Below are 239,392 nucleotides of genomic sequence, written 5' to 3'. Positions count from 1 at the left end.
ATCTCCACTACAACTTAGGAATCCATTGCAGTGCATGTGTGGTTGAAGATACCGGTATTAGCACAGCAGGAAAAATCCTGCTGATCGAAAGATCAGCAGTTTGATGCTGGGTAGGGGTGATCATCCTCCATTAGTCCAAACTCACATGACCACCTAGCAAATCGAAAGTAGAAATGCGAGTAGATAAAATAGGTACCACTTTTAGCAAGGAGGTAATAAAGGCACTTTTAAGGACATTGATCAAAGGAAAGTTACTTGGCATGAAAGATGGAGTGACACCCTCTGTGGCCGGAGTTGAGCACAGCCTCTAAGATGCCAGAAATAAGATAACTTAAAACTTCAGTTGAGCACTTGGAACTACAGTTTAGGCATCCAGAAAAAAGGGTCAGGCAAGTTTAACAAGGGAATGAGAGAAATAGTAAACATGAGTTCTTGGAGTGAGCAGTTTTCAATGTCTCACTCATTGTAATGGTAGAAATTAGGGTCTTGAAGGGAAATTTCATGGGAGGGAGACAAGTTTTATTAGGTGAAACCCTCAGTTTATCCCCTTTGTTGCTACACCTGCAGTTGGTCTTCCAATTCTGAACAATTCCAGTCCTAAACAAACACAATAGCACTGTTAAATAGATTAACAACTAGTTCCAGGGCCACACAGTGAACTTTATGGCTAAACTGTTGTCAGCATTCATTAGATGCCTCTTTCAAAACTCAAAAGCACACAAAAGACTTAACACAGGTTTCTAGAAAGAATTCCGGCTTTATTCGTTCTAGGAACAATGTATTCATCTTTTTGGCAGCCCAGGGTAGCCACAGAACTCTCATCCAGCACCATCTTCCAAATGTGTTGGTTCTCTTTCCTAACCACACATAGCAAATTGGCCCACATTGCTCATACAGTTGTCCATTCCTGCCCTAGTCTGATAATGCATGCAAGAAGTAAAGTTCTTTGTTTGTTTTTGTTTTGTTTCATTTTGCAATAGGCAAACAGGCAAACAGGATTTTTAAGGTGTGTGTACATCTGTTGAAATTGAGTGCATTGCACTATGGATTTGGACCTCAATGCTTAATGGAGCAATCTCCGTTATGTCTTCTGCACTACCAAGAGCTTCCACATCATCCATAAAGGCAGTCCATGTTAAGCATATGGATGTGCCACTTCAGATTTAATAGCATTGGTTTACAGCTCATGATTTCCAAATCTTACTCATGCCAGACATGAAAGAAGTGATTGCAGTATCTCCTTTCTTCCTTCACTAATTTAGTGACTATTTTTTAACTTTATACATTGTCCTGAATATGTCCAAGGTAAACAGAGCTCCTTCTCATGTTAAGATAAAATGAAATTAGTTTTCATTCATTAAATTATGCTTGTGTGACAACAATTGAAGACACAGCAGCCACCCCACCCACCAACATGCAAATAAATAACAATTAAAATTGTAGCTTTTGCACCCAATGCCTGTCAGTTTCAAATTGGAAAAGGATACCTGCTGCTTTCCAAAGCTGCATAGATGAAAAATATCCATTCTTTGTGGCTTGTCCCATCCATCCAGCACACCTGCAGTTATTTTCCCATGGCTTTTTAAAGAAGAAATAGCACCTGTACTTCATAGCATATTTGCAAAGGGCAGGAGAGAGATGACCCAAGGCCTTGGACAAAATGGTCTTGGGGCTAATTTCTTCTACACACCTATAACCTCCAATTGTCCTATTTTGGCAGGAACGGTCACTATTAATCACCTGTTTTCTCACTTTTTCAGCTCCCTTAAAAACACCTCAGTTTCTGTCTCCTCTCCCTCTTTTCTCCCTTTAGCCTCCTTTAACTTCTATTGGTCACAAATGAATTCAAAATGCAAGAATAGTTTTCATTGAGAGAGGAGAGGGCATAGATTTTTGTTCTTCCCAGACACAGTCAGAAGAATATTGCTACATCACCCCATTGCTTGTATATTCTATTTCATTAATAACCTTTACCATCTTAACAACACTGTGATGTTACTTGGCCATATATGCCCCAGTTTTCATATGTGGAATGTTGGAAGATATGCACCCTAATATCCTGTAATAGATAACATAATATATTCAGAGAGATTGATTATGAAGGTAATAAATGTATTATGAATATATGGTATATTGCTGTGGGTATTAAGAGTCTGAGAGCTAGGATGGAGTAGTAGTTTGGGTGTTGAATTAGGACTCTGAGGGCGCTTCCAGACAGCACCAAAATGCAGTTTTTAAAACTGGGGCAAAAGATCCCAGGACCTGACAGCAGGTTTATATACAGGCCTGTCGGTCCTGGGAAATGTTCCCCCGCTGTCCTCACATCTTCCTTTGAAGCAGATCCATATGGAGGGTGGATGGGGAACATCTGGCAGAAGGTTTTTTTTTTTTTTAAATTATCTCCTTAATGCGCTAGATCTCATATGCGCACAGGTAAATATCTTAAAGTACACACAAGCAGATTAGTACACAATTTAAAATATACAAATATACAAACATTTAAACAAAATTAAAAACAATCAGCACTAAAACATTCACAGTTAAAATCCATCAAAACATATTCATGGGAAAGAAAGAAAAACACATCTCATGACTGCAGAGATATGTAGTCATGCAAAGGTGCACATTTTTGGGGTGGAATTGGATTTTAAGTGCACCTTTTTTTACACAGTGTTTTCAGTTGTTAACTTGATTCCGCCTGCACTTTGGCTAGATGTTGTTTAGCTGGCACCCCCTTTCTCCCAATTACTTCTGGGTTTTTAGCCATGTGTAGATGGGCCCTGAGAGACCAAGATTCAAACCCCCACTTAGCCATAGAAACCCATAAAATTGCATTCGGCAAGTCATACTTTCTCAGCTGGAAAAAAAAAGGGTAATGGCAAACTTTCCCTAAACAAAGCATGCCAAGAAAACTGCATGGTTCAATGTAATGCAAGAGTCTGAGCTTCATAGATGTGGAGGAATTTTCTGAGTCCTGGGCAGATTAAAAAGTTTGCAAACTCAAGCTAGTAACTTCCATACAGTTGAAGGAACAATTGAGAAAGTCTCGTGAGTCCATTTTTTTCCATGTTAGGCACTGCACTATGGAAGTGGCACATCAGGAATTGGCAGCTGTTGCAGAGATAGGGCATGTAAACAATGCTCAAGTACCAGTGGCTTGGCAGAACTGGGACTACTAAACGCTTTACAGGATAAAAGAAAAATGCCCCAGGAAGTACATGGCCAATTAAGAACTGTAATTACCTAGAAGAGAATGTAACATTCTTAATCTCAAAGGCCCTGATCCATCTTCCCTTTGAAATCTATGCCAACTGCTGTCACCACCCTTTGTAGCCCAGCTGTAATGGGGGTTCAATAGTGGCTTCATTCAACACAGTAAAGTACTTTGCCAGGAACTATTTCCATGGGGAAAAGTCAATGTAGCCAAGCAACCCAATGGAATCTCACAGCTCATTAGGATTGGCAAATATAGTGAAAATGCCACTGAGAGCTTTGTTTGTATTCTCTTTAATTAAATGGGAGTTAAACTAATGTTTGCTCTGGGAAAGAACACTAGGCAAAACATGATGGATTTATTTTAAAACCATATTGATTTGCTCTGTTATGACAGCTCAAAACTAGATAAATAAAAGCATAAAATTCAAAGGATACAGTTTTAAAGGAAGCAATTGGAGCTTAGACCATTAGGTGATGCTGATGTTCTGTTGCCCGAATGAAACAACGTTAATTGCTTATGTTGTTGTTTTCTTATATCTCTTGATTTTATTTATCTGTCTATTCATTCAGCTTTCTTTGCTTTACCCGTTTTCTTAGTTTATTGTTACATTTATCCAGCCTGATCATGATAGAGTTATTATCTCTTTAATATAATCCACTGCAGCCGATTTGAAATCACTATATTTCTGTAACCATGAACCACTCATGAATGAAACTTTTACCATGGAAAGAGTGGGCCATAGGATTGTCCAGCCTGCTTCTACAAGTTTTGCCAAACATGTTGCTGAGTGATGAGGATGTGGATTGTGGAAAATGTGGATGCAGAATAAATGGATCTAGAGGGTTGACTGTAATATATTATTAAACATTTCAGCTTCTCATTACTTGTAGACAGTTTTTATTTTTCTAAACCATCAAATTACTAATCACAGTCTTGGGAATAGTAAGATGTGTATCTCAGGCACAGGACTGTCCAGCCGGCTTCTCCAAAGTTTGCCAAACATGTGGTTATGTGGATGCTCATCCCTCAATTTACAGAGGTGTACATCTTCTGTTAGGGGAATGAATTGCAATCAGCAGCCCTTTGGATGACTTGGTATACATGGAAAAGGTTTTTTAAAATGGGACTAAAGAATCCAGGTCCGATTAATATTTCTAATAGATCCCAGATGCATTCTAACAAGAATGATTATGGCCTAGGAAAGGATATCAGATGAGATTTTTTAAAAATGTTATTGAATGTTTAAACTGTGTTATCTTTTTATGATGTCATCACCAGTTTTTATAATTTTTATTAGATATGTTTGTGATGTGATGATTATGCTTATTGTTATGCTCTGTAATGTTTTTTGTTACATGTTTGTTTGCTGCTTTGAGTCCCGATTGGGAGAAATGCAGGATAGAAATAAATAAATAAATAAATAAGAATATTAACAAGGTGAGCATCACGAAACTCTACAATGCTCTCATTTTTTATTTAGTACTATTGCTTGCTGAACACTGCAACATTGAATATTTGTAAAAAGAAATCCCAGATTTTAAAAAATATATCACATGGTTAATTTGTAAAATTTGATGGGTATGGACCTGGGTAGCTTTTCAATGGAATTAGAAAAAAATTGATTGAAGATAAGGTGCACAGCAAAATTGAGGGTTGTTTTATGAATCCCCCCCCCCCCGCACCATCCCCCAAATATTTTTAGGCCATGGTTAGTAGAATTGTGGGTGAATAACCTATGGATATGGAGGGCCAGCTGTGCATCTACTCCCATTGATTAAGTCCCAACAAGTTGAATGGCAGTTGTTACAAAATAGAAGCTAAAGGTTAATGTCTTGGACTGCAGTGGTCTCTGTTTGTTTTATCATAAAAGCCATTCACTATAGAAAATAGGGTGCCTCCTGATCTTATAGTCCACCTAGTGGTAGGTAAAGATAAGATTTCCCCCTGACATTAAGTCCTCATGTCTGACTCTGTGGGTTGGTGTTCATCTCCATTTCTAAGCTGGTGTTGTTCGTAGACACCTCCAAGGTCATCTGGCTGGCCTGACTGCATGGGGCACCGTTACCTTCCCACTGGAGAAGTACCTATTGATCTACTCACATTTGCATGTTTTCAAACTAATAGGTTGGCAGAAGCTGGGGCTAAGAGTGGGAGTTCACACCACTTCCCATTTCGGTAAGCAAGTTCAGCAGCTCAGTGGTTTAACCCACTGCACCAACGGGTGCTCCACCTAGTGGGCTGTTCTGAATTCTGTAGCAAAGGGAAGAAGCAAAGGAGAAAAAACAAGTAGAGTTTCCTTCTTTTGATAGTTTGCCTATCTTAACTACAATAAGCAAAATGGGCTTGCAGAAGAGGCAAATCCTTCACACTTGTTTATGATGGAATGAATTGTGACTTAGAATGGAAAGAAAAAGGAATGAAGCCATTGGCCGGAATTCAATAAGAAATTTAAGTCTTCACAGGTGAACTTACATTTGTGGGAAGAATTCAGCAGTATCACATCTGTATTCTGCCAGGGGTTACCATGACATCCCTATGTAGGGGAGCCTGTAAAATGACTGGTGCTCAACATGACTGATACACAACCCGTGTCAGTAACTGCTCTTATGAAACTTGTGTAAAATTTCTTCTACACTAATACTCTTCTAGCTATTCAATGTGTAAAACTGATAATTGTATTTTTGCGGGGACCAGGACCATCTTCATTATAGGTGATCACTTGCAGCCAAGTATGAGATTGTCTTCCAAAGGTAGTGTCTTAGTGGTGGGTCTGTAAGTGATGTGAATCATATATGTGCTGATCAACTGCAATTGTTTTCTTTTTTAGTTCCTGGAAACTCACCAGAGCCTAATAGCCAATGGCACCTGGTCAGATGCTATTACTTTGAGTACACAACTCTTTTACAATCCTCCAATTAACCCGTGATATTATTTATTTATTATTTTATTTATTTACAGTATTCATATATCGCTTTTCTCACCCCTAAGGGGGCTCAAAGCAGTTTACACATAGATAATGGCAAAATTCAATGCCCTATTAGTGGTTCTCTGTAATGTCAAAATTCTTGCATTCTGCTGACAGCTGTTCTTTTGTTCCATTTCATAGTTCAGAAACTTCTCTCCCAAAAATACTGCTAGAAAAAGGAAAAAGAATGGAAAGGCAGACCAAGTAGAGATGAAAGGGAGACAAAAGCTGTCCATAAGAGCAGAAAAATACATTTACACTATGTGTTTGTCTAAAAATCTTGCTTCTTGTATAGTTCTTATCAGGACAAAAAGCACACAAGAAACTTCTTGGCTCAGATCCTCTTTTCATGAAATCTCTATCTGATCCTGGAGGTCTGGGGAAAACTGTCATTACTCAGTGGTTAAGAGTGGGGCACTGAATACCTTGTCAAAAGCATCAATCCTTGTCTAGATTCTAGCAAATCTAGCTATAAAAAGTAGGCACGTGTAAGAATTTTGTGGACACTTCTGATCTTGTAAGTTTATCACGGGAAGAGACCTTTCAGTTTCTGTACAAGGACTGGGGAAATCTGTGGTTCTCCAGATGTTGTTGAGTTGTAAATTCCAAGGAGCCCTGATGCTTATGGCTGGTGGTGAGGTGTAAGGAATATACTCATTAATCCACACCTCAAGGGGCTACAGATTTCCCAACTCAGCTCTATGTTGCTTCATGGTGGCTCTCATGTCTCACAACCCCAGGTGTGTTGGATTTGTTAGGACCTGATCGCTTTCTGGACAATTCAAATGCCTCCTCAGAGACATTCTAAAGCAGCTGCTTTGTTGAAAAGATTTGGTTCAGCACAGCCCTGGCAGCTGCTATCCCCAAGTGAGGTATCGGCTTATTTGGAATGAGCACACTTGCCAGTGCCAAGAAGTGATGATCGGGGTTATTCTCTCCCTTCCCTACCCCACTTTTAGCTTAGCAAGTGCTTATTTGTTGCACAAGAATGTGTGTAATTCCTGGCATACTTCCCAAATTATAATGATTGTACAAATAGCATTCACTTGCAGAATTAGGAAGATTTTATGGAAATCTGCAATGAGGAAGGGAAAATATATAGTCTGGCCATGATGTAATTGAAATAGCTTGCTTTTGCAATCATACTATTAAGTCTACTGTCAGACTGTGGTTCAACAGCAGATGCATTGGACACTTAAGATAGATGGTATGTCCATGTTTAATGATTACCATATGTTTCTTCCTTGTTTAAAGAGATGCTTTTAAGACTAATAGGCAGTCTTTTTTTTTTTTTTTACAGAACTGGATAGCAACCATGTCATATCTGTTTTGCTTTTGAGACCGTGAATGGGTTGGTTGAGTACATGGGAATGGAGGCTCCTGTCTGCTCTAGATCAGAGCTTGGTAAAATGTGTTTGGTGGACCACATGATCCAGAACGCCACAGCCAACATAACCAATGGCAATATGGCTATAGTTCTGAGAACTACAGTCTAAAAAGTAACTTCTCCAAGTTTTGCTACAGGTAAGACTCCTGATTATAGCCAGGGTAGTTTATTGCTGTCACATCATGACCTGGGGAGTCCAAGGCTTCATCTACCCTGAAACTGCCTTATATGGTCAGTGTAAACTCATATAATGCAGTTAAACTGGATTATATGAATCTACATAGATCATATAAGGCAGTTCCAAATTGCATTATTTGGCAGTGTAGATGGGGCCCAAGTTTAAACTTCATTCATACAGGTTACATTCCTCTGGAATGATTCACACTACCTTTGTGCTTTATGCTACAAGACTGGGGGTAGGGAGGAAATGGAGAGAGCTTTATAAAGAAAGGATGCCAGCCACAGATGCAGACAAAAACTTCAGGAGAAAATGCTACAAGAACACAGCCATACAGCCCGGAAACCAAACAACACCCTAACTACAGGTTTGCTTCTTTGAACTATGGTACAATGACCAAGTCCAAATTAACATATTAAAATCACATATAGAGGTGGAAGCATAGCTAATAAAAGTGCATTCCAAGTTTATTATGGGATGCATGTAAGCAACAAGTTATAGACATGAGCAAGTTATAGGATGCCTTAACAATGATATCATGCTCCACTTTTGTGATATGTTTCTGTAAGTATAAAACCAAGGCAGCTCTGAAGTTTGTTGTACTCCTTTTTGAGGAATGATCCTCTCTGAACCTCTTGATGCACAGTAAAATAAAACATTATTAGATCTCCATCCTAATTTGTTTTTTAAATTGGGCTTAGCCTTTCAGATCTTTTAACTTTTAACACAGCATTTCCCAGCATGATCTATGTATGGTTAAAGCTCCAGGGAACGGCATTTCAGCAACATTTGGAAGACCTCACAATTCTGCTCTTTTCTTTTAAGTCAAATTTCATTAATAACACTGTATTTGGTCTGATGCAGACTGAGTATCCATTATCTGAAATGTTTAGGATGAGAAATATTTGGGATTTTTTTTCCAGAATTTGGAGTATTTACACATACATAATGAGGCATTTTGGAAATGAACCCAAGTGTAAATATAACATTTGTGAAACATTCATATTCTTTGAAACAATAATACAAGTACAGAAGGAATTTTCTTTTGGCTTTCAGCAGCAGAGAGAAGTGAAACATGTCCAGAGACTATCAGAATAGTGTACTTTAAAAATAAAAACCTCGTATGCTATTTTGCATAAATATCCTGCCTTTGATGATAGTGCCATCATGTGGTGAACTGATGTTCTCCTTCTTGCAATAATCTATAAAAGTAGTAATTCTGATGAGTATTTTTGTGTGTGTCTCTATATTTACTATTTATTTATTTATCTAGTGGTTGAAACTGATTGGCAACAAATGTACACTTTTTATTCTTTTTATGGTAGTGTTAAGGTAGTGCTAGTCAACCACAAGTCACACTGATGGAGTTTTCAAGTTGGGTGCTTTTCCAAATGTGTTGGATGTCGCCACTTCGCCTTAGTTTAAAGTTACCAGCGTAAAAAATTGAAAGGGTTCTTGGACTAAGGAGGGAATTTCAGGTGTCATAACATAAACACCAACAAGCAGCACCTACTGAAAGGCCTGCTTCTACGTATCACTAAGAGTTCAGGATTGGCAAGCCGACCTCAGACCTTGAGACCTGGGAATCTTTGGCTTAGGGATGATGTCAAACTGATCTGGCAACAAGTCTTCTGAACGGGAACAAAAACACATCCAAACACAACAAGTGGTTTTAACATTTATTCCCACTGCTTTGTAAATCCTAGTTGCCTGTTGCTCCCAAATGTAAGTATTTCTCTGCACAGAGCGTGATTTAGTTAACAGATATACACAGTTGTTGGGAAATAGGGTGGGTGGTGAATTGGTGGAGGCAACAGCAAAAGAGGGGAAGAGAGAGAGAGAAGCTGCCTTGTAAATAAGAAGTGGGTGGTAATCAGTGGCAGAAGTAGATGAGTATTTCTTGTTAGATGGAGAAGTTTGATTATAAACATGCTACTGGAATTTTAATGTACTTTCCCTTTAACAGTGTTTTTCTCTATATAACGTATAATGCTTAAAAGTACATAGAAACATTTAAATATATACACAAACACACACACGCACTTAACATGCACCACAGAGTTATAAATCTTAGTGTATAAAATCAATTTTCACCATTAACTCATACACTTCTACCACTGATGACTCAGGACTGCTTCTTTCTTTTCCAGGTGAAAGATCATGTACTGAATCCCCCAAGGCACACACTCATATTATAAATTTCCCATCTTATTTTATTTCCTTATTTTCCTTTCCTCTTTCTACTACGGTGCATCTACACCAGTGGTTCTCAACCTGTGAGTCCTCAGTTGTTTTGGCCTACAACTCCCAGAATTCCCAGCCAGTCTACCAGCTGTTAGGATTTCTGGGAGTTGAAAGCCAAAACATCTAGGGACCCACAGTTTGACTCCACTTTCGCTGCCAGGGCTCAATGTGATGGAATCATGGGATTTGTAGTTTGGTGAGGCGGCAGCCCTCTTTGACAGAGAGGACAAAGGGCCTGCAAAACTATAATTCCCAGGAATCTGTAGCAGTGAGCCACAGCAGTTAAAGGGGGAGAGGGGGTGGTCAAGCAGCATCAATTCTACAACATAGGTGCATGTACATATATATCAGGTATGAGCAAATGTCGGTCTTCCAGGTGTTTTGGACTCCAACTCCCACAATTCCTGCTAGGAATGTTAGGTATTGAAGTCCAAACACCTGGAGGGCCGAAGTTTGCCCATGTCTGATATATATATTATATGTGTGTATGAATATATACATATATATATATATTCGTACACACATATAAAATTAGACACAGGAACTATACACACACACATATATATTCATACACACACATAAAATTAGACGCAGGAACAATATATATATATATATATATATATATATATATATCAAACATGGGCAAACTTCAGCCCTCCAGGTGTTTATATACACATATATAAAATTAGATGCAGGAACTATATATATATATAGAGAGAGAGAGAGAGAGAGCTGTCCCCTGCCATGCGTTGCTGTGGCCCAATCTGTGTATATGTGCTTTGTGTGGGTATATGTGTGTGAATTTATATTTGTGTAATATGTGTATATATATATGTGTGTGGTTTTGCGCATGCGTTGTATTTTTATTTTTTTGCTTTTAAAGTCCCTTCTGCTGTGCTTTTCAGTGTTTGATGAATGATGGTCACTCGTTGGCCTAATACGTGTATTGTGTCCAAATTTGGTGTCAATTCGTCCAGTGGTTTTTGAGTTATGCTAATCCCACTTTGGAACATTACATTTTTATTTATATAGAATCATAAAATTGGAAGAGACCTCATGGGCCATCCAGTCCAACCCTCTGACAAGAAGCAGGAATATTCCCTTCAAATCACCCCTGACAGATGGCCATCCAGCCTCTGTTTAAAAGCTTCCAAAGAAGGGGCAGAGAATTCCACTGCTGATATATAGATATATTCATTTTCATATCTAAACAAGTATGTATGTATAAAGAATACATGTGTACTCAAGAGAACAGGAAGCGGAATAAGAGGACATCCCTTCTGAGCGTAGCTCTTCCCTCGCCTTTGTTGTCTTTCCTTTCCACGCTCTGCGCCTGCGCGGCGTTCTGCGTCTGACGTGTAGACCAGCGGCCGCGGGGCGCGCTCCTATGACGTCGCCGTCAAGGCGAAGGGGCTCCTGTTGTCGTAGAGTGGTCTGTGTCTTCCTGAGGGGAGAGAAGGCGAGAGGAGGCCGGGGCGGGATCCTAACGGCTGCCGGGGGCCTGGCCCGGTCATGGCGCTGAGGCCTGGCCCGGGGGGAAGATGAATAAGGGCTGGCTGGAGCTGGAGAGCGACCCCGGTGAGTGAGTGAGCGAGGAAGGAAGGAAGGAAGAGGGGCAGGCGGAGGGGGCTTCCCTTGGGTTTAGGCCAGAAGGAGTAGAGGCCCCGAGAGGAGTCAAGGGACCCTTTCAAGGAGATGTTTATATACATCTTAATTAGATCTTATTGTATTACACCAGGCACAGGCCAAGTTGGGCCCTCCAGGGGTTTTGGACTCCTACTTCCACCATTCCTAACAGCCTCAGGCCCCTTCCTTTCCCCCCTCGGCCGTTGATGGAACTCATGTTAGTGTAGACTGTACTACATTAGCTTAAAATTATGTTTTCAGTTATCACGTTATTCTTCATTATCCTTGTCTAGTTCTTCTCTGTTGAAGATAATGCCTATTTCCCAGGGCTGTAGAGATTTAAGTACTATTTTAATATACATACTTTAAAGAGAAGCAACTTTTCCCAGATCTGGATTTGACTGTCCCAGAAAATATGCCAATCTGCTTCAAAGAGCAGTAAAAAAAGAATCTTAAAACATTATCTGAGCTAATCTGAAATTGTCCACAAAGCAATACAACCCTCCCTCCTTTCCTGGACTGCAGATTTGGTTTGAATTCTTTCTCAAACAGTGATGCTCACTGTCTTTCTTTAGCTAGTTGACCTTTCTTGCTGGATATACCTCAGTGTCATTCTAGCCATATATATTATTATGAGATCTCTGGAAAAAAGACAGACTTCAAATGGGGGAAATGTACTTTAGGATAATTATTAGACTGAAACAAATGTCAGGATTTTCTTTTTACTAAATATATGTGGTCAGCAAGTAATATTCTGTTATATTCTTTTGCAGGGCTCTTCACACTCTTAGTCGAGGATTTTGGTGAGTATGTTGATACACTAAGGGATGAACTTGTCCTTTCCTCTGATTGTCATATACTAACTGCTGCTGCATCTTCCTGCAGGTGTCAAAGGGGTGCAAGTTGAGGAAATCTATGACCTACAGAGCAAATGCCAAGGGTAGGTTACTATCACTTTTATGTGATATAGAGAACAAATATATTTTTCTGAAGTTGTGACTTGTTACTACATTTGTGAGTGATTGTGCTGTTACTTGATTACTGCCCACATGGGATGCTAGGAACCCTCAGGATGGGATGGTCAATAATGATGAGTGACAAAGCAGAAGTTATAACAGGGAAAGAGATTCTTCAGAAAGATAGATATTAAAATGTGTGGTAAACATTGAAGATATCACAGTGCTGTTGCATTCAGATTGTGGGTTTTGTTGGATAATACAGCTTTTGTAGAAAGGTCTAGGGTTGCAATAGATTCTGCACTGCCATGCACAAACTGCTGTGACCAACTGTGTTCCAGGCCCATTGCCACAGCATAGCATTGTACAGATTCAGTGGGTGATTAGAAGATAACTCAGAGGGGCAAATATGGATTGGAGACAGATAAATCCACATGTTGTTAGTAGTGTGCTCAGTTGTTGTCTGAATACCCAATTGCCTATACTTGAAAACATTTCAAGAATATTGGTGAGGAAGACTGGAATGGGAATACACTATGTACTGTATTGGGTTTGTCCACCTGCGATTGCCACATGCTGTTTTAATTGAATATCATTCTCAAGCTGATATGCATGAATGACTATAGAGAACTGTTGACAGTGCTTCAGAAATGATGCAGCTCTACTCTTGCCCTGGTGTTTCGGTTCTTTTTACCAGGCCAGTCTATGGGTTCATCTTCCTTTTCAAATGGATTGAAGAGCGCCGTTCTCGGCGGAAGGTCTCAACTCTGGTAGATGAGACATCAGTGATTGATGAAGACATTGTCAATAATATGTTCTTTGCTCATCAGGTAAGCTGATAAAAATGAAGAGAAAACAGTTTCCCTAGTTAGGAAGAGTAAGAGCTTATTATGAAAATATCTGATCCTTAGCTTTGAAAAGACATTTCTAGGATTCCTTTGATCAATCCATACTGTTTATTTGCACATGTGTGCTTATGCATTTTCTCCGCCTCTCTCCTTATACACCCTTTTCACCTATCAATAACATATTTGAAATGGACCTCGGAATGAGGAACATTGGTGCATTGGATACAATGTTTGCTCCTTGTTTACTCGCTGGTAGGCAAATGAACCTTGTAGCATAAAGTGAACCTCCATGACCTTATTATTTATTGTATTTCCATATATTGTATTTTAATACTGTATTTGTTTTACACTTCACTCTGCAGGTGTGTCAGAAAATTTATTTGATGGGTGGGCAGTTTAGCAAATAACAAAATAATACAACACAAGTTTACTTGCACTTCTTGCACATTCTTGTTTGTTGTTGGGTTGTCTTAATTTTCATATTGCATGTAAATGTTCTCTTTTTTAAAAATAGCTGATTCCCAATTCTTGTGCCACACATGCGTTGTTGAGTGTCCTCTTGAACTGCAATAGTGTTGATCTGGGGCCTACTTTGAGCCGAATGAAGGAATTCACCAAAGGATTTAGTCCAGAGGTACGGTGCAAGAGTGTGCATGGAAACTGAATCAAGCTGAGATCCTTGTAAACTACCAATATCTCATTGTACTTGCGTAACCTCTTTCTAGCCCTTTTGTTACCAACTTGATCTATTCTCCAGTTCATGTTCATACTTACCATTTAGGGGAGCTTAGGTATTTAGTGTGATGTTATTAATATGGCTGTGGAGATGGAGGGGTTACATGCATGGGACTAGATAGCATTTACGTCTAAGGTGAGCACCCTTTCCCCCAGAAAACAGAAATAACGTGGAATACATGGGTGTTACAGATTATTGCCCTTATAATTCTCAGTAAGTATTCTAATGATTGCTATAGATAATCTATACGCAAACTTAATGCACATAAGAATTTTGCTTACTTTTAACTTGTAAGCTGTTTGTACTAGGAGATATGTGGGATATTAAATTGATAAATTCATGTATGTATGTATATATGAGATGGAATATATATATGAGAAGTTCTGCAACAGGAGAACTTGTTGCAGGAGGCTTCTTGATCAAAAAAGTTTGGTCAAATCCTGACTGTGGTTTCCCCACAAAATTATTATGCATATCATTTTAAAAGGAGCCCTTAATTATTAGAGAAAACAGGCATCCAGACAACAAAGTAGAACTCTTATCTATGCCTTTTTAAGTTCAAACATGCATATGCTTTCTCTTCTATATGAGATGGAAAATATATTATAAGTAGGTGGAGCAGAGGGGCTTCCTGGGGTAATGGGATGCCCTTGCGAAAATAACACTATATCTGATGGAATTTGTTTTCTCTTCTTCCTTTGTTCCGCCACCATCACCACCTGTTCTCGCAGAGTAAAGGTTATGCCATTGGAAATGCCCCAGAACTGGCCAAGGCCCATAACAGCCATGCACGGTAAGTGGGATCGTAGCAGAACATGAAGTCTTGCCAAGCAAACTACATGTTTTTTGACAGCGCATATCCCCTGTCTGATCTCATTTTATTGGCAGGTAAAGTTTTCAATTTGAACAACAATTTGGTGACAAAGTGGTTATGTTAAAAGGTCTTTAAAGGGGTTTGTGTACTGCATTTTTCTTTACATGGCTTTAAATGGTTTTGTCTTGTTTTAAATGGTTTCGTCTTTTTTTTCTTTTTAATGTAATTTTGATGATGTTGTTTGTTGTTTATGTTTTGGTTTTATTTCGATGTAATATGTTGTCCGGGCTTGGCCCCATGTAAGCCGCTACGAGTCCCCATTGGGGAGATGGTGGCTGGGTATAAATACATATTATTATTATTATTATTATTATTATTATTATTATTATTAAAGGTATTGATGTTTTAATAATGATGCTTTTAACTTTTTTTGCTACTAATTTGTAATTTATGTATTTGCTATGACGTGTGAGCTGCCTTGTATTCCATTCAGAAGAAAGATGAGATATAAATAATATAAAACAATCAAATCGGTCTTGGATATTTGTTTTCTTGACAGGCCAGAGCCCCGACATTTACCAGAGAAACAGAATGGAATCAGTGCTGTGCGGACTATGGAGGCTTTTCACTTTGTCAGTTACGTTCCTATTAAGGGACGGCTTTTTGAACTGGATGGGCTGAAGGTTTATCCCATTGACCATGGTAAGGGACCCCACCAGTTGGGCTTGGACTCAGGGGTTTGAAAATGTTTTCCTGTGTTAGAAATTATTTTGAGTAATCAGTGGTTCAACATTTCTTGTCTAGCAATGTTTTTAAATACTTTAATGTTTTTTGCTTTATATGAGAATATCTTACTCTTTTGATGGTACTAAATAAAATGGAAAAGGACTAGGATATAATGACAATGAGTTTCTGGGTATACGATTTTTCTTTGCTTCATTTTGGGATCCTTTTCTGTAATTTAATTTTTAATTTTAATTTTTAAAAACCTCAAGCCATTCATACGGGTCAGTCTAACCTCTATCTGTGTTGGCTTATCTGGTTAACTCATTCTGTACACTGTGGCCAAGATTCAGTAGAACAATTGGCAGAGTGGAAATCTCCATTGGTGTCTTAACAGTCATGCTTAAAGTGGGCAGTTGGAGACAATGGCAACTTTTCCTGGGATGCAGTAGCAGTCAGAGGCACCCACTGCTATGCAGCTCCATCCCCAGGTACTGATTGGTGACAAGCATATATCTGGACCCTTTCTGGATGTCCTTGCACACCTAGGGAAAATGAAAGCATTTTACATCCTAGACAAGGCGGAGGTGGCTTCCTCTATCCCAGGAAAAAAAGAATGGTGCCCGGGTGCACCTTGCAAGCACTGCAAGTAGATGGGAAGAGGCATTGCTGTAATTGGGAGTCTCCAGCTGTCCTACCCTCACATGGCAAAGGTGGTATATAGGGAGGTACTGGATACATCCTTGCATTACATCTCTAAAAGTACTTTCAGTAACGTAGCAAAGGCAACCAACAGATCTCTGGATTGAGGGTCCTGTGATAAATGTTTGGCTTTGCTGGACTGTCTTTATGCTTACTATTGTTTTGCATAAGAAAAATAACTTGCCGTTAAAAATTGACTGATAAATTAGTATATCAGCAGAGACCTTCACTTGCTGTTTCTTGCTGTTTCAGGGCCCTGGGCAGAAGATGAGGAATGGACAGATAAAGCCAGGAGAGTTATCATGGAGAGAATTGGACTGGCTACAGCAGGGTAAATGTTTAGATCAGTTAATTTTTGTTAGGACTGTTTGATGGTTTGGAGGCTCCACTTTAAAAATCCCTTTTTCTCAGATCTTGCGTTCTGATCCTGTATCCTGGACAGGGCTTGTTCTTGTTCCAAAACTTGCTGCACCTTAATGTCATACCTCAAACTGTTCTTTTCATCTGGCATCATAGTGTCATTAAGATGAATTCTGCTGCAGATACACATTTAATGTCTGATGTCTTTTGCAGGGAACCATATCACGACATTCGGTTTAACTTAATGGCAGTCGTTCCTGACAGGAGGGTGAAATATGAATCCAAGCTGCAGATCTTGAAGATGAACCGGCAAACCGTATTGGAGGCCTTGCAGCAGGTGAGAGGGGAGGCAGGAGTCAAGCCAATAGTATGCCTCTTGTTCTAGTTGTTTTTGGTTTTTGCTTACTATACACACATACACATACAATATATTATATTATTAGCATAGCACAATATCAGTGTATATTACTATATTGTTCCTTACGATTATATTTTAATATTATTAGTAAAATTACATGTAATATAAAATATATAATTATAATAATATATTATTATTATTATTATTATTAGTAGTAGTAGTAGTAGTAGTAGTAGTAGTAGTAGTATTATATTATATTACATTATAATACAATGTGTAATTGGTCAAAAGAGCCATATATAAACATCCAGACTCTCATGGAGGTCTGATATCGCCCCTTGATTTCTGGAGTACATCCTTATTTTGTATATAGAGCTTGATTACTCTGAGCAGTTAACATCTGCAGTAGTTACCACAGAAGCCTAGATTTGGAAGAGACCACAAGGGCAACTCTGTCTAACCCCCTGCCATGCAGGAACACCATAAAATATTTCAGATAGGATTAAAAGATAACTGAACAGATCACTAAGTTAAAACAGCAGAAAAGGCTAAAACCTAGACCAGGGCTTCTTAAACATTTCCACTTGGGCCCCCTTTTGGCCCAATAATTTTTTATGTGACCCCAGGTATATCGATATATAAAACAGATTTTTTAATATTTGCTGATAACAAATCAGTCTTTGCAAGGCTTTCTAAACAGGCTGATTTTTTATTAAGTATAGCTGATGCAGCTTCTGCAGAATCTACTGTAAACTACACAGCAGAATTTTGTAAATATATAAATGAGCTGCTAGGTGAAGTCCAGAATTTTTTTTCAGGATCCCGACATTGAACTAAGTGGACCCCATTTGGGGTCAGGACCCTCTGTTTAAGAAGCGCTGCCATAGGCTACATTCTGAAGGTCAGACTTTGACTAATCCATGTAAAGAAAGTAGGAAGTTTCCATAGCAATTAACTTAAGAACGATGATGTTTCTGAAATAATAGCTTGAGCGAATGCCTTTAATGTCATAATTTCAGAAAGCTGTAGTATGGGCATGCTACACGAGATCAGATCATCATATTTTCCCTACCCCCAAGAAATATGCCTGCGCTTTTTCTTTTGTAAAAAGTCACGCAGATGGAAATAAGTTTCATTTTGTAGAGTGTGTAATTGCTTTCCAAATGTGTGTTGTATTTCCATTTTGTGAGTTGCTAATCTCCATTTTGATTTTTTCCTCTGTAAGTTAATCAGAGTAACTCAACCAGAGCTGGTCCATACCCAGAAGGCTCAAGAGTCTCAGGCTTCTGAGGAGCCCAAACCAGTCAACAGCAAGACTTCTTCCACTGCACTGGAAATGGGGAGAGTGCAACTGATTGCAGAGAGCTCACAGGCAGGTATGGCACTGCTAGAAGGAGCAAGTGTCATGTTTCCTACGAGTGCAAAGAGAGTCTGTAGAGCAAAGTGATCAAAGAGCTATGCTCAGAATATAAAGTGCACGTGAATAGCCAGCCAGTGCCCATAAGTCCAAAGTTCTACTACATCCCCATGACCCACCAATTCAAGATTGGTGCAAAATAGATATACCTAAAATTTTGAGCCCCCTCCCTATATATATAGAAAGAGGGGGGGGGGGGGCGGGGAAGAGATAATCTAGAAATCTATTGAAAGAAATAATCTAGTCCAAGCTTCTTCCATTTCTTGAATATAACTTGAGATGTGGAAGTCATTTTGTTTCTGGTCACATTAAACAGTCAGAATTGGGGAGCCTTGTTGATCTATTGCAGATTACTGAGAGATGTTCCAGTGAAATCTTAAACCAGTTTTTGCCATGCCCTCCTGAACCCCCTCCATCACATAACCCCGTTTCTGCAGTTTTTACTGAACACGGTTGCTCTAGCTTTATTGCTTCTTTTCTGGCTTATTGCGGAGTTCAGCAGATTAAAGCAGTAGCCTCTACGGGAGAGTAGAAAGGCCTTCCTTCTATCTGAAGAGAAGATCTGGGGATTGGCATGGTTTTGGTCTTGACCCCAATATGATATTAAATTTATGAAAAAGACTTAAGAAGATGCAGATATATTTTTTCATCAGTTCATGATAAGGAAAGGTGTTTAAGGGAATGAGTGGGGAAGGGTGTGTGTGCTGAGGGGAATGGGTAGGGAAGGTTGTGTATTTGTGTGTGCGTGTGAACATGTGTGTGATGGTGATGGGGAGGGTGGGCAGGTTCAGCCAACACATTTGTCCCCTATATCATTGCAATATGCAAATCAACACAATAAGAATTGTTTACCCCACGTTTAAAGCTTTTACTTACTAAGAACCAGTTTTGACAGTGGAGGCTGCTGAAAGACAGTACTTATTTACAATGAAAAAGAATATGCAATCAGACCCTCAGTTTGAAGCACATCAAATTGTATTTTGTAGATTTTTGTAGATATCTTTCCTCTTTCTACTTACAGTATCTTAGTTAGATTTTAGAGAAGGGATGATGTTATGTTCACTGAATATGAATGTACCACATCACTTTCAGAAGTGTGAGCATTTAGTAAGTACCTGTAAAGCTTATGTACTTGCCTCTGAAGATAAAATAGATGTATGTATGCTTTATAGGGACTACAGAGGAGCCTGGGGGCCAGAATCCACCTTCCTCAACCCTGAGTCCTCCCAGCAAGGCAAAGACGGGCAGTAAGACGCCTGTGAGCAGTATCAACGGGGCGCTTTCAAACGTAAATCCTATTGTACAGAGACTTCCAGCTTTTTTGGATAATCATAACTATGCCAAGTCGCCCATGCAGGTAAGTGGAGTTTGGGCTGCAGTTGCTGTTCTCCTGTCATGTTTGTGTTTGAAGCTTCTAATAAACCTCAGGGATTCTTTGTCAGGAGACCTTATCATTTTGGTGATGATGATGCAGCCACATCTTATGAGATGGGCTTGGGGTGAAAGCACACTTGGTTCTCCACAATACAATTCCTAGGATGTGTTTGGATGACCATTCTATGAAATGTATTTCAGGAGGAAGAAGATCTTGCAGCAGGAGTGGGCCGGAACCGAGTCCCAGTACGACAACACCAGCAGTACTCTGATGATGAGGATGACTACGATGATGAAGAGGAGGAGGAAGTGTGCAATGCCAGTCCTGCCATGAGGTAATGGCTGTCTCTGATGTTGGCCCGTTCTCTCCTTGATCCTCTGAAACAAGAGTATAGCTCAAGGAAGTACAGACTTTTCAATGCAGGTTGAAGGTTCTCTTTTGAAAGCCAGAATGCGTGGTTTTATAGGGCTGTGCAACACAACAATTTCCCTTTGATACTTGGCTTTGAGCTGATGCGTAACACTGTTGTGGAAAGAAAGGTCCTTAACATAACAAAATAGGGAATCTGTGACTTCTCAGGATGGAGATCTATAAATGTGAATAAATAACATTATTCTTCCTTGCCTGCTGTCAGGGTAATCTGCCAAATATCAGTCAAGGGAACAACTACACAGTCCTTCATATAGCATTTAGTAGGACATATGGGGAGATATTCAGCTAAAAATAACAAATGAATTGATTTATTGGCCAAGGTTTATGGGTTGCTTTTAGTGGGGATGTTTTATTCCTTCAGGGAATGTTAGAACTAAGATGGGGGTGGCACGGAGACAACATACAGTAAAATATGCAGGGTGTTTCAGAGGAACCTTCGGTGGCACAGTGGGTTAAACCCCTGTGCCAGCAGGACTGAAGACCGACAGGTCGCAGGTTCGAATCTGGGGAGAGGCGGATGAGCTCCCTCTTATCAGCTCCAGCTCCTCATGCAGAGACATGAGAGAAGCCTCCCACAAGGGTGATAAAAACATAAAAATCATCCGGGTGTCCCCTGTGCAACGTCCTTGCAGACGGCGAGTTCTCTCACACCAGAAGCAACTTGCAGTTTCTCAAGTCACTCCTGACACGACAAAACAACAAAAACAAAAAATGGTGTTTCAAAATGGTAAAGCCAAGTATATTGTATGATTTAACAAAATTGCTGGTAAGATGGATCCATGAGAGTGCCAACGTCTTGTTTTAGAAATGTGTGTGTTTGTCACACTAAATTGAGAAAGTTATAAAACATTCAATCCTGCATTTCAGATACATAAACTATGTGTGTTGGAGTTTTAACATTTTGTAAAAAGTTTGCAGTCACCAAGAAAGCTTGATTGTTGAAATCTTACGCCCAAAATATATAAACCAATATTATTAAAACAACAGTTTAAAGGGAACTGCAATAAATACGCACAATGATGCATCAGTAAACCAGCATTGATTCCATCCTCTGACTTGTAAATATGTCTTGGGGATTTAACATTTTGCTAAGCAGGGTCAGCTCTGCTTAGTACTTGTATGGGAGAACACCAAGGAATGTCAGGTGCTGCAGAATATACTTCAGAGGAATGAACTGTCAAATCCACCTCTGAGTGTTGCTTACCAAAGAAAAATATGGGAATTCATGGAGTCACCATAAGTTGTGGGTGACCTGAAGGCACATACACGCCTAGACCACAGCTAGTTCATTCACTTCTGTTCATAAGCCTACCAATGGATGAGTTGTTTCATATCTACCAAGCCCTTGTCAAGGACAATCCCCTAGAAAATATATGATTTGATTACACGGAATTTTGGTTAAAGTTACATTTAAAAACACAGAGCCTACCAGATAGCTGAGAAGACTTTCCATGTGGCTCAGGATTAGAAACGTATATGGTTCCATGTAATGCAGAAGCCCTTCTCTTCCCAGCTACTGAAGGTTCATAGACTCATAGAATAATAGAGTTGGGAGAGACTACATGGGCCATCTTGTTCAAATCCCCTTCTTATTTGCATTGACATTTCCCATTGTTTATTACTCGAAGTGATTGTTGAAGACTTTGATGCACTGACTCTAGTAGTTACAGCTTTTTAAAAAGTCTTCTTGCCCTTCTGACTCTCAGCTTGGTCTTTTTGTCTTCTTTCCTGGTTTTGGCCAATGACCAAAGGAAAGGCCAGGGGAAGCATGAGCACCTGGTGGGGAGTGGAGATGGCAAGCTCTCCATCCTCCAGCCCAACACCATTAGCGTCCTCACCGAGAAGCTGAAGGAGACCCAGAAGGACCTCTCCATCCCTCTTTCTATCAAGACCAGCAGTGGAGGCAGCGCAGTTGCCATGGTGGCCCATTCCCAGCCGTCTCCCACCCCCAGCAATGAGAGCACGGACACTGCTTCTGAGATCGGGAGTGCCTTCAATTCCCCGCTTCGCTCCCCCATCCGGTCAGCCAATCCCACTCGCCCCTCCAGCCCTGTTACCTCCCACATCTCCAAGGTGCTATTTGGGGACGAAGACAGCCTGCTGCGGGTGGACTGTATACGCTACAACAGGGCAGTGAAAGATTTGGGGCCTATCATCAGCACAGGCTTGCTGCACCTCACAGAGGATGGGGTTTTTGGATCACTTACAGTAACAGGTAAGTTTCAAAGGCAGGGCTGTGGTCAATGTGACTTGGAAACTCCAGCTGTCTTTTGAGTGTTCTCACTTTGAGGCAAGGGGAGGCCTATAGGAGGAGGGTAAGTCCAGCCCTGTTATAAGTAGGAAGAGAACAGTAGCTGGATGATTAAGAGAAATGAACTAATGAGATGTTTAGCTTGGTTTCAGGCCTCTTAACAGTAATATCATTACATGCTCTGATATGTAATGTTAGCAATATTCATACATTTTACAAGTCTTGACTAGACTAATGATGGTATTGCTCCTCCTTTGGCTAGTTACTTGCAAGTCTGCCATTGTGAGTCACACAGTTGAAGAAGTAGGTTACTGCCTTCTAACTGTAGTTCTTTGAGTGGTTATCTCTGAACTCACACAGCCCCACTCATCCTTCCTTTGTTGGGTCTTGCTCTCCTTAGATCCTTGGCTGCTGCAAAGTTGTCCAGGGAACTGAAGGTTTAGGTGGGAAGTGTGCTGCTATGGTGAATGGGGCCTGGCCAGGGCTACTGAAAAAACATTTGTGTAAGTGCTCCAGAACAGTGGTTCCCAACCTTTGGTGTTTTGGACTTCAGCTCCCCCAATTCCTAACAGCTGTCTGGTAAGCCGTCTGGGATTTCTGGAAGTTGAAGTCCAAAACACCTGGATGATCAAAGGTTGAGAACCGCTGCTTCAAAGGTGCACTTCACTGGTGCAGGTAACCCATTTGTGTGAGTTCGCCATCCAAAGTACTACAGTTACAGGTCAGCAGGCTATTCATATTTATGTAAATGTGGCATGGAATGCTCTCATGGAACTTCTTTAAGAGGCCCCTACTCTGCAAAGTTGCATGAAAAATTTAGCCCCATGGCATGAAGGGTAGGACTTATTTTCTTTGGAATCTATGTGTGTAATCCTCCTGGGAAACATCCTGAAGTACAGTAAAGTTCAGTAACACTTCATACTGTTTGCATGCATTGCATATGCATTCCTTGTCCTTAATATTCTTTTTTTGTCATCTCCATGAATATCAGATGGTGGGAAAAGCTCTCTTCCCTCTAGCAAAGTGATTGAAGAGGTCAAGTCCATTGTTAAGTTAGAAGAGAGAGACTTAAATGAGCGAAAGGACAGCAAGGAGAAGGCTGGAATTGCTCGGTCTACTGATGCTCCTATTGGGGAAAAGTATTCTCCCAAAGTAAGTATTGGTGCCTTGCAGCAGTCGTGCCAGGGCAGAATGTTTTGCCTGACCTTTGTTGTGTTGTGTGCCACTTTCTCAGACTTTTGTGCCTACTATGCTGTAGGCAATTACTCCTGTCCGAGTATGATTGTCTTCCAAGGGTAGAGTCTTGACAGTGGGTTCGTAAATGACTGTAGAGACCTGTTCTGGATCCGCATGGTCTTTCACACTGTGGACATAGATTTCCGGGTGGAAGGTGGTCACAATAAAAGTCTGCTTGACACGCCTTCTTGGCACTTTTCTTCCTTTTGCCCTCTATTTGTATGTGCCAGGTACATCCTGACAAGAATGCCAGAAATGTTTAGTTGAAGATACCAACTGAACAGAATGCAGAAACGACAGAATTGATAGTGACTTATGACAAAAATATTCAGCTGTCTTTCTTTCCCCACAGTTTTGCTTGCGATATACTAATATCTGTGGATTTCCCTGTTTAATTTTCTACCTTGCTGTTATTTATTTTATTTATCATGTCAGAAGTGAATTGACTTGTATGATGTTTTAAAAAAACTACAAAGTTTTAAAAAAACCCACAAACAAAGTTAAACACTTGGCATTGTACTAAATTTCCTTTGACCTGAAGCTGGACACTTCAAGTTATGCTGTGCTGCCCTTGGAGTGCCTTGTCATCTTTTGGGAGAAAGAAAGATGATAATGATTATGATTATTAAGTGTCTCTGGTGTCACTGTAAGGAGGCCCTCCATTGTGCATGTGGCAGGGCTCAGACTGCATTGTAGTAAGTGGTCTGTGGTTTGCTCTTCTCCACAAACCTCAAATGCCTTGCTGATTATCTTACTTTATCTGATTAACTTTTGTGTTTCACTTCTGCTTGTTAGAACTATTTCCCCTCCCTCTCCAGAGCTATGTCAGCTTTCTGCACTCACTTGCAATTAACAGCTCATTCTGGTGCTGAGATTTAACCTTGAGATGTTTCTGATGCTTCAGTCTGATAGTAAGGCTCTCTCCTCCAGTGTCATTGGTATTTGGTTATCCTGATCCTGCTATTAAACAGTTACACTGTTGTGAAATTGCAGGGCTCACCTTGTCCTGTTTGGTTTTGGCAGGAGCTGCTGGCATTGCTTAAGTGTGTGGAGGCTGAGATTGCCAATTATGAAGCCTGTCTAAAGGAGGAAGTTGAGAAACGAAAGAAGTTCAAGGTAGGTTGGTGGGGCGATTTGGTGTTTGGTGGCAGCAATGGGGAAGGGTGGGATGGTTTTTCCTTCATTGTGGTTCTGCTTTCTATCAAAGTAGCAAAATTGGCAGCCTTCACATGTAAAAAAAAAAAACGTAAGGAGATAATGACATTCTAACTATTGATGTGTAAATAGCACAAGAAAGCCAGGATTGGATACCAACAGGAGCCAATATCCTAATAACAATCAAATCATTCCCCAATCTGTAATTGCTAGAAATACAAGAAAACATTTACTAACATGCTTTCAGGTAAAGTCAGACCCGGTAAATAGATCATAAACTGATAATACAAGAAAATATTCAGTAACTAATATCCTTTTGTGAAATAAATTTAATGAATTAGTCCTCATATTGGTCGTGTAGTGAGGGCTGTGACTTCCAGTACTTGCCACAGAGATGATCCAAATGAGGTTGGTGCACAGTGTGAAGATAAAATACATTTAGCATGGAAAACAGGACCCACTTTTCCAAGCCAAAGGTTCCAGTAGGCCTAAAGATGAAATCCACTTTTGTAGGCTCACAGTCCCAGTTGGCTGTTCTGGCATTCTTCCTCAGTAATACTTAACCATGAATCCATGTAAACCACAGAACAATTTTTAGGTGTCATTATAATTATCACAGTTAAATGGATCCTGTTTTTAAAGGCACATTATGTCAACATCACATGTACTAACAAGTCCACTTAACATGCTCAATTGCTGCCTTATTCTAAGCTTTATGTAAACCTAGATTTTGAAAAATTGAACAGTTCTTATTTGAAGCTAGAAATTTCTGTCATTCTATCCTTAAGTGTTTGCCTCTCAAAAAATGAACACTTGGGGGCTTTGCCTTCTCACCCACTGATTTGGCACTGATATGTGCTATTGGTTACAATTACCCAAGCTGGTTTTGCCTGTGTTTTGGCACAGTGCTGACTTCACTGGCTTTTATGTTTCTAGCCAACTGAAGGATAGTAAACACAGATGAACCTTTTTTCTCACTTGTTGGAACACAACACTTGCTGACCAGATGCTTTTCTTTCAGATTGATGACCAGAGAAGAACTCACAATTACGATGAGTTCATATGTACCTTTATCTCCATGCTGGCACAAGAAGGTTAGTTGCTTCCTGAGCAGTCATGAAACAGGAAAAATTAGGCAGAGAAGGGATAAAGTGATCCTGGGTGTGGGTGGGTCTGTCTCACATAATACACCTTCCCAAAACTCAACATCTCTTTTAGATGAATTTTGATTCTAAAGAACTTGTTCAGATGGGAATTGCACTGTTTTGAATAAGATTTATATCCAAGTCTTTTTGTTTAGGATTGCAACATACCTTAAATATTAATTTAGGATTCAATTCTATCCTAATATCCAGTCATGGACACATGACTGCTGAGTTTAGTGTTCTTTACTTCAGCCACTCAGTTTCCTTTGCAGGCACACAATTCCCAAGAGTTAGCCAAGTTACATATAGGAAATCTAGCACTTTTAAGGCTAATCTTTATTACAGCATAATCACTAGAGGATTTGCACTCCAAAAAGCTTTATTTTGCAATATACATATTCTGTATAAATCTCTTTGTCTCTTATCATGCTTTTTATTACTTCTTAAGCGCCCCACAGCCTAATCTGTGATTTGGCTGAAAAGAAAGGAAGAGCATCATTATGTAACATTAATTTATACAATGTTGGCCATCTTTCCAAATTATCTTTCTGCAGGAATGCTTGCTAGCCTGGTAGAGCAGAACATCTCTGTGCGCAGACGGCAAGGGGTCAGCATTGGGCGCCTCCACAAGCAGCGGAAGCCCGACCGGCGGAAACGTTCCCGGCCTTACAAAGCCAAGCGCCAGTAGTCCCAACCTTTGGACAGTTCTTTTCTTGCCACCCTGATCATCTGGTACACATTTCATGCACTTCTCTACCAGTTGGGCAGTGCTCAGGAGGGGAGGGGGCTTTGCACTGGAGTTCTCTATTCAAATTATCAGTGTTAGTGTAATATTACACCTGAACCCGCCCGTATTTAGCTGGGCTTTAGCTGTTGCCCATTCCAATGTCAATTCTTTCCCCAAAGGGGATGCCTGTAGTGTAAATATCAGGACTACTTGAAAGGACTACTGGCAAAGCTTTTGAATCTGCAGCTCTGAGTCCTTGATCTGTATGCATCTTGCAGTGGCCACTCATGTTCTTCTGTGGCTGTGTAAGAAGGTTGTTCAGAAAGGGATGAACCAAATGACTGCTATTCTCTAGAAGGACGTTGCAGCTGGAGATGGTACATCCCAAAGAGTAGAAAGTAATTGTGACATTCCTGGTCACTGCTTTTGGCTCTGCCTTCATCAGGGTAATAGAGCCATAATACTTGTTTTCTATATTCTTCTCATCCCCCGGCCATTATATTTTCTCTATAAAGAGACTATAGTTTCTGAGAGTCTTCTTTGCATTTGTTTTTCAGATTCAGTGTCAGTTTGATTAACCTTTCCTAGTGATTTCTTTCAGTTATTCGGGGAACTATGATTTCTCTTCTGGGCCACGTCTGTACAGAATAAGGCCATGTTCCTGGTATGCGTGCTACTCACAATTTGTAATGCATCTTGTGTTGTACAGTACCTTGCAATATAGGCGCCACCTGCTGGCAATTTGTATGTGTAGAAGCCCTGTGCACAAAATTATCAGAATGAGGAAACTATTGGAAATTATTTTTAAGATCAGATCTTGGAGTAAGTTGCATGGCTTTGGTCAGCTTCTGATGAACAAAGCCTCTTTTTAGGAATGTGAGCAAATCTGAGACAAACAGAAACGTCTGGGTTAATGTCACCTTGTGCCTGGTGGAAGTACCAGGACTAAACATAGTGGGATCGTATTTAACCACAATTGTATTGATCTGTTAGACCAAACAAATATATGTCAGGATAGAGAGTTATGTTAGTGGAAAAGAATCATGGCATTGTCCTGTCTGTGTGGGTCCTTCTTTGTGTGTTCTAGGACAAATGTGGGAGGATGCCAGGAGAAGCCCTCCCATGTGCTGCAAGTAAATGTGAATTGGCCCTTCGACTTCGGGTTTTTTTTTTTTTTTAAAAAAACACACAACAACAACAAAATTGAAGCATACCTTTGACGTTGTATGATGCTGGCACTAGCAACTCCATGAATTGGTTTTACTTTAAAATCTTTTCCCAGGAGTAGAGGATTTGGCCTGTAGGACAGGTCAGGAAAACAGTATTTTGCCACCTCTGTGCACCATGTCTTTACCATCAGGGGATGCCTTGAGGTTGGATAGCTGGCCATCACTGTTGAGGTGGGCAATCTATGTGCCACAGACCTGGGACATGCTCTTCAGTCAACACTGACCCCCAGGGCATGGGGACCCTAAATTCTACCTCTCCAGCCCGGTGGCAGCCTTTTGCTCCCCGAACTCTGGCTTGCCAGTGGGGCATTTCTCCAGCTAGTACTGCTCTCTGGTTAAAGTGTCTACCTCTCCTTGTTTAGATTAGTGTATTTTTATATCCTGTGAAAGAGGACCCTGTGCTGTTCTACATGGCAGCAGCACTTGTTAGCATGTTACAATGGGGGTGGGGAGGATACAGTTTGCTTTAGATCAAGGGCAGGGACAGTGTGGACACTTGGCATTCTCTGGTCTGCAACTCCCTGAAGCCTTCCCACCACCCTCTGTGCTTTCTTAGCATTGAGGTGAATCCAGTAGCAAGAGAGGGCAGATACTCATCACCCTTGCCTTGCTATCCAGAGGCCCATGGCAATCATTGTTCCAGAACTTTTTCTATCCTTCCCCTTTTCTTTTGGTACTCAACAGAAAATATTTAGCAGAATTCAAAGGATGATCACAAACTACAGTGTGTAAAGGCAATGCCTTCTGAGAAGAAGGCACAGCTGAAAGCAGGTCTGCTTTGCCTCGCTCTGCAAATATGTACAGATGTTGACTGTAGAATTAATCTTTTTTATATGTTGACAGAATGTTCTGTCTTTTGCTTTGTCAATTTCAAGTGCTGTAAATACCAGTTCTGTTTAAAAAAAATAAAATGTATATCTCTTGCCTCTGAAGATGGTTCTGACTGGACTGAGTGCTGAATGTGGTACTCATTATTGTTGGATTATACACTGTTTTCCTGGGTAAGGGGTCTGTTTCTTCCTGTGTTTTTGGCTGCAATAAGAAAACCTACCAGCAAAAAACTAGGCAGAGCTTGGTTTGGTGCTGCTCACATTCCGTATCGAAAAAGGTGTGATATATGTGATATTTGACGTGACCATTATCTCTGGAGAAATAACTACCTTACACCATTTTACACTACCTCTCAGTCTACATTACTGCAATATCTGCCATTATGCTAAAATTCTCAAAAGGTTGTGATTTGGGTCAGTTACTTATTTGTGCATCCCTGGGCTGAAGATGACAGCCCTAATCCAATTTCTATACATCTTAAATATAGTTCCTGATGTGCATGTTAATACAGTCTTTAGAGTCAATGAATGACACCACAAACACATCTGTTAAACTAAAAAACACTTTAATATATATTTTATTAAAATAATTACTACATAACTGTTACATTACTTAAACTTATGGGTATGATGTCTTAGTTCATGTATGAGTCCCATTCATCTATGTGTTTCTTCAGATAACGAAACGGTCTGGTTGAGTTGCTGAATAACTCAATTTTCATGGAATGAGCCATAAAGACAACTGCTTCTGTACTTAGAAGTCCAAGGCACAGATCAAAGCAACACCACGTTTAATCCAGTGCCTCTGGGGCTTTTTTGTGGGAATTTCTACAGCAATCACATAGTTAGTAGAATGACCAGTTGTTGACAGTGTCCCTAAAAAAAGACAAAATGAAAATGCGCCTTGACTGTTATATATTAGACAAAATAGTATCGCTTGAAGACCAATGCTCCTGCAGATAAATTGTGGGTTGCTGCAGGAGCATACTTCCTGCATGACAAACAGGCAGTATTGATTTCTACATTGCCATTCCTAGAAATAGTTGAAGAGTTGCTGGAAATGCACAACTAGATAGCATATAGCTCACTAAGCAACTGTCTGGGAATGTTAAAAGGGGAGAGACGTTACATGGCAAGTTACTACAAGTATTTTGCCAAAAATAGGTTGCTGTTAGTGGCATAACAATGTGGACTGCTGTGCTGGTAGAGGTGCCTCTATTTGGAAACAAAATATTTGCCATCATCCATAAAAGCAGCTTGAATTTATTTTATGTATGTGTAAGAGACTTTAAATTTTGAGACGGGACTTTTTCCCCATGTGGAAAATTCTTGCTTAAATCAGTGGAGGAAATAATTACTCAGTGAATCCCATCTTCCTCCTGCAGTCTGTACACAACTGGGCAGCAGCCACTGCAGTCAATGGGGGCCTGTTCCCCTCACTGTCACTTGGAAAGCAGCTCACTAACATTCCCAACTCCTCTCATGAGCGATACTAACTGCCACAGGCAGATGTTCAGGCTGGAGAGGGCATGTGGTCAGCAGGGAAGGGGGTTTGGACTTTTTCAAATGACAGCAGAACAGACCCTGTCTCATAAGAGGGAATTACTGAACTTCTATGATCCCTACATCTCCCTTGAATAAGGGGCTGCATAGGGACTGTGAATACAAAGTAGACCTAAGTATGCAACTAGGTTACACATTCATAACTGCCAGCTAGGATTATCATTGTATTCATTTATCTCTTCCTTTCAATAATGAGACTCAAGGTAGCTAACCTATTTAAAAATAACATTAAAAACTATAAAAAATAAAAAGTTATTTTTAAAAAGATTAAGTAATTTATAAAATTGAAAACATTTAAATCCATTAAGCTACACAAATAACACCATACAGCATTAAAAGCCCATCCTAGTTAGTCTCTAAAAGCCTGACAACATAGAAAGGTTTCAACTTGTCTCTGGAACAAAAGCAAGGGGGGAAGTGCCAAAATCTGCAAGCAGCCACCAAAAGGGCCCTTTCCCTTGTTCCCACTAAACAAGCCTGTGGAGAATGTGGTATGGAAAAGAAGGGCCTCCCTAGAAGACCTTAGAGCGCTAATAGACTCATAAAGGGAGATAAAAGAATCAACCAAATTGCCTGGACCCTAACCATATAAGAACTGTTGAACTGTGCTCAAAAACATACTGACAGCCAGTGGAACCAGACAGTTAGATGGTCCCTATAGCCAGCCAGTTGGTAGTCTAGCTGCAGCTCTTTGGGTCAACTGAAGTTCCTGGGCCCTTTTTCAAAGGGAGTCCCAACATAAAAGAGTGCAGTGCGCCTTCAAGTTGCCTCTTATAGCAACCCCATGCATTTCATAGAGCTTTCTTAGGCAAGGTACAGTCAGAGGTAGCTTGTTGTTTCCCTCCTTTGACCTATGGTCTACCTGGTATTTCTTGGTGTCTCCCATCAAAATACTGCTCAGATCTCACCCTGTTTGGGTTCCAAGATAGATGGGATCTGGTCCTTTTAGAGTGCATTATATTAATCGAAACAGGTGGTGATCAAGGCATGTGGCCAAATCCAAATTCTCCAGAAACAAGGCACAGTTGGCAAACTAACTTTCCACATGTTCTCGGGGTCACTGCTGAAATCTTGGGTCTTCAGGCTCAAGGCTGAATCCAGCAATAGCCCCAAACTTTAAACTTATACTTTCAAGGGGAGTATGGCCCAATCTAACATAGGCTGAATTCCCAGATCTATCTTTTTACAGACCAGAAACATCTCTATCTTGTCTGGATTAAGTTCAATTGGTTCATTCTAATCCAGTCCATTACAGCTGCAGACTGATTCTCATTTGAAGACAGAAAAAGGCCAGAAAAAAATTCTAGTTTTGAGCAATCTTTTCACCAACCTTCCCCCCTCCCCCCCCCCTTAAAAATCGACAAAAGGCAATGATTACCTGCCCGGGTGAGTGTCTTGTAGATAGGACATAAGTAGATGCCTGTGGCTGGAGGCCTGCGGTTGGGCACAGGCACTAACCACAGGACGGCCATCTCTGTGTAGAGCTCCTTTGGCCGTGACTCTGTGAGCTGATACATAAGGGTATCCCAACGAGCCCCTTCCAGAAATAAGCCATGGATGTAGCATCCCTGAGCAGGCCGCTGGGTGAGCTCATGCACTGTCTGACTCATCACCTGCAATAAGATGATGAAAAAGCAAGGCCTCAGAAAAATGTAGAACAGAAATCTGCCAGTACAGAAAAACAGAGAAGCCAGTGTGCCTATAACATGCTGACATTATCACTTTGTAAAAGATTCACTGGGTGGCAGATGCTTGCAGGTGTTTAACTGTAACAGGGGATCATGACTGAGTAGCAGGCCTGCTTTTGACATCTGGGGTTTTAGTGAAGTGGATAAAGGATGTGCATTATTCAGCATTTGATACAATCTGCTGACCTTAAAATCAAAAGAGATGGTGTCAATGGATATGATAGACTGCCTGGCAAAGTTCTGGAGTGTTCCTGTTAAAAAGGCCTGAGGGAAGAAGAACCCGCTTATCCAGAACACTGGTGGGATCCCATGAGCAATCCACTTCTGCAGGAACTCAATGCGCAGCAATAGGTCATTTACCCAAGAGGCCAAGGGCTTCAGGGAGGGGTATGCCTGTGGGAAAAGAAAGATAGTGACACCTTTGCTTTCTGATGGTTCACTATACTTCATTTCATGCACGAAATAAAAATATTGTGTATAAGGTCTCTATGAAACATTCATAGATTTTGTGTTTATACTACAGTCCCATTTTGAATCAATCTCATTGTGAACATAGATGCAAATACAGTCCAATTTTTCAAGATCCCCAAAAAATCTGAAATCCAAATCATTTATTCTAAGCATTTTGGATAAGTGGCACTCAACTTGTAATACATTCAGAATCTATGATCCAGATTTCTACAAGCAATAGATGCTGTGACAAGGTCAGCTCAGGTCCATTTCTACATCGGTGATGTTTCAGCTTGGTTAGGTATTGCTTGTGAAGCAATCAATCAGAACAGAGAAATGAAGCAAAAGCATTTTCATATCATACAAGGTGACTGGGGGAACATCTAAGCTTCTGTAACTATAAAAATATTGATCTTGCCACCATATGTACCTTACTGTTCCACTTCTCTGGGACAATATTGTTGTACAAACTATTGGACATCAGTTCCAGCTGGGATGACATTACCACAAGGCCTATGAGAGCTTTCAGAAGATCCTTTAAAGTCTGTGCAATTGTTACCAGCAGACGATTATATCTGAGAAAGCAAAGGAAGCATTTGGTCAATAAAACAAACTAATCTCCTAGTATGGTTCTGTACCTATATCTCTTGGTAAATTTAAGAAAGCTTCAATTCTTTTCTACATTTCAGCCAAAAGATGTACAGGCAATACTACCCAGCTTTGTTGGGGTGCCTTGACAGAATTGTAGGAAAGCTTCAAGGATGACGAGTAAAGCAGTCTTTTCAGAAAGTAAATGGCTACTTCAGCCAAGTGTTTACAGGATAATGCAGATAACAGTTCCACTACTGTGTATGATGTTGGCATGTCTAGTAACTCCTTTTTGGTTAATCTGAATATTAATTCTGAATTACAAAAACATTTTGTAGTTTTAGACATGTGTTGTTGTTGTTCATTCGTTCAGTCGTCTCCGACTCTTCGTGACCTCATGGACCAGCCCACGCCAGAGCTCCCTGTCGGCCGTTACCACCCCCAGCTCCCTCAAGGTCAGTCCAGTAGACATGTACCTTAAAACTATTATACTGTGACTTGGAACATAACTTATGTTCAGTGTGACCCCAACAGACATGCCCTCACTGCAACCAAAAGATTCTACATCTGGAAGGACAAAGACCACCCTTCATTCAGTGGTCACTGTTTTACACATCCAAGTATATTCTATGGATGATTTCCTCAAATAGGAGGCAGGTCATATGAGAAATCAGATGTGAGGGCAATAGCCAATTATACATTGTTGTCATAGCTGAATAATAATAATGATAATAGCAACAACAAAACTTTATTTGTATCTAGCCTATCTCCCCGAAGGGACTCAGGGCAGATTCCAATCCCAAAAAGGCAAACATCGAATGCCTGAATATAGCAACTAATATACATACACATAATAACAAAAGTATTAATCCAACATATAAAACACATTGTAACTTAACATCTAAATTAAAAAAAAAAACCATAATCTCTCACATAAATTATATCAACATAAAAACAGAATGTCAAACAAAAACAGTGATTTTCCCACACTGACAGAATTTAATTGGATATATAGATTGATGATTTCCAAAGATGTTAATTGGGCAAGCAGGGTAAAAACAGAGCACAGATATGAGTAACAGATTTTAGTCAGAGGTGTAGTAGCTGAATCATTATCTAATCCTTCTCTTCTTCTTCTTCATAGGCCAATAAACAGAAGTACGTTTTAAGTTGTTTTTTGAAAGCGAGGGGGGAAGGGGTCATCTTTATTTTCTCAGGGAGGGAATTCCAGAGGTGGGGGGTGGTCATGGAGAAGGCCCTTTCTCTAGTTCCCACCAGCCGTACTTGAGATGGGGGTGGGACTGAGAGCAGAGACTCATCCGATGACTGCAGGGTCCAATTTGGTCTATTAAGGGAGATGTGGTTACTCAAATAGACTAGAGCCGAGCCATTTAGGGCTTTATAAGTAATTACCTACACTTTGTATTTAGCCCAAAAGTGGACCAGCAGTAAGTGCATCTGCCGTAACATGGGAGTTGTCCACTCCCTGTATGGCACTCTAGTTAGTAACCTGGCTGCTGATCTTTGGACCAGTTGAAACTTCTGAATTATCTTCAAAGGCAGCCCCCATAGAGACTGTTGCAGTAGTCCAAGCAGGATGTGACTAAGGCGTGGACTAACATGGCCAGATCTGGCATACTGAGGTACAGGTGCAGCTGGCCCACAAGTTTTAACTGTGCAAAGGTGCTCCTGGCCATAGCCAACACCTGAGGTTCCAGGGTCAGTGATGACTCCAGTATCACCCCCAGACTGCGAACCTGGGTTTTCAGGAGGAGTGCAACCCTGTCCAACACAAGCTGTAATCCTATACCCTGATCTGCCTTCTGACTCATCAGAAGTATTTCTGTCTTGTCTGGATTTAGTTTCCGCTTGTTAGTCCTCATCCAGTCCATTACTGATGGCAAGCACAATAAGGTTACTTTGTACATTGAAGACTGATTGATATTTGCTTTTATACACATTTCATTTTTTAAAAAATTACCATTAAACACTAGCTTTGTTTCGCACATGTAACTACAGATAATATCATATTACAGTTCTAAAGCACAGGTCTACATTTCAGCATTGCCTGGTTTGCTACTGCAGAATTCTGGGAAGTGTCGTTTAGGCCAAAGCCTTTGGAATTCTCCGCTGGAGAGGTCTCGGTTTCCATAAACTGCATTTCCCAGAATTCTGCAGGAGCAAACCAGGCAATAGAGAAACACGGACTCGCACTTTAGAACCCTAATGTGATATCGTCCATTGTAATATTTCCTGGCCCAACCTTTCAAGCTCACCTTACAGTCAGCGGCCAAACTGGGCAAAGAAAGTCTGTCCAGCTGGCAGTCTCTACACAAGGAAAACTGCCATTTCTCACCTCCTCCTGCTAGCAAGTGAGGATGCAGTGACACATTGTGATGAGCTCCTGCAACCTCACTCCTTGGAGGCAGCACTAGAAATGTCACCTTCCTTGTGCCTAATCAACAACTGAACAGACCTCCTTCAACTAATCTGGCTGCTGGCTATTTTTGTGGGCTGGGGGTGCATTTCTTCAGTCTTATTGAACATGGAGCAATTATAGAATTATTTATTCTAGGTTATGAATAAGTTGTACAGAATGTTGCTATTAATGTGTTGTGATAATTTCCTTTTTTCCGGATAATGTTTCAGTTTGGGTTTCCATCAAGAAAATGGATCTGGAGCTTTTCAGAATTTGATGATAATACTAATTGCAGCTTTGCTTTGTGGCTTTCACTGTCTGCTTTACCTAGGTTTCATTTCTCACTATACAATAGCATTAATTCAGGCAGATCACAAAATAATTAAACTCTGTCTCATTCACTGAGTCACTTCATTAAAATTGGTTTTAATCACTTTGATGTAACCTCAAATTACAGGAAAACCCCCTGTTCTGGGACCTTTCTTCCAAAGTATTCTTTCTTCCCTATTTCTACTACCTCAAACTGAAGCTAAGGTGATATTTCATATAGAGAAAGCAAATGAAGTGTGACTCTGAATGTCAATGGACAAAGTGGAAAGGCAGCTTGTGCCTCATTAAATGCACCTGTCTCTAGTTCAACTTTATTCCCATTTTCCTAGTATTTGCTCCTTTACTAGTTTTCATAAACATAGCGCACAGAGAGAAAGGCAGAGACATCATGAGTCACAGCAGAAGCTGTACCTGATCACCTCTTGAACCAAAACAGTGTTCATGGACTCCTCATAGAGAACAGGGTATCTCAGCATTACAGCACGCAGGTCAATAGGCTGAGGCACCTTCTCTAGTATGTCTTTTGAGGTCTCCTCCACAATCTAGAAAATGGTTTGAAAAAACACAAAAGCACAAAATTAGAGTGAACTTATTTATATTGGTTGAGAAAAAAGTGGCTGTTGCTTAAGAAGTACATGCAAAGCTCCCAGCTTCCACACAGCATTTCATTGCCATTGGCTTGAGAGTCTATGCCACGTAGAAGACTGGGACCCCATCTTCATCCTCCATTGGTACTAACCCCAGAGGTCTGCGATCTGGACTTCTGGAGATCCTCACACAGCAGAGGAGGGCTGTGTGTGACTTTTTAAAAAGGTAATAATACAATTATAAAATCTGAAATGGTCACAAAGAAGACAAAGATGAACTGAATTCAACAAACTAAACAGTTACGGTAAATTACTGTTTATTTTACATAAGAACCTGTCCTATGTTATATTAAGTGTGACCAAGAGCTATGGCAGACAATGAATATCTGCCATCATATCCGTGAAATGCTATTCTTCTTGCAGTGATCCCAGAAAGAACTACCTTTGCATTTTGATCTATATCCTTTTAACCTTAAGGACTAGAAAACTGTGGACCTGCAAAAACTATTCCTAGGAAACCATATTTCATGCCCAGGATGGCATTCTGCACCCTTTCTGCTTTCCTGTGGAATTATGGGAAAGACAGTGCTCTATTTATAAAAAATAATTGTCAGTTGGTTTTGCAATACAAGGTAATAAGCTCACCAACCTCCTCTCGGCTTCGGCCTCCTGCCGTTGATGTCTTTGGCTGCAGTTGAATAATGGCTCCAAGCAGTGCATACGTCTCGTTCTGAGCAAAAGTGATGTTAGCGTTGTCATGCAGTCCAAATATCTCAGGCATGTCATTAAGTGGGAGGCTCTTGATGTACTGGAGGTATCCCTACAGGGGGAAAACCAGCATGCAGAACGAGGAGGAATAGCTTTCAGAAATACTAATGCCATAGTAAAGGCAGAAAGAAGACAGAAAAAAGGTGCCAGCAATAGCAGTAATACTGATTCCCTATGGCTTCTTGATCCCACAGTCACAAATAATGGAAAACAACACACATGTGACTATGTACATCTCTAGTAGATTGGTCATTCTACAGCTCAAATCTTTGTGGTGATTTATGCTTCAGAATGTGGGGATTACAAGGGTGCATTCTGAACGTTGCACAAGAAGAGACTCAGTATTTCATTACTTAACATTATTAAATCAATATACTCCAAGCCTCCTATTGCAAGTTGGAGTTAGCTTCTTTTATGGCCCTCAAGGCTTTCCGTGGCTATTTTTAGCCCCCCCCCCCCAAGCTTTCTAAAGGTTGCAGAGGGCTTTTCCAAATTGTTTGGATATCTCTGGCCCCCCCTGGGATTTGAAATGTTTTTTTTCAATTTTTTCCTCACGTTTTTGAAACAGAAATATGGAGAAAGTAACTTCTGCTCACATCCTATTATTTAAAAAAATGGCCAGCAAGCTCCAAAGACCTAGTGATATCTTCCTGGCATCCCAAAAGGTATATGAGGCAGAGAAGCCATTTTTTAAATGGGAGGGGATGTGCTCCTCTGAAGGTCTCTTTGTAAACAAATATGGTTCACTCCTCTTCCACAGTTGCCCACCCCTGGTTGACAGCATCACCCAACTTCCTGAGCAGTAAGGTAGATACTCATTTCCCCCAATAACATTCAGAGCAAATAAATATCAAGATGCTTCAGTCCAAGATCAACTTCTTGACCTTTACCCCAAGATCCAGGAAACCGTCCTTTGGCCTTCCATGTAATATACGACTAAAGCATTCCTTTGTAATTTTACCCAGAATTTGTATTTTTGAAGAGACTGTCATGACATGTGTCAAGACCATAGATTTTATTTCACCAACTGCTTCCCTGAGAAGAGAGCTTAACATGCGAGTCAAATTCTCAAAAAGACTTTTGATTTTGTAATGTGATAAACTAGATAGAGAGCTGCATGCTCAGACCTAAGGACAGCTTTGAGTTTTTGTATAAGCAGTGTATATGCCTACTGTTTTCTTCTACTTACAGCAAGATCATAAGTAGTACTAATCTGCTTGTAGATACCAGATTCCGAGTAACAGTGTTCTGGAACCAGAACATCGGAGTTATAGAAATCTTCCAAAATATTCATGATGCATCGTCTGTCCCAGTCATCTGTCACTCTGCCTCCATAGTTGATCTCACCAGCAGTGTACTTCAAAACCTACAACGAGCCAGGGCACAGAGATAATATTTCACCTACCTTTCGGCAACTAACAATACAAAGAAGTACACATCAAATAAGCAACATCACAATAAAATGAAATGAAAATCAGGTGAGAGAAGGTTAACAGGCAACACCTGGGAGCCAGTTAAAAAGGAAGTTCTTGTCTTGTATCTCAGTCTCCTTTAAAGCACACTTTAATCTTTCTAGTCTCCTTTGCTTGTTCTAAAAATCACCTGGAAAATTTAGATGGCAATCTGGAATGATGTACAACATGGTAGTAAAGCTTGCATGATAATGCCTTCTGCCATGGATACCTTGACCCCAAAGAACATTGAATTTCAAAATAACTTGTTATTAGGGGACAAGTAGGGATTGAATTGCTTTGGGCCAGTGGGAGTTTGTTCTCAAAATCAAAAGTGATTATCCAGTTTATGGAATGACTCCAAGCACATTCTTGTGGTCCTTTTGGGGAAACCAGGAAAATGATGGCGAATATTTTTAATCAAACACAATTATTGAACTTCATGCTTTTTAACAACATTTCTAATAAGGCTGGAGACAAATCCTCATTCCCTGAGCATTTTGACACCCAAAACCTCGCTTTTGTAGATTAAAGCCCAATTGACAAGATCTGTGACTACCTCCCAGGCTTTCTTCAAAGGGGTACCCCTGGAATACATCTGCCGTGTGGCCACTTGGGCACAATACTTACTTTTGTCTCACACTATAAGGTAGATGCCTAATCCAGGAAGGATTCTGCCTTCAGCAGAGCCCTACTATTCTCCTGTATGGCATGACGCCCACCTTCCAAGGTCAGTGGCTTGCTAATAGCTCTGGCCGGTTGCCCCGCGGCAGGGCTATTTATATGAGTGGAGAGAAAGGGGCGGGACTACTCTAATGGTCAGTTAAGTTTAGCTTGTGAGTGTTCGTTGCTGCCTGCGCGAGCGCAGGAATATACCAAATGTGTGATTCACAGGCTGACCACGCGGGGAAAACTGACAGTGCAGGCACAGGAGACCCATATGTGCGATTTCACAGAGACCACGAAGAAGAAACCATTTTTTTCTGGGATCCTTTATTCTAATATACTTCAATTAGACTTGGGGAGGAATTGAATTCTTCCCTTGGGGGTTCAAGAGAGTCAGGCTATCCCCTCCCTTCATTAAACCACCTCAATATTTAAACAAACACAACCCCCACCCCACCCCACCTGCAAATGCCCTTTCACAGTCCATACATGAAATTGTCAAAAGGAAAAGATTGGAGTTGAGTCTCAAAGCAAGATCCTAAGAGCAGCGAAGGAACTGAGATAGAACACAAAGCACGTGAGCAGCTTTCTTCTTCTTCTTCCCTCTCTGCACTCCACCTGCACTCCACATGTAGCTGAAAGAAACCGAAGGCGGCCATTTTCAGCAGCCACATAGTCTGTTGTGGCTAAGGAAAAATGGTGGCAGCACCCATGCTGTTATGCCTGGCTGAAACAGTCAGAATCCATTTTGAAAAATTGATCCATGCACAGCCCTACTCGGTACTCCACACTACCCACTTGGCTTGTACCAGAATCCCACCTTGTAAGGGATTTCTTCATATTCATCCAGAAACATCTTTAGTTGGCTGATGCAGATGCGCAGATCTCCATCTGTGAACTCATAGGGAATGTTGAATCCCAGTGGCCCAAACTTCCTTCTTTCCAGAGCATTCCCATGGAAGAGGCAAAGTGAGAGGAGCAAAGACTTGAACTCTGAATTCTGCAAGGCATTGATATAATGTTACAAGTTGGCAAAGGTTTGTACATTTCTAAATATCAGGCTAAAATGTTAGGATAGGTGTGTGTGGTATAGAAGCACAAAAGTATATTAATTGTAGTGTAGAAGCACAAGAGTAGATGTTAGGAAGAGTGGGGAAGTTTATTTCGGATTGGCTCAAAAGCTGACAGTCAACAGTTTTTTTAAATTAAGACAGAGAAAGCTAGTAATGGCAGAATGTTGTCTGAAGGTGGGAGGGTGAAGGGGGAAGAATTTCTCACCTTGCTGCAGGAGTTCAAGAAGTCATTGCTCAGACTACTGTATGACTTCAGCAAATTGGCCTTTACTCCTCGAGGGGGCTCAATGGTCATCTTGGATCCATTTTGGAGGATTGACACTGGGAACTTGTTACTGGGCAAACTGGTGAGCCAAAGCCGGAAGTCACGATGCACCTGGAACAGGGAAATGGGAGCCAATGGGAAGAATGAGATTTGTACTGTTAAGAAGCAATGTTTCTACTCATCATCATCATCATCATCATCATCTTTAATTACTTATTAATTGCCCTCCATCCGAGATGCTCCAGGCGATTTATATTGCAGAAATTATACAGTATAAAACAGATACATACAAATATTAAAATTAACATGGGTCAAATGTTCTAGTAAAAAGCCAGGTCTTAAGTGCTAGGATAAAATGCCCTAAGTCACGCATGGCTCTCAAATAGGGAGGCAAGGAATTCCATAAGGCAGGGGCAGAAATAGAAAAGGCCCTGCGCCTGGTGCTTTCCAAGTGCACTTCCCTAGGACCCGGTAAATAGAGCAAATCGCATTGGGATGGTCGTGGCACCCTCCGATGATGGTGGAAGGAGAGACGGTCTCTAAGATACAATGGACCCTAAAGAGTCTGTTCTCCCTCCTGTCAGATAAAGAGTCTAAAGAGTCTGTTCTCCCTCCCGTCAGATAAACATTTTCAGATGAACAAACTAAACAAAAATGTTTTGGGATAAGGTTGAGAAGGAGGGAAGAGGAATAATTTCTGCTAAGAAGACCTTGCAGCCACTCTGAACTTTCAAATATATCCTACCTCACTCTTAGGAGATTATCCAATTGTATTCTGCAATCTTGTGCATCTGAACACAGGATAATAATTCCACATATGTTTGACTAGGTTCTCATAGCCAAACATGAAGCAATGATCTGGTCCACTGAAGTCCACGAAGGAACAGCAGAACCCATCTACTAAGAAGTCCCCAGCACAACAGTTTACATAAGATGGAAAGAATCGAAACTGCCATCCAAATAGATGTTTGTCACCTTGTCAGGGTTGATGCTTTCAATAAGTCTCTCCAAAGAAGGCATCCAGCTAGGAGCTAAGTGGCAATTCTGAAAGAAGACCCACTTTCCTCGCTCCATAGCATTGCGCATCATGGCTTCTGCACGGGGGCCCTAAGAAATAAAACAGAATTATACAACCAGCCACAGATCTTCAAAGTTATGCATGCATAGCCAGTCCATATCTTTTGGGAAGTGGGTAGATTGCAGAACTCTCTAGTTATATCTCCATAACCAGACACAGAATGGTAACATCAAGATCTGCCTCACCACTGCTATAATCATTTCATACCTGGCTGTGAAGATACATCACCACTTCATGCTTCATGAGGAGTGGACAGGATCACATAACAAGATGTTTCTATGATCCTACCCATTCATCACAAAACATGGAAGCATGGCATATGCCTCATCTTAACATAGAGCCACATGAGGACTGACTATTCTATGCTGAGCCATTAAGTCCTTGAAGAGCTATTTCCTTGGTGTTTAAAATAGGCCTGCAGTGCAAAGCCAAAGGGCTTATGTAACTGGTGGACAGTGCTCTTGGGGGTTGGGGAATTGCTATATTCCACCTTGGTCAGGCTCCCCCTTTCTACTTAAAAATTTATTGGTGGAATTGAGCACATTCCTAGCTCTTTCACTTAGGTGCCAGTTAGTAAGAAAGCATCCAGCAAGCTAGATGTACTAGAGAGCAATTTAGAGTAAGCTTTGCTGTGGGCTCTTACTTGTCCCTGGCCAAGAGAAATGGCAGACAGCTTCTTGGAAAACTTCATTTCTTCAGCAAATTTGTAGAGATCAGCAGCTGGGTCAGTGCCTGGAGAGAGGACGAATATCAGTGGAGTAGTCGCAGCAGACTCCTTAAACACTACAGAGAGGTTTGCAGTCTGAAAGAAGAAAAGGAGAGTGATTGCTCTTAGGCAAGAAAGTCTGCTCACAGCTAAGGACCCACACATCTCCTTTCAATGTTTTCATTTGATTGTGGGAAATTTGGCAGTTACTTCAGTTGAACAGAGCAGGAAATGGAATATACACAAAGGCACAGGATGATTGCCTAAGCAAAAGGATACCCCTTCTGGTCTCCTGTTCCACAATGGCTTCCTACCTGTGGCTCAATAAAACTTTGTCCCAAATTTTCAGCCACAAAGTCCTGCATTGCATTGGTGACTTTGTCCCCTCGCAGGCAGCGCAGGACCAGCAACTTCTGGAAGGGATCCAGTTTGGTATTCCAAATGCCAGGCAGATGCTCCCTGTAAGACAGAAAAAAGGTTATATCAAAGGGACATTATGCACAGAAAATGTTCCAAGTTCAGGACTAGAAAACAGATGTCAAGGTCCCACAGTTTCTCTGGGAAATTCCTGAACAGAATCATCCTTTTCACTTAATGTTCTTTGTTGGCATCCAGTGGAATGGGATGGGAGATTAGGCTGGGCCAAGGAAACAACAATATCTACAACCTTTCTGAGATCTGAAGGAGAAATCACCTGTGAGGTTCAGCACTGTCAAAGATTTTTCGGAAAGCATACAGATTGGACACAAAATCATCGGCAAAGGAAGAAAAATTGGGCAGGTTGGTTAAGGCCAGGATATCATTCCACGCTCTTTCATATAGCCAGGCAGGAGCTGGATTATCTCGCATGACCTTCACAGCACCACCAGAAATGAGGTATCGCCATTCCTCCTAAGACAAAAACACAAATATGGAGGAAGATTGATATTCTTTTCCTAATTAGATCTCTGTGAATATTGGCTGGAAGTGGCAATATACTCATTGATCTTGTTATCACCACTTGCTAAAACATGTACAAATGTAGTTGGGGCCATTCAATGCTATTATTTATCAGTGGCACTTAGGGACTATTCGGGGAGGTCATTGATAGTGGTCACCGTTGCATTAAGGGCATATTTTGCAACAAAGCTGGGCAAATAATATTAGACTTTCCCACCTCCATCCCAATCGTTATTAAAGGTGTCAGAAGACAGCTCTTTGTGCGCCCATGTCTGATTTTATCTTCCTCTTTCTTTTGTTTTTTTTTCTTTTCTTTTTGCTTATCTGAATTTAAATGAAATGTCGAAGGGTTTTCCTCTCCCACTTTCCCAATTAAGGCAGTCTTTCTTTGAAAACAAAAACAACTAGGAATGACTTCTATGCCATTGTTCCCATGAGCATCTTGGATCAGGCAATGTGGCAAGGAAAGGTGTTTGGGTGGGGGAAAGACTGCCACCACAATTAAACTTAAGATGCCTTGCTCATTAATGTTTTTGAGAAACTCACTTTTCCCCTGTAAGAAGCTAAACAATCCTTGGCCATCTTTTATAACATAATAATGACTCACAAAAACTATGTGGGTGTTTCTGTGGGTGTCTGGTGGAATAGTCCAACTTTATTTAGTCCTTCTCTCCAGAGATTACAACAAACAGCGATATGAAACAGTGTGATCTGCAAGTTCTTCTTGGGCATTTATTCGTCATTTGCTCACCATATCTATTTTGCCTTCATTCATCATGATTCGGATGCACACTAGGAATGCAAACATGAGCTTGTGCTTCTCAAAGAGGCTCCGGCATACATTGCTGTAGAGACTGAAGGTAAGGTACTTATTGATATTTGCTATCCGCTTCTTCAGAGTGTCTGAAAATAACCACGCAGAGAGCAAGAAGAAGATAAAAACCACCACAGTATTTAGCACTGAATCACGGGAAAGTTTTTTTTTCATGAAAGGGGGCCTAACTGAACAGCCCTGTGAATAGGAAACCTGCCTCATGTTTCCTCTTAGTCTGATGACTACATCCTGAGCATTGCCTGAATTCAGAAAGATCACAAGGATCACTGATGGTACTTAAAACTTACTTAAAAGGTACTTAAAAACACATTCACGACTGAATCAGTACATCAATTCGGAAGTTAACATCTTTAAATAGCACATGTATCCAGAGTAATATTAAATTCACATTATTAATACACTTCCCTGAGGTCTAGGGAACCAGTCTAATGTAGACTTGAGTGCTGAACTAGGATCATAGGAGACCAAGATTCAAATGCCCGTGAAGCCATGGAAACCCACTGGGTGACAGTCACTTTCCCTCAGCCTTAGAAGAAACTGATGGCAAACTTCCACTGAATAAATCTTGCCAAGAGAAACCTGTGATAGAATCCCCTTAGGTCTACCATAAATCAGAAGTTATCTGAAGACACAAATGAGAACCACCATCAAAGGTCTTGTGGCATAGGGCAAGGTATAGATATTTTAATAAATAAAAATGATTTAAAAATTAATAAGGTAGTATGAAGGACATCCATATATTTGCTGGCTAAGGAATTTTGCTGCTACCATCATCAATGATACCTAAAATGAGGAATAAAGAGCAAATAATATCTGAACTCAATACAGTAACCATCTGAGACTAAGCTGGAGATGATGGAGATTCTACAATACTGGCAATGAACTTGTAGGACTTGATTTACATCCTCGATTGAGAGGATGTAAGTATCCTCTTAAACGATATTTCTGTGAATTACATTTAAGTGTACTCTACTAGATCACCAATACTTCAAGAATCAAAGCCAAGACCTCCAATAGACAGATCACAATAGACAGGAAGTCTAGACTGCAACAGAAGATAGAATTGGGTGGTGCTTTGGATGTCAATCCTATTTTAAACTGTGTGGAGGTTTTTATTCTGATCACGGATATATTCTGCTTTAACTGTTGGCCAAGACATAGATCTTACTGCTAGATATTGACCAGATCTATATTGTTGTAGCTATATTTCCTGATTTAATCTCTCCAAAGCTATCTCGCAAGTCAGACAGCAGCACCCCATGCATTCTCATAAGAGGTGCTTTTGCACACCTTGCGTGCAGGAAGATACGGGTCATGTGATTATTCAGTACTCTTCAGTGCCTCAGTGTGGGTGCCTGGCTTCTAAAGAAGGTTTAGGGCAGGCCAGTATAACCTGCAGCCAGCTTGCCCAATGGCCAGGAATTCTGGGAGCTGAAGTCCAAAATACCTGGAGGGTTGGAAGTTGTGCAGACCTGGTTTAGGGGGTCATTTACAGTTGGGCTATGACTGTAAATGTGAATTTCAATATTTATAATATACATCTGGCTTACAACATTGTAAATACTGAACTGGATGCCAGTCAGAATTATTTACAAAATCTGAACAGTGCTATTTATACCCCTTAAGTCCTGATCACAATATAAAAGGCACTGGAGTTTTCTGGCTCAGCAAGGCTTCCCATTCTATTACTAAAGCTACCTGCTCTTTCAGAGTTTGAAATTCCTGTCAAGAATATGTTGAGGAACCATTCCAATGAATACTGGTACATGGGGTCAACGTTGGACAGATCTGAGACACAGAAGAATAGGATCTGGGTGCGGACTGCCACTGGTATATACTCCAGCCGAGTGATATCAATATCCTTCTCTGTCTGCTCAGCTATCTTTACTTTGGCCTGGGAAAAACACAAGAGCAAAACAAAATGCAATTTTAGGATATATCAGAAAGAACAGTGAACTACTGGAATTGCAAATCAGTTACCAACCTGAATTTCCCCTGCTTTTAGCTTAGATGCTTCTAATACTTTGATGAGCTCCAAATCATCAACAGGGTTCCCCTCAGAGGAGCTAAGACGATAGAGGATCTGATCTTCTATCTCCTTCAACTCTTGACGCATCTTGGCATTACTGACAATCAGCTGGTTCTTAGCCTCTTCCAAGTCAGGACGCTCTTCAGCTACTACTTGGCCTAGCAACTGGTCCTCTAAGCCACTGTAAAGGAAATAAATAAATCAAATCATTCATAATTGTAGCTTGGTTTTGACTGATTCTATTTGTAAACCATCAGCCTACTAAGCTTGACAAGGTCATAGTTTGCGTTGTCAAGACTATAGATTGGTGGGTGGGAGAGGGGGATGCTGACACGATTTAAGGAAAGCAAGAAAAGATAGAATGTACCATTGGCAAACAGGAAAGATAAAAAACGAAAAGCATAGTTTTGTTATCCATCAAAACTCTCAAATTAGTATCTTTATTCCTGTACACACAGCTTCCACTATTCAGAAATAGAAGAACAAGGGTCAAGCTCTGACTTGGGAAACAGGAAAAAGGACAGGAAAGCAATATTTATTACCTGGGGGATAGGGTGAAGTTAATCAGGGTCAGCTTGGTGGATAGCTCCGGTGTGTAGTGCGGGTTAGGCAGGTTGGTGGTGATGTACATCTTGAAATCTTCATGATACGGAATCACAGTGTCACCCAGTTTCAGCACAGTGCTTCCCTGTTGTTTGTAAGTCTGTAAATCAAAGGAAAAGTTGAAATGTATACATTTCTATGCAGAACAGATAGACAAAATTCTATCTTAGACAAGTGTTATGATCTTGAGGGATGCCTGGCTCAATAGCAGTACGTGTGAAAAAGATCTTGGAGTTCTCATGGACAACAAATTGAACATAAGCCAACAATGTAATGTGGCAGCTAAAAAAGCCAATAGGATTTTGGCCTGCATAAATAGGAGTATTGTGTCTAGATCCAGGGAAGTTATGCTACCCCTCTATTCTGCTTTGGTCACACCACACCTGGAATACTGTGTCCAATTCTGGGCACCACAATTGAAGGGAGATGTTGACAAGCTGGAATGAGTCCAGAGGAGGGTGGCTAAAATGATCAAGGATTTGGAGAACAAGCCCTATGAGGAGCAGCTTAAAGAGCTGGGCATGTTTAGCCTTAAGAAGAGAAGGCTGAGAGGAGACATGATGGCCATGTATAAATATGTGATGGGGAAGTCATAGCGAGGAGGGAGCAAGCTTGTTTTCTGCTGCCCTGGAGACCAGGACACAGAGCAATGGCTTCAAACTACAGGAAAGGAGATTCCACCTGATCATGAGGAAGAACTTCCTAACTGTGAGAGCTGTTCAACAGTGGACTGAGAATGCATCAGAGATACTTAAGAGTCAGAATCTCTCATAGAAGAGACAGATGAAAATGCCTTTTATCTCTCTTTAAAACCCTGTGAGTTTCTCCACACTTTTTGCTCCTTAGAAACAAAAGGAAGAATCAGAAAAGAGCCATTTTATGTGCTTTCAGCCTCCACAGGGCCTCAGTTGTGCAGCCAACTCAATGCTTTTGGAATCTAAACTTTTATTTTGGCATTTAAACTTTGCTTTCAGCACCTAAACCTTTCATGCGCCCCAAGCCGTATCACCCAGAATGAACACTTGATCCTTCACATTGTGCATCCCATCACAATGTGCCTGTGCCTCTGTGGTATTCAGTCGGTCCTGATCTGAGTCCTCAGGGAGGGTAAATTGGTCTTGCCCATAGAACTGATCAAGCTGTATATCGGCTACTGGGCAGCCATCCCTTAACTCCTCATTACAGGTGTTGCTACTAAAGGTTTGCAACATACTTTCCCTAAGTTTTGTAAAGGATCAGAGCTGTTTCTGTTGCAGCTGACACAGTTAATTGATGGGATAATTGAATGTATTGTTTCCTCATGTATTTAGTAAGCTACTGTGTGTTTGTACTTAGAGTTTTGCATTATCTGTGTTGGAGTTTTGCATTCTCTGTGTTGGAGCTTTGTATTCTCCGTGTTTGAGCATTGCAGTCTATGCATTGCTTGTGGCTCGTTCTGAGATGAAAAACCTTTGTTTGTTTGATGCCGGGTTGTTTGTTTGATGCCAGGAGAAGTTACTGCAACCATCCAGAGCTGAAGATAAGGCAGCAAGTCAAGGTCACTGAGTAAGAGAGACTGTATATTGTTTTTTGTTACAAGTCTGCTTATCAAGGTGGAATGAAGACGACTCACCGAAGAGACTGTTTTATGTTATGTTTTTGGTGAGAGCAATTCTTCTGTTTTCTTTTGTATGCAGTGAATACAACTTTATTTCTTTTCTACTTAAAGCTGAAGACTCGTGTGTTTTTCTTTTATGAGTTACTTTATCACACATAGAGTTACAAGGGCTAGAGTCAGTCTGCGGGCTACTCATGCTAAACGCTGACAACAGGAGAGATCAGGGCTGTGCCTGTAATCAATTCCAAAACAAACCATTCCCATTAGGATGGTAAGTAGAAAAACAGAATAGATTCCTCTTACAAAAAGAAAAAGTTGAAAAATCTCTTCACAAACGTCCTCTCAAAAAGGGCCATCTCCCTGACCTCAACTGTCCCTAATGCAATGCAAATGAAACATATCAACCTTGATAGGGTAGTAAAAGCTAAATGCATTGAATCAAGCCAATATCTAGTCAGGCAGACAGTAGTCACTGAATACAGTCAATAAAACCCTCTAATTCAGTAATAAAGGCATGTTTTAACTGGAGCACAACAGTCTCATCTGAGCTAAGAGAGGACAGATTTGGGAAGGTGGGTATGGCCTTTCCTGTCAAGGTGGCAAGTATGATCCCTGTATGTGAAACACAAGCAAGGAACAAGACTCCGCATGAAGAAGGCCACCTCCATACTGCGAAAAAAAAGAAAAGAAAAGAAAAGTTGTGACTTGGATCAAGCAAAACTAGATTGTTCTACTGAAGAGTTGCAGGTCCACAAACAGAAAGCTGAAATAACCCATTACTGATTATAATTACCCTGCTTCCAAGTAACCAGTTATAGACAATCTGACCAACCAAGTCAACCAATATAGAGGGTGGGCTGAGACTGGTTAGTACAGAGGAGTTATGAAAGAAAAAAACTGATGGCAGAAGGATGATACACGGTGTCCTGGTGCAAACTCCTTGATAGTAATCTATCTCCTTCATTAAGTTATGATTCACACATGTAGTGCCAAAGTCATGACTTAAAATGCAAGACTGAAGAGGAATGAGTCATTTTACTCTAATTCCAGTATACCCATGCCACCAACCAGTGATGACAGAAGAAAGATCACAAAAGCCACTTAATCTCATAAAGGATTTATGATAATTTGGACTCATAATTCAAAAAAGCACCATGTTACTCAGCACTAGTTGTTCTTCAAAAGTAATTTTCTACCCACTATTCATGAGCAATGAGTTTCATAATGTATTATTGGCATTTTACTTTCAACTTTATTTTTATTGATGTATTTCCCCCAGGACTAAAATTACCAAAATGTCTCAATGGGTTGAAATGTCTCACATTTCTGAAATAATGAAATAAAATGTTACACATTGTGACAATGGTCTACTGTTAATAGTGGTATTGTTCATGTTTAACACTAAAGCTATGTTCCCTTTATCTCAGCAATATTGTTTTTATGAAGTTGCTTATTACTGTGCTTGTTTTATTATTTTATTTGATTGATTTTAATTGTGCCTCTGTTTTTATCTGTAATTTTTGGGTTTGTCTCTTTGTAAGCTGCTCCAAGTCCCCTAGGGGAGATGGTTTGGCAGGGTATAAAAATAAAGTTATTATTATAACACTTATGATGTTCAGTCTCTAAAGAGGCTGTGTCTGGCTACAAGAACAAAATCAGAAGCTTCTCTGATTGCCTCCCTCCATACAGCCACAGAATGAATGGCAGCGGCTGCCATGACTAAATGGCAAGTTGTGGGGAAGCAATGGTTTTTATGGTGAGCAGAAGAGAATACCAACATTTCCAAAGAAAAAAGCCCTATATACACAGGCATAAGGTGGGGTTATGTCCGTGAATGGAACTAACAGGATGCCAGCCAACATGGTTAACGCAAAGCATAATTTCCAAGCTCTGAGATACCTCTTCCCACATGGATGAGATAGGGTACCTGTTTCAGCAAGACAGGTTCAAGAGCTGGATCCAGTTCTTCCCCTACATTCTCCAGGAGAAATGGCTTTCCAAAACGAATAGCATTTTCCAAGCTGCGCAAGAAGTCCCGGTCACTCAACTTAGATGTATCTAAGCCAGAATCTTTCTCCTTAAAAAAAGACAATACAAAGCAACTCAGCACTTGTAACAATTGGGGCCATATCCTTCTTGAATGTGAAAGACAAAGATAATTAAAACTGGAGTCTGAAAAGGCTACTTTTTGGGACATGTTAGATTCTGGGATCGGAAGTCTAAAGAGAAACTTTCTAAGCTTGGATGTTCATATAGATCAGGGGTTTTCAAACTTTTCAAAACAGAAGGGCAGTTCATGGTTCCTCAGACTGTTAGGGGTCCAGTCTATAGTTTGAAGAAAAAAATGAATTCCTATGCACACTGCACATATCTTATTTTTAGTGCAAAAATATATATGAAAGAACAATACAATATTTAAAATGAAGAACAATTGTAACTATCACAAACTTACTAGTATTTCAATAGGAAGTATAGGTCTGCCTTTGGCTGATGAGATAGCCAAGTTAATTAGTGTTGTTGCTGTGTGCCTTCAAGTCGTTTCAGATGTAGGGCAACCTTAAGTCTGAAGTTTAGGGGGCAGGTAAATTACCTTGAAGAGCCGCATCTGGCCTGCGGGCCTTAGTTTGGGAATTTCTGACATTCTAGATATAAGCATTCAGTTTTCTAATGAACTGAACATGGCAGGTGTACTACTTTAAAGTTCATTTAAAACTAGGCCAACATGACATTGTTTGAGGTGATTCAGCAAAGCATGAAAGCAATAAAGAGAAATGCTTGTATTGGGAACAAACTGTCTAACACTACACTCCTGATATTGTTTTTCACAATTCACAGTTCAGCACTCTGTTATGATTTTGCTTCACACTGACTGGTTTTCAAATTATAGAATCAAAACTTTAAATTGAGAGACAAACATCTAAGCTTTTTATCCAACGAAGGTGAATGTTGGTTTTTTCCATCATGGCAGTCTTTGCATGAAGAAAAGACTAGAAGAAACCACAATGTCAGTGGGGAGATGAATATGAATCTTAAAACATTCAGTCATCCATATGTTCAGATAAATAAGGGTATCATCTTTCACAACTACAGCTACCATTTATAAATTGGAAATTGTAGGTATAAGATGTAAATACAAGCGTTTATATTAATGGGCCTTTAACATCTGAGGGAAAAAGGTAACGTGGTTAGAAGTGAATGTTGTTTCACAATTTGTCAGAAGGAGAAATACCTACCAAATTTTTTATCCATTTGTTGGCTTGTCCCTGAGGATCTATGAATAGAGTCCAGCGCTGAGAGAACTGTGTTATCATTCCATTCTCCACAGATAAGGTATCGTTGGGCAGACCTGCTATCTGTTTAATAAGAAAAAGCACACTGTGTTGTCGAAGGCTTTCATGGCCAGAATCACTGGGTTGCTGTGAGTTTTCTGGGCTGTATGGCCATGTTCCATACATGGCCAGGCTGTATGGCGATAAAGCCCAGAAAACTCACAGCAACCCAAAAAGCACACTGTTTTACAGTAAATGCAGATGTCTGTGTATCTCCCTCCTAAACAAACAAACAAAAAAACTGCTCCAGCGGAACACATTTTCTAACTAAAAAGGGCAAATTCTGTCAATCAAACCAATTTGTATCTCCTCATTTTACTCAATTCATATTACTCCCGTTATTGATTGGAAGGCAAAGAGCTAAGTATGACATTTTGCATTCTATTGAATGGTTTCTACAATGGAAGTAGGATCAAGGCAGCAAGGACATGTTTGGAAAGTTTTCAAACATTGGGCTGAACTATGACAATAGATTTAATTCTGACAAAATCCCTGGATATTGCATTTCAACTACAGCAACTTACGGCCAATTCTGATAAATAACAGAAACCACACTGGAATGCACGTATCTTTTTTCCTTTGTGAAAAGAAGTATTGCTATTTGATGCATACAGAAGCACAGAAAAACATTAACATTACCTGCCATGATCGTATTTTCACTGGGTCTCCAAGTGTAGCTATCAAGTTTGGTTCTTTGGTATGTGGAACATTATGTGAGTCCAGATGACTTATCCATTCCTCGTAAAGTGCTATGCGGTAGTGACCCTATGGAAGATAATATTTCATTTCTTATTAAATCAATGCAATTTTTACTTACATGAAATTCTAACTATTTATGCCTGATTATTTGCTCTTTGCATTGAAGGGGAGTTTTGAGGTCTATGTGCCCGAATCTTTTATATCCAGGTCTCCTTGAACAGCAACTTTCTGATGATGTTTCACTCTTCAGTTCAATTCAGACATTATAGCTGAAGACTTGCATGTTATCATTTCATGCACCGATTGCTTGTATTATTTTTATCTTGGGCTTACTGGCAACAGAGATGCAGATCTTGCATCCGAAGAGGTAGCTACAGAAATGTAACTATGACATCTCTTGATGCTACCCTTCAAAATCTACCTTTGAATGCCTTATGGCCACCTCCCAATATGGTAATTTTCAATGTGCTGGCTAGTGAGGCAAGGAATAAAGATGTGGACAATTCTATCCCTGTGGCAGGATGTGCTGAGACAGATGGTTGCATTTTCTTGCTGAGTTCTATCAGGATTCTGTTATGTGAGTCTATCTTAGTGCGCCCCATGATTGGGAGAAGGCTGAACAGGTCATTACTCACTACTTCATTCTGTGGTGCCTTAAAATGGTTGTGTGTGTGTGTGTGGGGGGGGGGGGGGGGTTAGATTACTTCCACAAATGTAAGATTTGTGGAAAACCTTTGCTTGTTGTGATTGTACAGCAATGATAAATGTGAATTATATTAATTATGATGCTTTAAGTCAGAATTACAATATTACAATTCTGAATGGAATACAAGTCACAACTGTTAAGCCCAAATCAGAGATGACTATGATCAGTTTGCAGTTCCAAATCATGATTAGATTGGGTTTGCAATGTTGGTAAGTGCTAAACAGAATTGGCCCCAATTTTGATGTAACAGCAAATCACGTTCAAGCAAAAAGAACTGAGGGAATCAATTTGCAAAGCATTTTTAGCTACCAAAAACACCTCTTAATATGTTATTGCTGTTCTACCTGATGATAACATGAATTCTTGAGGAATCAGGGTGAAACAAGGAAAAAGACAACCTCTAAAGTATTCATGCTCAAACCATTTTAACATCTCATCAGTGGGTAAATGATCAAATCTTGATACTAGTATTCAACTGTAAGTTCAAATAACTGATCTAATGTAATAGCAGACAGAAAAAAGTTGGTTCTGATACAGACCTTTTCCTTTGAAAGGCCTTATGCTTGATCAAACATAAATCAGGACAAACCTCAGATATTCTGGAGGGAAATGTTTCTCTTGCTCACCGTGAAAGGGCCCAAATATGCAATGAAGCCAGATGAAACGAGCACGTCCCCCGAAATGTTGTTGATCATATAATCTAGGTTCTGGACAGTCTCTTGCCAGCGTACCCTTTCATCAGCAAGGCCATTAATTAACTTAGAGGGGGAAAAACATGCAGATGTTACAATTCGGCTTCTTTGTGTAGGAAGCATCCACTATCTCCCAGCAGAAAATCCGAGAAGAGAACAATGACTGGGAATTTCACTGGACCATGGTAAATGAAAGAAGAGGCCATAATTTGGATTGTGATCAAATTAGGGTCAGTAGATGTTTTGTGACATGGCTAAAATCTTATATTGGAAGGGATACTGTGTTTTATTTGTTTGTTTACATCACAGTACTCCTCCTCTCTCTTGAGATGGAATCCAAGGTAGCTTATATTAAAAAATCCGTATTATGCTAAAAAGCATACAAGAGTTTTAAAAAGTAAATGCCAATGTTATTAAAGTAATGTTTATTAATAAAAATTAAAACATACAATAAAATACCGATATAGCACACCACTTTGCACATACCACAATTAAAACAATTAACACTTCAAAGGCCTGCCTGAACAGAAAGGGCTTACTATGTTGGCAGAAAGAGAACAGGGAGCGGGCTCGGAGCTGCTATGGAGAAGGCTACTATAATATTGCATCAATGAAGTTCCACTCTGGCTACTGGTTCCATAATGAACAAGCCTGCTTGAACCAATATGTGTGTGCTCCCAGGGAGCCTCTGGCTGGACTTCTGCAGTGGGGTGCCAACAGCAGCTCACCTCCTTGCACATCTCCAGCAAATCTACTGGGATCTGAAGGGTGGGAGCAATGGTCGCTCTGTTCTATGTGCCTTGCACTCTGCATTGGCCACTGAAAGGCTGAGAGAGAGCAAGCACACCTGCCCTTTGCATCAGACTTGTGAAGTTTGGGGAGGCACTGCAGAAGAAGCTATTGGATAGTTCCTTGCACAACAGATAGACTCAGCTTACATTGCAGATTTAATTATTTGCAATGATTTAAAATGTTCTCTCTAAGAATCCTAGATCTTCCAATGCGACTCTGTGGACAACCTTTGTTGGACACTAACCACAAAGTCATGTTTAAGGACAAGATTACTAAAGAGGTATTCTCTTTAAACCTTACCAAATATTTTATTTTTGATTTTTCACTTTTTTGGGGGCACCTAACCCTAGTGAATGAGGAAGGCTGACTATTCATGGATGCAAATGTGGATGTATCCAACAAGATTCCACCCCCACCCATCCCAATACAATTTTCAAGCCACATATTTGCCACTAGCTCACTGGATTTGCAACTGGATTTGCAAAGCCAAAATAGAACAGTTGTACAACCAGCTCTGTCCCTGACCTTGTCTGCTCGATTTAGTCTCTGCTCACACTGTTCGCACTTCATTTCCAGCTCCTCTTTGGTTGCTAGGGTGCCTCTGTATTTGGCCTGAAGACTGGCAATACCATCCTCCACTTCTCGTAGACGTTCCTTGGCTTCATCAAGTACCTTCTGTGTGGCTTGTAGGTCTTCTTCTGCTTCCCTCAGGGCTTGCTACAGAAATACAAATCCTTATGAATGCCAAATTTTCAAGCAAAGAGCCACTTTTTTATGAAACCACCTTTTTAAAAGGCCCACAATTTCCCCTCCCCCGCCTTTTTAAGGTATATAACAGATGCCTTTCAAGGAATAACACTGCTGTAGTCCTTACTCGCTTTGGCTCCACAGCTTTTGCCACAAAGTGGTACTTGTGCATAGCCCTGACCCACTGGCAGATAGATGTGCAGGCTTTGGACACTTTCGCTATGGCTGATGGCTGAAATTCTTCACTGTCAATATATGGCTGGATTAATTTAATGATAGCATCTGCAATGTTATCCTGAAATTAAATAAAGAGATAAAAGTGTGAGAGATCTGGAGGGCCAGCTCTGACAGCAAAACCAGGATATGGAATAAGGGCAAGGTATTCAGATCACATGCAGAGGCTGTGGAATGCTCATCTTCTTGACAGAACATCTAGTAAGCTACATCTGCTTCAATGGAAGAGTGGACCCAGCAACTCGAGGCCGGAATTGTTACACATAGGGATATTAAGGAACTTGAGTTTTTCTTGGACATAGCCCAGTGGATCATTCTTTTTGGAAAATGGCATTCATAGACTTATGGAAAAACACCTTTTGGAGGTCATACTTTTATTTTATTTTAGAAAAGCATAATCTTTCAGAGAAGAGCCAAAAACCCTTTAGAGTAGAATACTCTCTTGTGATCCAACCAGATATAATTATGCGTCAGTTGTTAGACTGAATACCCTGTTATGTCTAATCTGTTAGGAAAACAGAGATTTTGCCAGTGCGTAAAAACAACAAAGCTTTAGAAGTGTTTTTTAATGCCCCCCCCAAAAAAACTCTCCCATAAAACAACTTGTTTTATTTCATGCACTCAAGAGACAAAAATGAAGTAGACTTGATGGAGAGCATGTGGTCTGCAGTCTCTTTTACAACTTCTCAGGAACCATAGAGTAAACGAAGCTGCATACCAGAGCATACATATAGGAAACAGTAAGCAAAAAAACAAAAACAAAAACAAAAACAAACAAAATGTATTTCAACGAGGACAAATATAAGATACTACACTTAGACAGAAAAAATGAAAGGCAAAAATACAGAATACGGAAAAAAATTCCCTGGAGATCTTGGAGTCTTTGCGGACAACACTGAACATGAACAAAAAATGTGATGTTGCAGTTTAAAAAGCCAATGGGATTTTGGGCTGCTTCAGAAGGAGTATAGTGTCTTGACCAAGTAAAGCCATGGTACCCCTCTATTCTCCTTTGGTCATACCTCAACTGGAATATGGTGACTAATTCTGGGTACCACAATTTAAAAGAGATATTGACAAGCTGAAATATGTCCAGAGGAGGGCGATTAAAACGATCAAAGGTCTGGAGACCATGCCCTATGATGAGTGGCTTACAGAGCTTGGTATGTTTAGTCTGCAGAAGAGAAGGTTGAGAGGAGACATGTTTGCCATGTATAAATATGTGAAAGAATGTCACAAGGAGGGGGGAACAAGCTTGTTTTCTGCTTCTCTGGAGACTAAGACTCAGAGGAATGGGTTTAAATTACAGGTAACTTGGAAGAACATTCTGATAGTAAGAGCTGTTTAGCAGTGGAGCTCTCTGCCTCAGAGAGCTCCTTTTTTGGAGGATGTTAAACAAAGGCTGGATGGCCATCTGTCAGGGGTACTTTGAATGTGCTTTTTCCTGTAGAGCAGTGAGATAGACTAGATGGCACATGAGGTTTCTTCTAATTCTAATTCTATGATTCTGAGAAAAGGAAAATAAGCGTTCCCATGACACTTACCTTATCATATTTAAACAGGCTTTCAAGAAATTTCCCTGGATCCTGAAGGAGGCCTTTGCCAGGCTCCCAATAATCATCTAATTTGGAGCCTGGCTTCTCTCCTGCCACTTTCTTAGGCTTAACTCCTTTCATAATGCAGACAGCTTCAATAACCATTTTAACACCAAGTGGAGGACGCTGCATGGCTCGTACCTAATTGAAAATATGGTGAAAATAAGAAGACCTATAGATCAGATTACTGCCCTATCTGGCAGAGAGAATTCTGTTTTGGTGGCAATATTAAGGCATGAAATTAAACACAATTAAAACATTAGCTGTGCATATAATTTGGAATATGTTCTTTAATCCAATGTCAAATCAGCCACATCTGCCAGAATGAAAACCGATAGCAGTATCAGCGATGATGTTGTGGATGATTATGATGCATTCATATCCCATAGAAACATGATAGTTTACAAATAATGAGAGGAAAAGTTCCTGCCCCAAGGGGCCTATATTCTAGAAAAAAATACAAGGAGTGGAAACAAAAGCAGTGGTATCACAGAAAGAATATACAGTTATTTCAGACATGCGTGCAGCTTGCTTACTTTAAGCTTGCTGACAAAAAGTGCAAGCATTGAGACTGAAAAGAAGTGGCACCAGGAAACTTTTTCAGCAGTTCCAGATATAAACAAAAAAGGGAAAATGTGGATAAATTTCAAATAACCCCTCTTTGAAGCTCTCAGGGTGGAGCAGAACAGGCCAGGGAGTACAAGAGTATAAAAGAGGCATGGGCAAACTTTGCCCTGGAGGGCCGAAGTTTGCCCATGCCTGGTATAAAAGCAGAGAGATGTGGGGGGGGGGGGGGGGGAGGAAGAGAGGAAGAGAAAAAGAGAGAAAGAGAGAGAGAGAGAGAGAGAGAGAGAGAACATAATGGATTATAAAGGTGAGAAATCTCTGTTGCAAACAGATCAGTGCTGGAATTTCAGGAACAGTATCACTGTGATCCATAATGCAACTGCTTGATTATCTTTTCTCAGTTTCATGGGATGAGAATCTGTAGCTATCCCAAATGTGTCTGTCTCTGAAAGCATACCCTCTTAGATTTGATTCAGATACGCATAAAGTAGCCAGGGACAAAAGAAGACAATTCTTCCTGTATCTTTTAGCTAATTAGGACACAGAACGTAATACTTCTCCCATGAAAACCTTTGTTTGAAAAAGAACTCACTTCTATTCAGCCATTAAATCTATAAAAGCCCATCTCATGCCAAAAGGTGGTAGATACATATGGCTTAGAAAATTATCCCAAGTCTGTTGGTTTGGAATATCATGGGACTTCTCTGCTAATAAAGCAAGATAGGATTCCAATGCGGGAAAACATTAGACTACAATACTATATACTACAATATATACAGAGAGCTGACGGATCTTCTTGCACCCATCACTCGCGGTAAATGGATTACCAATTTTTCAATTGGGTGTTGTTGCTCTAGCTTTAACTTGGTTACCAGGACAATTAGCAGGTGATATCATTTAACCCCAGGCTGTGAACAATTTCTCCAATTGATTTCCAAAGGTTCTGTCACAACAGCACTGCATGCCAGATGTCCCACCCCTTATCAGCTTACTACTCTTGTCCAGTGGTTCTCAAACTGTGCTCCACAAAGCCCTTAAGGCTTCGTGCACCACAGTTAGGGGCTCAGCCCCCGACTCCCACCTACGAAACACAGGGCTTGTAGAGACCCGCTGCCCTGACCTACAAGGCCTCCATACCTCAGGCTCCTTGCCTCATCTGGCTCACTCCGACCTCAGCTGCCCATTTCCTCCTCCTAATTTTTCCGGCCCAGGACCCCCGACCTTGCCCTGAAAGCCAGCTTGGCACTCTTTGTCTGGAAAACTATGCCCTTGGAGGCAGAGAAGGCTCGGAGTTGGAGAAAGTCTCTTGCAGCACTCTGAGGTGTGCACCAGAGCTTGAGAGGGAGAGATCCAGGGATTGAGCCAGCCAGCCAGCCAGGATTGGGGCCCAATGCACACCAGTTCTGCCCGCACCTTCCCACCCCATGAAGCCCCTCAGCTCAGCTGCCCACCCTTACCTCACTCACTCTGGTCTTGGCTCCCAGCTTCCTCCTCATCCTTTTTCTGGCCCGGGACCATCCTCACCTTGCCCTCCAGGCTGGCCTGACCCTCACTGTCCCCTGTGAGGAAGCAGTGGTGGTGGAGGCCTCAAATTCTGGGCCATGCCCGAATGGTTGAGTGGGATGTGGGGATGAATGGAATGGAAAGGGGGAGGGGGCTTCCACATCAATCAATTGGATGTATTTGTGAAGTAATGTAAGTTAATCCTGAGTCGTGTGTGTGTGTGTGTGTGTGTGTGTGTGGAGGAGCGAGCCCTTCCTGCATCGGGGTGGGGGGGGGAGGGCACTCCATATGCTCTGGTGTCTTTGACCAAAGCATTGGATCGCTTTCCTTTGCACTGCTTCTCCAGTGACCTGTGTCTTTATTTTGGGAGGAGGGTGTTCACGGATCCTTCTGGCAGAAGACTGCTGGGAGGGAGGGGGGTGCATTGGTTTTCAGGCAAGAGGGTGATATGGTGATGAAGCACCAAGGGTTTCAGTTGGGGCCCTTTTCCATCCCCGTTTCCACCACCTTCTGATGTACCAATGACTCAGTTTGCACATCAGAAACGTGGAGTCCACACACACACTGATTTTATCTGTGAAATGTATGCATTTGTGATTAACAACACATTTTATTTCTTATCTGTGTCTCCCAATCACTCCCAAGGAAAGGTACAGCAAAGTCTAAACATATGATCATAAAATACATACAATAAAAGATATGCTTCCTTCCAAAGCAGGCCAGCCCCAGAATCACATGTACACAGCTGAGGGCTCTAGGTACTGGAGGGTCCTCCTGAGGGAAACCCTGTAGTAGGCCTGTCTCAGGGTTGCCATCTTCAGAAACAGTGCAAAAGGCACACAATCTCATGTGAAAAATACATAGCAGGGAATGACAAAAGTTTGGCCCAGAGTCTCCATGTAATTTCCAAAAACCTGCAAGGCCTCCCTTCCACCACATTTTATGTGCTTTTACTGCAAGGCAGAAGCAGGTTGGGCTTGGTCCTATTATTATTATTATTATTATTATTTTTATTTTACTGACACAAAAGCACAGTATGTCACAGCAAACGAGATCTATATGCTGGATTTCGTATCACAAAATCACAAGTCGAACACTTCCAAAGCGCCTAGGACTGTGTGATGTATTTTCGAATGATGCGCGCAGATCCAAGTAAGGTGGCCTTTTGCAGTTGACAGATCGTGATTTTGTCAATGTTAATTGTTTCCAATAAACTGAGATCTTTTGGCACGGCACCCAGTGAGCCAATGACCACTGGGACCACCTGTACTGGATTATTATTATTATTATTATTATTATTTCAAATAATAATAGTAATAATAATGGGGGGGGGGATTTGATTAGTGTTTTTCCTGCATGGCATGGCAGAAACAAGTTGGACTGGGTGATCCCTGGGGTTGCTCTTTATTATTATTATTATTATTATTATTAGAAACACAACAAGATTAGTACACAGCAAACAAGATCACTATGCTGGCTGTTGTATTGGCTCACACGTCGGACACTTCCTAAGTGTCTAGGACTGTGTGATGTATCAGCGAATAATGCGTGTAGTTCCGAGTAGGGTGGCCTTTTGCAGCTGACAGATAGTAATTTTGTCAGCATCAATTGTATTTAAGTGCAGGCCAAGATCTTTAGGCACTGCACCCAGTGTACCGATCACTACTGGGACAACCTTTCCTAGTTTGTGCCAGAGTCTTTTCAGTTCGATCTTTAAATCCTCATATCGTGTCAGCTTTTCCAGTTGTTTTTCTTCAATCCTGCTGTTGCCTGGGATTGCAACATCAATGATCCATACTTCGTTTTTTAATACGATCATGAGGTCAGGAGTATTCTGCTCCAAAACTCTGTCTGAATTCAGCACTCCCAGAGTAGTTTGATGTGTTCATTTTCTATAACTTTTGGAGTTATAGAAAATGACCAGTTCTTGGTCACAGGCAGATGGTATTTGTGGCACAAATTCCAATGAATCATCTGAGCAACGGTATTGGGCTTCTGCTTGTAGTCTGTCTGTGTGATCTTCTTGCAGCATCCGAGGATGTGATCTATTGTTTCGTCTGCTTCCTTGCAGAGTCTACACTTGGGATCTGTTGTCGACTTTTCAATTCTGGCTTTGATGGCATTTGTTCTAATTGCCTATTCTTGGGTTGTAAGAACCAGGCCCTCGGACTCCTTTTTCAAAGGTCTATTTGTGAGCTACATTCATGGTTTTTCTTTGTTGTGGTGGTTGTTATTATTATATTTATTGCTGAGGCCGGATGGCCATCAGTTGGGGGTACTTTGATTGCTTTTCCTGCATGACAGAAGGGGGGTGGACTGGATGGCCCCTGGGATTTGCCACTGAAATACTTTTAAGTTTATATTGGTTAAAACTATTCTTCATTTTAAATAGTGTAACTTACTTACTTGCTTACTTTCTTGCACTACAAACAAGGTATGTGCAGTGTGCATAGGAATTTCTTCGTGTTTTTCAGTTTGTTCACACAAACATTCTTCATCCATCTGCCACTGGCCTAGCCCATCCTGTCAAATTTTAAAATGCAATGTGGCCTGTATCCAAAAGTTCTTTAGGGCCCCATGAGAAACTTTTCCTTCAAAAAGGGCTCTGCAGCTTTAAAAGTTTGAGAACCTCTCCTCTTGTCTATAAGCAAGCTGATAGACAAGAAACAAGTGGTTTCCTGAACTTCTGATGAAAGGCAGTTGGTAGTGCTTTAGAAGTTTATGCAGAGTTCCTGAAAAATTACAACTTCTATGTTTGAAAGGAGAGAAATATTCTAAACTCTGTTGTTAAAGTAAGTTGCAAAGGTAAGAAGTAAAGGTTATGAGTAAAAAAATAAAAATGGCAACAGACCTGCATGTGTTCTTGCTAGTTATCATTATGGCATGTAAGTGTAAACTCATAAGCAAACTAAGTTTTCTTATTCCTAGGAATGTTCCAATGTAGTCATAGAGTTTTGGTGAAAAACTGATAAGATATCATGTTTCCTCAATAATACTACAGATAAATAAATGTATACACTTTTTTCGCTTACTGCTTGTTTGATGTCTGGTTTATATTTTATGATGTTTTACATTTAATTGGTTTTACCGTTTTAATATATTTTACTGTTATATGTTTTAAATTGTGTTATTTGTCATCTTTGTTTATATTGGGCTTGGTCCCCATATAAGCCGCCCCGAGTCCTTTCAAGATGGAGGTAGGATATGAGAACAAAATTGTTATTATTATGACTATTACACTTTTCTATTCTACTAAACATTTTTTTTCTACTTCTATCAGGGTAAGCAAAGCAAGCATGCTTTCCAGGAGACACTCCAGAGCTTTTCTTCTTGATACATGTAACAGAGGAACTCAGTTTGTGGAGATCCTGAAAATTATCTATCCCAAGGCAGACTGCCTTCACGAGGATGACTTTGACTGGCTCATTGAGTGTCCCAAAACAGAGCAGTTTCTTGAGTGGTTTTGCAACACAGTGGGAGAGGAGAACCTATTGGACTCCACTGAACTGGAAAGCTATGAGAAACTGGTTGCTTCTGGAAAGCCTATTCTGGAGGGGGAAGCATTGGAAGAGGCACTGAAAACCTGTTCCCAATCTTTTGAGGTAAATGGTGTCTTGCAGGATAATGAAGCCCTCTCCCTTGATGCTCTTGAACAAGAAATGCAGTCACTGAAGAATCAATGTGCCTGTCACATAAAGAGGCACAATCAGATTCAGGTTCGTGCAGCCAGCTTGAAGCAGAGGGTCTTTTGTTCAACAGAGAAGATAGAGAAAGGCAAGAGGGAGCTGAAAAATACACACCTGAAACTAGAGATTGTGAATTTTCAGAGCAATGATGTTCTCAGCCAGCTCTGTAAGAAGGCAAGTGAGCTAGCTCAGTGCCAAACAGGCCCTGGGAATGAGCAAACAAGAACATCTATGGCTACAGAAGATCTGAGTCATTACCTGAAATCAGAAGAAACAACCACAAAGGTAGTATCGGAATATTTTTCAAAGGTTATGCGAAGTATTCATGATATAGAGGCTGATAAAACTGTTCTAGCAAAGAAGTGGCATGGAAGCACTTGGGAAGAGCTAATTTCAGATATTACAGCAAGGCTAGGTCAGGAAAGGCTCCTAGGAAACAAGAGCATTGCCAGTGACAAAGACTCTGAAGATCACACAATAGTCACAGCCATGGTAAAAAGCTGCGATGAATTTTACCAAGGACAGCTTGCTGAAAAAGAGGAATCAACATTTATTCAGAATGCCCTGTCAGAAGAAATGGACATGCCCAAAACAGAAGATTCCAGAACTTGGGGCCAAGCTGCTCTGAATGATTGTGAAGGAGGGCCAAAACATGCAGAAGGTGACGAAACAGAGTGTCCTAAAAAAAACAAGCTAGACATCTGTGAAGAAGAACTGGGGCGCATGAAGTCAAGTTACATGTGGAACAAGATGGAAGTAGTCATGCTTTCTGCAAAAATTAAAGGAATTTCATCCTCTCTGCAATGGGCAGTGAAAACCCTGAAGATTTTTAAAGACAAAAAGGTAAGTCATTAGCCTTTAGTAAACAACACTTTCAGAAGAGTCTCCCAAAGATAAAATGTGTTTTGTGACTGTTGCTATAGAGATAATAAAGAGTCCCAATGATACTTAAGTATACAGAAAATAGGCTGTCACTCATCTGCCTTCTGGCAGGTCTGCAATTCTTTTTTGTTATTTTTCATCTGGACTGAATGTGACAAAATTGAGAAATAGGCTGTTGTTTTGGCTCAGCAAACCTTTCTTGTCTCTGCAAGTCAAGGCTGGAGTCTGTCCTCCCTTGCATTTGAGAACAGACAAGCCGTTCAGTCCATACTATCCTTGTACATCAAGGGTATGGAACTTACCACAATTTGGGAACCAACATCCCTAGGATTTTCTGTACACCTTGAAATCCCCCCTTAGAGCAGGTTCTGGCATCACCTTCTGGCCCTTTATGGCTGGGAGGTCTTCTGCATTGTTTTTGGCACATAAACAACACTCATAATGGGCCCCAGATAAGGAAAATCAGCTAGGAGATTTTTTTTTGTAAGAGATGCACCAATGATATGCTGAAGTCTCTGGGAAAGAGATCAGAGTTACAGAATCACAGAATTAGAAGAGACCACTAGTCCAACCCCCTTCCAGTTTCCTGAAACTGATTCAAAAGCCAGACTTTCTGATGGCTTTAGCAAACCACATTCTTACAGGCTTCTATAAAATATGTAAGAGAGAGAATAGTTTTATAATTGCTAACAACACTGATATAAAACATTGCCTTTTTCTGTAAAAAACAAATTTAATGTCCTTGTCTTTTATAGCTGAAGGAAGAGAAGGGAGAACTGTGTCTTCGCATAGCCAGATGCCAGGAACAGCTGTGCACCCTCCAAACAGAAGTAGATGAAGCAAAGACACAACAGCTTCTGCCTTTGCTTCAGGGCAGTGCACTTCTTTGCTTGCCTATATTAAGTGGGGAACTTGACTTGGAAGCCACCAGACTGAGGCATCTTGAGTTGATGCAAGAGGAAACTGCTGACCAAATGTTGGGCCAGCTGAGTCATTTGGAGCTGCTGAGACTCCTGCTAATGCTGGAGAAAAAGAATCTACAACAGATGGGGTCTTTGTTGGAGGAAGTGTCGACTACCCTGAATGAACGACTGTCAAAATTACAGGAATGGCAGTCCTGTTTTGAGGATTCGGGGTTCTCCATTAAGCAATGTCCAAGAACTCTGATAGACCTCAGTGATTTCACCACCTTACGGTAAAGTCTGGCTGAAGTGTTGCAGGTTTTCAAGTCTTTAGAAAACAAAGAATACTTCCTGGGCTTAAGAAAATAATAGTGTTTGAAAAGGGGAAATAAGATGGTAGAGTACTAAAACCTAAATTAAGAATATCCCAGAGAAGGGAGAATCTGTTAGTATCTTCCTTTCTAACATTAGTATGCAGTACAATTGAATCATACAGGAGGAAATACTTGTGCTGAGAATGTAAATATTTGGCATTTGTAATCAGGAATTCCAACTAATCATAACTAATGTCAACATCTAATCTGCAAAAAAATTCTTATAATAAAATCAAGACAGAGTTTAAAATCTCTCACAAGGAGAAGATTGGGGAAAATATTACTATACCTTTAATCATTCCACCCATCACTTATAGAAGTCTGATTTTGCCCAAATCACAAAAAAGGTTAAATATCTTCATCTACATATCTGTCAGAGATGTAAGTTATGACAAAGATATGTCTTTCACTGATTAGTAGAGTCTCATTACAAAACGCTAACTTGCTAAACATGTTAAGTAGAATATGAAATTGCATTCTGGGATGGAACAATCCACACAACTGGGTTTATCCCTGTATGCCAACCCAACCAAGCAGGAATTAATGTCCCTTTTCTGTTTTGTCCATTAAAACTCCTATGAATGATTATGCCTAAAAATGTTCATTGTTTAAAGATTGCTCCTCCTGTCATCCCACAAATATTTGTTGTAAGTATACCATCTCATTCTTAAGCTGACAGAGAGAAGCAATCCACCATGATTGGGATTTACTCAAACTCTCAATCCTGGGTGGGAATTTTAACCTATGAAAAAACTGCTTGAAGTATTGTTGTGCCAAATGTAATCCATGCTGATTTATACCCATCCAATGTATAATGATTGATGAAAACAGTTGGTTCCTTCCACTCTGATGAATCACATGTATGCTATAGTGATTTTGACGCAAAATAGGGGTCATCTTTCTATATAAACTGATATATATCTATATAAACTGATTTTATTGAGTGCAGCTAAATATTTCTTAGACTTGGCTTATTTTCATAATGATGACAGTGGAATATACATGCCTTAATCAACCTTGCTATGGCATCCTTGAAGCTCTTTGACCTGATGTCCTTGGATTAAATAAAACAAATAAAGCACCAGTATGTTGAAACTGAAGAGCATTCTTCAAAAACACCTTAATCGCTTAAAAGAATTATCCGGCATTCCATCTCCACTCATTCAGATGGCTTGGTCTAGGACAGATATTTGGCAAATAAATTGCCTCAGTAATTCCTTTTTATATACATTTTGGCAAAAAACTAAGCTTTAATATTAATGTCAATCTGCCTTCCTCAATTTACATGAGTTTGGATTTACTGATAAAGCTGCCAATTCTGAAACTTGCCTCATTGAAGTAATAGGACCAAATCTTTGTGCTAACTTCCTCATGCCATTGTAGTATCACTTACTTTTACAGTGCATCCCTTCAACTCTAATGCTCTTCTTTTAAACTACATGCAGCTGGATTCACCCAGTTCAGATTTGGGTGATACACTGGACATCAGGTCAATAAGTTTGATATTTTGGGTAGCTTTATTGGATGTCTCACCAACATCTGTAGCAATAGTGGAAACTAAGGATACCTGGGCCAAGGAAGTGCAATTAATACTACATATGTTCTCTCCTGCTAAATTTTAAGAAGCACTTTTTGTAATATTGAATGAGTGGTAATGCATAATTGCAATCTTTTGGCCAATTCACTGATAAGGCATCATATTCGTCTGCATCTTTGTTTCCATCTATTAAGTAAAAACCTTATTTGCCTGGAGTTCTGGCAGTTAGAAATAAATCTATTTCTATTTCAAATGGTCCTAAACCCAGTAGTTCTCAACCTGTGGGTCCCCAGGTGTTTTGGCCTACAACTTCCAGAAATCCCAGCCAGTTTACCAGCTGTTAGGATTTCTGGGAGTTGAAGGCCAAAACATCTGGGGATCCACAGGTTGAGACCCACTCTCCTAACTGAATGTTCAAATGCTGGTACACTTCTGTATGTGGTGGCCATTCTTCTGGGTGCAATTTGTTGCTGCTTAGTGCACTTGAATGTCCAATTTTCCTTTTTTTAATGCCTGAAATTGATTTGAGATGGTTTTTTGTCTATTGGAATCATTCGTTTGACTCTTATCCATGGGATCAAGTGAAGGTCCCATTAGTTTGACATGTATGCACTGAACAATATGTTGACTGTCTGTACTTCGCCATGATTGATGTCTTTGCACCAGTGGAAGAAAACTAAGCTGTGCTAAGCACACTGCCTTCAGTTCCAGAAAATTTACATTCTGGCTTTTGTCTGGTGTATTTCAAAACTCACTAAGTTGTCCTTTGGTTGCAGTTGGCACCTCAACTGGTCAAGCTCACATCAGTTGTAATTTGGATTTGATTTCAAATCATTAAAGGAACCTCTTTGCCCAAGTTCTTATTCATTAATTACCATCTCAATTCTTTTCTCAGAGGTGGAGGTATGATCACAGAATAATTGTCCCCATTTCTCATTGTTGTTTGAATCCAAAAACCAGGAGTCTCTTAAGACCTTTTGAATGATATCTCCCCACAGGGTAGTAATTCTATTGCTGAACTCATTATTTATTTATTTATTTATAATTCAAACTTATATGCCGCCACTCCCCTGGGGCTCGGAGCGGCTTACAAGATCAGGTTAAAATCTAACACAATTTAAAAACAATTTAAAACAATTTAAAAATAGCAATTAGTCTTATTATCCTGGCTAGTATCATATATGTTGAACCTATGGATATTGCCTGTACTATTTCCTGTTTGAATTTGGCTTTCTTTCAAACAGAGAACTTCAGTATCTATCTCTGGTCCCAGGTGAGTTAGTAAAATAGTTGACTGCATGTGACTTTTTAAAAAAATCCAAAATTTTCTAAGATTTTAAATGCCATCTCCAAATCTGTTAGTAGCTACTCTCTGAAATTTGCTTTCATTAAAATGTTGCCTAAGTATGGATAGAGTTGTGCCCGTTTCTACATTAGAAATGCTACCAATAGTTAGCATCTTTATAAATATTTTTGGTGCAGATGCTAAGTGGAATGGCAATGCCTTCAATTGGTAGTATTTTCCTGATAATGGAATCTTACACGCTTCCTGTATGCCAGAACAGCGAGTACATGGAGGCACACATCTTTCAAAGCTATCAACACTTTCAGGTCAATATGGTCAAATTATTTTTATTGATTGTAATATCCTCACGGTGGATCTCAGGTACTTCAGAAAAACATTAAGATACTTGAGATTCAAAACAGATGGTAAGTCTCATTAGAATGAGCTGTAGTGAGCCACTGTTCTGATGGAGTTTCCTCTGTCACTCCCTACCTCGAATAACTGTGTATTTGTAAGCACCGTTTGTCATTTGAACAAATCCTTTGCCACTGGTGAAGGAAGATACCTAATATTTTATTTCTTGTTGAGCAAAATCTTGTACCGTAATGTTACTACTTCATTCATACGCTGATCTTATGTTATTCCTGATCAAAGTATTGAAAAGCAGAAGTCCTTGTCCAATTAGAACTTTCTGTTTCTTAATACTGTGGTCTTTCCTTCTAGAGACAGATCTTCTACCTATTTCCTAAATCTGCCTTCTAGGGTATGATCCTGACCATCCGAATTGGGATTGTTGTCTTTGAAATCTATATTCAGTTTGCCTACTATTTCCTCTTCCTCCATCAAAGGAAGGAATTCCTTCTCTAAAAGGTCTCCTATCCAATCTTTTCCATTTCAAGGTTGGTATCGCTTGAATATTCTACTTGCTTTCCACTAAGGCCTTCTATGACCTATTCTCCAAATAATAATTCCCCTATAAAGGAACATTTTGGTCCACCTTCCAGTGGCAAAACAGAAAGAACCTTGTACTCATTAAAACTGCATTCCAGCTTTGTGAGAAAGCACTGTGGAGTCATGGCCTGCATTTGCTATGAACTCTAATACTTTTCTTACTCCACCAAAAGTTTTATGCAATATTTTTTTTCAGATCTTGACCTTTCCTGAATTCATAAAACTGCAGCTACTGAAAACATTGAGCCCACCACTGATGATCCTATGGCCAATGCTACTGCCTCGAGTCTTTTTAATGTTGTATCAGCTCTCCTTTCATCTAGCTCATTTAATGATGTATCTCCTTCAAGTGAAACAATTACTTTAAAAATAAGAGGTACAATGAGCCCATTCATGAGTGGGCCCTTTAAACATTCACACACACACCCCTCTCTGATGCATACAATCTTTCTCTATATCCTACACACCACCTGTTATTCAAGGGAATTTTCCATTCCATTTCAATTAATCATTTAAACATCTCAAGCACTGGAAATTCCACTCCTTTTTTAAGAACTGATGTTAGTTTTGTCACCCTTTGCAGTTGCACCGGGGGATTGGACTGGGAATTTTCAGAGAAATTATTTAATCCTAATCTTAGCAAGGCTCTTTTGAAATGAATTAATGATTCACTTTAAAATATTCTGTTCATATGTATTTCATTATCATCTTCCACATCTGAGGTCTCATATCCATCTATAGATATCTCATCCTCTATCACTATTTCCTGGCATCCCTCATTTCCTACAACTAAATCTGCTATCTCTGAATGCTTAATTTTCTTTGCAAATTTCTAAGTCTTCCTTCTTCCAACCTCTAATTTAATTCTGTCTATATGCATATTTTTCTCCTTCTATATCCAGGAATCTACTTGCTCTATTCTCATTTCAACTAAATTAAATCTGTATTTTTCCTACAGAAATGTTCCCTTGCTCTTGGGGTTCATTATCTATACATTATATATAAAAGTGAATGTATGCATGTCTGTACCTCAAAGGCTCCTACATGGCTTGGTGGATCTCGACCAAAATTGGCACTCATACATACCCTTCATTATCTAACTTAAAATGCTCATGGGATTTAAACTAAAAAAAATTAACCCCTTTTATGATGTAACCTTCATTTTAAAAACAAGCTACTTTGGTGGCCCATGAGCCTCATGCTGTAGTGCTCAGATGCAACAAGAGGGTAGTAAATAAATAAAAAGGCTACTTCAGAAGGAGAGATGATAAATGGAAGAGGGCTAGAGTATCAGTAAGGAGACACTCCCAAGTCCCTCTCAGAAAGAGAGCCTACCTACCAATAAGGTGTCTATCAGAGGACTAGAGTGCAGCCATTGCGATGTTTTAGGGGTAGCCTTCTCAAAAGGCCAAGAAAAGAAGCGGGAGAAGAGAGAAAGAGGTGACCGGCATCCCCAGCTTCAGTGTTTGTTTTTCCATCTCTACATTTCTCTATTTCCCTGACTAAATCAGATAAGGTGAAGGCCATATCACATTGGTAAAGTAAGACACAACAAAACTGAGAATGGGAGGAGTCTAAATAGACCAAATGGGGAAATAATGTTAACTCCTACTTAGTTGAGTTAGCATATGGGGATAAACTCAAATGTGGTGGATTGTTCTTATATGCCATCCTGAAAATGGCCCTAAGTTATTGGCAGTAAGCTATTTGAAATTAAATATGCTATCTTATTCCTGTAGACTTCTGAAATGAAAATTCGCTGCCCAGTGGAAAGCAGCTCCTTATTCTTGCCTTAGTCCCTCACTGTCATCTTTGCAAGTATAAATATTCTCATGGATACATCTTGTGCATAGAATAAACCTTGTGAATAGAATAAACCTCCTTCCAGTGTTCAAAGATATACTGTGTTGCATATCTCATGGACATAGCTAGCAAATCTTATAATGCAAATGTATTTTAATCTCTTCTTTAGGCTATGGAAGATGTTGGACAAGCACAGCCAAAAGTACCAACTCTTTCGTGCGTATGAGACCTTAGCAAGCCGAAGCTCACGGCTGTGGCAGGAACTAAGGATGCTCCAAGTGCAGCTAGTAACTCCACATACATTGCTTCCTAAACTGGAATCTGAAAACAAAATCCTGTACTGCCTAATGTATGATGACTCCAAGCAGCTAATGCTTCGTGCACAGGTATGCAGGGTTCTTTACAATCGTGGGGGTAATTTTCTTACCATATTGCTTCTCTATAGATGCATGCACACTTATTCTGTACAAAAACAAGTGAACACTACAATCATGCGTCATTATTTCATTATATTTTCTATCCTCTGGACTCTTGATCAAGGAAAGTTATTGTACTTCCCTGTGCATTTTCCAAAAGATAAATCTAGAGAAACGTATTTGTTTCTGATCCTTTTTGTAGTACTATTAAGTTTACCTCTTTTCCTTACAGGAACTCTCAGAACCTTTGGAACAGCTCAGCACCACACATGCCAAACTGTACCAAATGCTGCTGGACACCCAGAGTGACTTGAAGAGTAAACGCAAATCCCTGCAAAGCCACTTTCAGAAGACAAAGCACAGCCTCTACATGCACTTCTTCAACAACTCAGACTACCTGAAGGATCTGGTAGAAGATGTTGAGAAGAAGGCAGTAGTATCTTCATACATGTAGGTACCATTTGTACCAGAAAAAGTAATAGTTGGGTAGAAAACAAGTATGATGGTTTGCTCCAAGGACACCCATGCTATCTTAACTTGAACTGTATGGAAAACCTCTTTCACATTGTCTTAGCAGTATAAGCTTTCACCTTCTAGTTTCTGCAGATGATAATTTTTCTTTTACATCATTTGAGCCTATGGAACATCTACTGTTAAAAAGATTAAAGAGGTGGTTTGACAGGTAACACCCATTGCCATAAAGCATATGCATAAAAATGTAGTTTCAGAAATATTTAACATATGTTGCTCTTTTTCTAAAGATACTAGGGAAAAAAACTTTAAATCAGTGTCTATCCAAGTTTGATTGTAGGGTGGAGGCAATGTTGGATGCATAGCCTGAGAAACAGTGGGAAGAATAAAAACTATAGTTAGCATTTCCAAGAAAAGATATGAAACATTTGTTTAATATCTATCATGTACTTATTTTTTCTGTTTCAACTCTACATACAACTTGAAAAGCTATACAATAAAAGGAAAGCACAGATAGAAAGCATAGTATGTTGTTACTTGTCAAGGCAATCAAATTACATTTTTCATACCAAACAGGTTAAAGGTACACAGGAATTGCAAAAAAAGATTGGATAAACAGTCAGCTCTATATGCATGCTTTCAGATAAGGGGCAAAGGCACCAGCTAAACTGAACTGATTCATTTCTAATGATGGATTCCCTTCTCACATCCTAGCTGTATATCTACTATGTATATGACAACAGATCAAAAATAGATACATACTTCTGAATGTAGCCATGCGTATTTTAGGGCAGCATGTTGCTGAAACTTGACAAATTACTTCTCAGTGTAATATACATTGATGAACATGAGGAGAGGCTGGGGCAGCATTGGCAGAAGCAGCCATAGTGCCTGCTCTGCAGAAGGCTTCTCCAGGCTCCCACACTTCCCACTCTTCTGTTTTTTCTTTCCCGGCTTCTGTGAAGGTGAGGGGGCATGGGTAGCACCCAGACACTTGCACCAGCGGTCGGGGTTGGTACTGGGTCCTGGCACCAGAGCCACTGGTGGCTCAGAAGTTGCCCGGCGCCCCAGTGGAGCAGGTGGAGCTAAGGGCCTTCTCACAAAGAAGGGACTTTAACTGAACCTCCTGGCTCTTCCATGCCTGTGGCGTGAGTGCCCAATAAACTCGGTAAGAGTGCACAGAGTGTGCCTCAGCCAAACACAGCAAGCACATAGTTTGCATGTAGTGCAGGGAGCTTGTCGCCACAGGATGCACAAGACTTAGAAGAATGAGTAGTGATTATACAGACCAGGTCAGGATACCAGAGAATGTGAGTAGTCATGGATTCCAAGTCAAGGTCTGGAGAGAGGAAGCCAAAGTAAAACAGTCCGTGTCAAGGTAGGAGAAGGGTCAATCCAGTAACAAACCAAGTCCAAAGTTTTTTGTAAAGTAAGAGAGGTTCCTGCTACGCTGCTGCAAAGGCGGCAGAAAAAAGGGACTAAGGGCTACTTCCCTTCCCATGGCTTCTATTGCCTCCTGGGGAATGTGGGCAGGTCCGTAGCTACAAGCCTGAAAGCTTCCCAGAAGTTCTGTTGATTGCTGCACAGATGCATCAACTATCATATGTGCTCATTTCACCAGAGACCACAAAGTAGAAAATAGAAATACTTTCACTTGCTCATCCTCTACTGTGATATATATCATCCTCAGAAGGGGTATGATATAGGTGTGTGTGCAGCGGGGGGGGGGGGGGGGGGGGGTAGAAATGGAAGAAAAGGAAGAAAACCATGAACTGCAGTCAGGTTGGATGAGGCTGGATAACTCAAACATAGCAGATTCTGAGAATGCTGTTACCTACTAACACTGCTATAAATCCAACAGTAATTTAAGGCAGTAAAAGATGAATATTAATAAAACTTACAGTCTGGTTCCACTCTGGTTACAACTCATATATGGAATGAGAAGTTGAGAATGTTTGAGTCAACTAGTTGCGTATTTCCTGTTCACGTTGCATTGAAAAGTGTAGAGTATATAGGTAAAATACTGGTTATCACCCACTTGAGCCCAAAGCTATTTTCTTTCCATTCTCTCACCTCAGTGACATCATTTTTGTTGAGGTTCCTTAAGCTTGCAAGGGCAGCATCTAGTGCAGGAAGGGCTTCTGCGAGGTCCTTCTGTGCATCATCAGCGATAGCCTGGGCTGTCTGAGCTTTCACCTTAGCTTTCATTTCCTCTGCCTGCACAGCATTTCTTGTTTCTTCTGCTACTGCTGTGTCTACCTACAGCACCACACAGATGTTTAGAATTGCAAGAGTGCTTTCAACCACTGCATCAACCATAGTTTCATTTTCCCCTATGTAACTCTCAACCAGAGATATAACGCTTACTGCTGGATACCAAATAAGCTTTTTTTCATTATAAGCTCTTGCCTTTTTACAATTGTATCATAACCAAAATTCATCATGAATAAATAATCACCAAGTAAAACTCTATAATGTTCACTGGTACATTACGTTTGTCCTAATTCATTCACTTTTCTTCTCCTACTCCAAGTCCCCTCTGTGTGTTGGGGAGACCACAACAGCTAAAGTGAATAGAGGTAACATTTAAGGGATCACATGTTGGTTTATGCATAACTAATTGAAGAAAGTATGTATCTCAATCTGTCAGACTCCAAGTCCTATCATCCCCGACCACTGGCCATGTGGGTTGAGGCTAATGGGTTGGAGGACAACAACAGCTAGAAGATTACAGATTCCTCATGCATGCCACAAAACATTACCAACCAAACATCTTATTTTAAATGCCTGACATGGGTAAACAAGTTTATTAGTTTATTTCTGTCTCTGCCTTCAGTGGTTTAAGCAGAGTAACACCAGTTTTGAAGAAGCACGGAAAATACATACTAGAAAAACAGATGGTGTTAACAGCACTATCCTATGACTGCCTATTCAAATGGGCTTACAACAATCTTAATACATTTGCAGTGTTAATTAAGATGGTCTCAACCTGAACAAAAAGCTGCATACCTTGTAATTACTGCTTCCCTAATAACAAATGAGCATGTATACATTGAAATATCTCTATTCCTCCCTATATCATAACATCTCTGGAAAGCTTAAATTAAAATAAGTTTGAGCAATTTAAAATATTTAAATATTTAAACAATATTTTAACTATTCTTTAAAAAATAGTTTTAAACATTTTAAAAAATGAATGCATACAACTTGAATGAAATAATTAGACCCTAATTGGCGCTGGGATGAAGTCAATGTTTGAGCTAATTAAGCCTCTAGCGGAAGGGCTTTTCACAAGCAGGGCGCCATGTCAGAGAAGGGCCTCTCTCACATCCTCACACAGTGTATTGCTCCCACTAGTGGAGCATAAAGGAGGGCGGAAGATCATAATCCCTGGAGAGGAGAAGTGCCCTTTCAAATCTAAAAGGTTTCAAATTGTTTAGGGCTTTAATTCAGACTAGAAATGTATTGGCAGCTGGTATAATTGCTTCAGTGCCAGTGTTACAAAGTTTTGTAAGCTTTTTTTTTATCAGCAACTGCTTCCAAGTCCTCCTCAATCTAAATTAGAATCTAAACTGGGCTATTGACAAATTGGCAGGAGGCATCAATATTCTTCATTTTGAGTATCTTTAATGCAGAAATACATTTCAGGGAGAGAAACAAAAGTAAAACACCCAAACCTCTCCAATGCAGCAGAATGGTGGGGAAAGAGCAAGGGTGGTGGTGGTGGAGGAATAAAATGCCTTTCTTAAAACCACTGAATTCTGAACAGGAGAAATCAATAGTTTAAAATACTTTGGAACAGGTTTGAAAAATAGCAAATATAGTTCGCGATTCTTCATGCATACTAAACTAAATTATGAAACTTATGATCATATTGTAAAGAGGAAGCAACGCATGTATTGAAATGTTTGACTGAAGAAGCAAGGGCAGCTTGAGCTATTTTGTCACCAGGGGAACCAAAGGGTATTTCTAGAAGTAATTTTCTTTTTTACAAATAGCTGTTTTTTACAATGAAAAATGTACTGCTCCACTTCTGCAACATGAATACAGCATTCTGCTGCAAAAGACTAAAAAACAGAAGTAACTGTATACAGAACACTGATCAGGTTCTCTCACTTCATTTCTTATCTTGGCAATATTATCCCTTCTGTGCCAATTTCTGAAGGCATACTGTGTACCTGTATTTGTTCCATGGTGACTAGTGTGTCTTTGGCAGCTTCTGCCAGCAGGGGACGTGCTAATTCTAGCTCTTCCTGCATTTTTGCTACATCTTCTGCTGTTCGCAAAAGCTGTGGAAGCAGATAATATTTGATTGCTGCAAAGTGGAAAAAAATGTTGCTACCACATATAGAACAGTTTGGAGAAAGAATCATAAAGTGGTTCCACATTACTTTGGAACACCTATAGTTTGGCAGAGGTCCAAAATATCAACATGAACAAAATCCCATCAAAGTCAAGCATTCAAAGCGCTCACTAAATGTTCATAACCCTTCCAAAAAAACTATGTGGCTCCTATCCTGTTCTTAAAAATGTTCTACTGTTTATATCTTTCAGAGTATGTGCATGATAAAAGCACTTCCCTCCCAAATAATAATTCTGTCTTCCATAACAAAGTTTTCCTTCACTCCTCAATTTTCTAGCATTGTGGTAACTTCAGCTGAGCATTTAGAAATGTGGTGTAGACAAAGAAAAAAAGGCATCCAACGAAAACACAGACCTCTTACTTAGACAGTACAATGCTGAACATTTGGGAACTGAAGCAAAAAAGCACGAGAGAGGAAAGAATTCTTATTTGAGAGAGCATTAATTTAGTCCCTGCCATGTAAATATACCTCTGGTTTGCCATCAGTGGATTCTATAGTCAAATGTTTGCATATTTTTCCCTTGGTATCATGACACAATGTACAGCATTTCTTTGTGGAGACTGTGCAAGGCACCATTTACATACATAATTTTCCTACACTGTTGTTGTTGTTCATTCGTTCAGTCGTCTCCGACTCTTCGTGACTTCATGGACCAGTCCACGCCAGAGCTCCCTGTCGCCCATAGAATCATAGAATCAAAGAGTTGAAAGAGACCTCATGGGCCATCCAATCCAACCCCCTGCCAAGAAGCAGGAATATTGCATTCAAATCACCCCTGACAAATGGCCATCCAGCCTCTGCTTAAAAGCTTCCAAAGAAGGAGCCTCCACCACACTCCGGGGCAGAGAGTTCCACTGCTGAACGGCTCTCACAGTCAGGAAGTTCTTCCTAATGTTCAGATGGAATCTCCTCTCTTGTAGTTTGAAGCCATTGTTCCGCGTCCTAGTCTCCAAGGAAGCAGAAAACAAGCTTGCTCCCTCCTCCCTGTGGCTTCCTCTCACATATTTATACATGGCTATCATATCTCCTCTCAGCCTTCTCTTCTTCAGGCTAAACATGCCCAGTTCCCTAAGCCGCTCCTCATAGGGCTTGTTCTCCAGACCCTTGATCATTTTAGTCGCCCTCCTCTGGACACATTCCAGCTTGTCAATATCTCTCTTGAATTGTGGTGCCCAGAATTGGACACAGTATTCCAGATGTGGTCTAACCAAAGCAGAATAGAGGGGTAGCATTACTTCCTTAGATCTAGACGATCTTATTGATGCAGGCCAAAATCCCATTGGCTTTTTTTGCCGCCACATCACATTGTTGGCTCATATTTAACTTGTTGTCCATGAGGACTCCAAGATCTTTTTCACACGTACTGCTCTCGAGCCAGGCGTCACCCATTCTGTATCTTTGCATTTCATTTTTTCTGCCAAAGTGGAGTATCTTGCATTTGTCACTGTTGAACATCATTTTGTTAGTTTTGGCCCATCTCTCTAATCTGTCAAGATCGTTTTGAATTCTGCTCCTGTCCTCTGGACTATTGGCTATCCCTCCCAATTTGGTGTCGTCTGCAAACTTGATGATCATGCCTTCTAGCCCTTCATCTAAGTCATTAATAAAGATGTTGAACAGGACCGGGCCCAGGACGGAACCCTGCGGCACTCCACTTGTCACTTCTTTCCAAGATGAAGAGGAAGCATTAGTGAGCACTCTCTGTGTTCGTCCACTTAACCAATTACAGATCCACCTCACCGTAGTTTTGCCTAGCCCACATTGGACTAGTTTCCTTGCCAGAAGGTCATGGGGGACCTTGTCGAAGGCCTTACTGAAATCCAGGTACGCTACCTCCACGGCATTCCCCGCATCTACCCAGCTTGTAGCTCTATCGAAGAAAGAGATCAGATTAGTCTGGCATGACTTGTTTTTGATAAATCCATGTTGACTATTAGCGATGACTGCATTTGTTTCTAAGTGTTTGCAGACCGCTTCCTTAACAATCTTTTCCAGAATCTTGCCCGGTATCGACGTGAGGCTGACCGGACGGTAGTTGTTTGGGTCGTCCTTTTTTCCCTTCTTGAAGATTGGGACCACATTGGCCCTCCTCCAATCTGCTGGAACTTCTCCCGTTCTCCAAGAACTCTAAAAGATGGTTGCCAATGGTTCCGAAATGACTTCCGCTAGTTCCTTCAATACTCTGGGGTGTAGTTGATCTGGCCCTGGGGACTTGAACTCATTTAGAGCGGCCAGGTATTCCTGGACGACTTCTTTCCCAATTTGGGGTTGGATGTCCTCCAATCCCTCATCCACTTCATCTCGCTGAGGTTGAAGACTCTCTTTTTGTGAGAAGACCGAGGCAAAGAAGGCATTAAGTAGTTCTGCCTTTTCCCTATCCCCTGTCAGCATTGCCCCATCTTCTCCTCGAAGAGGTCCTATCGCCTCCTTGTTTTTCCTTTTTCTACTGACATAAGAAAAGAAGCCCTTTTTATTGTTTTTAATGTCCCTGGCAAGTCTGAGCTCGTTTTGTGCTTTAGCCTTGCGGACCTTTTCCCTACAGGTGTTGGCTATTTGTTTGAATTCTTCTTTGGTGATTTCTCCCTTTTTCCACTTCTTGTGCATGTCTCTTTTGTGTCTTAGCACAGTTAGAAGTTCTTTGGACATCCATTCTGGCTTCTTTGCACTTGTCCTATTTTTTCTCTTTGTTGGCATGGTTTGCAATTGCGCCTTGAGTATTTCACTCTTGAGAAATTCCCATCCATCTGTAACTCCCTTGTCTTTTAGTATCTGTGTCCACGGAATGCTGCTCAGTGTTTCCTTCATTTTTTGGAAATCAGCTCTCCTAAAGTCCAAAATGCGGGTTTGACTTGACTTAGTTTCGGCCTTCCTTTGTACCTCAAATTGCAGGAGCACATGGTCACTTGCCCCTAAGGATCCTACCACTTCGACCGCATCGATCAGGTCCTCCGCATTTGTTAGGATGAGATCAAGAGTAGCCAATCCCCTTGTTGCCTCTTCTACCTTCTGGACCATGAAATGGTCTGCAAGGCAAGCAAGGAATTTGTTGGACCTTGTACTCTTGGCCGAGTTTGTTTTCCAGCAAATATCGGGATAGTTGAAATCGCCCATGACTACTACATCTCTTCTCTGTGCCTGTTTGGTCAACTGTTGGCAGAAGACTTCAAGTTCTTCCTCCTGGCTTGGGGGTCTGTAGTAGACGCCTACAACAACATCTTTTTGAGTCCCAGTTCCCTTGATTCTTATCCAGATGATTTCAAGCTGGTTTCCCAGATTGCTGTCTTCAATCTCTTCTGCAGCATAAGAGTTTTTGACATATAAGGCTACTCCGCCTCCTCTCCCCTTTGTTCGGTTTCTGTGAAAGAGGTTATAACCCTCGATATCTACATTCCAGCGATAGGAGTCATCCCACCAGGTTTCAGTGATGGCTATGATATCATATTTGTGGTGTAGTGCTAGAAGTTGGAGTTCGTCTTGTTTATTTCCCATGCTCTGTGCATTAGTGTAAAGACATGTGAGCCCCTGAGATCTTCCCTTGAGCTGTTTAATTGGGATTATTGTGCTTTTGGTACTTGGCCCTTATTGTGTTTGTGTAGCCCTCCGTTTAGCCTTCTGGCAATTCCCAGACATTATGGGTAAAGTAGTGTTCACAAGGCTGTTGTCCCCCTCCCCCATCACCACCCCCAGCTCCTTCAAGGTCAGTCCAGTCACTTCAAGGATGCCATCCATCCCTCTTGCCCTTGGTCGGCCCCTCTTCCTTTTGCCTTCCACTTTCCCCAGCATAATTGTCTTCTCTAGGCTTTGCTGTCTCCTCATGATGTGGCCAAAGTACTTCAACTTTGTCTCTAGTATCCTTCCCTCCAGTGAGCAGCCGGGCTTTATTTCCTGGAGGATGGACTGGTTGGATCTTCTCGCAGTCCAAGGCACTCTCAGCACTTTCCTCCAGCATCACAGCTCAAAAGCATCGATCTTCCTTCGCTCAGCCTTCCCTAAGGTCCAGCTCTCACATCCGTAGGTTACTACCGGGAATACCATGGCTTTGACTAGGCGGATCTTTGTTGCCAGTCTGATGTCTCTACTCTTTATTATTTTATTGAGACTGGACATTGCTCTCCTCCCAAGAAGTAAGTGTCTTCTGATTTCCTGGCTACAGTCTGCATCTGCAGTAATCTTTGCGCCTAGAAATACAAAGTTTGTCACGACCTCCACATTTTCTCCCTCTATTTCCCAGTTGTCAATCATTCTTGTTGCCATAATCTTGGTTTTTTTGATGTTTAGCTGCAACCCAGCTTTTGCGCTTTCTTCTTTCACCTTGATTAGAAGGCTCCTCAGCTCCTCCTCGCTTTCGGCCATCAGAGTGGTGTCATCTGTATATCTGAGGCTGTTAATGTTTCTTCCAGCAATTTTTACCCCAGCTTTGCATTCATCAAGCCCCGCACATCGCATGATGTGTTCTGCATACAAGTTAAAAAGGTTGGGTGAGAGTATGCAGCCTTGCCGTACGCCTTTCCCAATCTTGAACCAGTCTGTTGTTCCGTGGTCAGTTCTTACTGTTGCTACTTGGTCCTTGTACAGATTCCTCAGGAGAGAGACAAGGTGGCTTGGTATGCCCATCCCACCAAGAACTTGCCACAGTTTATTATGATCCACACAGTCAAAGGCTTTAGAATAGTCAATGAAGCAAAAATAGATGTTTTTCTGAAACTCCCTGCCTTTCTCCATTATCCAGCAGATATTGGCAATCTGTTCTCTCGTTCCTCTGCCTTTTCTAAACCCAGCTAGAACATCTGGCAACTCTCGCTCCATGTATTGCTGGAGTCTTCCTTGCAGGCTCTGAGCATTACCTTACTGGCATGAGAAATAAGGGCCACTGTACGGAAGTTGGAGCAGTCTTTCGCATTTCCCTTTTTTGGTATGGGGATATAAGTTGATTTTTTCCAGTCTGATGGCCATTCTTGTGTTTTCCATATTTGCTGGCATATAGCATGCATCACCTTGACAGCATCATCTTTTAAGATTTTAAACAGTTCAGCTGGGATCTCGTTGTCTCCTGCTGCCTTGTTGTTAGCAATGCTTCTTAAGGCCCATTCAACCTCACTCCTCAGGATGTCTGGTTCTAATTCATTCACCACACCGTCAAAGCTATCCTCGATATTATTATCCTTCCTATACAGATCTTCTGTATAGTTTCGCCTACATTATTTAGATACATTTCATTTCCTTGAAAGTAGCCCAGTTTACTTGCAGTACACACACTGATGAAAAAGAATGAAAAGGATAGTCAGAACCCATTCTGATGAAACACTGAGGCAAGGCAATATGAAACCATATAAACTATTAGAAACAATCTAGTTATGTGAACAGTGTAGTGTGAGAGCTGTGAGTTTGTGAAGGTCTTGCTTTCCTTTCCATGAAAATAAAGGAACATTATTTTGATGCATTCATTGAAAATAAACAGCTCTCCTTTGAAAGAGACCCATCAATAGGCGTCCTGTAGAGATCTAAACATGAAGAAAGATGATGTATTCTCCTTCCTTTTCTTTGGTAGCGAGAAAAGAATTGTTAACCAGACATGGAATTGACATCTCACCTCAAGTGCTACATAGAAATTATGGTGAAAAGACAAAAAAGTGTCTACAGCCTCCTGGACAATTCTAACACTGAATATCTGTTTGCTTGTTTTCTCTTTCCCATCTTTGTACCAGAAGGAGATTTTATAATTATACGCTCACAAACAGGTCTAGTAATCGATACTTAGGATGGGAGCTATTGGTGAAACAATCTGAAGAATTCTAGAAGAAACTTTGGCCAAAATAAATTGTCCAAGCCTTTTTAAGAGCAGTAGATTCCAGGCCTCAGCAAAGGCAGGGAAGAACTGGGGGAAAGTATTTTATAGTACGTAGACCTCCCACTAGGTTGTATAATATCTGCCATATTACAGGATGACAAGAGAAGTTGATCCATTACTGATTTCCCCCTTCATATCAAGTGGAAAAAAGTGAAAGTTGAAGAACATGTTTTCATTGGGGTGATCAAGTGGCAACCTCTAAATGCCACTGGACCATAACACTTCTTTCTTGCCATGTTGGCTGGATATAATGGAAACTTTAATCATAGAATCTTAGAATTATAGAGTTGGAAGGGACTCCTTGGGTCAGTGAGTCGAATCCACTGGCCTACAGCAAGATCACCATTTGGGTCCTAAGAAATACATCAGACCCATGGACTACACTTTGCCTACCTCTGATATAGAGGGATACAGATCTCTCCTTCCCTGATCTAAACCACTGGGGCTGAACTAGAGTTTGATACTGAGTCGGTTTCAACAATCCCTTTTAAAGGACTTCCTTCAGCTCAGATTCCATGGATAAAGTATGGTTTGTTTGAAATTGGAAGATGATTTTTCATCTCTTAAAGCTATGCAAGGAGAGACGAGGAAGCACATGAATCAGAGCTCCACACAGCTGGAAGATGTAATTCCATATTATGTCTGAATCAGACTCGCATTTTTGCATAGGCCACGTATTCAACATCTGTCAATTGAAACAATGGTTTAATTCAGTGTCTCTAAATCCCTATTTTCATAAGGCAACAGTTTAAAGACAAACTTCCACCTTGTACAAGTCTAGGTGGCTGCCATTTCAAACATACTGCAAGTAGGCAGTAAAGAGTAACAGGGGTATTGTGTAGTTTCCTGGCTGTAATCTAGCTGCATTTTCTCCTGATGTTTCGCCTGCATCTGTGGCTGGCATCTTTAGAAGATCCAACCATGATTTCAACTTTGAAAACCAACAATACATTTAAATAGTAATAGCTAACTCCAAGATTACATACTGGCAGGTATCTTTCCTGTGGTGCATTAAGCTTATCTGAAGTGCTTAAAAAGAGGCGGAGGGGGTCACCATGGGTATCTATTGATCTGACTTAACAATTTAGCATGTTTAGGGGTAGCCTTGCAGCAAAATACAATAACATCCCAAATCCACAAAACAATGATACTTTTATTGGCCAACAAACATACATAAAATATAGCAGTCATGATTTCAAAGCTTCGCTGGCTTCTTTATCAGTCAAAGATGTTAAAATTATACAGGAAAATCTTCAATTTTTTGCTGTGTGTTTTTTAACATCTTTGACCGTTGGAACTTTGGCATGCTGTATTTTGCGGATTTTGGATGACCAGTAACAATATCACTGTTTGTGTATTTTGGATTTTGTTGGATTTTGCAGTTTATATGTATTTTATTTATTTACTTTGTTTTTATCCCGCTTTTCTCCTGATATAGGGACTCAAGACTCCTACCAACAACCATAACACAATAAAATTAAAATAAAGCAAAAGCATTAAAATAGAAATATAAAAACAATTAGATTCTTTGTCTCATGAAACATAGAAATATCAAAATATCATTTAAAAATTCACCTAAAACTGCACAGCCCCCCCCCCCCCCCCCCCGTCGCCAAATCCAATTCACATTATCCCTAGCAGCCCGTCTCTCATAATATTCGATGGCGGAGGTACATTTTCAGATGTACATACTCACCTGCCTGTGAAAGGCAAGCAAAGACAGGGGCATTCCAGTTTAGCATAATGATGGAAGCTTAGAAGCTGGAAGGAACTTACCTTGTCCAATCCACTCTTCATCCTATTTTTGGCAACTTTGAGTTCTTGTTTCTTTGTTCCTATCAAGGTGATGAAGATACCAAGCAGTTCAAGGTAACTTTTGGGAGTGACATAATTATGCCTTGCAAGTTCTGCCAAATATGCTTTGCACTTAAGTGCCACACTCTGATGAATTTCTACACACATCTCAATCTGTAAAGGGTAAGAAACAGATGCTGTTAGAAGTTTCATAATGCTAAGAAGAAGGTAGAGCATGACTAAGGAATGAGATGCGTGGAAGTTAAAATATATAATTCAGATACTTGTGAAGTCAGCATTTCCCTGAAGGATAGGGATCAAATGCATAATAAATAGAAAAGTGACAACTGTTCCAAACACTGGCAGAATGAATCAAACACTCTGCATTCTAATAATGAACCATATTCAATTATTAGGCAGCTGCTAGCTCTCTTTCATGTATCTCAAAGCATATAAGTACCATCTGAGGTCACTGGCATGTCTGTTCTGAGAAGAACACTTACCATTCCCTTTATGATTTCAGGGGTGGCTTCAGCATCTGGGAGATCCTGGAAGTAGGAAGTTGCAACAGACTCCAGGGCTTCAGCAGGCCACTCATTAAACCAGTCAATGGTACAGCAGTTCACTAGTGATGGGAACTGTCTGAGTCGTGCTCGGAATACTTCTCCTATAGGACTAGAGTGCAAAGAGACAATAAAGAATGGGAAATAGTTTACAAAGAAAATATTTAAGCTATATTACTTCAATTTGAATCTAGGCATTTTTAAAGGTAGACATATATATATAAAAGAATTTAGTAAACTATTTGGGATGGACAGTTTTCACCTCATTTGGTGAAACTTTGAACACATTAAGGCTACCACATACTTTGTGCATTTTGAATACAGATATTCCACTGGTATGTTGGTACTCAAGGCTGTGTCTAAGGCGGCTGCACCCTCTGCAATGTGCCATTACTACTAAAGAGGTTACAGAAATGTAGGGACTTATTTTGAGAAATAATCCCACCCGCTGAACACCACTTACAAAGGATAGAGACTTATTGGGCAATATAAATCCCAGCAGCTGTTCCACCACTTGTAAATGAATGTGGCTTCTGTGATTAAAAACCAAAATCTGTATAAATTGGAGCTTTCTTCTTCTGGCCAGAAAACCTTTTGAAAGGACTCTGGCCACCACCACACCTAAAAGGACAGTTAAGCCCTTGGCTTACTTGAAGTATCTTAAGCAAGAATGTGCTGGATTTGCACTCAGGCTTGTGTTCTGAGATAACACTGAAAATATAACTTTGGACTACTTCTTTAAAATATATGCTGCCACCATTAGACTTTTGAATTCTTCAGTAAAACTGCTTTAAATCTTTTTACACAGAGGTAAACGCGGGGGAGATGTTGTGAACAATAAAACAATGATGTTTATTTAAGAGAACTTGAACAAAACAGGCATTAAGCTTAGCTGTTCTGAAGTATTGACTTAAAAGCGTGTGGTTTCTTTAAGCAATTCAAACTTAGTTGCGCATAAACATTCCTCTCTCCTTCCAGAAATTACTGACAGGATTTCTTCTCTGCCAAGCAATTCTAAAACTCCACTACAGATAGTCCCTCCCTGGATCTATCTCTTCACTTTCTCCACCAGCTATCTTCCCTAATAGCTGTAAAATCTTCTCACTAGCTATCTCTGCTAGCTAACCGACCACTTTAGGCTTCCTCAGCTCTCTCTTCTCCACTCCAAACTCCTCACTCTTATTTCTCTGACACCCAATCTGAGCTGACAGGGTTTTAGAACACACCCTTAAAGCCATTTTTTCCTTTTCTAAGTTAAGCTCCACCCACTCTCTCCTATCCAATCACTAACTCCCCTCATTTCCCTCCAAGTCGTTCCTAAGCAAGCCCCCTTCAGGAAATGAGATTTAAAATTGATGCCCCCGACACCCTTTCCAAAATGGCTGACGAACTTCCTGGGCCTACTTTTGTAGGCTTTTCCTAGCCTAACAGGTAGGGAATTCATCACAGAGGTCATAAGATCATGGACCTGAACTTCACAGTGTAGCACATTGAATAAATGTGAATTAGTAATGAGGGGACCCAATACTCTACACCAGAACCTCTAATTCCCATTTAACATTATTGAAAAAGTGAGAGCTCCTACCTCATGCAGAGAACTGTATGGATATTACTGCGTACTCTTCCTGTGTATGCAGCCATCAGGTTGGCCTTGGTAGGCTGAAGCCCCTGGTCCTGAACAATAGGTTTCATGGTCGTCATAATCTGATCCTGTTCATCTAGTGCATACAGGTTAGGGATGTCTCCAGAATTTAGCAAGTTGTTGATATCCTCAAGGAAAGATTCATTTTTAATCTAAAAAGGAAAAAAATGTGTTTCTTTGTCAGTTATAATGATGTGCCTCACTGCTCTTACCAAAATTTACACCCAAAAGATTCAATCCTCCTAACTCAATTCAGTGATTGACTAGAGAAAAACACATGTCTCATTTATTTTTTTCCCCAGTGATCATATCTGGGATCAAATATTGGGGCTTAAATACAATTACTTCTCTAATTACAATAAACTTGCTGAATCAGTGGGAGCTTGGTAAATTAGCATTTAAACTACAGGTTTAGGTTCCTTTGTCTGGATATTTTGGAGATAGGTCCCAAGTACTTGTGCTTTGTATGTGATAGGCTTGGGAGAGACCAAAGATCTTTGGAATGGTGGAAAACCAAGTGCAGTGCTTAGTATGAACCCACACTCCTGCCATTTTACAGACTCACTTCTGTCTCCATCCTCCCATCTCTCATTCTTTCACTACTTGTATTATGTATGAGATGTTAGACTGGGGATCCAAGAGACTGTTGTACTCAGAAAATCTTCAGGGAGCCCATCAACCTCCTGCTTCCTCCTTGTGAACTAAAGAGTAGGAGTGCCTTAGCTACCACCTTGAAAGTGACAGCTGGACAAAGCATTTAAGGTTTCCAGATTTCTCCTGTTTATTTGAGAGCCAGCAGAATACAACTGATGTGTGATGGATATGGTGACAGGAACCAAAACTTCACATCTTTGTGAAACTCACTTAGTAACTATTGGCACATCGGTCTGGCTCAGTCTAGATCACTTATTCCACAAATTGTGCCCTCCAGATGTTTTAGACTTCAACTTCCAGAAGTCTCAGCTGTCCTAGCTAATGATCTGAGATTGTGGAAGACCAGAGTTTTGGGTTATGGGTATGCTGGGGACCTAAACTATCACCCAAAATCATTGAAGGGATGACCAGATACAAATCTAATATAAATAAATAATAGTGAATGTAATGTCTTGAATTTGAACAGGCAACTACTGAGCAGCCTTAGGTAAGCAAAGTTATCTTGGAATCTATGAATCAAGAGAAACTTAAGAAAGCCTGTATCTCCCCTGATCCATGAACAACATTTTTTTAATGAAATTAAGAATTTTGGCTTTAGAGAGTTATGTTATTTGACATACTGGCTAAATTTTGCTCATCTGGGTGTTTGAAGTTAAGATTATTTTATGAAAACAATAAATAAAAGATAAGTGTCAGAATAACTTTAGCATTCATCCAAATGAACCATGGATGGATCTGTTATGACACAATCATGTATATGCCTATAAGATGTAAGCCCCAAGAGATCCAGTGGGACTTAATTCTGTATGAGTATGTATGGGATTGCAATACCAAATTTCATGTTAGTATCTGTGTGATAGTTCTGCTCACATAACCCCATCTATAGCATTATATTTTCCAAAAGGGATTAATCCTTCATTACCTGAGTATCTGTAAACAGAAATGTAATGGGTAGGCTTTGCAGACCAGCCTTCAACATGATCTTTTTTATGTCTTCTCTCCAGTCAGATATCCCATAGTTCTTAGAAAGTTCTATTTGAAAACATTCATAATCAGCTCTGAAAAATGAAACCAGGAGAATCTGGCATGGGCTACAGTCAAAGATGTTAATGCACACACAAAGGAGAACTGTATTTTCGTTAATCCTTTCCCTAACTACCAATGACACAAAACATTTTTTTAAAATGAAATAATAGCTAGCCTCTTCATCAGGAAAATATATTTGTGGTAGGATCTGGTTGCATGTGGTTATCTTATTATGTACACACAGCACTGTTTCAGGCCTTTGGGGAAAATCTTTAAAACATAACTTCTGGAACTTCAACGAAACTTCACAGTAAAAGTCTTGTACCAATTACAGTGACTATGAAGTTGTTTCTCAGAAAAATCATTTTTTTTCTATACAAACCTAAATGTTTTGGGAAAAAGATCTCTGAAAGACTGTCTCCTTCCTATATTAAATTGTCAACAGTTTATGATCTGTTTTGGAGGCCTTTCTGTGTATCCCATTGCAAAATGTGGCTATGATGTTGTGAACATGAAACATGGTCCCCTCTTTGATGGCATCCTAACAGCAGCGCTCTTTCCTTAGGAGGTTTGATTGGTTTCTTCGTTTGCTTTTAAAGGAGGGGGCTGTTAAAACCTTATTGTTTAACATGACTCTCAAATGATTTTAGGTGTATTAACTCTACTTTCTATTGTTAAAAGAATTTTTTCTCCTGTTTTTAATCTACTGTTTTTTAAATGATGTTTAATGATTTGCAACTTTTTTTCATGTTCTAAATTGTAATTTACTCAAAAGGCACTTTTTGGAGCTGCAAGGCTACTCAGAGAAAACAATATAAATGAAATGAAGCTATTGGCAATATTATAGATTATACTGCCCACATTATTCTACCATAGATAAATACACTACAGAGATACCTTTTCTTACGAACAAAGAAATATTGCAAGAAAGAAACATTACAGAGAAAGAAAAATGGATGAAATAAAAGTGATAACTGTCTGCAGAAGAAAGCAATGAAATACTTTACAATTGCTTTGCAAAATCTATCCACAGTGGAGGAATAATATTATGCCTACCTGGCCAGCAAATGTACCTGTGTGACACACAACTCCTCTGCTGCACCAGCTCCACTGGCTGCCGATATGCCACCGGGCTCAATTCAAAGTGCTGGCGTTGGCCTTTAAAGCCCTAAACAGTTCTGGCCCAACTTATCTATCCGAACGTATCTCAGCCTATCATCCCACCAGGACCCTAAGATCTTCTGGAGAGTCCCTGCTCTCTATCCCGCCGGCTTCACAAGTGCGGCTGGCGGGAACGAGAGACAGGGCCTTCTCTGTGGTGGCCCCTCGGCTTTGGAACACCCTCCCTATAGAGGTACGATCAGCCTCCTCGCTGATGGTGTTTCGGAAGAGACTGAAGACATGGATGTTTAAACAAGCATTCGGTTAATCCGTTGCAACGAATTTTGATGACTAAAGGCTGCTAATCATGGACGACGAATTTTGGATTGTGATTTTAGTTACGAGATGCATGGGATTATTATTGGTGGCCCAATAATTTGTATTGTATATGTGTTTCATGTTTTAAATTGAATACTGTTTTTAATTGTTTTTAACTTTTTAGTTGTTGTAAACCGCAATGAGTCGCCGACTTAGGCTGAGATATTAGCGGTATACAAGCGCATAAATAAATAAATAAATAATATAAGTGGAACACTGAAAAAGGGCTTATGTACAGATAGTCTAATATATACTGACCTGACTAGAGAAATTATATCATTTTGAGGGGCATTAAACAGTTCATGTATGCAGACTAGAGTCCATGTGCATAGGACTGTGAACACTAATCCAATGTTATGCCCAATATATATGTGTTAAATAATCCTAGGGGCATGACAGGTACATTAGCAGCATGGCAGACACAATCCTACTCTACCATTGTACTCAGTTTATATGCAGACACATTGTGAGAACATGCTCAATATTTATTTATGTATTTATTAACGACATTTCAATACCGCTTTTCTCACCCCTGGGGGAGAGAAATGTAATATGTCTTCTTACTACAAATAAATAAAAAGTCCAAATTATTTAATTAAAATTAATTAAAATTAATAAAATCTATTTGATTGAATTTAAATAGAAACTAAGGTAGCTGAATTAAAAGATAACAGTAAGCAATGTGTATTAAAGAAAATCACATTTCAAATGCCTTCCTTTCCAGGTAATCCTATTACAATGTGTTGTCGAAAACTTTCATGGCCGGAATCACTGGGTGGCTGTGAGTTTTCCAGGCTGTATGGCCTAGTTCTAGAAGCATTCTCTCCTGAGCTTTCGCTCAGATCTATGGCAGGCAGGTTGTGAGGTCACAGCCTCTGAGGATGCCCGCCAGGTGCCACCTCACAACCTCTGAAGATGCCTGCTGTAGATGTGGGTGAAATGTCAGGAGAGAATGCTTCTGGAACATAGCCATACAGCCCGGAAAACTCACAGCAACCTAATCCTGTTACAGCTCGAAGGTTCAGATTTTTGTAGAATACATTTATATCTTACATGTGAGATGCTAGTTTGGTGAGAGATTGCCTTCCACTGCCACCAACACCTAAGAGAAGAGCATTGCCCAGTGCCTGGCGCAGAATACGGGTAATACGGCAAATGTGTTGCATTGCATCCATGAAGAGCACTAGCTTCATCTTGGTGGTATTGATCTGATTATATTCTTCCATGTATTCCTCAATAACAGACATAAGCTACAGTCAAAGAAGAATAAGTCGTTACTAAGAATGTCAATTTTCAGAATATCATTCATGGAGAAGACCACCTACTCTACACTTGTTTTAGTAAGGTGTATCGAAGGAAGAAAAACAATGATCTAAGATGGAAACTCTTCAAGAAAGGGATACAAACAGTCTGCCTTTAATTCCTCAAATAAGATGTTACACAAGTAATATCAAGATTTAAATGGTGTCCACTGTAAATTATAGATGGACTATCACTGGATTAGATCAAAAGACTGCTCAGGGTTTAAAGAGTATCAGTCCCAGATTAACCACCACTATGTCACGATATTAATTTTCATAAGTCATTGGATCCCTAACCCACAATATGTGTATCTGAGCAATGGGCATGAGAAACATCTGCCTACTTAAAAAGGAGGAATAATTATTGCTCTAATTCACTTAGCAACCATGAAAGAAGGCGTGTTGTTATCATTATTATCCCACACAACATGGCAAATTAATGCAAAGCAGACTGCTCCTTATTAAAATCTTTATATTTTTACCCTTTGCTTAATTAACATTGTCTCAGTATGCACAATATCCTTCCACTTGGGAGTTCCGTGGGAAGGGTAATCGCTTGCAAAGGTCAGCTGTAAAGATTTTAATGGCATTCACTGCAGTACTATGAACATAAAACATGTTCCCTTTCCTAGTTTATTGCATTTTCCAAGCCTAAGTACTATGCTCAAGTCATCTGCATAACAGATTCCCAACTGTTCTTTATTACTTGCCTGAACACCAACAAAGCAGGGGGCATTAGACAAAAACATCACCATCTATGTCTGTTCTATCTTCTCACATCCAGATTCATCTATCATTCTCAGCATGCTTCTAAAATTCAGGCTATCCTCACACAACCTTAGGGGTTTTTAAAAAGCTGGACGTCATAAGAGCTCCTAATAGAATATTTCTAAGTCAACCTTGTATATCAGAGCTATTCTAGCAATTTAATTCAAGGAATACCCTATACATTTATTCTCTGCAATCACATTATATGTTATGCAGACTAAATTAAAGAGAAAGGGATACACAAGAAGGGAATTGTGACAAACATCATACCTTTTCCTTATCATCAATCATTTCATAAAGTTTCACATCAGAAGCAGGAACCATGAAATCCCCATAGAGAAGGGGCTGAAAAGGCACAACTTCATCAAAAGTAATTTCCCATTCCAACATCATGTTCTTCATGAGGTCATCAAACCAAGTGCGATCCTCTTCATTCACCAGGCGGTCACGAAACACACGGCAGCTCTCATGATACCACAGCCTCAGGAGGGGCAGTTTGTCCTGGCAAGGAATTCCAGGAACAGCTCAAACAAAGTATCTCAGGGTATTTCTCATAGTAACACCCCCCTCCCCTGGCTGCCTCCCCCACAGCCATCACAAAACAGAAGCACAATGAGATTAACAATAGAGTAGAATAGAACTTGTTAGTCATCACTATCAATTGATGCCAATTATTCTATTCTATTCCAATCTATTCTATTCTATTCTATTCTATTCTATTCTATTCATCTCATTATGCTTCTATTCTATTCAAGATGGGAGTTGGATGAGATGGCCCATGCAGTCTCTTCCAACTCTATGATTCTGTAAAATGTAGATTTTATCCCAATATTTATAAACTCACATTTTTTTAAAATGGAGAAATGAAAATGAATAGTTCTATGATTAAATCTTTTGGCTTCACATATTTGGTGCAAGATAGTGACATTTTCCAGAATACACAGATGTTATTAAAGTACTCAAGAGATACATACACTGCGATTATTTTGGTGCTCTCACTAAACGAAGGACCACCCTACATTTTTGCTTCAGATCTACTATAGTTACAATTCCCAAATGAAAACATAACTCTCTTCTCTTCCAAGTGCATGCTTAGCCTGCTGGGTTTGGCACAGCCTGCTGCCTCATGAGCAAAGGCTCGCCCTGTCCCTGGCCACTTTGCCAGCTTGTCCCTTCCAGTGACCTCGGTGAAGAGGCGAGCTGACAAAGTGGCCAATGAAGCAGCTGGTGAAGGGGTGAGCTGGCAAAGCAACCGGCTAAGTGTCGAACCGGTGAAGAGCCAAGCAGTCCAGGCAAATGACTAGTGAAGGCACCATGGCCACCTTCACATTTTCCTCCTTGGCATGCCAGTGCCGCTGCCTCAACAACCACTAGAGGAGGAGGAGGCGGAGGAGGCAGCGGCAAAGGTGGCCTCCTTCACCCAGACTCCCCAGGGCCTACACTTTAGTGAAGCCAGCCTTGTATCTGCCCTTTCCTTCTTTCTCTCTCCCTTCCACCCTTTCTTCTTTCCTTTCTTTCCTGTACCTTCATTCTATTCTCTTTACTTCTCTCTGCCTTTTTTTCAAGGCTTCTTTCTTCCCTTTTTTCTTGCACCTTTTTCTGTTCTCTTTTCCTTCCCTCTCTCTGCCTTTTTTTTCAAGGCTTCTTTCTCCCCTTCTTTCTTGTACCTTCTTTATATTCTCTTTTCCTTTCTCTGTTTAGTCCTCATGTTTTTTTGGTTTTGTTTTTTGTTGTGTCAAGAGCGACCCAAGAAACTGCAAGTCGCTTCTGGTGTGAGAGAATTGGCGGTCTGCAAGCACGTTGCCCAGGGGATGCTTGGATGATTTTTTTATGTTTTCTCATCATTGTGGGAGTCTTCTCTCATGTCCCCGCATGAGGAGCTGGAGCTGATAGAGGGAGCTCATCCGCCTCTCCTCAGATTCGAACCTGCGACTTGTTGGTCTTCAGTCCTGCCGGCACAGGAGTTTAATCCACTGCGCCACTGGGGGCTCTATAGTCCTCATGTTAAAAGTTTATTTGAGATTAACTGGACAGACTCCACTAATGGTTCTTAAGCTACCACATAGGATCTCAACCTGGCATTGAAAACCTGAACCAGTGTAAAGGGCTTCATTGTGATTTCTGTCTTTCATAGCGGTATTTTTTAGTAGCAATAACATTGGCTAAAGGAGTTCTTTCTGCTGCACATTACATTTGGCAGCAAATCTTTTTTGCCTGTTTGTTTCAGAGTCTTGAAAATTGAGGTGCACACTAGATTGGAGTAAATACTCACCTCAATCTTGGCAGGTTCAGCCATGAGGATCCCCTGGAAAACCTTGGAGAGGTCCCTCAAATTAAATGTATAATGTGATTTTGCTGGAGTTGGCAATAATTGGGATGTGATGGTTGAATACACGCGTATGGTAGCATCTACAAGAGGTTCATTTAAATCCTCCACATCAGGGCAGCCAGCTGAAAAACCAGAATATGCTGATTAGCAAAGTAATGGAGATTTTTCATGACACAAAAATTAACAAAAACATGATAATCATACAGGGCTTCCTTAAAAACAATAAAATAATTTTTGAAAAACTAGATATATCAATACAAAATATTATATATACCCATAGTCTATGTTGTTGCCAAATATAGATGGCAATTCTGTTTCCCATGGTAGTCCTTTTATGGAAAAATATAAAAACTAAAACTTTTAGAAATTAGCTTTTTTAAAGCAAAGTAGCAGAGGAGATTGCCTCAATTTCTCCATGTTGCTTTCCTCAGTTCCTTTGTTGACTCCAAAAACAAGCAAGACAGGCAGTTTTAGGTTATATACCGAAAAGATTGCTAATGGCTTTGCATTTACATAGGCATGAAGAAGCTTCATCATAATGAACTAATAAAAAGATTAGGTCTTCATTCTTAATTCACCACCTTTTGATGGAGGAGCAAATTATGGCTGGAGATTGGAGGAGGAGCAGAGAGGCAGTTCAGAAGAGAGGTAAGGTATTTAGGACCATGAATGTCGAAGGATAGATAGAAATGGCAAATGTGAGAGTTTAGATGACTGAAATAAAGAGAAGGATCTAAATCCCTTGTTGCTTCAATAGCAAGGAGAGGGGAAAGAGAATGCTAGAATTTTCCATCAAATATGCAGTTTTTTTCTAGTCATCCTAGATTTATCCAGAATGTATTTCACCACCTCCACTGATTAACACGTTTGTTCCCAGAACAAATCCAAGCTACCGGTTTTGATGGCATAAAAATAGGCTCTCTGGGAACCCATTTGAACTCCTACTTTGTGTCTCCTTGCTTTCAGAGGTGTTGTGGAGAGGCAAGAGAAATCTGGCATTTTGGTTATGGCACATATAACATGCAGTAGACCCCCGGAGAGATCTGTCTAGTTTCTTTGCTAACCATTCCAGATGAGCAGTGGAGAATGTTCTGTTTTGTTAAGTATTTTTCAGAACAAGTTGACTTTTAAATTGGTTTTGAACTACTGCTGGCTTTTTTGCCCCAGGGTTTATGTTATTTTAGATTGCTTTATTTGCTTGTTAATTCTTTTGTCATTGGAGTGCTGCCTGCTGCCTTGATTAGAGAAAAATGGGATTTTTAAAGTATCTACCTACAAAAATCACATACTTTATTCATGTTTCTGCCCATGCAATTATGATAGTTAGGAAATAATAGAAGGTAATTTCTTCATAGATTTTAAATGTGTTAGCGAAGGACTCTATTTATAACCTGTTTCAGTTATTTTGGGAAAAATATACAAAGTGTGTAAACTTATATCATTAGATGAGATACATCTGAGGAAGCAAACTGAATCTACAAGACATATATTTCCTTATTTCAGTCTCTAAGGTGCTATAAGATCTCTTTGCTTACTGATATTAGAGACTATTAGAATTATTAGATGAGGTTGCTCATTAACATAGGAAGGAGCAAACTTGTTTTCTGCTGCTCCAGAGACTAGGACATGAAGCAATGAATTCAATTATAGAGAAAGAGATGCTACCTAAATGTTAAGAACTTCCTGACAGTAAATGTTGTTTAACTGTGGAATAAGCTGCCTCAAAAGTCTCCTTTTCTGAAGATTTTTTTTCCAAATATTTTTATTGATAGTGATTATGTGGTTAAGAAAAAGGAAGGGAAAAAAAGAGTTATACATTTTTGTACATCGAAAGTGGGAGAACATTAATGGTTTTGGTAGGAAAGTAGGAAAGGAGAAGAGAAGGGAGAGAGAGAAAGAGAGAGAGAGAGAGGTGGGTGGGCAGGAGAAAAAGTATTCAAAAGTAATAGTAATATTCTTTTAAAAAATGGTCAAAAAGACAATAATAATAATAATAATAATAATAATAATAATAATAATAGGGGTTTAGACTGGGGTTTAGACTGGATGGCCCTTGTGGTCTCTTCCAACTCTATCATTCCAAGTTATTCATTGTCATAGATTCCATACAACAGTTCTATACTGTATGTCATTGGTAATCTGGGCACTTGTATTGCATTAGTTTTTTTTTCAGTGAACACCTTTACCAGGCATAACATACAAAAAAATTAGAATAACAGAGTTGGAAGAAATCACATGGGCTATCTACAACCCACTGTAATACAGGAAAAGCACAATCAAAGCATGGAGATGCATTTGGAGGTGCTAAAATAAGCAGGCCCCTTAGATGAAACTACATGTGAGTTCAAATATATGTTCTTATGAGACACTGATGCAGCATACAGAGCAACCATGTAGATGTAAAACCTGGCATACTTAGCTTTATCTTTTTTTTTTTTTTTTGTGACTGGGAAATAACATGTTCCTAAAAGTGGCAGAGGCATTTGGTCAAAATCCAACTTGCTTAAGCAAATGACATTCTCTACCCATCAAAGCAAAATCTTTACACAGAAGATAGACTATGTAATGTGTTGAAATCACTTACGGACTGGATCCCTGTAACATATTTCTCCTAGTTGTCCAGCTAAAATATAAAGAAGGAAATATTTATCACTCCATTCCACACACACACACACACACACATACATATTAGACACACAAACACAAAAGGTTTTTTTTTACATTATAGTAGAAAAACATGGGATCTACAACAATACTGCAACATATTTTCTCTACCAGAAATGGGGTGGACAACTTTCTCAACACAAGGACAGGATTATTTCCATGGGAACCTTGCTGTATGCCAGCAATGGACAGGGAAACTAAGGACAGTATTTCCATGCATGAAAAGCACATGCATTTAAAAATGAAAAAATGTTTTTAAGGCATGGAGAAAGAACTAAGCCAGATACTAAGCCAGGGAGACCTATTATAAACCTGTTATATTTCCTCTTCAGTGAAGAGGAAGTGACAGGAGAGCACTCCTAATGGAATAGGCTTATGTCCATCACTACTTCCTTTTCTCAGTGGGTTCTGTAGCTTTAAGGCTCACAGAAGAGTTTGAAAGAGTGATGAAAAGGAGCTAAAGCTTTCACTGGGGGGTATCTGCATTGGGGGAGCACAGCTCTCTAGTGTCCCACAGGAGCCAGTTCATGCAATTACACCGATTTTTCTGTTACACCAAAAGGAAGATTAATATAAACTATTTAGGGAGATGTAGTGAGGGGAGGACTAGTTAGCAGAGTATATAGGGTACACTGTTTGGGGGAATCCAACTCATCATATACTGTGGAAAGGTTAGTGTGGATTTGCTATACTATGAGTGGGAAGGTTAGTGTGAATTTGCTATACTATAAAACCTTTGCTATACTCATTACCCATCATAAAATATATTTTACAACATTAGTTTGTATCGGTCTTAAGAGTCATACAAATGGCTTGAAGTTGCCCCTGTCCAGACTAAGAGCAGGAAATATTTGAAGCCACAGTGCCTTTTAAATGAAAAAAAAGAGAATGAAATAAAAGAAAAACATAAATAGCCCTGTTGTCTTTTCAAAAGCCAGAGCCTCTGGGGAAAATGTTGCAAGAACAAAATCTGCTTTCAAGCCTGGGGATACGGATTCTCTCAAAATTAAGGATTTAAGGTAATAAAGATAACAGTACAAATCATATACGTAGACCCTAGGGAAATCAACCAATTCAACTATTTATGCTTAGTAAAGAAAGATATATTACAATGAACCATTGGAACAGCGTCGGCAATTACAAACAGTTTTCATCCAACTTTATCATTCTTGATATCTGTGAATCCTAAAAAAATAGGGAAATCAGTTGGAATAATACATAGGGGAGTAAAAAAATAGGGAAATCGGTTGGAATAATACATAGGGGAGTGAACATTATTCTCAAAAAATTGTAATAGTCCTCTCCTTCAAATGTCTCTCACATTATATTATCAAACTGGAGTTTATTGCTTCTATAGCTCATGAAATACAAGGAAGGAAGGAAGGAAAAGAAGGAAAAGAAGAATCTGCACTCATATAACCCACCCATCCAACTGCCAAGAATAGTGGAGAATATTTTCTTCTTGCTGCTATCCTCCATCTCAGTGAATGAGAGGTAGTTGAAATGGCGAGTGAGGCGTGGAGTGATGGCATTTCTTCCTCCACCAGGTGGTCCCATGGCACCAACAAAATTAATATCTACCAATTTCTTGAAGGTACCTGAAAAAAATGAGATAATAAAAGACTTCCGAAGATATCAAGGGCAGGGGATATATCTGCACCATAGGTAATGTTTATCAGAACCATTTATGCCTCAGAAAGAAACTGTTTAATGTACAGAATCAAAGATCATATGACATACCAATTTGTTTCCTGTCATACCAGCCATCGTGATCCATCCATTGACGAAGAAGCTCAATGGGTGGCTGGGCACCATAGGTCTCTAGGGCTGGCATGTTGAGGTCATCAATGAAAAATATAAAGTATCTTCCAAGTGGAGGACCAAAGACTCCCTTGCGTCTGTATGTATCCAGAGAAAGGTAACAATTACAGATTGAAAAAGTTGTGCTTTAGTCAAGATCTTTAAAATATCCCAAATGTTGTCTACTCCATAGGCTACTTGTTGCTTCCCACATTTTAGTCAAGTGTTCTATAGCTTATGAAAACGAAAGAAGGAAGGCCCACCCATTTCATGGTTAAACACAGAGTTAATTTAGTGGACTATAGTTTGCAGAATCCCTAGCCAGAATTGCCAGGCTCCCTTGTTAACTATTCTGACCAGTCAAATAGCCACTTCAACTTGTTACCAAGTTATCGTACAGTAAAGAAACATTTATTTATTTAAAATATTTATACCTCTCAATTTATGGGAACTTCTAGCTCAGTGTACAATAAATAATCTGAAACAAGTTAAAGTAGAAAGTCGAAACATATATTAAATAATATAGCAAGTCAAAACAGTTAAAATTTTCCACATGAATATGCTGAATAAAAATGTTTAGACCCTCAACATTTTAATAAAAAAGCCATGTCTTAATTTGGTGACAAAATGAAGGTGAAATATTTGAAGAGACCTTGGATAAATTCAGAATGTTACAGAGCAACTTCTGTCTTCAGAAATGCAGGTATCTAATGGATTCAGTAATTATAATTATGAACAAAAATGAATGCAGTAACTGTGTTGCTTGCTAAGTAAACTATGCATTACCCATTAACAATTATGGAAAACTCTTTAATATCTCACATGGAGAAAGTGCTATTCAGTGTAAGCTGAGAGAAGCTAGAGAGTGCAATAGCTGTCTGAATGACATGGTCAAATGTATTTCATATAAGCTTTTTACAATAGTTCAGTAGATAAATAATGTTGAAGGCTAAGATGGTAAACAGCAGTTTTGTCAAAAAGCTCAGTCAGTATAAACAGAACTGCCAGACTCAAGGTATGGCTCTATGAATGATACAGTAACTACACAAATGTTTCACCTCTGGATTTGTGACTTTTTATGGGAAGAGAACAAGTGTGGTGTACTGGCTTGAGCATTTGACTATAACTCTAGAGTTCAAGGTTCAATTGCCTGCTCAGTCATGGAAACCCATTGGGTGATCCTGGGCATATTCTCAGCCTTGAGGGATGGCAAAGGCAAACCCCTCTGAGCAAATCTTGCCAAGAAAACACCATGATAGGTTTGTCATAACTCAGAAAGAACTTGAAAGCAAACAACAACAAATGTCAAAATATCCAATGCATTCAGGAACAACTGGGAAACCCTATGGCTGAATCATTCATTGAACAATTATCTAGTATCCCCTGTATTCATTCATTTCATAAAGGGACCAATCAGCCAGGTATCCCTGTTATTATTTTCAGGAGGGGTAAACAATTATAATTGCCCCTTAATATTTTAGTTTGTTCCTTGGATTTTATTCTTAATATCTCCAGAGATCTTTAAACAGGCAAATAAAAATGCTAAACATTAATATATTAGCTGTGAACAAAATATGAAATTGAGTAACATAGAGAGCTTTGCCTTTTATCCAGCTTGCTGTCAATAAGATCTTGAGTCTGATTAGCTGAAGTCCGAGCAGAGAACATGAGAAAGTGGCTGATGTATTCAAGTGGCAAGTTCTTCAGAAGCTTGTCTGCTATTGTGAGTGTCTTCCCAGTTCCTGTGGGGCCAATACAGAGGACCTACATTTGGAAAAGTCAGGTGTTATCACTGGGAGAAAACACAAACTGTAATCACACATTCACAGCCCCATTTGTCAACCAGGAGGATTTCTGAGAGTTCACTGTGACTGGGCCATCCTGACCACCATAGGGTTTTTCAAATGGCATCTTTCAGGTTTCTTTGATAACTAGTGGAGCAAATCGAACAAGAAGTTTGTGTTTCAAATGGAACTCAACAACAGCTGGAAAAACACATCGATGCAAGAAAATCCTACTGAGTAGTCAGTCTTCTGGCTGGTGCTTGCCTGATTGACAACAGATTGCTTACATTGCTACTGTGCAAGATTAGTCCTGTTTGAAATTCAGGAAACATACCGGTTTGTGATTGGTAAGTAACATTTCCAACAGGTGTGCCATCTGGACAGTGTTCATTGTGGGAACAATAATGTCACAAAAGCTGGCGTCAGGCACCATGGTAAATTCTGCGGCAGAATCCATCCAGTTCTCCCAGCAAACCTAAATGGCAAGAGAATTTGACACACAAAGGCTTGAAATGTTCTGTAGGGTTTGTTTTTTTTCAGATTGATGTTTGCAAATAACCAAGGTGTACTGCCTTGAGAAAACTTCTAATGGCTTTCTTACATTTAAGTCAGTAAGATAGCAGACCTTCACTACATCCAAATCAGTCATTGAAACTATGATCCTGATGATGCCTCCTCTATCTCAAAACTGGAGATCCCATCCAATGAATAGTCTAATCCGGGAAATATTTAAAGAGCCATACAATTTAGATTTTCTTATGGCAAGCAAATAAGGTTTCACCTCTGCCTTAAATATTATGAGGAACCGATGACAGCAATTCTTTTTTCTTATTTCACTTCAAACATGTTCTGACAAGAACTATTTGGAAGAGAAACAGCACCCAGAGCTCTATTCCAGGAGACGACACCACCATCACCCAGCACTTAAAAAGAGAAAGAGGGAAAAGAGCTACTTCTGCTAAAATAGTTCTACTGTATGCCCCAATTCCTACATTGCCAAACAATCATCCTTTCAATTTTCTTCTGTAAATGGGACAGCAGACTGGGGGGAAACAGTTGGGGACAGTGCTTAGAAACAAATTGAACATGTTAGTCATGACTGATGAATCTTGATGCCTTTAAAAAAGTGAGTGTTCTTGACTGACTTTAGCTGAATGGAGGCAAAGGATTTTGAAATGGAAATAGGTTATCTATTTCCCTGTAAACTCCTTTGCTAGTTTGAACAACCAGATCACCTACGTAGCTTTTATGAGCACTTAAGGTGAATTTATTAACTGTGACCAAGTTTAAGCCTTTTGTTTTTATGTTATATTTCTTCTCTAACAGCTCCTCAAAGTACCTCTAGCTAAGCTAGCTATCTTTGCTTTACTGCACGTGTTTGGAAAAACCAAGGTAAACTTTTCTTTAGACTACACTGTATATGTTTGTGTGTATGCGTACTTATATATCGTGAAACATTCAAATAATGTTTGTTAAGGCAATACTTCTATTGTGAAGGTATCACATTTTCTCAGGAGTTGAAACAGCACTATCTTACTATACATACAGTAAGTAATAATTTAAAATGAGGGTAAGAATTATGCAGTGCTCCAGATGATTTTGGGCTACTCTCATTCACTCTAGCCAACATAGTCCATGGTTAGGAATGCCGGCAGTTGGCGTTTGACCATATGGAGGTCTGATTCCTATCCCTGCCCTAAAGGTTTTATGATGGGCTGCTCTGGATGGGGCAAACATGTTGGAAAGTTACAGTATATGTTGTGGTAGTTTTTTAAAAAAATAATCAAATAATTTGTCTTTTTCTGGACTATTTTCTTGGCAGCAGATGCAACATTTCATTCTCACCATTGAGGAAGTTGGATTTTAATTCTGATACACACTGGAGCAAAATATGTTTATTCACCTTTCCCTCTCTCTCTCTCTCATTCCCCCCTTCCTTACTTTTAAAGTCTTTTATTTTGATTATATCATTATACATCTAGGGAATTTAGAAAAAAAACTAGGGGAAAATTTCCTTTCAAATTATAGGATCACTGCAGGATGCTATGTCTCAGTTTTTAAAAACACCTTGTGCACATACAAGAAATCACCACAAACAACCCCCCCCCCCCAAAAAAAAAGAATAGAACAAAAAAAGAACAGAACAAAACTTGATGCATTCCAAGGAGTTAGCTCACAAGAACTCATGCTTCTTTAGATTGGTCTAGAAAAGCGCTGTATGAGGGATTTTTTCAAAGTGCTCAGAATACTCTGAGTGACCCTTACAACAATCATGTAAGGTACATCAGACTCTATTGGTGGGAAGAGAAAAGGTGTGAGAGATGCTGCATTGCCCAATGTGTGCTCTTGGCAGAGCGGATATCCAACAGATAAGTATGAGAAAAGATGGTGAAATAGTTTCCTACCAAAATCAATTTGACTGACTGAAAATTTCTGGTACATAATTCTCATCTTAACCAACATACTGTATCAGTCCACACAAGCCCTTCAAAACAGCAAATATGAATACGGCTGCACTTTTAACCTCCTAAAAATGTATCATTTTGAAGGCTATAATCTCGATATCCATATTTCATTTATTTGTTATTAAATTGCTAATATCATTATGGCTACCCCCTTTACAGCTCATTTGACAGGATATCACATTTTGTGACACTAGATTAAGGTTAGTTCAAGAACAGAGCTAAAGAGGAAATTTGGTTTATAAAAGCATAAAAAGATTATTGCCCTGATTAAACAATTTTGATATAAATGTTCTGAGTTTCAATCCTTTTGAAAACTCAAAGACTGTATTATTAGTATCTAACTGGTAACAATGATAGAATCCCTTATTCTGTTATCCGTAGGCAGGCATGTAGCCGGGGGAGGGGGGCTTGAGGGGCTTCAGCCCCCTCCCCGAAATTCTCATGGTGGTTCGCGAAAAGGCCTTACTGGTGCATTATTTAAACTGTTAGGTTTATTCATATCATGATCTGATCACCATACTCAATATATCCCATATGCATGGGGGTATTGGGGTAATAATACAAAAGGTTTGCTAGGCTAGACCCTCTTTCACTCAGACTCAGCCCTCCCGAAACAAATCCTGGCTCCGGGCCTGTCCGTAGGGATAACCAAGTTAGTCTACTGGGTCAAAAGTAAGAAAGCATTCTGTGACATTAATATATTTATTATGTCACAAGCTTTGATGGACTGAAGTCCTCTTGAAAAATGATTGGGAAGTGATATTCCAAAGGAAAGCAACTGGATTGGCACACAGAATTGGAGTAAAAAGTAAATTACTCCAAGAAATATAATAAACACAAAAACATAATAAAGTGACACTTATACATTAAAAGATGCTGACCATAATCCTGTATAGCAATTATGAATGTGTAACCTGGAATTACACATGTGCTTCTCTTACATTTTCATGGTTACTATGTAGTCCCTAGTTGAGGGTATGTGGGATAACAAAAGTCTTTCAGTTCTCACTTAACAGGCAGCAGCAGCTGCAATCAATGAAAATCTGTTTTCCTGGCATTTTGGAAGCGGTTGGCTGATGATCCCCTCCCTACATGCAAACAATCTCCAGCACAAGGGAGAATTGTAACAAGAACTTTTTCTGCCTGTTGCCCAGAAATTGTTCACAGGAGGAGATAAAGAAGCAGCCAGTTGCTTCCCCAGTGACAGCGGAAAAGACCCTTGTTGATTGCAGTGGCTGCTGCACAGTAAGTGGGGAACGGAATGGAGTCAAGCCAAAATTCAATGTAGCGTAATAACAACGATGCTTACACATCTACACAGAATTCCAAAGTATGTTAACAAAGTATCACAATAACAAAAAATTGCATCAACAAACAAGAAAAATACTGTCAAATGACCAAATCATATAATAATTCATTTTCAATTATTAAATGTTTATACTCATTTTTATTTATTTTATAATGTATAAATTGTATCTTGCATCTCAGTTTTGTGTGGCAAACTTAGATTCTTCTTCAGATGCAGACTCTAGTTCAAGGGTGATTAAAGTCTAGCTGCATTTAGCCTATGGAGATTATTTTGACACATTCCCCCCAGGATCTTTAGCTGTCCAAACTATTCAATGGGCAAGGCCTATAGTAAAACTGCCCTTCTCTACCCACACTCCCTCCCCGCTTCCCGGGGCAAGCATTCTGGAATGGTGTGGAGAATTCAGGGGATGAAAACCCTGAAAACTGTGGGAGTGACTGGCACGGCATGACATTTGCTTCTCTCCCAGTATGGGCAATTGGCCCTGTGGCCACAGCTCACTATTCCTACCTCTTTTCTAGTCCATAAATGGATGTTAGAATAAATAAATGTATTAATCTTTAAAGTGCAAAAAAATTATTGTTCAAAAAATGTCTTTTCCCATGGAAGAGAAGCATTTTCTATGTTAAAATGTTCAAGAATGAAATGCGAACCAAACATTTGCTGATAATAGTCACATAACATTCAGCACGAAAAGGTTTTCTTTCCGAAAATGACAGTAATTTATTAATTTAGACTTAAATGAGAATATAACCTGCAAATGGATATGTATGCCCATCGAAGACTGTCCTATCTTAGGACCTCTCTATTTGAACATCACCTGTGTCACTTAATACAACTTTAAAGAGGAATATACATATTACAAGAAGTAGATATCTCTAATAAACTTACAAAAATGTGTCACATATATATTTGCCCCACAAACATTGCAAAGTTAACTCTCCCAATTTGATAGTTGTAGGGAAGCCCTGTAGGAAAATATATTTTTGAATAGAAATGGGGCGAGATCAGCAAAGTTTTCATTGGCTAATTTGGGTTTTTTTTTTTACATGATGTAAGAATTAACCATACTTGTAGAAACAGGATAATCTTGATTAATATGCTACTGATCACAATAATACTGACTGCTGCAGAAAAAGATAGTATGTGATTGTTATGATCAATATTATATTAAGAACTGATACACACTTGGGCAGATTCTCAATAATGTGGATACTTCCAGAAGATTTAACTCTGTTGGCTCCTGGAAGAATAAGTGAGAATAATGTACAGTCCTTTGTCTCGGGGTAAACATAAATTATGCAAAGGACTGAGTGGGTGTACTGATTTGTAAATTTGTGTTATTTACAAAAATAGGTTTTTTCCCCCCTTCAGATGATCAGAGAGCACAAATAATGAGAATATATTACCAAAATAAAAATAGGAACAGCAGCAGCTACTTGGAAGAACCTTTGTTCAGAAGTCAGATTTGGACAGCAAATAATGACTTTCATGTACAACAGGAAGCCTCTCTCAAATGCAATTTTCCTAACCTTTCATCCTTTCTCTTTCTCCTCTCAAGATACTGTAACTAAGGCCCCTTCTATACTGCCATATAAAATCCAGATTATCAGCTTTGAATTGGATTATATAGCAGTGAAGAAGGGGGTTTAGACATAGTGCAACATCGATTTGTTCTCTAGATAACATTTCTCCCCCAGAAAGAAGACACATTTGCTAACTTCTATACTTAATACATACATCTGAACAAAGAAGATGTGTATACCCTAACACTGAAAAATATCAAATAGGAAGTGGCTCCAAACTGAGTTGGTCTTTACATTTTTGTGACATAATTCTAATCCTTGCAGTATGGAGCAACTCATCCCCATCTCAAAGGAGATACATATTTTCTGTATGTTCCCCCTCAGCTGGTTTTTCAACATGTGTGCAGAGGTATTAATTGAATCTTTCTACTGAAATCTCATTTACCTTTTTAATAACATCTTCATCCTCATCGTCTTCAGCACTGCTAATTCCAGTATCATCCAGTTTATAGTCATAGACCAACCCCTCTTCTGGAAATAATATTTTAATCTGTGTAGAAGAAAACAGATGGTGAAGATTCATTTTGAAAGGGGTAATATGAAGCTAGGAATGTGGCAATCTCATAATGATTTCATCCAGTTATAAAAAATGTAAATTGTTACGTTTTCTCATATGATGCAAAATGATAATGCAAAAGTAATGTAATAATATTATGTGCTCAATAATAACTTCACCAACAATGAAACCACACATGATCTGGCAATGGAAGAATTCTGTAGTTGCTCTTAGGAACAGATGATACTCCTACTCCAACTTGCCTTCTCTTCTGACATCTTTGTCCTTAACCACGTGCTGAATAACACACGGCTTTGAGCATCCCCAGTTGCACCCACACTCCATATCAAGGCAAATATGAACCAGGATTCAATCAGTTCACCAATACGGGCTGTCTTCTCTGGAGGAATTTTTTTCATCCCCTGAAGATTCAAGTGGCAGTGCAAGTTTAATAATTCCAGATAATAATTAAGCAAGATATTGAATCATTTGCAGTGCATCTAAATTTCCCACTTAAATTTTAGATATCTTTTTCTGGAAGAGGCTCACAGTTTGCAGATAGGAGGTCAGTTTCAGGCAATTTGATACAGATATCAGGTCTTCAGCCAAAATATTCACTATTATCACTCTGCTAAGTAAAAGCAATTTATTTTCTGAATTTTAGTTCTAAAACAGAACCTAAAATACCTAAAGATCACACGAATGAGAATAAATATTTATGTACAATTTATTTATCTGTCTGTTTCAAGTCTCCTTTCTGTTATTAATAAATTGATTTCAAAGCCTAGGAATTTCTGAGTGCTTAGGTTCTTGAGGAATACAGAATTGTCTATGGCTATTACACAATAGTGATGAATTCTAATTCATTGATTCATATATCGCAGTAATTGCTACCCATATTAAAAAAATGATGTCACTGGTTTTTTAACCCTATTGCCCATTGCAGTTTAACTCTCTTGAACACCACCAGGACAACAATCCTACCTCAACTGGAATGAAAGGTTGAAAGAAACAATCCAGTAGTTTGAGAAGACTTCTTGCCAGGTTAGAATCTGTGGAAGCAATGATCTCTTTCACAGAACTCCGGACAAATCTGATAGAATCCTGAAAGAATTAGAGAGATCCAAACATAACTGTTTCCAGATTTATTTACAAAATTGATGAGTTTTTTTAAAAAGCATCTTGTTCTTTTGAAATTGTTGTAGTTTCAAAGCCTACAGAGAATGAACATCAACAGTTGAGAAGACTTACTGTTAACAGATTTTTAAAAAGGAAAACCTGTAGCCGACTGGCTGCTCCCGATTTTGTTGTGAAGCAACTACATTAAAGTAGCATACCACTTGTGAACTCTCAAGAGAAATTTCACAATTTTGAAATTAACAAAAGAGGGTAGAGATTATTGGATTAAATCTATGCACCCCTCCAAAAATTATCAGGACCTCTAGGATGCTGGGGCTCCAGGAGGAGTTAAATATGAATTACCATTCTTGGATAACTGCATCAGCAATCTACACACATGCATTTTCCCCTTGTGCCAACTAATCAAGACAGTATCTTATTTTTTTCTGTTCAAAGCATTAACTTCACTCTCTCGCAGCTCAGTTTAGTTATAAAACCACATTACAAAACCTTTATTATATTACTCAAAGTAGGTTGGAATTGCTGAAAAGCTTTATTTTGTTTGATACCCCAAGTGGGAGGGGATTGCTCATACAGTCACTCAAGAATGATCATTCATAGTGAGCATCAATCTCTCATTCCCTGGATGGCTATCTGAGCAATCCACACTCATGGGATATACCCATATGCATATTCATGGGAACTGTCACTGATTACTGCTTGTAATACAGTTCTTCCAAATGCTGCCTGAGTGACTTTATATTTGTCTAACTTGCAATTCCTCATGAAAGTGGAATTTTCCTTGCAATTTGCTGTCTTCCAAAAAAGCAATCACCTGAAAGGCTCTTGTAATGCCCATGGATCTAGTTGAAAGAGCCACACATTCTTGCCTCTACACCTTTGAGAAAATGCAAGCTTTAATCCAACTTGTCAATGTAATGTTGAAGCTTTGTTTCCCATAGTGTTGAGACGAAAGGATACACAGGGTTTCTATATGTTGTATTTGACCTGCTAATCCTATAATCTAAGGCGTGCCACTTCTTCTCCAGCTAGTGGTTTACTTTCAGGGAAAAGGTTGGCAAGTTTATGTTCAAACCTTTCATATATAGACTTTTCAGAATAATCTAAAGCCAATGTCATCTTGTCCTCCACAAATCCGCACAAAGATGAGTTAACAAACAGAGAAGCCTCCTCAGACAGTACTCTTGATGAAGCAATTGCTACTAAGATGCCACTTCTAGTAACAAAGTCATCAGAGATGTCTTATGCAGTAGCTCAAATGGAGGTTTTATCAATGCATTTAATATTAAATTTGAATTCCATGATGGGAACCTGTCAACCAGAGGAGGGTTTTTCAAAGTATGTAATTGTAGCTTTCTTATGTGAAATTTTGTCCATGGCACTAGCTATATGATAGATATTAGCAAACATTCGATTTATGCTAAATGCATTAAGTCCATAGCCCTCAGTTGCATAATTTGTTTATTTTCTTGCTTATTTTGTGATTCCCCTTTTGGAGAGATACATATATCATATTTTGTATTTTTCTGAGCTCCCAAATATTCCAGTTGGCTTTTCTTCATGTTTATCAGAAATTCATTTTCTGTAAACATTTCAATTTCTTCTCTAAATTCACTTTGACATTGTCCCTTCATAATGCCTTCTGTTAGATATGGGAATAACTAAAGCCCTCTCTTTTTTAAATTTATGATCAACATCACTTGCAATTTTGTGATGACTCTGGATGCAGAAGACAGGCCTAAAGGAAGAGTTCTGACCTGATAATGTTCTTTGTAATAATTAAACTATAGGTATTTCCTGAAAACCTTTTAAATCTGAATGTTTAAGTAGGCTTTCTGAAGATCAACTGAGGCCATATAGTCACTTACATGTAAACATTTCCAAGATAGTTTGTAAAGTTTCCATCTTGAAACACTGAACCTCACAAATCCATTCAAGTTCTTTAAATCTAGCATAAGCCTGTAAAATCCACTGTGCTAGGGTACGCTAAAGAAAACGGAATATATTCCAGATTTACCTTCTCTATAGCTAAGGGCTGTAAAAGATGTTGAATTTTCTTGCCTGAGTCTGAATGTTGGTTTTTTTAAGCTTATTCTCAACTAAGATTTTCTGACCTTTTTCTCCAAATAAAAGGCTTCCTCTAAATAGACTTTTGCCAAAGTGGCTATAGATTTCTGATCCACCTCCCAGCATGTCATTTTGAGCATTTGTCATATGTTAAATCTTATTCAAAAAGTGATGCAATGCGTGTGCCAGTAAACCTTCAGCACTGCTGGTCTTGAAAACATTGAAACAGCAAAGGAAGACCTGATACAGCTAGAGCAGCTGCCTCACGTGTATTTCGTAATGCTGCAATCTACCCAGCATTCCTCTGGTTCTTTCAAAGTCATGCCCCCTTCCTTAGGAGCCATAGATCACAAAATCAAACCTAATATTGGAACATCGCCAGAAATATTGATATAAATTCAATAAGCCCGAAGATCTTTCAGTATTTAACACTTTCTCATATTCTAGATATATGAGATCTTTCAAAGAACTCAAGATTTGGTAATTCAGCGGGGTGGAGTGGATTCTTTAAACCCATAGACACTCTGATATTATAACTGAACATTTTATTTGAAGGCGCATTATCATCCTGACTCATTTTTGTTGTAAGTACTTTCTTTAGAAAATTTTAAAAATTCTGAATCCCAAATAATCTGTCAAAATTTCTTTCTGTGTACATCTCTTTTTTCACTGTTCATTCATATGTCATCTAAATTTTCCTTCATAAAAGTTCCTCCTCTGAATCAAAATTGAAATCATTTTAAGAACGTTTACTTGCATTTTAATTGTTTTTAGAGCTAGATAAATATTTGACCTTAGTCAGACATTTCTGTCTTTATCATCTTTTACATCCTTTCCACTATTACTTTGCTTTAATGTTTGCTTATTTTGAGAAGAGGTCTGAACTGATCCTGATGATCTCCCAAATCCATTGCCAGCATTTGTGTATCAAAATTAAGTAAATGTGTTGACTTCCGGTCTGCGCTTAATGGCGGCAGGACGCAGGTAGATGGTGCTCCGGCAAACTACCTGCAACTCAGGTGAGCCACTGGGTGAGCAACGCTCCCCTCCCTCTTGTGGACCGATACAGAGGGGTACGCTAGAACCCGGCAGACCACCGAGGTACAGCCCCCCGAGAATCCCCAGTTGGGGGGGCCGCGCGGTGCTCTCGGGTCGCGAGTGGCCTCAGGAGAAACGGGTCGTAAGACCCGTAAAAACTGCCGCCCGACGCAGGCTCATTGTTTTAACGGTAACACAAACGAAGAAAGAAGAAGAAACAAGAACAAAAAAGGAACGTTACTAATTGAAGCCAAAATTCCGAAAACAGGCTATATTCTCCCGGCAGAAGGTTCAGGGGACGACCCAAGGAAAAAGTAACAACGTAACCGGACCGGCAAACCAGGACGAGGTAAAAACCGAGGCGAAACTAAATAAACTAACCAAATCAATCAAGCCGGCATTGAGCAGAGAAAGAGGCCCCAAGACGCCAGGACGCAGCTGTGTAACACGGGCGGAAAGGGGTCGAACAGAGACAAATAGAGACAAGCAGCAGGTTTGTCCTAATTTTTTTTTTAACCCATAACCCATAACCCATAACCACACTTTGCTCTTAATTCCTTCCCCATTGAGTGTACAAGAACTCTTACGAACATATTAGACCTTAGACTACTTAAGTCTACTAAAGTCTACTCAAGTCTACTCAAGGGGAAAACTAATCCAAATTAGAGTCCTAAAGAGATCGGTATCAAAAAGAAAAACTAAGAACTCACCCGCGAGAAGGCCTCCGGAGGCTGAGAAGGCTTCCCTCCTGGACCCCTCCCTGAGAGACGCGCAGATTGGAAACCTGCCCGCAAGGAGGATCCACTCGCCGAGAGAGAAATGGAGAGGGGGGAGAAGCAGGAGGAGTGAAGCGGAAGGGAAAGGCCGAGCACAAAGCGGACGAGGTAGAGCGGCACGCCTGGAGGGAGCCAGGGACGACGGAGCGGCACGCCTGGAAGGAGCCAGGGACGACGGAGCCGCGCTTGGAGGGTGGAATGAGAGCGACGGAGAAGCTATAAGGGAAACCGTGAGGAGAGTCGCAATTTGAAACCCCCAGCTTGGCAGAGCTGCCCTGTAAAGCCTTTAGGACAGTAAAGCAAGGAACTACCGGAAAGCGCTTGGTCGCAAAGACGCTGCCTCCCAGAAGTTTAAGCCAACTCCAAGAGAAAGCAGGGGAACGGACAGAAAACAGACTAGCAGACTAATAGAAACTTGGCAATTTGAGGCCTGTGGAAACCAAGCCAAGCACCCCTATGGATTTCTGACAAAGGACAAGGACCACATTAAAAGGTCTAACGACCGAGGGGGGAAGATCAAGGTAAAGAGGGAATTTACAAGGATCGGCTGGGGGGGGAGGGGAGGGGAGGAGGGAAAGGGGAGGAGGGACGAGGGGAAGAGGGGAACAGTGGAGGGAAGAACTAAGGCGGTGCTCCGCTGGACTCTATTGGACTCAACAAAGATACGACTTTCCTTTGGCTCTTCAATGTAATAGACAACACTCCTCAGAGAGAGTATAAACGAAGCAACTCAGCACCCATACCCCTCTTGCCTAGCGCGTCGGATACCCCCCCCCCTGCCCCTCTCCCCCGCCCACTCCCTCCCCAGCAAGGGTTTTTTCTTTTTTTTCTTTTTTTCTTTTTTCCTCCTCCTCTCTCCCCGTCTGCCCTCCTGTCCTCCGATCCCATCCCTTTCCCCCCCCCCCCCATTTCCTTAGGCATAAATCGACCTCAGCCTTTCTGAAGTGGATACGAGGACCAACCTCAGGGACAAATCATCTGGACCCTAACACCCTTCCTATAGACTGGGGGAGGAAACGTTATAGAAGAGTGGGGGGAAAGGGGGGGGAGAGGAAACAGAAGCTTACCTTGGAAATGTTACAAGACTAGAGGGAAAGAGGGTAGGAAAGGCTATAAAGGATAAGTGAAAGTAAAACACCCACACACAGAGGGGGAGCTAGGATTGGTTAAAACGGATATACTATTAAAACCAACTAGCTCCACAAAACCCCAGACCCCTTTATGAAATAAACAGCAGAACCCTCACCTCCTCACATCTCGCATCATCCACCCCAGGGATAACAGGGCCACAGACTATGTCGGCTCAAAAAGCCAAGATGGATAAGGACTTAATAAAAGAAACCAAAATAATGGCGAGGAAGGGATCAGGTCAGGAAGAAAATCTTATGAAAGATATCTGGAAGGAACTCCAGAAAATAACAGAAAAAATTACAGAAAATCAAGAAGTAAACCAAAAGGAACTAAAGACAATAACCGAAAGACAAATCACACACCAGGCACAACTGGAACTAATCAGGAAAGAGCTTAAGGAGGACATAGGACAAATTAAAAAGGAACTATCAGAGACCAGCAATGAGATAAAAATATTGAAGACAGAGAATAAAACCCTCACTAAGACACAAGAAAAAATGCAAAACAATATTGAAGACTTACTTAAGAAGAACGAAACTTTAGAAAAGGAACTAGAGAAAATACAACAGAGGGATTCCGAAACTATTCTAAGATTTAGGAACCTGTCAGAAACTCCACAAGAGAACTTAAGAGCTAGAATAACCAACATTATAGCTGTGCTCCTAAACAAACAGGAGGAATCCATAGAGAAGGAGATAGACAAAACATATCGGTTACATACAAATTATGCTAAACAGAACAATCTAGCAAAAGATGTTATAGTGAGTTTTATGAGAAAACATGTAAGAGATGAAGTCCTGATTCAGTCAAGCAGAAACCCAATCATAATTGATGGAGAAAAGATCATAGTCCTGAAAGAAATCCCCCAATCTATACTATCGAGAAGGAAGAAATATTTCTTTTTAACCCAAGAACTTAAAAGAATCAAAGTCAGATTTAGATGGGACAGATCTGAGGGCCTGATGATAACATACAAAGAAAGGAAACACTGGATAAAGAATGAAGAAAGGGCTAGAGAATTCTACAGCATGATCAGGAAAGACAACTACAGCGAAGGAAGGGATAGACAAACCAAAACTGGCAGACAACATAAAAGAGCCAGACCTCCTTCATCTGATGAAGAAGAAAACAAACTTACTCGAGCTAGTGTACTGGAGGAGGGGAGAGACGAGGGGGAAATAACGGAGGAGAGGCCGGAAGAAAATAAAAAATCTAATGATGAGTGACCAATATTTGAAACTGTACTCTCTGAATGTAAACGGAATGAATTCCCCTAACAAAAGAAAACGAATCTTTCACCATTTGAATAAAGGTAACTACCACATTATTGCGGTGCAAGAGTCCCATATTTCACACAAACATGTCGCACATTTGGTCCAAAACAAGTTGGGTAAAGAATATTATTCCTCGTTTGAAAAGAAAAAAAGGGGTGTAGTACTTTATGTTAAAAAGGAACTTCAGGCGGAGCAGATGTTTAAAGATCAAGAAGGGAGGGTAGTGGCAGTTAGGATCACCACACAGGGCGAAAAAACGCTTATCTGCAACATATACGCCCCTAACGGCCCTAAATCTAAATTCATAGAATATTTAAAAGAAAATATCCAGCAAAGTGATTACGACAATTTAATAATCATGGGAGATTTCAATGGGATAATAGATAAAAATATTGACAAAAACCCACCCTCCAAAAACTATACAAAGACAGACAAGACCCAGCTCCCAAAAAAATTCCTAAACTTTAAAGACGAATACGACCTCCAGGACGCATGGAGATACTTCCATCAAGATAAAAGAGACTACACCTTTTTTTCAGCCCGTCACAAATCCTGGACAAGAATAGACATGGTTTGGCTCTCCAACTCTCTAGCCACCAGAATTCACAAAACTAAAATCCTGGCAAGGGAAATCTCCGATCACTGCCCGATACTGCTGGAACTGAACAAGAAACCAACAATGCGAAAGTGGCGCCTAAACGAGAACCTATTAAAGACTGAAGAAGATATCAATAAGAACAAAGGACTAATTAGGGAATTCTTCGCCTCCAATGATACACAAGATGTCTCAGCCCAGACAGTCTGGGACGCTCTCAAAGCAGTTATGAGAGGCAACCTAATTCAACAAAACAGCATCAGAAATAAAAAGAGAAATCAGGAAAGGGAAGAGATAGAGAGACAATTGGAGGAAAATGAAAAGAAACTGAAAAAATCACCAAAGAATGGGAAAATAATGAAGGAGCTGAGCAGACTAAAGAAGAAAAAGCACCACCTAGAATTGGAAACTTTAGCCAAAAAATACAAATTTATCAAACAGCAGGAATTCGAGAACGCAGATAAACCGGGCAAGTGGCTCGCAAGGAAAATCCGGAAAAAAAAACAATCCCACTATATAACCAAGCTTAAGAAAGAAGAAGCCCACATAACAACAGATAAAGAAATTAGGGAAGAATTCAAAAAATATTACGCCAACCTTTACAAAAAAGAACCCATTGAAGAAGAAAAGATTACACGCTACATCGCAAGCTTAAAACTGGGAAAGCTAACGGAACATCAAAGGGAAGGTCTAAACAAAGAAATAACACAGCAAGAAATAGAAGACGCGATTAGAGAATCTGACCCAAGCAAGGCCCCCGGCCCTGATGGGTTCACCGCGATATTTTATAAAACAATGAAGGAAGAACTACTCCCCTTTTAAAAAAAAATAATGAATTTAGCACTAGAAACAGGTACAATCCCGAACACCTGGAATGAAGCCGAGATAACACTCTTAGCCAAAGACAGTACAAATACATCAGATACATCTAATTTTAGACCCATTTCACTACTAAACACAGATTATAAAATCTATGCCAATGTAATGGCAAAAAGATTAAAAAGGTTCCTTGGTGAATGGATAGGGCCAGACCAGGCAGGCTTTCTCCCTAACAGAGGAGTCAAAGACAACATACGAACAATCATTAATTCCATAGAATATTACGATCTCAACATCCAGAAAGAAGTAGGGTGACTTTCTCTTGACGCGGAGAAAGCCTTCGACAACCTAAACTGGTCATATCTTAAAAGGCTCCTGGAGGAACTAGATGTGGGATTCTACTTTATAAATGCAATCAACGCAATCTACTCCGAACAATCAGCAAGATTAATAGTCAACAACCAGAGAACAGAAACAATATCCATCTCCAAAGGCACTAGACAAGGCTGTCCCCTATCCCCACTATTATTTATTTTGGCTCTAGAAACCCTCTTAAAATCAATAAGGGAAGACAGGGAGATTAATGGCCTTAGAATATCGAAACAGAATTATAAAATAAAAGCCTTTGCGGACGACATTATCTGCATAGTAGAAGACCCCATCAAAAACATAAGGAAATGGCTACTTAAAATCGAAGAATATGGTGAGGTATCAGGCTTTAAATTGAACAAAAACAAAACCGTGATTTTGACAAAAAACATGTCAAAGGACAAGCAAGGTGATCTAAGCAGAATAACGGGATATAAGATCTGTACCAAAATTAAATATCTAGGGATATGGTTATCGGCTAAAAATAATCAGCTATTCAAAAATAACTACGAGACCACATGGTCCAAAATAAAAAAAGATCTGGTGACTTGGAGATTCATGAACCTATCCATATTAGGAAGAATAGCCCTCATTAAGATGAATGTTCTCCCTAAACTATTATACTTATTCCAGAACATACCGATAATAAGGAACGGCAAGGTATTTGATCATTGGAACAAAGAGTTGGGGAAATTCATCTGGAACGGGAAAAGGCCAAGGATTAAACAGAAAATAATGATAGATAGAAAGGATAGAGGCGGATTTGGTTTACCTAGTCTAAGATCTTACTTCGAGGCTTGTGCGCTGGAATGGCTAAGAGATTGGGCACTACTCAAAAATGAACAAACTCTAACACTAGAAGGATTTAACCTTAGAGCCGGTTGGCACTCTTACATGTGGCATGGTAGAACAGGTATTGAGAAAAATTTTGGGAACCATTTCGTGAGATCAACTCTAATCAAGGTGTGGAATAAATATAAAAGATATTTTTATACAAAAACCCCACTTTGGATCTCCCCCCTCGAGGCCACCCAAAGAAGACTCTTGGGATGGCGCAACTGGCCAACGTACAAGGAACTCATCAGACTTGACACCACCAATAACACCTGGCATCTGAAACCCTTGACGGAACTGACAGAAACAATAGGCAACATTACATGGTTGCAATACTACCAAATAAAAGAAATTTTTAAGAAAGATCAAAAATTAGGATTTGAAAGCAAGGAATCCCCCTGGGACAAAATATTGAAATTGGAGAAAAAGAGGATTTCCAAAATCTACAACCAACTCTTAGATTGGGAAACCGAAACAGAAGAGGTAAAAAACTGCATGGTACTGTGGGCCAAGAACATAGGGAGAGAAATCAAACTTCATGAATGGCAAACGGTCTGGAAAAAGAAGCTAAAATTCACCTACTCCATATCACTGAAAGAGAGCTGGCTAAAATTATTCCATAGGTGGTATCTAACACCACAGAAATTAAGTCTAATGTACAAACAATACAGGAACACCTGCTGGAAGTGCAAATCAGCAGTAGGGAGTTACTTCCACCAATGGTGGTCGTGCCCGGTAGTAACAAAATACTGGAAAGAGATAAAGGAAGAGATCGAGAAAATCTTAGAAAAAGATATACCTCTAAAACCGGAGATCTTTCTTTTGGGCCTCACGGAAAAATACTTAAACTTAAATAGAAATGAGGATAAGATATTCACCTACATGATAACAGCTGCAAGAATCACCCTTGCTAAATTTTGGAAGCAAGAAGAGATACCGTCATCCGAACAATGGCTTGCCAAGCTGGACGACATAAAAGATATGGACTCATTAACATACTACCTGAAAAAAAGCTCAGGAAAACCAATACAGAAAACGGACTGGTACATTTTAACAGAATATGAGAAAAAGAAAAAGGAAGAAAGGTAAAGATATCTGCTCTAGGCTTAAAGGATAGAGAATACACGGACACAGAAATCGAATTTAGGGTCTAAACTGACAAAGTAACCTCTAACCTCAAACAAAGAGGCGACTAGGGGTACTCGAGAGTCACAAATAATAAGACCGAGGGAAATATAGTCGGAAGTCATCGTTTTTAAACTGTCGTCACACTTATTGTCGGTATGGTGATAATTGTTAGGGGGTAGGGGCAATATTGCATTGCACGTATTATGCGTCTTGTGTGTATTGAGTGTTGGTACTGTTTACCCCTTGTACTGGATGTTCTAGGTATGTCATGTATGTCACTATGTACGTCTTTATGTTTGTCTACTTGTCTAGTCGTTTTTTCTCTGTCTTTTAATACTGGAAAACTGAATAAAGATTAATTTAAAAAAAATTAAGTAAATGTGTTGAACTCACAAAATAGTCTGTTGCTCCCTGCTGTGAAAACTTGTTCAAAATTCATTAAATCCATTAAGTTTGAATTCATTTCATTAAAATTCCTTTGACTTAATTTACTTTTAAATTAGTGTTTATATTAGTGTGCAACACAGATATGTTTTGTTCATCTGTGGACCTTAAAAACCTGTCTGTTGGAAAATCCTTATCAGCTTGAAGTCTTTCTCTTATTTTCTATCCACTATTTCTTTAATTATGTTTCCTATTTCAGATATGCCTGCTTCCTATGACTAACGTACATTAAGTTGCTGTTGTTCTGCTGTTTTTCCCAAGGCAGGTCTCTGCAATTGCTGTTCCTGCTGTGTCTGCAAGTGTTTCTGCCTCTGTCGCTATCTCCCTGTACCTATGGGAATAACCAGTGGAGTGTTTGCCACGATCAGTTTTAAGTAAGACAGGAACTCCATTTGTGCCTTTGCAGGGTGGAAATATGCACTTGTTGGAGGAATCCCTCTATCCAATTGAATAGTTTGTTCCATGAATGCCCAGGGATCTGTGTGTTATCATTTCAGCACTTGCCTGCCTTTGTGGCTTGAAGCAGCTACTGGTGATTTTGTTGCTATTTAAATGACCCCCAACTGTTTAAATGACCCCAACATGGCATCTCTTTTAATTCACTAAGAAAGTTAGTGAATTAGGAGATGCCAAGTCAGTTAGCGGTCTCTTTTACTCTCCCTAAGCAATTCCCCCACACTTTCATTGGGTTTACCACTTCTGTTACCTTCTCCGTTATTTTATTCATTTCAGTGCAACTTTTCTGTATGACAAGCCCGTCATTTAAAGAAATAAATATCTTGATTTAATAGCTCTTCAAAGCTATTATTTAATCAGTTTTATTTTTATCTGTTTCCCATTTTGAGACACAATTTGATGCAGTCAAAACAGCAGATTTAGAGAGTGGCTCTTCATTTGTTCACCTCCTAGTTTGTATGAGAGCAGACACATAACTTCCCATTTGAGAATTGCATTTATAGCTTTTCTTTTCTTTAAAGTACAACAAGATATTGATACAATTTCTAAATTTAAATACCTAGTTATGAGATTTGAGAAATTTGGAATGTAGAAATGTTTCAGCTAGAGAGAGAGAAAACCTTTACAAGCAGGTCAGACAAGATTTTGTAAACTGATTTGAGAGGTAGTGGAATTAACATTTTCAAGATAAAAGAACTTTGGACTCCTGTCTTGATCAGTTGGCATGAGGGGGAAACTCATGAGAATACATACACAGACACACAGTCCAATTCACGCCAGCAATCTACCTCCATCTGCACATATAAAAATAAAGTCATATTGGAGTTTTCAAACACAGCACTTCAGCACAACACGGGCCATAATCTGGTAACAAAGTTCATGCATTAAAATATGTCTCAGGGATTAAATTAATTGCTAAATAATAAATATAATATAGCAAGGTTCAGAGCTACATATACATTTGAGACAACCCCACAGAATTAATGCGAGGAACACAAATATCACAAACTACAGAAGTATTCCATGAATAGTCTTGAGGTCCTTGTGCACTCCTAAGAAAAAGAAGGGGAGGAAGAGGAGGCTATAAGTATATCCTTTTTGAAACCTCAGTAACCAGTCTGCATTCCTAGAAGCCTCCCAAAAGTGTGATTTCCCTTCAAAAACAAAATGCACTTTCCCTCACTTATCGCGGAGGTTACATTCCAGGACCACCCGCGATAAGTGAAAAACTGAGAAGTAGAGATGCCCGCTCCCCTTCCCTCCTCACCCTCTCTACATTCATCTTCCTCCTCATTACCACCTGGGCCTCGTGCCGCCGCTTGGGGCCTGCAATTGAGGAGGCGGTGAAGGTGTCACGGGGCCCAAGCAGCAAGAGGCCCCATCGGTGGCCATGAGGAGGAATAGGAAGGTACAGAGGGTGAGGAAAGAGGAAGAGCCATCCCCTCGCCTTCTTTACATTCCTCCTCCTGGTCGCCTCTGGGGCCTCTTGCTGCCGCGATTGAGGTGGCGGTGGAGGCGGCACGGGGCACAAGCTGTGGCAAGAGGGCAAGGCCGGCGCAGCGTACAATGTTCCCTCACTACACACACACACACACACACACACACACATATATATATAAAACCGCAAAAAGGTGAGTCCATGGTAAGTGAACTGCGAAGTAACGAGGGAACACTGTACCCGCACTTTGGTTTAAAAGACAATTGTGCATGTGCATGTTTTACCAATGTGGCTTCATAGTATCAAATTTATTTATTTATTTATTTATTTGGTTTACTTTTACCCCGCCCTTCTCACCCCGAAGGGGACTCAGGGCGGCTTACACATCCAAGGCACAATTCGATGCCCATAGCATACATCAATAATAAGCAATAAAACAAAATAACAAATTAGCAAACAACAACAACAACAATACATTGCATCTAAACCCGTTAAAACCAATAAAACCAATAAAATTTCATACAAACCACTCAAATTTCAACACTAGGGCACTAGAAGTGAGGGTGACGTTCTTAGTTGGTTAGGAGTTGCGTACTCTTGTCACAGAGGAACAAAACCTTCAATTGAATACATTTTGCATGGCAAAAGGATATAGGCTATGAGCATTTTTGTGTGCAGTATATATTGTCATTGAACCTCTTTCCTGTAGAAGAGGAAAGTGTTCCTTCTAGACAATGTAGATTTTATGGCTTACATTACAAAATGTCAGAAACATATCTACTTTAAGCTTTAGATGCCAAATGGCAAAATAACCCTTATGAATATGTAAAACTGTAAGAATCTCAACCCTTCTGTGTGTAGAAATTCTGCTAATCTTGAATTCAAGGGACATATGACCGAATTCATAACAGACTTTCCGACTGTAATCCCAAATAAAATCCATTGGAATTGTAGGAGAGTTTAGCTCTTGCAGAGCACACAAGAAGCTCGTGTTATCTGATGAACTGTGCCAACTTGCTGTCATAAAGCTGTGGAAGAAAAATGGTTGGCTAAACCCTGGACTCTGTTAAAGATTTCACACTGAATAAAACAGGAGCAATACGGTAATAGTTCACCTCTAGAAATCTGCTGAAAAGAGAATCCAGCTTCTCTGAATATGGCTTCATAATATCTGGAATCTTCTTCAGCCAACATTCTGTGAAAGGCTTTAGTCCCAAAATGCTGGGTTCAAGATATACCATGCCACACCGAGAAACAGTGGCAGGAGAGGCAACAGCTAAATCCTGTACTTCAAACATCATGGTCATTGCCTGGGAACCAGAGTCAAAAATTAAGATATTTCTCTCAGATTTTCACAAAAGATGCAAGAATTTCCTATATTGGGAGTACAACAAGGTGGAAAATTCCTAAAATTTAGCCTCTACAACTCTAGGGAACGAAGTCAAAATATAAGAGAAAAACCACTGTGAAACCCAGCAACATCTAACAGAAATAGTCAAATTGCAATTTTAATAACATTTATTCAGCCATGATCCATTAAAATTGAATTGCTTCATTTTAACCAACATGTCTACTCTCTCCTGGAGAAACACAAATTATGCATTATTTAAAAATTATTTAAAAATTCCTCGCTCATGTTTTTTTTATATCCTGACTATCTATATTGCTTAGTACAGTCTTTTAGCTTTGTGACCACAAATATATCATGCAATATTTTAAAACATAATAGTTTTGTTCACTATACAGTGTGTGTGTTTGTGTGTGTAGAGAGACACACAGAGAGAGAAACTGTAAAAGTGCAAAACCTCTCACAGAAGAGGTTGCCATGATGCATGTCAGTGGAGCAAGTTACTATAGGGGGAACTTGTGAAAGACCTTTGTATATTGAGGAGTATCAAATTGTTCCATACATTCCTATCTCCTAAAAGACCTTAAGGTTAACTCACTGTTAAGGACTGTTTTTGTTTTAGGTTCAGAACTGATCTTGATTATACGGCCATATAATGCAGGAAGATACAACAATTAGTAAAGCTGGCTGTTGTCCACTTGCTTTGGACTTATCTTCTTGATCAGTGGTTCTAAACCTGAGGGTCCCCAGGTGTTTTGGCCTACAACTCTCAAAAATCCCAGTTTACTAGCTGTTAGGATTTCTGGGAGTTGAAGGCCAAAACATCTGGGAACCCACAGGTTGAGAATCACTGTTCTAGATGGTACAAGAACATCATCAGAGAAAACCAAGTGTGATTGATTAGGATGTTGTCTTGGATCATCAGGTAGCACCCTGGACTTGCATGATATAAGAGACTTTGTAGTTCAGCCTAAAATGCAGGCTGACACCAGAAAGGTGCTGCACACTGGCCAAGACTGGGGTAATCATCGTTGTTGTTCCTGGGATTCCTGACAACTGATTGGGGAAGTTAACCTCCTAGGTTTGTATTTCTCTTCTTTAATACTTTTGCCTGCTTTACAATAAAATTGTTTGAATTTCAAGCTACTTGGGTGCTTGTTGCATCTGAATCTGAAAAGAATCTTTGCTTTTGGGAAAACAATGACTCATATCAGGATACCCTCCTGCACTTTTAATCACAAATATTAAAAAGAAACATGTGAATGTGCAAAGTATGTGTGAGTATGCTTGTGTCAATGCCTGGAGAAAAAGGAAAATAGAAAGATACCTCTGTTAGCTTAATAATTTCTCCAGAACTAAGACACAACTTCTTGTTGTCATCTAGCACAGTGTTCATATTTTCAATCCAAACCGCATCAACTGGACCATCAAACATGTACCATTTTTTGTTGCTATCTGTGGCTACAGCTCCCACCCGAATGAGAGCAGGAAGAATCCCATCTGTCCTATGAGGTGGGGAGGGAGATATACAGAAATCAATCTAATAGTTCCACATGTTATAACAACATCATATAAATGATCTTAAAATATTTGCAGTACCTAGATAACAATTATAGAGTAGAATCTGATTTTTAAAGAATGGATTCTCCCATTTCATGCCTTGGTATGAGAAAGGAAGCATGATAGTAGGTGATGATTCATTGTCAGAAATGCAAAGGCACCAACAGCTATTGGAAGTAGTCCAACATTTTATCTCTTTTAGTAGATCACTGCCATCAATGTAATGCTATTATAATTATCTCCCCTTGCTTTTATCTAAACAGTGAAGATGTGCAAGGTCTTTTTTATAAGATCAAAAGAAAATAAGAATCCTCTGAAGCCCAACCAGAGAGAACAGATGGTTTTATGCTTGTGAACAATGTCTTTTGGGTATTATATTTTTTCTGACACAGTGATGCATGTATATGCTCTCTTTTCAGCAAACATTGTATTGCAAATAAGCTGTAGCTGTTGCAATTAACTAGAATTTGCTAGGGGAAAATCTTTCTTTAGCCCAAATTTATGAAGCTTCAGGGTGAAATGCAGATGTTTACTTGCTAGCTCTTCCTTTTTAAAGTTATTTTTAATAATTATAATGGATTTATGGAATTATGGAACACATTGTTTGATTCACACAGAAAATTAAAAGGCAGAAGTTATTAAACGATGGTGACATATTTGCCTGCATTTATTTTATGACATTTCATAATATGGGGTATGACGAACCATGACCAATTGAATTCTTGGATGTGGAACCTCTGGATCCAGAGGGCTCATTGTATGCCACAAATATAGCATACATTCCTGGCATGTTGGGGGGAAAAATACTAGTCCATCATATCACATAGCATGAGAAGTACTGACACAGAGGACACCAGACATATATGAAGTCCATCCGAATCAGTATTAGGAGCTGGGTTTTTGGTAGATTTCAGTGCTGACTACCTGGTTTATGTTACATATGCAAGCTAAAAAACCAGAAATCTGATATTTGACATTCAGAAGAGAGACCATGGCCCAGCCAAAGTTAAACTTTCAATATCCAATAGATATGGAAAGGAAACATGGTGCTTAACTTTGGGTTGGTCATACCATTGTATCTTAATTTTGTCACTAAGACTCACAAGGAATTATACAGTTGAAACTCATACAATGTTCTTATTCCTATGAAAAAGACAAGAGCAGAAAGAAGGAAAAATTAGAATTTACCATTCATGTGTTAATAAGTCAAATTCTCCATACAGCTGTCCCATGGTAATAGATTTGGGATTTAATATATAATAATTGACAGCTTCATAATTTCCACCACTGACTGAAGGCCGGCCTTTCAAAGACGTCATTGCCGCAGCTAAAACTTTATAACACTAAAGGAACAGTGTGACAGAATGAAACATCTTAGCATGTATTTTCAGATAGAAAACAAAGCCAGTCCAAACTCACCATGAATCCACTTATAATGAAGACTATAAATTAGTAACAAAATACCTTTCTCAAGGGTTTGGCATGATTTTAAAAACAGGATTATAAAGCAGAAGCAGAAAAACAGAAATGTGAAAGACATTGGTACTTTTCAGAATGCTGATGAACGATCTGGAAAATCACACTGCAGAAATCCTACTAAAATTGTGGAAGCTCAAGGTTGTCCGCACCTACCTTAATGAGACTCTCTCACAGTACACATAAATTCAATGTATCCATTCTAAATCCACTGGTCTTACTGCAAATCTCTCCAATGCAGGATGCTGCTACGGTTTACAAGAAAGGATTTTCTGTCTCAGAAAAAGGAATCTCTAACCCCATTAGATTAAGCAAAAGAGGACTGGAAGTGCTTATACTATGGGTGTTCGAGCTCAGGGAAATCTCTAGCTATTTCCAGTGTCACAATATATCTTCCAAAATACTTACCTTAGTTTTTCCAGAGCCTGTAGGTCCTACTAACATGAGGCCGTGCCGTACCACAGTAGTTTCATACAGCTGGATACATTTTGTCACAAACCCTAAAGCAAAAAAGATTTATAATGCCTGCAAGTCTGTGTTTTCAAACATCCACTGTTAGTAGAATGACTTCTGCACTTACTAAAGATGGTAACTGATCCATGATCTATAAGCAGCAACCCAGAAGAAAAGATGAGTTTATTCTTTAGACCTTCAGAGAAAGATGATAACTTAGTCTACTAGGTTACTGTATCTCAGTACTTTGATTCTTACCACATATTTTTGAATCATGGGAATATACAGTATGTGCACAAATTCACATGTAAAAGGGCTTTTTTGTGATAGTAAACCAGTTTTGGAATTCTCTCTAAGGAGGTCTGCTTGATGCTTATTTTGTTTTTTCCAGTACCTAGCGATGAAAACATTTGCATTAGCTGATGCCACTTAGATCCCACAAAACATTACTAGAGTGCTCATAGGGAGGACATTTTGTGGAGGGAAGCGTGTCTGTGAAAGGCAGAGTCACACCCAGGACTTTCTGCCACACTTCTCTTTCTTCTTCCTCTCTACTGGCCAAATGGACTGCCAGAGAAGAGGCAACCACTCTTCCTGGGGATATAATGGAACACTAGAAAGATGTTTCTGAAATTAGACAATGGGCCATCCATACCCCTGGATCCACAGATTGCCCACCCCTTAGAGAACCTGATTTTTAAATCATTAAAATTATTACTTCCTCCTATTATTTTAATAATGTTACTGTTCATCATGTTGTTATATTAACATAAGATACAATAACAGTTCTCTCTCTCTCTCTCTCATTTTCTCTGTTATGTATACGAATGGTTCAGGCCCAATCTATCTATCCGACCACATCTCCCGATACGAGCCTGCTCAAACTCTAAGTTCAGCTAGAGAGGCCCTAGTCTCAGTTCCACCCCAATCTCAGGTGTGGCTGGTGGGAATGAGAGAGAGGGTCTTCTCAACAGTGGCTCCTCAGCTCTAGAACTCCTTCCCAAAGGACATCAAAATCCCTCCCTCCCTGTTATCCTTTAGAAAACAAATAAAAACTTTCCTTTGGAAGGAAGCCTTTGGAGAAGACTGGGTTAAGTACAATGGTTGTGGAATACAGCAATAAGACGGAGGCCCTTTTTATTTTAATTATAGATGGTTTTAATATCTTATCTTGTATTACTGTATTTAAATTAGTTGTATATGTTTATATGCATTTACTTATATGTACTTTAAATGTGATATGCTTTATGTGGAATGGTATCGAATCATTGCCGTATGTCAGCTGCTCTGAGTCCCTCAACGAGGGAGAGAGGGTGGGATATAAAATAAAGAAAAGAAAAATAAATAAATATATGCACATAGTCAGCAGCACAAATTTTCAAGAGATCAATATTCTTCCTAAAGCTACTATAAAAAGGATCCAGATACAGATATGAGAAAAAATATTTTTTCCGGTTTTTACTTTTCCTATGAAATATAAGGTGCTTCTTTCACTGCTGTGACTTGTTTTGCACTTTTTCCAATAAGAAAGTGTTTGAAGGCTCTGGTACATCATTGCATCCAATTAAAAGGGATGTCCATAGAAGGAAAGGTTTAAAAAAAATACTAAGGCTGTAAGCCCCATTGAACTTAGATATAATTTTGAGTATATCACTGTATGACACTGTTATTTTATTGCTATGTTTATATCCTGCATTTCTTCCATGATGCTCTAGGTAAAGTACACAGAGTTCCCAGATGACTCCCAGCCAGACACTTGACAAGACCTTTCCTCACACACTGAAGGTTGAGTTGCAACCTCCAGCTGTAATGACAAAATTCCAAGGTCTTCCAGGGACAGATATATTTTTCAAAGAAGTCACTGTCATATAGTGTGAATGATATTTTGTTTTTGTTTTTTAAAAAAAACTTGCACAATGTATGATTTTTGAAAAGTACAGAGTGGGTATCTTCTTTTTTGACTTACCATCCACATCCTTCAAATTGTCCTTAAGGCAGCACCTGTGAATTGCTTCTTCTAGAATGCCATAGTCAATAGGCTCTTCTTTGATCAAGGGAAACAGGTCAGAAATTATACCACTAAAAAGCTTGAGATCATCCTGTAGGAACTTAGGAACATTGACATCCTTGATGGCCCTTAGACAAATCAATTCCTACAAGCAATTGAGAACAGATTCTATTTACCTGATCATCCTAAACAACTAACATATTTACCACAATGGCCAAAGTCTTATGCTTTGAAGTGTTATTCTCCAGAACAGTTATTTTTTGTGTTTTGTGTTGTAGTAAAATCATTGGGATGACTCCGTTCAACTATATAATAAGGCCTTATTTCAAACACCTCCTAGTTGATGTGATTTTTAAAATGTGTGCAGGGAGAAGGGAGTTCTGTGGGTGTTATCAATAAGGAAGAGTAATTTTAAAAGAAATACATATGACAAGTCAAACATCAGTTCCAATAAGGAGGAAAACAGGAGGTGTCTAAAGATTTAAAAGAATCGTGTACAAGAAATGGAAAAAGAGGAAAATCACCAAAGAAGAATTCAAGCAAATAGCCACATTTGTAGGGAGAAAGTTGGAAAAGCCAAAGTACAGAATGAGCCCAGGCTTGCTTAAAAAGAATAAAAAGGGCTTTTGGGGTTATTATATCCATAGCAAAAGGAAGAACAAGGAAATTGTAGTACCACTGCATAGAGATGATGGTGAAATGCTACAGAGGGAGCAGAGAAAAGGCAGAACTACTCATTACACCTTCTTTGCCTTAGGCCCCTTCCACACAGCTGAATAAAATCCCACATTATCTGCTTTGAACTGGAATATATGGTAGTATGGACTCAGATAATTCAGTTCAAAACAGATATTGTGGGATTTTCTGCCTTGATATTCTGTGTTATATGGCTGTGTGGAAGGGCCCCCGGTGCTCTCCCAAAAGGTAAAGATTTCTCAACTTTGGGACAATGCAGTAGATGTTGCAGTAGGGGAAATGCAGCACAGAATAAGTAAAGAGGTAGTACTGGAATGTGTGGCTACTCTAAATGAATTCAAACATCCAGGGCAAGATGAATCACATCCAAGGTTACTAAAAGAACTGGCAGAAATAATTTAAGAGCTTCTGAAACACTGGCAATTATCTTAAAGAATTTCTAGAGAACAAGAAAAGTTCTAGCTGACTGTTCTCCCCATCTTTAAAAAGGGGGGGGGGGGCGGGGGACGCAAGCAATTACTGCCCAACCAGCAGAAATCAGTATCAGAAAAGACAGACAGGGTTCTTTCCTGGGCCCAGTGCTATTTAACACCTTTATCAATTACTTGGACAACGGAATAGAAGGCCTGCTCATCAAATTTGCAGATGACACCAATATGAAGAGAAGATAGTGTTGTTAAGTGCTGTCAAATCAACTTTGACTAATGGAGACTCAATGAATGAAAGACCTTCAGGGGCCCTTTCATACAGTCCTATATCCCAGAATATCAAGGCAGAACATTTCATATTATCTGAATGTGGATTCAAATAATCCAGTTCAAAGAAGCTATTGTGGGATTTTCTGCCTTGACATTCTGGGATATAGGGCTGTGTGGAAGGGCCCCAAGTCATCTTATCATCATGTCTTCAAGATAAATATAGGACATTTATTACATAGTTATATAGTATACATACAGATCAATGAGAAAGAGCATAGAAGTGAAAAATATAAAATTCTTTCCCTGGTTATTTTTATGAAGCGGAAACATATCTCAATGACAATGGACCACTGAATAAGGATTGAATCATTCCATGTAAGATTTTCATGGACTTGCCTCATTCATTGTTTGATTTTCTCTTTTGAGGTTGCCAGCAGCTGAAATCACAGTTTTCACAGCTCTCATTCCAAAGTCATAGTGATCCTGGAAGAGAAGTATTGGAAATGTCAATTGCACAAATAGAATCTAAGCTAGAATGGAAAGAATTTCATTAGGAAAGGAAAGAGATTTTGACAACCTTCCATTTCATGTTAGTCCAGCCTTTCTAAGCAAGAGAAATGAAAACGTTTCCATTGTTAGCTTGATGGCTCAATATCTGTATTGTAATCAAGGGTAAAGAAAGATTACAGAATGGCACAAAATAATGCATTGACAAAAATTAAGAAGTTATAGGAATTCTTTATTTCTATCCCTTTACTCTCATAGAGCAATTTCTTGGTAATAGTTTAAAATAAATGAAAGAAGGGCATGAATGACAACATTCATAAGATTGCATGAAATCCTGAACTGAGGAGGATCAACATGGACAGTTGCTGAAGTAGCATTCAAAATTAGAAGTAGACTTCAAAATATCAACACCATTTTAAGTTCTGATATGTACCCGAATTGAACAGCAGAAATTCGGTCTATTTTAAAAAGCCTGAAGGCCCAGAAATACCTACCTGGGAACTGAGTTGTTCAGAAGACAGCTTAAATGTGGTAGTAATCTTCTTTGCCAGAACTTTGGCTTCATTGAATCCAAAAGAATACAAAGAAATTTCAGCAATCATAGAATAATCTGGAACCATCATTGCCACAGGACGAAAGAGAGCCTGGAACATATGCATTCACATACATGAAGTGGGAAACTATCATGGACATTTATGTTTACCAATCCTTGCATATGACTGAGAGGACATTTTAAAGCACATGTCTAAAACAGATCAAGCAACACTACAATTGAAGATAGAAAATATAAAAACAATCACATGTATCCCAGATCTTTCTCAAAAATTTGGGATTTTGAGAAGAAATTTCCGCTGTGGGTGGGCTATCACAATATCTTCTTAATAAGTTTCAAAAGTATTCAAAACTCTTTCCTACTTCTAATATGTATAAAAACTAAATTTCTTATTTGAAATGTTCAACTTTGTTGGAAGGAGATGAAAGTTTTTGGATTCTGAAGTCTTTTGGAAATCCAGACTCAACAGAATTGAAGGCACCAGCACAAACATGGTGAATATATAGCTAGATTCTGGATTTTCATAGTAGAAATGGGACAAGTGCAGACTCAGCCTTCAGAGATAAGGGATACCTTTAGAATAGAGTTGTCTCCTAAGCATCCTGGTCAGTAACTATGAATGAATTTATTGTCGAAGGCTTTCATGGCTGGAATCACTAGGTTCTAGTAGGTTTTTTCGGGCTATAGGGCCATGTTCTAGAGGCATTTCTCCTGACGTTTCGCCTGCATCTATGGCAAGCATCCTCAGAGGTAGTGAGGTCTGTTGGAACAGGACAATGGGTTTATATATCTGTGGAATGGCTGGGGTGGGGCAAAGAGCTCTTCCTTGCTGAAACTAGGTGTGAATGTTTCAGCTGACCACCTTCATTAGCATTTGAAGGCCTGCCTGAGCCTGGGAAAATCTCCTGTTGTGAGGTGTTAAGCTGTGCCTGGTTGTTTCCTCCCTGCTGTTTTGCTATTGTAATTTTAGAGTTTTTAAATACTGGTAGCCAGATTTTGTTCATTTTCATGGTCTCTTCCTTTCTGTTGAAATTGTCCACATGCTTGTGGATTTCAATGGCTTCTCTGTGTAGTCTGACATGGTGGTTGTTGGTGTGGTCCAGCATTTCTGTGTTCTCAAATAATATGCTGTGTCCAGGCTGGTTCATCAGGTGCTCTGCTCTGGCTGACTTCTCTGGTTGAAGTAGTCTGCAGTGCCTTTCATGTTCCTTGATGCGTGTCTGGGCGCTGCGTTTGGTGGTCCCTATGTAGACTTGTCCACAGCTGCATGGTACACGGTAGACTCCTGCAGAGGTGAGAGGATCCCTCTTGTCCTTTGCTGAACGTAGCATTTGTTGGATTTTCTTGGTGGGTTTGTAGATTGTTTGTATGTTGTGTTTCCTCATCAGCTTCCCTATGCGGTCAGTGGTTCCCTTGATGTATGGCAGGAACACTTTCCCTCTGGGTGGATCTTCATCTTTACTCTCGTGGCTTGTTCTTGGTCTTGCAGCTCTTCTGATGTCTGCGGTGGAGTATCCATTGGCCTGGAGAGCCCAGTTGAGCTGGTTCAGTTCATCTTGGAGGAGGTGGGGTTCGCAGATTCTTTTTGCACGGTCTGCCAACTGTTGAATGCCATATGGATTCTTAACAGCTGAAAAACTGGCTGAGATTTCTGGGAGTTGAAGTCCAAAACACACCTACTCAGCTTCAAGCTCTGCTGTGGAATTGGAAATAAATGGGATTATTTGCTCCCCACATGAAGAAAAATTATAGAGTTTCGGATTTCTTACATTTACATCTGTAGACAAATTAAAATAATTAGAGCACAGGCATATCAATCAATCACCTTATTTATATCTCACCACTTTTCTAACAGTTGAACTTTTACTATTACATGAATAGTACCATGAGTAAGTCATAATTTCTCAGGCTCAGAGGAAGGCAAAGACAAATCCTCTGAACACATCTTGGTAAGAAAAGTCTGTGAAAAATTTGCCCTAGTGTTGGAAAAAATATGAAAGTGCATATAACAATAACCATTTGATGTTATATTATTATATTTAAGTGTTATGCATGAAATTAAGACAGCATCCTGCAGTGTCCAGCAGAATTTAGGTACCTTTAAATTATCTGGTAATTCAGTGCGTCCTGCATAGCCAGGATTCATTGTTATGAACACTGCACAAGATGGGACCAGTGGGATCTCAGCACCTTCAAATATGAAACGATCAACCTAAATACATCAAAAAGATGGTTATTCATATTGAATTATTTTTTAAAGTAAATAAGTGTATTTAATTCCACAGGGTACAAATTTGATTTTGTATCAAAACTTATGAAGTTAATCTCATCCAATTAATATGGCCATCCTAAATGATCTAATAGCAGATACAAGCTTTGACCAGAAACCCAGATTAGTATGTAACAATGTTCTTCTCTTACATAAACAGGCTTTCCTCCCCTATAATAATCGAAATGAATAACAGTTTTGTTATAAAGAAGAGGTCATTTCTTCAGCTGTAAAGATCCTAGCATAATGAATAGCAACCAACAGAATGATTATGTGATGAGTTAAACATAGAAAGAGTTTAAGATTATTTATTAAATGCAGTTGTAACAATAAACATGCTACAAAAGAGATACAAACAACACAAGACTGCTTGAAATAAGAGTAACTGTCTCATGAAGAGGGTAAGGCAGTTTGGTTCTTTGTTGTCTAGTATGTCTTTAGTATACATACAAAGAGCTCAGAAATTGTTCTGTCACTAGAGTTAAACTTATCATGGGTTAAACATTAATAACAGTATCAATTTCTTGCTAACTGGATATCATGGTAACTTAGGATAGTGAGTAGTGGTAACACAGGATAAACATTGATTGCTAAATCCCTTTGTAGTGTTTTTAGTACCAGTGAAGCTATTCTGACACTTGGCCCAGTGGCCCTCTAAGACAAATACTGGCAAAATGAGGTCAAAGTCTTATAAACAGCCTGGAAAAGTTAGCTTTTGGGACTACAACCCTCAGAATCCATTTTGTCTCAAGCTGACAACCAAGTGAAGTGATATCAAAGGAGGAGAAATCAGAAAGCACCACTTTCACACTTCACTGACATGTTTTCCTAGACTTGTTCCCACCACTTACTCTCTGCTGTTGCGCCTTCTGAATTGTTGTGATCTGCTGGGCCACTACAGACAACACTTCAATATCAATGCGGTTAAACTCATCAAAGCAAGCCCAAGCTCCAGAACTGAGAAAATAAATAGAAAATACTTTCAAATGCACAGTAATTTCTCACTGGAAATGATGGAAGTAGTCATGAGAATGACTGTAGCAATCCCTGCAAAAAAAGGTTTAAAAAAGCAATCCAAGTATTTTAATTTGCATATGTAGAGTACATATCCCTATCCAAAATATAAGCAATAAAATTTAGATTGCCTGTTGTGTTTAATATATATTTAGACCATGCGTGCAAGATGCATAGTAAACATAACAGACACTGTCTCTTTGGTTTATGCATATAGGACTTATCGTTAAGAATTGGGGTGAGACAACAGGAAGTGAGAGAAATCTATGCCTAGGAAGAGAAATTCACTCCTGAAAGAGTTATCATAGGTGAAAGGTGTCTCAGCTTAAGCTTTATCACCAATCCTTATTTCCACAACAAGCCAAATTTTTCAAAATCCAGTTATCACAGGGGCAGAAAATAATATGAAATCTTCTGAACAGGGGTATAGACAGCAAAACAAACACCAAAGGGGTGTTACCTTTCCCTATGAAATCCAAAGCTTATATACATATATATTTGGCTGGAATTACATTTAACCAGTGTACCTGGTCCGTCTTACATACACATTCAACTTGAGAACAAACCTACAGAACCCATCTTGTTCGTAACATGGGGACTACCTGTATGAGGTTTTTTTCTAGTTGTCAAGCCTTATGTAGTCTTCTTGCCTATAAATGGATTTTGTAGCACTTTGAGACTGAGTGAAAATTTTTCAGATCCAATCTATCAGTAGAGTGAATCTACAAAACCTTATGCAACAAACATATCTCAGTGTTGTCGAAGGCTTTCATGGCTTTAATGTGGATGTTTGTTTAGATTTTATGTTATTATAAAATTTTGTTTGACTACATGTAGTTTAATTTACTGATGTTAAGCTTTAATTTGATGTTAGGTTTTAATGTTATTTTCATATGCGGAGTTTCTTTGGCATTTTATGTCAGTATTTGTTTGTTTTACAAAGGCATTGAATGTTTGCCGTTATGTCGGAATCCACCCTGAGTCCACTCAGGGAGATAGGGAGGAAAATACAAATAAAGCTATTATTATTATTATTATTATTATTATTATTATTATTATTATGTTACTGACACAAAACAGTATGTCACAGCAAATGTGATCTATATGCTGGATTTCGTATAAAAAAAATCACAAGTCGAACACTTCTCAAGCGTCGAGGACTGTGTGATGTATTTTCGAATGATGCGCACAGATCCAAGTAAGGTGGCCTTTTGCAGTTTACAGATAATGATTTTGTCAATGTTTATTGTTTCCAAGTGCCGGCTGAGATATTTTGGCACAGCACCCAGTGTGCCAATGATCACTGGGACCACCTGTACTGGTTTATGCCAGAGCTTTTGCAGTTTGATTTTGAGGTCTTGATAGTGGCTGAGTTGTTGTTGTTGTTGTTGTTGTTGTTGTTGTTATTATTATTATTATTATTATTATTATTATTATTATTATTATGTCTGGAATCACTAGGTTGTTGTGAGTTTTCCGGGCTATATGGCTATGTTCCAGAAGCCTTCTCTGGAACATGGCCATACAGCCCGGAAAACTCACAGCAACAGCAACATCTCTCAGTCTCAAAAGTGCTACAAAATCCCTTTATATACTATTACAGCATAACAGAGGCTCTTCCAAACATGCCTTTAATCCAAGACCTGTCTCTTTTATCTCAGATGTCCTAATGATGCCTCAGGTAAAACCGAATTAATACAGAGAAAATTAGATTTTCCAGTTTGCTCTGGATCAATAAAACACCTGGAAAGATCCGGACTTTAAGATAAAGTCTGGATCTTTCCAGGCATGGGCCCTGTGGGGATTGATTCCAAGGACTACTTCTGCGGTCTTAGGGGTCAATCCCCACAGCCATCCTGGAAATCCCTTTTCCCTCATTTTCACACATCAGGAGTACTCTGCAAAGGGGTCTGCATTGGCAGCAGGCTCTTTGGGTAAGTTTCTTTTGGGGGGAAATGGGAGGCTGGAGGGGGGCTGGATCTGCCCCCCCTCCCCGAGGGAAAGCCTGAGGTTTGGATTGGGGACAAAATCTCAGGAAGAACTGGGTTAAAATAACCCAGTTCCTCCGGAGATACTTGTCAATGTAAAAGGGCCCAAAGCCATGCCTTTAAAAAGTCTTCTTGGTTTTTCCTGCTAAAAGCAAATGTAAGTAGTTCAACATCATTTACTTGCATAGATTTAGATTTGTATCTTACTATGATGTCTTTAAGAGGCTTATAATGAAACAAAACAGTGTGAAATAATAGTAAAATGTATAGAATAGCATAATTTATAGGATTAACAGATACACTGAAAGACAGAAACAGAATATCAAAATCAAATTAGACGTAGGCAGCTTGACAGAAATATCTCCAGAAACATCATGTGAGTAAGTCTGCCAGCTCCTACTATGACAAACATACACAGACGCTACCTCATAGATCATTCATTATATAGGTGATAGTGATGGTATTTAAATAAACATTATTGGAGAAAGGTATGTGGGCATATGTAGTTTACCTGAGTAATAAAAGCAGTTCCCATCAAAAAGCTCAGTTGCATGCCAGCTTGAAATGGTACCAGTACATGTTAGATATAGGTCTACATGAGCAGTCTGCCTGTTGGTGCCTGCTACCCATTGAGGAGTTATTTGTCTTTGTGTAGGTTTCTTCTACACACCTCGTTAATAGCAATTTGAAATGTTATATTGAACATGCATGGCTTATGTCTTTAGTTGCTTTATACAGATAATCCTCAAAGTTTTTTTTGTATTTATTATGCCCTCTTTGAGACAGGCAAGACATTTAAATTAGTGCTGGATCATAAGATGACTTTGTCCTTCAGCCAATGAAATTTGGTTGTTTCCATTCTCTGGGGCCAAATATGATAACATCCCTCTGTGGCTTGCCCAACGGATAATGTAAGGAAACTAATTTAATTAATCACTAATGATGATGTTCTGAATCTTCATAGATCTGATTTGCTCTTTAAGAGATGCAGTAATGTCCTGATACAAATATTCTTATAATTAAATTGTTCATTCTCTTTAGTTACATGTCAAGATTCATACCAATAGTAGCCCATTCAGATATAGCATTGTATTTTAGTTTACCTGGCTAATCCTTTCAGGAATTTTCCCATTGCCATGAAATCAAGCTGATCAGAGCAATTAAACACCACAGTCTGGATAGCTAAAGCTTTCCCCAAATCCTTAGTTGTCTCTGTTTTGCCTGTTCCAGCTGGTCCTGCAGGAGCACCTCCAAATTTCAAATGTAGTGCTCCAGTGAGTGTCAAGTAGCATCTATTGCAAAGAATCAAATAGTTGTTCAAGTTGGAAGCAATCTCAAAGTCATCCAGTTATTTCCATCACAGCAAGAATCTATAATTAGCATTATTAATTAACTCATTAAGTTAATATATAATATGAATATAGAATGCAGGAAAATAGAATGTAATATTTCAAGCTATAGTATACCAGTATTGAAGAGTAACATGATCTCTAAGACATTCAGATTTGTAAGAGTGAGGCCACCTGTGGTAAACTAAAACTCAGTTCTAAGACATGCAGATAACATGTGCACACATATATATGTATGTGACTTTGAGTCACCTGGCAATTATGACAACCCTATGAATTTCACAGTAAAAAGAAAAAAGGGTTCAATATCCTACCCAATCTAGACATCCATTTTGAATGAGATGTTAGATAGAAAACAGTCAAACAAGGTTCAGCTGACAAGACCTTTGAGAACAATTACCATGGGAAGTCAGTAATCAATTATATATCCCATTCCCAGCTGGGTCAAAGCACCAATAATCAATACTGCTATGCAACACCAAGCAGTATAATGCAGATCTTATACTATTATTCTCCAGGAGCTACTTTAACCGTACTCTTTAATGATGAACATACATCATTCCATATTACCCACAGAGGACTATTTGCTTAATCTGCTTCCATTACCATTAGAAAGAACTAAACAGCTACATCCTTGTACAGTCCAAGAAGAGTCAATCTATCTTCCATGAATATAAATAACAGTTACATTGCCGTAATTAAAGAAGCATATCTTAATACTGGTTTACATCCCAGTCTAATTAAAGCAAAAGCTCTGTTCAAAGATATGCCTCACACAGGGTTCTCATATAAGATATATATAAAAATGTATATTTGCCACAAACACTTTGCTGCATTTGGCATATGCAATTGTGACAGGTGTGCAGACACTGCAGCTTCCCTAATGAAATCAGTCAGATTCAAACTGAGTTCTATGTTTAACTTTATTCCTGCTTTCCCACGGACTCCATAAAAAAGCATCTCCAGCCCTTTCTGATCACACAGTTCTAGTGCTATGATCCCAGTTTAAATGCCATGGCAGTATACTATGGACTACTAGGATGTGCAGCTAAAAAGGATGAATGTTTAGAGAGCAATACTGCCTCACTGAGGCCCCTTTTACAGTGCCATATAAAGTCCAGATTATCTGCTTTGAACCGGATTATATGGTAGCATAGACTCATATAATACAGTTCAAAAGCAGATAATGTAGATTATCTGCTTTGATAATCTGGGTTATATGACAGTATAGAAGAGGCCTGAATTACAAGCCCAAGATTCCATAGGATGTTGTCATGGTGGATAAAGTGGAATCATAGTGCTATTACTGTGCACTGTGAAAGGGCCCTGGTTTATAGGAGCTTAGGGGTTGACAGTAGGGCCTGGTGTATCCTCCTTCCTCAGTTCCAGCCCCTTTATCAGGTTCTCCCCTTCCTGTATTGCAATTTCAATCTACTACCACTGACCTTGTCTTATTCAATATAAATTACAATTCCAGTATAATCTGTTTTTTGATGACTTTTTCAACAACACACAAAAGAACCAAGTTACTGCTGCCATGAACTAATTGCAAAATACTTTTCACTGATCTTGCTAGGGACAATTAAGTTCCATAACCTGTCCCTGACAAGACACCCTTCACATCAATAGCTGATAGATTTGAGTTGCGATTAAGCTCTTGAATGAATTATTTATTTACATTTTAAACCACCTCCTAAAATTAAGATGATAAAAGATATGAAACTAATAAGAATGAAAAAAATCTAGCTATCCTTAATGAATATTTTTCAGGATTATTTAGATTTCTTTTCTATTTCATAATTATACCTGTCAGTGAGAGGGGTGATCACTAGGCGCCCGCTATTGCCCAAGTATTCATAGCCATAGATAAATTCAGCATTAACTGCACGAATATACAAATCTTCTCTTGTCCAGTAGTATCTGATGATAAAGAAAAGGACAATGGAAAGTGACTATCACAACAAAAATTAATCATTTCTTAGTATATCACACATATATTATCTACCTGCTTTCCCCCACTATGAAAACTCAAGATGGCTCACAAAAGAATTACAGATACAACTAAAACACATATTATAATGTTAAACCGCAATTAAATGTATTTTATATAGTAACAAACAACAACACAAGTGGCAACAACCATTTTTTTTAAATCTAAAAAAAGATTGATGGACTCAAGCTGGTTTTTTTAATATATCGCAAATCCATAATATCTTAAAGTTTGATGTGTTACATACAAATCCTCCCATAATTTCTCCTTTGTCCTCACTACATAAGGGAAGAGAAGTATTCCTCTCAGTCTCAAATATGCCACCAAGTGTATCAGTATTTTTTTAAATACCCTTGGTGTCAACCTGAGACGAAAGAAAGTGCTCTGAACCGATAATGCTTCCCAAGATATGCAAATCTCAAGAATTTTCTGTGTTCCTTTGCTATCTGTATATGCAGATAATCCCCTTTCATAGAAGCCAGGAAGTCTCCAATTCTCAAGTTTTCTTTTATTGTTCCCAAAGTTTCTATTTTGATGCTGATGTTGTTTATGGATGAACAGAAATAACTCATCTTGAATATCAGATTATGTTTCCTGTTGCTTTTGGGAAGAGTAAGAAAAGTTGAGTGAATCCCTAAAAAAATGACTTTTCTGGAATCTCCTCTATGGCCACAATTTCTATTAAATGCCTAGTTTCCTGACTAACTATTTGTCTTCTATCATTGGTCACCTAAGATCTTGTAATATTTCTGCATGCGAGGACACTGAAGCTGAATTGATGCTTTAATGCTACTGCTGTTGCTCCATGAACTTTTTTCATGGCCATTTCTGTTCTCTTATCAACTTTTTTTAATTGTCACCTTTATGAGAAGCTATAGGTATTGAGATGGGGGTCACCACCAGAGCATCTACCAGAGGAACCTTTTAGTCATCCATTTCTGACTCTTGAAATGTGTAAAGCTTCTGACAATTACCTTTAAAAAGTTTTGTGCTTACAATGCTTGACAATTCATTTTCTATCTGCTCTCTAAATATTTCAGGCCTAAGAATCTCTGTCAATGAATATGTTAGCTTTCTCATAGCTGATGCTCTTTTTATTCTTTTTTACTCTGATGGTTTATCTTATTTATCCAAATTGAAGTATTTAAATCTCTTCTCAATATACATTATAATTAAACATCATATTGTACCACATAATATTCACATTTCCCCTGCCCTCCCCCTTTGGCCAAAAAAATGGGGTGCAACTATTATGCAGTTAATTGTATTGTCAAAGGCTTTCATGGCTGGAATCACTAGGTTCTTGTGAGTTTTTTCGGGCTATAGAGCCATGTTCTAGAGGCATTTCTCCTGACGTTTCGCCTGCATCTATGGCAAGCATCCTCAGAGGTAGTGAGGTCTGTTGGAATTAGGACAATGGGTTTATATATCTGTGGAATGGCTGGGGTGGGGCAAGGAGCTCTTCCCTGCTGCAGTTAGGTGTGAATGTTTCAGCTGATCACCTTCATTAGCATTTGAAGGCCTGCCTGAGCCTGGGAAAATCTCTTGCTGGGAGGTGTTAATCTGTGCCTGGTTGTTTCCTCTCTGTTGTTTTGCTGTTGTAATTTTAGAGTTTTTTAATACTGGTAGCCAGATTTTGTTCATTTTCATGGTCTCTTCCTTTCTGTTGAAATTGTCCACATGCTTGTGGATTTCAATGGCTTCTCTGTGTAGTCTGACATGGTGGTTGTTGGTGTGGTCCAGCATTTCTGTGTTCTCAAATAATATGCTGTGTCCAGGCTGGTTCATCAGGTGCTCTGCTATGGCTGACTTCTCTGGTTGAGGTAGTCTGCAGTGCCTTTCATGTTCCTTGATGCGTGTCTGGGCGCTGCGTTTGGTGGTCCCTATGTAGACTTGTCCACAGCTGCATGGTACACGGTAGACTCCTGCAGAGGTGAGAGGATCCCTCTTGTCCTTTGCTGAACGTAGCATTTGTTGGATTTTCTTGGTGGGTTTGTAGATTGTTTGTATGTTGTGTTTCCTCATCAGCTTCCCTATGCAGTCAGTGGTTCCCTTGATGTATGGCAGGAACACTTTCCCTCTGGGTGGATCTTCATCTTTACTCTCGTGGCTTGTTCTTGGTCTTGCAGCTCTTCTGATGTCTGCGGTGGAGTATCCATTGGCCTGGAGAGCCCAGTTGAGGTGGTTCAGTTCATCTTGGAGGAGGTGGGGTTCGCAGATTCTTTTTGCACGGTCTGCCAAGGCTTTAATGGTGCTTCTTTTTTGACTTGGGTGATGGTTGGAGTTTTTATGTAGATATCTATCTGTGTGTGTGGGTTTTCTGTAGATGGTGTGACCCAATTGTTGATCTGGTTTGCGGATGACTAGGACATCTAGAAAAGGCAATCTTCCTTCATTTTCTTTTTCCATGGTGAACTGGATATTTGGGTGGATGCTGTTAAGATGGTCCAGGAACCTGTTGAGTTCTTCTTCTCCATGGCTCCAAATGGTGAAGGTGTCATCCACATATCTGAACCATATCGTGGGCTTTTTGGTTGCTGTCTCCAGGGCTTGTTTTTCAAAGTGTTCCATGTAGAAGTTAGCTATGACCGGGATGAGAGGGCTCCCCATAGCTACTCCATCTTTCTGTTCGTAGAATTCATTGTCCCACTGAAAGTAACTGGTGGTGAGGCAATGGTGAAACAGAGCCGTGATGTCTTCTGGGAACCTGTGGTTGATGAGTGCCATGGTGTCTGCTACCGGGACCATGGTAAATAGAGATAGCACATCGAAGCTGGTCAGTTTGTCGTTGGCATTTAGCTTGAGATTGCTGATTTTTTCTATGAAGTGGGCTGAGTCCTTGATGTAGTGTGTAGTGAGCCCAATATGGCTTTGTAACTGTGCAGCAAGAAATTTTGCTAGGTCGTATGTGGGGGATCCAATGGCACTCATGATGGGTCTGAGTGGGGTGGAGTCAAGCTAAATGCCAATGACAAACTGATCAGCTTCGATGTGGTATCTCTATTTACCATGGTCCCGGTGTTCTACTTAATTATATTCTGCATCAGATCTATATTCTTCTAAGATTTCATTTTGCCAGTCATCCTCCTCATGGTTACTATTTTTTTTCTCTGTATTTCATCTTTTTTGGTTCATTTCCTTGGAATTTCCTGTACATCCCCGTTAGAGTCTAATACTGGTAAATTTCTCTTTCTACCAGCCTTCTCTGTCTGAATGTTCTTTTGAATGTTTCTTTGTGGTGATTTTTTATTTCATTCTCTGGACTAATCAATTGTTTATACCAGGAGTCCCTGTTGGTGCAGTGAGTTAAACCCCTGTGCCAGCAGGACTGCTGACCAAAAGGTTGGAGGTTTGAATCCAGGGAGCGAGGTGAGCTCCTATCTGTCAGCTCCAGCTTTGCATGCAGGAACATGAGACAAGCCTAGGATGGTAAAACATCTGGTTGTCCCCTGGGCAACGTCTTTGCAGATGGCCAATTCTCTTACACTAGAAGTGACTTGCAGTTTCTCAAGTTGCACCTGACACCAATTTTTTTTATTTATACCGGTATTTTTTCAATTAATCACTTCTTTAATTAAATCTTGAATGTTAAATACATGCTTAATATATTTACAGTACATTTGTGGGCCCAATCTGAAATATTTGCTTCATCTAACAGATCCTGGCCAGAGGTTTTTGCACTGATTTTCTTGTTTCTTGTTGCACTGATTTTCTTGTTTCTTGTTTTCTTGTTACATTCTAGTAATTATTAACAGTCCTTGTAAATATTCCATGAACTGTGAGTTTAGATTCTGGGTTGGACTGAAAACTCTCTCTGCAGTTTCTTCTGTATTTATAAACACCGCACTAGTCTTTCCCTGCATGTGGCATCACTTGTTTTGGATCCACCCAGGCTGAGGAATCAAACTCTGACACTTCACTTGACTTGGATTATGTTTCATAAATAAGAACGGGGAGCGATTTTCACAGACACACCTTTGTTTTCACCCTCATTAAATGCAATGGGACTCAAATGGTGGCTACTGTTTTATGCTGGGAACTCCAATTAAGCTTCATTATTCCTGTCAAACATCCTCATTTGAACAGATTTTTAAATTTTATCCTCCATTTGTAAATATTAGGGCTGGGCGGTTTCGTAATTTCGTAATCCGTTAAAAATTCGTTATTTTTTTGATAACGAAGCGATTTTGAACCATTCAGGAGCATCTGAAAAACGAAACGAATTTTTCAATTCATTTCGTAATTGCTTCGTATTTGCTTCGTATTCGTTTCGTATTCGTTTCGAAATCGTTTCGTTATTATTTCCGCATGTCTGGGGCAAGTTTTACAGCTGTTGTTTGTTTAATTAGTGAAAAAAAAATATAAATATTACACCAATAATCAACAACAGAGGGAGAGGGAAGCTTCAAAAGTTCCCCCGTCCCATATGGAGGTTTTTTAGCATATTGCGCGGTCGCGTCCGCCATTAACGAATCGATTCGTATTCGTTTCGAAATCGTTTCGTAATTGTTTCGTAATTTACGAAATTTCGTAAATATCGAACTTTTTTAAAGAAACATTTTGGAATTCATTTAAATATCGAAACGCAAAAAACCCCAAAAAACGAATCGAGTTTAGAAACAATTTTTTCCGTGGTTGCCCAGCCCTAGTAAATATATTTTATTTCCATATTCATTGTTGCTGTACTGTGTTTAATTTCAGTCCCTTAGCCTCAATTTTTATTTTCCTTAGTCTCAATTTCGCTTGCTATTTTTTTCTGAATTCCTCGTTTTTCTGCAAGTCATAGCTGTGCTTATTAGTGTACATCTGTTCTTTTAAAAAAAAACCCCTGTGACTTGCTTGGTAACAGTTGACTGGGTTTGCGTATTCTTAATTTTTTTTCCTCCTCCCTTGATTGGCTGTACCATCGACAAATTTTGACTCTTAAATTTTATCTCTGCTTTATATTTCCAATCCACTTAAACCTCTGAACTATTTTTTTGCCTCTTAATTACCGGAGTAGGTTGGCAGACATAGTTCTAAAAACTGAAGCAGCAGGGCAGAGCATTAATGGAACAAGTGAAACTGAAAAATAATAGTTCTGCCTGCTCAGATTGACACAAGGGAAAACTCAATTGTGGCGGATCCTCCCATTGCATCTTGAGAATATGGTCCTTGAGACAGAACTTTATAGGTCATAACCAACCAGCTAACAGAGTCATCAGAGATATCAACATTCATATCACTTTACCACATTATGATCCTAATCATCTAGCTGAATTTTATTCACACCAAGCAATGTTTATCTTTGATAAAAGCTGCATGTTTCACCTGCATTCTTTAAAAAATGACCATATACACAACTGGGACAGGTAGAATTTAGTGATTTAACAAAGAATTCCTACAGACATGATATTTCAACAACTGACTTGTTAAGTCAGAAGGAAAAATATAGTATGAATCTATCTCAATAAGGGAGTGTTTTTGGTTGGAATAAGGATATCTGAAAATGACTACAAACAAGCAAAAACGCATGATGGTAATGATGGTGATATAATTATTTTGTTCCTTTAAGGTTCACCATAACACTTCCTAATTGGGATGCGGCACATGTCAGTAAAACCGAAGTTAATTACACTGGTAGTAGATAGTCAGAAATCCCTCACCTGAGCTGGGAAATCCATTCAAAGTCATTCTCACTCATGACATTCTCCTCAATAAGTTTAGCTGCCACATCTTTGGCATGCACTTCAATCACAATGAGAGCAGATAACACTGCCCGCTGCATTCGAGACAGCTTCCCTCGTACAAGTGCTACCAGATCACTGAGCTGTGCAAGTAAAGTAGAAGAAGTAAGTCCCTTGCCTGTTGAAAATAGCTCAGATCTACTTCGTATTCTTTAGCCAATAACAGTCTGAAGCATAAAAAATAATATATCTTAAGAGAAAAAACAACAACCATAGATGTTAATTTAAGAGTTACTTCTTTATATTTATGTCCACAATATTTTTATTGGTGGTTTATTGAAAAGGAAAATCAGATGGCTGGTCCTCACTTGGTAGCATGTGGTAGGAGACAGTGTGTTTGAAGATAGGAGTTTATACTCCAACTATTATAGAGAGAACTTGGGGGGAAGCACAAAAACACAACAGTGGAAAGGAAAAAAAGCTTAAATAGGCAGCTAGTGGGGAAAGCCCATGACCATTGGTGTCTGTACACTAAAGGTATCACTGAAACCTGGTAGGATAAGTCATGTTTGGAATGTAGTAACTCATATAACCTATTTCTGAGAAATAGACCAAACAGAAAAGAAGGGAGTAATAGCATTACATGTCAACAATTTTGACAACTGTGAGGAGAACCCTGACTTAAATCCTGAAAGCCAGGTTGAGAGCATCTGAGTACAAATTGAGGGAGAAAGCTTGGAGAAGAGAAGGTTGAAAGGGGAAACGATATTTGGAAGGATATCATTTTGAGGAGTGGACCAGTTTGTTTTTTGCAGCTCTGGAAACTAGGACATGGAGCAATGGATTCAAATTGCAGGAAAAGATATTCCACCTAAAATTAGGAAGAACTTTGTGACAGTAAGAGCCATTTGACAGTGGAATATGCTGCTTTGAAATGTGATGGAATATTCTCTGGAGATTTTTAAACAGAGGATGGATGGCTATCTGCCAGCAATGCTTTGTGTATTCCTGAATTGCCCTTATGACTGGCCCCTTCCAACTCTATGATTCTATGTAAGAATTACCGTATAGACAGAGATAGAGTGGGCTGGTGTAGAGAAACGGAAATCAGAAATCCAAATACTATTTCCTCTCTCAGCTCTTCATCCAGCCAACAGCTCTATGAGTGGTCTGTCAATAACACTTAATGTCTTAAAATCCTGCTACTAAATGCCCAGGCCAAAAAACAGGAAGATATCTTCAGCAATCTATAATTTAACACAGGGTGAGCATAGGGTATTTCAGAGTTCCAGTACAATTACCAAGAATAGCCTTTCTGTCATGCTTACCCCATGGAACAAAAACATAGAAATGCTAAGGTAGATAACTCTATTTAGTTTTTAAGGTAACAACAGTTGGTCTAAGGCCACATATGATTTATGGTCCAAGAGTGTCAATTTAAATTGATCCTAGAAATGGGGCAACCAGTGCATTTAAGAAACGATCAGAATTATATGCTTCAACCCTTGTATGCCAGACAAATTTTGAACGTTTTTGTTGCGTTCTAGGAGCAATTAAAGTAGACAAAAAATAGGTGAGCTAGAGAGACAAAAAAATAAATAGAGAAACTGTCAATATCAAGAATGACTTCTCTCCTTTTAAATAATAATCAGCCTATTTTCTAACCTTTGCCTGACTTAAGGTTGGGATTCTAGTGCTGTCTTGTTATTTTCATGTCAGTGGGGCAGAAAATCTACCCCACATTCTAGGCTACACTTTAAAGGAGCTATCTAATATACTGAGTCTATCCCCAAAATCCTGGAAGTTCAGACTAAAGCATGAGTGCATTCATTGTCACAGTGAGATGGAAGTAACCATGCACCACTAGTGCAGAGTGCTTGCAGATATTCTGAACAACAAATCCCACCATCCCCAGGCTACATGATCAGAAAGTCTAAGACACCTGGGAGCCAAACCTAGGGTGGAAAAGTTTCTCTGGGGGAGATTTCAGTGCAAAAATAATGAATCCACAAATCCAGTTAAATGATGTTTTTACCTGAGCACTTAGCTGGGGAAACAGCCTGGTAGACAAATCTTGAGCTTCAAGGGCTTCAGATACCTCCTTTGTCCAGAATGTCTGACATCCAGCAATGGTCACTTGGCCTGGCCAATCTAAGACCCAGGTAGTCCGTGGTGTCTTTATTAAAAACACATTACCTTCATAGTTAATACAACAGATAACTTTCCTTTTCTTTATTGTTCCCTAGGCAAGATCTAATCAACTGTATATTAGATGGCACTGGTTTCATTAGAGTGAAATATTATATTTATGTTGACTTTTATCATACAGTGTTGCAGTGTACATGAAGTGTCTGTAAGAAACTATCTGGCAACAAGTGTGAGATTTTTTAAGTAGATATTTTTGTAAGTGGAAAGAACATATTTGTACAGTCAAAGCAAATTTACTTTTTTTGAAAATATATTTGCTTCACTTAGATAATTACAAATATAATTTGAAAATATATTTGCTTCACTTAGATAATTACAAACAACATCATTTGATATACATCAATGTCTTTCAAATGCTAGTCAGGTGGTCCAGACTGAAAACAAATCGAGACAATGTTCAAATCCAGCAAATATCTTGTGATCTGGACTACACAGGAATGAAGAAATGTTCACCACCAGGTTTTACCTTTCTCTAGTAAAGCAAATGTGTAGTCTTAAATGGCTTCCAGCAGCCAAAGTTATAATTGAGACTGAGAAAATATTTCATGTTATAACAATACTGCAATTATTTCTGCCTGACTCAGCAACGGCCATTCAAGACTTTATAACTTCACAGCTACATTACTGCAACACCATCTGCATGGCCTTGTCTGTGTTTAATGACCATTCACAAGACTTAATAGTTACAAAACCGAATATCTCATGGAGCAAACCATTTTGCAGTACTTCAACATTATTGTCAAGGAGTTGCCTATGACCTCATTAGTTCTGGTCCACAGAATAGTTACTGTCTCCCACTTTTCCTGGTTTTCTAATTTGACTGAAATGCTCTTCTGCCATTTGTAAGCAAAATTAAGATTAAGGACATAGAGGGACATTCTTGATGTCTCTGTGGCTGAAGCCTGCCACACCCTAAAAATAAAAGATACTAGCACAAGACCTGCTCACCACTGCACCAGGGTTATGATGGTAAGAAATAAAGTGGTATGGGACAGAGGTTTAATAAACTGGAAAGAAAGGTTTAATATTCATTAGATTGTCTAAATTTCATTGCTTTGATTTATTCAACCATAACCCATTTCAGGCTATCTGCTATGGCTTCCCTTTGGATTACTTTTGGTACCCCCCCCCCCTTTGCACAGAACATTTGAAAAATTATTAAAGAAGCTACAAATAAAGCATGTAACACTACAAGGCAGAAATAATGCCACAATCATGTGTGCTACTGAGATCCTAGTACACTGTTGAAAAGTCAGAAGGTTAAATAAATGGCACTCTGGTAATCGGTCAAGTAGCAATAATTAGCAGTTCTTCAGATGAAATATCCCTCCAAACATTATACTGAATAAGTTATACTGAATAACTTGCATTTCCCACATTGAACTAGCCAAAATACTTACATGTGGATAAACCTTGATTGCCCTTTCAATGTTGTCTCGCACACTAGCCTTCATTATCTTCTCAACTTCCAGCAGCCAGTCTTCCACATTTCCCGTGGGATAAATAGAACGAACAAGTTTTACTTCTTCCCCTTCTGCGGAATACATGTGTGTAATCTTGAGATCTTCCTGAAAGAGCAACTAGTGACAGGAAGCACAGCATGAGATGCCAAGTAGCAGGCATATAGCCGGGGGGGGGGGGGGGGGGGGTTGAGGGGCTTCAGCCCCTCCCCCCAGAATTCTCATGGTGGTTCGCGAAAAGGCCTTCCTGGTGCATTATTTAAACTGTTACGTTTATTCATATCATGATCTGATCACCATGCTCAATATATCCCATATGCATGGGGGTATTGGGGTAACAATACAAAAGGTTTGCTAGGGTAGACCCTCTTTCACTCAGACTCAGCCCCCCCCGCCACCCGAATCAAAATCCTGGCTACGGGCCTGCCAAGTAGGAAATTATTGGGGTTTTTTCATCCTCATTTTAGCACATCCTCTGTCTTAATGGGTCAAGAACAAAAAAATTAAACAATTTTTTATAAAAAAAATGCTCTGCAAATATCCCTAAAAAGATTCCCTAGATAGTTATTCAGACACAAAGGATATGAAACACACAATATAACGACAACATTCATATTACAAATCCCCCGCACACACACATATATGAATTACAATTCAGTATACAAATTATTTGCAAGTCAAAACAAATTTTGCTGTGTCAATAGTGAAAGATACTGGACTATAATTTGAGGCCTCTGAAATTAATAGACAAAAGCAACCCTAATTGTATTGTTACATTTATTTTGTGTGTATGATTCATTTTACAATTGCCTCGAACATAGTAAATATAGTAAATAAAGTAACAATACTCAAAAACAGGGGAATTCCAGACAAGAAACAATCAGGGCCAGCTAATCACCTCCCAACAAAGGATTCCCCCAGACAATAAGAAGCCAAACCTGGAAACAGAGCAGGGAACGAGGCCCTAAGATCCACCACACTTGACTGTGAAAAATAATCATTTTTTATTGAAGAAAAATGGTTACAAAATAAAGGAAAAATGCAAGTCAAAAGCCACAGCAAAATCAGCAAACATGAATTTAAATGGACAAAACAAAACCCAAAGCCACACTGTAAAATACTGGAACCTGTTAGCAATCCACTAACCGTGCTTGATATCCTAGAAATCTTTCAAGACCATGGCCAGGGAAACGATGCCTGAACTGAGAAAGTCAGCCCGGCGGAAGGCACTTAAAGCCGAAAAATTGGTTCCGTGAACCGGCCCTCTGCTTTGAAGCCATTGTTTGTATTTCTTTTAATCAGGAAGACCTACGCAAGCTGAGTGATTTACTTCTGTCTTGCCAAATCTGGCCCCTTCTGTTCTCATTAAAGTTACCAGGTGCAGAAGGGAGTGAAAGGTCATGGCTTCCCTCTGAAACATGAACACTGGTACTTTCATTTTCAAAATCTACAGAAGTTCCTTCCTCACTAATTTCAGGAATATTGGCATTTTCCAAACCTACAGAAGTTTCTTCCTCACTAATTTCAGGAGCATTGGCATCAAGAGGTACATTTTCATTAGCATCAGTAATTATATTTTCATTAGCATCAGGAGGAACAAACAGAGAATCAGGGTCAAGTTCAAACTCAGGCTGAACCCCAACACAAGGTGGCCAATTGAAACATTCACACCTATTTAAAACAGACAAGAGTTCTTTCTCTCACCTGGGACATTCCACATATATTGTTGTTGTTGTTCATTCGTTCAGTTGTCTCCGACTCTTCGTGACCTTATGGACCAGCCTACGCCAGAGCTCCCTGTCGGCTGTTACCACCCCCAGCTCCCTCAAGGTCAGTCCAGTCACTTCAAGGATGCCATCCATCCATCTTGCCCTTGGTCGGCCCCTCTTCCTTTTGCCTTCCACTTTCCCCAGCATAATTGTCTTCTCTAGGCTTTCCTGTCTCCTCATGATGTGGCCAAAGTACTTCAACTTTGTCTCTAGTATCTTCCCCTCCAGTGAGCAGTCGGGCTTTATTTCCTGGAGGATGGACTGGTTGGATCTTCTCGCAGTCCAAGGCACTCTCAGCACTTTCCTCCAACACCACAGTTCAAAAGCATCTATCTTCCTTCGCTCAGCCTTCCCTAAGGTCCAGCTCTCACATCCGTAGGTTACTACAGGGAATACCATGGCTTTGACTAGGCGGATTTTTGTTGCCAGTCTGATGTCTCTACTCTTCACTATTTTATCGAGACTGGACATTGCTCTCCTCCCAAGAAGTAAGCGTCTTCTGATTTCCTGGCTACAGTCTGCATCTGCAGTAATCTTTGCACCTAGAAATACAAAGTCTGTCACGGCCTCCACATTTTCTCCCTCTATTTTCCAGTTGTCAATCATTCTTGTTGCCATAATCTTAGTTTTTTTGACGTTTAGCTGCAACCCGGCTTTTGCGCTTTCTTCTTTCGCCTTGATTAGAAGGCTCCTCAGCTCCTCCTCGCTTTCGGCCATCAGAGTGGTGTCATCTGCATATCTGAGGTTGTTAATGTTTCTTCCAGCAATTTTCACCCCAGCTTTGCATTCATCCAGCCCCGCACATCGCATGATGTGTTCTGCATACAAGTTAAAAAGGTTGGGTGAGAGTATGCAGCCTTGCCGTACGCCTTTCCCAATCTTGAACCAGTCTGTTGTTCCGTGGTCAGTTCTGACTGTTGCTACTTGGTCCTTGTACAGATTCCTCAGGAGAGAGACAAGGTGGCTTGGTATGCCCATCCCACCAAGAACTTGCCACAATTTATTATGATCCACACAGTCAAAGGCTTTAGAATAGTCAATGAAGCAAAAGTAGATGTTTTTCTGAAACTCCCTGCCTTTCTCCATTATCCAGCGGATATTGGCAATCTGGTCTCTCGTTCCTCTGCCTTTTCTAAACCCAGCTTGAACATCTGGCAACTCTCGCTCCATATATTGCTGGAGTCTTCCTTGCAGGATCTTGAGCATTACCTTACTGGCATGAGAAATAAGGGCCACTGTACGGAAGTTTGAGCAGTCTTTCACATTTCCCTTTTTTGGTATGGGGATATAAGTTGATTTTTTCCAGTCTGATGGCCATTCTTGTGTTTTCCATATTTGCTGGCAAATGGCATGCATCACCTTGACAGCATCATCTTTTAAGATTTTAAACAGTTCAGCTGGGATCCCATCATCTCTTGCTGCCTTGTTGTTAGCAATGCTTCTTAAGGCCCATTCAACCTCACTCCTCAGGATGTCTGGTATATATATATAAAACCCCTTTTCCTAGTTTCCAACAGACCTCACAACCTCTGAGGATGCCTGCCATAGGTGCAGGTGAAACATCAGGACAAAATGCTTCTGGAACATGGCCATACATCCTGGAAAACTCACCACAAACCATAGAAAGTTTATAAATTGCCATAATTGTGTGGTCACTTACTACTGAGAAGTGATCATACAATAAGTCCTCCACTTTTGCAGGGATTACAGGTGCAGAACACATGTGAAAGTGGAAAAACAGTAAATAAAAACCCTATTTTTTTTTAGCCTGAGATAACACCTATCTAAGGATCTGTAGATCCTCCTGTATGACACTGTGGTCAATGTCTGCTAGAAGTTGATCACAAAGTAACACTGGAAAATGTAGAGATTCCTAGAGAGAATATGTTAATCGAATCTGCAAAAATTATGGAGAGAACTATATATATCTTGATAGTGTTACTATTGGAAGCACAGAGACAGTATTGCAAGCATGTGGCCCTGAAGTAGACTCTGTTCATGCAAAGCAAAGCTGGACATCTAATGATAATGATTTGCAAATTCCAAGAGGCTTTGCCAATAGAGCCAATGTTGAGGAATGACAGGAGTTGCAATGCAATAAACTTAGATAGGCTTGCATGATCCTTGTCCCAATGTAAAGTCAGAGATCTCAATTTCTTGTTCATTTGAATCACAATCATGCTAACACCATAAAAACAGTACCCTGTGACTCACACTTTTTCTGACTTTCAATAAAACAAGTAGGATCTTCCACATCCCACAAGGATAAATGATGGTTATTTACCCGTGCAATATTCTCAAAGCATTTGCGAAGATGGGGCTGCACAGCTGTAGGGTCCTTAGTCTGAGACAGTATTTCTAACAGCTCATCATCAGAAAGGAAGTAGAATCTGGAAAGAGAGAAAGCTCCTGATTTGTCCCTGTTCTTTATTTTTGGAACTAGGAACAGTAATACAACATGTTGAAAACTAGCCTTAAAGCAGGTGGATGAACCACCACATCCACTGATTTTGGGCAGTTTGGAAGCTCCAGAGAACCATAGCACACCATCATGTCTTTTTTGTATGTGGATGCTCTGAAGAAACGTCGTATCATTCCTGGTTGACTTTAGGGATATGTGGGGGAGGGCAGATGAATTCTTGCTGTTTTAGTCCTCCAAAACAGCATATTTCATCATTCCAGACTATTTCAACTGTTGGGGCTTTTAATTAAAACCCCCTTTTTGGCTGAATATTTGGCCAAAGATTTGGTGGGAATTGGGGAGCCAGTGAGATGTCAGGAAATGCACTAGATACTCTAATGGCCACATATGAAGAAACTTTGCAATTCCCATCCTTGCTTTAAAGCTTTCACCATCCTCCCGAACAAGCATTTTAAATGCCAAACAGAATACAGCATTTTAATGGTCTTGAAACAAAGAACTAAACCCACATGCTATCACTTCCTTGTCTATTCTTTTCCTCCTACTCTTGATATGCTTTTCTCGAATACTGCAGGGAGGAATGACGTGCTCAGATTAGTCCCATTCCTAAAATTCTAGTAAGGATATTATTAATTACCTTGTTGATAAAATTGGGATAGAACAAAATAAAATAAAATATGTTAGTGCAAACATACATACCAACATTTGTCAGATATGTGTATGTGTGTGTGTGTATATAAACATGCATATATAAACACATGCATATATACATATACATATATATATATACACACACACACACATATGTATGAATAAAACAATGTCCTGCCTTGGTTGCCATGTTAGGATGAAGGTAACATATACATGTTGTATGTGTGTGTTTATAGCTATCCAACTACATATGAGAATGAGAGGAATCTTCTGCACTTTCTCTTCTGAGGCAGGAAGTATATCAAAGTACATGACATCATGGAAATACCTTGGGAATGCTCCTCTCTTAGTCTCCAAGTATTCGCTCAGGCCTTTCTGCACCAAGTCCAGCAGTTTATTACATTCCCGCAGCTTTTCCAGCAGCCTGGGATCTGGACATACGTTAATCACCTGGAACAGAACAGCCAATACTTATCTATGCTGACACATGAACTGATTACTCTCAGAAACATACATGACTCAGGACCTTTTCACACTGCCATATAACCCAGAATATTAAGGCAGAAAATCCCACAATGTCGCAATCGCTGTTGGTGGGGACGAGGGATAGGGCCTTTTCTGTGGTTGCCCCCCAACTTTGGAACACCCTCCCCAAAGACATCAGATTAGCACCCACATTGGCAGGCTTTAGGAAGAGTTTGAAGACCTGGCTGTTCCGATGTGCCTTCCCGGAATAGGAAACTTCAGCACTATGTCCCAGAAGCAGTTTATTAGAGTTTTAAGATCCTCTGCACATTGCACATGCCCTGAAATCCAACATGCCGCCTATCACACCCAGCACTTTTTAATCTGTACCCACTACTTGGCCTGGCCTTGATTTTACTGTGTTTATGGTGTAATGTTTTGTTGATATTGCTTTATGTTTTTGATTTGCTTTGAGTTGTATTGTTTTATGTTGTTGTTATGTTGAGGCCTCGGCCTTTGTAAGCCGCATCGAGTCCTTCGGGAGATGCTAGCGGGGGTACAAATAAAGTTTAATAATAATAATAATAATAATAATAATAATAATAATAATATCTTCTTTGAACTGGGTTATCTGAGTTCACACTGTCATATGTTCCAGTTCAAAGCAGAAAATGTGGGATTTCATTCAGCTGTGTGGAAGGGGCCTCAGACAGAGTAACCTTTAAAATTGGAATTAAGTTTTGCATTTTGAAGCTAATTTCAAACAAGCATTGGTAATAAGACTCTTGGCATTATGCTCTGAAACAAACTGGTTAGTGCAAATATAAAGCAAGGTAGCACTGTATTATCAAAATAATACAGTTCAGAGCACTAGTTATTATAGTGAGGATTACTATCCAAATATTAGCTTCAGTCTACAGCAAGGGTTAGAATTTGCAGACCTGGCATTGATTTCAGAAAGCCATTGTGCTAAGTGTAGACTTCTGGAAGAGAGAACTATTCCATCATTGGCAGCCCGTTACACAAGGGAAAAATTAAAAAAGGAGAGTGAGAGAATTTAACAAAGGAACAAAATAGGGGGAAGGAAGAGATGGCCCTGACCATTTTGGATGTGGTTCATCCCGCTACCACTCTCCTACTCTCTCATTTAATCTGGTCCATCAGAGGGATGAGATTGTAAACCTCTTTTAGAGTCTTATCATACCTTGAAAACTAATATTAACACAGTTTACCAAAACCAAACATCACAACAAATTCTGGCAGTTGTGGGGAAGAGGAAATGGAATGTCAGAAGCATGAGCACAATCTGTTCTGGTATAAGGCGAAACAAGGAAAGCATTAAATTCCATATTTTATTATAAGATTCATTTTCCTCCCATATAAACATCTCTAGAAATGGGGTACACTTTAAAATCACAGGATGTGTGTGTGTGTGGGTTGGTGGTACTGAAATTAGTGTACATCATACAATCAATTAGAACTAGTTGAGATGGATATCCAAATCTAATAAATGTATAACTAAAATGCTCAGATAAAAATGTTATCAGCTATAACTGTTTTAAATCCTCAGATGAACCAATATATGCAGTTTTGGATAACATCAGTACACACAAATAGGTATAACACCACCTCTCTGTTCTCTTCGGCATGCTGCATGATCTTTCTCCATGTCCTCTCCATAGTTTGGTAGCGTTTGCTTTCCACTGGCAACTGTCTGTTAATGTCTTCTGAGCTAAAAATGGGCTCAAGATATAGCCATGAACGCTGACAAGTCAGCCATTCCTCCAAGACATCCTGGGAAGGCACACCAAGTAAAACAATCAGCTCAGTTATTCGTGTTTGGGGCTCAGACTTAAGATAGCATGAGCAGAAAATTGGCAAAGGACATATAAGTATCAGAAACAACCGAACAGAAGGATTTTCTTTACAAAAGGAGCTGTGAAATAGTACTCAAGCTATAATCCACTGGTTTCATAGAAAATATCCCTGTGAGAGAATGAAAAGAGAAAAGAGAAAAGGAAAGCAAGCTGAAACTTTTGAGGCAAGTCCAGATATTTTATAATACAAATGTTATTGTTCCTATCCAACGGCCACCATAATCCAAAAATAAAGGAAGCACAAAATATATGCAGAAATAAGAGACAAATGGGCTACAAACAATGACTTCAAACACTTTCCCTATGGACTGCAAAAATTGAAAATTGAAACAGTACTTGCTAGGCTTGTTACAAAAAAAAATAATCAAAAGAGTGACATATACTTCTATAATGTTAATTATCAATTGTCTTGTATATCATGGATTCAAATTTTCTCAATTGTCCTAGAAAATTTTGAACTCTCTCCATGAAATAATCAATCCCCTGCCAAAAGTATCGGGTCTAGGTTTGGCCTGTTGGCAAGGTGCTGGAAAATGCTAGAAAGAAATCTACCCAACTGGGACATCTTAATAGATAACTCTGCATTTTTTAAGAAACAAAGCTTTTGCACATCTGCTTCAGTGTTCTACAGAACCTCCTCAGTGATCTGCAGAATTGTAAGGGGAAAGAGCCACATCTTGCAGCATTAAACATTTCCATTCACTATATACCAAACAGAATAAAACTGAAATGCATTTTAAAGATGTATGATGGAAATAATGTAGAAAAAGGTGCAAAACACAGAAAATAGAAAATAAGATACTGTATTTCATTGCATAATAGCTACCATTGCATATTAGTCTTTTTGGGGAAGGCAAGAACCTAGTTTTGCTATTCCTCACATAATAGTTGCACCCTTAGTTCACTCACCCGAGCGAGTGAACTAAGGGTGTGACTGCTGTTTTGGCACTGGATGCCGAGTCAAGCCCCACAGTAACTGGGAAAGAGTCACACCTCCTCCCTCTGTTTGCCTTCTTTGCCTTTTGTTGCTGTAGGGTTGGGACTGACTGGAAGCCCTTCTTTGCTTTGTTTGAGGGTGTAGTTGTGAGGGCAGGTGAAGTTTCATGTGTCCACGCAACTGCTCCCTTTGAAGGCAAGTGCTCCCTTTGAGTACAGCACGTCACCCCCTGTGACTGCACCCTCAAAGGGACCACTATTACGCAGTGAAGGAAGCCCCTCAAATGGGGCATTTTTTCACCGTGTGATGGTCACCATAGCATACTACTCACACATACACCCCAAATTTGGGGGGGGGGGGGCTGTGACTATTATGCAATGAAATATGGTATTTTTCTTCTACTGTATATTTATGCCAACTCTCCAACTCCTTAATAATTATTTTAATATGTCTAGCTTTCAGTGGTGTCAATACTTTCAGGAGCTGAATACATAAATATCAAAGTTTGTAGCTGTAATGCTGGGGTTTGGCTACATTTAGTTATGTTCTTTGAATCCCTACAAAATCAAGACTTCATTAAATTCTTCTAAAGTGCTTGCAATACTAGTGACAACCATCATGCTTTTATAGTTGCAGCCTACTTTTGTACAAGACATTCAAAGTGATGTTTTAAATTGAATTTCTGAATCTACTCCATTGGGAAAAGCTTTGGAACAACAATGCTTATACTGTGATTCAGTATCAATCTGGAAATTTTAGAGATGTGCTGCTTGGTAATAGCTAAGTGTAATAGGATTTATATGACAACGGGGACAGTCAAGAGGTGCTAATGATACTACACTTGATCTTCACCAAAAGGCAAAGAAGTAATAATCCAGACACCAGAGATAACAGGATACTTATAAATCCATTCAAAATTCAAATATACTGAAGCATCCAAACTTAGTGAAGAATGTATTCTTTATGTTGTTGTTCATTCGTTCAGTCGTTTCCGACTCTTTGTGATCTCCTGGATCAACCCATGCCAGAGCTCCCTGTCAGCTGTCACCACCCCCAGCTCCTTCAAAGTCAAGCCAGTCACTTCAAGGATGCCATCCATCCATCTTGCCCTTGGTTGGCCCCTCTTCCTTTTTCCATCCATTTTCCCCAGCATAATTGCCTTCTCTAAGCTTTCCTTTCTTCTCATGATGTGGCCAAAGTACTTCATCTTTGCCTCTACTATCCTTTCCTCCAATGAGCAGTCGGGCTTTATTTTCTGAAGTATGGACTGGTTGGATCTTCTCGTGGTCCAAGGCACTCTCAGAACTTTCCTCTAACACCACAATTCAAAAGCATCTATCTTCCTTCGCTCAGCCTATATCTTATATATTATAAGATCTTATATATCTTATATGATCATCACATATTCTTTATACAATGGTCATAACTAAAAAAAATGGAAGCATACTTACACTTGTATAGTTTAAGAAGGAAGAAACATAATTATGACTATTGTGAATTGCACAATTAGATTGATTGGAGAAAGAATGAAGCAGTAGATCTTCTAAAGCCCTATTAGTTTGTACCAGTATAGGTAGATTAACGTATTTCATTTCTGTCAGACATTTTTTTTCCATTTTGTTTATGAGGGGTGGAATGAGAAAGTTACTTTGTGACAGCTCTGGGCTGACACAGAACATATCTTCCCAAGTCCTAGGGCCTCAGCATCCAATTAAAGTGCTTTGGATTCAGCAAGGATCTGCTTCTGCTCTATTCATATCGCTCAAGCATCCATTTCTGGAACTTCTCTTGCCCTGGGACTGAGAACACCACATCTGTTATAACTTATATGTATTTAAGTCACAGTGAGCAAGAGTCTATGGATCATTATTGCCCTCTTCTGGACCTTGGAAAGTTATTTTGAAGGTGCCAATTTACCTGGGCTCAGTGTTGCACTGTTTCTTTTTGTTATGTATTGCAAGGTCTAAAACTGAAATTTTTGCTATCAGAAACAAATATGCCCTTCTCTGGCATCCAGTTAATACTGAACACGTGTAAAAGAAATTCCCTTCAGGTCAGAGGTGCAGAGAGTATGGTTCTACATATGTTCTTGGGCTACAATTTCCCAAGCAAACCGTGAAATCATGGGAGTCCAGCAACATTTAGAGGTTAACATATTCCCCACCCCTGTTTCTGGTCAAGAATTGATAGCTCTAGAAATAGGATGGCATTCCATTTTCAAGAATTAATGGAAAACTGTGAACCAACTTTCCACAGTGTCACTGAAAATGAACTTCACCAGAGCTTATTATTCAAGAAGAGTAACACTTCTTACTTAGCTAGGGCTAAACATGGAACAGAACCCAGATCCAGCCCGCATTAAATTAGTTAACGGTCCAGCTGATACAACTGCACAATGTTCTCTATGAACAGTTAGAGTAATTACTTGACGAATGCCTCTGATGTTTGTTTGTTTATTTATTTTTAAAATAAACACTTTTTGAAGTGTTGTGACTTTGGTTCAAAACACCACTTCCCCAGTGCCTGATTAAAGATGTTCGGAGCTCTTCTAAGCTCATTGGTACTGGCAGGCATACAATATCTCTCCGAGTCAGGCTGGAGGTTAAGAAATTACTTTGCTCTCTGCTCTTCAGATTTCGTGGGCAGACAGGTGTGTAATTAAGTGTCTTCTTCAAAGCAGGCAGCCCTGAGACTTCTGTGGATGGTCAAGAAGCCATACAGAAAAATACTTTCTGAGCCTGAAGTAAAGGGCATCTCAGTCCTAGACATCCACCTTGGTTCATATGCTACATTCTAACATAATGGGAACTGCAACTTAACTCTTTCTCTTCTTATATTGTCACTTGTGGCTAGGAATCAACCATTATTCAACCTACAGGTAACAATATTTTAGCACTTTAAGATGGTTACACTACTTACTGTCTAAGCCCATCATAACCTTTGCTGTGCTTTCTTGATATGCCTAATACACTAAGATTATTATTTTAAAAACAAATGTATTATAATACCTGAAATTCTATAGGTAGAGTTGTCGATCTGGGTTAAAAAAATTCTCAGCATACCTAAAACATCACCACCCCCAATGTCTTGAATAAAAGGAGGAAAACCAAGCACAACCACACATTCAAAGCACACATTGCTACATCACTGCAGGCATGTCACCTGATTCCTTATGATCTTAGGTTTCATCCCTTTGTCAAACTGAGGTTATCAGGCCATATAGTGAAGACTCTGGGCCAAGTATATAAGGATGGCTTCTGACCATAAATAAAGCAAAAGAAAGATAAAATAATAGCCAGCTCTACCAGTGCTTTGTCAAAGTGCTTCACTGATCAAAGCAATATACTAATATACTATATCACTGTGAAGGATACACACATATGCATTCCCCTATTCATAAAAGCGCTGTTTGAATACCTTAGCTCTAGTCCAGAAACATTAACTTTGGGAATGCAGTGCAATAGACAAACACAGAATTATGTAAGTTTGAAATATGGAATGGCTTAGATGAAGCTATTGGAAAGTGAGATTCACAAGAAGAATCATAGAGTTGGAAGAGACCTCATGGGCCATATAGCCCAACCTCCTGCCAAGAAGCACGAAAAAGACATTGGTTATTATTTGTTTTAATAGGTTTTGTATTGTATTGATTTTATATTGATTTTATAATGCTGTTTTAAATGTTTTAATTGTATATTGTGGATTGTTATGTCATCAAATTGCTGCCAATTTGTAAGCCGCCTTGAGTCGCCTTCGGGCTTGAGAAAGGCGGGATAGAAATATCGTAAATAATAAATAAATGTGTCACCTTTCAATTACTTTAGAAGGTCTTTTTATTCCAGTGAGGTCCCAAATATCAGACCCACCAGGATAAAAACAGAATTTAAAAATGATCTCCACACAGCAAGAGTTTTATGTGGATTTTATATGACAGCATGCTCTGTTAATTCCTAAGTTGCTTCAGTCTTAGTTGACTTAACTTTGACTTGGAATGAGAAGGCATGAAAGCTCCCCCTAACATACTTTTAGATGTCCTCACATTTAAAGTAATTTGATGACAGATCGAATGCCCTAACACATGACTCTATTCTAGTTGGACTAGTTTGGCCTTGAATGACTTCTAAGCCTATGAGTGAAACTTACAAAATGAGACCTTTCAAGGGGAAGTTATGCAGCAGTGTGACTAATATACAGAAGACTGTATTTCTTAACAAATATATTATATTCCAAGTATAAAGTTTTCACAGGATGAAAGTTTCTCTTTAATTTACTGAAGGAAGTCAAGCCTGACAGCTATCCAGACTCATTAAATTCTGCTCCAAAGCGTTGTGGAAGTTATAATGTGTACACAGAGCTCCTGCGTCAATACAGCTTGATTTTTCAGCATTGAATTGGGGGAATATATCCAGAGCTATCTATAACAGCAGTGACTTACATATGAGTAGGGTGGTGAATCTACTCAGAGTTTTAGTCTGAACTTTAAACAATCTATCCAAGGTACTAAACAGTACAGCTTAAAGGAGCTCAATAAACTGTACTGTTTGGATGAAAACCTGAAGTGGATTTACAGGATGCCCCTGTTCCCCAGTACAGTATCAGAAGAATTTTTGAATATTTTCTCTGTTAATTCCAGTTTCATGAACATTTCTACCTGGGTCATCTTCAGCTTATTTTCCCATGTGTTTATCCTATCCTCAAATGGCTTTTTGAATGGTGAAAATGACATGCTTTGGGTCATAACAATGTGATCATCCAGAAGTTGAGAAGCTTCATCAGGGCTTTTTAGAATGAAGGTTTCTGTTGCTTTATAGGGAATTAAGTTAAAGAGGATAGATTCCCATTCATGCTCCATCTTATCCAAGGCCTAGGAAATGGGAAAAAATAAACCTCATTGAACATGCATTGCATAACAATTATTGCAGAAAATATGACAGAGAATGAAACATTAATAGAGATAACGATACTCGTAATAGACTGTAACCATTGGAGAAAAGAATAAAACATTAGGAAATTGATATTTCTTTCTGCCATAAAACCTGCTTGGATGAGGTAGCCAAATGGATTGAATGCTCAGATATGTAAGATTACCCACATCTTCCAATCTCACCCAAGCCCCAGCATTGAGGGGAGGTCTATTTGGTGACCTCCAGTGAGTGGAGGCCAATGTAATTTCCCAACACATATGAGGGTCTGCAGGGAGGGCAGGGACCATGGCTAGACTTATTTAAGGTGGTTACACCCACCTACCCTCTTCTTTCATTGTTGCTTCATCACCCCACCTCTGTCAAAGTGTACTTAGGGGTCATTTTGGGACTGGATAAGAATTTCCTCTCTCTAAGCAGGGTTTTTCCCTGCCTAGCCTTCACTGTTTAACTTCTTTTGGGGCCATGTGACTTCAGGATGAAATTCTAGGATCAGCTTTCCTAATGGGCTGCCATAAGTGCAACTTGATGGAATCGTGTTTCTTCTCAGGCAACTCAGGTGCTTTCACCCAGGGAAGCTGGGGAGGGGGTCTGGCTTATCCTGTATCAAGTTGCTCCCCCATGTCACATTATAATACACTTCAGGAAGAAAATTTAAATTTGTTGTTCATTCGTTCAGTCATTTTCGACTCTTCGTGACCTCATGGACCAGCCCATGCCAGAGATCCCTGTCGGCCGTCACCTCCCCCAGCTCCTTCAAAGTCAAGCCAGTCACTTCAAGGATGTTTAATTTTAAACAGGTAATATTAAATAATTTTTCCATTAGTTATCACATACTGTTCTGTGGTCCCCTTATTTTGTTGGTTGGCCAGCCATTTATTATTCCCAGTCAACCAATACTTTTGATGGAAATGTAGTACCTAGTAAATGCTAAAACTCTTGTTGTGAAGAACAGCCATATAAGACACAAACATACGTGCACATACATAATCTAATAGCTGAAATGGCAAGGAAAATCAGATAGAATGTTCTCCTCACATGCTCAATTGAATACTCCTTCCCTGCAATCTCTGCTACTTTAGATATGCTCTCAATGTGGTCCTGAAGCTTCATATCCAGACAGCGTGCAAATGTCAAGTTAGCCTTGGGTTTCACATTGATTTTGATCTCCTCTGATAGCATCTCCCAATGACGGTTGCGCATTCCAGGATTACGCAGACCTTGAATCAGGGGTATGTAGGGTCTGAATTCCTCAATCTTGCCACGGATTTCCACAGCCACATCTTGGCATGCTTTAATGAATGTTAAAATGTAAAATTAAGGATGGTTCCAGCAATATCACTACAGAATACAATATAACCAGGCGCATAGTAAACAGGCAAACAAGGATATTCAGTGTATTGAAGGAAAGAGAACTTCTGAATGCAACATGGTATTATCCAAAAGGAAATTCTGGGAAGTGACTTGCCTATTCGTTCCTTATTTTAATCAATCATTTTATCTATACCCTGCCTTTCTCCACAAAATTGAGACATAAGGCGGCTCCTGGGACTCAAGGCCACTTATCTGCATATTTGAATCAAAGTTAAATCTATGTGTTCTGAGTCAAATGTACATATTCCCACCTAGATTACAGCTATGAGAAAGGCAGTGGCTTTGCAAAGGGCAAGAGACATCTATTTCTAAATGGCTAGGGCCCCCTGGTGGTGCAGTGGGTTAAACCGCTGAGCTGCTGAACTTGCTGACTGAAAGGTTGGTGGTTCGAATCCAGGGAGCGGGGTGAGCTCCCACTGTTAGGCCCAGCTTCTGCCAACCTAGCAGTTTAAAAACATGCAAATGTGAGTAGATCAATAGGTACCAATTCTGCAGGAAGTTAATGGTGCTCCAAGCAGTCATGCTGGCCACATGACCTTGGAGGTGTCTACGGACAACACCGGATCTTTGGCTTAAAAATGGAGATTAGCACCACCCCCCAGAGTCGAACACGACTAGACTTGATGTCAGAAAAAATCTTTACCTTTTCACAATGTAGCAAACTGCAATGCATAGCCTCGAGTTGCTCTTGAAATGGAGGAATAACACTCCAGCATTGCCATTGACAAGATTAGAACATTATGATATATGAAAGCCAAGTTTTTGAAGAATGACTCTATTATACAAGTGTGTATTTTTAATCCTCTTCCTCTAAATGATTAACCTTTCCTCATACATATTCCTTCAACTCCTCCTCTGTTAAGCTGATTCATTGCCGCATTTTGAACAGAATTCATTGTTTAGTGCAAAACATAAGCCAAAAAAGGAAACCAAATCCCACACTACAGAATATTTTACAACATAAGAAGATAGCTTTAGAGAAAGTTTGCAGTTCTGGTATACAGGCCAACACTTTTTCATTGCTGTTTGTAGTTCTTTGAAACTGGCTTTGCAGAGCTGTTATGTCACAATATCTTTGACAAGGGAATAAATGCTACAAGAAAAAGTGAATGAGTTCTGTCTTGCATCATTTCAGAAAAAATAAGCAACCAAACAGTTCAAGCCCTGCTATTACCTGGAATATCCTTGAATTGTTTCACACACTTGTGCATCGTTTTAAAGGATTCATTGACATTCTTCTCTAGTTGCTCTGCATCAATTGCGGATAAGGGATCATGCATCCAGCTCTCAGCCCAACGAAGCCAGTCTGATGCTGTAGTCCAGAGGTCATAAAAGGGCTGGAAGTCCTTCACCATCCTGTTCAACTTATCATACTAGAGAAACAAAACAAAACAACCCTCACACAATTATTAATGGTTGATGTGCTTGCGATAGCTTTCATTAGTGGGCTAACATTAATCTTAGGGTTTGTTGCTTCAGAGACTTGAACCAATTGACTTCTTGGCTCCTGTTTTCTATCACTCAGCTACGCCCAGCTCCCAATATCCAAATACATCAGTAAAATTGATTGTTACAGCATCGTGGGGAAAAGGTGGTCAACAGATATTATTGAACTACAATTTCTATGAGCCACAGCCGGTGATGAAAAATGTCATTCAGCTACATCTGGAGGGCCACATGATTCTATTCATGGTTTATACAGATGCAGCTGGCCTCATAACCCACTCTCCTACTCATTGTAAGCCATACTTCTTACAACCAAAACTGAATGTCTGAAATGAAAATAAAGTGAAAACACACTAACCAAGAAGAGAATATTGCATATGTAACAACTGAAGAGAAACCTAGTTCATGATTATACTAATGAGGGATCAAATTACAGAAGAAAAATAAAGGAATGCAATGGAAACAGGGGGCTTTGGGGGCATTGATTAGAATAATATGGATTAGATAGGGTTAAGAAAAATATTGATGTAGCAGAGAATTAAAGATTTTAATACTACACATGATGTTTTAGGGTTGACCCAATACTACACATGATGTTTTAAGGTTGAAGACCATCATAGGACCTTCCCATTTATTGCTGAGTTATTGAGCTGTTTCTCATTTCCGAACTGGGGGCCAAGCCAGCAATACAGTCTGTGACTATTGCTCTATTAACATTTTGAGATTTCTGTAATATAAATCACATATCCTGGCTATTTTCAAATGAATTCACCAGCATAATGTCCAACTGGCACAGAGATGAAATCAGTGGAATAGAAAATATACTTGTTTACTGATTTATACTAGGTCTAATACAGATAAGAAACATCATGAAACTGTAAAGCAAAGCTGGCAATAGGCGGTAAATTACTGCCATCAATTTACAGAATCATGCAAAGAAGGATAATGATGATGCAAAAGAGTTTGGTACTTACATTAGTCACTGGTGTGCCAAAAATTCGCTCCCTATTGTTGTAGAGTAGTGCCATTTGCTGGGAATCTTTCAATTGTTTCCTGATTCTCCTTGCTTCATTGGCTATTTCATGGGCACGGTTAATATCTGAGTGTGCAGAAAAGCCAGCCACAGCAAGCTGTGAAAAAAAAGGCACAATGTGTGAGGAGGTATACTTTATAAGACATACACATAGGATTAGAAATATGTTTGTGAAATATTTTAATGTAATGGTTGTACATCTATGACAGATTCCTGTGAATATCTAGTTTCATATTGCTATGGTCATAGGTTTCTTTCTTACAAAAATGGAAAATTCCCCTCTCAGATATGATTAAACTTGCTCAGTAATAAAGACAATGATTAACGTGATTAATGAAGAATTAAATGCATCAATAATCCCTTTCTCCCCAGGTTCAATGGATAATGGCACCACTAACACGGTAGGTAAGAAATTCTTGAGAGAGGCATTTCATATTCTTTAATTTTAATTTAGGAGACTCACACTATTATGAAAACAAGAATTCCTGCTGCTATATTCCCATAATACTTGCCCAACCTATATTGGAAATAAAAATGTGATTGTGAAGGTCTCCAATGCTTCTTTCTCCAAATACTGCCTGAACTTTCTATTGAACTGGGAAAGGTGATGCAAAATATTTTAAAAGTTTAATCTAACCTTCAGGGATATGGAAATAAATGTAAAAGCACAATTCTGATGTGAAACACATTCTCAGAAAATCTACACTTCAAGTAGAAAAATTAGGTATCGACAGCTAGTCCTGGTAAAATGGAATTTTTTAAAACTTGTCTTCTTTTTCAGAAAGTTGGACGTAACTTATTGGATATGGAATGCTAGGCATAATAGAAGTAGCCTTCCCCAAGCTGGTACCTTCCTAAAGTCTGGTGTACAGCAAAAAGGTTGGCTTATCTTTTGAGTGTACATCTCAACTTTCTTGCAATATGGACCCAAAGCAGATGGAATATAATATCATATTTTGTAATATTTAAAGAAAATGTATCCCAAGGATGCCTTCAATTTCCTTGTACTTTTTCTTATGAATTATTTACTTTTGTGTCATTTTAAAAAGTTGGTTTTGACACGTTTCTTTCACAAAGGTGCCACATCTCCCTCCTCCTGTGCCAGAGAATTCTAAATATTTATTTATTTACTCCCAGAGAATTCTAAATATTTATTTATTTACGGCATTTATATCCCATCCTATCTCACCTCCACAGAGGGACTCAGGCTGGCTAACAACCCGCACAGCATAGTGTCCACAATAAGAAAAACATAAATATGCATAATATAATAAAAACAATATAAAAATATTTAAATAACATCACTTGAAAGCTTATACTGGAAACAGATTGAGATTTGACCATCTCTTAAGTATAAGAAGCTGCAGCAACATCCCGTTTTATCATATAATTCCATGAGTTCCGGATGCTTACACTAATTTTAGTTCTTCCCATCTAATTCTAAGATGCAGAGAAAGATTTAAATGCTAGATATCTCTGTACCTGCAGGCCATCCAGACGTTCCAAGAAGTTGGTTTGATCCATGAGTTGAATTTTACGGAACCTATCCTCATCTTCAATGTGCTGCTGCCGTATCTGTTCAATCTGTGAGGTGAGCTTGAAAGGCCAGCCGCTTGCAGCCCACCTGGGAATATGAAGAGACTCACACAAATGTTTCACAGAAATTAAATTATAATACTAAATGTAAGTAAAAAAAAATGTGGAATAAAAGCGGAATGAGATAGCAAATTTCCAAATTTCCTGTTTCTAAATCCTACCCCATCCTACAGTGTAGGTAATGGCTTATAAACTTATAAACAGGATACAAACTTATCTTAACCATAACAAAATAGTTTAACAAAACGGGCCATTAGTTGTTATTTGTCTCTTAACTTAAAGTGACTCGAGGAACCTCCTTGGCCTCTGGCCATCAACAGACCTGCCCAGGTCTTGTAAACCTAGGGCCATCTGGACTGTAGATTACTTCTTTTCCTACTACCTTCCATTTCACCAAACATTATAATGGTTTCCTATTAATCTTGTTGTCTCATGATTAATAGACAGTTGCATCTGTCAAGTAGGAAAATTAGGTACCACCTTAAAGTGTGGGGAGGCTAAATTAACTAATTTATGAGGCCATAAAAAAAACTCCAGCAAAGCACTACAGCAAAAAAGCATGCAGGGAATGTGGAAGTATGTTTTGTTCTCCATACCTCTTATCTTTATTGCCTTTCTCTTAATCTGCTCCTGTGTGTTTACACCCTTCTTTAAACAATGCACCCAGAACTGAATGCACTGCTCTAGATTAAGCCTGACCACTGCAAAATATTTCCTTCAACTTGGAAACAATGGTTCTGTTAATGCAGGCTAAAATACCATTTGGCTTCTTTGCTGCAGAATCACACTGCTGGCTCATGCTCAATTTAGTTCTGTTGAGCCATGTGTCTCCCATGCTATATATGTGCATTTAGTTTATATGGTCTAAATGTATAATTTTGCACTTGTCTCTATTGAATTTTGTTTCATTAACATCAGCCTATTTTCTAGTTTATCTGAGTTCTTTTGAATTCTGTTTGTATCTTTCAATGTCTTAACAAACTCTTCCAGTCTTGTGTCATCTGCAGATTTAATAAGGATTGTCTCCACCCTGTCACCTGTCATTCATAAGAATATTCCTGGCTACAGATAGTCCCTTTCTGTATTCTTCCCAGACAATGTCCTTGCTTTGAACAAGAGTTCTTGTGGGTTGTTGTCAAGCAGGCTTAGTAGCATGTATCTGTTCTTTACATTGTCTTTAAATTCTACAAGGACAAAATTGTCATCACAATTGTCTATCAAACAAAAAAAATCAAGGATCTAATGAAAAATGGTATTTGTCTATAATGCATACTATGACAGATGACTTCTTGGGTGAAATCAGTACGTAAAGGCATAGTTCTGGTGCCGCAGTAGCACAAAATCTAAATATAAGTAGTGTTTCCTGCATGTAAATATTACTCTCCAATCACTTTCAGATCTCCCTCATGTGCCTTCTCATGTGCCTCACCCTTGCCCCATATCTCTCTTCCTCTCTCCTTCCTCCTAATCCATCCTATTTCCTTCACATTACCTACTGACCTTTTGGAAGATGGAAAAAAACAATCTTTGATAAATATCATAGTAAGGTGTATATTGGATGGGTTAATCGGGATTCAGAACATCTGTGTCAAGTTCTAGCCCCAATGTTCAACCCTGAGAAGGACATTTTACCCTTCACCAGTCTTTCTTAACCATGTCAACACTGTGGGTCAGGGACTCTATTTCCTTATAAGCATATGTCTTATAGATTGAGTGCCTGACTTATTACATTACAAATCAACTGTGAAATTCTGGCAATGCCTGACAGCCAGCAGATACCCTTGAGCAATTCTCACATTTTTGTGAGCCCTGTACACCTGCCTACTCAGCGGCCATTAAATTCATTGTTTCTCCCAGAAAAACAAGACAAAATAAAAGCTCTCAGTTTTCAAAAAGTTCAGAAACTACATGGGTGCCTCACCACCACCACGGTTTCTGAATTTGAATAAGGTAGTTCAGTGGGCATCTTCTCTGGCTGCCTGAAGAGATTTGCTGAAGCCCTCTGATGTGTAAATAAAGCCCTGAGGCAGAAAATATGGTAACTGAAGCCAAAGGTCTTGCTCTGACTGCAGGGGAAATGCCTTGTGCTTACTTATCATTGAAGTCATCTTGAGTCAAATTGTAAAGGAATTCCTCCATGACTTCATAGTCTTCCATGACCTTACTTATCAGCTCCTAAACAGTGGCAGAGACAGAGGGGAAAAGAAGCAGTCAGGTAGGCTTTATTTCCATGACAAACATTTCATTCCATGCCTATTAGTGTTTGAGAACAGTTGAATTCTGGTAAAATGAAAAGGAAGAAAGAATTCTACCGCATAGTTCTTGGATTATAATAACACTGGGAATCCAGCAGGTCCAAGGAATGTCAAGAAACATTGCTTCATACTTGAGGCAAAACACAGTTCTTCAGGACCTGCAAGGTCCTTTAGGACATTACAAATGTGCATTTTGTTAATCTGAACATGCTCTACCAATACTGCTCTGGTTAATGCAATACAATATTACACTGGCATGAGATCAAGAAAAGTACGGCAATCGCCGAGGATGCCTGCCATAGATGTGGGCGAAACGTCAGGAGAGAATGCTTCTGGAACATGGCCATATAGCCCGGAAAACTCACAGTCACCCACTGCAAATGTTAATAAGCAGTTTATCAATATGTTAATATTCAGTGCCCAAAATAAGGACTAAGTCCAAAGTGAGAAGCAATTCCAAAAACAGACAGCTTTGTTCAATTTTTTTTCTCTGCACCTGAATTGGTACTTAGGCAGCCAAATCCATATGCCTACCCACATACTGCATTGCAGCTGTTTGGAAAATATCTTGATAAATTTTTTGCAATGCTTTAGAATTTGCTTCTCAGAGATTTGTAGACATTATATGCATGAATAGCTCACATCTGTGACACCTGTCATAGTTTCTAAAAAGTCTATATCCCCTCAATAAAAATGGAAAAGGGACTTGGCAACATCTGTTCGCATTTACTATTTAAATAACATTTTCTCATTCCATCTTACTCTTATATGTAAATGACAGCATGTGCCTATCCACCAACAGAAACTGATTCGTTCGCACAAACTTGGATTTGCTATTGTAAAACCACCAAAGATGTATGTATGTATATGTAGAAACACACACACACAGAATGCAGATACAACTGTGCAATCTTGCCTATTATCCATTATTGTCTAGTGATATGATCCTAATTTCCTGGGATTTATTGCTCTATCAATCTATCTATTATCTAACTATCTATTACTGAATTTATATACAAAACTCTTCATTTTAAAAAAATAAATGGTGAATAAATAAAAGAAGAGACACAAAATGCAAATATAAATGGCTGAGAAATTAATCAAATCCAACAAAAATCAAGTTAATATGTACTCAACTGACTAGTAATCAAACAAAAGACTAAAAGACTAGGTTTATGTACATTTATCTGACATTGGTCTAAGAACTCCAAATACTGGATTCACAAATCTTTTGTGTTTTATTGATTCTCTTTTGTGGGTTAGTAAAGCAACAGACACAGGTATGATAAATATTTGGAAAAGCTGTGTATTTATGAATACCTGAATGATCAGGCTATCACCTCTTAACTCAGGGCCCTTTCCATACAGCTATATAACTCCGAATATCAAGGCAGACAATCCACAATATCTGCTTTGAACTGGGTTATCAGAGTCTACACTGCCATATAATCCAGTTCAATGTGAATTTTATACAGCTGTGTGGAAGGGGCCTCAGAGACAGACTCTGTTACTTTTAAAGTAGGGAAACCATACACTGAAAACCAAAAAAGGGGACATTTATCAATAGATTACTTCATACTACAGATTGCTAGGGCGACTCTGACTTTAAATGGTACTACTATATAATGTGTTATGATTGCGATAAGAAATGTTCCTAACCTTCATTATATGTAAATAGCAACAATTTTAAACATTTATTTAGTGATACTTAAAAGTATCAACCAAAATACAGACATAAATTTTAGTTCTAAAACGGTAAGACCATGTTCAGGGAAAAAAGAGAAAATACAATAATTCTTATTTAAGGGCTACATAGTATAGACAGAAGTCTTTATCCACTACAGTAGCAATTGAGCTGACTATCCAAAAATCACAGAATCATAAGAGTTGGAAAGGATCACAAGGACCAAGTAATCCAACTTCTTGCCATGTAGCAATACACAACTAAAAACTATGGAAAGATGCCCATTCAAATTTTATTTAAAGACCTCCAAAGATGGAGAGTTCAATACCCTCCAAGGCAGTCAATTCCTCTGTTTACCAATTCTTACAGTAAAAAAAAACCCTTCCTGATTTGCTGTAATCTCCTTTCATGTCATTTTAATCCATTGGTTTGTATTCTAGTCACTGAAGCAGTAGAAAAAAGTTTGTTCTACGGTACACAGAAAAGTACTTAGAATATGCACTGATTTCAATGGCAAGTTAAGCATTTGCTTTCTTCCATCCAGTACAATCAGTTTTAGATTTCAAATGCCATTGAATAATAATTTATTTTGGTAGACGTGGCAAAGTGATCAGTTGCTAATATTATTATACATGCAGAATGTCTTACTTCTTAAGAAGACATTATTCTCGTAACCAGAGTAGATAAAAGCATGACCCTATCACAATGTATCTGAAGGTCAGTCTTAATTAGATATGGCTCTGACTCTCTGATGTTCAAGTAAAAGGAATATCTCATCAGGCATACAGACTGACTGTTTCTGTTCAGTGGGCAGATATTTATATATCTGACATTATGTGTAAAGCACTGAATATTAGGTCTTTAAGTAAAGAGGGGTTTTTAAATGGCTTCTTTCGTAGAAAGTTTAGCTAATAGGAAAATCAAGCTCAGTATGTTTGGCATTTTCCTCATGGCCTCACAGTCATGCTCCCACAGCAGCCAAACTTTCCATTTACCTCCTGAGCTTTCTGCTTCTCAGGAATTCCTTTCATCCACTCACGCAGCTCAGCCAGCTCCTCAATGCTGTTTGGTTTTTCATAAATCTTTCGGCTGATAGCTTTGAAGGCTTCGCAGATCTGCAGGGAAAAAAGTGATGAAGGTGTGAATGTCAAGACCGAAACAAACAGTTCAGTCAGCGGAAGCAAAAAAGAAATACCATATGTTCAACAACACTGAAATTGAGACTGAAGTATCTATTCCAAGGAACATGTTACTGTTACCTTCAAGGGTAGCTACAATCCTCCCTGCATCCTCATGGGAAAATTAATCTAGGAAAATATATAAAAGGGCCTACTCATGTTTTATGCTGCCCTAAGACTATCTCCACTAACAATCAGACAAGTGGATATGAAGCAAAGGAACTCTAATCACATCAATATTATATCATGTGTTTTCTTCTAACCACAAGCTAAGTATCCCTTATCCAAAATGGGACCAGAGGTATACTGGATTTATTTATCTTTTTGGAATACCTGTATTTGCACATATGTAGATAATGAGATATATTGGAGTTGGGACCCAAATCTAAACACAGAATTTATTTCAGTTTTATATACACATAGCCTGAATGTAATTGTATGCAATATTTTAAATAATTTTGTGCATGAAAGAAAGCTTGCATACTCTGAACCATCAGAAAATAAAGATGTCATAATCTCAGTCATCCATGTGGAAAATTTTACATTTTAAAGTATTGTGGGTTTCAAAATTCCAAACAAGAGATTTTAATGTGTATTATTATGGGAAGCTGGGAAAAATACGATATAAAGGAACCTGAGCATTCCTTGAAATATGTAGCTAGGGTTTTAGATCTTGAAACTGTGGTGTAGAACTTCATTTCAAGTGAGTAAACTTACCTTCACTATTACAAAGGGTTTAGGAATTGACTAAAATAAGAATAGCATGCCATACTAGATGTGTTTTGCAGGAAAAGACTGCAAAATAATTTTGCTCATGAATATGTTTAGGAATGGAAAAAGGATGATTAACAGTTATTTCAGTCTGATACTTCTACTCCACTAACTCTTTGGCATAGAACTATTTGATTTAATTGGCTATTCTTTCTCACACCAGAATTATTCTGGTGGTTTTATTGACCATATGAGGCATATTTTGGGGGCAAACTCGTGGATTTTGGCATGACCCATCAATAGGCCAAAGGTACAACCATGTGGTTCATTAGGAGGTAGGCAAAAGTCAATAAATGAGGAGTGTCCTGAGATATCATAGGGGGTAGGGTGGAGTGTTCAGCCAAATGATGAGCAAAGAAATGCCAATGGCACTGAAAAATATTAAGTTCAAAAAGCTGGTGTGATCTCATCTTTTGATTGCCTGCTCTAGCACAACTTCGCACACACACCCTCGGTTGACACAGTCCCTCCTCCTCCTCAACCTCTCTACGAAAGCAAGCAGACAAGCTGAAGAAGGCAGTTGAAAGATGAGATTTCAGCAGGTTCTTCAGTCACAGCAGTAGTAAGAGAATCAAACTGAATGGTCAATTTTGGGGTCAATTTTTTGCACACACTTTTCAACTTATACATAAGCATATACAGTATGCATATTAGAACAATTTGAAAATAAATTTATGATTGCAGCCAAATTCTATTTCTTCTCATTGTACATTTTCTATATGGCTACATAATTATTCCTCTGGCTACTGCTCTAGTTAAAAGCACAAGCTATGAAACTCACATCTTCCACCTGGTTGTGTAAATTCCTAGCCAATATATCCAGCATAGAGGTAGCCAAAGCTTTGTATTTCTTGGAGAGATTTTGCTTTACAACTTCAACATTGAGATGAAAGGGCCCAATGACCATGTTGCTAGGCAGACTGTTGTCCAACAACTCCTTTTCTGTTAAATACGTGTGCACAATCTCTCTCACTTCTTGAGCAGGGGGACACTGGACCTCATATTGCCTAGAAATATACACAAATATTATTAAGGGAATACTTATCAAAATAAAAGTTGATCACACTATATTTGTGAGTTGATCACACAATATATATCTGTATTCACACTGGTATAAATACCTGAGAAAGAATAAGCAAGATTCTGGACTGAAAGATGGAGAGTAAATTCTGCCCAAGTTGATTTATGCACCTTCTGTCCAATTCCCTCCCTTAAAATCCACCTGTTTGATGCCTTCATACCACCCTTTTGAAACATGATCATTTAATACCTGGTGAAGAGTAAGGGGTGGTGGCACCTATATCCCTGGAAACTTTGGAGAACTTCTGGGAAGTTTGGAGTATGCCTTTGTCATGTGCATCTTGTTACAGGAACACGTCCAAATACAAATCCACCATCTCCTGTTCTTCACTTGCCAATAAAAGGCTGTATTGGGTAGGATGGGCTCAGTATGAGACTACTGGCATTTAAGGTGATTTGGCCTCAATGCACAAGGAATGACATCCTCTGGACCTCCCAGGAGTCCTCTAAATGTCCCAAGGAATGATAGTACCTCCTTATTGAAAGCATTTCCTGAGATGCAACTGGAGGGCCCCTATAGGGAAGAGTGGGATGTTACATCATCATTTCCAGTTTTTAGAGTTTCCTATACTAGTTCTTGCAATATCATTTGAATGTGACTTACTGTAGAAGACTGCGGATATCACGATTATTCAGTTCTAAGTATTTTTCATAATTCTTGGCATAAGCCTGGAGTGGCAGCAGTGATTTGCAGATACATGTAGAGATAGTATTTCGTAGCTCTACCACTAGTGGCTCATTTATGCCCACAGACTCCAACAATGGTGTTCCACAGATGAATATGTTTTCAAGCACATACTGAAAGCAACAAAAGAATAATCATTTATCAGAAACTAGATTGCCATATACTTCCATTTTCTCCAATAAAGCAACTGTATAAAATTAAAACCCTAATGATTACTGTGTGTAAGAGTGTGTAGCAGCCTTTCCCTACATAGTATCTTCCAAATTCATTGGGAGACCCTCAACATCTCAAGCGAGTATGACGATATCTGAATAACATACAAGTTGTAATTCAAGATATCCGGAGAATACCATGATGTGGGAAGGCTGATTCCCCAGAATTATTCCTCAGAATTTGACCAGTATTAACAGAGGTTTGGGAAAAAATCACAATCTAGAAAAACACTTTATAAGAACCTTATCTGAAAATCTGTCTACACCATATGTAATGTGCACTATGAGTAATCACACTTGTACTCTAGTGAATGTCTGTAAACTACTTGCGGCTGCAAAACTCCCATCCTAGTTGTTGAGAGAGCAGGTAGTGTTTATGCAATATCATTTAGAATGATTTTCTGATATTTAGATAAATTAACTAAATCCAACAAACACTCTTCTACTTTAAAGAGGTGATGTTGTGACCCCAATGCAACCTCCTTAAACAATCTATATACAATGTCAAGCAAACCTGCTGCAAAAGACAACTCTTGATGAAAAAAATACTTCCTACCTTAGCCAAAATCAATACCACTACATTTCAAAAACTGCAGACAAATCTATTTTGAAGGTCACTTTAATAATGATGTGTGTAGCATTATCTGATATTGATGTAACAAAGAAGAAGCAGCACTTTTTGATAAGAGGAGATAAATGTATGAAACATGTAATCACACATCTTATATGAGGCCATTTACTCCAATGATATCAGAAACAGTTTCTAGATCTCACATCTGGAGGCTTGGTGAGGCATGCCCCGGCAGCAAGTTGGAGCCACTATAGGGCCTCCTTGAGGCCCAAGTGGCCACCAGGCAACCCTCCCCACAAGACCGGAGGATTGCAAGGCAAGCCTGGCTGCATGAGCGACTGCCCACCGTGAAGGAGCTGGCCTTATCTGCTTTGAGATCCAAGCACGTGTGCATAGCCACACACACACACACACACACACACACAGGGGCTCCCTTCCATCTGGATGGCCATGAGTTGGGAGGGCTTTAATGGTGTTTTCCTTTGCAGCCAAAGGAGGTTGGACTGCATAGCCTTTGGGGCTCCCTTTCAACTGGACAGCCATCTGTTGGGCGGCCTTTGGAGCCGAGAGGTCTGCAGCGTAGAGGCATTGAAGCCGCAGGCCACTCCCATTGTGAAAGAAGCCTCACCAGCAGTCAAAATGGCAGAGTTGGTGGTTGAAGTTGTGGGGAAGCTGCAGTTGTAGCTCTTGGGCGGCGCAGAACCCAACAAGGTAAAGAGGGCCATGAACTGGAGGAGAGGGAGGGAGGCTGAGGAGGGAGTCCAGGGAGGGAGGGGATTGCTGGGAAGAGGTCTTTTGACACCGTGCAGGGAAGGACAGGCAAGGGAAGCCCTTTGGGGTATAGGAAGGCCATCCAGTCCAAACTCATTTTGCAGTAAGGGAAGACACCATCAAAGCTGTCCCAACAGATGGCCATGCAGTTGGAATGGTGCCCCGAAGGACATTCAGTACAACCCCCTTTGGCCATAAAAGAAGACACCATCAAAGCCTTCTCTGGGCCACAGCAATGCAAACCCAGCTCTTTCTCTTTTCATTCATTACCATTAAACCACACATGCCCACAGCAATGCGTGGCTGGGTACAGCTAGTAACTATTATAAAATTATTGCAGTGATAATGCAGTGCCATGATAGAGTAATAATTAAGAATAGTAAAGGGAGATATAGAGCATCTCTACTAGAAGCACTGACTTTCAGCCAAACTGCAATGGTCAAAGCATACGTTTTGAGGGTTAAAACCATATTAGAACAAGGCATCTCTAATTTCTCAAATAACTCACTTTCTCCAGCTGTGGTATTCTGTGGGTAGCCAAAATCCCTTTATTAAATAGAGAGATAACTACTTCCTCAAAGTTCTCCAGAGGTGTGCTGAAGTGGACACCAGTAGGGTCCAGAACTAGATCAACTAGGAACAGTGGATTTTTTCGTGGTCTGAAAAAGGGAGAGCACATGGAGATTGCTGAGACCATTTAAAATGAATCGCTTCCAGAAATGGCTTCTTTGTTGGGTTTTTTTTTTAAAAAAAGATCCATGAAGCTGGCAAAGACAGAATCACAGAACTGTAAAGAATGTTAAGAGATCACTGAAAATAGGTATGGGAAAATTGCAATCCTAGTTTTCCTTTCTTCAACTTTCCACAAGACTTTGTTTTCTTATCTTTATGATTCTTAAGAGAGTCTTATTCAGTTTGCTTATGTTTGTCTTATAATACACATTTTGAAATAGATTACTTGCCCCATCCAGTCTATTGTTTCAGCTTATTTCATCAATTTATCAAGATGGCATGAATTAATTGACCGGAATGTTAACAAGCTTTTATTAACACTATTATACTAATAGGCATATAAAAAGAAGCTGCATAGGCACTACTTGGTTGCATCTATAGGATACTTCCAATGTGATCAGAGCAACTCACATTTACAAATAAACTGAAAACAATTCTCTTCCATTCTTACTGCCTTTGATTCCAATGGATGCAGAAAGAATGAGAACACATTATGAGTTACATGGTAAAATTAAATTCCCTGCTTTACTGGGGAACAACTCAAACTCCCTGGAATCAGACCATGCTGACAGGGTGTAGGATATTTCAAGGATGATCCCCATAGGCATCCATTAGGATATGGAAATTCCTAACACTCCTGATGAATGTAAACTGTGTTGAATCAGTAACTTCACATTAGTATCTACCAATCATATGCCAAAAAAGTATTAATTCAAGCTATGTGTAAGGGGTATTGTAGGGCCAAGTCAAGTGAACCTCACCCTCCCAACATCCATTGGAACTCTAGCACCCATTGCATGACATGCCCATGTTTCAGTTCTGTTTTCTTCTAGGATGGGATATGCAGGATCTTCCAGTAAACTCAATGGGTGGCGACCTGTTGACTTTAATGTCTATTCTGAAGCTTGTAGAAATCAGTAATAACAACTTAAAATGAGAAATGTAGAAATATATCCAGCCTTTGCCAAACAGCTCAGTTGCAGTGAGAAAACTGTACCATATTAAGGAAGAGAACATTACTATAATGTGTTCTGTTCTGACAAGCAGAACATAGAAACAAAAACCTCTAGTCATATAAACAAAAATGCTGACCAATGTGCTTTTCATTTTTCGCAAGTCAAACACATTTCCTCTCACCTCTCCTTACCTGTAGGGGCTGTTAACAAGGTCATTTCCCCACTCCATATCTTCAGGACAATCCAGGACACTGTGGCAGGCATCCACAAAAAGCTGAGTGAAATTTACTAATGAATCCTGAATAAGGTAACGTACAGTATCTTGCATCATAAACTTGATAAGCTCCATCAACTGATGAAGCTTGGACATCTGGTATACCTCCCATTTGGTCTCATATAAGTTGTACCAGCCTTTGCCTATGTCCCTTAGACTACTTCTCACTGCTATCTTTAAAGTATTGATCCAAGTATCCTTTAGGAACATTGAAATCTAGGGGGAAATAAAACAACAAAGGCTGTCAAACAATAGTGCTGACTCATATACATAAACTGGATATCTGCAGCTCAATCATAGAATAATTGAGTTGAAGGAGACCTCATGGGCCATCCAGTCCAACCCCCTTCCAAGAAGTAGGAATCATATTCAAAGCACTCCCAACAGATGGCCATCCAGCCTCTGTTTAAAAGCCTCCAAAGAAGAAGCCGCCACCACACTCTGGGGCAGAGAGTTCAACTGCTGAACAGCTCTCACAGTCAGGAAGTTCTTCCTAATGTTCAGGTGGAATCTCCTTTCCTGTAGTTTGAAGCCATTGCTCCGCATCCTAGCCTTCAGGACAGCAGAAAACAAGCTTGCTTTCTCCATCCCAGAAGTAAGGCAGCAGAGAGATAATAAGCTAGGGATTTGAAAAGCTTCATGTGTTCAGATTTCCCTTTCTTTTTAAAATGCATTTTATCTAAATACAATTTATTTTAAAAGATCATAGAACAACCTGGGATACAGGGCAGTGTAGATCCAGCCCTGGTCTCCCCTGCCATATAATCCAGTTCAAAGCAGATAATCTGAATTTTATATGGCAGTGTAGAAGAGGCCTACACATTCTGATTTAAAACTGGTGGCTGTTTGGTCAATGGTTATTTATTTATTTTGAATCCAGGATGTCAAGCAATGCTCCAGTGGAGAGTGCTCTCCTTCAATGTTTAAGCAACTAGTCCTCTTCCAGTATATTCCATCCCATTCCCCCTTCCTACTGGTTGTCCATTCCATTCTAAACACCAGCCAACATACTTTAGCCACTGAGCATGCTCAGATCTCATTAGGCTGGTTCTGAGTCACAAACCATTTAGGGAGACATCTCCTTTATAAACTTTTTGGACCCATTTAAATCCTAGAATTCGTCTCAGGAGAACTTAGACACCAGCCAACATATTATAGCTAGGTGCATGATTTGTACTTATAATTACATTTTTAATTCCATCATTGAACATAGTGCTCAAAACAATGTACCAAGTTTTATTCCCTGCCTTGCCTCCACTTCTATTTTTACAACAATCTTGTAAGATAGCTCGAAACAGAACAACTGGCCCAAGGTTACCACATGGCTGAAGAATTGTGAACCTGGTTCTTCTCTGTCCTAGTTTGAGAGCATCAGATTAACATTTCTTCTCACATACACTGGTTATAATCACCTTTCCAGAGAACCATGTCCCCACTGTTATACCTGGGAATAGGTCTGTGTCTGGATCTGCTCAAACTCCTCTAGCCGGCCATACTTTGTCAGACTCGAATGGAAAAGTGACATTGCTGCAGTTTTGTTGCACTCATCCCGCACCTGGCACAAAGCCATGATGACTTCAGCTCGTGTCAAGAGGGAAACAAATATAAAATCTTCTCTCTGCTCACTAAATGGGTATTCTGGAATCTCAATGAGGCCTGATGATGGAAAAAACAATGCAGCTTAAGCAGTAAGAGGAGTCTCACAAAACCAAAAAATGAAACAATGCATTATATTTGTAAGGGGTAAAAGAACTTAGCAAAACAGTCAGTTTTCCCTTGCAAGAATATCAGAACACTTTAAATAACTTAGTGTTGCTCACTATCCTTTCGTCTCTTCAACAAGTTTCCCTTAAAGCAGAAAATATATTGTTTCCACCTTCCCTCAGCACTTGCATGTTCTTTCCAGAACCCAGACCACCTGGTTTTGAAATGAAGTGATAGTCTCTTCTTATATATATATCTCAAAAAAAGATTCCCAACAGAGCCCATTGGGACACAGTACCCTAGGTTAATACCTAGGTGACATTTCTTGAAGCCATGCCTGCTATCATTTCCAGATGCAATCAGGAAAATCTGTGCAAAGAAAAGATGGATTTGGAGACCCATTGAAATTGTGAAAATTAAACAAGTTTGCATATATCTGATACTTGAAATTTCACCAAGCACCTCCTGTAAACTTTCAAATCTAGCCTTGTAATTGTGACGGATAATAGTTTGCTTATCAAATCAATGGTTCCTTAGAGTGCTGAACACCACATCCAATATCTCACTATACATTTGTATGGAATTTAAGAATATCAAAGCCTTCTTCATGCTACACTGTAGCTTCCTTTAAAACAAGAATTAGGTAAGGGTGATATCCATCACATGCAGTGCTACCTCAACCCTTTGCCAATCTTTCTCTGTTCCTTGAAGATTTCATGGCAGCAGCTTCTTTGTATCTACTGAGTGCCCTATACATTAAAAGGCAATGCACGGAAAAGAAAACAGTATAGCTGCCACGGGAGATTTAGGAAATGGCTGTCCCTGTATATCCAAGAACAAGATTCAACATGATCCACTCATCTTGTTAACTGCCTGTAAACTATACAAATGTGTGACATGGACAGTCTCTTCTTATACTATTGGTGATCTTTTTCTATATCATTTATCAAATATCTGAAATTAAAAGTAACAAAAAAGTAATTTTTTCTATAGTTCTTACAACCTGGAAAAATACTGCCTTTTTCTGCTATGCCACCTACCCTTTTCTGGTACCTTGTCCTCCTCTTTCTCGGGCAAAGTGACATAAGAGAATGTCTGAGGCTTGGAACTGACAATTCTGTCAAAATTAATCTTGTTCATGGCACGTTCATAGTCTAGAGACACTTCTCTCCCCAGGCGGTACAGCCGATCTAAAATGCTAACCATAATTAAAAAACTAATTAACTGAATGAACAATGACCTCTCAAAATGATACATCTGTGTCACTCATATATCTATAGACACATATTTATGTCTCCTGTGTTCACTTGTGCTTTGCTTCTTCATTAAAAGTGTCTATGGCATATTAAACAAGCCGAATAGCAGACCTGAAGTGGGACAGCCAATGACGCTGAAGGATCAAGGAACAGTGAGACACAGTTGTGTGGCACATGATTGTATTACTGCTAAATGAGTAAAGACAATTAAAGCAAGATTTTTACTACTATTTCTTACTTCTCACTTGACGTTTTGCAACTTTGCAGGATGAGAAACCATCACATCTCAAATAAATAAAAGTCAATACAGTGGGCCCTCCAGATCAGCAGCCTGTGGATCAATGAATTCAACTAATGGCATATTGTCATGTCCCATATTATGAAACTGCTGTTTAATAATATAGGATGAGGTCATCCGCTTTTTGGTATTAAAAACTAAAACCCAATGGATATGAAGATATTGTACACAGAAGCAGTTTTCCATGTCAACAACTAAAGCTGATAAACATCTAGTTGTTAGTCCCCTCTGCTTTGAAGGACTCATCTGGATCTACATAAATATCTGGAATACCTGTCCCCAGTGAAGACACAGTCAATACCACTGCCTCTTAAACTGTGAATTCTGACCCCCAATAGCTCAATGTTGGAGTTCTGACAAACTTGGCAACAGCAAAAGTTTTCTGATTGTCACCTAGTGCCTGTTATAGATATTTACACAAATCTGTTATGCTGTGTTTATAGTGGTCTCTGCAGAAGATTCTTAGCTGTGTACTTCATAAAAAGGAAAATCAACCTATTTAACAAGCCATGCAAATGCAGCTTTATTATCAGTAAATGTTTCATTTTATACCTTTTTTATATACACATAATGAGAAGAGAGGAAAGCTTAGAGAAAATAATGATGCTGGGGGAAATAGAAGGAAAAAGAAAGAGCGGCCGACCAAGGGCAAGATGGATGGATGGTATCCTTGAAGTGACTGGCTTGACTCTGAAAGAGCTGGGGGTGGTGATGGCCGACAGGGAGCTCTGCCGTGGGCTGGTCCATGAGGTCATGAAGAGTTGGAAGCGACTGAACAAATAAACGACAACACACACCCATATACCTGTGGTCCTGTTTCTCAGGCTGAAAGGGACAGTGAGTGGAAATTTTAAGGAGCCCTGGTCTATAAAACTAATTTCCTACAATTGCAGCTGGATTAGGTCAATATTACTACTCGGAGAATAAAGACAATGGAATAAAATATAAGAACAAGGATTGTTAGAGAAATGCAAAAAGGAAACAGTTCTCAGTAATATCAATCTAAACACAAAATTCACCTGTGTTTCATATACACTTTATACACACAGTTTGAACATAATTTTATACAATATTGTTAATAATTTTGTGCATGGTACAAAGTTTGTCTATATTGAACCATCAGAAATTAAAAGTGTCACTATCTCATCTACCCATGTGGAGAATTCCCAATTTCAGAGTATTTTGCAATTCCAGATAAGGGACACTCAACCTGTATCTCTTGCATGGTGTTTATGCTTACTAGGGTATGCAAAGAAAGAAGGAGAGGAACAATGACAGAGGAAGGGAGTTTATAAGTAGATACTCCCACTGTCACTCAGTGCTTGCTATAACATGAATCCACCAAAAACAAAAATCAGTGAAAGTTAAAGAGTTTTACTAAACCAATTTGACTCCCTGTGAAGGATTCCTAGAATACTTACTTATTCCCTTTCCTCAGATGTGAAGTCTCCAGTGCCATTTGCTTCATGTGTTGCAAACTCTTCTCTTCAATGCTTTGTAATCCATCCACAGGCATACAGTCCACATATAAATTATATAACAAAAGTGCCTGTGTTTTCTTCCTCATGTTATTGGCAGAAATCACCCGCTGGGCAAAAACACGGGGATCTTCAGCAAGAAAAAGCAAACGTACTCGGGGAACCCAGTACTGACAGGGCATCAGAGGGGCTCTCCCTGAGCAAACATCAGAAAGGAATGAAATGCATTAAGAACCATGACAATACAGAAAAGAAAAAAAGAGGTGAAATGGTCAGTAGGTGTATCACAATGCTAGCATGTGGCTGAATCTTTTTTGGCTGTAAAGGGAAGATGAATGAGTAAATCAAAATTAAGGGTGAAAGAATTACAGAGGAGAAATATCAATGTATCTAACCACAAAAGGTAGCAGGAAATCTGCCATCAAACCTTTCATACTCCCTTTTAAAGATAACAATATTCATGTGTGTTACTCTCCTCCTCCACTATATTCCCAATCTCAGTACTTCTCCTTTCTGCCATCAATTGCTATTTGACCTCTGGTAGCAAACCTGTGGTTATCATGTGGCACTTGTGGAGCAAATAACCAGCTTGGGTATGGGCGGAACATGCTAATTAATCATTCCATTCTTCATTTTAATTAACTTTTATTAAAGTGCATGATCAGATCATGCCTGTGTATTCTAACAATAACCATATTGAACTCTTTGGGAGCTACTTCTGAGGAAAAATGTATATGATCAGTTTGGAAGATAATCAAATAATGTACAAGAAAGTGGAGAGTGGCAAATGATCTTGAATAATAAATTAATTAAAACCCACCTTCTTCAGTCATTCCTCCATTAAGTATACGTCTCCCATTTCTGTCCCGGACTAGGCCCATATGGTTTGTTTTATGTACCAAGTAGAGTTTTGTCTCCGCGTCATAATCCAAGACGCCAACATTTATCCACTTGTAGATCAGTTTGTGGCTTTTTGGATCTTCTGATATATGCATAACAAAAAAGGTTACACATTTTCCTAATTGCTTTAATTAAGATATGCAAAAATGCATTACCCTTTCCTAATTGTTGTACTACCCTAATGATCCCTTGTTTAGGTCTCTATTTTTTAATGAAATTACACCTTAAAAGTATCCTAGGAAGAAGTCACCCTTAAATGTTAACACACAAGTGCTTTTAATTGAAGTGTATAATTTCAGGATTTCATTTTTAGAATTTCTGAGCATCAACATTTTGTGTTAGGATTGTTGAAAAATTGCAGACACACAACATATTTTGAATAGTTGGCACATAATATGATACTGAAAAAATAAACATCACAAAAGCCTTAGTAATGAAAGGATGATGCTGGTTTAGTCCCATGACATGAACATAACATAAAAGTTCTGTACAAAGTTTATGCTAGTACAGTTAGTGTCACATCATGAATACCTGTGAATTTCAAGTAAAAAAAAGACTCATTTAGCAACAAAAAAACCAATGATTTATAATGACCAAATATCTATTGAGCTATCTTCTATTGCAGGAGTTCTCAAACTTTTTCAGACACTGAGCCCTTTTTGAAACAAAAGTTTCTCATGTAGCCCCAAGAAATGTATGTGTGTGTGTATTTAAAATGACCAATATAAACTTAGCAGTATTTCAGTGGAAGGCTCCAGTAAAACTAATAATAATAATAGGAGCAATCCCAGGAGCCATCCAGTCCAATCCCCTTCTGCCATGCAGCAAATGACGAATCAAAGCATCCCCAACAGAAGGCCACCCAATCTTTGGAGGAATAATAATAATACAAATAATAATAACAACCACCCCAGGGCCATCCAGTCAACCCCCTTGTGCCATGCAGGAAAAGCACAATGAACGCACCCCTAACAGATGGCCACCCAGCTATTGTAGTAGTAGTAGTAGTAGTAATACTAATAATAAAAATAATAATAATAATAATAGCAGAAACCCCAGTGGCCATCCAGTTCAACTCCCTTCTGCCATGTAAGAAAAGCACAATCAAAGCACTCCCTGAGTGGTGGGAGGGAAACAGAGTTTTAGAAACAAAGAGGGGGGGGGTCTGGACAGTAAGAAAAAAAGTCTGGGCAGTGAGGGAGCGGGCGGGGGGGGGGGTATCTGTGCCCTGAGAGGATGCTGCTGCTGTTGTTGCTGATGTTTTTTCATCAGGTCCAAAATTTAATTTGGCTGCATTTCTCATGAGGAGGAGAAGGAAAGGATGAGATCGAAAGCTCACTATCACTCATGGAGCTCCAAGGTTCCATAGTTTGAGAACCCCTGGTTCTACTACATCAAAGTATGAGAGCACAGTTTTAGAACCCTTGGTTTTAGTGCATCAATTCCCCCATCCAATAAACATCTGAAGTTTATTGGATGTGTGTGAAAAATGGAGACAGACTCCTCACTAGCAACTCATCTGAAAAGACCTTCTCTAGGAAGACTCACCTGATACCCTCCCTTCTACACTTTAAGCATGAGGTTCTTATATTCCTTGGCTTTTCAGAACTGTCAACATAATCATTTTTACCTTACAGCACTTTAAATGTTGCTATCTGTTTGAAAAGGGGGTGGGGTAATGTGGGTCACTTTTTAGTTTGGATGTTTTATTATTTTGTATTTCCTTATATTTTATTGGTTTATTTTATTGCTTTTTAGCATTTTACTATTGTTCATTTTTTTTCTTTTATAACATCTTTTATAACATTTAACATAATTTTAATGGCTTTATAGCATTTTAACAGCTGCACTAGAAGTGTTGCAAAATGTGGGATATATATTCCATTCTAAACCCAATTGTTAGTCCCAACCTGTATAAATAAATTGAATCAATGGACCTTACACAAACAAGTATTGACTTTAAAAGCTGCCACTGGGCTAATGGGCTCACTCTAGTTGACAATAAAAATTGGGTGTAGACCTAATTATGAAACACGTAGAATGCAAACACTTTTGTAACAGAAATATTTCAAAGAATGAAGGGGAAAATATTATCTTGTTTGTATCTTTTTTCCCATAAGTGGTAGTAATTATTATTCATGCCATTTATACTGTACCATGCCCCAGGATATCATCTGTAGGTAGGAGAGCTTTTCCTGGAATTGGTTTCCGATCTTCAGATCCAGGCTCTACACCCAACAACAACCACTCTTCTGGGGTCCGGCAATCAAACTCTTCATCATCAAAAATCTAAACAAAATAAGAAATGAAGACTTCATAACACGCACAGAGACATCTTTCCATAACAAGAAGTTTAGCATGATTGCTTCTTTCTGATTTCAGCTCAATGTGCTCAAGCAAAATTATTCCAGAAAGTCCACTAAGCTTTTAGAACGGTATTGAGATAACGTGAAGGCAATGGAAGAAAGGTCTCTCTGTCATCATCATCATATCATAGGCTATCGCTCATGGCTGAGTATGATTGCCTTCTAAGTGTAGATCTTAGCGATGGGTCTGTAGGTGAATGTGGAGACCTATTCTTGATCTGCATGCAGTGAGGACATTGATTTCTGGATGGAAGACTGTCCCAACAAGGGTTGGCTTGATGCGCCTTCCTCTTGACACATTTCTGCCTTTTGCCCTCCATTCGTGCCTGTTTGAATTCCACAGCACTGTTGGTCACAGCTGACCTCCAGTTAGAATGCTCAAGGGCCAGAGCTTCCCAATTCTCAGTGGCTATGCTACAATTTTTGAGGTTGGCTTTAAGACCGTCTTTAAATCTCTTTCCCTGTCCACCAACATTCTGTTTTCTGTTCTTGTGTTGAGAGTAGTGTAACTGCTTTGGGAGACAGTGACTGGGCAATCAGAGAACGTGACCAGTCCTGTAAAGTTGATGGCGGAGGGTCATTACTTCAATGCTAGTGTTCTTTGCTTCTTCCAAAAAGGTGATATTTGTCCACCTGTCTTCCCAAGAGATTTGCAGGACTTTTTTGGAGGCAAAGCTGATTAATTGTTCCAGAAGTTGAGAGTGACGTTTGTAGATGGTCGACATTTCACAGGTGTATAACAAGGTTGGAAGGACTATAGATTTATAAACAAGCATCTTGGTATCTCTACGAAGGTCCTGGTCTTTAGTTTCCCCAGCACTTTGTAGGATATGTTCCGTTCACTGTTGTGTATTTTGTTGTCCCCAAACATCTTCCTGAACATCAGTCTCTTCTCAGAACATATCTAACTTTTCTTAAGCAGCACCTCTCCTTCCCACTCAAATTCCAAATGCAGAGCCCTGAAAATTTTAGTAAGGCTCTGCTGAGTTAAGCACAATGTAAGCAGTTATTCATAAGAAAATGTGAACATCATCTTAACAAATACTTAATTGTTTAAAGTTTGAGAACCCTGAAGTAGTAAAGAGAGAGATTACTCAGTCCTCTGTCTTACCTGTAATGGGAGATAGACAGGGAAAAGAGGGTCTTTGTTCTCCTCAATAGTTGGCATACTAGCATCATCTTGGTGTCTTGGCATCAGGTCATTAGAATTGATTCCTTCATTTTTTAGAAGCTGATTGATATCCAGGCTGAGATATAACCGTCTCCTCCTGTTGAAGCAATTAATTTAAATGTTTCATATTTTTGGTATCACTAATTTCTTAAGTATACTGTTAAGAAACAAAATGAGTTAAAACTAAATAAGCTAAACAAATTTAAGTATTTATTCAAAGAAACTGGTACCTTTCCTGAATAAGCAACAAAAACACTGGTATCTGTTTCAGTGAGTAACAAATATGGCAAATGGAATAGCACATGTCAGGAGCAGGAGCGGAGTTAGAGTAATCAAAGAGAGACATTAATTAAGGGGCATACCCAGATCCCCTTGTTAACAATATGCCAATCTCTTTCTGGTATTTGAGTGCTTAGTAGTCTCTTATTTGTAAATCTATGCTACAGTTTTCTAATCTTGAATACAGAGCCAAATGGGTGTAGTGGTTTAAGTATTGGATTAGGACTCTGAAAAAACAGGGTTAGATTCCACATTCAGGCATGGAAATCCATTGGGTGATAGATGCAGAACTTTTCTGAATAAATCTCACCAAGAAAACCTTAGGATAGAGTCATCATAAATCAGAGTCTATTTGAAGTCACAAAAAAGCAAAACATACATTGAATGCAACTGGCAATGTTAAAATCAACATAAGAGGAGGTGCATCTAACTAAACATGTCCTATCAAGCCCCAGAATTCTTTATTTACAGTAGTTAATCAGATAACGACGAGAGGTCCACAACTGAATGGGACAGAACCCCAGAAATTGATCCACATAAATATATTGTCCAATATATAAACACTCATAACGACTACTGGCCACAAATAGCCTTCTCCATTACACTATTTTTGTTCCTGGGTTGTAAATGTTATTTCCTAGTTGGTTCTATCATAAAAAACTTGGGAAAATGTATTGAACTGCATAAACTTTGTTTTTGTGGGACGTTCTGCAGCACATTTTGTTATAATTTTAAAATGAATAATTCATAGAGTCTCAACCAATTCAACATTGTTTGTGACAGCCACAAAAATTGATTTCTTGAGTATAACAACTACTTTCAAAGTAAGTACCAGACAATTAACCAGGAAACAAAACATTCAAACCAATAACAGAAATGTTTTCAATTTTTGTTTCATAGTGTTATGGCAAGGCTAAGCCACCATTTTTCTGTCACTCTCAGGGCTCGTCCAGACAGTACCTTTATTGTGGTATCTACTGCAACAAAGGAGAGGCTGTCCAGACAACGCTCTGGACAGTCCTGAATTAATTCGCCACAAAACAGGAAAAACCTGGTTTGTGGCAAATTAAATAAACCTGGTAAACTGTGGGAATAACCATCCCATTCCTCGAATCCCCCAGACCCCTTTGAAAAGTAATGAAAACTTACTCAGTCCCCATTACAGGCTTGGAGCACCTCCCCTGGCGCCAGAATTGGGGGTGGGGGGAGAAGAAAAATCATCCTCCCCTGCTCTCCTGGCGCATCATTTCTACGTGTCAGGAAAGCTGCTCCAAGCCTGTAATGGAGGCCGGGTAAGTTTTGATTACTTTTCAAAGGGGTCTGGGGGCTTGGGGAGTGGGGGGGAGGGCCTCCAGATGTTCTCCCAGGCTAGTCCCGGGAGAACGTTTGGACACCCACCCCAAAAAGTGCAAGTTTTTTGGGGTGTAGACAGCCCCCCCCAGTCACTTCTGGGGTAACTGGTAGCTTTTTCCTAGGTATTCTTTACTACCATCCTCAAAAAACCCAGTGTTTAAAATCAGAATATGTCCTAGGATTTGAGAGAATGACAGCAGAGTTGTTGAGGATCTTATGGATCCAAGAATCACACTATCAGCATCACAGTCATTCCATCATCCCGTGGAAGCTTCATCCTGTGTCACAGCTCCATTAGGTGAGATTATTTATATCATTAGGCTTTTTGGAGATAAATCTATCTTTTAATAGAATTAGATTGTTATGCATGCAGAAGTAAAAGTTAGAATTGGATTGTTATTTATACAGAAGTAGTTAAACAATCAAAAGCAAGGTCTAAGTCTTATTTTTCCACAATGAAATAAGGCAGTAATTCTTTTTTCTCATCATTAGTTACCTCTCAATCTCAATTTTCCGAGGGCACTGTCCTGGAAGCACCTCAAAGGGAACTTGTACTTTTGGCTTATATGCCTGCAAGGGAAAGTCTGTTTCTTTGATAATTTCTGTAGTTGGTCCAATTTGTTGGCTATTCAAGATATTCCCAATATTCTCAGGAGTATCAAATGTTGTGACTGACAAGAAACAAAATGGAGGAAAAAACAGTCATTTAAAAGTTATTTAGTTAGTTTTAAATCACTTTATGCCAGTATGCATGCCATATATGATATATAAATATTGAAACGTGTTTTTCCCAAATGACATTCAGGAGTTTTTAGCTTTTCTTTTAGCACTAAAGCCCTTTCCACACAGATGTATAAAATCCACATTGAACTTGATTATATGGAAGTGTAGACTCAGATAATTCAGTTCAAAACAGATATTGTGGATTATCTGCCTTAATATTCCAGGTTATAGGGGTGTATGGAAGGGCCCTAGGAAAGCCAGTGTGGTACAACTTTTACAGAACTAGACAAAGACTGGAGAGAACTATGTTTAAATCACCACTTAGCCACAATGCATGCATGGTGATTTTTAACTACTCACTCTCTCTTAGCCTAATCTACTAAACAAAAATTAGGCAGATTGTTGTGAGGACGACATAGAGGGAAAAGAGCCATGCACATATCCATGAATTTTTGGAGGGAAGACAATGTGTAATAAGCAAGCAAGATAATAAAAAGGGCATGCTGAAAGCAGTAGCTAGAAGTTGTTAATTCATGTTAGCTCTAGAGGTTGACTAGACTATGATAATGCATCAGTGTTTCTTAAAATTCTGACAGATAAAGAATACTGTATTCTTAAGTAATTGTGAATCACTCATAGCAGGACAAGCCTATTATGAACCAGGTCTAAACTCAAAAGAGATTGAAACTCAGTTAATCCGTCATCTGTCGGGGCTACTTTGATTGTACTTTTCCTGGATGGCAGTGTGTTGGACTAAATGGCTCATGTGGTCTCTTTCAACACTATTATTCTAATAAGCAGCTGGAACTGAGGGCTTCTGTTTGGATTTTTCCATTCTTTTCCCTCATTTGAAAATTCTGCACCATCTCAAATTGCAAGTCTGTATATTCTGAGTTTTCAAATAACTCTAATGTTCTCATCTGTCAGCTTCTCTCCATTCCACCGAAACCTGGACATGGTTATGACTTAAAGTCAACTAGGTTTCTGAAATCAAAGGGAAAGAGGAAAGGGAAAGAATCTAGATAAATAGGAATAAATTAAAAATAGTATGATGATGAATTTGGAGTTAGTCTAAAGCACCTTTCAAGAATCATTTGCAACTGGTTATGTAGAAATTTAGACTCTCTTTTAACATTTTTAATTCTTGATTTAGTAAACAGGGCTATCTGTTTATATATCTCAGTGGAAAATCTTTCCAAGACTTTGAAAAAATAGCTGATAGCTGATAATGTGGCCGTGTTTTAACTGGGATGTCCTAATTTCTGTCTTTGACTCATCTTTTCTCCCCCAGGACTGTTCTGGAAGGGACATGCTTTCCTCTCCTAAGAAGTGTGCTGATTGAATCTGGGATGAGAATAGCAGAGGCAAGCTAAAGTAAGTCAGGGGTGTATCAGGCATTGTGGAGGAAAAGGGAGATTTGCTTTCTACAGAAAAAATTGTGGTATTGTAGATTCCTCTAGACTTGTGATGAAGACCAGGAATCTGCTGAAATGTTAATGAAATCAAATTCATTTTATGTTCAATGTGTCTATATGTTTGTATAAATTTTGTTTTCACAGAAATGCCATAATCTATAGTGACTTGATTCTAATATCTATGGACCTAGCCATGGAACCATGGCAAACAATGGTTTTCTCTCCACATATTAAGCTTATTGCTCACATTGTTTGGCTGCTCTCACATATGGTTTCTCCTACTAGAACAGTGGCTCCCAATCTTTTTTGATCAGGAACCACTTCACCAGGGACCACTTTGACCAGGGACCACTCTCCAACATTAGTACCAAAAGGGTTACGAATCAATTTTTGGTCAACTTTAGATTGGGTTTGAAGTGCTGGTTCAGAAAATTACATTGAATAGACCACATCAGCTCTAATTTCTAATACAGAACATATGCCATGATCAGCGACAGGGAAGAAGTGGCCGGCGGTGTGGAAATAAAATAAAATAAAATAAAGTAAGAAGGAGACTCATGGATCAGATTTTTGTCATCACGGCCCACAGGTTAAGAACTGCTGTACTAGATGAAACAGTCTTGGTTTGCATTTAATTTAAAACTTTTGTTTTCTGGCCAGTTTTTGTTGTTATTGTTTTAGGCCAGTGGTTCCCAAACTTATTTGGCCTACTCTCTGGAAATCAATTTTTTGAAATCTTCTCTTTTTTCTTTGATGCTTTCACTGCCCCTTTACAGTTATTCATCGCCCTCAAATGCACCTTTGGCCATTACCGCTCCCCCACACAGATCACTGCAGCGCCCACAAGGGGGCTGCAACACCCACTTTGGGAACCACTGTTTTAGCCAAAGTGGAATCAACTAGATAATCCAGGATTCACCAAAGGTCTGCCTGATTAGGGTCCAATAAGGATCCTGTCAAGAATCAGTCTTACGTTTTTCACTGGTGCTTCAAATCTTTTGCCTTTTTAAAGATCATACATTTTAAAAAGTGCATACTGAATACAAAAACACCAAACTACTTTTAAATATTGCATTTACACTATCTTCCATACCACCTTGAGAAAACAACAACAACAACTTCTGCCTTCTATCTTTTAACAAAACAAATTATCAGGACTTATTATTTTCTCTTTTTTTTCTCCATCTCTTCAGCATGACTCCTCTCTACTGTTCTGAAATAGTGCTATGGCAATCCACCTGTCTGTAAATCAACAGGTGTTCATTTGGCCTTCATTCCACTTGACTGCTCTACTGCTTTTGATATTGTCAATGGTCAATCACATTTTTTCCATTTTCTGATTCCAAGAGTTCAACTTTCTCTCCTCATTTTTGCCCTCTTCTGTGTTGTTACCTTTTGGAGTGTGTTCCTCTAGTTCTGATTGTTTCAGTAAATCCTTATATACACTGGGGCCCTCACACACTTCCTAAAATTAAAGGCAAGAAACATTCCATTAGGAAAACATCTATGCAAATAGAGGGACAAGGAAGAATGGAAAAAAAATCAACAATTCAAGTATTATTTGGAGATTTAGGCATTTGTGTGATTGCAACAAAACTGTAAAGAAAAAGATACACCAAGTTCCTTCTGAGAACCTCAGCATCGATAGCACAATGACAATTTTTTAAGTTTCTGCAGCTGAAGATAAAATGTATTAGTAGAAAGACAAGAATGAAACCAGAGTATGCATACTAAATTGAATCTGAAACTCCTCAAACTGTGTACAAGGTAGCTCATTGGAGTCTATACTATCGGTCATGGGACATCCCTGCAATACTACTGTACCAGTAAGAGAATCAAGCAGTTCTCTTTCATAACATGGATTCCGCACACTTACCCCCAAAAGTTCTGCAGCTCCTGGTGCAAGGACATCAGAGTAAAATCCTCGTTCTTTTGTCACAGGGTACTTCTTGCTACTTGTTTTGTTGGAACTATCTGTTGGGGATAAGCTGGGTCCTGGGGAGGAGTCAGACGTCTGACTGCTGGAATATGGGGGATAGGGACTCCTCCCCAAAGAGCTCGTCAGCTCCCTCTTGGCTTTATCCATGTTGCTTTTGTTTTCACGTCTTGTAGCGGAAACAAATTTCCATTAGTATTTTTATTGCTAAGAAGCTTCAGCAATTCAAATATATATATATATAATATGCTTGCACACATACTTGTTAATTAATTTTAGGAGTAAAAGATTAAGGGGGCTCAAAGCCATAGCTCTAGCCTATAATTGTAAACTCCCCACAGGAGCCCTGATATGAAGTTAGAAAGTTTTCTTATTATAAATCAAATTATTGCTCCATATAGCTATAATGTATGTATACTGACTGGCATCAGATGTTCAGAGTCTAAACAGTTTCCTTATCATACCTACCTGGAATGTCAGGGATTAAACCAGACATTTCCTACAAAGTATATACTCTAGCACCCTGTTGTAACTGGTCCCCAGTGTTTAGGAACAAGTTATAATCAAGTAGTTAATTTAAAGTTATTTTGCTAAAAGGGCATGCTTATTAAGACCGAATCCTCTTGTCCTCACAGCTCTCTGAGGAGAGGACGCAAAACACAGTGGTTAGTGTAAAAGCAACAATTGCTAAACAGCGAGGAATCTTCTCCTGGTATAGAGAGAGCATAGGGGACCAGCCTGAGCCTCCAAAACAGCTGTAAGGTAACTATTTGAAGTACATGGTCAGAGTGGGATCCTGGAAAACAACAAACTGTGCTGTATTTGAATGGCAACAAGGCAGACGCCTTGGGAACAAGGCTTCATTCAAAACCAGAGAAGAATTCACTCCCAAATGCTAGACTAGACTAGTAACAGAAACTTAACTACTTATTATCAATGCTACAAGACTGTGCATCATATCTATATAGTAGTGAAACAAATGAAAGCTAATAATATTTAACTGTATAGAGAAAAAAAAAGATCGAGGATGCAAGAGCCCGAAACTTTAAGTGAAGTGAATTATAATGGAACAAGGATTATAAAAGAAGCAGCTGTGCTATTTTGAAAGATTAAGGAACTGCTGGACATAGTAACTGCTGGTCATAAAACTGCTAGTTACAACAATTCTAGCAGAAATATTCAAAAATGTTTAAATAAATTCACACAAGAATATCAAGCAGGCTTTCTTCCTAAGAGACATATTTGGGACAATCTGAGAGCCGTTTTGGACACAACTGAATACCTGGATAAATATAACAAAAGAAAAGCAGCACTAGTGTTCAGGGATGGTGAAAAAGCATTTGATAGTTTAAACTGAGTGTTTTTATTTGCAATTCTAGAAAGAAATGAAATCTGGAACTAACATAACAAAATGTATTAGAGCAATTTACAGAACACAAACCTCCAAAATTTTAGTGAATGGAGAATTGTCTAAAAAGGTAAAATACAAAAGGGGACAAGGAAAAGATGCCCACTGTCCAAGTTATTATTCATCTTGGCATTTGAAGTGTTATTAAGGGAAATAACAGAGGAGAAAAAAATCAAAGAGCTGAAATTTAAGATTGAAATATTCAAATGGAGAGCATTTGCAGATGCCCTAGTGGTTATAATAGAAGACCCAACAGAAAACACAGAGAATTTACTACATACATTAGAGAATAATTGGGAAGAATAGCAGATTTTAAAACAAATAAACTAAAAACCAAAGTTTTTACAACAAAATTAACAGGAGAAGAGAAAGCTAAAAGAAATATCAGGATTAAAAATTGAAAAAAGTAAAATACTTAGGAATAATGCTCTCAAATTAGAATACAACATGATTTCAAGACAACTATGAAAAGACATGGAAATAAATAAAATCAGATTTGCAAAGATAGAGCACATTAAAGTTGTCACTATTAGGAAGAATATCTGCTATTAAAACGAATATGCTACCAAAAAACTATTTCTTTTTTAGAACATTCTAATTATAATAAATGACGCAACAATGGGGGGAAAAGACTTAACTAGATTCTAGGCAAGAGGCCTAGAATTAAAACCGAGATTCTGAATGATGAAAAGCAAAGAGGAAGATTGGGGTTAACAGACCTGAAATTGTACTTCAAAGCATTCATACAAGTTTCAATGTAAGATTGGCTAACCTTAAGAAATGAGAGACTGTTAAAATTCGAATGTCATGATTTACATTTTGGATGGTATGCCTATATATGATATCCAAAAGCAAAAGTACACACAGATTTTAATCACCATTTTATAAGACAAACCATACTAAAGATTTGGAACAAGTACATAATTAAACTAGGTCCAAAAATCCCATTATCAATTGTAATGGAATAAGCTTTTTATAAGATAGATAAAAAGAAAAGGGAACCCTGGATTACATACAGCAATTTCATAAATATATATAGATTTAAAACTCAAGAAGAACTGAAGGAAGCAGGACTTCACCTACCATGGTACAGATATAGGCAACTGAAATAAAGATTTATACTAGACAGTAAAAATATGGAATTTGGAAGAGACCAACCAGAATTTGATAAGGAACTGTGTACTAATGAAGAACATCTTATTAGAAAAATATATAAAGTATTACTGAAGATAGAAATGGAAGCAGAACTGATAAATAATTGTATAATTAAATGTGCCTAAAATGTTGGGCACAATATAGAACTAGATAAATGAGAAAAATGTGGACTATTGCCTTAAAGAAGATTTGGTGCTATGACCATAGAGAAAAATCTTATAAAATTATGAACAGGTGGTACCTGACCCCAGCAAAACTAGCTAATATGTTTAAGAGAAGAAACAACAAGTGCTGGAAATGTAAAGAACTGGAAGGAACTTTTTTCCACATGTGGTGGTCCTGAAAAAAGCAAGAGAATTCTGGGGCAAGGTACAAAAAATACTGCAAGGATTTTTTCATTCCAAAATAGAATTAAAGCCATTTTTGGGGGAGGGGGGATGTCAACCAAACAAAATAATTAAACTACAAAGTATTGCACTACATGATAATAGCAGTAAAAACTGAATATGCACAGTTCTGGAAGAAGGCAGACCTCCCAACAATAGAAGATAGTTAAAGTCTTTAAAATAGCAGAAATCGACAAATTAGCAATGATGAACAAAGAAAACACACACACACAAAAACTTTATTGAGGACTGGGAACCATTTCTAAATTATGTTTAAAAAAGCAAGAAGGAAAGGTTTGTATAGACAGCTTTATATAATTTCACCCGTTAGAATCTGTGTAGGGAATTTATACATAATAAATATCAGACCAGAAGGAAGAATAGAAAAACAATGTAATAGGAAAGACGAACAGAAATTACGGTATATATGAATATCTCCAAGCTCAAAGGACAGGAAGTCACTAAATTGGGAGGGGTGGAAGGAGGGGAGAGCATAACCAAATACAAATATTGTACAGATGTTAGGAAGTACTGTATTGGTATTTGTATTTGTTTCACTGTTTTTTATGAATATGTAATCCCGCTGCACCCCACGGTGGTGCAGCAGGTTAAACCATTGAGCTGCTGAACTTGCTGACCGAAAGGTTGACTGTTCGAATCCCAGGAGCGGGGTGCGCTCCCACTGTTAGGCCCAGCTTCTGACAACCTAGCAGTTCAAAACATGCAAATGTGAGTAGATTAATAGGTACCGATTCTGCAGGAAGGCAACGGTGCTCCATGCAGTCATGCTGGCTATATGACCTTGGAGATGTCCATGGACAATGCCTACTCTTCATCTTAGAAATGCAGATGAGCACCACTCACCAGAGTCAGACAAGCCTAGACTTGATGTCAGGGGAAAACCTTTACCTTTACCTAAATTGATTTTTTTTTTAAAAAAAAAAAAACTGAATCCAGAATTGGAAAATAACTGTTGAAATATGGATAAAATGAGATTGCAAATAAACAAACTTGAATATACATTGTGCTCCCTTGGGAGAGATACCAACTGAGGAAATTGGAATTATGCTATACATAAATGCATATACTTATATAATAACAAAAGCAGGAGGAGAACAGGAGGCAAACTACATTGAAGCTGTAAATATACAAATTAGTTACTGAGCTATGTAGTCCATTATTGTTCTATCTGACTGGCAGCAGATCTCCAAGATGTCACACAGAGTGATCCTGGAAATAAATCTTTCTCAGCCTTACAATCTAATTGAAAACCTTTCAACTAGAAATGGCATGATTCCACACTGGACCTTATGAAAACAGTGCCATGCACCTATGTTACCTCTTACATTGTTCTTATCATAAAACTATGATACAGTTCCAAGAAGAGATTCCAGGATGTGCCTTTCTGATAAATGCTCACCATTTAAATAGTGAGCTCGGAAGATCTTTGCGTACAGCCTCAAATACTGAACTATATAAACTAATGATCTGAGATAACACACAAGTATGTTCACACGGAGAGCAGTAATTTCCCAAACGAAATTGACTTCAGACCAACTGATGCAACAAATGTGTTACCCAATTCAACATTATCTAAGCAGAAAACTCAAGAACACATGAACAATAGAAGGAATCTTAGAATGAAGCCATATCCATGTGGTTACCATTAACATGGCAGGCTGCAAAACATCACACTCATGATTCACGTCAGTTCCAACCTACTTAAGTTGTTATACCAATCTGACTTAGGTTCACCCCAACCTACACACTACATACTCCATTCATCCAAAAGTTGTCTACAGGGAATCACCTAGCCCATCTGTCTCCAACAATGGCCAACCAGATTTCTTTTACAATAAGAGTTGTCAAAACGCATTAAGTATTCAGCAATATGCCATTAATTACTTGAAGAAACATAACGCATGACAAAAACCTGTTCCACAATAACTCACACCCACGAACACAGTCAGTTCAAGACCAAATCAATAGAAGCGTATAAAACTATAAATATTAAAAAAGTTTTTTTCCAAAAAAATATCCTCTCAATATAGAAAACATTAAATGCTCAATTTCAGTTTTTTGTCATTAAAATTAAATTAGGAATTAGCTCTGGTAATGCTTTTGTTTTTCTTTGGGTGATCTTCTCTGTCAATATCTTTTCAGCTGTCAGGCTAAATGCAAGCCCAAGCAATTATTATGTGTCTGGGCATCTGAGCAAGATAAGGTTACTTATGTAAATGTTGGTGTTAATTAAGTACTGCCCTCAGCATTCTGGCAAGAGCAGAGTGCTGCCTTTTGTTGTGCAAAATTCAGCCCCCAAAGCTATTTTTTTGGTGCCCAACATAACCTCAAAGAGTAAGATCTTTTGTGATTGGCTGCAGCCTGCACACATGGATGGCTGCCCCATAGCAGGGTGGCATCAGCAAATAAGACTTGGTGATCAGTGATTGAGCAGATGTTGCATTGTAATTAGAAGGTGAAATGGTAATAAAAACCTAGGCATGAGCAAAATCTATATACCTTAGAGGGGTCCGTTAATGTGTTTCATGCTGGCTCAGCAAGATGACACTTTCTAAAATAACAAACAAACACACTGTTCTCTAAGGAACAGTTTAAAAATAATGATAAAGCCCCTACCATAGTTCTTTAATCATGGTCAGTCTAACTTTCATTGTGCTAGCTGTATCCCTACAATATAAGACAGTTTTAATGCAGTCTTTTAACAAAACGTAATAAAATTCTATGGTGGCTTGACATTTTATTCTTTGTCATTCCATCTCCCCCACAAAGATCAAAAAACAACTGTCTCCCCACCCCAGTACTTGAATGCTCATGTTTTTGCTTCCTGTAAAAGGAATGCTGTGTAGTTGAATGACAGTGTTTCTAATACCAAAACAATTTATTTCAGTTGCAATCTAATTTTATGTGATAAACAAAGGGCAACCACACACAAATTTCTGCATAATAGTATGGAGCACAAACTGATTATCACAGAAATGTAAGTCTTCACTAGGTTTCTTCTAGGAGACAGCAATGAGGAATTTCTGAAATTTTCTTCCCACTACAAGGAAGTTAAAATATCAGAAAGTTTGTGCAGATTATTCACAATTCAAGACTTTTACTGTGCAGAACTGAAGCAGAAGAAGAAGAAGAAGAAGAAGAGGAGGAGGAGGAAGATGAAGACTTAATTTATAACCTGCCCTCTCTCCCCAAAAGGACTCAGAGCAGTTTATAAAACCATATAGAATTTTCTGTCCAGGAAACATAATTTTCTGGGTGGAAAATAATTTCAACATAAAAATATTAATGTCTACACAGAAATTGCAAAAACATCCCATTTTTTAAATGCAGAAACCATCATTTGCAACAATTAATATTTCTGCACTATCTTGCACACAGAAAATGCAGTTTCTCAAATTAAAATGCATATGATGAAAAGCAATCATATGTGACTTAAGTGCAAAGCAATTATATGTGAATTTTGCACTCCTGAAGTGTAAATAATCTCATCAGTCTGGGATTCTGCTCATCAATATTCCGTATGACTTCAAAAATATGTTTTTTGACCATTTTTTCATTTCAAATATTATTTTCATCCATAGAGCCACACATATACCATCTAAACAAGATGATAGATTGTGAACAATATCAATCCATAACATTTCCATGGCCTTACATGTATGACTGAAAGCAGAATAATGACACCTTTTAGGGTCAACCTTGAGTTCCAATGAAAGTTAGCAAGAATCCAAATCGACTGTTATGCTTTTAAATGTTAGTTTTCAGTCATGTAGATATGCTATAACACATAGGGCAGAACTTTCTAAACATTTCATATTTGTGACACACTTTATAGACATGCATCATTTTGCAACACATTAATTCAGCTTTACGAGCAAACTGGAAGTTAAACCAATTTCTTAAAAGACATATGGATACATGAATAAATTGTCACAGTGATCTATTGGGAAAATATCCCCCTGACCAGATACCCTATCTCAGTGGTTCTCAACCTGTGGGTCCCCAGGTGTTTTGGCCTACAACTCCCAGAAATCACAGCCAGTTTACCAGCTGTTAGGATTTCTGGGAGTTGAAGGCCAAAAACATCTGGGGACCCCAGGTTGAGAACCACTGCCCTATCTCCATGGCTCACTGTATCAGGGGACTTCAATATCCATGTTGAACTGCCCTGTCAGGGGTGGCTCAGGACTTTATGTCTGCCAGGACAACCATGGGTTTGTCTCAATTGATATCTAGCCCCACATATGCTACTGGTCACACCCTAGACCTTGTATTTTATACAGAGGGTGGGCATGCTGATCTGAGAATGGAGGAGCTTTCTGTCATGGACAGATCACTATCTCATCAGGTTTAGACTGGCTGGGATTCAGAACTTCTACGGGGGCGGGGGACCCATGAAGATGGTCTGACACAGGAGGCTTATGAATCTGGACGGATTCCTAACAGCTCTTGGGGAATTTCTCACTATTTGGGAAGGTGATCCTGTTGAAACCCTAGTTGATCTCTGAAATGGGGAAATGACCAGGGGTAGTAGACAATTGCTCCAAAGCATCCCTTCTCATAAAGTGCAAGTGCACCATCCTCTTGGTTCACAAAGGTGTTGGCAGCAATGAAATGCATGAGATGGAGACTAGAGTGACAGTGGCAAACAACTCAGAGTGATTCTGACCAAAAACAAGCGAAGATGTATCTGAAGATCTATGGTGGGGCAATAAAAGCAGCAAAAAGAGCATTTTATAAGATTGCTTGAATTCGCTCTGATTTATACACCACAGTTGATACAGCTCTGGTGGATGTCAACTTGGCACCTGCTTATCCTGTGTTGATGGATACCTTTCAATTTGTGCAGCCTGAGGATGAGGACAGGTATCTTGGGCAGGTGACACATGTGCTCTAGACCCTTTTCCTTCCTGACTCATAAAACAGGCCAGAGGGGGACTGGTGGAGTGGATCAGGGAAGTGATTACCACCTCCCTACATTAGGGCAGGGTCCCTGCAGGCCTCAAGGAGGCAGTAGTAAGATCACATCTTCCTTAGACGCCCCTGTACTAGACAACTACAGACCAACCTCCAACCTCCCATTTTTAGGCAAGGTTCTGGAGCGTGTGGTGTCTTCGAAACTCTAAGGGTTCCTGGATGAAGCAGATTATCTAGATCCATTTCAGTCTGGTTTCAGGCCTCGTTACAGGACACAGACAGCTTTGGTTGCCTTGGTGGATGACCTATACAGAAAACTAGACGGGGGGGGGGGGGGGGGGCATTTCCCTGTTGGTTCTTCTGGGCCTTTCAGCGGCTTTTGATACCATCCACCATGGTATCCTTCTGAGTCACCTTTCTGAGATGGGGCTTGGAGGTACTATTCTTTAGTGGCTCCATTCCTTCCAGGAGGGATGTTCTCAGAAGGTGGTGCTGGGATACTTCTATTTGACTCCTTGACCATTGGCCTATGGGGTCCCTCAGGTCTCCGTGCTGTCCCGCATGCTGTTCAACATATACGTGAAACTGCTAGGAGAGTTCATCCGGAGTTTTGGAGTGTGGTGCCATGCAGATGACACTCCGCTCTATCACTCCTTTTCATCTAATTCCCAGGAAGCAGTTCCTGTGCTAAACTGCGTCCTGGTAACTGTAATGACTGGGTGAGGGCAAACAAATTGAAGCCTAATCCAGACAAGACAGAGGTGTTCCTAGTCAGTCGCAAGACAGATCAGGGATAGAGAGTCAGTCTGTGTTAGATGGGGTTACACTCTCCATGAAAATGCAGGTTCATAGTTGGGGAGTACTCCTGGATTCAGCTCTGATCCTGGTTGGACTACTTCAATGTACTCTACATGGGGCTGCCTTTGTAAAGTGCTCAGAAACTTCAGTTGTTCCAAAGAGCAGCAGCCAGACTACTAACTGGGGTTGGCTACAGGGAGCATACAACTCCTGTGTTGCAACTGCTCCAATGACTGCTAACATGTTTCCGAACACCATTCAAAGTGCTGGTTTTGACCTACCAAGCTCTATACAACTCCGGTCCAGGTTATTTTAAAGAACACATCTCTTTCTATGAACCTGGGAGATATTTACGATCTACAGGGGAAGGCCTTCTCTCAGTCCCACTACCCATTCAATTACGCTTGGTGGGGACACGGAAGAGGGTATTTTCGGTAGCTGCTCCCACTGTGGAACTCCCCTCCCAAGAGAAACCAGAATGGCCCCATCCCTGCTGGCCTTCCGTAAGCAGGCCAAGATCTTCCTCTGCCAACAGGCTTTTGGGTAAGGGTAAGGGGAGGCTCTGGGAGGGTTGGTGGCGTTGGGGGTGGAATTTGACTTTTAAAGGTCGTTTTAGTGTATTTACTGTATTTTTAATTCTGTTTTTATCACACTGTTATTATTTAATTGTTTTTAAACTTTTGTATTGTTCTTTTAAAAGTGTTTAGTGTGGATAGATGTTAGCTGTTTTGAGTCCCCACAGGAAGAAAGACAGGTTATAAGATAATAACTGTAATAATGAAATATGTGGGGACACAATGTATCTCATGAAAACCTTTCATTTATATATTTTTAAATATATAAATTGTAAGATAATAGAAAACATTTCCATTTTTTTTGTCATTTCTCATTATTTTAGCGCAGAATACTTATACACTGCAGCTGACATACTAATGTGTCGCAATGCATAGTTGATCTGACACAGGGATCATAAAGCCAGAAATGGCAGCTTGGGGGTATACCTTACCGAATTGAAGCAGGTTAACAATATGTGTAACAATATCTCAACCAGTCAGAACCTGTCCATGATATTTTGTTTCAGGCATAATTTGTGAACTATCTTTCAGAGCAAACCATGTGGAGTATATCACACTAAATATCATGAGATGACTAAGTAATGAAATGTGAAAGCAAGGCCCTAGTTTTCAAAGAACGCAATCTCCCTTTCAAGTACTAGCCAAGCCTGGCCCTGCTTAGCCTCCATGATCAGACACCATCTGACAAAAGGTCCAAGCAAACAAACAAAATCAACAAAAAACATTCACTTGTTTATGAGACAGTTTGATAGCTGAAGTGTTTCCTATGATAACTACAAACATTGAAGCAGCCACATGAATAACTATCACAGGACTTGAGAGGTTTTTTTTCTGGAAAAGTGTTTTAGCTTAAGGAAATTCTTAACTTTTAGAGTTGCCCTAACATGGTGAGGGATATGAATATAGTGGTTCATTATCTGGGCACATTGAGAGGATATTAAAGTAATAGTAGATGCAGTAGACTCTCAGTGAACAGGAACTCAAGCAACCATATTTCTCAAGTAACCAGCAAAACATCAAAGAAAAAAAAACTTTAGATGTTTAAAAATTTGTTTTTATAATATTGTAAAACAGTAAAACTAGGCTGCATTATATTAAATTTATTTGTCTTTATTTGATTTTAATTACTGTATGTCAATATTACAATCAAGTCAATACAATGGATATGGTATGGTATGGTATGGTATGGGGTACAGTATTAGTTTGGCCTATTTTAATAGTAACTCTCAACCAATCAGAAACTACATTTATTTGGCATCTACCAATTCCCAGAGGTAATGGTTAATTCAGATTCTACTGTACATTACTATGAAGCAAAATTGAACAGAACAACTAGTGAGTGAATGTCTGAGACTGCAATATTTCTGAAGCTACTAATTTTTGGATTTAATTCTTACCCTAGGTAGAATACTTTGTAGTAGTTGTTAATTACCTTTAAGTCAACTTCAATTTATGGCACCCGATGAAAGACCTCTAAGCCATCCTATTCTCAACAGCCCTACTCAGATCTTGCAGATTGAGGGACATTTATCAATAAACATTTTAAAAGAATATTCCTTAATGGAATAGGGAACCAACTTGATTTCTAGCATATTAATTTTCCAACTCTTATCTTCACTAATCTTTTGCTATTGTCTGTGTCTTACTTACTTAGCAAAAGCTCATGCCCTAAAGAATTATGTACTACCGTTCATTTTTATTAGCTATATTTTATGTTTTGGCTACAGCTATTTTCGCAGTGTAGCATGACTGGTTGCTATCAGTTAAGATCTAAGACCTCCCAATGAATCATAGCTGGACCTTTTATGGCTGCTGAATTCCTACTATAAAACAATACTAATGTCAAATGATCCTGCTGTGCCTTCCACCTCTCATATGTGTTCCATGTCCCATTGAGAAGGTAAGAAAGGCACTGAACAACTGTGCTCACCTTTCACCTTGGCAGACTTGAGCTCAGTATCTTTTATTCTGAGGAAACAAACACCATCCTTACCTCATTAGACCACTTTTCATCTCCAGAATAATTATAAATATAATAATTATAAATATTTAGTGACATCAAATAGATTAATCTAATCTCTGAATGTCAGCACAGCCATGACAAACATACATGCTAAATGCATGTTCACGGATTTAGCCATACAAGAGTCTATTTTTGTGTAACCAGTATTGTGATCAAAAGTAGACTCCTTTATTCCCACTTTTTCATCAACCAGCGAAGTGCATACTTTGTAAACCCATACATGTGTCATTGGCTTTCAGGCTTAGGAGACACTATTGACTCATGCATGACTAGTTTTATAGTTTAACTCATTTTTTTCATTTTTCAACTTCCTGTCATATCCAGTTAATACATATATCATTCAAAATTATATATATATTCAAAAATAAAGCTATTTTATGTTTGGAACTGACACATTGTCTGTAGAGCCACATCAACAGCATATGCCCAAAAAAGTAGATGCACAGTGGGATGAGGACCAAGAATGGTATATAAATGATTGGCAAGCTCTGCCTACAACTGAAACAACAGATGCTGCTATAGGACAGGGCTGAATGCCATTGACAGCTGTGTGGGGGAGGTGAGTAATACACCTACTCACAACGGACCTGTATCTTTACTGCTGTGCAGCTAGTACAGTCGCTGGTCCTTCACTGAAGTTCTCTGCAATCACCAAAATCTATTCACCAATTAAAATAAACTCCTGCTTAGTATCCTGATCAAAAGCATGCCCATCTGTCAGATTCACAGGAGGAAAGCACTCACGCTAGTTTTTGACAATTGTGAAATTGGCAGAGTCTTTTCCAGAGTACAAGGAAATAAAATAGAGTTGAAAAGAATTTACTCGACACCTATTTATTTAATTGTTAAGATTTTGCTCATTAAACCAGTCACCAAGAACCCAATGTCTCGGAACAAAACAATATACAATGCAGAGGAAAGAAACTCAGCTGCCCCTTTCCTATTGAGATGGCCCCTGCTACCTTTCTTAGAAACCAGCTGGTATATTGCATTTTTCTTCAGTTTGGAGGATGAGTAGAAAAATACCAATCTGTTCTTTTCTCCCTGCTGTGCAAGCTTTGAAAAGTAGCAAAGCCTGGGGGCAAGTTAAGAGGTGATAACCCTACTGCAAGCGTGGTTTTTGGATCTTCTGGAAGCTTCTTTGCCCTTTCTTCAAAGTCCTAGGGCAAAAATTCTTCTTTAGATGCAAAAAAAAAGGTCTTGCTTTTTGAGCTGGCTAAAAAACTCTCTCATTTAACAGAAGGGAGGAGGGAAAAGTTCCATTCCACCCCTCAGCAAGCAACTAGTTTGAGATTTCTACAAATACACCATGCAAAGTTCACAGTTGGGATGTGAAGCAGATATTATACCAGACAGTGTTTCTCCATTCCCAAAGGATTTGGAGAATAGTGCACAGATAAAGGTGTCAAGTATGAGAGTCTGTAAAAATAGTCAAGAAAGCACATATATTTCTACCAAATTAAATATTGCAAGGTGTCTTTTCTCCTTGGAGAAGAATAACACTTGAAATAGCTCTGGAGGAGAGACAGGTTTCAAAGGCACCAGCTATGCTGAATTTTAATCACAATTGCCAACATAATTATAATTTATACACTTGGAAAAAATCTTTCCTCAAATATTTTTGATCTTATTTAATTAATATGCAAAAAGAAACGTCCTGTATGGCCCGAATAAAGTAATAAATGCTTCCATTTTTTATGTAATCAATTACAATCTAATTCAGAACAAACAAATTATAAAACTATTAAACTGGTACTGGCACAGTATATTTACTACTACCGCAGTTCATCCATGTAACACATAATCAAAGATGCTCATTAAGGTACATCACACAAGCTCTTCAACGCCTTAAAATAAGCCTGGAAAATAATTCTGTACTAAGGTTGTTTAATGGAGCTAACAGAATGAGATCATGCTATAGCAGGAATGTTGATACAATAAAAACAGCATCGTGAGTCATGGTGAAAAAACCCCCACAATTTCTCATTCAGTGCCAATATTATACTTTAAAGACGTTACAATTCACACATTTTTCTTATGCTCTGGAATAGCATTTCAGTCCAGTGCTTTAGCTGCATTCCTTCAATCAGGGGTCCTGAAACTTTTTAAGCAAAGGGCCAGTTCCCTCAGACTGTTGTGGGGGGACGGGGGGACGGGGGACGGGGACTATGTTTTGAAAGATTCCTATGCACACTGCACATTTCTTATTTGTGATGCAAAAAAAAAAAACATTCAAGAACTATTCAATATTAAAAATGAAGAACAATTTTAACCAACATAAACTTACCAGTATTTCAGTGGGAAGTGTAGGCCTGGTTTTGGCTGATGAGATAGGCAAGTTAATTAGGATTATTGTTGTTGCGTGTTTCAAGTTATTTCAGACTTAGGGCAACCATAAGTTTAAGGTTTAGGGTAGGGGTGAGGGAAATGACATTGGAGGGCCGCATGCTGCTCACGGGCCTTGGTTTCAGGAACCCTGCTTTAATCCAATATTTTAACTAAATAGGCTAAGAAAACAATAGTTTTTAAAAAAAATGAGATCCAAAATGGTTATAATGGAAAGACAAACCAGTCTTAACAACAATAAAAGGCTAAAAGGCTCAACATCAAATTAGGTGATAATTAAATTCAGAAAGAAACACATTAGCTCTGTCTGGTTGCTTAGACATTCTTAACATCTCATTAAGGTAGTGTCAGGTGGGAAATATGCCAGATTTCAAAAAGAACGTTGCACATTTTGTTGTTGTGGTTATTTGCACTCTTGTTGTTGTGCCTAAATATAACATTAGAAAACAGATATTTTGTTTCCTTTACAAATTGTTGTGTACCAAATAGATTTTTTGATGCTGATCACAGAAATAACTTAAAATTGTCACATCACGTAAGGTTTTTGAGAAATGGTCAATTTTGTTTTAGAAAATTTTGAAATATTTCTTTGTTTGACAGTAACTTGCATTTTTTTTTAGATTGCTCTTATCTTTGACAGCCATAACCATCATTATGTTAACATATAACAGAGACTCGGTCTGTTAAAATATCACAAGAATAAATTTCTGATTGTGTAGAGACTTGTTCAGGCATGCCAGAAGCATGGACACTAGAGGATGAGTAGATGATAATAGTGATCAGATGCAGATGGAAGCTGATGCTGATCTTGACTTTGTACCTTCAACATCCAGTGATGCTCATTTAATATCTCAGGCAAAGCTGAATGTTCTGGTCAGAGATTTGGGTTTATTGAAGAGTCAAGCAGAGCTGCTTGGATCAAGTCTTAAAAGATGGAATCTTGTCCTCTGAGACAAAAGTCTCAAAACTTCTCCACCATGATGAGGATTTGACAGAATATTTTAGCCAAGCTAACAGTCTGAGCTTTTGCTGTGACATCAATGGATTGTTTTGTGTTCTCAGATGCAACCATGACCCAATAGAACAGTGATTGTGTATTGGCTCATGATTCATAAATTAATAAAATAATAGAGTTGAAAGAGACCACGTGGGCCATCTAGTCCAACTCCCTACCATGCAGGAAAAGTACAACCAAAGTACCTCTCACAGATTCTTAAGTTTGAAGGCTGTTTTGCTACACAGTGACAATACCAACCCTTCTATACCTACTGAACATGCCATTCATATGAAAGAATCATATGAAAACATGCAACTTCTGCTGAACTGTCTTCAATACTCAAAACATGACTGGAATTTGTGTGGTGCTCTTAAGGTAATTGCAATTCTACTGGGTCTGCAGCTTGGTTACACAAAGTATTGCTGTTTCCTTTGTGAGTGGGACAGACAAGCAAGAGATTTGCATTATATCAGAAAAGACTAGCCTCCCCGCAATAAATTGGTTCCATGGCAGAAGAATGTCGCACATGACCCATTGGTTGATCCAAAGAAGATATTTCTTCCACCTTTACACATCACACTCGGGCTAATGAAAAACGTCAATAAGGGAATGAGCAAGCAAAGTGAAACCTTAATTTATTTGTGATAGATGTTTCCATGCATAAGTGATGTGAAGATAAAATATGGTATTTTCATTGGCCCATAAATCCGAGATGTGATGAAGGATAGCCACTTTTATGGTCTTCTACTGGGTGCAGAACATGTTGCATGGACAGTCTTCAAGAATGTTGTCTGTAACTTTCTAGGCAACTATAAAGCACCAGATTATGTCCAACAGGATAAAAGTCTGCTTCAGGCATACAAATCTTCATTCCCACTTGGACTTCTTTCCAGACAACCTGGGTGCTGTGAGTGATGAACATGGTGAAAGGTTTATTTGCCGAGATGGAGAAACGGTATAAGGGCAAATAGAATCCGTATATGTTGAGTAACTATTGTTGAACTCTCATTCGCAAAGTGTCAGACAGTGATTACAAACAAAAATCTGCAGCAAAACATTTTTAGTTTTGTTTCCTGATGACACCATTACTATCACAGTGTATGCTACTATAGACATCTATAGCAATGACAATTCACAGCAATCCATATAGCAATACTTAGGATGCATTGCCTTTTTCTGGAAAACTGTGCATGCTTCATAAATACATAGTTGTGTCCAGTGTGTTAAAATCTACTTGGTTCACCCAAAATTGTGAAGGAAACAAAACATTATGAAAAAAAATGTTTACCAGTGTAATCTATGACTTTTGTGGAGATGGGCATGCCTTCAGATCACTTATTGCCTTAAGCAGAACACATACATTGCATAGGCTTTTCTTAGACAAGGAATACTCAGAGGTGGCTTAAACATTTCCTTCTTTTTAGCCAGTTGCTGAATCCACTTCAAGTTCTATTCTACCTAACTTGCCAAATGGGGTAGGGTCCAGCACTTTGGATAGCTCCTTTAAAGCATGGACAAAAGCAGGGTTTCTCAAACTGTGCTCCTCCAGATATTTTGGACTTCAGCTCCCACAATTCCCGAACAGCTGATAAGTTGGCTGAAATTGCTGGGAGCTGAACTCCAAAACATCTGGAAGAACACAGTTTGAGAAACACTGGACTAAAGGACTTTTGCACTATATCACTGTGTGTATGTGCCTTCAAGTTGCTTTTTAGCTTATGGCAACCCTAATAATTTATTTAGGTTTTCTTAGGAAAGAAATTTGCAGAAGCAGTTTGCCATTTCCTTCCTACAGCACCTGGTATTCATTGACCATCTCCCATCCAAGTACTAAGCAGGATTGACTTTCTTGGCTTCCATGATCAGCAGGTTCTAGTGCCTTTAGGATCTTTAGGGTTTCTGGGTGGGTGTACCAGGATCTTTTTAATATTAAAATTCAATGGAAATATATGTGAAATAATCATAAGGTGACTTCAAGACACAGAGTGAGAATCTCCAACCAACTCTGCCCCTTTGAAAGTTGGGGAAATAGCTTTCAGATTAGCTCATCATCTCCCATTTAGATAATAAACACTGAAGTTGTGGACTATGAATTCAAATAATATGGTAAAGGACAGACTATTGATGCCATAAAGAGTATGCCACCATGGAAACTTTATACATGTCAGTATTCTCACACTTATTATTATTATTATTATTAATAATAATTATTATTATTATTATTTATACCCCACTTTATCTCTTCCAAAGGGGACTCAAAGCGGTTTAACTACTTACTTACATAAAACCATTAGAATAATTTAAAATATACAAATATACTAACATTAAAAGAGCACTAAATATACACAGTATTTAAAAATTCACAGTTAAAAACCATTCAAATATATTCAATGCATATTAAAAGTTAAAACCACAGCACCCCCTGACTGAATCTTACACACTTTCATCTTTAAAAAGCATATCTGAATAAAATGGTGCTAGCCTGCTGCCAGAAGGACAGCAGGAAGAGGGCCATTCTGGCTTCCCTAGGCAGGGAGTTCCAGAGTTGAGTGGCAGCCACCGAGAAGAAAGGCCCACTCTCTCATTCCTATCAATTGAGCTTGAGATGGAGGTGGGACTGAGAGAAGGGCCTCTCCTGAAGATCTCGGAGCCCAGGCATGTTAGTACAAGGAGATGCAGTCAGCCAAATAGCCTGGACCTGAACCATCTAGGATTTTAAAGGTCAGAACCAGCACTTTGAATTGTGCCCAGAAACAGATGGGCAGCCAGTGGAGATGCTGCAAATGGGGGATGCCCACTCCCTGTAGCAAGCCCCAGTAAGCAATCTGGCTGCAGCTCTTTAGACCAACTAAAGTTTCTAAGCACTCTTCAGGGACAGCCACACGTAGAGCGTGTTACAATAATCCAGACAGGATGTGACTAAGGTTCAGTGCTGAGTCCAGGAGGACCCCCAAACTACGGACCTTTGTCTTCAGGGGAAGTGTAACCCCAACTAACATAGGCTGACTCCCTATTCTCAGATCTGTCTTATGACTGACTAGGAGCACCTCTGTCTTGTCTGGATTAACTTTCAGTTTGTTTGCCCTCATCCAGTCCATTACTGATAATAACAATAATAATAATAATAATAATAATAATAATAATAATAATAATAGTCTTTATTTATATCCCACCACCATCTCCCCGAAGAAACTCAGGGTGGCTTACAACAGACAACAGGTAAAAATGGTACAAAAGTATAAAACAAGTAACATAAAATTATAACAACCTCCATCAACACATGTAGCATAAAATCAAAATAATACAATTGTAAAACAACAGTAGATAAAACTAACTGCTGTCAATTCACAAGGTGCCAAGTGCCTGATTTCGATGGGGAAGTTCTGGTTCCGTTTGCCACTGTTAAAAGCCTTGGGGTTGTGTTGGACTCATCGCTGACGATGGAGGCCCAGATCACTGCCATAAGTAAACAGGCCTTTTTTCATCTTCGCCAGGCAAGGAAATTGGCATCCTACCTTTCGGTAGAAGCATTGGCAATGGTAATCCTCGCAACAGTCACCACTAGGTTAGGCTATTGCAATGCCTTATATGCCAGCCTTCCGAAGTCAACAACTCAGAAGATTCGGATGGTCCAAAATGCGGCGGCCAGGCTGCTAGCAGGATCATCTATAAGATTCCATATTATACCGATTCTACAACAACTGCATTGGCTACTAATAGAACATCGGATCTCTTACATGATACTGATCCTGACATTTAGAGCTCAAAATGGCCAAGGACCTTTATATGTTAGGGACCGCCTCATTCCTTTTTCCCATCAGTGGTTACCTCGATCCACCCAAGAAAATCTCCTATACATACCGGGCCCTAGGGAGGTACACCTGGAAGCTACAAGGCGTAGAGCTTTTTTGATCTATGCTCCAATTCTGTGGAACTCATTGCCTCCATATATTAGAGCAATGTCAGAGTTGCGACCTTTTGTAAAGGCACTCAAGACTTGGCTGTTTGGTTGTGCATTTAAGTAAAGTGATCAGATCTAATTTGCCAAATAGTCGCTGTTGTATGTTTTTATGTTGTATGTTTTTATATTGTATAAATGCTTTTTTAAAATTGTAAGTCGCTCGGAGCACCTTGGTGGAGAGCGACTAATTAAGAAATAAAGTGAAGTGAAGTGAAGTGAAGCTTCATATGGGCCCATTCATCTTACTCAAGGTCAAAGGCCTGTCTGAACATCCATGTTTTCAGGTTGGAATTGAAGGTTTGAAGGGTGATGGGTAATCTAACTTCTTTTGGGAGGGTATTCCGGAGCCAGGGGGCCACCACAGAGAAGGTCCTCTCTCTCATCCCACCATCTATGCTTGAGACAGTGGTGGGACAGAGAGAAAGGCCTCCCCTGTCACTCAGAGCCCGTACCAGTTCGTAGAAAGAGATAAAGTCTCAAAGATAGGTTGGACCTGAAGTGTATAGAGCTTTATAGGTAATAACTGATGACAGGTTTAGGGTCAGGACAACCTTCTTTGGCTTTAGGTGGGAAGGAGTAGCAGTTGGGTTTCATTTGCATATAGATGGCACCACACTCCAAAACTTCACATGACCTCTCCAAGTGTTTTCATGTATATGTTAAACAGAATAGGGGACTAAACAGAATGCTGAGGAGCCACAGGATAATGGCCAGGGGTTCAAACAGTAGTCCCCCAGCACCACCATCTGGGAATAACTCTCCAGGAAAAACAGAGCCACTGTAAAACATTGCTTCCCAATCCCATCCCAGTGAGACGACCCATAAGGATACCACGGTCAATCGTATCGAGAGGTCCAAGAGAACCAACAGGGACATACACCCTCTGTCTAGCAATCTGAAGTGGTCATCCACCAAGGCGACCAAAGCTGTCTCTGTTACATAGTCAGGCCTGAAACCAGATTGAAATAGTTCAATAAGCTTCTACACAAGAGGATTCCTCAACCTTTGGATCTATTATAACAGTACACGGGATCACTGCATTTCTGTGCTCACTACCCTGAAGGATACACTTTGCCTAATATAGTGCTTTCAAATGCCATCCTCTCAGGAAAAATAATATGCTGCTTAAACTTACAAGGAATACGATTGTTGAAACACCTTTCTTTCAAAACCTTAAGAATGGGATTTTATGGTCTTCGTAATGTGTGGAAATACATTTATTACAGAACCTTTGAAAAGACACCGGTGGTCCTTCCTTAACTGTCAACTGTCATCTTGAGGCATGAATTCCAACCTAAACTGTTCCTACCCAACCAGGTCTTATGAGAACTTTGACCTAAACTAATCTGTTTTTTTTAAAGCATCACATCTAAAGTTTAAATTTTATGCCTTACTGTCATGCTGACTGACATTGTAAGATGGGCCGGGAGCCATTGACCAAATAGTAAAATCTAAATGGTTTAAATAGACAAATCTGTTTTTTTTAAATGCAATCCTATGACAAGAGAGATCCTCTCACCTCTGCAGGAGTCTATTGTATATCATGCAGCTGTGGGCTGGTCTACATAGGGACCACCACATCTATGGTAGGCATCCTCAGAGGTTTTGAGGATGTTGGAAAATAGGCAAGTGAGGATTATATATCTGTGGTATGTCCAGGGTGGGAGAAAAAACTCTTGTCTGCTTGAGGCAAGTGTGAATGTTACAATTGGCCACCTTGATTAGCATTAATTAGCCTTGCAGCTTCTAAGCCTGGCTGATTGCTGCCTGGAGATCTTTTGTTGGGAGGTATTAGCTGGTCTTGATTTATTCTTGTCTGGAATTTCCATTTTCTGAGTGTTGCTCTTTACTTACTGTCCTGATCTTAGAGTTTTTTAAGCCAGATTTTGTTCATTTTAATGACTTTCACCTTTCTGTTGAATTGTCCACATGCTTGTGGATTCCAGTGGCTTCTCTGTGTATGTAGTCTGATATGGTAGTTGTTCAAGTGGTCCAGCATTTCTGTGTTCTCAAATAATATGCTGTGTCCAGGCTGGTTCATCAGGTGCTCTGCTATGGCTGACTTCTCTGGTTGAGTTAGCCTGCAGTGCCTTACATGTTCCTTGATTCGTGTTTGGGCAATGCTGCGTTTGGTGGTCCCTAAGTACACTTGCCCACAGCTTCCCCCAGGCGGCAAGAAGCCAGACCTTGAAGCTGCTAGGCCATTAAATGCTAATCAAGGTGGCCAATTGAAACATTCACACCTACCTCAAACAGTCAAGAGTTCTTTCTCCCACGCTGGGCATTATTCCACAGATATATAAACCCCACTTGAATAGTCTCCAACAAACCTCACAACCTCTGAGGATACCTGCCATAGATGCAGGTGAAACGTCAGGAGAGAATGCTTCTGGAACATGGCCATACAGCGTGGAAAACTCACAAGAAGCCCGTGATTCTGGCCATGAAAGCCTTCGACAATACATTTTCCCACCTTTATTGTCTTTTCTAGTGAGTCTCTCTTCTCGTGACAGCCTTAACACTGCAAATCTGTTTGTTATGCTGCCTTTACATTCAGCAGGGATGTCCTTCAAGTTCCATGCAACTTGCCTTGAGGCCAGGGAAGTGGCTGGTACTGATTCATACTACAGAGTCCACTTGGCCCTGTGCTGTCTGCACTGACTGTGTTCAGGGAAGAAACTTTCCCAAAATTACTTCAAAAACACTCAACTGGGGCATTCTGCAGGTCAAACAGGCACTGTGCCAAGCGAAGGAAACACTTGGAGGAACATCGGGGCCCTCCATTGACTTTCCCCCTTCTCCCACCACTCTACCCAGTATAGCCCAGTACAGCCCCAGGCGCCACCGTCGAGCACTGTGCCAAGCGAAGGAAACACTTGGAGGAACATCGGGGCCCTCCATTGACTTTCCCCCTTCTCCCACCACTCTGCCCAGTATAGCCCAGTACAGCCCCAGGCGCCACCGTCGAGCACTGTGCCAAGCGAAGGAAACACTTGGAGGAACATCGGGGCCCTCCATTGACTTTCCCCCTTCTCCCACCACTCTGCCCAGTATAGCCCAGTACAGCCCCAGGCGCCACCGTTGAGCACTGTGCCAAGCGAAGGAAACACTTGGAGGAACATCGGGGCCCTCCATTGACTTTCCCCCTTCTCCCACCACTCTACCCAGTATAGCCCAGTACAGCCCCAGGCGCCACCGTCGAGCACTGTGCCAAGCGAAGGAAACACTTGGAGGAACATCGGGGCCCTCCATTGACTTTCCCCCTTCTCCCACCACTCTGCCCAGTATAGCCCAGTACAGCCCCAGGCGCCACCGTCGAGCACTGTGCCAAGCGAAGGAAACACTTGGAGGAACATCGGGGCCCTCCATTGACTTTCCCCCTTCTCCCACCACTCTGCCCAGTATAGCCCAGTACAGCCCCAGGCGCCACCGTTGAGCACTGTGCCAAGCGAAGGAAACACTTGGAGGAACATCGGGGCCCTCCATTGACTTTCCCCCTTCTCCCACCACTCTACCCAGTATAGCCCAGTACAGCCCCAGGCGCCACCGTCGAGCACTGTGCCAAGCGAAGGAAACACTTGGAGGAACATCGGGGCCCTCCATTGACTTTCCCCCTTCTCCCACCACTCTGCCCAGTATAGCCCAGTACAGCCCCAGGCGCCACCGTTGAGCACTGTGCCAAGCGAAGGAAACACTTGGAGGAACATCGGGGCCCTCCATTGACTTTCCCCCTTCTCCCACCACTCTGCCCAGTATAGCCCAGTACAGCCCCAGGCGCCACCGTCGAGCACTGTGCCAAGCGAAGGAAACACTTGGAGGAACATCGGGGCCCTCCATTGACTTTCCCCCTTCTCCCACCACTCTGCCCAGTATAGCCCAGTACAGCCCCAGGCGCCACCGTCGAGCACTGTGCCAAGCGAAGGAAACACTTGGAGGAACATCGGGGCCCTCCATTGACTTTCCCCCTTCTCCCACCACTCTGCCCAGTATAGCCCAGTACAGCCCCAGGCGCCACCGTCGAGCACTGTGCCAAGCGAAGGAAACACTTGGAGGAACATCGGGGCCCTCCATTGACTTTCCCCCTTCTCCCACCACTCTACCCAGTATAGCCCAGTACAGCCCCAGGCGCCACCGTCGAGCACTGTGCCAAGCGAAGGAAACACTTGGAGGAACATCGGGGCCCTCCATTGACTTTCCCCCTTCTCCCACCACTCTGCCCAGTATAGCCCAGTACAGCCCCAGGCGCCACCGTCGAGCACTGTGCCAAGCGAAGGAAACACTTGGAGGAACATCGGGGCCCTCCATTGACTTTCCCCCTTCTCCCACCACTCTGCCCAGTATAGCCCAGTACAGCCCCAGGCGCCACCGTCGAGCACTGTGCCAAGCGAAGGAAACACTTGGAGGAACATCGGGGCCCTCCATTGACTTTCCCCCTTCTCCCACCACTCTGCCCAGTATAGCCCAGTACAGCCCCAGGCGCCACCGTCGAGCACTGTGCCAAGCGAAGGAAACACTTGGAGGAACATCGGGGCCCTCCATTGACTTTCCCCCTTCTCCCACCACTCTGCCCAGTATAGCCCAGTACAGCCCCAGGCGCCACCGTCGAGCACTGTGCCAAGCGAAGGAAACACTTGGAGGAACATCGGGGCCCTCCATTGACTTTCCCCCTTCTCCCACCACTCTGCCCAGTATAGCCCAGTACAGCCCCAGGCGCCACCGTCGAGCACTGTGCCAAGCGAAGGAAACACTTGGAGGAACATCGGGGCCCTCCATTGACTTTCCCCGTTCTCCCACCACTCTGCCCAGTATAGCCCAGTACAGCCCCAGGCGCCACCGTCGAGCACTGTGCCAAGCGAAGGAAACACTTGGAGGAACATCGGGGCCCTCCATTGACTTTCCCCCTTCTCCCACCACTCTGCCCAGTATAGCCCAGTACAGCCCCAGGCGCCACCGTCGAGCACTGTGCCAAGCGAAGGAAACACTTGGAGGAACATCGGGGCCCTCCATTGACTTTCCCCCTTCTCCCACCACTCTGCCCAGTATAGCCCAGTACAGCCCCAGGCGCCACCGTCGAGCACTGTGCCAAGCGAAGGAAACACTTGGAGGAACATCGGGGCCCTCCATTGACTTTCCCCCTTCTCCCACCACTCTGCCCAGTATAGCCCAGTACAGCCCCAGGCGCCACCATCGAGCACTGTGCCAAGCGAAGGAAACACTTGGAGGAACATCGGGGCCCTCCATTGACTTTCCCCCTTCTCCCACCACTCTGCCCAGTATAGCCCAGTACAGCCCCAGGCGCCACCGTCGAGCACTGTGCCAAGCGAAGGAAACACTTGGAGGAACATCGGGGCCCTCCATTGACTTTCCCCCTTCTCCCACCACTCTGCCCAGTATAGCCCAGTACAGCCCCAGGCGCCACCGTCGAGCACTGTGCCAAGCGAAGGAAACACTTGGAGGAACATCGGGGCCCTCCATTGACTTTCCCCCTTCTCCCACCACTCTGCCCAGTATAGCCCAGTACAGCCCCAGGCGCCACCGTCGAGCACTGTGCCAAGCGAAGGAAACACTTGGAGGAACATCGGGGCCCTCCATTGACTTTCCCCCTTCTCCCACCACTCTGCCCAGTATAGCCCAGTACAGCCCCAGGCGCCACCGTCGAGCTACGCACCCAGGCCCCGCTCTCCCTGCCGCCGCCGCCGCCGGGGAACCGCTCCGTCTCCAAGCCACACGACGCCTGGGACGGTTGCTAAGGGGACCGAACCACTCCAGGCATGGGGGGGGCACCCGCGTAGGGACGGTGGGCCCCCTTTTGCCCTCCGAAGTCGAGGCTTTCTTTATCACCTCCTAAATAATTCCTTTTTAAATGTCGTTTTCTTCCCCCGCTCCCAATATATTTGGTGTTTTGTTTTGCTAACAGTGATTTTTCTCTCCCTCTTATCTCCACAAACACCCCTCCGCGAGGGAGGAATTGGTAGCTTCCAAGTAAAGTTGAGAAGGCAGTTGAGCGCTTTGAGCGCCAAGAGTTGTCTGTCTCTCTGCAAAAGATTTCTGTTGACTTCATGTTTACATAAAATACATATAAATATGCTCTCTCCCCCCCCCCCCATCTCTCTTTCTCTCTCTACATATATCTATGTATATGTATATATGTATGTATAGATATAGATCTAGAGCAGTGGTTTTGGCCTTCAACTCCCAGAACTCAGAAGAGCTGGTAAACTGCTTGGGATTTCTGGGAGTTGTAGGCCAAAACACCTGGGGACCCACAGGATGAGAACCACTGCAATAGAATGTATTTAAATGTATTTATGTAGACATTAAGTCAAAAGAAAACTTTTCTAGATCTATGTATAATACACACACACTTATACACACACACACAGAGTAGAGTCTCGCTTGTCCGACCTTTGCTCATCCAGTGTTCCGTATTTATGTAGACGTGAAGTCAAAAGAAAACTTTTCTAGATCTATCTATAATACACACACACACACTTATACACACACAGACACACACACACACAGAGTAGAGTCTCGCTTGTCTGACCTTTGCTCATCCAGTGTTCTGTATTTATGTAGACGTGAAGTCAAAAGAAAACTTTTCTAGGTCTATCTAGAATACACACACATACACTTATACACACACACAGTAGAGCAGGATCCTCAAACTAAGGCCCAGGGGCTGGATGCGGCCCTCCAAGGTCATTTACCTGGCCCTCACTCAGCATCAACCTAAGTCTGAAACAACTTGAGAGCACACAACAACAACAACAATCCTATCTCATCAACCAAAAGCAGGCCCACACTTCCCACTGAAATACTAATAAGATTATATTTGTGAAAATTGTTCTTCATTTTAATTATTGTATTGTTTTAAAGTGTTTTTTTGCACTACAAATAAGATATGTGCTGTGTGCAAAGGAATTCATGCGGTTTTTTTTTTCAAATTATAATTCAGCCCTCCAACAGTTTGAGGGATTGTGAGCTGACCCTATGTTTAAAAAGTTCGAGGATCCCTGCAGTAGAGTCTCACTTGTCCGACCTTTGCTCATTCAGTGTTCTGTATTTATATAGACATGAAGTCAAAAGAAAACCTTTCTAGATCTCTCTATAATACACATACACACTTATACCTTTATATATATACTAGCCGTCCCCTGCCACGCGTTGCTGTGGTCCAGTCTGTGTATATGTGTTTTATGTGTGTATATATATGTGTGTGTATATGTGTTTGCATATATATATGTGTGTGATTTTGCGCATGTGTTGTAATGTATTTTGGGGGGTGTTGCTTTTTATGTCTCTTCTGCTGTGTTTTTTAGTGTTTTTATGAGTGATGGTCACTCGTTGACACAAAATTTGCGACCAAATTTCGTGTCAATTCGTCCAGTGGTTTTTGAGTTATGGTAATCCCACAAATGAACATTACATTTTTATTTATATATGGATATATACACACAGAGTAGAGTCTCACTTGTCCGACCTTTGCTCATCCAATGTTCTGTAATTATCCTGACAGGAAGTCAAAAGAAAACTTCTAGATCTATCTATCTATCTATCTATCTATCTATCTACATACACACACACAAATATATTCTACATTCTGTATATATAGAGAATATAGACACATACAGTAGAGTCTCGCTTATCCAACTTTCGCTCATCCAACACAGTATTGAAACAGCTGTGGATCCTCCCGCCCGGATCCACAGCTGTTTCAATACATTGAGATGTTTTGTTGCTAAATTCATAAATACAGTAATTACTACACAATGATACTGTATATTGAATTGATTTTTTTATGTCAATTTGTTGTAAAACATGATGTTTTGTTGCTTAATTTGTAAAATCATAATGTAATTTGATGTTGAATAGGCTTTTCCTTAATCCCTCCTTATTATCCAACATTATCTACCAGTCCACATGGATACCAGTTAACTGAGAGTCTACTCTCTATCTATAGTGTGTATATATGTGTGTATATTATATAGACACACAGAGAGAGTAGAGTCTACTGTGTCTGAAGACAGATAGACACAGAGTCTATATATGGTAGAGTCTACAGTAGACTATATCTACAGTGTATGTGTGTGTAGATAGACACAAAGTATGTCTATACAGCAGAGTATAGTAGATTATATACACACACACACAGCAAACTCTTAGGGCCCTTCCAGACAGATCCTATATCCCAGGATCTAATCCCAGGTTTTCTGTTTATCCCAGATTATCTAATCAGTGGTTCTGAACTTTTTTTTTTGACCAGGGACCACTTTGACCAGGGACCACTCTCCAACATTAGTACCAAAAGGGTTACAAATCCATTTTTGTTCAATTTTAGATTTGGTTTATTAGATTTATGGTTATTTGGGGTGCTGATTCAGAAAACTGCATTGGATAGACCACATCAGCTCTAGCTTCTGTTACAGAACATATGCCATCCAGTAGTCGCCATCTGCTTACCAAAGAAAACCATATTTAACAATCTTGAGCTAATGTGGTAGTAGTAATATTTTGTAGGTAGTCAGCCTCTTCCCTCCCAACATTGCCTTGGCACTATAAGAGGGCTTTGTGAGACCAGTTGCACTCATTGCCACGTAGTTTCGTGGCAAAGGTGTAGTAATGGTGAGGTCGCGGACCATATTTTCATTCTTGCAGATCACCGGTGGTCCACGAATCGCAGGTTGGGAACCACTGAGATAAATGGTTGCTTGAGTGTTACTCTTAAACATAAGCCTAACTGATACTGTATCCCATACTATACCATATCAAACCACAAAATCTATATTAATTTGCTATTAAAATTGAAATATATTATTTTTTATTAATTTATACTCCGCTTTTTCCCCCATCAGGGATTCAAAGCGACTAACAACAAGGTATAAAACATATAGGTACATTAGGACAAAAAGGAAATAGACATAATTACTTCATTTAATATAGTAATTAAAAGCAAATAAAGACAAACTTAAATTAATCTAATGGAATTGTACTGTTATGCTACCTTTTAAAAAAACACATTTTTTTTTATTTTTTTGCTTCAACATTCTGGTTGCATGAATCTACTGTGCAATATTATAAGAAAAGAGATTCTACTTAATTATTAGGGAAACCTTCCTGATGGTGAGAGCTGTTCAAACTTCCTCAGAGGCTATGCCATGAGGCTTTTAAACGGAGATTGGAGGGCTTTCTCCCAGGAGTTCTTTAGTTATCTATTCCTACACAGTAGGGACCTTAACTAAATGGTCTTGTAGTCCCTTCCAATTTTGTGAGTAAAATTGTGAGCAAAAGCAAAGTAACCGAGATAAGCGTATTCTAAAGTTACACAGGAAGCAATGAATGTGAAATATGCACCACAAATAGAATGGAAAAACAGGACTTTAATGTGGTGTCGAAAGCTTTCGTGGCCAGAATTACTGGGTTGCTGTGAGTTTACCAGGCTGTATGCCCATGTTCCAGAAGCATTCTCTCCTGACATTTCACCCATATCTATGGCAGGCACCCTCAGAGGTTGTGAAATCTGTTGGAAACTAGGCAAGTGGGATTTATATATCTGTGGAATGTCTAGGATGGGAGAAAAAACTTGTCTGTTGGAGGCAAGTGCGAAAGTTGCAATTGGCCACCTTGATTACCATTGAATAGCCTTACAGGACTTCAATGGTTAGGTAGAGTTGGAACTTTTACCAGGTGTCATTTGTCATGCAAGTAGCTTTTCTTAAAATCCCTCTTCTGTACAGCTATTAAAAGGGACACAACCCTGTCCTCTTTGGTGTCTTCTTGCCATGGTTGTTGAGTGTAGAACTGCTGTTGAAGGCTGTAGTCCTGAGGGTAAATCTTATCACACATCCAAACTTTCTGAGAAAACATGAGTACGATTGCCCTGTATGGGGACATCCTTCATATTTGGCTTTAGGGCTTGTACAGAACATGAAATTGGACTATCCTTTCACTTTTAGTGAATTGCACCGTTTGAGCACTTAGCTATCAATTTGTTTGTGACAGTTTCCATCTTACGGATTCAAGGGATTTATAGCTGAAGAATGCAATGTAGTTCAAGCAATTGCACTAGGAACAAATTCTACATGCCCCATCAAACTATGAACTCCAGGAAAAGAGCTATAATTGGGCAGTATGGATCCACTACATATCAATATAAATGAGAAACAGTTACAGAAATTGGGTTGTTGTAGCTTTTTCAGGCTATGTTCTAGAAGCATTCCCTCCTGATGTTTTGCCTACATCTATGGCAGGCATCATCAGAAGTTGTGATGCCTGCCATATATGCAGGCGAAACATCAGGAGATAATGCTTCTAGAACATGGCTATACAGTCCGAAAAACCTACAACAACCCAGTGATTCTGGCCATGAAAGCCTTTGACAATACACAGTTACAGAAATAAAACCTATGTGATCCCTTCATGATGTGGAGCTAGTCACAACAGATTTCTATATATAAAAAAGAACTTGCAAAAGAGCATGACAGGCAGGAAACGAATGCAGACTATGAGGTTTATGATATAGCCATGATTCATCCATAGTGGGATTTCAAATTTGAAAGGATGGCTTTGTTATTTAGTTATTGGGACTGGCAGCTTGGCCACATGAGGGCAGTGAAAATCACCCAATGAGCAATATCCATTTTCTTTGGGTTACAGTACTTTTCTTAATAAAGGGTCTAGCAATCATGGTCAGAGAGTAAGGTGCATACCTTAATGAAGTGAGCAAGGAAGAACATGGTCTTGTTTGGTGCTATGATATAAAACAAACCCCTTTCACTTGAAATCTAGAAGGCAGAAACATTTTTGTTTTGAATGGCAATTCTCCAAGAACACCAACTCTGATGTGTTTCCCATTATCAGGGAAATGGAACTCAGTAAATGGAGCCATCCTTTGGAATATTTCCTATGATACCTGCAAGCATTTACATCTACACTGCCAGGGCACAGCATACATTACAATGTATGTGCCTTTATTCCTTAATCGTTTTGTAATTTCCACAGCAGCCTGACATGGATTCCCCTCCTGAAAGGCAGCAAAGGATTGTTAGATGAGCCCAGGTTGAATACAGCCCCTGTGGAATATCCAGGTGATTTATCCGAGACCCTTCAAAGCCTAAATTCACAGCAAGTCTCTTCTGTCTGTGTGGTTCATCTCATCCAATTTTAACTGTGTGTTTCAAGGCTTGAGACAAAATGCTTCACTGAGTCAGAAGATTAAAGCATAGAAGTTTAACTAGCAGGGAGTTCACGAAGCTATTGGGCCATAGCAGACCCAACAGTTTTGTGATTGGCAGGTAAATAAATGTCTGTGCCTATGATTGCATTCTCATACTCCCTGGCCTTTACTAAGCACCAAATTTCATGTCCTATAAGACATGAGTTGCATGTAGATCCTACGGAGGGATCCACCAGCAAACAGGCTGTAACCATTTACTATCTCTACCCTTTATTGTGAGGCTCATTTCTACCTATTTGAGTCTGTTGAGTCTTTTTAAAGTATTGATACCAAAATCCCAAATACCTCAAACCCCAACATTTTCCACATAGGTGGCTAAGACAGTGACACCTTTACTTTTTGATGGTTCGATATACCCAAACTTTGATTTATTCACAAAATTGTTAAAAATATTGTCTATATATTTGCCTTCAGGTCAAGTTTATTAGATATATCTGAAATGTCATTGAATTTTGTGTTTAAACTTGGCTCCCATTTCCAGGATACATTTTGTTTATGCAACTATTCCAAAATCTAAACAAAAACTGAAATATGAAACACCAGTATTTTGGATAACAAATACTCAACCTGTATTACGTCAGCAGGGCAATAAAAGTAGTAGCTATCAGAACCTTGCACTGTATGTAGCTCTGAAAGGTACAAGATCTCTCAAAAAGTCTAGAAATATCTCCTTAGCTTCCCAGCTGATTGTTCTCAAGCCAAGTCTCCTGCTCGAAGGTATCTCTTCAGCATGTTTGACTGGCTTATTCTTTCCAATGTATCCTGGAAAAAGCAGAACCTTCCTTTCAAAGATGGGTTACATCTTTAGAGAAACTGAGGGCCCATCCAGACAGAACCTTTATTGTGGTATCTACCACAATAAAAGAGGGGCTGTCCAGACAACGTTCTGGACAGTCCTGAATTAATTTGCTACAGATGTTCTCTTGGGCTAGTCCTGAGAGAATGTTTGAACACCACCCCAAAAAGCGTGCGCTTTCTGGGGTGGGTGTGGACAGGCCCCAGAAACATCCACGTTTTTAATGTGGATGCTTCTGGGATAAAGGCCTGTGTGGATTCAGCCAGAGTTTTGGCTTGTACGCATGTTTATAAGCATGGAACATATATAAGTATGGAGCCTGTTGGCGGAGTATGGATTTATACTGCAGTGCATCATGCATGAGTTTGCCCTTGGAGACTACTCAAACAGTACAGCTGTTAGGGAGGGCAAGAGTATAGTTAGATACTGAGAAGTGTTGAAAGAACTCCACTTGCTTTTTCTTTGTTTCTGGGTACAATTCAAAGTGCTATTTCCAAGGTTTAAGGCCGTACTTATTTGAGAGTAAGTGTCATTGAAAACAATATATGAATAGACACGTCTCGTTTTGCAGTTCATGGCTCGGGATTTCAGTATCTCAAGAGCTCTCTTCTCTCATGAACCTGACTCTGCATGAAGAGTAGCACACGGGAGGCCCTTCTGCCATCACCCCTCCTCAGCAATGCAAGATGTAAAAAAAGGACAGAGCTGTTGAACTTTGGAGAGTTGTATAAGAAAAGGATTTTCTACCTCTGTAACTGGAGGGCACTTCTGTCCTCTTTTACATCCAGGCATCCTAGATATTTGAGTTCTAAATTCTAAACTGCTTTGAGACAAAAATCTGCCAGGTTGACTTGTCAAAAGGTACAGTGCTTCCCACTTTCCTTTCATTTGTGTGCTGTGTTATACAGCCAGCCCACCACATTCACTGGTATTAGGGGCACAGAACCCCCATGAATGTGAAAAACCAAGCATTTAAAGATTGCTATTCTTATTATCTAGTGCAGTGTTTCTCAACCTGGGGGTTGGAACCCCTGGGGGGTTGCGAGGGAGGTGTCAGAGGGGTCGCCAAAGACCATCAGAAAACACAGTATTTTCTGTTGGTCATGGGGGTTCTATGTGGGAAGTTTGGCACAATTCTATTGTTGATGGGGTTCAGAATGCTCTTTGATTGTAGGTGAACTTAAATCCCAGCAACTACACCTCCCAAATGTCAAGGTCTATTATCCCCAAACTCCATCAGTGTTCACATCTGGGCATATTGAGTATTCGTGCCATGATTTGTCCAGCTCCATCACTGCTCCCTAGATGTAGGTGAACTACAAGCCCAAAATGCAAAGTCAATGCCCACCAAACTCTTCCTGTATTTTCTGTTTTTTCATGGGAGTTCTGTGTGCCAAGTTTGGTTCAATTCCATCATTGGTGAAGTTCATAATGCTCTCTGATTGTGGGTTAACTATAAATCCCAGCAACTACAACTCCCAAATGACAAAATTACCTCCCCCCACCCCCCAATCCCACCAGTATTAAAATTTGGGCATATCAGGTATTTGTATCAAATTTAGTCCAGTGAATGAAAATACATCCTTCATATCAAATATTTACATTACAATTCATAACAGTAGCAAAATTACAGTTACAAAGTAGCAATGAAAATAATGTTATGGCTGGGGTCACCACAACATGAGAAACTGTATTAAGGGGTCGCAGCAGAAGGAAGGTTGAGAACCACTGGTCTATTGGCTATTATCTTTATTGGTATTATATACATCTCTAAATTTATATTATTGATTCCTTTTTTACCTGAGACAACCCCTCTCTGGGAATTTTGAGCTATTCCAACATGACTCTGTGGTCAATTTTTATTGAATGCTAACCATTATACTTGCAGACTCAGAGAGAACATTTCAATGAAAAACATGAATAATCACATCCATAAAAGTCAAAACGACAAATGTGGAGGGCTAACTGTACATTTATTATATGTATATTGTTTCCCACATTTGATACAATTTGTCTTTCTTCCTTCAGATTATCCAATTTATTTCTTTTTGTTCAAGTCTTTCACTCATAGATCTAAAAAGATATTTAAAACTGTTTCAAATAAATAAAAATAGTATAAACCAGACTGTTCGCGTTTAATCTATGCTGTTTTATTCTCTTAACAGATTCATTTTCATCAGTGGAAGTAATATAATAAATGAGTATATCTGGCTAATAAATAATCTAGACTGTGTGTCTATGTTCCATAGGCCTAGAAGTTAAATGATGAGTAAATGTCATCATTGATGTACTTATTTAATCAACGCAAATAATCACAGAAGGTTCAGGAGGGGTTTCAAGGACTCTGTAAAAGAACAGGAGGTGAAAAAGAAATTAGTTGTTTGCCTGGCCCTTATTTTATATGCTTTAAAATAACAAATCCAGTGCTATGGGTTACATTTTTATTGGCTCCTGTCATCATTTGTATTTTGTGTAGTAGGAGTAGTACTGTACCAAATTTGAATGCTGACATTTTATGTCCACCATATAATTTGCCCTGCAGAGGTGGGTGTGATTGCTAGGGCTGTGAGGAGTAGCAAGGCTTCCATTTTTATCACTACCCTTATATTCTCACCCACAAGGTGTGGTGTTAATCTGGAGTCAACCTCACACATTATGGCAATAGCCTTAAAAATACTTCTGACTTTTGCGTAATCATTAGATCAAAAATAACCCAGTGTTGTGAGGTGGAGAAGAGAAGGCTATTTATAGAGCTGTTCGGTTTGGTTCCTTCTGATTAATTTATTTTTGAAATGACAACAGGCCAATATAATGACAGTGCTTCCAAAGTTAATTAGCACCAACCTTTCTCCTTCCATTCCTCACACCCCCTTCCTTGTGTGCCATCTTTCTTCACAGTACATGAAATTTTATGCATACATTGTTAATCTTTCAAGAGCCACTGGAATATGTCACTTTTCTTTTAGAGTATAAACCTATTCTGTATGCTTTTTGCTTCGACTTTTAGATATTTACTTATTTTTTAAGTAACTTCAAGCAGTGCGGAGGTGTATTATCCATGCTGCTGATGATACACCTTGCTGCCTAGCTCTCTGTGTGGATCCGAAATACAGGTTTGGAGCTTTTCAGACTAAATTCTCCCACCATCATTAACACTACCACCAGGCCTGTAGCGAGGGGGTGGTTTTAGGGGTTCAAACCCTCCCCGAAATGTTTCAGATTTTTTTAAAAAAACTGGTTTACTCATGAATTTTAACTGGTTAACCAAATCCTCATGCTAAGTCTATGAGATGCAAAAAATTAAGAGTCCCTCCAGAACTGTAAGCACTATCTCAAGCAAATATTGACAATTTCTTCACACTGTCATTACTTGCAGCAATAGCCGATGTAGTGAAGCAACCAAGTTGGGTGTGTGTGTGTTGAAGGCCAGACTTGGTGGAGGTGGTTGACAGGGGCAGAGCTGCAGGCTAGTGAAGGCTGCTCTGCCCTCTGCTGTGCTCTTTGCTTCAGCGTGAGCTAGGAGGCAGGTTTCAACCCCCCCCCCCCCCCCCGAAATTTTCAACCCTCCCCGAAATTTTCAACCCCTCCCCAAATTTTCACACACACCCCCACCAAAATTGTCAACCCTCCCCGAAATTTTTTTCTGGCTACGGCCCTGACTACCACCATCACCATTCTAAATCTGTAGAAGAGATACAGGACTCCATCTCATCAGCCTGTTGTCTCAGAGCAGCTGTGTTGTTGAAGCAAATGGAAACGTACTGGTATAGAAACAAGCATTATCACATTTCTCTCCAGTGGCTTTATGGTGTTGTTTTGGCAATGCATGGACCCATGGTCACTCTTCTGCACCGCTTAGTTGAGTCTGCCTTCCTACCTATGTATATCCTATGCAATGTTTTGATTTTTTAAAAATTAACTTTTGTTGCAATTGTATTTACTTAGGCGATCCCTCATTGTCTGAGTAGGATGGCTTTCCAAGTGCAGTGTCTTGGCAGTGGATACAGAGGAGACTGTGAAGCTCTATTCTTGACCACAGTGAGATCATTGGTTTCCAGGTGGAAGGTGGTCCCAGTCAGGGTTGGCTAGAAGCGCCTTCCTCTTAGCACATTTCTCCCTTTCACCCTCCATTTGTGTTTCTTCAAATTCCACAGCATTGCTGGTCACAGCTGACTTCCAGTTCGAGTGCTCAAGCGCCACTTCTCGATATCTATGCCACAATTTTTAAGGTTAGCTTTAAGCCCATCTTTAAATCTCTTTTTCTGCCCACCAACCTTCTGTTTTCCATTCTTGAGTCGGGAATATAGTAACTGCTTTGGGAGAAGATGATCGGGCATTCGAACAACGTGACTAGTTCAGCAGAGTTGATGGCGCAGAAGCATTGCTTCAATGCTGGTCATCTTTGCTTCTCCCAGCATGTTGACATTTGTCCACCTGTCTTCCCAAAAGATTTGCAGGATTTTTCGAAGGCTACGCTAATGGAATTGTGCCAGGAGTTGAATATGATGCCTGTAGATAGTCCATGTTTTGCAGGCATATAACAAGATTGGGAGGACAATAGCTTTATAAACCTTGGTATTCCTACAGATGCCGCAATTGTAAAATTATAGCAAAATGATAAAATAAAAAGAAAAGAAATATAAAGTGAAAGAAAACGAGAACCTATCCTGGCTGTGAATAATGAGCTGGGGGCAGGGGAGGAGGGGGAGGAGAATCATACCCACTCATGCTGCGTGACTGCCAGAATATTGTAAGTGTAGCAGAAGGAACAGTATTGAAACAGCAGTGATGTTGGGAGTCATTGACTGGTTTTTCTGTCAATGAAAAGATGTACTCTACTAATGACTGAAATGCAAAGCAGCATCAGGGAGATCCAACATCATATGCCAAAGACACTATTATCCTGCTGTAATTGTGGTTTAGCTGCAACCCGGCTTTTGCGCTTTCTTCTTTCACCTTGATTAGAAGGCTCCTCAGCTCCTCCTCGCTTTCAGCCATCAGAGTGGTGTCATCTGCATATCTGAGGTTGTTAATGTTTCTTCCAGCAATTTTCACCCCAGCTTTGCATTCATCCAGCCCCGCACATCGCATGATGTGTTCTGCATACAAGTTAAAAAGGTTGGGTGAGAGTATGCAGCCTTGCCGGACGCCTTTCCCAATCCTGAACCAGTCTGTTGTTCCGTGGTCAGTTCTGACTGTTGCTACTTGGTCCTTGTACAGATTCCTCAGGAGAGAGACAAGGTGGCTTGGGATGCCCATCCCACTAAGAACTTGCCACAGTTTATTATGATCCACACAGTCAAAGGCTTTAGATTAGTCAATGAAGCAGAAGTAGATGTTTTTCTGAAACTCCCTGCCTTTCTCCATTAAAAAAACCAAGATTATGGCAACAAGAATGACTGACAACTGGAAAATAGAGGGAGAAACCGTGGAGGCCGTGACAGACTTTGTATTTCTAGGTGCAAAGATTACTGCAGATGCAGACTGTGGCCAGGAAATCAGAAGACGCTTACTTCTTGGGAGGAGAGCAATGTCCAATCTCGATAAAATAGTAAAGAGTAGAGACATCAGACTGGCAACAAAGATCCGCCTAGTCAAAGCCATGGTATTCCCTGTAGTAACCTACGGATGTGAGAGCTGGACCTTAGGGAAGGCTGAGCGAAGGAAGATCGATGCTTTTGAGCTGTGGTGCTGGAGGAAAGTTCTGAGAGTGCCTTGGACTGCGAGAAGATCCAACCAGTCCATCCTCCAGGAAATAAAGCCCGACTGCTCACTGGAGGGAAAGATACTAGAGACAAAGTTGAAGTACTTTGGCCACATCATGAGGAGACAGGAAAGCCTAGAGAAGACAATTATGCTGGGGAAAGTGGAAGGAAAAAGGAAGAGGGGCCGACCAAGGGCAAGATGGATGGATGGCATCCTTGAAGTGACCGGACTGACCTTGAGGGAGCTGGGGGTGGTAACGGCCGACAGGGAGCTCTGGCGTGGGCTGGTCCATGAGGTCACGAAGAGTCGGAGACGACTGAACGAATAAACAACAACAAAATTGTGGTTTTCCAGCCTTGTGTGATAACGCTTTCTGAGTCTGTGTTGGTAGTCTTTCCAGCACCTGGGAGGGCAAATTAAAGGCAGATTAGAAAGTTTAAAAGCGATCTCAGAAAGCAACTATGATGCTCATGGAATATGCTTATCTCCATATTGCTCTTTTATGTGGATGAGTAATGCACCCTGTGTTAACTCTGCCATGGTTATTTGTGATTTTGTAGAAAACTGATCAGGTGTAAAAGGGTTTGGCTCAGGCACACTGTGGAGCTTTCATTTAATGAATGAGTCTTTACTTGTTTTTATGTAGTTCCTGCATATTATGAATTAGCCATTAGTGAATTGATATCCTTTTATGACTAGTATTGGAACTAGTCCTCCAGAATCAGACACAGGGAGTATGCCTTTCCAGATTGTGTTGGACAACAACTCTCATCAGCCCTAACCAAGATAAACAAATCTGAAGGATGTTGGGAATCACAGTCCAACAACATTTGGAAGGCAACATATTCTCCAACTGTGCCCAGAAATAATCTAACTAATAAGTGCGGGACTTGTGCTTCTCTGTCTTGTTTGGATCCAATAACCTCAAAATTATAGTACTTGGGAACTGTATTTTTATGACACCCTAAAAGAGACAGAAATCTGTCCTATGAAAATATGAATATATGGTGAGAGCAGTACAATGCAGTAAAGTACATTTTCACAAAAGACCTTGATTTTGCATACCAGCCAACATGAAATCTGCCTGTCCATGCCACTTGCTTCCTCTCCCACTATGAGGAGCTACACTCCCACATAACGAAAACAAGCATACATATTTTATTTGACAAGTGTTAGAGGGTATACTGTTAGAGCTTTCTTCGCAGTTTTTGCTCCCCCTAAGGCATAGCTAAATAAAGATATAAGAGAGGGTATGCAACAAGAGAACCATAACTGCTTCCACACACCATGTTAAGGTGATAGCATAGTCATTATGTTACACTAACTTGGAGGAAACAGATCACATCCTGGCCTAATCATGTCAAACATTTTCTGTGATGCACCTCTAACATTAAAGTATGCATGCATAATTGTGATAGTTGTCCCCCAGCCTGGCTCTGCAGACTTAAGACTGGTGACTGAAGGACAGAATAAAGAAGCCCATTTCCTCAGTTGCCAAGTGGTCATATCAAAATAGCAGAACAAGAGTTTACCCATTCCAGTTAAAGGTTTAGTTGCCAGGTGATTTGAGGTTAGGAATGTCTGAGTCAGGCATCAAGATCCAAGCAAATAACCAGTGAAGAATGATTATCACTTGTTAATTTCCTGTTCCTTAACACTGGCTCTCTTGTTTGAATAGTTAAGCTAGAGGTTAAAAATTAATGCCTTGAGAAGCTAGCACTTCCCCCTCCACCTCTTTAATCTGCATTTTTACTGAGGCTGGATCTACATTGCCATATAATCCAGATTATCAAAGCAGATGATCCATATTATCTGCTTTGAATTGGATTAAATGAGTCTACACTGTCATACAATCTAGTTCAAAGCACATAATCTGGATTTTATATGGCAGTGTAGATGGGGCCTGAGATGCTTCTCAGGCCCCTTCTGCACTGCCATATAATCCAGATTATGAAAGCATGTAATCCACATTATCTGCTTTGAATTGATTCTATGAATCATACACTGCCATATAATTCAGTTCAAAGGAGATAATCTGAATTGTATATGGCTGGCATATAAAATGCAGATTATTTGCTTTGAACTGGATTATATGGTCGTGTACTCATATAATCCAGTTCAAAGCAGATATTGTAGATTATCTTTTAGAAAAGCATGACATTTTAGAGATAATCATCTTTCAGAAAATGGCATTTATAACCTTTTAGAGAAGAGCTAAAAACCTGTTTGAGTAGACTCTTCTTAAGTGGTATACAACCAAATGTAATTATGCATGGCAATTGGGTTCTGTTCTTAGACCGAATAACCTATTGTCTCTGATCTGTTAGGAAACAGAGAATATGCCATTGCATAAAAACAGCAGTTCTTCAGAAGTGTTTTTCAGTGCCCAAAATATATATTTACTTTTCCATAAACAACTTGTTTTATATTATACACTCAAGAGACAAAATGAAGTAGACTTTGATTTAAAAAAACATATTTGGTTGACCTTCATGTGTTCAGCATACACAGGTACACAACTTATCAGTCATGTACAGATATGTTTGAGATACTTTCTGTGCCATCTGGTCTGAACATCTCTCTTACAATAAACAGTAAGCAAGTGTTTGCAAGTATGCAATTTGAGCAATCCTAAAGTCTAAAGAAGTCTGCACTCTGTGCTTGTCCCAGAGTGGACCATGTGGTCTGCAGCCCCACCCACAACTTCTCAGGAAAAAAAAATAAGAGTAAGGAAAGAAACCTGCATATCAGAATATACATACAATAAGTAAGAAACAGGATTATAGATAAAAAATACTAGAGAAGGCTTGAAGAAGGTTGTAATTTCCAACATTATCTGCTTTGATAATCTTGGTTCCCCTTAAACTGATGCAGAGATGGCTATAAACTGAATAGCTGATCAGGGAACCCAACCATGCAGGAGTCTTCATGGTCCTGGTCTTAGGTATGCATACAGTTTAGGGATAGGGACACTTAGCCCTCCCCAACCTAGCATTAGTGGAAGCACAAGCCTTGCCTCCCAGGGAGGTCTATTTTATTATTTTGGCAAGCAAGCCTGTCTGTGAAAATTCAGGATATTCTCCAGGCAAGTGGGAGAAAGGATCCTTTGACACAAAAAGGAAGCTGTCAAGAAGAGAGGCACTTTCTCCAATCCACCACTTCTTCCTAGGCTGCCCTTTCCCAAGGAATGGGAGAAAGAATCATTTTCTCTCTCTAAGCCATGGCAAACTTGCTTATTTTTCATCTGGAGAAAACCAACAGTGGCCAGGGAATTTAAGGAAGGACTGGTGGATGGAGAGAGGATTAAGCATCCACCCTGCTGGCAGCCATTTCTTCACTCGAAAGTATCTCCCTTCCCACCACTTTTTAGATGTTCAAGTAGACATCAAGCTCCCAAAAGGAGGTCTGCTACCTTGTCTGGTCATTTGATGTAATGCCCAGAATCTCACTGACATTGCCAGAAATGTGTCCTGTTCTGCCAGAAACGGTTGCTATAAAGCCAGAAGAAGAAGAAAATGTGTGCAAAGGATTAGAATGACGGTATAGGACTGGAACTTTCCTCACCCTGTGGTGGAAATATGTGTGTGTGTGTGCACCTTCAAGTCACTTGTTGACTTATGGCAACACCATGATTTCATAGGGTTTTTATAGACAAAGAATACCCAAAGGTGGTTTTCCCAGTTCTTTCCCCTGAAATACAGCCATCAGCATCTGCTATTCATTTATGACAGTGATTCTTAACTTGTGGGTCCCCAGATGTTTTGACCTCCAACTCCCAGAAATCCTAGTAAATTGGTAAACTGGCTGGGATTTCTGGGAGTTGTAGGCCAAAATACCTGGGGACCCATAGGTTGGGAACCACTGATTTTTGGTTTCCTATCCAAGGACTAACAGGGATGACCCTGTTAGTTTCCAAGATCAGACAGGACCTGATTTCTTTAGAATATATATATATAGTTAGCCAATATAAAGGTTCTCTTTCTTCTCCCAACTGCAATTACCATCTAAACAACATGGTATTGGGTTGTGCCTCTGTCCTTATTCTCCTAATAGAAAGCGAGGCTTCAGTCCCCACTTCAGTACCTGCCAGGTCCTCTTAAAGAGTTGACATTTGCAATCCTGACATTTTCCACAGCTCCATCTGGGAATTAATGGCCGGATATTAACAGCAATGGGGCTGTTTATCATAATTAGTCTCATGAAGCTATTGAGCATTCAGCTCCCCTTCCGTCCTGCCGCCTCTCTCTTTTTATTATCAGCTCCGAGGAAATAACTGTAGGAACTAGAGAAGCGATGGCTGATTTATTTATTGATTGATTTATTTTGGTCTGTCAGGTTTAGTCTTTAAAGTTTGCCAAGCTGAGCATCTCTTCGTAGTGATGACGCCAAAATTGACCTGACTTGGGCACGTAATTGGAATTACTGAAGCCATTTGGTATTTTGAAAAGACATTTATTATTCTGACATTTTCTGTAATTCAGACCTCTCTCAACACAAACTGCAGAGACAGTCATGACAAGGATATATCAAATACTGCAGGTATTGCAGCATCGTTTCACCTGCAGGTGTGTGGCAAGAAAATCTACATGAAATGCATTTTCCTCTTTCCTTAACCTTTGAGTTTAGGATTCCATGGGAAATGCCAAACAAAGAAGTCCTCTATCATCTGTCCGTCTATCTGTCTATCTGTCTGTCTGTCTATCTGTCTATCTATCTATCTATCTATCTATCTACCTATCTATCATCTGCTTGCTTGTTTGCTTACTACATATTTACACACTGCATTTAATCACCTTGGCACACAACACCTTTCTGTTAAAATCCAGACTTCAGCCACAAAATCAAATGAAACAGGTGCTCTCAAGGAGTATTTTTAATAGGGGAATCATAACTGGAAGGTCTTGCCTTCATGTCCACTTGCCTCACTTCTGAAATTGTGGATCATGCTGGAGGACCACAGAATACTTGGGAAGGTATATCTGGGACAAAGAGGTCTTTTGGAAGTTCTAGCCCCAAACCATTTAGAGCATTGAAAGTTAGTGTCAACACTTTGTTTTAGTGTGAATTACTGAGGGCTTATCTGTGATGGCTTCAGAATTTGTTGGAAAACAAAACTGTGTGTTTCTGTATTATATTAAGGGTCAGCCAGGTCTGAGGAAAGTGTGTGTATGAAGACACAGTGTCAAGTGTAGATGGTTTGGAGGAGAGGAAGTTTGCCTATGGCTGCTGACTAATTATAAGAGTGAGCGGAGGAAGGATGGTGGGATTGTTTTTTCAAAGTGGGGGTCTCAAAATTGTCACGCAGGTCTCTATGAATAACATTTGTTTCCATCTGCATTCTTACAAAATATATTTCATCATCCTTGCTAGCATTATCCTTGGAAGCAGTTAGCAACGTGACCATCAGGAAGGCAATGAAAAAATGAATTAAATACTACAAAACTGATTAAAACATGTAAAATTAGTACACTTTGACACCACTTTATGTGCCATAGCCTAATGATGTGGAATCCTGGGAGATGTAGTTTTACAACATTTGCCTTCTCTGGCCAAAGAGTTTTGATGCCTCACCATACAACAATTCCTGGGATTCCATAGTATTGAGCCATGGCAGTTAAAGTGGTGCCAAACTATATTAATTCTACAATGCTAATGCACCTTGAGTCTTATCTTGTTTTCTACATGTATTCTGCAAATCAATTAAACTATTCTGATTTTGAGACTAATCTTGCTTTCTACATATATTCTGCAAAGAAATGATTGGATGATAAAATGCAGAGTTGACCCCCCCCCCCCCCCCCCGTCAATGGAAAACCACTCTGTTTCCCAGTATTGTGTCCTGCTCTTGACTTGTTGAGAGTAGAGATTATACATCAAGACAATCTAAAGTGGTAGTACTTTCATTTCTGTTCGAATGCCCTATAATTTCTCATGATCTATCCAGTCAAAGACTTCGCTGTATTTTATAAAGCACAGGTTGATTTTTTGCTGAAATACTTTGGTGTGTTCCATCATTCAATTTATATTGGTGATGTGATCTCAAGTGCTTTCTTGTTAAAAGTATTGTTGAAAAATCTTGTGAATCACATTGCTCACACAGAACAGTACAATAGTCCAATGGTTACTTCAGTCCCCAATGTACCTTTTTGGGAGAAGGATTAGAATGTATATTGGCATTTCAGGTCTGCAGGCCTTTGTGTTGTGTTCCATATTTGATGGCAGATTTTTATTACCATTGGAATGGATACTGCATCAGTAGATTGAAATAGCTCTATTGTTAAACAATCTGCATCTGGCAATTTATTTCTCCCAATTGCTATGATGGTCATTTCTTAAATGAATATTTCATTGTTTGCACTCTTTCATAACATTCTATAGTCTATTGTTTTCATTGTATTTTTATTTTGGGGGATTATGTATTGCTTTGTAACAATGGCCTTACTCTGCCTGTGTCATAGAAAACAAGGTATCACAAATCTGACTTATCTGTGTCCCAGAGTTGTAGATCATTGATGGAAACTAGCTCTACACAGAGCTGGATTAACCATTAAGCAAAATATGTACGTGCTTAGGGTACCAAGGGAAGTGGGGGCACCACAGGAATTTCCATTGCCAGATTAGACTTCATAATGCAAACCCGCAAATGATGCAGCTGAACCAGGTTCCACAAAAAAAGGGTTCTTGCGATAAAATACATTGCAATTAGAAAAAGGGAAAACTGTTCAAATATAAATAAAGTGCAAGTGTACAAAATTGTTTTCCATCTTACTCAAAGTTTTGTTTCATTTCAGAATTTTTTTATTTCTCAGTTTGTTATTGTGTATATTTTGAATTAAATATATATGGGAGTACCAAAATTTATTAAGTGCTTGGGACCTTTAAAGTTCTTCCTCTGATCCTAGGTTCAGAGCAGATGCAAATACAAACAAAAATTATGAGAAAAGGGATGGATTTTATGGTTTCTTCTCTCGGGAATTATTCTTAGTCAAAGGGTGTAAAACTGGGGAACACTACGGACTTATTAGCCCCCCAGCAGACTTTTGATGGTTGCACTTTCTAACATATGCCCCAACAACACTCCCAAATGTCCTTTGGGGGTATGCAGACATTTCCCTCTAGTCAACAGAATAAAAATGTCTGCTGAAAGAGCAAAAATGATTCTTAGGACCACTGAGGTGAAATCAGACTACTTCCAGCTCTAATCTTGAATATACAGTCATAGCTTCATAACAACTTTCATAATTGGGTTGTTGTAGGTTTTTTGGATTGTATGGCCATGTTCTAGAAGCATTCCCTCCTGACGTTTCACCTGCATCTGTGGTAAGCATCCTAAGGTGAAGTTTGTTGGAAACTGGAAAATCGGGTTTATATATCTGTGGAAGGTCCAAGGTGGGAGAAAGAACTGTTGTCTGTTAGAGCTAGGTGTTAATGTTTCAATTGTCCACCTTGATTAGCATTTGATGGCCTGACAGTTTTTAATTGTGGCTTGTTGCTGTCTGGGAAATTTCCTTGTTGAGAGGTGTTCCTGATTGTTTCCTTGCTAGAGTTTCTCTGTGTTTGAGTTTTGCTTTTTATTTACTGTTATAATTTTAGAGGTTTTAGTACTGCTAGCCAGATTTTGTTCATTTTCATGGTTTCTTCCTTTCTTTTGAAATAGTCCACATGCTTGTGGATTTCAATGGCTTCTATGTGTAGTCTGACATGGTGGTTGTTGGTGTGGTCCAGCATTTCTGTGTTCTCAAATAATATGCTGTGTCCAGGTTGGTTCATCAGGTGCTCTGCTATGGCTGATTTCTCTGGTTGAAGTAGTCTGCAGTGCCTTTCATGTTCCTTGATATGTGTTTGGGCAATGCTGTGTTTGGTGGTCCCTATGCAGACTTATCCACAGCTGCATGGTATCCGGTAGACTCCTGCAGTGGTGAAAGGACTCCTGTTGTCCTTAGCTGAACGTAGCATTTGTTGGATTTTCTTAGTGCCCTTCATCTAAGGACAAGAGTACCTTGAACCAAAATCCTAAAGCAACAGGACATCCATCACAGGAATATAAGACAACCAGGAATTACAAGGCAGCATAAAATCCAATACAAGAATCCAGGAACAATCCTTCAAACTTTGAAGCATGAAACAAGAACAATGAGAAGGAACTAGAAGTCCCTCAACAGGCTTGACTAAGGCTTGGTAAGCTGTTGCCTTAATTACCAAACTTGACCAGACTGGCTGGAACACCTCCCCCACCCCAGCCTTTCTAATATACACGTGAAATCATGCCTTTTCCCATGACTTCCTGATATGGGTCTCTTTTGTAATAAGCGCTGTGACCTTTGGAGATTCTGTTCAGCAGCATAAAGTTTACAAAAACTGAATCTCCTATCAACCAGCTCATTATCTTGCAATTCATTATTTTCTCCACCTGGGATTTCATCCTCTGAACTTGTTTCCCTAGAGAATGACTCCTCTGCACCATCTTGGCACCTCTCTGGAATGTGACTTTCACTAACAGCTGGAGACACAGACTGATCATTTTCAGGACTTAAAATCTCATGTTAGCTCAGAGGCCTAGAGTTCCTATGATCCACTTCCCCATTTACATTCACATCAGCCACAACCATGGGCTGCAATGCAACACTATCTTAGGTGTACAAGAAATGACATGGTGTCCCTTCCACCCACAACTTTGGTTACTTTGGCTGAATATGGGAAGTTTGGTGCTGTGTGGGCAGGAGACATAAACTGGGATTGTCTTGACCTTGTTTGTGTCATTTTGGTTATTTTGTAAAAGTTGGTGACTTAGGGGCTTCAGGTACAAGAAAAAGGGGGTTTTATGTAGCATGTGTATGTTCTCAATACAGTATATTCTGTTGGAAACAGTTTGGAAACTGCAGAAGGTCCAAAACACTGCAGACCTGGGCTGGCTGTAGGAAATATGTAACTTCCCCGATGAAGCAGTTCCACTGATACTAATTCCCACTATGTTCTGCTATATCTCTATGAGAAAGTCTACACTGAATGTGGCCAAATGCACCTGACTGAACCCATTGCAGCACTGCATTGATGTTCACCTTGGCCAAGACCACATCAGCCTCACTAGACTGGCACCTCACCCTATTTTTGTGCATGAATCAAATTTTAGCTACGCTGAACCATCATAAAACAAAGATGTCATTTTCTTACTTACTCATTTAAGAATATTTTGAATTTTGGAATTCCAGGCAAGGGATATTCAACCTGTTTATTCTAGTCCTTTCTCCCTCCACTGTTGTTTGAATGTCCACAGTAATTTCTCTTTCCATTCCAGTTCTGCCTTCACAGAGTACTATGCCAGTATCTTCCTAAGCTAACATTCAACAATTCCACTGTCTCTTTTTCAGCCCAGTCAAAGAGATTATCCAAAGCCTTCCATCCAGATGTTTGCTAGGTAAACATAAAAGATGTTGTGTTTACACATTACCCATTAACATTCATCTGCTGATGTGGAGGTAGTAATTATAGAGCCAGATGGGGCTACACATATAGTCATTGACACCAAGCCTGCACACTGCTGGGTGGCATTTTTAATGACAGGCCAACCACTAGCAGGAAGATCAGCAAAGCAATTTAAAACTGAATTTCTAAATCCACCGCATAGCTTATTCCAGGTGAAAACTAAGTGCTTTTGGCTGCAGCATTTGGCAAAAAAGTGCAGTACATGAGATACACACCAAGCTAATGTGCTTAAACCTGAAATTCCTCTTGTTACAACATGACGGTAATGGTGCAATAATTATATGCCATCACCTGCAAGCAAAATGCAAAGACAACAGTGCCAGCCCTGAAAACCCAGTACATAATAATACTCCACAGAGGAAATGAACTCTTTCTCTTTTTTATCTCAAAAGTTCTTATTTTTACAATTATATTGCAGAAATTACATTTTTAATCAAGACGAAATACCAATCATTGGTATGATTGCTTTCCACCCCTCTCCCAAAATCCACACAAATATGCATACATAAACACTTCTGAACAGTGCCTACAATAATTGTTCCCCAATATACTATTCCCCACTTTCCCACTCCCATTGCAGTGACCTCCCATCCTTTGGGTTGAACACTCACACCCAACCTTGCCCTTCCTTCGCAGCAAAATATTCAGCCATTCTTCCATCTAGTACAAGAATCTTATCTAAAAATTAGAAGCAAAAATTCTAACAAAGTCCAAAATATGGAGCCTATTCTAAAATGTTTTCCCTTCTGCCCAGAAAATTCAAAGATAGTTCCCATTCCGAAATAAAGTTCTTCTCTATTTTCTCTCTATTCATCATAGCCAATTTATGCACATTCCAAAAACTTTCACTAACCGTCTTCTTCATTACTTTTCTTTTTTTCTCCTTCATCGCAAATCCCCGTTCCTTTGCCTTCTTCCTCTACCTTTGCTAATGTTGCATCCTCCTCTCTTCTTGTACTTAAAATAAACTCTTACCACAGGGATGGCCATGACTCTGTGAAAACCTCCACACCAATACTTATTGGTTCTGGTATGGAGATCCCTCATATAATTTGAGGATCTCTATATAGTAAATTTATGGTACCCAGGCTTCAGGGGTCCAGCAGCCAATTTCTGAATATCACAGCCCACCAAGGCTTATAGTCACATCACATTAAAAAACAAAATTCCAGAAGCGGTCAGAAGCAGTTTGGTAGGAAATCATTTGTCTTTTTAAAGGTACAGGGTTTCCTGAATCTTGGATGCAAGAAAAATCCTCCTTGGAGCCTTGTAGAATTGTCAAGTATCTGTTCTTCCCCACACAAGCTTGGGAGAGAGGGGATTCCACAAGGGGCACAATAGTCACAAAACAACCACAAGGGGACACATGAGCACCACCACTGTGGGATGTATTATAGTCTTTGCATAAGGCTTGGGTGTACAAACACATTTTTCATGACCTCCCGCATTTGAATTGATCCCAACCTTCTGGATACCACTGGAATAAATATGACTCAGTAGTAGATTGGGCACTTTGCACATATATGATGCCAGCTTAAGCCACTCGCATCTATGTCAATAAAAGCGGCCTAGTACTGATGGAGGTCAGCCTTCTTCCTGAAGACGCTTCTAGTGAGTATAAATGCTCCTGGATAATGTGTGCCTTTGTCTGATATAAAGCTGTTTAAAGTTGGTTTGGGGAACCTGTGGCTCTCCAAATAATATTGCTGGACCTTAAGCCATATCCACCTTAGCCAGCAACTATAAGTTGTCATCCAACACCATCCAGACGCTGACAGGCTTCCCAATGCTGTTTTGAAGATTGCTTACACGATAAGAAATTTCAATTAACTTTGCAAAAGGGAGAATGACTCACTCTTATCTAGCAGAGTTAAGCACCTTCAGAAATGTCCAGGGCAAAGACATAACGAGTGAGGGTGAATAATAAACATTTATGGCACTCATAAATACATATGGAAACACAATCAAGAGTGGCATAAAGACCTAAAACAGTTGGTTAAAAGCTCTAAATACCATGTCACAAATTTTGGAACAATAACATGAGGAGAAATGCAGTTAACAACAGTAACATTGTTTTAACAGCTTTGATTACAACAGCTTAGTAAATGTGAGCATTCTGAATTAGCCACTTGTGGGCCAATGCCATTTTTAAAATGTTAGAAATTATCTCTTTAGGTCCATATGTTTATCTCTCCCTGGAGTGGCACTTCTGGTTTGCTTTCAGTATGCTTGCAAATGGTTTGGCATCTGAAGAACACAAACATTGAATGTGAAATATGATACTTGGCTCAGAGAAACTCAGGGAAAGGACCTATCTCTACACAACTCCATGACGGGAACACAAGAGGTGGAGTGGAGAAAAAATAGAAATTTAGCCTGAAATATGGTATGGAGCACCACAGTGAGTTAAGTTAAACTAGATTAAACTAAGCTGAGTGTAGCTTCAAACTATGGAGCAGCACTGTCAATTGCTCAACATTAAGGTTTTTACATTTTTCAGTAGAAGGGGGAGATCCTTTGGCTCCACAAATATTTCAGACATGTCCTACGCTGGCTAAAAGCTAGAGCTATTAGGGAGCTGTAGGTCACAACATATTGAAGGATCAAAAGTTTTCCCATTCTTGTTGCATAGCAAAACTTATGAAACACCTCACTTTCAAGTCCTTACTCTAGGAATGCATCTTCACTTGTAATTTAAGACACAGG

The 239,392-nt window shown here is 39.6% G+C and overlaps 3 protein-coding genes across 3 annotated transcripts; 2 read left to right on the top strand and 1 right to left on the bottom strand.

The window, feature by feature from the left end:
• Positions 1 to 11,354: 11,354 nt before the first annotated feature.
• Positions 11,355 to 28,026, top strand: BAP1 (BRCA1 associated deubiquitinase 1). Its single transcript, XM_060765844.2, has 17 exons — positions 11,355 to 11,569; positions 12,391 to 12,420; positions 12,503 to 12,557; positions 13,271 to 13,403; positions 13,936 to 14,055; positions 14,889 to 14,950; positions 15,531 to 15,673; positions 16,649 to 16,727; positions 16,970 to 17,093; positions 18,340 to 18,490; positions 19,704 to 19,888; positions 20,107 to 20,240; positions 22,090 to 22,553; positions 23,581 to 23,741; positions 24,849 to 24,941; positions 26,002 to 26,074; positions 26,680 to 28,026. Exons 1-17 carry the CDS (start codon positions 11,533 to 11,535, stop codon positions 26,811 to 26,813), a joined length of 2,178 nt encoding a protein of 725 aa, XP_060621827.2. The 5' UTR covers positions 11,355 to 11,532; the 3' UTR covers positions 26,814 to 28,026.
• Positions 28,027 to 29,458: 1,432 nt separating this feature from the next.
• Positions 29,459 to 215,164, bottom strand: DNAH1 (dynein axonemal heavy chain 1). The gene is made up of 79 exons (XM_060765847.2): positions 215,137 to 215,164; positions 190,822 to 191,050; positions 190,338 to 190,410; positions 187,304 to 187,478; positions 185,116 to 185,272; positions 183,795 to 183,927; positions 181,559 to 181,720; positions 180,682 to 180,934; positions 178,747 to 178,904; positions 177,447 to 177,658; positions 175,920 to 176,218; positions 174,549 to 174,699; positions 172,406 to 172,599; positions 171,503 to 171,728; positions 169,768 to 169,887; positions 166,926 to 167,008; positions 164,720 to 164,861; positions 163,179 to 163,334; positions 161,933 to 162,131; positions 160,423 to 160,676; positions 159,114 to 159,326; positions 153,278 to 153,442; positions 151,512 to 151,633; positions 150,395 to 150,500; positions 146,282 to 146,461; positions 144,709 to 144,849; positions 142,653 to 142,816; positions 136,824 to 136,937; positions 134,772 to 134,960; positions 131,518 to 131,623; positions 130,496 to 130,609; positions 128,339 to 128,488; positions 127,734 to 127,820; positions 125,902 to 126,088; positions 123,891 to 123,982; positions 123,195 to 123,349; positions 121,774 to 121,951; positions 120,214 to 120,408; positions 106,574 to 106,693; positions 105,853 to 106,011; positions 105,479 to 105,583; positions 100,068 to 100,208; positions 99,553 to 99,713; positions 97,890 to 98,047; positions 97,574 to 97,747; positions 96,070 to 96,108; positions 93,429 to 93,607; positions 91,427 to 91,657; positions 90,141 to 90,337; positions 87,505 to 87,640; positions 85,872 to 86,080; positions 84,227 to 84,398; positions 83,706 to 83,897; positions 75,896 to 76,006; positions 73,791 to 73,976; positions 57,290 to 57,481; positions 55,639 to 55,806; positions 55,290 to 55,481; positions 53,907 to 54,038; positions 52,515 to 52,640; positions 51,780 to 51,899; positions 50,474 to 50,623; positions 46,889 to 47,049; positions 46,302 to 46,527; positions 46,016 to 46,211; positions 44,234 to 44,385; positions 43,238 to 43,434; positions 42,858 to 43,002; positions 42,481 to 42,639; positions 41,735 to 41,866; positions 40,700 to 40,870; positions 40,242 to 40,421; positions 38,494 to 38,670; positions 37,186 to 37,356; positions 36,361 to 36,491; positions 33,043 to 33,187; positions 32,349 to 32,555; positions 31,853 to 32,087; positions 29,459 to 29,787 (listed from the first exon to the last, which is right to left on the bottom strand). The coding sequence occupies exons 2-79, from the start codon at positions 191,029 to 191,031 to the stop codon at positions 29,666 to 29,668; spliced, it is 12,672 nt and encodes a 4,223-aa protein (XP_060621830.2). The 5' UTR covers positions 191,032 to 191,050; positions 215,137 to 215,164; the 3' UTR covers positions 29,459 to 29,665.
• LOC132769167 (HAUS augmin-like complex subunit 3) lies at positions 62,695 to 72,741 on the top strand. The gene is made up of 4 exons (XM_060765845.2): positions 62,695 to 63,939; positions 64,734 to 65,173; positions 71,000 to 71,216; positions 71,479 to 72,741. Exons 1-4 carry the CDS (start codon positions 62,707 to 62,709, stop codon positions 71,698 to 71,700), a joined length of 2,112 nt encoding a protein of 703 aa, XP_060621828.2. The 5' UTR covers positions 62,695 to 62,706; the 3' UTR covers positions 71,701 to 72,741.
• Positions 215,165 to 239,392: the final 24,228 nt, after the last annotated feature.

Source organism: Anolis sagrei, chromosome 2, assembly GCF_037176765.1.
Source record: "Anolis sagrei isolate rAnoSag1 chromosome 2, rAnoSag1.mat, whole genome shotgun sequence".
Lineage (NCBI taxonomy): Eukaryota > Metazoa > Chordata > Lepidosauria > Squamata > Dactyloidae > Anolis > Anolis sagrei.
This window is presented reverse-complemented; position numbering and strand designations above follow the sequence as displayed.

What these genes read in the sequence shown, in the direction of transcription:
- BAP1 (XM_060765844.2), top strand. Translation starts at nt 11,533, where the DNA reads ATGAATAAGGGCTGGCTGGAGCTGGAGAGCGACCCCG. An exon ending in ATGCCAAGTCGCCCATGCAG is followed by an intron (nt 19,889 to 20,106) that starts GTAAGTGGAGTT and finishes AATGTATTTCAG; the next exon opens with GAGGAAGAAGATCTTGCAGC. An exon ending in CTCCATGCTGGCACAAGAAG is followed by an intron (nt 26,075 to 26,679) that starts GTTAGTTGCTTC and finishes ATCTTTCTGCAG; the next exon opens with GAATGCTTGCTAGCCTGGTA.
- LOC132769167 (XM_060765845.2), top strand. Translation starts at nt 62,707, where the DNA reads ATGCTTTCCAGGAGACACTCCAGAGCTTTTCTTCTTGATACATGTAAC. An exon ending in AGTGATTTCACCACCTTACG is followed by an intron (nt 65,174 to 70,999) that starts GTAAAGTCTGGC and finishes TCTCTTCTTTAG; the next exon opens with GCTATGGAAGATGTTGGACA. An exon ending in AGCTAATGCTTCGTGCACAG is followed by an intron (nt 71,217 to 71,478) that starts GTATGCAGGGTT and finishes TTTTCCTTACAG; the next exon opens with GAACTCTCAGAACCTTTGGA.
- DNAH1 (XM_060765847.2), bottom strand. Translation starts at nt 191,031, where the DNA reads ATGGATAAAGCCAAGAGGGAGCTGACGAGCTCTTTGGGGAGGAGTCCC. An exon ending in AAATTATTAAGCTAACAGAG is followed by an intron (nt 120,409 to 121,773) that starts GTATCTTTCTAT and finishes TCTGGTTCCCAG; the next exon opens with GCAATGACCATGATGTTTGA. An exon ending in CAAGACACTCACCCGGGCAG is followed by an intron (nt 29,788 to 31,852) that starts GTAATCATTGCC and finishes GTCTTTTTTTAG; the next exon opens with GGACACTGTCAACAACTGGT.